General features: G+C 42.5%; 26 protein-coding genes across 34 annotated transcripts; 13 read left to right on the forward strand and 13 right to left on the reverse strand.

The window, feature by feature from the left end:
- The first annotated feature begins 18967 nt into the window (after positions 1-18967).
- fscn2b (fascin actin-bundling protein 2b, retinal) lies at positions 18968-27917 on the forward strand. The gene is made up of 6 exons (XM_041963118.1): positions 18968-19060; positions 19239-19965; positions 26304-26460; positions 26940-27061; positions 27193-27360; positions 27533-27917. The coding sequence occupies exons 1-6, from the start codon at positions 18968-18970 to the stop codon at positions 27736-27738; spliced, it is 1473 nt and encodes a 490-aa protein (XP_041819052.1). The 3' UTR covers positions 27739-27917.
- A 1668-nt stretch (positions 27918-29585) lies between these two features.
- On the reverse strand, positions 29586-34592 carry faap100 (FA core complex associated protein 100). Of its 2 annotated transcripts, XM_041963192.1 has the most exons (8): positions 34325-34592; positions 34049-34167; positions 33028-33923; positions 32266-32422; positions 31231-32137; positions 31011-31133; positions 30577-30663; positions 29586-30223 (listed from the first exon to the last, which is right to left on the reverse strand). In XM_041963192.1, the coding sequence occupies exons 1-8, from the start codon at positions 34478-34480 to the stop codon at positions 30092-30094; spliced, it is 2577 nt and encodes an 858-aa protein (XP_041819126.1). In that variant the 5' UTR covers positions 34481-34592; the 3' UTR covers positions 29586-30091. The 2 variants fall into 2 exon arrangements, with proteins under 2 accessions (XP_041819126.1, XP_041819124.1); XM_041963190.1 differs by lacking the exons at positions 34049-34167; positions 34325-34592 and having other exon boundaries at positions 29586-30211; positions 33028-33840.
- Positions 34593-34997: 405 nt separating this feature from the next.
- Positions 34998-38506, forward strand: birc5a (baculoviral IAP repeat containing 5a). The gene is made up of 4 exons (XM_041963135.1): positions 34998-35194; positions 36462-36571; positions 37876-37993; positions 38214-38506. Exons 1-4 carry the CDS (start codon positions 35087-35089, stop codon positions 38304-38306), a joined length of 429 nt encoding a protein of 142 aa, XP_041819069.1. The 5' UTR covers positions 34998-35086; the 3' UTR covers positions 38307-38506.
- A 623-nt stretch (positions 38507-39129) lies between these two features.
- On the forward strand, positions 39130-43405 carry tmem235b (transmembrane protein 235b). Its single transcript, XM_041963398.1, has 4 exons — positions 39130-39310; positions 39423-39503; positions 39637-39774; positions 43176-43405. Exons 1-4 carry the CDS (start codon positions 39133-39135, stop codon positions 43403-43405), a joined length of 627 nt encoding a protein of 208 aa, XP_041819332.1. The 5' UTR covers positions 39130-39132.
- A 1585-nt stretch (positions 43406-44990) lies between these two features.
- Positions 44991-53274, reverse strand: LOC121625011 (uncharacterized protein C16orf52 homolog B-like). The gene is made up of 3 exons (XM_041963016.1): positions 52512-53274; positions 47273-47485; positions 44991-46144 (listed from the first exon to the last, which is right to left on the reverse strand). Exons 1-3 carry the CDS (start codon positions 52615-52617, stop codon positions 45960-45962), a joined length of 504 nt encoding a protein of 167 aa, XP_041818950.1. The 5' UTR covers positions 52618-53274; the 3' UTR covers positions 44991-45959.
- A 461-nt stretch (positions 53275-53735) lies between these two features.
- Positions 53736-60149, reverse strand: LOC121624683 (cytochrome b-c1 complex subunit 2, mitochondrial). 2 transcript variants are annotated; one of them, XM_041962507.1, is made up of 14 exons: positions 60067-60149; positions 58720-58821; positions 58274-58423; positions 57966-58030; positions 57809-57865; positions 57478-57602; positions 56588-56685; positions 56440-56497; positions 56179-56274; positions 55872-56071; positions 55619-55699; positions 55428-55504; positions 54264-54417; positions 53736-54166 (listed from the first exon to the last, which is right to left on the reverse strand). In XM_041962507.1, exons 1-14 carry the CDS (start codon positions 60097-60099, stop codon positions 54083-54085), a joined length of 1380 nt encoding a protein of 459 aa, XP_041818441.1. In that variant the 5' UTR covers positions 60100-60149; the 3' UTR covers positions 53736-54082. The 2 variants fall into 2 exon arrangements, with proteins under 2 accessions (XP_041818441.1, XP_041818442.1); XM_041962508.1 differs by lacking the exon at positions 58720-58821 and adding an exon at positions 58857-58943.
- A 1093-nt stretch (positions 60150-61242) lies between these two features.
- snu13b (SNU13 homolog, small nuclear ribonucleoprotein b (U4/U6.U5)) lies at positions 61243-62858 on the forward strand. The gene is made up of 3 exons (XM_041963015.1): positions 61243-61429; positions 61615-61735; positions 62412-62858. Exons 1-3 carry the CDS (start codon positions 61427-61429, stop codon positions 62672-62674), a joined length of 387 nt encoding a protein of 128 aa, XP_041818949.1. The 5' UTR covers positions 61243-61426; the 3' UTR covers positions 62675-62858.
- A 1959-nt stretch (positions 62859-64817) lies between these two features.
- Positions 64818-67399, forward strand: LOC121624499 (tubulin alpha-1C chain-like). The gene is made up of 4 exons (XM_041962184.1): positions 64818-64912; positions 65780-66002; positions 66107-66255; positions 66346-67399. The coding sequence occupies exons 1-4, from the start codon at positions 64910-64912 to the stop codon at positions 67318-67320; spliced, it is 1350 nt and encodes a 449-aa protein (XP_041818118.1). The 5' UTR covers positions 64818-64909; the 3' UTR covers positions 67321-67399.
- Positions 67400-69234: 1835 nt separating this feature from the next.
- On the forward strand, positions 69235-73084 carry crym (crystallin, mu). Its single transcript, XM_041962888.1, has 8 exons — positions 69235-69446; positions 69521-69671; positions 69803-69865; positions 69966-70067; positions 70841-71024; positions 71629-71750; positions 71868-71952; positions 72087-73084. Exons 1-8 carry the CDS (start codon positions 69280-69282, stop codon positions 72158-72160), a joined length of 948 nt encoding a protein of 315 aa, XP_041818822.1. The 5' UTR covers positions 69235-69279; the 3' UTR covers positions 72161-73084.
- On the reverse strand, positions 72844-78504 carry rac1a (Rac family small GTPase 1a). The gene is made up of 6 exons (XM_041962890.1): positions 78199-78504; positions 76503-76574; positions 76107-76224; positions 75598-75660; positions 74907-75066; positions 72844-74412 (listed from the first exon to the last, which is right to left on the reverse strand). Exons 1-6 carry the CDS (start codon positions 78231-78233, stop codon positions 74282-74284), a joined length of 579 nt encoding a protein of 192 aa, XP_041818824.1. The 5' UTR covers positions 78234-78504; the 3' UTR covers positions 72844-74281.
- Positions 78505-88444: 9940 nt separating this feature from the next.
- Positions 88445-119618, forward strand: LOC121624410 (cytohesin-3-like). Its single transcript, XM_041962020.1, has 13 exons — positions 88445-88596; positions 101568-101650; positions 102068-102132; positions 103522-103588; positions 103733-103851; positions 106517-106597; positions 106696-106808; positions 109290-109438; positions 109545-109656; positions 113684-113760; positions 115396-115467; positions 115566-115720; positions 117952-119618. Exons 1-13 carry the CDS (start codon positions 88578-88580, stop codon positions 118022-118024), a joined length of 1185 nt encoding a protein of 394 aa, XP_041817954.1. The 5' UTR covers positions 88445-88577; the 3' UTR covers positions 118025-119618.
- usp42 (ubiquitin specific peptidase 42) lies at positions 118834-130639 on the reverse strand. Its single transcript, XM_041962018.1, has 18 exons — positions 130572-130639; positions 129043-129292; positions 127888-128094; positions 127605-127715; positions 127261-127360; positions 126532-126599; positions 126354-126424; positions 126142-126224; positions 125922-126033; positions 125658-125798; positions 125249-125349; positions 124883-125048; positions 124100-124768; positions 123908-123990; positions 122559-123683; positions 121790-122103; positions 121625-121690; positions 118834-120976 (listed from the first exon to the last, which is right to left on the reverse strand). The coding sequence occupies exons 2-17, from the start codon at positions 129281-129283 to the stop codon at positions 121629-121631; spliced, it is 3654 nt and encodes a 1217-aa protein (XP_041817952.1). The 5' UTR covers positions 129284-129292; positions 130572-130639; the 3' UTR covers positions 118834-120976; positions 121625-121628.
- Positions 130640-131326: 687 nt separating this feature from the next.
- Positions 131327-142249, reverse strand: eif2ak1 (eukaryotic translation initiation factor 2-alpha kinase 1). 3 transcript variants are annotated; one of them, XM_041963107.1, is made up of 15 exons: positions 141776-142249; positions 140727-140894; positions 140475-140611; positions 140179-140222; positions 139664-139763; positions 139485-139565; positions 139303-139396; positions 139151-139199; positions 138309-138681; positions 138062-138170; positions 137076-137182; positions 132563-132677; positions 132372-132451; positions 131957-132190; positions 131327-131661 (listed from the first exon to the last, which is right to left on the reverse strand). In XM_041963107.1, exons 1-15 carry the CDS (start codon positions 141975-141977, stop codon positions 131536-131538), a joined length of 2019 nt encoding a protein of 672 aa, XP_041819041.1. In that variant the 5' UTR covers positions 141978-142249; the 3' UTR covers positions 131327-131535. The 3 variants fall into 3 exon arrangements, with proteins under 3 accessions (XP_041819041.1, XP_041819042.1, XP_041819043.1); XM_041963108.1 differs by lacking the exon at positions 141776-142249 and adding an exon at positions 141106-141236; XM_041963109.1 differs by lacking the exon at positions 141776-142249 and having other exon boundaries at positions 139669-139763; positions 140727-140867.
- Positions 133127-137821, forward strand: LOC121625068 (ankyrin repeat domain-containing protein 61-like). The gene is made up of 5 exons (XM_041963110.1): positions 133127-133523; positions 134162-134256; positions 134493-134661; positions 134850-135050; positions 136370-137821. Exons 1-5 carry the CDS (start codon positions 133341-133343, stop codon positions 136991-136993), a joined length of 1272 nt encoding a protein of 423 aa, XP_041819044.1. The 5' UTR covers positions 133127-133340; the 3' UTR covers positions 136994-137821.
- Positions 142250-142664: 415 nt separating the features above from the next.
- On the forward strand, positions 142665-148560 carry pms2 (PMS1 homolog 2, mismatch repair system component). 2 transcript variants are annotated; one of them, XM_041962747.1, is made up of 15 exons: positions 142665-142843; positions 143317-143459; positions 143668-143754; positions 143839-143941; positions 144031-144214; positions 144618-144785; positions 145046-145143; positions 145233-145332; positions 145684-145768; positions 145848-146000; positions 146126-146996; positions 147087-147254; positions 147355-147455; positions 147557-147726; positions 148123-148560. In XM_041962747.1, the coding sequence occupies exons 1-15, from the start codon at positions 142830-142832 to the stop codon at positions 148264-148266; spliced, it is 2589 nt and encodes an 862-aa protein (XP_041818681.1). In that variant the 5' UTR covers positions 142665-142829; the 3' UTR covers positions 148267-148560. The 2 variants fall into 2 exon arrangements, with proteins under 2 accessions (XP_041818681.1, XP_041818683.1); XM_041962749.1 differs by having other exon boundaries at positions 143320-143459.
- Positions 148561-149241: 681 nt separating this feature from the next.
- rsph10b (radial spoke head 10 homolog B) lies at positions 149242-155142 on the forward strand. Its single transcript, XM_041963399.1, has 17 exons — positions 149242-149501; positions 149589-149664; positions 149808-149876; positions 150090-150263; positions 150340-150425; positions 150508-150628; positions 150793-150969; positions 151297-151402; positions 151545-151621; positions 151712-151901; positions 152046-152154; positions 152958-153037; positions 153363-153511; positions 153735-153839; positions 153989-154171; positions 154511-154607; positions 154910-155142. Exons 1-17 carry the CDS (start codon positions 149242-149244, stop codon positions 155140-155142), a joined length of 2292 nt encoding a protein of 763 aa, XP_041819333.1.
- Positions 155143-155818: 676 nt separating this feature from the next.
- Positions 155819-162146, reverse strand: dlgap5 (discs, large (Drosophila) homolog-associated protein 5). The gene is made up of 19 exons (XM_041962927.1): positions 162017-162146; positions 160969-161216; positions 160618-160805; positions 160441-160512; positions 160289-160328; positions 160102-160194; positions 159872-159970; positions 159530-159604; positions 159397-159434; positions 159068-159303; positions 158742-158909; positions 158525-158613; positions 158215-158375; positions 158014-158115; positions 157600-157798; positions 156852-157483; positions 156567-156732; positions 156228-156295; positions 155819-156097 (listed from the first exon to the last, which is right to left on the reverse strand). The coding sequence occupies exons 2-19, from the start codon at positions 161204-161206 to the stop codon at positions 155990-155992; spliced, it is 2772 nt and encodes a 923-aa protein (XP_041818861.1). The 5' UTR covers positions 161207-161216; positions 162017-162146; the 3' UTR covers positions 155819-155989.
- Positions 162147-162885: 739 nt separating this feature from the next.
- ccz1 (CCZ1 homolog, vacuolar protein trafficking and biogenesis associated) lies at positions 162886-172947 on the reverse strand. The gene is made up of 17 exons (XM_041962791.1): positions 172816-172947; positions 171687-171762; positions 171483-171579; positions 171235-171332; positions 170950-171043; positions 170725-170805; positions 170583-170630; positions 170365-170448; positions 169503-169678; positions 168838-168919; positions 168478-168539; positions 166636-166747; positions 166267-166300; positions 165969-166086; positions 164378-164536; positions 163616-163743; positions 162886-163514 (listed from the first exon to the last, which is right to left on the reverse strand). Exons 2-17 carry the CDS (start codon positions 171698-171700, stop codon positions 163459-163461), a joined length of 1443 nt encoding a protein of 480 aa, XP_041818725.1. The 5' UTR covers positions 171701-171762; positions 172816-172947; the 3' UTR covers positions 162886-163458.
- A 1100-nt stretch (positions 172948-174047) lies between these two features.
- Positions 174048-178308, reverse strand: pvalb9 (parvalbumin 9). 2 transcript variants are annotated; one of them, XM_041962112.1, is made up of 5 exons: positions 178142-178308; positions 176965-177032; positions 176173-176305; positions 175585-175694; positions 174048-174316 (listed from the first exon to the last, which is right to left on the reverse strand). In XM_041962112.1, exons 2-5 carry the CDS (start codon positions 177023-177025, stop codon positions 174291-174293), a joined length of 330 nt encoding a protein of 109 aa, XP_041818046.1. In that variant the 5' UTR covers positions 177026-177032; positions 178142-178308; the 3' UTR covers positions 174048-174290. The 2 variants fall into 2 exon arrangements, with proteins under 2 accessions (XP_041818046.1, XP_041818047.1); XM_041962113.1 differs by having other exon boundaries at positions 178110-178308.
- A 2148-nt stretch (positions 178309-180456) lies between these two features.
- Positions 180457-183053, reverse strand: pvalb3 (parvalbumin 3). The gene is made up of 5 exons (XM_041963427.1): positions 183009-183053; positions 182467-182533; positions 181359-181491; positions 180926-181035; positions 180457-180829 (listed from the first exon to the last, which is right to left on the reverse strand). The coding sequence occupies exons 2-5, from the start codon at positions 182525-182527 to the stop codon at positions 180804-180806; spliced, it is 330 nt and encodes a 109-aa protein (XP_041819361.1). The 5' UTR covers positions 182528-182533; positions 183009-183053; the 3' UTR covers positions 180457-180803.
- Positions 183054-188136: 5083 nt separating this feature from the next.
- Positions 188137-189883, reverse strand: LOC121625346 (parvalbumin, thymic-like). Its single transcript, XM_041963428.1, has 4 exons — positions 189756-189883; positions 189500-189632; positions 189232-189341; positions 188137-188165 (listed from the first exon to the last, which is right to left on the reverse strand). The coding sequence occupies exons 1-4, from the start codon at positions 189814-189816 to the stop codon at positions 188137-188139; spliced, it is 333 nt and encodes a 110-aa protein (XP_041819362.1). The 5' UTR covers positions 189817-189883.
- A 1431-nt stretch (positions 189884-191314) lies between these two features.
- LOC121624551 (serine/threonine-protein kinase LMTK2-like) lies at positions 191315-205978 on the forward strand. 2 transcript variants are annotated; one of them, XM_041962311.1, is made up of 6 exons: positions 191315-191619; positions 199182-199281; positions 201413-202115; positions 202247-202340; positions 203050-203242; positions 203393-205978. In XM_041962311.1, the coding sequence occupies exons 1-5, from the start codon at positions 191583-191585 to the stop codon at positions 203232-203234; spliced, it is 1119 nt and encodes a 372-aa protein (XP_041818245.1). In that variant the 5' UTR covers positions 191315-191582; the 3' UTR covers positions 203235-203242; positions 203393-205978. The 2 variants fall into 2 exon arrangements, with proteins under 2 accessions (XP_041818245.1, XP_041818244.1); XM_041962310.1 differs by having other exon boundaries at positions 203050-205978.
- A 10-nt stretch (positions 205979-205988) lies between these two features.
- bhlha15 (basic helix-loop-helix family, member a15) lies at positions 205989-210339 on the forward strand. The gene is made up of 2 exons (XM_041962312.1): positions 205989-206255; positions 206925-210339. The coding sequence occupies exon 2, from the start codon at positions 206986-206988 to the stop codon at positions 207544-207546; it is 561 nt and encodes a 186-aa protein (XP_041818246.1). The 5' UTR covers positions 205989-206255; positions 206925-206985; the 3' UTR covers positions 207547-210339.
- On the reverse strand, positions 208283-221972 carry tecpr1a (tectonin beta-propeller repeat containing 1a). The gene is made up of 24 exons (XM_041962309.1): positions 221833-221972; positions 220142-220385; positions 219281-219463; positions 219057-219179; positions 218789-218908; positions 217328-217502; positions 217148-217248; positions 216784-216885; positions 216507-216655; positions 215655-216262; positions 215225-215370; positions 214947-215102; positions 214584-214733; positions 213897-214054; positions 213562-213792; positions 213029-213125; positions 212755-212834; positions 212575-212631; positions 211482-211656; positions 211018-211153; positions 210772-210864; positions 210579-210685; positions 210160-210279; positions 208283-210038 (listed from the first exon to the last, which is right to left on the reverse strand). Exons 2-24 carry the CDS (start codon positions 220364-220366, stop codon positions 209892-209894), a joined length of 3639 nt encoding a protein of 1212 aa, XP_041818243.1. The 5' UTR covers positions 220367-220385; positions 221833-221972; the 3' UTR covers positions 208283-209891.
- A 15604-nt stretch (positions 221973-237576) lies between these two features.
- On the reverse strand, positions 237577-266685 carry baiap2l1a (BAR/IMD domain containing adaptor protein 2 like 1a). Of its 2 annotated transcripts, none has more exons than XM_041963027.1 (14): positions 266397-266685; positions 264894-264969; positions 264662-264748; positions 253423-253484; positions 251339-251410; positions 251037-251171; positions 248063-248215; positions 247829-247972; positions 247134-247248; positions 246445-246658; positions 243695-243754; positions 243453-243600; positions 239848-239888; positions 237577-239707 (listed from the first exon to the last, which is right to left on the reverse strand). In XM_041963027.1, the coding sequence occupies exons 1-14, from the start codon at positions 266445-266447 to the stop codon at positions 239635-239637; spliced, it is 1431 nt and encodes a 476-aa protein (XP_041818961.1). In that variant the 5' UTR covers positions 266448-266685; the 3' UTR covers positions 237577-239634. The 2 variants fall into 2 exon arrangements, with proteins under 2 accessions (XP_041818961.1, XP_041818960.1); XM_041963026.1 differs by having other exon boundaries at positions 243453-243603.
- Positions 266686-268842: 2157 nt separating this feature from the next.
- On the forward strand, positions 268843-272149 carry tmem130 (transmembrane protein 130). Its single transcript, XM_041963400.1, has 7 exons — positions 268843-268850; positions 268932-269014; positions 269090-269261; positions 269346-269491; positions 269660-269744; positions 269977-270179; positions 272031-272149. The coding sequence occupies exons 1-7, from the start codon at positions 268843-268845 to the stop codon at positions 272147-272149; spliced, it is 816 nt and encodes a 271-aa protein (XP_041819334.1).
- The last annotated feature ends 6772 nt before the right edge of the window (positions 272150-278921 follow it).

The following is a 278921-nucleotide window of genomic DNA, read 5'->3' on the forward strand; positions in this document are numbered from 1 at the left end:
GAATGTAAACATGCTTTTGGGTGTCTGGCAGTCGTTGAAGATTTGGTCTGTGGAGTTCTGTGCATCATAAACGTGTGTCAGGGTCGGCACACTGTTCTTTTCTGATCCACTGTCAGGGATTTCATCTGACGCCTCAGTGTTTCTGGGTCTTCTCTGGACTGTGAGTTTGACAGCAGATGAGGGAAGGTCTTTGTAGCCAATCATGACACAGACATAACTGCCCATATCCTCATTACTGATTGGATCCAAAGACAAGAATTGCGAGTTTGCTGTGCTGCCATTTAATTGCAGCCTGTTCTTGTACCAGATGTAGCCCAGGTTGGAGTTCACATTTGCAGCACAGGTGGGGACACAAGTCAGCATTATCCTCTGACCCTCTATCACTGTCCAATCTGCAACACACACATCCTGTCCACTAACAAGCCTCTTCACCAGGATGCTCACAGGAGAAGCAAAAATGTGGAGTCTCACGCCAGGGAGACCTTTACATGTCATGCGATGTCCTGTAGCATTTCTAAAACTGTACACAAAATAGTAAATGGATGTGTCACTCTTTTTTAAATCTCCAAGTTTCATTGTGCAGTCATTGTCTCCATGTGTAAGCAACTTCATCCGTGATGAATAAGCAGGCATCTGTTTCAAGCGTATGGGCTTCATGTCAGGAAGCAGTTTTGTGGACCATCCTGATGTGGACATGATCTGAAAATTTTGGGGATAGGAGCAGGGAAACTCTACTGATGAGCCATCTAAGCCACAGATCTCTCTGTGTTTGTAGGTCACACACCCAGGTAATGATAGTTGAACTGAAATAAAACACAAAACATACAGGCACTAAATGTTGTGTTGCTTGACGGACACTCTTGGGACTTTGAGGCGCCAAAAGCTTTCTAACATTAACAGCAGTGATGTGATGCAGCCTGTACCTACCTGTAAGAAACAGCACCAGAGAGAGGGCCCAAAATACACTTCCTGCTGCCTTTGCCCCCATTGGTGCTTCCTTCAGAAGCACTGCACCAACATCAACAGACAAAAGGCATCTGAAGGGAAAGATCCACACTCAGAGTCACAACCGCTTATATTTTAGCTTTTGGGGGTAAATCTCATGTAAAGAAATGTTAAAATTGTCATCCAGAAAGTAGAAATAGTAATAAGTAAAGTTAAACAGTGCAAGTAACACAAAAGGTCACAAATAGTTTAAATTGCTTAAGATTAAATAACCACTCTTTAACATACAATATGTATATTCATGGTTATTTCTAGTTTTTCTCTAAATTAATGTGGCAAAGAAAATAGATGGTTTTCAATTTGGATACAAACATATCAAGCAGGACTGTAAAATCACCCACAAGTTTATGTGTTATATGAGAAAAACCATGTTACAAACACCACGATTGACAATAAATAGCATAAATGATCACACTTACTGCTTAGACAGCCCTGCAGTCTGGTCAGTGATCATGAAAACAGCCGAGCAGGTTTGTCGTCGTAATTGGTTATAATAAGTACCTGATAACGCGGATGTGGAAGCCCCCCCATTCGCACTCCCCACCCCCAACTGCAACTGCCATTACTCACTCGATCCTTCTACTCAAAATGAGATCATCAACAGCACATATGTGGTTTCTTTCTCTTCTACTGATTTTCAGACAAATAAATGCCCTTATTTGACTCGATGAAGAATCTATATGGCACCACACCGTTTCCAAAAACGTTGGCAGGCTGTATAAAACAGGGACAGAAACATAATGTGATTATTTGCAGAACGTGAAAAAACAGGTTTAATGGAAAATAGCACAGAAACAACATATATCAAATGTTGAAAGTGAGAAATTGAATTGTCTTTTGAAAGTTATATCTTCAAAAAAGGTGGGACATGAAAACAAAGGGCTGGACAAGTTGTGAAATGCTAAAAGAAAACACCTGGTGGAACATCTCACAGTTAATTAGGTTAAATGGCAACAGGTGAGTGACATCATTGGGTATAAATAGAGCCTTCCAGAGAGGCTGAGTCTTTCTGAAGTAAAGATGAGGAGGGCTTCACCACTCTGTGACAGACTGCACCAGCAAATAGTGCAACAATCTAAGAATAAAGTTTCTCATTGTGAAATTGCAAAGAATTTGGAGATTTCATTGTCTACAGAACATAATGTGATCTTCAGGCCCTCAAACAGCACTGCATTCAAAAAGACACGATTCTGTCATGGACCTCACAGCATGGGCTCAGGAACACTCCCAGAAACCATCGCCTGTGAACACAGTTCATCGCTGTAGCCACAAATGCACGTTGAAACTCTATCATGCAAAGACGAAACCGTATATAAACCAGATCCAGAAGCAGAGCCGCCTTCTCTGGTCCAGAGCTCATTTAAGGTGGACTTTGTGCTATTTTCAGGTACATATGGGGTTTCAGTGTTTTGCAAATCATCGCATTCTGTTTCTATTCACATTTTACAGAGTGTCACAATTTTTTTTGGAAACGGGGTTGCATGTCTCTACTCAACACCTGCTGAGAGAAGTTTGTAGTCCCTCTCTCATCGTAACATGCGTGCATGTCACCAAACAAAAGCTGCTTAGTCTTGTAGAAGCAGAGTTGGGTATTGAGCCTCAATAGTCCAGTGGGTTATGAGCGAGGTACACAGGTTTCCAGGCTCAGCTTATAGCTTAGCTGGGAGGGTGTGCAGCCCACCTCAGAGCATTGTAAGGAAAAGCTCCAACAACGTAGTCCTCATTCACAAACACTGGTTTATTGAAGAAAGGATCGGTTGCCAGCTTTAATGCTTTTCGCCAGTTATTGAGCCTCAAATGTTCATTTAGGTGAGACAGCTTGGTTCCAGACTTCCAAATCCAAAGGTCTGGTTTTGTGCCCACTGACAGCTGTTTCTCCTGCTTGGAGAAGCAATTGATCAGTTGGAGCTCGGGCGGACTTAAGAACGCTCACGTTTTCATCCTACATGGCTGCTAGCGAGCTACAACGAGAGTGGATGAGGCTGACACAGCTGCTCAGCGTGCACCAAGCAACCGCAGTTGTTGTGTCGACTGAAAGTGACGTTGGCGAAACAGAATGGCACTGCAGTCTGCTTATCAGGCTAGCTCAGGCACGTGTCGGCACACTGAATGGTTTTCTGGCACTGGGAGGCTGATGTGACCCGGCCATGGCTCATACGGCTGCTCCAATTGGCTAGATTTCAGGGTTACAGACTTCCAGTTAGTGGCACTTAGGCTACATTTGGTGCAGAATTATCAGGTGTACCCGATTCTGTCGTTGCATTCACCTCCTGCTGGCACAAGTCTGGCAGCATCCCAAAGTTAGGCCACGACAAGTCATTATGGCATCCTGGGTAATATTCCAAAACTCTGTTTGCTTTAAGTTTTCACATCTAAGTGCCTCAAACTGAAAATGTGACGGTTTAAAAAGATTCCATTGCTGTGCGAAGCCATTTGGTGATTATCATTTGAACACTTGAATTCAACTGCTTACTGTACTTACTTAGCTGTGAAAAATATTTAATTAGTTACACTAATTTGGCTGATATTCTCAGGATGCCTCCTTACCCGCAACATACTGCACATTGCCTGCATGCCCAGGCAAAAGCACCATCACGAGCCAGAACGGGAATATCTTCGCCACTGCCAGACCAGTGAGATGTGAGTAATTGCTGAAATAGTCATGAACAGTGTCAATGCAATATGTCACATATTTTAATGAATACGGCGTGCCAGTTTGGGTATGTTGAGTTCGACCAATGTGCATTTTTACATGCTTACGATTTTTCTTACGTTAAGAAACCCTAATGGAAGAATTGCACTCTTACAGTAGATATTTAACAACAGCTATGTTGAATTGTTGTCCTGTTGATATAAAAAACAAAAGCACATGATGCTGTACTGTCGCCCACATCCCGACACTTCCTGTGTTACCTCTGAGGGGAGAACCCTATTCCTTCTTCCTGTTAGTGAACCACGCGGTACGTTGCAGCTCACACAGGATACACTTTAATGTCTTTTAACAGACAGTGCTGTGTGTTTTACCCCAAAGATGTACTGTACATTGAAATGAACTAATTTGAAATTATTTTCCTATATTTTCATTTAATTTGCAGGAAGTTTTGTGTGGAGAATGTAATGATGAAAAAAAAAACTTTAAGGCGTGTTAAATTGGGGGAAAGACTTGGAACTCAATTTAGATAGATAATAAGATAAACTAAGAAATTAATTATACTTTTAGAACCAAAGTAGATTGAAATGCTTTTGATTGAAAGATGCAATCAGAGACAAGAAACTTTTACTTTTAATTGTCCCGTATATTTTTGGTTTAAAATTCCAGTACGTGGCGTTCAGGATTTGCAGCAGCTGAAAAGCGAGTGAAGCTGACTGGCTCCACTCCTTATACCGAAAATTCACTTTGTGTAATTTCGCTCCAGGTCCTGCTTGCAGTGCTGTGAGGCCTGAAGAGCGTGTTTTGATTTTGGATATTTCTCCCCTGATATGAAAAAAACGATGAAGACGGACTTCTGCACTGAAGGGAAAGCGTTAAACTAATAGAGGGTGTTTGACTTCATTCTGGAGAATAATAAAGCACTCTTCATTTTCTCCAGCAGTGTGCATGCAGATCATCATCATGGAATATGGGGAAATGATGCACTAAAATGGCCTCATATTCCTCCGCTGTTATAAAGCCATACAAAGGAAGCATTGGACCCAATAGACTCTTATGACACCACGAAGACAGCTCATTAGATCATCTTACTCCTGCCCATTGCTCTGGGTTCTGTGGACGGACTGCATCTTTGTGTGTTGGCCTTGGTAATCAGCAGCTTGTGAATGGCAGCGCTGAATGCCAGCTTTGTGGCGCTCCCACCGTACAGCAGTGGATGGAAACGTGACATGTGACACAGAGGGGTTGAGGGGTTGATTAAAATCTGTGGTCAATTGTGACAATATTTCTACAAATTTTATCAGCTTTCCCGTAAACAGTAAATACTCATCTATCTCGGTGGCTGAGCTCTGACTTGAAACCACTTGAACTCCTAGTCTTTTCATCCATTAAATTAATACATGAAAGAATTTTTTGTAGCTTTTGTGGATGTTGTTTTTTAAGGGCGCGTAGTTTTGGACTCATGTTGTTTGTAAAAATCACATATCTTATAAGAACCCTTGAATTATCAAAATGTCGACTTTCCAGAAAATCTGTCTCGTTTTTGAATAAATGAGAACTTATTCTTAAGACCAACAAATAGGTTCACTGGCTTTTTTTCTTGTCCCATAGAATTTGCTGCGCCACTTAAATGAAAGCAAAAACATGAAAATCATTTAATCATGGGAACAGATTTTCCATTTTATTGCGTTCAAGGACGCAGGTATAGTCTTGCCCTCCAGTTCAATTCAGACAAAACAGTCCTGAAGATTGGCATGTTTTCATGTCTTGTTCACATCCAGAATCTTACTGCTAAATAGATCTAAATGGGCATTTGACAGCAAAAGCAAGGGCCAAGTCAGCTGTGTGCCAAATTAGCCAGAATTTTTAATATCTTCTACAAACCTTTATTAGCAAGAACAAATTCCTGCAAAATGTCAGTGTGGATGTTTATTCTTATGAGTTTGAGAGATAAAATCTTAATTTTTCAGGTGCTGTGGTGCCCCAGTAGCTCACCTTGTAGAGCCCCAGGTGCCTCATCCCACTTGAAAGTCCGAACCAAGGTGCGTTTTCTTTCTTACATTATATACATTGGATCGAGTTCGTTTTGTTTTCACATTGCAATTAGTAGATGTTGATGTTTCAATGTTTCTCTTATCTTCTTGGAAAATATTTGAAAAGGTGTTTTTTCTAGCTTATTCTTTATAAATTCCTCCCACCAAATGTCAGTTAAACACTTGGTCTCCTCTCTGCATGTGCTACCACAGCTCATTTTGTTTTGTTGCATTGTTTTTTCCTTTTTCCGTCTCTGATGATAGCCTGTCAGAACTTACTGTAATTGGCCCAAAGGTCTGAACCATCCAAAATAACGTCTTCACCCTAGAAACATGGTTCAGTTTGATCCGGACTGAAACCACCTCTTTTTCTCAGACCAAGGTTCAGCTGTTCGGTCTGGATCGTGGTCCAGGGCACGTTTCACACCTGTTATTTTGGTTCAGATAATACTGAAACCTCTTGAAGTCCAGACCAAACAAGGTAGGTGTGAAAGGAATCTTACTAGCTTGTTCCAGATCTCTCCTGGTCGAGGGCTTTGACCAGGCTTTCCTCCAAAATGGTGTAATGTCACTTTTTTTGATGTTTGATCATTACATTAAGTTAGATTACACATACGATCAGGCGAATGCACTGCTTGATCATCTTTCATTGCCGTCAGAGACACATTTGTTCATTGCACAGTTATCAGTCGGCAAGTTTCAAACAATTTTTTACACTTGATTGAGGTGGGAAAAGTTGGTTGAGCAATAAAAGCAAAATACGACAAAGTGCTTTCGAAATAGACTCAGCGAATAAATCATGACGTACATGAAGCATGTGACTTACATCCAATGAATAAATGAGACATAGCAGCAGATGAAAAACATCAGTGTGTGGAGCCACGAGGAGAATGTAACACTCCTCAAACTAATACAATCTCCACAGCCTTTTCTACATTGTTGTTCACCGTTTGAGGTTTGACTGGCGCTCGTTTAATCACGTCATCTAGTTGCCCGCTCTTCTTCTTCATCCTCTCTAATGACAGTAGCTGATGGAAACATGCATTAATTAGCATTTTGGGTAAAAGCTGCACTACACTTGGGTGGAAATGTATCTACTGACTGTGTTGTTGGTTCACTTTTTCCCAAGCTAAGCGAACGCGTCACAGTTCATAATGCTGTGATGTCCGGGACATAGTAAACACCTGTATGTGAACACATCTGTCCTTGACCACCTCTGAATGTGTCTTTAACTAACTGGATTAAAGTGCATCCTCACTGCACTATGGGTTCATCACACATGCAGTGCTTTCATAGCAGGGAGCCAATCACATTTTAGCTCTGGTGGCATCTGGCCTGATGATGTACTGTCGAGTTGGAGGGCATGCTACTCGTGATGATGATGATGATGCTTCCTGCCGTTTACGTGGCCCTTCCCCCACACAGATTTCAGTTAATTACTGTGTTACTGTCACACATTAGTCCGACTGGCCAGAGAACAAATGCTCCTCTGCAAACAATCAAAACCAAGAATAAACCAATGAATTAATTTATTCTTGAGGCGATGGCAGAGTCAAGCCCGTGAAAACAGAACCAAACACCAACCATTATTCAGAGCAGAAGCAATGCCATCTGGTTTGAGTTTATATCTCTATGTGCATGTAATTTGCACTGTAGCTGATCCGAGTACAGTGTAAACACATTTTAATACACTGGGGGGAAAGAGAGAGAAGAACATCAGGACAGAGACCAGTGACGTGGTAGCATTTCTCTTCTCTCTCTCTCTCCCTCTCCATGTCTTTCCTCCACCTCTTTGCCCTCTCTCAGATACTTTTGGTATGTTGATGGATGCAGCACCGTCAGCAATATTTCAAGGTATGATGGAGGTGCAAAAAAATCCTTTCATGGCAAAACAAACAGGCTTCGAGCTGCTTAGGCTTGTGTTGACAAATGGGGAGGGAGCATTAAGTACAGTCAGAAATGGCAACGTGAATCCCTCGAAGAATAGCAAGAAAAAAATCTGACTACTTGGTTGGACCATAACCATAACCATAAGGTTGGGTAAATCTCACAAAGACACACACACACACACACACACACAGTCCTTTGACTAGCCTGAGGCCTAGAGGGAATAATGGTTAGCAACCTGAAAAATGCCCTCATCACAAAAGGCCTCTGACAGTAATAAATGAAATAGTTGAGCCAAACACATTAATCCATGCCGGTGCTTCTGTGTGTGTGCGTGAGTGTGTGTGTGGAACTGTGTGTGTGTGTGTGTGCATTCCTGTTTGCGTATTTGTCTGCATATTGCGGCTGGTATCTGAGTATTTTGTGTGTCTATACACACGTGGCTGCATATAAGCCTGTGTGTACGCGTGTGTGTGTGTGACCCAAAGTAAGAAAGTAGGTAGTAACACACTGTCAAAGCAAATACTCCGGCTGTCACTCTTTAGGCTGCGTTCACACCATGCTAATGTGGAAAAAACGCTTTACGTGTGAAAACAATGTGTGTCTAAACGAGTGTTTTTTTCTTAAGCCAGCGGAGACTTCAATTAACTTTTGTCGTCACTATGAAGTTGTCTTACGAAAACATCATGAAAAGAGATTAATGACAACACCTGCATCGAGACCGTTCTCACAAGGAAGATTAAGGCATTGACTGTTTGTTGTTGACCGTGACCATGACCAGGATCTTTCCATAGCCTTAAAAGGTCCTTGAAATGTCAAACTTGTGTGATGTTTCGGGGAAATTATTTGTTATTGATACCACTCTAATGTCCGACTATTAATTATAATCTTATAGCTAGCAGCTGTTTAACTTTGCTTTGCGCGAAGCTTGCATTCAGGTGGAAACGGCTAGCCTGGCTCTGTTGAACTGATCTTGGCTTGAGCTCGGAGACTACAAATATATACGTTTAATGAAAAACACTGTTGAGTTGCATGGGAATTCCAGGAGCCAGCATTTTTAGAGCTTGGCCCATACTGGCAACTAAAACTCAGGCCACAGCGGCCTCTGATGCTCCCATTTTGACCAATCTTTCTTTAAATCTGTCTCCGGCATTTATGGAAGTGAGGTTCTAAATCGTACCCCTGACACACAGACCGTAGCCAGGCTTACATCACTGCTTTCCCAAAGCTCCGCTCTCCTTATCCACACTCAAATTTGTGGCCGCTGTTCTCAAATTTATCCACAGGAGACCATTTTTGAAAAGCTACATTTTCAGGAGTCAATAATGACAGCATAGAGAAAAAATAAATATAGCCCACTTAGTGTTGACATACTCTTTCTTGTCCCCCAACCACTATGTCTCTCATCCAACTTTGCATGTTTGGCCTCCCACTTCTTCCTCCACTCTTACTTTTCTCATCTCTATCGCTTTCTAAACTGTATACATTTTCTTTCCCTCTTTGTGTCCAAACTGTGTATTTTTACTCACCATTTGGCCTCACCTTGTTCTTCCCTTCATTCTCTTTACCTTCGCTCTGTCTCTCTCTCTCTCCAAACTGTGTATATTTGGGTCTGTCTGTGGGGAGTCAGGGGTCATTATTAATCTTGCTAGCTCTCCTAGCTTCAGGCGTAACAGCAGGGCAGCATCTGTGTGTGTGTGTGTGTGTGTGTGTGTGTGTGTGTGTGTGTAAGTGAGAGGAAAAGGAGTGGTTGAGAATGAGTCAGTTACGCTGTTCGAGTAAAGGTGTGGGAGAACATGTTTGTGTGAGTGCACCGTCCGTATGCCGTTTAGGTGTGTGAGCGTGTGTTTGTGTGTGTGTGTCAGTGGATGTGTATTACTTACATTGTGGGGACATAAATCTGTTTACACGGTCACATTGCAGGAACTCACCTGCCTTATGGGGACAAAACAAGTCCCCATAACAAAAATCATTCATTTTTAGGGTGAGGACTCGGGTTAAGGTTAGGTTTAGGCTAGTGGGGGTTATGGTTATAGTTAGGGTCTCCAGGAAATTAATGTAAGTCAATGTAATGTCCCCAAAAGTGATGGAAACTGTGTGTGTGTGTGTGTGTGTGTGTGTGTGTGTGTGTGTGTGGAGAGGGAAAGTGCATCTTGCCATGATGGATCATGAGAGACCCACATTCTTAATGCACACTCGCACAAGACAGACACCCATGAGAAATGAAGGGAGGGAGAGAGGGAGCAGAGAGGGGGAGGGAGGGAGAGAGAGAGAGGTGATGAGGAAACAGAGTGAGAGAGGGAGAGAGAGCAGGGAGAGTCCCCGTTCCTCCTGAACTCATTAACCGTTGTCCTCTCCGCCCTCCCTCCCGCACTCCCACAATGCCGAGCAGCGGCGTGCATCAATAATGCCGGTGACAGCACGAGGGGGACGGGTCAGACAAGCAACCGCCATCTCCCTGGCAACCACCACTCCGGCCACCATTGCCACGACAACAATTGCCGAGCGCACACAGGGGGTATCCCCCTTCCCCGCTGGCCCAGCTCCCCTCCTGCAGCCGTCGCACAGCGAGGGCCGCCGCGCCTGCTGCTGCTGGATCAGAAGCAAGCTAAATCCGCAGCACGGCTCCGGCACAGGATGAGGCGAGAAAAAGCTGACTGATCTCGATTCAGAGGTGAACTGAATGGACGGGAGATTCAATCTGAGCCGAGTTTAGGAGAATTATTCATCAATTCAAGAGGAGGACGGAGGGAAAGGGATGTTCTGGAGGTAGACATCCCCAAAAGAGTCAACTCTGGGCGGTGAGGTGCAGGAAGTATGGCTCGCTGCATGGAAGAACAAATTTCAAGAAAACAGTGGTCCTTCATCATCAAAAAGCAGGCATGCATGTGCATACATCATAAGTTAATAAAAAACAGTAATATTTGGTGAGTTATCTGGCTCACATTTTTCTTGATCGTTAAACCAGCATTAAATCATATTTTTGGCATTAGCACTACATGACATTACTCTGTGTAATGTGACAGGAGTCGCCATAAGGCTGAAATCATGGAGAAGTCATTCCCAGTGTTTTAGGCGCTCTTTGCATCACCTTCGGTTTGTTTTTTCTGCCCCCTAGTGGAAAAAAATAAGACGCTGCTTTGTTAATGGAAGACATGAGCCCCAAATGGAGGGTAAAAGTCCTCCATCAATTCCACAAGTCTGACTATGGAGGTTTTCCTTAAACAATGAAATACTGGAGAGCATTTTGATCAATCTCAAAGCTGACTGTACTTTATAATAAAATCTCAACACATATCAATTGACCCAAGCGACAAGAACAATTACTTTGTTAGCATTCAACAACTCCCAGCACAGCTCCCATAAGGTTTTGCTAGCGCCAATGTCAAAGCTTTTAAACTGTTACATTTCTGGCATTTTGTAATTCAGCAAGTTTTGAGCTTACCGCAAGCTTCTGATGTAGCAGTGTAATTGATCGTATTCAACTTTAAGACGGACTCTCGTATTTGGTTGGTGGAGGGGGAAAAAAGTAACTTGTGTACCAGAAAAGCAAGAAGTTTGCACAGCAGTGTCTATCACACTGTATCCATGGATAAAATCATAATAAATGAACAGTCAGGCAGGAAGTGATGAAACTGAAATGGGTGGTGTTTCCTCAGCAAGCATCAAATAGTGTCACTAGCTAATCATTGACAACAGCTGTAGATATACGCAGTACAACCGCGAAGACGAGCCGTAACAGGCTGGCAATGGGCAAAATTTTGCTTGCTGAAAATAGAACAAAATTTGTAGCCCACACCAAAACATCTCACAGTGTCGACGTGCATCTACTGCGAATTCTTCATGAGAGTGAGGAATAAAAACAAGTGAAATCCCTGTGCAAAAGCATTCAGTATTCAAAGGTAATGCGTGTGTGTGTCAAAATAACGTGTTGCATGAGAGACCACTAAGCCCTTACAGCAACCTACATACATTCAGTTTTCACAGTCCGTGCTGTCAACGCTCTTTTCTTTAACAGTAAAGGCTGAGATGAGCTTAGATGAGTTTCTTCCACTACAGATGTCTCTATTGCAGTGGTTCATCTCAGGCGTTGAACCCCGCCTAACTAAAAAACTTTGCATCTGTGTTAGAAAGGCTGAACTGAGAACTTTTGTTTTCTAAACTGCAGCTTTTGTGTTCCTTAGTAACATAGTTATATTTTAGTAAGTAGTTTAATAGGACAATCATGCATTTGAGCAGTGCAGAATAACAGGAGGCAAAGTTAGACTTTACCTACAAGTAGATAGATAGATAGATAGATAGATAGATAGATAGGGGCCAGAGGCTATACTCTCACACACCAAATTTGATTAAGCTCCCTTGCCCGTTAATCTTTAGTGATATAATTAATTCATTAAAGGTTAATGGTCCTGTCACTGCAAAGCTGCACATATAACATAGACTGGCGTGCGTGCGCGCGTGTGTTGCGGTGCATGTCCAGTATAGAAGGAGCGCGAGCGGCTGGCTGCTTTATGAAGAGAAAATGAAGACCCAGAGAGACAGATAGCAAACGTCTCGGGGAAACTGGCGATAAAACGAAATAACGGGAAGCTCCTCGCCCAGACACGTCGACGCGCAGTTAAATATCATATCTCGTAATCTTGGGGGTTTTATTCGTATTTTCGGGCCGTGAAGAGGATCGGTGCGAAATGTCAGATCTGAGTTCGCGCGCCTACTGATAGATGTGAAGCGACGACGACGTCTGCCCGCGCGAGCCCATGGAGTTCGCGAGAGGGATATTTCCCTTCCTCTCGGACTGAAAAACAAGGCGGGGCGGGGCGGAGGGGAGAGGGGGAGGGAAGGGGAGGAGCTGATTGCGGATGCTTGGCCAATAACACAGTAAGACCAGCCGCGGGTGTCGCTTGAGTGTGGGGTCTCAGCCAATGAGAGCTCGAATGAGAGTCCGTGCCCCCACGTGGGATATGAGTTCCAAACAACAACGACCAGGCTTTAGGCCAATCACGACCGCGCAAGGTGTTAATCTTGACGCGGATTGGCTTGCTGCTTTTCACAGAGTCCCCTCACTCATCACGTTTAGCCCGTTATTGTTAACTCTTTCCTACCACACAGGAAGGAGCTGCTCTGCCCATAAAACACAAACCCGCACTGTAATAGCCAAATGTGAATTAATGAATGATTCAGAGGCGGTTTGTTTTTAGAAAGGCGATACATCAGTTAATCCGGACTGTTTCAAAGCCTCGTTTCAGACACATTTAAAGAAAAGCGAGTGTAATATACTGTACTACACTGGAGCACATGGGGCGACCAGAGCAGCGCTGCAGCTTTTTAAGCGCGCGCGTTGCCCTGATCATAATCAAATCAGCATGCAAGAAAACCAATGAGATTAAAAGCACATGAGAAATGAATGCTTAGCAGTGAGGTATAACCCACATTCACACGTTCAGGCTCTAAAACTCTGGGTCAGCCCTGCCCCCGTTATGCCATGTGCAGCTTGCTTTACATGACAGAGAAGCAGACCCAGGTACGGTGACTGGAAACGATTGAAACGGGGGGAAACGCTCCCCTCCCGCCCATCTCGTTTTAATTGCACTGATGTTTTACAGTTGATAACGCTTCACGTGTTGTTGACGCCTTTCAGTTTCTGCGAAGTCCCCCTTCCAAAACCAGGAGACATTAAAAGCAGCCATTTTAAATAGCACTAAAGTCCTTCCCTCCTACGCTATGCAGTCACACAGGCACCAACACTGACAAACCAAGCATCAATCTTCTCCCTCTCTCTCTTTAACCTCCAAAAAATATATAGGCTCATAAAGGAGCCGAAGCAGAAGGCTGACACCGCCTCTTAGCGGCGGTTTGGGGAATTACAGTTGCGAGTGTGCCAGGTGTGCGTGAGGATGCAACTATTTGAGCATGCATAAAAAGTAGAAAACAGCCATTAAAACGTTTGTTTTCTGACTGCAGTGCCCAGCTGAATGCCTGTATTAATTCTGGATGGAAGACATAAACATAAATGTTTATTATCTTTCAGTTAGAGTCAGAGCGTTTCATTTTTTACATGATGACGCCACCTGGTATGTTTTGCAGGACTCTGTTGAAGCTTTTCGCAGCCATTATGAAAAAAAATATTTTGCTGTTTTGGGAGTTTCTCGTTTTTTAAAGCCTGAGATCTCCTCCAGTGTCTCGTGGGTGCCTTTGCTTTATTTGTAAAACGGTGGTGGATGGGTAAGCGGGTGACTACTGACAGCAGAGACCTTTCCCTTATCCTGTCCACCCTAAAAGAGGGTGTGAAGCAGAAAGAAGAGCGAGGACAGAGAGGAGAAGAGAAAAAGTGGAAAGATAGTTCGATGTGAAGCAAAAAGGGAGATTCAATGCTGGAACTGATGTGCATGGAGGGCAGGTTTCATGTTTGAAAATCCCCTGCAACTTTCATATTGGAAACAGAGTGGAAAGTGCGTGTTTGGTTCATTTGCGCTGAAAGATGTCCTCCTTTTTTATTGACATTTCAGTCAGATGGCAGTTACAGTTGGCTGCTGAAGCTCTTTTGGATGACAGCACCCTCAGACTTGTTTTCACCTGTTATCACCCCCATTCAGGTCAAAACATGACTGCAAGAGATGATGGACAAAGAGAGAACGTAGTCAACATAAAAATTGTGTGTTCCTAGTACAGATATTGCTGGAAAAATTAGATAATGCACTCTGGACAAGCAAAAGCCATTTTAGTAGTGTCAGGTGTTCTCAGTTGGGGGGATTTATGGGCCTTTGCAAACACATTTTTCACTCAGACTATGCAAAAAAGTCTGGTCCCTTTTTTTTCTTTCCTCTTTCCACTTGATTTCTGACATGGTCGTCATCGTTCTTTTCTAGGGTATCAGCCCTTAGATGGTCATTTAAATGGGTTAAACCGCTTGGCGTGTAGTGTGTACTCCCGCTGCCCCGTGTACATATTTGGATCCTGACACTGGAACAGATTCATATTGTGTCAGGGAAGAGAGGAAGGAAACAGTCAAAGAGGGAACAAAGCAAGACAGCAGCGAAAACTCTTAAAGCTTGTTTTGGCATGCTTTTGCAACAGCAGCAGGGACAACCGGTAGACTCAAAAACTGATCCAGCTGATCTCTCCTTCATTCAGTTCACAACCTCTGGAACTGAACTGAAGATGAGGAGGGGGTGGGGGCATGAAGGAAAAAGGGGGGGGGACAGGAGGCCTGGAGGAGGAAATTGAGGAAGAGCGTGGAAGGGAGAGTGTTTGTGGATGTGTGTGTAGGAGGGGGGCGTCTGGAAGAGTAGGAGGACACTGTGGGGTATGAGGCAGCACCCCGCAGTCCCAAGTAATGGCAGAATAGAACTTAATAGGGTAGAAAAAGGCTGGAGGCTGTTAACTCCGAAACGGTCATTTTGAATTCCCCATTCTCTCTCACAGTCGCCCCCTTCCCTCTCATCCCTTCTTCCATACACCTTCTATATCTTTAACTTGCCCTCCCATCCCTGTCTGCCTGTGTAATGTGCCGATTCCCCCTCTGTCTCCCTACACCCTTAACCTGTCTGCCACCGTTCACCTTTCACATTTCCCCTTCATTTCCTTTCTTTCTTTCCTCCTTCTCCTTGTTCTTCATTTGCTCCTCCACACCCTCTTTCCCTCTCCCCCTATAGCCTTCACCCATGTCTCCTCCCATCCATCCATCCTTCCTCCCCTGCCTCATCTCTCCCTTCCCTTCTCAGCTCCCTCCCTCCCTCCCTCCCTCCTCCTCCCTCTGTGTCTCCTTGGAGGAGGTGTAATGATAGCTATTTGAGTGTCATCAGCGGACCACTGTAATGGCTTCTAAAGCACCATCCCACGGTTGCCACGGTGAACCTGGCACAGCCGCTGTCCCAGAATAAGGGGTGAAAAAAAACCCATCTGGTTGGCTATCGACAGGCGTCACCGCGCAGACAGCAGCAGGAGTGTCGGCACATCAGCAGACGATGACGCAGCCCCCGGGGGCCACAGAGAGCGAGCTAATGATGCGTGGGATAGGATACATATGTGGAAGAAGTACAGTAATAGTGATAATAGTGATAGTAATGAAAATAATAGCACTGATAACAATAACAGTATATGACTTTTTTGATTTGTGAGCACCGTGTCCGTCGCCTGCTCCTACCTCCCCTTTCTCTCTCTCTCTGCAGTGTGTTTTCTGTGTGTGTGTGTGTGAGCATGCATGCATGTTTGTGTGCACGTAAATGTGGTTTTGTATGAGAAGAGAGAGCGAGAGAGAAAGCGGATGTTTCTCCGATGAGGATTTCAGGTATGCAAATATAAGGGTCTGATTTCCAGTTCATTTTAAAGATAAGGCGTGTTGAGTTCTCTGAACGAATTGCACACACACACACACACTGCAGCTCCTCGTACCAATAGGAGATCAGATCCAAGTGGAGAAGCAAAGCAAACATTTAAAGTGAAGTGATTTACCCACGTCATTAAGTGTCTTTATGAACAGACAGGTAGGCTGAGGAGGTTTTCACATGTCTTTTGTCCTGGAAACTGCAACTTTATTGTAACCAGCTAATGCCCCTAAATCCCTTTAATTTCTTAGTTTTAATGGCAACACGGTTGATTTGTACATCTTGAATTAAAACTCTCACATTTTGAAGGGGATTTTTCAGGGTTCACATCCAGCAGTCTGCAGAGCAGGGGCGCCTTCTGGAGGTTGAGCAGTAGAGCCTAATATAGTACATCGGTATGAATTTAGTCAGATTTATGTACCTTTACACTTCATCGTACCATAGTCAGTTTCAACAGCTGGTTGGTTTGTCTTATATTTACCTCACAGCAGTAGTTAGTAGTCCCCCTCTTATAGTGGCTAATCACAACCACTTGCGTTGTTTTTACTAGGAGGCTTTCAATAAAGTGTCAGTAAAAACCTTCACTTAGAGATCAGCAGCAACACTGTTGTGAAGATTTAAAGAGCACTTTCCATTCCCATTTGGCCACTATTAAACATATATGATACACGTGCATGTGGCAACTTACATGTGAATCATCTAGCCGCTTGAAATTCTCTAGAAAGTAAAGCAGTCGTAATGAAAACCATCATTTACAAGCATTGAAATGATATCAAGTTACCCAGTGGCTAGTAAAATTAGAATTAGTATTTATATTAATTCAAAGTGACACTGACAGAAAATAACTACTGCCTTAGTCAGATTCCTATTTAAATATTCTTATTTAAAACTGCTCATTCTGATCATACACCTGGACTGATAAAATCTGTTTTCTTTTCTCAAGCCAGTGGTCTGTTCCTGTCTTCTTATTGTCTCATATAGTTACATACTGTGGGGATGAGACTACCCATATAAACGCTGATTGGAGGTCCTTTAATCTTGTCTTATCACAGCAAAGTTTCAGACTTGAAACAGGGAAGCTGATCTCAAGTCAGCATCTCAGAAATGTTGGGATGTCGATCTGTTTAGTGTTCACACACTTAATTACAGCGCTCACGTCCTTCGGTATCTGTGTTTGTGTGTGAGAGAGAGTTTGTGTGTTAGTGTGTATGTGTGTGTGTCTGTGACACGCATTGTTTATCACATTTTGTGTAAAGCACAGCAGTTCAAGTCTGGGTCAGGAGGAGTAAATCTTTGGGTGGGTGGTGTTTGCTATGAACCCTGGGACCCTCCTCTGACCTTTGTGTGTGTGTGTGTGTGTGTGTGATGATGACATATATGTTGCTGTGGGTCAGTGAGTCTATGTGTATGTTTATAGCCATTGACAAGCAAAGGGTGTGTGTGTGTGTGTGTGTGTGTGTTAGGGGAGGGGTAGCGCTGATAGATTAGCCAGGTTGGGATGATTGGGTCGAGGATTAGATGGATTCAGGAACAGACACGTCTGTTTATTCTGCAAAGAAGACTTATAATAGGCTGATTGGCACACACACATTCAGTCAAAGCCCCATATGTTGATTAGCTTATTATTGTTGCCTTTACGACACACGTCATCTCCTTTCCCTTCCATCTGCTCGTCTCCCAAATTCAGATGACTCCCTCGGCCTCTTGGACACATTTCCCATTAGAACCGACCCAGAGAGCTTGCAATCAGAGAAGGTGTGTAACTAAACCCCCTGCATAGGCAAGTAAGTGGAGCCGCACCCGGGCAACTACCCCAAAGGCACGGGGAGTGCTCTGGTTACCCGGCGGTGCATGTGTGTGTGTGTGTGTGTGTGTGTGTGTGTGTGTGTGCATTGTTTCTACTTACCTGTCTTTATGTGTCACAGAGAGAGGTGGTGGTAAGTGCAGGAGCTCAGAATAAAGCACAGAGGCAGAGAAAAGCAGGATTATACACATGGCAGGTTAGAGAAAGGCAGAGAGAGAGAAGGAGAGGATGGGAGGAAAAAGCGACAGAGAGAGGCTTAAGATTACAGAGGCGAGCACCCTTTGTTGCTGAGTTCACTTGTGATGGACGGCTTATGTTTAGGGAAAGAGTGAAGGAGTCCTTCAATGCGCTACCATAAAATTTGCAGGACCGCTAAGGATGTTCTTCTTCACTGATCAAACTTTTGTCTGACAAACGAGGAGCCTGGACTTCAAGGAAGGTGCAGAAGAGGGTCAGAGTGTTGGATGTGATCCAAAGATAGCAGGAAAAGGAGCCAAAGGTGGGACAAAAACTCTAGCCCCAGGGAGGGATAGTCAGGGGGGACCAGGTGATTGAGCCTTCAGGGTGAATAACAAGTCAAGCAAGAACAGGAGTGAGGCTGGACGAGAGAGCACTGTTCAACAAGAGAGAGAGAGGGTCGGGATAAGCAGTTGAGATCAAAATTAGTCCACAGAGAAAGAGAGGTTGACGCCGGACTAAAGACAGATCAAGTTTGACTCAAGTCTTTGCTGCCTCTAACCTGATTAGGGTGAGGAGGGGTAGCAGTGGGAGACCCGATCAACAGAACGTGAGACCCAGCAAGAGCAGGAGAGGAGAGAGAAAGAATTACAAGAGGACGCTTGGTGAAAGAAGCCTCTTAAATCTGGGAGCTGGAATTAGAGCCACAGAAACTGCAGAGGGGAAGCCACAAAACCACAGTAAGTAAATTAGGAGGCTGTAGCTGGAAAAATGTATAATGAAGCCATGGGCGGGGGAAGGAATTTGTGGTCTTGGGAGCGCTTTATATACTGTACCTTAATGAATTGATTTCCTGTCTTTAAGACTTTCTCATTTCATCATTCTCCATGACTTCATCTCCTTCCTTATTCCTCACCTCTTTAAAAAAAAAAAACCTTATTCTGCCCTTTTTTTACGCATTCCCTTGCATACCACATTACGTCTGTTTACCCCTCTCTTTCTCCTTTGCCACTCTTTACCCCGTCCCTAACTTGTCTCGCCCCTCGTTCTCCCTCTGTCTCTCACATTCCTGAATCCACAGGTGAAGATGCCTGCTAATGGGAACCGTCCCTTGAAGTTGCAGTTTGGTTTGATCAACCATGAGGGTCGTTACCTCACTGCCGAGACCTTTGGCTTCAAGGTACAAACATGGAGCCCAGTTTAAAAGAAGAACTGTAACATATTTGCATGATTGTTAGAGTTATACAGTGCTTTACTCTTTCGGGCAGATGCTACAGGAAATTAGCAGGTTTGTTTTAGATAAGAACAAAGATGAAAAGCCTTCATGCAATTTGTTGGACCATTTCCTTGCCTTTCAGGTGAATGCATCAGCACCCAGCCTGAAGAAGAAGCAGATATGGACTCTAGAGCAGGACTCTCAGGACACCCAGATGGTCTACTTGCGCAGCCACTTGGGACGCTACCTGGCATCTGACAAGGATGGCAAAGTCACCTGTGAGGCTGATGGGCACAATTCCGACTGCCGCTTCCTCATCGTGGCGCAGTCAGACGGTCGCTGGGCCCTGCAGTCTGAGCAGCACCTCCGCTTCTTCGGTGGCTCTCGGGACTACCTGTCCTGCTTTGCCCAGGCAATCACAGATGCAGAGCTGTGGGCAGTTCACCTGGCTCTACATCCGCAGGCCAACCTGCTGTCTGTGGCGCGCAAGCGTTACGCCCACCTCTCTATGGAGGATGGGGAAATCGCTGTGGATGTGAACATTCCCTGGGGGGTGGCAGCGCTCCTGACCCTCGTCTACCTGGATGGGAAGTACTGCCTTAAGACCTGCGACAGCCGCTTTCTCAGCAATGATGGGAAGCTTTTGACGGAGAGCGGCAGGGCCACGGCGTACACGCTGGAGCTGAAGTGTGGAAAGCTGGCCTTTAAAGACTGTGAGGGGAAGTATTTGTCTCCCATGGGGCCCACGGGCACCCTGAGATCTGGACGGTGCTCTAAGCCGGGCAAAGATGAACTGTTTGACCTAGAGGAAAGCCACCCACAGGTGGTTCTGATGGCAGCCAATGGGCGATATGTCTCCATAAGACAAGGTAGGCAAACACAGACACACCAGCAGATGTTTTTGACACAAATCTGAATTTGCCCTGAAGCCTCGTGTGCATGTGCAAGCTGCAACTTACAGCTTCCTAGGTTCTTTAAAGTCTTATACAGAATCCCAAATGTCTGATTAAATGGAGGAAGGCTGACCTTGGTGGTCACACGAGCCTTTCGCTGACACGCGATGACCTACACACATACATAATAAAGCAGAAGGGCAACAAATACTACTACTACTAGCCCTTATACACTACATGCTGTGCACTGATACATGTGCAGAAAACTGAGCTGACAATTCACAGGAAGTACATTAACTCACTTGTGGACACGCTAAATATGCATGGTCAAGGGAATAGGCCCCTTTCTAATGACTGACAGCTGATCAGGGATGTGTGGTAATTATGGGTAATGTAGTCTGGACATCAACATGCATCGATATCACATTGGATTGTAGCATCTTTCCAGGAAAACAAGATAGATGAAGCTGATACGGGACACTATCAGCCACATCTAGGAGACCTGAGACGAATACATCAGTCGTGTTGGGGCTGCAATTGATTTAGGTCAGTCCACTGTCGGTATTAGATCTTACTAACAGATTTATTGTGCGCCAATGTTAGGAATAATGTTAAGGATAATACAGGAATAGATTTTTCAACAATTTTATCATGAATGAGTTTTAATGCTGTCAGAGAAGGTGTTTTATTCCTGAAATGGTGTAAAGTGCAGCAAATATAATCGATAAAAGTTTTTCCAGATAATTTATCATCAACATTGTTCTGAAAATCGTCTTTCTTTCCCTCTCAAATGTCCCCCCTGGCTTTGTTGGGTAACGGTGTTAACACTCTTTTGACCCCTGGCTTACTGAAACAGCTGCTTGTAACCTATATGCTGTGCAGTAATACTCTGTTGATACTGTATTATGTATTTACTCTTCGGTCTTGTGACAGGGCTTTTAGACTGCGTTATTCGATCAGCATGCAGCCATGACACACCACGACTATACCGATGGATTACACCTGCTCCACATTGGCTTCAGAGTTGTTTTTACTCAAAAAACAAGGTTGAATTTCTTCGATCAGTGTAAAAACTAGAAGAACTGTAATTGTGGCGATCGCGTTTCATCTAACCGGCAGTGCACTGGAAGGACTTGCCAAGTGTTCAGTTGCTGCTGGTCGAAAGGGTTTGCTGGTCTGATTTGAAACTGGATTTGGGGTGGATTAGCATACACCAACAGTGCTTGTCAGCATACTTGGCCATGACACCCATCTGCAGGCTGCAGATTCTTGTCTGCTGGGTCGAGTTACTTCAGCCCAGGGTGCTGTAACTGAATCTCTCCCTGCTCATTGTTCCTGGTTAGCAGTGGGAGCTTCAGGAGGAAACCAAACGACCGGGAGCACTGCAAACTGATTGGTTGAAGGGAAGGAAAGATATGGTGCAAGATAAAGTAAACAGTGTTAAGCATACAGTATATAGAGTAGCTTCATGCACGAATGTATGCACAGAGAGACATACTTGCATGTTCATATTCGTCTGTTACTGTCTCTCTTTCTTTCTCTCTCTCTCTCTTCCTACACTTGTTCTGCACAAACAAAAGCTTTATCTTTCTCCGACACACTCGCCCACACACAACCATACCGTCCTGCTGCGGCAAGTGGTGAGGTGGTGTTTTGAATTATTGATGAATTTGGCCCCTGTTCCTGGAAGGCAAGGGGGGGAGTTTGCTTTCAGAAACCCAAGCTGCCTCTCACCTGGGGCCAAAGCTTCTGCCCCTCTGAGTCCTGCTCTGTCACACTAATCTAACCCGCTAACCCCGGCCTCAGTCAGTGCTGCTGATGTGCTGCTGAAAATCAAGGAAACAAAGTGTGTTTAGCAGCATGTGACACTGAAATGATGACATCAAGGTACAAGATTAGTCATGTTTATCGTGTATTTTTTGCTGCGATGGCATTTTAGTTTTGAAAGACTAAAATCAACTTCCCGTCTAGTATTAGGATATACTGAAGCTTGCATTCACACCACAGGCTATTAACAACTGTTCAGCAGTGAACAGCTAACCTTATCAGTGGACAAGCATGGTAGCATAACCATGCACGACATTAGCAGACTTTCCCTGGTTTCCCAACTTGCCTGGCATTTGTTGAGTGTGTTTCTTGCAGTGTGAACACCTGGTAACACTGAATGAAATGAATATTAGAGAATGGATGATAGTTTTGTGACAAACAGAGAAACTATTCTGTGTAGCTGAAATGAAATTGCTAAATTAGACTTAAAGTGGGACAGAAGTATAAAGTGGAAAAGCCTTACATTCTAGTGCCTCAATTGTTATACAACTGGCCAAATATACCTTGTTACCTTCCTACCCTACTACCTCTGGGTTCAACAGGATGATTAAAGGAGAAGAGGAAAATGGAAAGCAGAGAAGGGTGGATACAACCCTCAAAGGACTTTAGGACAATAGGAGTATTTGTATAGACAGGTGGGCTCTTCAGCCTCCCTAATGTCACCTGTCTTTACACATAAATTAGCACCTTTGTTTCTGCTCTATTTCATGCAGAGGAGTCACGTTGGCTGTGTGCTGTAGATTTTAAAGAGAGAGCAAATGCAGCAAATGGGTTAGTAATAAAAGAGGGTCAGCTGTTATGAGGTAGAGCATGAATTTAGATAGAAAAGTGTTAAAGACAGTTTTTGTCAGCAGTAATGGGATACAGTATTTGCTGTCTGCACTGAGATGTTCTTTATTGCCTGCAGTGTGTATGTGAGTCTGAGTGTGTGGACATGCATTACTCATGTTGTGGGGACATAAATCTGTTTATACAGAGGGACTTGTCTTCCTTATGGGGAGAAAACCCAAGTCCCTATAATATAAATCATAAAATTTTAGAGTGAAGATTTGGGTTAAGGTTAGGGTTAGGGAAATGAATGTAAGTAAATGTCATGTCCTCTGCAGTGATGGAAACATGACTGTGTGTGTGTGTCTTTGTGTGTGTCTCACCATGTCATGTAGATCTGTCATCGCGTCTCTCATCACCTCCTTGTGTTCATGGTCTAAGTGGTCCACTCTGCCCTGAAAGTGAAAAAGAGATGATAGTCCAAAGATGCAAACTTTCCATTACCACACGTGAACACATGAGCACAAATACATGGGTGCACACACGATGCATGCGTGCACAGACACATATACACACACACACACACACAGCCCAAAAATGAATGGACTGAAATAAAAAAAAAAAGACAGAAAATGCAGTTGTGAAGGATGAAGGATTGGGAGAAAGAGGCAAATAAGGAACAGGGGGATAGTGGCATCAGCTTACCATTAATAATAGATGTCAGAGGCATCTATCGCTGATGGATTAGTTAGGCTTGCTCCACTTGCAGGCTGCAGGTAGGACAGCACCAGAAAATGGAGCTGGATCTGGGGTCTGATCCAAAACGTGGCACTGCTGATGTTACCTGTGTGTTTTTGTGAGCGTGCCTGTGCTGATGAGGAGTGTACCTCACTATGCTGCATAGTTTATCAGTGATCGTGGCTATGATGACATCTTATTTCGTATGCTTGACCAACTGGTGTGTCAAAGATGGTCATCAGCACGGCTATTGATATCCTCAGATTGCTGGCTTGGATTTCGGCATGTCTAATCTCTTTCTCCCCCTGTTCTCCGTCTCTTTCTCTTCCTCCATCCTTCTCTCCTTCCTCTGCCTCCTCGCCTCTCATCTATCAGATAGCGTCCATGAGGTCCCAGCTGAGCCCTGTCGGAGGATCATTTCTGGGTTGAATTAGTGTGAAATGGACACATGGAATAGGTAGACAAAGCATGACATTGAGTTGGGATGAGAGAGAATGAGAGTGATGGGCCCCCAGGCATAGGTGCAGAGTACAGGGGCAGAAATTTATGCTTCAAATGCACTTAAGATCAATGATAATTTCTCCAGTTGTAAAACCTCATGATTCCTAGTTTATCGGGGGTGTATTAGATGTGATTAAAGCGTCCCGGTAGCTCAGTAACCATGACGTCTTTGTCGCATGTCATCCCCTTTATTCCTCACCAGACTGCATCTACGGTCAGATATCAAATCAAATCAAAATGCCCCAAAAGAATCCTATAATAGGTGGGCTTTACACTGTCATGAACCATGCACTAGCACTGAACAATTACTGGTATAAAAATTTCAAGTTGAAATTGGGGTTTTTTTGGTAATTTTTTTCTCCTATAAAAGTGTAACCAGCCCCTTCAAACTGGTACATGTGTGTGCATCTGTGCTGGATCATGCAGATGTAATTTCTGTGCATGAATTCCCTCAGTAGCCTTAAACCACTTGATGCAGATGCACATCATAGCGAGCTCTGGTTGGAGAAAGCGTGGATACTTTTACGACCAAATACCTGCAAAACTAATGACATTACCCTTAATCTACCCCACAGCCTTAGCTGCACTTTGTGTTTAGTGCTAATTAGCAAATGTTAGCATGCTAAACTATGATTAGTTGAACATAATCCGCATTACACCTGCTAAAACTGAACTAGACAATCGATTATATTATCGCTTCATCTGTATGCTTTCTTCTGTAGCTTCATGAGTCAAACAAACTGGTACTGCTGTACTTTTTGAAAATTCTAACCCCACAAACAGGGACTGTCGCTAAAATGTCAAAAATATGTTTTCTCTATAAAGTGTAGCCTATTAAACACCTCTAGTGAGCATGTTAGCATATTTATATTAGCATGAGACCAAAGCATCACTGGGTATAAATACAGCCTCACAGATAAACCAGCATGACTTGTCTTGACTCTGCTAAAGTCACACCTGTTTAGTATTGTTGTTTTGTAACCCTCGATAGTTTCCAAGGACAAAATTGAATTTCCCTGCATGTCTCCAAGCAGTCGTACGGAGAAGAGGGCCCTGTTGTCATGTAGTTTGGTTTGTTAAATAAAAGCACCCCTCTGTACGTGAGCGTATAAAAATACCATAGCTAGTCCATGCATTTAAATTTTCAGCATGTTTTCCATATGTTTGATCGTTCATAGCTCTGTTAACTTGAGGGCTGAGCAGGCTTGGTAATTATCTGTACATCCTGCTAAGTGTGGACCATAAAATCCTCTGGTCTTTTCCTGTTTTTCCTTTATTCTTTTATTGAGGGGATTGAGGGATTGGACGGGTAGCACTTGAAAGCTGATTATATCAGAGCCCCACTGAGAAGAGGGCAGATAGGCAGGGCCGGAGGTGGGGTGATGGTGGTGGTGGGGGGAGGGGGTCATGGGGCAAGGAGGGAGAGATGGGGGAAGGTAGGGAAGGATGACCATAGAAGAGAGCAGGGAGGGATAAGATCTGCGTTGTTAAAGGATTAATAAAATGCACTGGAGATATTCTGGGATGCATCTAATTTGGGATTTAGCTCTTTGCAATCTGTCACTTGGTGGTGACAAACAAATCTCTTTTCTGCCATCATGTATGATAATGTTAACAGTTGAAAATATTAATCACAAAATGGCTTTTGAAATAAAAAAAGAGAGCTGCCTGTTCGTTTCTGAACCTGGAAGCCCAGCCCCCCGATCAAAGCAGAGAGGCCTGGATGTCACTACGTTTGTGTTTCTCCATGTTTGATACAAATACTGCTTCAAGTGTTAGCAATGTAAGCGCTACAATAACAGGTTTCTACAAAATGATTGCCAATCAAAGGCGAGGTTACTGGGAGACACACATTTTCTACACATATAATGTGTGATAGCGCATCTCCGTAAGATTTTTCTGCTTGGGCACATTTAGAGTTTTCATTTTATTTACAGCATATTCTGTCCATAAATGCACCCAGAACCACAATCAGTGAAAATATATTTACCCTCAGGAAGTTATATGCTTGGCATGTCAGACTGGCTTAAGACAGAACCACTTCAAAATAACCTCACATCCCAGGATCAGACGTGATTACCAACTCTGTCATGCCAAGATAAACATAACGATACAACCTGATTAGCAAGCTGCTTTGTCACTGTTGTCCCAAAATATTTCATTTTTGTTGTTGTTTTTCGATTGCCACTGAAAATCCAGAGAGGATCCACAATCTGATGTATTTTTGTACATTTGGATGTCGCCTTAAGTTCATTGCCTGATACTATAACCACACCCCCATGCAAGTCTTAAATGACAGCTTGTTCAGCAGCACATGCAATACACAACACTGCAATTAGGTTGAAAATGGCTAAAATGGAAAGTGTGCATTAATAAAAACTGTGAGCAGCCACTGGATGGATTTCTCCAGACACGACAGTCTTCTTGTGTTTTCATGCTAAAGTGCTAACAAAAGGATACGCTTGCTATTTCCCTCCCAGGAGTGAGCCTTGCAGCCAATCAGGAAGATGAGACAGACATGGAGACGTTTCAGATGGAGATTGACAAGGAAACCAGGAAGTGTACGTTCCGCACCAGCCAAGGGAACTACTGGGCTCTGGTGGCCCACGGAGGCATCCAGAGCACAGCCACCGAAGTGTGAGTTAACGCCCTCATAACTGCTGTTCAGAGTGAAAATGAACACAGCTGTATGTGTTGCCTCTGCATTTAAGGCAGATCACAGATAAGCGTTTACAAAAAGACCTGTTCTGCAGCATTACAGTATGTCCTGGCTTGTCTTTAACCTCATTATCAAAACAGAAATGTTCCCTTGTGATCGTATGCACTCCATGAACTTTGGCTTCTGACATATAAATGCAAAGAATCATGAAAGTTTGTGGCACAATGGCAGATATTTATTCCAGTTATAATGCAGCATTGTCACAGCACACAAGAAAATATGTAATTGAAAATATGAGTCATGGAATTTCTATACGAATCTACTGAAAATAGAAGTGATTGACGACTACACCCGCAAGAATGATGGGGAAAAAGGGATAGTTGCTTGCATGAGAGGCAAACAACAGTATATGGTGATAAGTCTCATCTTCATTCTCTCTTGTGTGACCCATCTGCAGGTCAGCAAACACCATGTTTTCAGTGGAGTGGCTTGGCCACAAGGTGGCACTAAAAGCTAACAATGGAAAATACATCTGCACTAAGAAGAACGGCCAGCTCCTCGCTGTCAGTGACTCCATAGGTGAGAGAAAATAGGCTCTGTGTCCTCCTCCTATTTCTTCACTAATGTGCCTCCTCCCTCAAACACAGCCTCTGACCTCTCTCGCATTCCCTCTGGTGCATCTTCATCGTCTTGCTGTCACCTTTTGTCAGGCGAGGACGAGCAGCTCACTTTGAAACTGATCAACCGGCCCATGCTGATCCTGAGAGGAGAGAACGGATTCATCTGCCACCACAGGAACTCCAACACGCTGGACGCCAGCAGATCCATCTATGACATTTTCACCCTGCAGTTCAGTAATGGGGCCTACCACATTAAAGGTCAGCATGTAGCAAGATTGATTCTGGCCCCGTCTGTAGTCTTTTTGTGCTCCCAACACTGAAACAAATCTGTGTTTCCGCAATGAAGAAAGAAAAAAAAAGAAACACTAGCTTTTGCATCACCTGTGAGGGTGTAGCCACATGTTTCTGATTTTGTGTGTCTACCCCGCAGGGGTGGATGGCCGCTTCTGGTACGTGAACAGCTCCGGGCTGGTGTGCTCAGACGGGGAGGCCCCTGAGGACTTCTCTCTGGAGCTGCTGGAGCATGGTCGCCTCGCCATCCGTGGCAAGAACGGCAAATACCTGCGTGGAGACCAGGGAGGCACGCTGAAGGGAGACGGACTGGGCCTGAGCAGCTCGGCCCTGTGGGAGTACTGATACAGTACAATGTTAGGCCTGACTCCTCCAGGCGCTGAGTGAAATTTTGAGGCGAAAGACGGTTACAGCCTGTGCTGACTTCATCCCACTTTTTTCCCTCCTTCGTGTTCCAACGAGAGCTCGCAGGGATAACGGACTCATACAGAGGGAGGAAGTGCAAGAAGAGGAAGCGACACATTCAGCCAAGAAACATCTTGATGAAGCGAGCAATGCTTTGAGTCAGTGCTTGATCTCCAAGGTGTGAATGAACATTAAAGTTGTTGTGTTATTCTTTCGGGGTTTTTTTCCAGTGAGCATTTGCTGCATGATTGAATTATCGTCTGAAGCTAAATTACAGTCAATAGAGACATGTAGGTTTAATGTATGCTGTAAAATCAAGCATTCACTCCTTGCAGGTGTTACATTACTGACAGCAAGGCAGCAAAGTAATGCAGGTGTGTCATGACACTTATTCAGTCTAAGAAGTACAATGAATCAGGGTGCCATTTGAGACTGAAGCCACCTTTTAGAGGAGTTGAAGTCATTAGCATGGTGCTGCTGTCTGAAATGGGTGTCTCGTAGTAACCTGTAGAAACAGTAGAACGTACACAGTAGCAGTACTAATAGGATCATTCTGAGCTTTTCTTCCATTTGTCCCTGTTATTTTTCTACATTTCTTCTCTTTTATGAACATAAAGATGCAAAGTACATTTACATGCCTTGTTATTTGTTGTGGTGATGTCACATTTCTGCCAGGATTATAGGAATCAAGGTCAAACTTGTCTGAGGGTTTCACGCCTTTTAGATCGGGTGTTCACGATATACAGACTGACAGGTGAGTCATTCAAGGTTGTCTACAGCACTCCTCTAACAGTCCAGCCCAAATCAAGTGACCTACAATTGTGCAAAGAAGTCAGTAACACAGTTTCAATCTCAGAGTGTTAACCTTGTGAATCTCAAAGCTTTTGTAAAAGCATAACGTCCACATACAAGCAAATTCCTGAGACCAGTGGATTCAGACAACAGTAGCGGTTAGAATCCCCCAGCATCTGTTTGGGTGATTTTTTTCTTACTTCTTTCTCTACTCTTTGCTCTTTCACTTTCACTGGGGCCTAAAAATCATTCAAATAACACAGTCTAAGAAGGAAAAATCACTCATTAAACTGCTCACCAATCACGAGCCGTACCCTGTGATTAGGGGTCACAAGTCGACAATGCTTCATTTTACGGGGTCATGAATAAAATAAGAAAAGTTGGGAACGAGGGCCTTAAAGTCAGAGGGGACAAACAACACACTGTCCAGCGGTAGACGAGGCACTGTGATTTTTTATCTCAATTTAAAAAGACAACAACTGCCTGTGCAACAGAATGCACCCAAAGGAGAAAAGAACACATTAAGGAGCAGTGTACTGCAGTGTTTTATTCTACTGGACTGGATATTATAGCTGATGCATTTAATGGTCAAATTTAAGTGAGACTATTATTCAGCTCAGCTTCGTTCTCGCTGACCAGACTAGTGGCTTTAAAGTCACATCGCTGCCACCTAACGGATGTCACTTTTTCTCACTCTAATCCAAACGTATTATATCTCATGGAATTTCTTTCCCGAGCCAACCTCTACTCATGAAAAACACCTGAAATTTGTCGTTTCTGCAGCAACTTGGATGATTGACAATCAGTTCAGCCGACTGCAAGGGCTTCATTTATAACGAGAGCTGATCTGCTGTGATAGGCAGGGCAAGGCATAGATGTAGAAACAATCACAGACTACATAATCCATTTGAAGGCTCCTAACAATATAAATCATGCCGATCCTTCTTGTCTTGCCTGTCCAGAACAACCTCTTAGGATGATTAGAGCTACTCGAATTCATTTCTCACTTTTTTATTTGTTGGTTGTTCATAATCGATAGCCTGCAACCTGCCAGTTGTGTGTAAATGAGTGCACTTCTCTCCAGTGCCGTGTGCATGACGTCACTGTTACACCTACACAAGCATCAGGAGGCCGTGAACCGGAGGACCTTCACCCAGCTTTAAGAGTTTTTCCATTTGCACTGTAATTGCAGATACTTTTACTCCACCTGAGCTCTCTGGTCACCTTGTGCAACATGCAATGGTTTAAAAAAGTTGAGCTGGAGCACACGAATCACAAAAAACAACGTGGGTGGCCATTACTATTAGATACTGAGCTGTGGAGTACGAATAATAAGCAAAATAATCATGGAAAATAATGAGTCAAATGAGAATAACCATGCTTGGTAACAATGGTTACATTTACAAAAGACTGTGGACGTCACTTCCAATCAGCTGCAAAGGCAGGTTACATAACACTGAAGGCCGAGGGCAGCTGCATAGGCTCGGCGGATAAGAAGCGTTTAAATTATAAGGAGAGGATTTTCTCTGAGTTCTCTGTAAACCCCGAGCAGAGATCGGGTCATCGGCCCCGCGGAGGCTCCTACGCCGAAGGCCCCCGACACTCGGCTTTGCTGGATCTGCTGCAACAGGTGCTGACACGAGAGGAGGAGGAAAGAGACGGCAAAATCAGGAGCAGTGACAAAAAGCTGCTGGGTGCATCTCTGTGGTCTTATAAACGTCTCTGAATGGGCAGATTATTAAAAAGTTTATATTATTGCTATGTTTAATAAAAACAACAAACAGCTAATATCCTTTCATGTCACTGTAAATGGAATATTTTTTCACTGCGAGACGCAGTGAAAAAGGTACCTGTCATGAAGTTTATATGCTAACTGTTCACGAAGGTAATTGATTACTAAAACAAAGACAGATGATAATAAATAAATAAAAAGAATAATTGTTAGTTGCAGCCCTAATAGACAAAATAAGTACACATAAGTCTCACCTCGGCCCGCTGCAGCGCCTGTCTTAAAGATGAACTCTGGAGCCTCTTTGTGGAAGCAGCCCTCTCAGGAGCCCTCTGCAACAGAATCTGTGAGAAGCAACGGAGCAGACAATGAATCCGAAGGAGCTGCAAGTAAAACTTTCAGACGTGCATCTAAAAGCAAGGTATTTTTCCTTTGTATTTGTATGTTCGTAACAGATTTTTCTTTTTCTTTTGAGTTTCCCTGCATAGAGTTGAACAAAATAAAATTCCCACCACTGTATGGAACAATCTGCAGCTTGCACCAAACACCAAACCTTCTGTCTGATGGTCAGGACCAATGAGAGCTAAACGTCAAGTTACCTAAATAAAGGTCCATGATTGATTTGGAAACAATGTCTGCAGCTTAGGTTCTCTGAAAACGCTGTAAAGGTTGGCGGTGTGTGTGTTTGTACCTGCACCCGGCGCAGCACAGCATGATGCAGTCCACACACTGCTGCTATAGATGAGCTCTCAACCTGAACCTCCACTGTGGTCGGGGACTCCTCCTCCCCCACGATCTCCTCCCCCGCACTGACCTGGAGAACAAAGGAGCGCTTGTCTCTTTCATTCAAATAACACAAGCTCTGATAGACGGGGTAAACTTTTATCACATAACATTAGATCATTCTATACCTCTTTCGCAGTCAGTTTGATTATGTGTCCTTCTGGACATCGAGCATGGACCACTGAGCTGCTGATCTTGGCTCCTTGGTGTCCCGTCCGCACTCCTCCAGGACCTTCAGACAACAGCCATTCCAGTAGAGAAAGGCACACATTTTTAGGGGCCACATTTGGTCCCTGAGGGTCCAGACCTGAGCTTTTCAACACCAGGGTATCTCTCAGTAAATCTGAGGACACCCGCACGCTTGCTGAATGCTGCTGCTCTCGCTCAGGCTCTGAGGCGCTCTGTCCTCCACCCTCCCGCCTAATCCGGCGTGAGCTTAAACAAGCTTGGATGGTGTCCACTGCAGCGCTGCTGGATTGAGATGCAGCCATTTTATGGATGGTTACGGGACTGTCCACCCGCAGGGCATGCAACCAATCCACTGTCAGCGCGTTCAAGGGCAAACTGATGCAGCTACTGTGCGAATCAAGAAGGCCTGCCGCCTCCCGTCCCAGGAGGCTTGAGAGCGAGAAGACGAGCGAGCAGCTCACTGTCATGGGGAAGGATGCATCGCCTGCAGGTGCAAGGGGCAGTGACACTTGCAGCGTCTCTCCTGCATGGAGGTTCTGGAATGGGAATGAAAAATTCACGGAGGAGCTTTCTCCTCCTGCACTGGGAGAACAGCACAGAGGAAACACAGTGACGCTCAGTGTCCAGCCTCGTTCCAAAACGAAAGGACTTGAATTATCCAGGACGCATGTCAGGTTCAGGGAGTCTTTTTGAAGCAATCTGCTCCACTCAGTCACAGCACGACATCTGATTGACTTCTCCTCACTTTCTGTACTGCTTATCAGCAGGAAGCTGATGTTGATCACCTGATTCAAGTGTGTCAGAATTTGGTTTTTGGATTTGATGGCAGTTTTCAGTGTTGATGCTCTAAAGGAAAGCAATGAAAATAATATATTATATATATATATATATATATCAACAGAAAGACAACACCATATCTACCATATCTACTGTGTCCTGTTTCAACAATAAAAAAGGAAGCGTGTTGGGTATACCTTTCACAAACATCCCCGATCGCAGACAGGACGTCTCTGACGCTGCGGCCCACCTGTGTGGAGGGCACCTTGGACAATTTTGTGTCCTCTCTGCGCACTGGTAAGCTAATCCACTGGAGCTGTCCTCTGACAGTCAGCCCCAGCAGCTGAACTACACCTGGTACACAAGGATGCAAGAGAGAGGTAGTGAAGAGACTGAGGAACAGTTGCTAGGCAGACGTGTATGCTCAGTTACATCAGTGCATGACATAATCAAAGAGCATCTCAGATACACAATACAGAGCAACAAAGTCATTCTGTAAACACTCTTTATCACACTAATGTTATCAGTGTCTACCACATACATCACATCAGACGGTTGTTGTGGTTAAGCAACATGCATACAACACAAACAGCTTTGCTGATGAAGTGACAGCTGCCACAGAGTAAAAAAAAGCTTCTTGGATCACTGTCTGAATTTAACAGCATAAAGACATTCTACTGGCATCAAAATGCCATTGGTTTCTATTAGTTTCACTAATCAATCACTGTGAACATTATATCTATTTGTTTGTTGTTGAAGTCACACCAGCCACTGTGAATATAATAATGTGATTTTTTTTATAATTTTCCATTAAAAAACTAAACTGTTGCCTAATCCACACAGTTTGCAAGTTAATCTTTATGCAGTACTAGTACGAACAGAAAGCAATGGCTGCCAGGAGGAAACTGATCCCTGGTCCGCATTTGTAGAGTCAACACCTGTGTGTTGAGTCTGCTTACCTGCACTGTTGCACGTAGGCTCAGCCAAGGCGATGACTCTACACACATTTAAACTGGTGGGGCTTTGGAGGGCACACTCCGTGTTCCTGGATGTCTCCACATCCCTTTCTTGGCCTTCTCTCCCAGCTGATCCCTCTAGATCCAGCACCAGCAGGTCTGACCCAGTGCTGTAGTAAAGACAGTTTTTATCCACACAGCCACACATCACAGGCCCCGGCACACACCTCTCAATAAAAGCAGCTATGTTGCCCGCTCCCTCTGGCCCTCCCTTTTCTGTTTTGATCAGCACCACTCTGCCCAGTTCACCCACTGCCACCAAACACTGCGCATGTCCCGGACCCGTTTCTGTGACAACAGATGCTCCGACGAATACGACAGGCTGCTCCAGGCTGTGAAGGACTCGGAGCCGTGATCCTGGGAGACGCAGAGGGAGGAAACACAGGCGCCCATCTGGCAGGCCACAAAGGATAACCGGTGATTTGGCGAGGGCTGCGTCGATCCCAAACAGAAGTTTGAAGAGGACCGGCTCCAGACGGAAGTGGCCGTCAGTTAACAGTGAAGTGGAGGAGGAAGATGGTGGTGTTGTATCGCTAGAAAGCACACAAATCAGCACAGGCCTCCCTCTCCATCCCGTCTTTACGTCAGTGTCACGGTGTACAACACACGCGACCAACGGCAGACTAAATGAAGTGAGCATCTCACAGTTGCTGCACGCTGACTGTTTTGGAGAGTTGTACAGAGTCAACTTCCAGGATGCATCTCTCTGGGAAAGAGTCAGGAGCACAGGGCCGACGAGGAGCAGCGACAACACTCCCTCTTCTGGAACAACCAGAAACTCAGCGGAGATTTTCAGCTCGGCTGGACTGGAGGACGCGTCAGCTGGGGAGCTTTGAGCTCTGCAGAGGTGAAAGGTCACATAAGGAAAAGGAAAATCTGAAAAACTGAATTACATTTACTCAACAATTAAAACCCAGCTATTGCAAATGCAACAAAAGAGGAGCATTTATGTGAAGGCTCATACCTGGATAGCAGAGACTGTAAAGTGACACAGTAAACTCCGGTCCTACAGGCCACAAAGAGGAGCTGCTTATCATGACTCTCGGCCAGGTCACTCACAGGGCCAGGAAACTGAATTACAACCTGCAACAAAACAACATAACACAGCTAAACACAGGAATTACAGGGGAAAAAAAATTAAAATGGATACAGAGGTATCTTTACCACCTGACGAGCTCAGAGTGGAGCTCTGCAGTCTGATTAAGATGCCTGACCTGTGTATAGTTTATAAGTTACTTGCCGTGAGTTTTCTCTCTTGACTACTGAAGACATAGACCTCGTTGCTGCCAATGCAGAGGAACACTTCTGTCCCAACACCAAACTTCACCTTCTGTGTGCATGATGTTCCAGAAGAGCCAAACTCTGCCCAAGTATCAACAGTGCACCGTCCTTCCATAGCCACAACACCAACAAAGAAGAAACTAACCTCTCTGCATTCTCTACATTAGGTGCACTGTTAGCTGACTGAGGGACAACAAGAGTTACAGGATGAGATAAACTGGACGAGGTGATCCTGAACCGGTTGTTGACAGAGGATGGGACGCTCTCACGAAGTTCCGCGCGCTGCGTTTTGGACCAATAACAGCAAAGAACTACATTACCCACAAAAAATATACGGAAGTCTGAACTCAGACGGCGGCTGTGGGTTAGGTGTTTAAAAGTCTTTCTAGGCTCAAGCAGGAGGGCAGAGGACAAGAATAATGTGTTCCGTCCTCTTCCAAAAACAGTTAATTGCAGTTACAGTTAAAACATTTTTGTTTGACTTTTTAGCGACAGCAGTAGGTCGTACTTCCTACAACACTGGATGGCGTACTCCTGCACTTTTTGAGTTGTCGATCCACGAAGAAGAAGAATATCCTGGGCGCACGTGGTCTTTATCCGCCAATCACAGCAGTCCAAATGAACAGTCGCCGAATTTGAAAACACCCTCTCGTTTAGAGGCTTTAGGTAGTGGCTACGCACTGGATCAAGCTAAAGTTATTGTTTTTTAGCACTTAATACAATGGATCCTTTTAACAAAGAAGATATCAAAATGTACTTTTATGAGAACAGATTGAAAACTTTCGAGGGCTGGCCATTCGACGAAGGCTGTTCGTGTACCCCTGAGAACGTAAGTAAAGGTGTAAAATGGTTGACTTTTGCCACGGTTAGCACAACAACAGTTAGCCCTAAAACACGAAAACCGCTAATATTCGAACGAAATACATTGTAACCTTAGCTAGGGTTTAGCTGTAGTATTACCGCTAGAAGAAAATCACTCTAGTCAACTATTAAAATCATTCAATTTAGAGTACCTCTGTTATAAATGTGAGATTGGCGTCTCGCAGTGAAAGCTTTACAGTTACATTCGATAGGTGCTGCTAGCTTGCTGTCAAATGTTGTTGCTAGTACAAACAGAGTTGCTCTTATTTGAAGTCAAGTAACGAAGCAATGCTGTGGTTAGATAGTGTTTATGTTTACCTGCGACTAATATTTGTTAATTATTGATTAGTATTTTCATTATGGACCAATTTCTCTAGTTTATTCTCATTATGTTTTCAAAGTGTTGATTAACATTAACCATTCAGTCTGTAAATTTTTAGAAATTGGTGAAGAAATTGTCAGACACACTTTCCCTGGACCAAATATGACGTCTTTAAGTGGGTCGTCTGACCGTCCTTCTACCCAGAGATACTCAGTTTGTAATGCTATATGGAAAGTGACTATAATCTTTATTGGTAATTTTCTGTCGATCTACTGACTTTTAATAACTTATTTTCAGTTGTGCATTTATGGAACAATAAAGTTGGTGGTTATTTGTTATTTATTATTATCAAGTAGTCAATTTATTGACCGATCATTCAGAATTAGATAATAATAGTAAAATACATTTTAAAACTTTATTCATACCTTTCATACAAGAAATGCACCAAGTGCTCCACATAAAAAGGCATGAAATGAACTAACAAACAGGTATAGAAAATGTATGTCTTATGTAAAATATGATGGATAATAAAACCCACCTGATAACAACAATTGTAAAAAGATAATGCATAACATAAGATGAAAAATAAGACCCACAGGACAATAACAATAAAATATTGTTAAAATAGAGCACATAGATTGCATAAAATCAAGTAAAATACAACACTTTGAAAGAAGTGCAGCAGTCCATATGTGTACCGCGAAGCACAAAAGAGTTTCAGGCCTGTATCAAGAAAGTCACAGCTAGTTAAAGGCTAAAGTGAAGAGAGGAGTTTTAAGCTTTCTTTCAAAACTTTCTTTTCTATTATTGAGCTGGCTTCCCTTATATCTATATCAGGATATCTATAGGTAGTGTTATCCATTAAATGCAGCTTAAAAAAAAAAATATTGAAGCTGTTAATTTTCTTCTCCAGATGGCCAAAGCTGGCTTCATTCACACCCCTTCAGAGAACAGCCCAGACATCGCCATGTGTTTCTTCTGCCTCAAAGAGCTGGAGGGCTGGGAGCCGGAGGATGACCCAGAGTAAGATAACCACATAATTCGGCTCATGGGTCAGAAATGCAAAAAAAAAAAAAAAAAAAAAAAGGGCCAGGAGATTTTGCACATCTTAATTTCTGTATCAATTTAGGTTCATCTTATTTTTTAATTAGTGTAATTCTCAAGAGAACTAGGTTGGTATTGCAACAAATGTAATATTGATTCAGCAGGGTAAAAAGACAAATAGCTCACAACAAGCAATAACAGCAGAATTATAAAAACAAAGTAATAAAGTTGGTTGTAATGTAAAATATGTTATATGTCTATGCATATATGGAGCGATCCATTTAATTAATTTAGTGTTAGGGGTCTCAAGAGATGGCTTTAACAAAGAATAGTCCAGTTTGAGGTAGCAGAGGCAAAGATATCTTGACCTTTTTTATACATATATATATATGATGGGTCAAGCTCTGAAAACACTGGATACCTTAATTTCCCATAATGCAACTCAGTAGCTTCTCTTTGTTTTTCACAGACACATCTTCCAAACTCCATGTCGAGTTTGCAACACAGACCTTCTGTTTAAAATTTTTAGTCCCCGGGTCATCATCAGGGTTATTCTTTTAAACTTCAGAAATTATCAGTAGACATATAAAACTGTTTTTGCAGGCGCCGTGGAGCTCCACATGACTAATAAACTCATCTTTTATGTAGTAAATTCAGTAGAAGAGTGCTGTAAAAACTTTGAGACTGACTGGCCAATTATGCGTGAAGATCGGCACAAAATGATTCACATAAACACAATTTGAGGGAGGCCTCTTGACCCGGAGGCTGCTAAATCTTTCTGTGTGGGAGATCTGGTGATACAACCAGTGGACAAAATAACCCATGCACTCTACAATTTAACAGAATAAAAAAAATGAAAAAGTCCAAACCTAGACTTAGAGCTGTTCACTGTCCACATTCATTTTCGAGGCTGTTGTTCAAAATGTTGTAAAGCACAAGTCTCTTATTTGGTTTGTGTGAGAGGTTGCTTGTGACCACTGAACCATTTCCAGTGAAATTTTCCACTTATGTTGTTATAATTCACAAGAGTTTCCTCCCTGGTCTGCTCCATAATTTTGCATAATATTTGCTTGATACTCACGCTCATTGAAACTACACCGCTCGAGTTGCTGTTATGTTGTCACAGTGTGTATTATTTAGTGTTAGTTTTACTGGCCATTTTCTCCACAGTAAGCAGACTTGTATTGGAAACCAGTTTCTTCCTCGTGTGTGCGCAGTTTGGGCACAGTCCTTGCAATTCAATATTTTGCCTCCTTCTAATCACTCTGTTGTTTTGTGGCCAGAAAGGAGCACAAATCTCACTCACCATCCTGCCACTTCATCACTCTGAAGAAGAAAGTAGAGGAACTGACCGTGGAGGAATTCTTCAAACTACAGAAGGAGAGGCACAAGTCCATCATTGTACGTTCTTCAGGGGACTCCATAACTTTCAAAAAGCTCACATAAAGCATAATGTAATCAATTGACTGAAAGTCAGATAAAACACATTTTCCCACTCTGCTCTCTTTTATTTACTCCATATCGTCCCTTAAGACGAACACCTACACACTGTCAGTAAGTTCCTGTGAGAACAGGGGATCTTGGTGTCATTTCTGATGCTGATTTCATTTCCTCCACTCAGAACAAATCCTGCAAGGAGGCCATCACCAAGTTTGAAGAGGCAGCCAAATTGAGGAGAGCGGATATCATCAAGACAGCCATGGGCGAAGAGTGACAGGAGAATAGATGCTGCTGAATGTGATGGGCGGTGCAGGAGAGATTAACTGTGGCTGGAAAGCGATTGACTGGTTTCTCCCTAAGCTCATTTCTATATTCCCTTCATGTCTTTCTTGTAACAATGTTTATCTGTCATCTTTTATGCCCTCTGTTGTAATTTGATTGTTTTTAGTCATTAAACTTGTTCTTTTTCGGTTATCCTCTTTGCTTTTTTTCGTGGGAGGGCTCTATTCTGATGGGAAATTAACTAATGTGTAACACGTACGAGCAAGAAGAAGCTTTATAATCTATAGTCATCTACATCAGGGTACTTGATGCTTTTTTATTTCTATCATATCCGCTTTACCACAGAGCTATTTGCTGATGGAGATGTAGTTGAGCGTTTGTTATTTCCGGTGTTGCCCACTTACCAACCCCAGAAGGTTTGAGGGATTTATGTTTCCTTACTCTCATTTCATTTTGTTGAAGCGCAGCTGACTTCCCATATTCCAGCATCCTTGTCCCCCTCCATGCCGTGCGTAAATGTGTGCGCCTCACCAATAAAATCCAAGTCCCTCCCAGTCAGAAGCTGCTGCTGCTGTTCCGTCGGATCGTCATCCTCTTGCTTTGTGACTTGATTCATTCGTTCCAGGACAAGTCCATTTCCACCTCCGCTGGAGATCTTTTGGGTAACCTCACCAGTGCTTTGGTGATTTCTTTTGTTTTCGCATCCCGTAATGAGCGCGTCAACGTTTGGAAGACCGGATCAGCACTAGAAAAGTCCGCGTCACGCATGAAGTAAAGCCGTCACCGTTACGCGCCAATTCACCCCTCACCTGTGCAGGATGAAGGTAACCTTTGGCTTCCTGGTGATCGCAGCCGGCATCTGCGGCATGCTGAGCTTCGCTTTTCTGGCCACTTCCCTCGGAACCGAGTATTGGTACATCATAGAGACGAATCCTACGAACATGAGCGACTTTGAGAACATGAGCTCCCACTCCGGGCTGTGGAGCATCAACGAAGGTGGGCCAAGTTTTTCTCATCATTACTGAGATGTCAGAGCAGTTTAAGCACCCAGCCGTGTTACTTTAAGATAACTTGGATGTTTTCCCTCGTTTCTCATTGTGAGATCCAGGTGGGAAGACGCAAGCAGACTCCATTGACTCTTTCAAAGCTGACTACTCCAGGTATACTGAGACTGAGCTGCAAATGCTGAGTGAGTCTCTCTTCTAGCTTTGATGAGACCCTTTGTGCATCATAACACATACTCTGCTAATGAAGTTTCACTGTCAAGACGGCCATAACCCCACAGATGCCCCATAATCCGTCTGTGTGTGTGTTTATGCCAGACATGCACAGCGCAATAGTGGTGATGCTTCCCTTCAGCCTGGTCCTGCTGCTGATCGGCGGGATCTGTGGATTGGTCAGCTCCCTGGCTCGGAGCCCTGTCCTCCTCACCGGCACGGCCTCCTACTTCTTCATCTGCAGTAAGTTGAGGTTCAGTTCATCCACTCAATTTATGGGGGAATTTTGTGTGTGTGTATGGGTCCTCTAAGATTTTTTAGCCACCATTCAAGACCGAGCCACTGAAAGAAAAAGCACAATGCTGGATGGCACTGATGCACCAAGATGAATCAGTGCCACCAGTGGATCAATTACTGGCAGTACTTCAAAGAGCAGGAGAAGAGTGTGGAGGTCCCATCTGCACAGCATGTGACAGCAGCTTCACGACTCCTGCAGCTGCCTTGCCTGTCCAGACGACACTGCGTCTTTTGTCACATTTAAAATGCAATGGTGGTTGAAACATTGAAATTACACATTATTGCCATTAAGCTGGAGAGGTGCTGTTAACAGAGATGACAGAATATATCACAGCAAGTGCAAGAGGTGGAGGTACGCATCAGCGCAATTACGCTTTGGATCATTTAGCTCAGTGTTAAATAAAGCAGGAGCCATTAGTTGGTGGTATAAAGGAGAGAACAGTCGATTGTCCCGCCACTTGCTGTCGAGCGTCATTTCACTCAAATGGCTGTGTGTGCGGTGAGGAGCAGGATACCTCAGAAGCGAGCACTCCACCTCAGCCTTTTTGCGCTGTAAACAGAATTTTCCCCACATGCGTTTAGTGGGAAAGGACTCCCTCTGCTTTGCAAATTTCATACAACGTTTAGTGCACTGGTGGCATCAGTTAGTTGAAAACACTAGAAAGCTGAGGAGGGTTTGGTGGAATATGTACAGCTGGAGTGTGGCAGTAAAGCAGGGCCGTGTGGTTAATCTGAGCAGACAGCAGCACTTTATGTGCAGGGCTGGAACTGACCTCAGTTATAGTTATTGACCTCCTGTGAGCAACAGGGCTGGTTTATTACCGGCCGAGCCTGATTGACTGTTTGATTTGGCCATATTGGTTAAGTACGCATAAACGGGAAGTTGTGTGTACGTGTGTGTTCTGGTATCTGTGTGTCTAGGTGCTCCTGCTTCTGTTACATCAGACGTGCTTCATCCTGGACTCTGTGGGATGGTCTGCGAGAGCTTTTATTGGTCTGTGGGGAGGCACAACAGTGCAGTAAAATTGCCAGGTTGGAAACAACTGCATCCTAAATCTGCGTCTCTAACGCTCTACATTTCCTTTCACACCGTCTTCAATTTCTCATTGTTTGTGCAGGAGTGTTGAGGATAACACTTGTTAAGGCCTCCTGAAACCTGCACAGGCTGGGCCATCAAGATGCTGCTTAATGTCAAACTACATGCAGCTGCATATGTTAGGAGGTCATATTTTTTTCTTACTCTCCTCCTGCTTCCTGTGAGCCAGCACACACCTGACACCTTGATAATTATTTGGCTATCAAGCAAATCATGTAAATTTGGGTTATTGGGAGAGTTAGATTACCGTTAACCATGTTAAAGCTGATATGTTAATCTGGGTATTTACAGTAATCATGTTATTCATGTGCACATAAACTAAAGCGCCTAAGGAACTGGAGGAGCTCTTCCCTCTGGGTCTCTTGGGTGCTGTCCCGCCAGCGTCTTATGATCTCTATAAAGAGGACCTTGTGATGGACAAACACACACTGAAAAAGACTCTTTATTGTCTCACTTTAATAAGCAGCACATGGCAATGTGTGGAATGGAATAAAGGCTTGAATTAGATTGGACTTGTCTTGTGAACTTGTTGACTGCCCGAGTCTGGCCGAGCCAAGTGTTTCTTCCTTTCTGGTCTCTTCGTTGTCCTCCACATTTTTGTGACTCGGCCTTCTGCTGATTTTAAAATTCTGTTTCTGCTCATTTGTGCATGTGTGCGTTCAGTATATGTATGTATATCGAATATTAATTAATTAATTAGCATTCTGTGTTAATTGCTTTGTTCTGTCTTCCCTCTAATGTTGCAACTGCTTTCCCCACCAGCCATTAAGCAGCCTAATGAGTATTTGTCTGGGCTCCCTGCAGGGCCGCTGCAGTGCTTCCTGTGTACTTCATTTTCAACGTAATTTCAGGTTTCCTCTGAAATGAGAATGTTTATTATTTAAGTGCTTCCATGTCGAAAACCAATCCACACTTGGTCCACACAACAAAAAGCGGAAGTGCGCAATGTGCTGTCGTTAATATTGTGTTACTGAACGCACACTTTGTTGTCATTACTGCCAGTTTTGTCACTGCAGTACCTGAACATCTGAAAATCTACTGTGAGCAATTACAGTAACAGCACTGGAAGAACCAGGAGTGAAAACTGTGCACTGGTAGTTGAATCAACTGTAGTGGTAGTTTTTGTAGTAGTAGAGGTAAGTGATTATGGTGAACAAGACTAAGAGTGCAAATATGAGCTAAATGCTAATGTCAGCGTGGCGCTGGAAGAAAAGTCAGGGGATTACCAGAGTCACCAGGATTCATCCTCTGGGGACCACAAATGTTCAAAATGTCAGGGAAACACATCCGAGAGTTGCAGGGATAGACACAGGGATATGTCCATCTGTCTCCATCCCTAGTTTCCCACAGCACAAGCTGACATCTTGCCTGTTTGCTCGACCGTCTGAAAACAGTGCAGACCTCCAACAAATTCAGTTTCCTATCACAGACCAAAAGAAAGCAGCAACTGGTCATATTTGAGAAGCTGGTACCCATATTGGTATTTTTGCTCCAATGGCTTAAAGGATCTATCAAGTATCTTAATTGAAGCAGTAGTAGTAGACATAGTAGCAGTAGTAGTAGTAGTTGTAGTAGTAGTAGTTCTTTCTGCAGTTTCCAGTCTATCTCTCTGTTTCTCTGCTTCTCTGCATAAGAATCAGATGCAGATTCCTCATCGTTTGGTGAGTTCATAGCACCTCGGGGTGGAATCGTAATAAAGGGATTATTTGTCCCACCCTGGGTAGCCTCTGCGCTCCACTTGCATCCCCTACAAAACCAGTAGCAAGCCATCAAAATTGAAAGGGTTTCCAATGGCAACACTATGAAACTCGTGGGAACGGCGGCTTCTTGTGTGTTTCAGTCTTGTCTCTGGTGACGAGGATGTTGTGTAAGCAGGTGACACATGCGTCAGTGTGTTTCCTGTCTCTCACAATGTGAGATTTTGGCTGGCTAACGGCTTGATGGTATTGTTTGGTTTTATTGAGCTCTCTGAACGGAGCTCTGGCTGGTACAAATATCCGCTTTATAATGACTTGTGCATTGCCTGAAGAAGTCTTCAGTGTTAGCACCAAGAGACAAACACAGTACATATAAACTGGTTTTAAATGAACACAGGGCCTTGATAGCACTTCCGCTCTACATCCTGGTAAACCCAGCTAGATGAAGGACCCCTATCAAGGCCTCCCCCTTTTGTGTCCCTGAATTTTACAAATCTCCACAAACACTACTACTTTTTTCTGAGTATGAATATGTGTGATCCATCTCTCACCAGGTCTGCTGACCCTGTGTGGTGTGACCCTCTACATCATCTACTCGCACCAGGCGCTGGTTGAGACGGAGAGGCGGGTGGGGCTGGAGGGTCTGGCCTACGTTCGGACCTCCTTTGGCTGGTCTCTGGGTCTGGCCTGGCTCTCCTACGGCATGGAACTCCTCACGGGCGTCCTGCTACTCGTAGCTGCTCGCATGGCCAAGCTGCAGCACAGCAGTCCCACCATGACCTGACACAAACCTCCACAGTGTAGCCGACACATTCAGGGCCAGCATTGAACTGTAGAGAACTGTAAGAGTTGAAGCCATGTCGTTCTACCTTAGAGCAAGTCAAGAAACAACAGCGGGACAGAACGAAGACTTTGACAAAATATAAAGGTTGAACTGACTTTTTTTTTTCTTAAAGACTGTTTTATGAGTATGCTACAGTAGGTCCAGTGGTGGACTACTCTGAGTTAAATCTGGCCAATCCCGCCCTCTTGTGGTGAGAATTGAGAATGGTTCCTCATGGTCAGGTGCACTGTCCATGCTGAGAGTCAGCTGAGTCTGTGCAAACTAAACTGATGAGCTTACACTTAGAGATCGTGTTACTTTCAGTCTAAAGATGCGTTTTAAATCCCACAACATTTCCCATAAACATCATCCATATTCTAATCATGCAGATTAATTTGATGTGTTTGCCGTTTTTGCATGTGTTAGAACATGTATATAATTTTACAATGAAAATGTGTTTGTTCCATGTGAGTGCAGCTTATAAAACGTTACACTACTGCAGAGACTTGTTGTCTGTGTGCTCCAGACACACGCTCATACCATGAAGTGTGATTAGGCCTGAGCAGGCTCTCATATGCTTAAAAAGATTATTTCTGGAACAGACTTTGCATGAATTTGATCTGATGGCTCAAAAGAATTTCATCTGTTAATATTATGAAATACTCTCAAAGATATTGCTATAGAAAGCCGTGGAGGAGAGACAAAGAAGCTATTCATCACATGTGGCACCAGAACCGAAGTCTTTCTGTCCTCTTACTTTGTTGCCCTGAAGATGGCAACATGCGCCCCCACAAAAGGACAAAGTACCGTCGATACAATTAGACAAAATTATTCTTGGATCTTAAATTTGCAGCACTTATGCCAGGGAGGTTTGGCTCGAAGGTCAAAGTCAGTTTGTGTACTTGACTTTTGGCAGCAGTTGCAGGCAAAGGTGGGACATGACCTTTAACACGCGGCTGGTTTCCTGCTGCTGTCATCCATACCTCAGTGGATCTTTTCAGAAAAACACACACACCATCACCAAATATTTTTCTAAAACGTTCCTATGGCAACCGAAACATCCAAAGGATGGAAAGTGGGTGTCTAAACAAGCCCTGCTTCGCAGCAGATAAACATTAAAGACAAAGATTCATTTTGGCTAATAAATTTCCAAAATGTCAAGTTTTAACAAAAAAGCAAACCAGACTTTTTTAGCTCCAACATTGAGATATTGACTTTACTAAATGGAAACTTTTCAAGAGCCTACGAATTCAAAGAATGTTTTCAACCCTGACAAAAACCATGTAATCCTTCATCTGAAGAAAAGGTTTCCACAGAACAGCAGCTGCATGTTGGTTTTCCAATATACTGTCACTTTAAATAAAGACAAAACTGCCCTTTTTTTCCTCTTAACGGCTGCTCACTTGTCTGCATTTTTGCCTCCTCTCACTGATGTAGATTTTAAATAATTACAGTAATGCGGTCTTCCTCAATAAACTGTTAAAACCAAGTGATGAGACAATCGTTGTTCCAATGAGTCATTTTTTAATGTGATAAGATCCTCCATGCTCATCCATGAACATCACAGTGCTTCAAGAAATCAACGTCCCAAATGTATAAAAAGAAGTTAGTCATAGACTCAGTCATTTCTTCATACAGTGTTTAAACAACAGGAAATGCTCCAAAAGGTGAATAATACATTCAATACATCACTAAATCTATCGAAGCTGTATCTATCATTCCCCCCATAATGATACAGAGAAGAGTTCGACTGGCTTTTGAAGTTTGACTAATATCAATAATTTAGGACACATGTTGCTGATAACCCATTTTACATTCCAGTTCTAACAATTTTATGCTAAATCATTTCATGTATCCAGGATTTTTGAAATGATCCCATGAAACTCAGCAGTATTATAGATTAAGGTTAAAAGCTCATTAAGGCAAAGTGATCCACCACAATATAGAAATGGCAGGGAAACTCTGGGATACATTAGGCTTTTTAATAAAAATACCTTTACAAAAAACAAAAGTGAAACAATTAAAACAAATAAATAAAATGTGCCAAGGAAGTGAAACTTTATTGTATATATTACAGAGTGTTCCATGTGGTCAGGGAAGAACCGTCATCATGTCAGAGGTAACTGGCCATTATTTGGCGCTTTGGCCAGAATCAGGTCGGGTGATGGGGTGAGGAGGGCAGGTTGTCTGTCATTAAATCTAAAGATAACGGATGATACAGCAGGGCTTCATTGAAAGTCCTGATTATTATTTATCCAATCCCGTCACGTTTCGTAGTAATCTGCTGTCTGTCCATCACTTCGCGCTCATAGTTCAGGACGGACAATGGCGAGGGCCGCTTCAGAGCTTCCTGCACCCGCTCAGTGGCCGAACAAACAGGCGGACGGGTGGAGCTCAGTGGTTTCCACTCCCTTTACGAGCATTATGACAATTTTGAGTCAAGCCTTGTTCTACTCCGATGACACCTCCAGCAGGTGGTGTTTCTCCAAAGGTACAAAAAGAGGAAGAGGGTATGTCAGCCGGGCAGGCACACCTTCCCAGCAAACAGCAGTCCCACTATGGTGAAGAATATGGACAGAACAAAGAGCACATAGGAGGAGCCCACCACCGTGTTGTTGGGCAGCTTATACGGCTGCCCTCCAACCTCATTGATGTAGAAGCCGATTGGGAATATGAGGGCGGCCGTACAGAACAGGACCACTGCGGCAGGGAAAACAGACGAGCATTAGCATCCCCTCCAGAAGTCGCTCCACAAATGTGAAAGAAACAGAGATTATTGTTCAAATTTAAGACTATAGGTTCAAATATCACATCAATGCCTGAATACCAAGAGAGGGCATGAAAACCTGTTAGCAAGAAAGCTGCTGAGTTTGCACAGTTAGCTGAAAGATAATTAGCTGTTAGCTAACAGTAAGGAATGGTTGAAATAGCTAAAACCACAAAGAAAAAGTTTAAAAGGGAATATTGAACAGTTGAAAAGTAGTCTAACGGATGAATGGTGAAATAAAGGATTGAATAAATGTTTGAACCAGTTAGCTTAAAGTAATAATAGCTCAAAGTAACAGATGAATGGTGATTAGCTCAATGATAGTGATAGAGTGATAAAATGGAACAGATTGCTAAATATCTAAAACTATTAAATGTAACAGATAATTGGTTCAAAATGTTAGCTAAAAGTATTGGATTCATCTTTCTGGATAAATACTTAAAATAGCTTATGGATAAATGGTTCAGATAATTAGCTCAGAGTAATGGGAAAGCAGTTCAAATCAACGACGCAGCGCTGAGTGAAGGGGTCTGTCTGACAAACATGGCTGAAAAACGACTGGCCCTGACAACTCAACTCCTGTTTCAACATTTAACATCAGGTTTTTCATGACAAAAACACTTGTTCAGAATCTGGGGGATCTGACCACCTTTTAAGGCAGCGTTCAGGTCTTAAAACGTGCGTGGAGCAACTGTCTTGGGAACTAAAAACTCCTCCTGATGTCGAGGGTCTATTCACGAGAACCTGCTTCATATCTTTCTATATTTAGAGCCGAGCACAGCTCCTGATCCCCCTAATAGACAAACTCAGTCTCTTTGCTGTAAAAATAGAAAGCGGCACATCAATTAGAGCTCCTCCGCAGTCATTTTGTCAAGAAGTTCAAAATTATCCGACTAAAAGCTTTCCTGATGACGAGCTCGGCTTCATTTCAGAGCATCTCTTACTTTCAGGCACTTTACAAAGTATTAAGGGCAGCTTTGACTACAGCTAAAAAATATTTGCCTGATATTAAAGCAACTTTGCAACTTCAGTGTTCATATGAGGGGTGATAGTGGACCTACTCCCTGTGAAGGCGATCCATCGGGCGTATCGGGCGGCCTCGCGGCGCCAGCGTGACATCACCAGCAGACCGCAGGTGACAGTGAGGGAGATGATGCCCAGGATGATGAAGAAGAGCGTGGTGATCCACTCTGGGGGCAGCTGCGGGGGGATGCAGGACCGGTCCCGGCCGTGGATGGTCTGGCACTGCCGGACCAGACCCACAGTCAGAGAGCCTGGATGGAGCCAGAGGGGGACGAGAGTCAGCTGTGTGAAAGCACTTCATTCTCAAACTGTAGAGAAAACCCGGCTCAGATTAACAACATAAGTCCTCCTTGTGTCACATCTGAAGCTGATACGCAAACTTATTGGTAGACATTTGCTTATTTACACAACCAGCAGTGTTTCTGGCCACCTGGAGAAAGTCAGTCTGATATTCACTCTCTTTAACTCATTTTTGGTCTCTACCAACTCCTAAGGAAATATCTGTGTCTTTAGCTGCAATGTAAATACTTCACTATGTTCACCTGACTGTGTCTGTGTGCTGTGTAGTGCTGAGCAGGTGGTGTACAGTACAGTACAGTGCAAAAGGGGCTTTAAACCCTCTTGCGATGAATTTGTCAGGGTTTGTGTGAGATAGAATGTTAGCATGACTCCACAGTAACTAGCATTCCTGTACAAAACTGCAGCAAGTGGCTCATGATAATAACACCCCACAGTCTGACGTGCATTAAATCATCATATGCACCCTGTTCGATGAGTTTACTTTCTTCTCAGTCTAATGCACAGCATCAATATCTCATTTGTTCACATGTGGCTTTAAGACATGGTGACCTCCCAGGGGTCCCCCCACAGTAACCGTGGGCCGAGGAACCTATTGGTATGGAAACACTCTGACGGGCGGTGTGCCAGTGGCAGCACTGACTCCCAGTGATTCATGTATGACATCAAACAGGGTCAGGTTTCTGGCACGGACCACCAAAGCGTCACAGACAGAGAAACTGTAAGATTAACAGCGGGGACAGAAATAACAAGATAAATGACTCCTTCATTTGACGGCGAATCATCTGACGGCCTCCCGGCTCACAAAGCCTGCAGGGCGCTGTGATGTCAGGTACGAGAGCTTCTGCACACACACACACGTTTGGAGCCCAGCAGAGACGGCATCAGCTCCGCATCCAGTCGAAATGCACAGAAGCCTCCACACAACGCGGAGCACATTAATGCAAAATTAAATCCTCCCACACCTTCATTTATTCTTTTGTGTCTCTTCTTTTTCTTACTTATTATCTCCAGCGAGCAGTTAGCGCCTGCCAAGCAGACAAAAAGCGGCAGAAGAAAGCTTTATACATTTTATGGATTTATTCAGGGCAATTTAAACCCAGCGACTGTAGAATCAACGTAATTGTCACGAAGGCCAAAATTACAAGTAACCAGTATCACAAAGAGTGCAGGAAAAACATGGGCGAGCACTGAAACATCTTGTAATTAGAAGGAAAATTAAATGGAATAAGCCGCTTTTGTATAACCACACGGTGCTTAAGGCCATTAACGCCACTCAATTTGCATTTAACTGTATTTCTAAACTATACAATGTGTATAAAATTTTTGAGTAAAACTACAGATCCTAGAAAAATACACAACAAAGACAACAAATCTTATCCATGCCATACCATGAAAATCAAATCAGCCCTTTAAATATCTATTGTTGGCTAGAAAAGGCCTCAGTCCCTGATCACGCACACAGTGCTGGGTGATGATAACCAGGAGCGCGATGAAGGGAACATCAGGTCTGAGCCACATCCTCCTGCAGGCTGACCTATTCCCCCTATACACAGGACATCCTGTTCCCTCTCGGCACATGCCTTCATACCGCAGGGTGGGGGGACAATGTAAATAGTGCATTCACTTCCCTGCATACCAGACTCCATACCAAAAAAAAAAACATAGTGCGTTTTTGCTTCATGCCATTGTGGGAAGAGGCTTTTGTTTTACATAAAAATATGATTAAGAGAACAATATTTAAAACAATAAAAGCAAATGACTATGAATGAGAGTCAGCCAAAAAGAATAAAATAAGAGAAAGTGACAGAAGTAAATTGGTTAATTTTACTTTACATGTCAAGTCAAGTCAAGCTCTGCCACACCGACACTTTCCTGTGATGTTGTGAAATACCGTATGGAAATAAATCAGCCCAGGAATGCTTTAACAGACGGGCTTTAACTAAACAATTCACAAACAAAACCCTCAATTTTAATAGTGATTCAATGAGATTTAAGATTTATTGAGTGAGTCTTTTTTTAATGAGTCAATTTCATTTAATGAATAAAACTCGTCCTCGTCAGTTTCCTCAACATGAATACGTGTTTATACATTTAGACTGTACTCGACAACACTCTGCAGTTATGGGAAATTGGACCAGAAACCCTCGTCGAAACCACGACTGGCATCTACAAATACTATAATACTAATCATATTAATGTAGCCTCATCGTTGTCTGCAACTGTGCAGAAATTCCAAGTTTAAGCTTTGAATAGAATGATTAGACATGCAAAAAAAAAAAAGCTATGCAGAATTAAAAATAACTAGACTCTAACACACTGAATCTGCTCCTTAAAAACAGTTGTATGTGGTGGTGAGAGGGGGATTCCCGTCCCGAGCACCTCATGGAGCTGATTATATTTGTTTACCTCTGAGGGAGCTGGCCAGCTGTGACATCAGATGTTTGCCATGGCCTTGGTAAGCAGTGTGTGTGTGTGTGTGTGTGTGTGTGTGTGTGTGTGTGTGTGTGTGTGTGTTTTACAAGTGGCCAACCTTAACCTGTACTTAGTGAACACTTGGTAAACTCAGACACACTCCTGCTGCTTCAGATCTCTCAACGCAAGACTTAAGCACACAAACACACCATGTGATCCTGCTGGTGCACAGTTTCTCACACACACACACACACACACACACACACACTCACACACACACACACACACAGGCATGCATATCTTGTGGTAGATGGCAAAGCGCCGGGAATGACAGAGCAGCTCCTGAAAACATCAGCAGCTATAATAAACTAAAGTGACTCCAAATGATCATGATGACAATGTGCATATTCACTGAGCACTTCATCTTACTGATGTCAAGAGAAAAGTTAACTCTGTTGGGGTTTATTTTTCCTCTTTTGGGTGTTTCTAAAATCTAGAGACCCAGCAAATTGGAGTTATCAGAGCTGGGCCAAGCGAGGAGCACATTCTCTCTATGTTTCTGACTTCTCCGTTTAAGCCTGAGGAACTTGAATTCTCCAGGTGGAAAGCATTACTCTCTCAGGAGGCCTAATTAAAAGTCACACATCGTCATTCCCAAACAACACTTCCTGCCCTCAGGTAATGACTGTTCGGCTAGTTAAACAGGAGCAAAAGCCTTTCAGTGCAGCAAGTACAGTCATTTCACACCACCGTTTATTAATAGGAAGGTTAAGCCTTCAGAGTGTGAGCTGCTCTGAACTTCAGTCTATTTTGTACTATGACGGCTGAGAAATTAAAAAAAAAAAAGATTTGGTGCATGGTTACTCATTTAATTACGCAACAAAAACAGCTTGTTGTGTGCTCAACCTGCAGCTACAGCCAGTGTTTTTTACAGCAAATCAAACCCTGTAATAAGCACTCAGCACGCCTGTTAGGTGCTCATCTCTCCTCCGCTGTAGCATTAGGATGGAGGCTGACAAGAACCTCGGGCAGCTGTGCATATACCGTGGTGGTTTGTTTGTCTGTTGCATCGGTTTTAGTCAATGTTTAGCTTTTGGACTTTGCATCTGAGTATTATGCCGCAATAATCGGGGAGGGTGACTGGACACTGTGGGATTTAGTCCACGCCTGTGTTCAGCCCTTTAATTCTAGGATTGACTGTTCAATCTGTCGAGCTGGCCTTCCCACAAATGATTATTATTGGATGCAATGTGGTCATGTCGGTGATAGCTGCTCATTTCATTTAATCCAGAACAACAGCTGCTGACGCTGATGCCAGAAAGCAACAATTCATCATCAGGAGCTGTAAATGAGGATTATCCTTTCAGACACGATCGTTTGTCCCTAGTGGTGCATAATAAATCTATTTAAAGGCCCTGAAAACATAATTACAAATCTAATTAAGTAAATCTGACACAATCAAAGTTATGTTTGGTTCTGATTTGTTAAAACCTAAAGGGGAATTCTCCTGATTTTACATGTCAGAGCCAGTTTACAGGTGTTGGGGAGTAACCACTACATATGAGAATATAAAGCCTGATCAATTGCCCCGAGTGATGTCACTTGAGTCAGCATCGGTTGGGTGTGAAGGCTCCGCGTTTGAAGATGAAAAAAATCTTGGGGTGATAAAAGAAGTTGAGTTTACCAGATCTCTGTAGTCTGCTCTTCAACTTGAGGCTACATTTGCTGCTACTAGCATAACACATCCAAATTTCCAACAGGACTGTCCGTGGTTGTGTTGCATTATGGGTAATGTAGGTGGCAAGCAAGTTTTGCAGAGGAAGAAGAATGTGTGGAATAAAAACGACAATATCTCTGGTTCTGTATCAATTTTAACTGCACATCATGAGTCTGACAATGTTGAAGGTGATGCAAAATCATTGCAGCTTCCTTATTGGTGCATGTATGTGACATCACCTTGTTAAAGCTGAGCCCGCCCACTTAAAGCCAGTAAGAAAAGAGATTAATTCACAAATACAGAAACCTCAATGTAAAATAACCAAAACTGTTCAAACTTTGGTTGAAAGTTGTGTTTTTCATGTACAACTTAATGACTCACAGCAACAAGATGGTTAAGAAAAATTTCTAGGAACTTTAAAGTGCACGACACGTTAAAGTCTGTATGTATTTACAGTATGAGTGAGAAACCCCTGATGCTATTCTATGTTGAAGGATCAAGATGATTTTCTAAGAACATCTCAACATTTGCTTTTGTCTCATTTTGCTTTTTTATGCTGATGTACAGAATATCACCTCTTCAGGTAAATTAAAGAAGGAGCCTTCACTGCTTACACAACCCATGATCATTCAGAGACCACAACCAGCTGAGAACTGCTGAAACACTTCTCATCATGTTTACTGACCTCTGACAAATGTTTATGTTTTCTGTTGCATGCAAAGCCTCATAAAACCAGTGTTGATGGGCAGATGACTTTAATTTCCCCAGTGATACCCAATGAACTGATCTCCAATTAATACGTTGTAAAATATCCACCTTTTCAGGACAAAGTGCCACAAACATCCTACCAGCTGAATCCCCGGTGCTGATCCAGTCCGGGTTGGCAATGCTGGCGATGGCGAAGATGTCTGCGGCCAGGAACAGACATCCCGATATCACGGTGAGTTTATCCATGTCGGTGGGCACGGGTGGAGGTCAGAGTGTTTTTGTACCCCTGTCTCACCTGAGGGGAGGCGGGACATTTAGGAGTCACTGACCTAAACCCGTATCTCGCGTCCCTTCATCCCAGCCAGCGTTAGGGAACCAGCGGTGGTCGTGGTGGGGTCGGTTTGATCCGGGACTCGTCCGCACATCGCGTTTGATCGCAGGCTGTTTCCTCTAACTGTCCCCTTTCATTGGTCCTCCAGCAGCCGAGCCTGGCCCGACCTGCTGGCCCGTGTCCAGCCCGGGGGGAGAGGGTCGCTGCCTGGGCTCATCGATCTCTTAGCTGCGGGTGCATCCCGGTGACATTTGCAGAAAGCTAGTGGAGGATTTACACAAATCTCTTGCTTTGATCGCTGATTAACTCCCGAGCGGTGAGGACGGATTCATGCATGCAGTCCACTTATTTCCTGAGTCCGCACGGAGCCCCTGGTCTCTCTCTGTTCCTTTCCTCCGGACGCACACTGAAGGAAAACGCCGCCCATGCTCATATCCAAGCGCTTTTTCTGGAGCTACGAGTTTCCACAGTCTCATTCAGAATATAAAATGCAATCTTAAAACAAATAAATAAACAAAAGCCTCTGAGCGCACATGCAAGTGTGTTTCTGCAAGGCGATGCTGCCCTCTCCCAGTAAAGAGGACTACAATTCAGTCTGTTTTGGACAACTCTCGCGAGAAAATCCGTAAGTAGCCACTGCTCCTGATACTTTTTACGTCGCCATAAAATATGCAAAGGGTTGTTATTTCAACAAGCCGCTCAACCTCTGAGCATATTTTGCAACTTAAATCACACCTGCACACTCCAGCAGTCAAAATCCTAACTCAAGGACCACTTACTCACCTGTTCTGGAGCTTTCAACTGTATTACATCAGCAGATTCTTGCTCAGTTGCAGTGATGTTTAAACATTACCTGATTTTGCTGATTTTGAGCACTTCATCTTGGACGTCTCACCCATGCTGACAGTTTTTTTTATTATTTAGTCTTGATTCTGTCAAAAGCTCCACAACAAGCAGTGAGTGGACCTTGAGTTAGGGTTGTTTTGTGCTCTGCATGTTTCCCACCATCAAGAATGAGCCGTCAAGTCAAAACTCCAACATTTCTTTTATTTTGCGAGACAGAGAACACCACAACAAAACACTTCCAAACTGTGTCAGGTAGATAGAATTTATTCATTATTTTACATTAGCTATACAGTCAGTGTGGACAGATGAGTGGAGCAAGACATTGTGATGCGTCAGAGGAGCATCACCTGAAAATACACTGTTCAAACACCTGGAAATTCTCAGTGATGTTACGACATTATAATGCTCATAAGAACAGAATTTTAAAAGGTGATGATGACCTTTCTGCTTTTGTCAAAATGTAAGGAAGCAAACTCTTTGCTCTCTCTGCTTGGCCATCAGAGTTTGGTATAGTACGAGGTGACGTGGAGCGCTCTAGAGCTCATCCACAAACGGAGTTTTAATAAGGTTGCCGCTGGACGCCATAGTCTTCTTGCCGGACACAAATTTCTTGGCAGCCTGGGAATAAATAGCAAGAAAGTTAAGGAGAACATTATTAACTACAAGTCAATTTTCCTAACAATAACCAAGCGCTGACAAGAACCAAATGTCTTACGTTGGCGACGTCGGTCAAAGTGACGTTGTCAATGTTTTTGGAGATTTGCTCGGGGGGGCAGTAGGATCCGCCGGCCAGAGCCTGGGCGCCCATGTCCTCCAGCATACCCTCTGAAGTCTCCAGAGACATCAGGAACTGCGCCTTCACCTGAGCCCTGCAGAGAAAACAACGACGAGCTCCATAAGCAACAACAGTGCAACATTGAGCTTGATGTACTTTCTTCTGAATGTTAAAATATGAGGGGAGAAATGAGGTGAGATGTTTTAATTAGTCCAGTTTATAACCTTTTTTTCAGTTTTTTAAACTGTGCACTGTCAGTTTAAGTAGCAGTTCAGTTTAGTTTGAGTTCAATTTATTTGGCTTGATGGTGTGAGAACAAACAATGGCACCACCAACAGGCAGAGGGTGGCAACTGTTTCATGACAAAGAACTACCAGGCAGATCAATGCACATACAACACCAGAGCTGCACTTTAGCAAATCCACAAAACAATCAGCAGGGATGAGATTGTCTGTTTGTTATCTTTTTTTCTACTTCATACTGTAAAAAATAAATGAAAGGTAAAAAAAATGCTTATTAACTGCAGCTTTTCTCAGCAGACAGATGTTACATTACACTGTTTAAAGGAATACTTCAACATTTTGGAAAATACATTTACTAACTTGCTTGTTGAGAGTTAGAGAAGATTGATCCCACTGTTACATGTGTACTCTAAGCATAAATCTATCGCCAGCAGCCGGCTAACTTAGCTTAGCATAAAGACTGAAAACAGTCAGCTTGGCTCTGTCCGAAGCAACAAACAAAATCTACCAACCAGCACCTCTAAAGATCACTAGTTAACATTATATATCCTGTTTCTTTAATCTGTATGCAACTCAAAAAGAGCAACCTTTTCTTTAGACAGGGGCTATGTGCAGTACTGTTTCTTGTTATCTTTGCACAGCCTATCTGCTCTTCTGTTTCCAGTGTTTCTGCAAGGCTAAACTAACCTGCCACTGGCTTCAGCTATATATTTACTATACAGATACTCAAATGGTATCAATCTTCTTGTCTAACTCTTGGAAAGACAGTGAATAAGAGATTTACCATTTACCCCACTTTGGTGGTGTTTATTGTACAGTGAAATGGAAATATAAAATTTGTAGCCTCTCTGTTTTGTCTTACTTGGCCTGAGTGAGGTCAGCAGCTGTGATTCCACCATCAGCAACAGCCTTGACCTGGGCCAGAGCGGCCTTCATCACCTGCACAGACAGGAGAGGACGGAGGTTACATCAAGACACCATTTTGGGAAGAAAAAGCAAAAAAATGCAGTCAATTTGTTGAATAGACTGTCGTCATGACTATGAGACACTCACATCACCAGCAGCTGCAGCCTGGGAAATGGTGTAGACCCCAAACAGACCAGAGTCAGAGTAGCTTGCATTGAAAGCACTCACCTGCATAGAAAAACATGGAAAAAATCGTTTTACAGATACTGTTGCAATTATGAGTTCACAGATTTATAGAGAAGGTGTAGAACTTTAATGCCATTGTCCCATGCTGAGGCCAATCAAGGCCCAGCATACGGACTGTTTTACACGTTTATATTACGAACTGATGACCACTCACATCGAAGGGGTCAGCAGTTGCCTTGATAACAGCCTGGACCAGTTTGCTGGAGGTGCCTGAGCCCCTCTTGACATGCAGACCAGCTCCAAGTGCATGCTGCAGGACACTGAAGGCCAGAGCCTCGTTGGTGCCCGCTGCTGCTGACTGGCTCACCACCGCAGAGTGGACCATGCTGCTGGTGCTGGCCAGACGAATCTCACCTTGAGAGAGGCAGAGAGGGGGGTGAGACAGGGCGTTACATTTTCTTGGGCTGGAAATATTAAGGTTCCTAAGTGCAGATTCTTTTGACACTGTCAGTTCAGCTCACCTCCACGATACTGAGCCTTGGCCCCCGTGGTTCCTGCCCCACTGCGGATGTTGAGGAACTGCTCCCCAACTTGCTTCAGCACTGTGTGGTCGACGCCTAAAGGAAAGACGAACATCATAAATTTAACATTCTTTTGCCCGTTCAGGATAATACCGGGTACTGTTACTTTGATTTCCATTAATAGTGCTATAAAACACAGCAAGTTAAAACACTCTGAGCTCATGATAGTGTTATTATGATAAAAGATAGAATAATCCTTACCAAGACCAACAAGAGCCATCCTTGCACTTGTGAAATTGTTCTGGACAAAGTGGTGCAGCTGGAGAAAAACACAAACATTAGAAAGAGGGATTAAATGGGCCTATTAACAACATAAGTCTTAAAGAATAAACACTGGAGAACTGCTTACGTGTTCAGACTGGATGTTGCCAACCATGTGGTCTGGACAGTACAGGGAGTTACAGAGAGCATTCTTGTAGGCAGCATCATGCAGACCTTCAACCACAGCTGGACAAGACAGACAAAGAGATGGCCATGAACTGGAATATTCTGATTTTATTGGATTTGGTGCACCTGTTTAATTCCATCCATTTCTGTCACTCAAAGCTGTGGTAGGTAGTTTGTTTTTGCCATCATTGGGCATCCGCGCGCTCCTCGTTTTCAGACTTTGGGCTATCACAGGCTATTACAGAAGGTGCATTCCAATTGGCCTAATACAAATGCAGATGCACGTGATAGTCTCTTACAGTCAGAAAATAAATCTCCACGCTACCTTTTTTGCACTGCACCACGGCTGGAGAAAGTCAAAGTCAAAGCCTGATTCAATGGTGGAGAATCCTGCTACTTGTGATAACTTTCCAATCCCTCATTTGTCTACATTTGGCGTATGATATAAACACATCCCGCCTCCACTCGGGAGCTTCAGGCTCATTATGTTTGAAGTCACTGCTCTATTAAATACGAGCGGTTCAACTGCTGCCTGCTGCAGCTTCAAGTAAACAACAAATTTTCGTGATAATTACCACAATAGATGAAACAACGTCTCATAGAACTAAATGCTGGATGCTTCATCATCTTTGCTGCAGATTATAGCGAGGACAAAGTCAATTGTGGCAGCTCCTGTAATTAATCAGGCTATGCTTTGTAGATGCATATGGGAGTAAAAAATTAGTCGTTCTCTGATCAACCAATGTGGACATCTAAAAGATTATTTGGGATGAGGTCCAGAGTCAGATTATAGCAGGTCAAATAAACTAAGTCTAACTAAGTGTGTGCACTGCAAGGGAAATAAAGACCCACCTATTTGAGTACTTTGTGCAGCCAGGGCCTTGTCCAGCTTCACTCTGGGAGTCAGATCTGACACCTCCCACGACCGGAACTCTGGGGCTGTTGTCACATTGATCAGATACTCCATCACAGTGTCACTGCAGACAGATAATTAATCGGGAGAAATACGTTTTAGTGATGTGAACAGCCATCATCCTGCATAACGCAACCACTCCTGCAGGATAATTTCTAGTCTAAAAGGAGTGAGAATTGATACTCCTTGTACTCCAACCATTTAAAACAATCCATGTTTGTCTGACTTGTGTAATTTTAATCACAACCCTGATATTATTCGAAAACTCACAAATCATCTCTCAAGCAGTCAACGGTGTAGACCATGTTCTCTCTGGACGAAGTGACACTGCAGAGACAAACAAATGCAGATATCCAGGTAAGAACACTGATGACAGAAGAAATTTGTATCTGGTGGTTTGTTGGGCCCTTTCTTGGACGTCACTGACCTCAGGCTGCCTCCCACTGACTCAACACCACGGCATATCTTGAAAGCTGAAGCTCCTTTGGTTGTCTGGGACAGAACAAATTCCAAGTCAACAACAAGCTGAGTCAGAAAGCAAACATTCATCCTTGAAAATATACACTGCTTACATTCTCACTCTTGAGCTTTATGGCTATATGAATACTACTAAACTACTACTACTAAAATACTACTAAAACTGGCAGAGAAAGGACAACCACATGAATACTTAATTATCAATAGTTCTTTGAAACCATAACAAACTCAAACTAAACCAATTATGGCGTATCATACCAGGTTGGAGGCCAGCCGGAGGAGGTGGGTGACCCCCTGGTTGTCAGGGGTCTCATAACGACACCCAGCCTTGATAAACACTCCGATCTTGGAGGCTGGAGAATAGTTCTCCTGGGAGGCGATCACCAGTCCACTGGGCAGTCTGGTCACCTGGACAGAAGGGCACATGTAGAGATGTCCTTCAGTGTCATCATCTCCACCAAGATGGACATGTAGTTGAAACATGCAAGCCAATAAGCCTCAGTTTAAAGGGACACCAAAGATCATTTGAACATTGAGTTAGATGATGATATTTTACACTCATAATGTGATGACAAGCGTGATGAGAAGCTAAAGCATAAAACACAAGTAACATGTCTTTTTCTATCGCAAACCAACTAATCGCTGTATTCTCAGGCTCAAAAATGCTGTCTGGACGCAGCCATGCTCATTACTCCTCAACATACATGGACGTCCTGGTAGGAGTGGACAGCCCCTGGAGAGAGCTTGATGCCAGCCAGGGGCTGGGAAAGGGACTGGCCTGTTCTGGCAGCCGCATGGAAGCGTCTCTGTGGAGAAGAAAGAAATGTCAACAACCACTGACCTGCACATCCTGAGGCTGAAACTTAACGTGTTCGGCGGCCCCAGTGAAGTCCACCTTACGGGCAGCCTGTGCCGCATAAAGTCTTGTCTGCAAAAACAGAGAACATGGGAAGGCGGGGAATTACAACTAATGTGTTCCTGGCTTACTGACTGATGTAAGGGCCATTTGAGAACAAAGGAATCAGAGGCATGAAATAATGAGTGTGTTAATATGCATATAGTATCCAGGTTCTCTTTTGCTCATACCGTTGATCCTGATTTCAGAAAGCTGGATAAAACCTTGTCACGGTTACTACTGCTTGGAGTACTCGGCAGAAACCAGGATACTGGTTCAGGTTCCTGAACCGGCTCATAGCGGCTGAGATGGTGAGAAATGAATACACACCTACAGGCAGGTGATCAGAAACCTGGACACTGATGTGATCATGTATATGGGGATATGAAAAAACACGTTTTTCATGTTCCACCTAAATGTCTTATCCTGAATATGACCAAAAACCAGATACTAATGCACATGTAATCGTACTCACTGTGAAATAGTGGCATGAGTGACGTTTGATTTACTTGACATGATGTCTGTCCATGTATGCTTGTCATACACAACAACAAACTACAAATTATGTTATTCAGTCTGCACATACTTCCACGTATAAAAGTGTTATAGTGTTGCTGTTAAACTATTGCACGCCTTCTCATTCTTCATTATGTTAACTCTTGCATTAGATCATTCATAAAACTGATGTTGTAGTAATTGTAATTGTATGTAATTAGTTTTGTTATAATATAAATGTTAATACAACTGATAATAACCTTAGAAGTGAAATGTGAGATAAGCGAGCCGCACAAGCTTCAGCTAACGTCAACATTAGTTGTGGAAGAGATACTGAATCAAGTCTACATGAAGCTAGCTGTTTTTTAAATAAGGGGTACCTTGAGTTATCAGTTTTGTAAACCCTTATTTGAATGAATTTGGTTTAACTGTAGTTTAAATGAGGTATTCGTGTAACGTTGGTTTAGTGCTGGTTAAGCACAAGAGTCGTGTCAAGCTTCAGCTGGATGCTTCCTCGTCTGCTCATCTTCACACCCTGTCCGGACACGACCCTGATTTTTTTCACGGTCAGACAATCACGCAAAGACCGACACAGACGCCTAATGCGCGTTCAGCTCTCCCGACACACAAATATATAAGAAAAGGTTAGCTGGGTCCTTACCGACAGCTGACTGATTCCCCGAATCCCCTTCATCTCCCCTCTCTCCTTCAGCCAGGACGAGGAAGCAATATGGCTGGCGTGAAAGTGCCCTACCCAGAATGCCCAGCGCGATACTTAATACACAAAGTACCGCCGAGCTAATGAGCGTACGCCCTCTGCTGCCCCGGAGACGAATAACGTGTGACACAACTACAATGAAGATATCGTGCTGGTAAAATACGATAAGAATGTTATCGTATTTTATCTTATCATAAGATAAAACTTTATTACTCCCATGCGGGGACAATTAAACAATATTTAATAATGATATTGTTACTTTTATTATAGTATATTACCCCATGGACACTACATGTAGTAAAAATCTTTTTTTGTTGTTTTTTTCACATTTCTTTTGGCATTACACAAATAGATTGTGTTAAGATGTTTTCCAGGTTTGTGACTGCTTTTACTGTAGTTTCTGAATGTTTGAATATGAACTGCTTAAACTCTTAAGTTATACATACAAATTTAAAGAAATAAGCACACACCATCCTTCACATGGTAATCTTAAATTTGATGTAAATTAAATAACAAAAGCCACTTTTTTCTGTTTTCCATAAAGAATGAAAGTAGTCCATTAACATTGTTCAATCTTGCACTAACAGTAAGAAAGCAAATTAGTGTATTAGTGTACTGCTTTTAATTTATCTTACTGTCAGTTGTTAGAATTTGCACTATTTTTTCATTTTGATTTCATTTGTTTATTGGAACATTCTTATTTTTATTCTGTACTTTACTCTTTATATATTTATGTGAATGTGTGTGTGTGTTGAACAACATTATAACTTTATATAACAATATAGAGATATATTTGACATATTATAGGTAGATACTACTAATCTCTAACCATCTGTTCTATATGTAACGATTTTCAGAACTAGAATGTGTATACTTGTTATTGTTTTTAATTTTGTTGCTATTATATTATTATTAGAGTCAATAGTTACTTATTAGTCACATCTTAAACCTTGATCGCATTTAAAATTAAATGAAGCATCCATCCATTAGCTATACCCGCTTGCATAAGATAACATTACATACATACATAATAATAAACAGCAAAGGGGCGATAAAAAAAAAGCGTTTCCTGTCGTCTTCAGCTGCTGTCTCTAGTGCGCATGTGCGTTACAACACACACGTGCGGTGAACGTTGGACTTGCTGCATGCAACAGAGCTCTGCCAATTTGTAGCACTACAAAAAATATTACTCTCTCACAAAACACATTTCGTGTTGTTGCCTTTTCAACCCCAGGTGAAAGAAAATAGTCCTCCGTGAAGCATTTCGCCGAGAGGGCCGGAATACCAGAAAAACCAATTCACAATGGTGAGTCTGGGTTCTGAATGGACCAACAAGCTAACCGACTAGCTAACTGTTAGCAAGCTATAGACACTAGGCTGCAGGGCGAACTAACCTTTAACTCAACGATATCCCTGAGTTTGTTCACTTTATGTATTGATTTCCTGTGCCAAAATTGATATTTATAATCTCGTTTTTTGTGCCGCGACCAGACTGAAGCTCAAGTGAACCCAAAGGCCTACCCACTGGCCGACGCCACGCTGACCAAAACCATCCTGGACCTGGTGCAGCAAGCCTCAAACTACAAGCAGCTGAGGAAGGGGGCTAATGAAGGTGAGGAAATATATATCGTACGGAATGTAACTTTTCATTGGGTTTACATACAAGCTGCTAATCTCATTATCCGCCACTGTCTGAGGGAGGGAATGTAACACGAGAGAAGTCTGAAACGTGGTGTCTTCTCCGGTTCATACAAGTAGAAACACAGCAGCGTTGCGCGCACATATAAGCTGCTGACCTGGCCAAGTAACTTCACTGTGGGTCTTAAAACAAATCACAGCATTGTAGAGCTGCAACAGTTAATCAATTAATTGTCGATAGAAAACTAACAATCAAATATTGTGACTATTGATTATTTCAAGCAAGAATCCTAAAAAAAATTGTGGTGCAGCTTCTGAAATATTAGAACTTGCTGTACGTTTGTGTCACATACAATAGTGAACGAAGTATATATGTTTTGGTTCTTAACTGTTGGGTGGAAGAAACTAAATCAAATGAATAATAACAAAGTTGTTGATCACAGTATAATATGTCTACAAAATGTAAAGCCTATATTGTCCTGAAGACTTTCAGTGATAAGAGGGGGGTGTTGTTTCTGTGTTCAATCACAGACTGAGAATACAATATGGTGGTGTTGTATCTCAAAGTGAGCCAAAATGGTTGTTAAATGAAAGATGAAGTATTGATGACGTAAAACAAAATGTTTTAACTGTTATACTTCTTTCCCCAGCTACTAAAACCCTAAACAGAGGCATCGCTGAGTTTATTGTGATGGCTGCCGATGCTGAACCACTGGAGATCATCCTCCACCTGCCACTGCTCTGCGAGGACAAGAACGTCCCGTACGTGTTTGTCCGCTCCAAGCAGGCCCTGGGCCGGGCCTGTGGGGTGTCGCGCCCCGTCATCGCTACCTCAGTCACCATCAAGGAGGGCTCTCAGCTCAAACCGCAGATTCAGTCTGTTCAGATGGCCATTGAGAGACTGCTGGTGTGACTTTTGTTGCGCTGTTGTGACGGAGTCTCCTTGAAAAAAGTGGAAGACAAATTCCAGATTGAAAATAGTTTTGTCTTTTGTTTGATATAAACAGTGAGGTTTTTTTTATTATGTTTTCGGATAATGTGCCCACTTCAGTGTATCCATTTTCCATGGCATCCCCTAATTCATAATAAAATCATTTTTTATTTAAAACCTGGTGTTTTGTTCATTTCATGTGAAAGTCATTGTCATTCACGTTGTGTCAGAAGGTGTGTAATTCATGTAAGAATTGATACGTTTAGGTAGAATATGAATTCCAGCCCTATGAGGGCAATGTGCTGTGGAGATTGAGTTAAGACTTTATTAATGGGGAAATTAGGGTGTTACAGGCAGCAAGCAATAGCAGCAGGAATAATAAGAGAATTCAACATAAAGAAATTGACTACATTTGTGAACATTTTATACAAAGACTATAAAAAAAATCTATTACCAGTGGAAAAATTGCACATGGTGTATGTGTATGGCTAATTCCACTAGGCCTCTTACAGTGTGATGTGCAAAGTGCTGTTCTTTAGAAAACATGTCAAAATGTTTGTCATTAGCAAATCACATTGCTTCACTAGTTTCCTTTTTATAGTCTGGTATATGTAATATTAATAGAAAAATGAACACAAGATCTTATTGTGAAGAATTTGTTACCCTCTTATTTGAAGATGTTAGACGTAAGACCATATAACCATATAATTTATGTTTACACACTTAGATGTTGACCAGCTACTACATGGAAATGCCACTTACAGTGCTGCACCATTAATAATAGTACAGTGATTCATGTATGTACATCAGTGCTGGAAGAAGTACTCAGATTCTCATTAACTATGTAAAAAATAGTCCATTGCAAGTAAAAGAAGCTCATTCAAAGTCCTACTTATGAACAAGTACAGCATCTTATCAGCAAAATGTAACTGAAGTATGAAAAAGTATGAATTCTGCAGAAAAATAGTGTTAGCTGTAGCTGGTTCAGGTGGAGCTAGTTTTAATACTGCACAGGTAGGTACTTTAGTCCAGCCGGGAGTTGTGAGATGCAAATTTACTTTCTTTTTTTTTTTTTATCGTTCTCAAATCTTTGCTTTTGAAAAACCTTTTTATGAAATGCTGCACGCTTTCATCTCCGAGAGCCTCGAACAGTTAGTAGGTGAAACTTGACCACCTTGACCAGATGTATCAGTAGGCTTGTTAAAATTAAATAATACACATTTAATGAAATATCAGTCCCAGGGGCCATTTTCTGTAGAGGGTGTACATTCACTTTAGATACTTTAAGCACTTTTTGCTGTATTTACAGGACTCATGGTGTGAGTATTTTTACTTTGTTGTGCTGGTATTCTTAAGTAACTTAAGTAAAGGACTGGAGTATGAGTGGTGGACAAAGAATCCAGATCATTAATTTAGGTAAAAGTAGCATACCACAGTGTAGAAATAATCTGTTGTTAAATGTTGTTCATTCAAACAGTTAATTAGTTTGTAGCATAAGCATCAAAATATACTTAAAGTGCCAAAAGTAAAGTTACTCATCAAGCAGAATGACCCCTTTCAGATAATGTGCTGCATATTATTGTATCGGACTGCAATTATTAATGCATTAATGTCTACATGACTTTAATATTGTAGCTGGCAAAAGTGGGGTTGATTTTCATTACTTTATATACTGCTGGGTGGGTGTGCATTTCCTCTAGGGATCAATAAAGTTTTATCTTACTGTATCTTAACCTATACCAATACAGTACAATTTATTTGTTGATTGCAGATTTATCATGTAAATCTGCAAAGCAACTAGCTAATAAATGTAGTAGAGTAAAAAGTACGATATTTGCCTCTGAATTGCAGAACATGGAAATACTCACGTAAAGGACAAGTATCTATCTGAAAAAGTAAGTATTTATAGACTCAGTGAAAACTCAGGATCATACTGTCGGTTAATGACACGCACGTGTGATTGCCCCACTTTCCAGCAGCGCTCGTGGTAAATATGGCAGTTCATTTTAACCAATAGGATTCCCCCCATGTGATCCCCGAAACCAATCGGATTCAACAGCACATTCCCGCCGGGTCAGAGAGTATAAAAGCGCCCTGCCTAGCGAAAATCATCAGTTACTTCTTGCACAGGACTCATAAAGGCCAAGCGGTAAGAGCTAACTTAGCTAGTTCCTCTTCTTAATCTCAACCCCGACAGACTCCACAGCTTCAGGAAACATGGTGAGTATGAAAACATACCTTTTCTTCACTCTTCGTGTTGATTCAAGTAAATTAAAAGCGGCAGCGCAGTTAACCGTTATTAATTTAAATAAGCACCATTAACGGTCTACATTTGAGTGTTGTTTAAAATAAACGAGTAAAACGTTTGAGTTGAAAGACTGTTCACCGAACTCCACCTTCAGTGGGCCGTTTTAACTGCAACTTTGGTCATGTTAGTGTAAGTTAACTCGGCACAGCCCAAAATAAAGTTCAGTCTGAGCTGCCAATTTCAGGTTTTCGTGTCTGCGCATCGACCCAGTTGGCGGAGGTCAGTGTGCTTTCAGCCTGAAACATTGCTGTTTGAAGCGGCCTGGCCTTTATGAAACTGCAACCACAGGCTTTTCAAACCTATTCACTCAAAGTCCGCTGGGCCTTTTGAACTGAATCTTTCACGTTTTGTTGGCCCTCTGCTTTTGTCTGAAAGTCTTTAGCTAACGTTACGGTTGTGTTTGTTGTTCCACCACAGAAGTTTTTGCTCTCAGCACATGATGTTCTTCCTTAAGTGCACTGTATGCCTGAATAATCAGCCTCTTTGTGATATCTGTTTCTAAGGGGTTTTCTGTTCTGCAAATAACTGACGGTGCAACATGTCATCAGGTGACCTCAGTCATGATGATCTGGTTCTTTACAAAGAGCCTTTTTTTTAAAAAAAGAAAAGCCTCCTCCATAGATATTACATTAGCTGTAGAGAAGTTCTCACCATGTGATGAGTAGCCTTCAGCGTCAAATTAAGTTTGTTACAGATGTTACAAGAGCTTTTAAAGAGCTTTTCAGCCAGCCAAGTCTGTATTTTATAATTCCTAAACTTTCCCCCACCTCTTTCCACAGCGTGAGTGTATCTCAGTGCACGTGGGTCAGGCTGGTGTCCAGATTGGCAATGCCTGCTGGGAGCTTTATTGTCTGGAACATGGGATCCAGCCGGACGGCCAGATGCCCAGTGACAAGACCATCGGAGGAGGAGATGATTCCTTCAACACCTTCTTCAGTGAGACTGGAGCTGGAAAGCATGTCCCCAGAGCTGTTTTTGTGGACCTGGAGCCCACTGTCATTGGTAAACTCATGAAATACTAATAAATATTGAGGGTGGAGGGGAGATCTTTTTAAAAATCCCCCAGCCAGTCAAACCCGCCTATAATTTATGGTACTTCCCCTTAGATGAGGTGCGCACTGGGACCTACCGCCAGCTGTTCCACCCTGAGCAGCTGATCACTGGAAAGGAGGATGCTGCCAACAACTACGCCCGTGGTCACTACACCATCGGCAAAGAGATCATCGACCCAGTGCTGGACAGGATCCGCAAACTGGTGAGTACATTCAGAGCAGATTTTGGTCCTGAATATGAAATGAAAAGACAGAACTGTATTTGATCATTGTGTCTCCCTCTCTGTCCTCAGGCTGACCAGTGCACTGGCCTTCAGGGCTTCCTGGTTTTCCACAGCTTCGGAGGTGGCACCGGCTCTGGTTTCACCTCCCTGCTGATGGAGCGTCTGTCTGTGGACTACGGCAAGAAGTCCAAGTTAGAGTTCTCCATCTACCCAGCTCCACAGGTGTCCACCGCTGTGGTGGAGCCCTACAACTCCATCCTGACCACCCACACCACCCTGGAGCACTCTGACTGTGCCTTCATGGTGGACAACGAGGCCATCTACGATATCTGCCGTAGGAACCTCGACATCGAGCGTCCCACTTACACCAACCTGAACAGGTTGATCAGTCAGATTGTGTCCTCCATCACCGCTTCCCTTCGTTTTGATGGTGCCCTCAATGTTGATCTGACAGAGTTCCAGACTAACTTGGTGCCATATCCCCGTATCCACTTCCCTCTGGCCACCTATGCCCCTGTCATCTCTGCTGAGAAGGCTTACCATGAGCAATTAACGGTGTCAGAAATCACCAATGCCTGCTTTGAGCCAGCCAATCAGATGGTGAAATGCGACCCTCGCCACGGCAAGTACATGGCTTGTTGCCTTTTGTATCGTGGTGATGTGGTGCCCAAAGATGTAAATGCTGCCATTGCCACCATCAAGACCAAGCGCACCATCCAGTTTGTGGACTGGTGCCCCACTGGTTTCAAGGTTGGCATCAACTACCAGCCGCCCACTGTAGTTCCCGGTGGAGACCTGGCCAAGGTCCAGAGGGCTGTGTGCATGCTGAGCAACACCACTGCTATTGCAGAGGCCTGGGCTCGGCTTGACCACAAGTTTGATCTGATGTACGCCAAGCGTGCCTTTGTTCACTGGTATGTGGGTGAGGGTATGGAGGAGGGAGAGTTCTCCGAGGCCAGAGAGGACATGGCAGCTCTGGAGAAGGATTATGAGGAGGTTGGAACTGATAGTGTTGGAGAGGATGATGAAGGAGAGGAGTATTGAGCAGGCATGCATTCCTCTGTATTGATCTCTCATCTGTGTTTCTATTGATATGAAAAATAAAGTTTGTTCATTGACTGCAGTACTGTTTGCTTGAACACTTTTTCCATAGGGCAGAAGTACTATTTGAGAGCATTTAAAATAGAAGTGCAGAATCTTCTGTTTCTGTAGTTTAATGCTTAGGGCAGCTGCTATCTTGGGCGGTATCAAACTGGTTTGTGTAGTTTCAGATGGCATTAGTTTTAGGAATACCTTGCTGTAAAAAGGACAGCTCCATTACACTCCAAGCCACTGATAAACATCTTTAAATGACATATCTGCCTTAGATCAGTTGATATTAATTTGGTTCTCATTCAGATCTAAAATGTTCTGACTGTAGATGGTTGCTGCTCAGCTCACTTTAGTCACTTGGGGGCAGTGGAGTTAAACAGATGTTTGAGGTCCACACCAGGCTGAAATGACAAACCACTGTAAATTTCAAATTACCTGAACATTGCCTACCAAATGACTTTTACAACATCAGGTGTTACAGTGCACTACTTGCAGATCTTTTATCAATTGAAGGTGTACTTTATTCTTGACTTGGGAACTGCCTGGGAAGAACCGAGGCTCGACACTGGTCTGGTTTAAAATTAGGGTGTGGTATTCATATTGGCCCAAGTGAGGGATAGTGGGTGTCTCATGCTGGCCCACAGATGGTGTTTAGGAATATGTGACTGCTGTTTCTAGACTCCATTTCTTCTGAATAATGAATTGTATGAAAATCAGGGAATGAGTGTAGAAACTTTTAAACTAAAATTAGAAGAGAAACATAATAGAGGCAGAGTGGCAGAGTGATGAAGATGCATAAAGGAAACATGACACATTCAATAGCAATAGCAGTTTTCTTTATTGATCTGAGAAAAGTAAATGACTGGCATATGCTTAACATGAAGATTACATCCGTACCAAAATATGAAGTGTCAAATTCTATTAAATGTTTTGTGGATGCATCGAAATTCATGCATTTCTTCATGCATGTAATCTGTGAAATGTTGCTCAGCCTAAATGTGAATCATGCAGGTTATACAGCGGAGAACAGTCTAACAACATAATATGTAGGAGGTTTGATCTGAATCCTTGTAGAAGGGATTTGCTTTTGCTCTACTCACACGATCATAATGCCTGAAGAAAATAGCTGAATAGAATTCATAATCCAAGCATGTTATTGTAATGTAACAGCAGCGACGTCAGACATACAGAAAGCACACATACTCAAAGAGGTGGATCAGAGAAAAAAACATGCAAATATCTAAAATCTTGACCAGATACTGAACTAATATTTGAAAACTTGAAATAGTGTCTGGTAATATTTTGTCTATAAAGTCTCCAAAGTTGTTCATAATTGCTTGGATTAAAATAATTATACAGTGAATCCATATAGACACACGGGTGATACAATATACACATAAGTATATTACAAACAAATGGTACTGTAAGACTTTGGATAAAAGCTTAAAGATGAGGTTATGGTTTGAGGAAGAGTAAATTCAACACACTGATTTACAGAGAAACAACTTGAATTCAACATTTTACTGTGAAAACTCTCAAAAACAGATGTATAACAGGGATTTCTCTTGAATACAAATCCTTAAACTCCTGTTTTTTATGCCAGCATTATTCAACTGTAGGAAGGAAACAAGAAATATTTCAAAAATCATTTCATTCTCATTTCTAAAGAAAGCAAAATGGAGAGATTTCTCGGTAAATGGGGACCTCTGGTGGTGGTAGAGGGTGGAAGTGAAAGAAAGGCTGAGAGTACAAGAATTCATATCCAACATCGCTCACGTGCCTGTCATTCATCTAAGCCAAGAGTTCAACGAGCCTTTCTGCGGCTCTTGAACGCAACACGGACACTGGGCCGGACTTCGGACCAAACTTCAGCGTGGCTCACTCGCCTGACGCGCAGAGGCAGGAGTCACCATGGCTGGGCCTCCTGTTGTCATACGGGAGCATGAATTTGAGAGTCTGCTGCGCTACAGGGAGCTGGTCCCCCGTCTGGAGGCGGCTTTGGGGAAATTCTCCAGCCGGGACAGCGCCGAGGTGATCCAGCCAGTGCGCTCCACGGTGCCCCTGCAGAAACACAACGGGTAGGCCTCTGAACAAATGAAACATTAACAGTCTGTTGCCACTGCTGGCTGACGGCGCTCGGTCACTTTTACAGCTTCATGGGCTTGATGCCCACATACATGGAGAACGACGGAGTCCTGTGCACAAAGCTCGTGTGTTTCTACAAGAGGGAGGATGGCTCAACTTTGCCCGCCGTGCAAGCCACAGTGGTGCTGCTGGACCCGGAGCGTGGGAATGTAAAGGCTGTGAGTAAAGCTGATGCATGCATAATTCACTGACATATTAAAACATGCAGCATGTTGTCTTTAATAACGACACAGTCTGTCTAGACACTTTCAGCCTGTCATGCCAGCCATGACATGTGCCCAACCTGCAGGTTATGGATGGAGAGGTTATCACAGGCATGAGGACAGCTGCAGTCTCAGCCATCTCTGCTAAGGTACCGGCCCATTTTTTAAACACCCGCAGGCCTATGATCTTGCTCTCTTGTTCTACCTTTGACACTCTTGGCTCTGACCTGCTGTGTTTTTGTCACGCAGCTGCTGATGCGTCCTGAAGCAGAGGTGCTGGCCATCTTGGGGGCCGGCAAACAGGCCCGGAGCCATTATAACGCCTTCACGGAGATGTTTTCATTTCAAGAGGTGCAGTGACAAACACCTGTAGATGTATGAATAGGAAGTCTGAACAGAAGCCTGCAGTGGGGATTCCCATGTTTGTGGCTCAGTGTTTCCCAACACAACATAAAATTGTCAGGATGCTAAAGGATCTAACCCAGGCATGTCAAACCCATTCCATAAAGGGCCCTGTGGCTGCAGGTTTTTGTTTCAACCAAGGAGGAGCACACCAGGCCAACCAATCTACATCAAGGGTTCACTTAGTCATCAGCTGAAGACTGAGATCAGCTGATTAATTGATTCCAGCCTGGTGTGCTCCTCCTTGGTTGGAACAAAAACCTGCAGCCACACGGCCCTTTATGGAATCAGTTTGACATGCCTGAAATATGCACAGAGTGTTATTTATGTGCTTTGCATACTGTAGCGTAAAACATGGCCCCATTGCACGGACCAAGATGTCCACAAACTATTAGAGCTTCAACAATTAATCGATTAGTCGTCAGCCATCGAATGAATCTGCAATAATACAAAAGCTTCTTAAATATGAATATTTTCAGGTTTCTGCGCACCACCCAAACTGAATATGTTGACATCTGAGGAAGTCATCTTGGGCTTTGGGAAACATTGATCACCATTTTCTGACATTTTATTGACCAAACAACTAATCAATTGATTGAGAAAATTACATGAACAAAAACCATCAAGATTTTCCTTCTTTGGCTCAATTCACATTAAAGGTAGCACTTAAAAATAATACGCTTGGCTTAGATGAGAAAATTGATCCTGGATCCTCACCACAGGTGCGCGTGTGGAGCCGCTCCAGAGAGCGAGCGGAGGGCTTCTGCCGGTCCGTAAGCGGTCCGGTGACGGTATGTGCGTCAGTGGAGGAGGCGGTGAGGGGAGCGGATGCCATAGTGACGGTAACCAGATGTACAGAGCCAGTGCTCTTTGGTCAGTGGGTCAAACCGGGAGCCCATGTCGCAGGTGAGAAGAAAGAATTAACACACAGACAAGATTAAAGAGGAAATAGTTGAGTAAATAGTTTTAGGTCTGCATCTTACAAATAAGACAGAAAGTGAAGCGTTTAATACTCAGAGGAGAGACCTTTGGGTGGATTTTTATAATCTCAGGAACGCCTGGAGGGAATTTACATCTGACACAAACGTCCACTTGAACTCGAGGATGAAAGGTCAAAGGTCACTGTGACCTCACAAAACACGTTTTTGGCCAGAACTCAAGAATTCACACGCTAATTATGATTAACTGTCACACAAATGTCTCACACAATAAAATGACATTTTATACTCAAAAGGTAAAAGGTCAGCTTCAATGTGACATCATAATGTTCTGCGAAAACACTTTTCTGGCCATTATTCGACACCATCACTCAGGATCAGAGGGAGAGATTGAGACCAGCTTTCACATTTGCTCAGATACTGAATTGGTGACACTAATTTTGGGCGACCACCTTGAAACTGTGGTGATTGTAAAGATCTTCTGTGCTGCTGGGTAAAAAGGAAAAACAAAACAAAACGTTAACTGTGTCACCCTGAATATTTACCGCTGTTTCCCTCCTGTTGCTGAGCAGCAGTGGGAGCTTGCAGGCCAAACTGGCGGGAGCTGGACGACGTGTTGATGAAGGAGGCGGTGGTGTATGCTGACAGCAGGGAGGGAGCGATGGCTGAGTCCGGTGACGTCGTCCTCTCTGGGGTCGGTCTGCTGTTGTGCTTTCAGTCTGCCTCGATGAGGCGACTGAGGTGCGTGTAACTGGTTCCCTTTGCAGAATATGTGCAGAAACAAATGTGGTTGTGGATCTCTTGTTTGCAGGCTGAAGTGTTTGCAGAGCTTGGAGATGTTATTAATGGGACAAAACCTGCACACAGAGAGAAGACAACCGTGTTCAAATCCCTTGGTAAGCCCCACCTGATGTAGGCCTTGTCCATATCATGTGCAAAGTGCTTTATTTTTCCAGTTCAGTGCACAGACCGTACCAGACATTTCATCTTGTCACGGTGTAGCCATGACTTTTGTTTTTTACATGAACAGGGATGGGAGTTGAAGATGCAGTGTCAGCTGAGCTGGTATTTGACCGATGGAAAGCCAAAGCCAGCCAGCAATGAAGAGGCCCCCCTGTATTTCAATCCTGACCTCTCTGTTTGACCTTCATGGCACACAAGCTGATCAAGATCGAGGCAAAATAAAATAAGGACTGGAAATCGTGTCTTTCAGTCTAAATCAACGACTACTTCAGTTTATTCATCATGGGGGAAAACAATTAAAGCCACTGCTGTATAACCTGATAAACCTGCCAACAATATCTAACGCCAAAAGGGTTGCTTGATCAAACGTATGGTCAGTCAACAGAAAATTAATCAGCTATAACCCTGATAATCGGTTTAAGATATTTATCATGTACCTTTAAGTTGACAGAGACTACAGCCATGCGAGCAGCTCTGTGTGGCTGTGAGCACAGCGGTGCTTTGAGCTAAATGCTAATGTCAGTATGCTAACATGATTTTTATCAGGTGTGGTGTTCATGCTCAACCATCTTTAGTTTGAGATGTTAGAATAACATACTTACATTAAAGGCAGTGTGTTTACCTGGCACACTTACAACATTCATCATTTTAGTTTAGCATGTAAACATTCACTAATTAGCACAAAGTACAGCAGAGGCTGATGGGAGGCTTTTGATTTAGCTTTCCTTTGTTATAGTTATATGGTTGTTGGTCACATAAGATTATTTCCCTGTTATGTTTTTCACTGTTATGTGTTTGGACAGAAGATATAAAATACAACAGAGCATTTTCAATGAATTTATTTACTTTTCTTAAAAAAAAAAAAAAAATCAGCATATTACTATGTGAAAATGAAACCACATTTAGCAAGGAAGTAAATCTAAGTGTATTTCCACTGCACCATAGAAACACCGATAGAATGAGTTCAGATTTACAGTGGCTCACAAGGGCACTCATGTAATTTGATCACTGCTCATTTCAAAATAAAATGCATTTGCTAGTTACTTCTTATGGTTATATTGTACAACAAAGACATTAAAAATCAGATGCAATCTTTGAGTGCTAATTCACTGGCTCATAGACTTAAAACACAGTAATAGATCGGGTCAAAACGATGTGGTTGCACACCATCATGACAGCAATATGAACATCATATACTGAGAACAAAAGCCTGGATATCAAAAGCACTTTCTGAGCACTGACTTAAATGATGAAACAACCTTTACAGACAGATTGAGAATGAACCTTCTTCACTGCACCTTCACATGCCCGAGTCATAAAAATGCTGTGTGTGTTCACCTAACATATAGTGAGAAGAGAGCAATGGATTCATCTAGAAAGCTTTTAGGAACAAAACAAGATAATCATCTGTTAAAAGTCGAGCAGAGACAGTGTTTTAAATGTTACGTTAATTGAAGAGAGTAATTATTTATCTTAGCAGCTGCTACAACAATTATCATTCATGTAAGGATTCAACCGTTTGTACATGACAGCGTGATGGTATCTTGTACAGATTAAAACAAAATTAAAAGGAAGTAAAACATTTTAGTGTTCATGGATTGACTATGAAGTGATGACCGTTGACTGAGTTTTGGCAACACCTCAGTCTAGTCAGATGACACGTGTAAACAAAACGGTCGTCAACCACAGCTGATCAAAGACTGACAATGAAAAAAGAAGAAATTAGCTTCTAAAAAAACCTTCTTTTTCTCTTAAAGTAAAATTTCATCAAGGCAGCAGGAATCTCTTAGTGTGTAGGGGAAAGAGTGCAGTGCAGGACCTCCTCTAACGGAGTTAAATCTATGGTAATATCATGATAAAATCACGTTCAAGTGGTGTTTCTTCGGTGACAAATGACAACTGAATTCATGTTTTTTGTTTTTGTTTTTTTTAAAACCCTCCCTCGGTCTCCTGAATAAACAGAACCCAAAGCAAACCCGCCCACCCTCACGTTCCCCAAGGCCTTAGCAAAGTCACTTCATTCCTGTCAGTCTGAAAGGACTAAACAGATGTAAGCAACCACTCACCAGATCTGACAGAAAACCTTCAGCGCTGCTTACACCTGTGAAGTTCTTTCAGATGGAAGTCTGATCTACAAGAGCGTCAATGTAAGCAAGGACACAGGGGGTGAATACATATTTGGGGAACCCAGCCATCATCTTCTTCCCTCTGAGTAGGTGGGTTCTGAGGGCTACCATACTTTCTACTCCCTGTGATGCTCCTTTACAATATTCTGCACCTCCTCTTCTTCTTCTTGATGGGTGGGGGGCACAGGACGGCCCTGATGGCTTCGTCAAACACTGTCTTAAGGCCGCGCTGCGTCAAAGCTGAGCACTCCAGATACTTCACCGAGCCTGGTGGGAAAACGGAAAAGCAGAGAATGACGTTAGAAAACCCTCTTGTTTTTGTCTATATGGCAAAACAATAGTCCAAGTGCCAATGTTACCATCTAATTTTACAGTGCATCAAAATAATAATAATGGTAAACAAATTAAACATCATGTTGCTGTATGTGAGATATTTTAGTGATTGCAAGCCCTTAAATTTGACCCCTTTTGAAATTATCCAAGGATTGAGGACCTGCAGAAACGCTACAATAAATTCTAGCTGAAAAATGAGCATCAACATGAGTGTAGCCATCTAAACAAGTTTGGAATGTGTTCTTATTACAAAAATGTGACTGAAACTGTGGCCTCTGCTCTTTTTAGTAAGACTTAATAGCATAATTTATCTATGGGTTTACCAGAAACACTACTCACTAAAAAAGAGGCTCTTTCAATTCAAAACTTACCCAGACGTTAATATTATTTAAACATTTCATCTGTGTATCTGTTGTGTTATAACTTACTTATTTCTTTAGCCATGGCCAAGCCCTGAGGGTAGATAATGGGGGTGAGTTTCTTCTCCTTGAGCTTTTCTATTGTGTCCTTGTCATCTCTCAGGTCCAGCTTGGTGCCCACCAGGATGATGGGCGTGTTGGGGCAGTGGTGTCTCACCTCAGGGTACCACTAGGGGGGAAAGAGTCAGAGGTTGCAGGATACAGATGGACAGCAGGGCAGACAGTGTGGAATGTGGGTGGGTGGCTAAAAGAATGGATGTCTTTCTCAGTTTCCTGGTTCTTATCCAAATGCAACATGATGTGACCTTTGAGGAACTCAGGGGCAACAAGAAGAGACAAAACTTCCACCAACACTGAACAATTCTCAGTCCTGCTGTTAAAATATGTGACATCCAATCAAGTTATTTTACCAGCCAAACTCCAAATAATCACTATTACCTCTGAAGTACAAAATGCAGCATTTTTATCTTGACCATGAGATTATGGCTAGAACTAAAAATAAAGTTGCACCTACTTCCAGAATTGTGTTTAATGGCTGAAATCCCAGCTCAGGTTCTTCGTCAAAATCTAATAAACTATTCCTCCATCCAAGCTGATCTGACCGTGACATTTCATGAAACAGACTTAATATGTGCTACCTAATATTACCTTTCATGATAGAGGAAACAAACTACAGAGATAAAGAGCAGGTTGTTCTCACCTTGGCACGGACATTCTCAAAGGAGGCTGGACTGACTAGTGAAAAGCAAATCAGGAACACATCCTGAGGAGGGAAAATGGTAAATGTCAATAACATTAAAAACAGTTACAGAATTAATTTAACAGATGTTCAGACATGCACCTTCACATAACTAGATAAATCTAGACTCTATAGTTTAAATACAAAACTGACTCCCACTTTCAGCTCTCTGTGAGTCTGGCACAGAGGCCAGTTTGTTATAAGGACAAAGAGTGCAAACAAGAGTTCCCTTTCACTCCCACCAGCCGTCTTCCAGACAGTGTATAGGTACTGTGGATACAAGGCTCTACTCTGCTGACTGCAAAGACTCTGTCTTAAGCATTACGGGCCAGTGAATAACTCCAAATCAATGCTGGTAAAATGAAAACAGTGTTCATGCTAACATTGTCTGGCTGATACTAGTCTGTGTAAGGCAGTGGTCTGAAACCAGCAGTTGTTACTACTGCATATGAATGCAGATATAAACATACTGTCTGTGGGTAGGACAGGGGCCTGAGCCTGTCGTAGTCCTCCTGTCCTGCTGTATCCCACAGGCCCAGGTTCACTGGTTTCCCATCAACCATCACATTGGCAGAGTAGTTGTCAAAGCTGTAGAGAGAGGTGGAGATTAGGCTCCAAATGAAGCACCTTGTAATGTTCAATATAGTGAGGAGAGGAAGCTGTGGCTTTTAGTTTAACACATTTCGCAGAAAATCTGCCTATCAAAACATGGCCGTTATCTTTCCATCGCACTGGTGGTCTAAGTTCATCATCTAAACCTCGCCACACCTCTGTTTGCTGACCATCTCCATGTCACAGCTATTCATGAGGTGTGTGTGTGTGTGTGTGTGTGTGTGTGTGTGTGTGTGTGTGTGTGTGTTACTTACACTGTGGGGATGTACTCTCCAGGGAAGGCATTGGTAGTGTAGCTGATGAGCAGGCATGTTTTACCCACAGCCCTAGGATCAGAAAGGAGAGGGGCAAAGATTTGGCAGAGAAAATACAATGATGAGAACTGAAGCTTGCTGCTTGATTTATCCTCACAGCTTTGTTAATTTAAGTATTCCCCATCAAAATAATCCAACAAGTACAGTTTATAGCATACATGCAAGGCAAGACCAGTTTAACCTGAGTAGCCATCAGTGGAATTAAGATTTTTGTGATTTTTTTCTCAAAAGTAACCGTATGTCAGGACTGGGTTTCTCATATACAAATTTTAACCTATTAAAAGATGCAGGATGTGCACACAATAACAATAACACATTTGAAGAGAAGGTAAGTTTATGAAAACCACCAAAGCTTCAAAAAGAAAAGTTGTCCCAGACCACCAGCCAATAGACTGACCTACTATTTTACATGTGCTGCTGTCCTAGAATGCAGTTTCTCTCCATGGGATGAGAGAAACTTTAGCTGTTGATACAAAAAGCTAATGACAATACAGCAGAGGTGTGACTACATATTAAAATACAAATGTGTGAATGTCCATAGTTGAGCTGAAAAATGGTTTACAGTCTTAACTAAATCTGATCAGCTGTGAATCCGAAACAGTACTAACATCTGTCTGCATTACATTACATGCCAGAGGGCACAATTAAATCTCATCTAGAACTGTAAGAGGTCAAAACTACTGCCTGGAAATGATCACAAACTTGTCTCAAATAAAGCAACTGTCCTACTAATCAAAAATCAGTACATATCAAGATGTTCGAGGTCAGCCAAGTTCAGATGTCAACTGACTATTTCATTTAAACATTTGTATCGTTCAGTTTAGCTTTATGCAGGCAGCCTAATGCTCTATTTTTTTATTTAAGGATTTCTAATACTACTGATATATTTCAATTAATATCTAAATGTAAAAACATACATCAGAATGTAAAAATGGTGAAACTCTGCTAAAACACAGCTTTAACATAGTTTTACAATTTATTTATTTATTTTTTAAAAGAAATATATCAAGCAAAAATAGCAAACATTTGCTGGCTATAAATGTGAAAACCTTAGTATTTCTTCCTCTTTCATATCAACCCAAAAATGGACTGTGGGAGTGTGCTGTATATATAGGTCAGACTAAGTCATCAGCTAGTTTTAAACCTCATTCGGTTATATTGGAGTTATACTGGATTGGGTGGGACTTTGTTTCAATTGTGATATCCGGGATCATAGATCATCATCAAAGATTATAGAAATATTTTGTTCCAAGGCCATAAGTGGCTGTGTGGTTAATGAATAACGCTCACAGTCTTCAGAACATTTAAATGGCGAACAATCCAAAAAACTTGGATATAGGACGAGCTATAGCTGCCGACATGGCAGCTTGAGTCGTGTCTAATAAATGACATGCTGTGACCCATTCAGTCACACCTAACCCGAGCATGTCGATAAACCTGTCTGACCCAGCTGGATTGGAGAGCACAACAACAGCTGTCGCGCAACTTGGCATGTTATTTGAGGTTGTTAGCCGCTAGCCAACTGTTGGTAACTGGGTCAGCGACACCAACTATGCTAGCATTTAACTGCTACAGTATGAAACACAGTGGAAAATTGTAGAGGTCACAGTAGGGGTAAAAAGATAGTTTCACTCACCCGTCCCCCACTACCACACACTTAATGGCCTGCATCGGACGGCTCTCGCTAGCAACCCAGTCAACGTTACCGCAGCTCGAGCTCAGTTAGCTTAGCTAGCTAACGGCGGCTAAAACAAACCGGTCCGGCGTTGCCTTAAAAGTACAACGTAAACAAAGTGAGAGGGCCTCGAGCTTGCTCCGAAAAGTTGACAACGTTGTAGTTACAGATGCTACCCGTCTCGTCTCTCTTTCTCAGCAACACCCGGTGAAACCCTAAAGTTGTAATCCAGGCAGGCAACACCCAGGGAACAAAAACTCTAGAGTCAAGATTGAGGAAAAACACGCCCACAGTTTGGAAGCTGCGGCGCCGAGATCCCTGCAAGTCACATCCGGTCAGAGTAGGACGGTCAAACTCTGCCACCTACTGGCCATAGCTGCAACATGACACCTGCAGAGAGGAGGAACCAGTGTCAGATAAGTAGTGAGAGAAGAAATATTCTTATCCTTTACCGAAGTAAAAATTACAGTACAACTATGTAAGAATACTTAAAATGCATTCAAACATTACTTTTCAAAAAGTACACAAGTATTAACATCAAAGTGTACTTAAAGAATAAAAGGTAAAAGCAGTGGTGGGGGAAGTATTCAGATACTTTGCTCCAAGTAAAATACTAAGACCACACTGTAAAAGTAGTTTTACAAGTAAAATTGCTTACATAAAAATATGCATTAGGGAAATGTACTTATTTCTAGGTCTTATTATTAAGTATTAAAAGCAAAAGTACTTATTGCAGAGAAAGGTCCCCTGTCACATTTCTACCATAATATAGGCTAGCATTATATGTATAGATTATTATTCATGCTAAAGTGAGATTTTACTGTTGGTCTTGGTTGAGGTGGTGTCATTTGATTCTTTGGTTTTTGAACATTCAGAAAATAATGAGAAATGTTGTCACAATTACCCAGAGCCCAAAGTGACACCTTCACAATTCTGTGTTTTGTTGTACCAATAGCACAAAAGTAGAAATTATGAAAAATCCTGTCAATCGACCAATTGATTAATCAACTAATCGTTGCAGCTGTACTATATACTGTTCTGTAGATTAATTTATAACAAAACATATCCCATAAGATATTTGTATTCTATGTTATGTATGTAAAAATCTTAATTTGTAGAGTTACCGGAAACTAAAGATGTAAAAAGATAAATAAATAAATAAAGTAGTGGAGCAACAATATTTCCCTCTGAAATGTAGTGTAGCAGTAGACAGTGGTGTGAAAAGAAAAAAAACGTATGAGTACAAGTACATCAAATTTGTACTTGAGTTCAGTACTTGAATAAATGTACTTAGTTACATTCAACCACTGGGTAAAAGTACTTACTATGCAGTAGGACAGCTGTTGTTAGGGTTGCATAATTGCTGATTATGCATATATGTGTGAGAGGAATTTTTATGTTGCACCTTTGAAAAACAAAACCTTTAAATGATTCCATATGATTTCTATGATTGTTTTTACTTGCAGCCAAATATGGCTTCTGCTCATATTGATGCAGCTTTATCCATTTAAGCAGTATTATATCTTTATTTTGTTCTCCAGTATTTGTACATTCTGGTACTCTACTTTTACTAAAGTAGCAGATCTGAATACTTTATCCACAAATATATCTGTGGTTGTGTGTTCCTTTTTGCATGCGCTGAAAGAACAATCACTCTGCAGTTTTGCATGTGAACACTAGGGGACAGCATTTCACAATTTTACCGTAAAAACGACAGTTGATGATAATGTTCAAACCTTTATTGTCAACCAGAGGAAAATATAAAATGTTAAGATCCTAACAGACACACACATACATCCTTTCACTGTTTCTCTCATGCCTAGTAACCATCATCTTTGTGATGGTTTTATATCTACATCAATTGATCAGTGACTCCATGGCAACCACACAGTGTAGCATCAACTCTCTCTCACACACACACATACACAGTCATGTTTCCATCACTTCAGACAACAAGACATTGATTTACATTCATTTCCTGGAGACTTACCCTGACACAGCTTGCCTAACCGTAACCTTAGCCTTACCCCAACCCAAGTCTTCACCCCAAAATGTAATGATTTGTGTGACTTGTGACTTGTGCCCAAAAGGAAGGCCAGTCCCCACAATGTGAGTAATACATGTCCACACACAGTGAACACACTCACACACACACACACACACGGTGGAGACATGCACATTAGTAACCTTGACTCCGGATTATGTTATTGAGGGATTTTCCCAGCAAACAACACATTAATAGGATAAACGTTGCCATTAAATGGGGGGAGTAAAAGCAGAGGAGAGAGATTAATGAAGGATAAACAGGCCTGTCGCTGCACATCAGGGAGGCTGTAAAACACTGTGGAGTCACACTGCGGGACGTTAGGATCTCAAACTGAGAAAAAGACATTAAGAGGAAGACTGCTTCGAGGCTGTCTTCACACATCTCCAGAAAGAAAACATATTTTAGGATTTAGTATGTCTTGAATGAGTTTCAGAGATGCTGGGCTTTTCCAAAAGATTTGACATATTACACTGCTAGTTCGAAATTATCAGCCCTTCATCTACTGTATCTGTATTTGCTGGTGACTAGTTCCTTTACTCACTGCAGCATGTCCGTGTTTTGGCATCATCATTGTCCATCTTTCAACACAATATAGCTTAAATATGCAACATGTATGCTTAATGAAGTTAATGCAGATTTAAAAGAGCAGTTCAAACATTTTGGGAAATTATTAGCTTTCTCAGCAAGAGTCAGAAAAGATGGATGTAGCTGGAGCTAGTAGCTGGTTAGGTTAGCATAAAAACCGGAAACAGGGGAAAATAGCTCACCTAGCTCTGTGCAACAGTGAAGAAAACATATTAATCCGCACAGAAAACACTTTCTTAAACTAACATAATGTTAATTTGTGAGCTTTAGAGGTGCTGGAGGGTCCATTTTGTTACCTTTGGACAGAATTAGGCTAGCTGTTTGCCCTGTTTATGCTTAGCTAAGGTACCTGGTTGCTGGTTGTAGCTTCATATGTAGCGTGAGAGCGGTATTAATCTTCTCATCTAACTCTTGGCAAGAAAGTGAATAAGCATATTTCCCAAAATGTCAGACTATTCCTGTAATCGTTTTCATGCTGTGTTCGCATTATTCTTTTGTTCTCATGTATGTGGTTTCACTTCGCCGGACTTAGCTGAGGCAGATCAAAACTTGTGAGTCAAGCCTCTAATCCGACACTCAGTGACACTTGGATCCACTGGTGATCAGCAGGAAGAGATTCGTTATCAACAGAGTTATTTGATTCACTTCTAGATTGCTTTAGCGCGTAAAGAATGTTCACGCCTTTAACATCCCAATTTGAGGAGAAATGTGGGCGTTGTGTCACTGGGAGTTTTTCTGTCTTATCTCGCTACAACAACTGGTTTTGGAAGAAGGATTGGTGCAAGAGCTTCACATCAGAGGTGGGAGGAAAAGGGTTTTAACAAGCCAGAACAAATATTAAAGAGAACTTGTGGCTGGTGAGGCTTTGTTGTGCAGTGTCACGCTCGGCTCTCCCCCCGTGGCCCTCAGCTCACATGCATCTTCCTCCAAACTGCAGTTCGGAAAGTCATTTTATCGGCTCATTATGCTCAACCGTTAGCTCTCTAAATAATCACCGAGATTTAATGACCCCCGTCATGGTGCTCTCATTTGCATATGAGTCAGATTGACAGTCTGCAGGCAATCGACGCATAAATGTGCTCTGTGGCCCTCACAACAGGATGACATGGAGAGAGCCAACATTTTAAATGGAGTGAAAGCTAAAGGAGGAGAGTATTCACAGGTTATTCCCTGGATTTCATCATTTCACCGAGTGCATAAAGCAGATGGCTAAAATCAGCCGAGGCTTTGGCATTTGTGCTGCTGCTATCTCTGGTTCCCATATGATCAATATGAGCCTATATATCACGGTAATAAGATCCTGTAGATAACTAGCAACGCCATGAATCATTCAGTGGCTTGAATGACGGCGTCTGATGGATTTTCAGAGAATTCAATTGTAGAAGCGAGTGTGATTAGAGAAATGGCAAATGCTGGTCTGATAATAGAGTTTCAAACAGTTTTTTTTAATGTCACAGCTGCACCAAGGAATAATGTTTTGCCACCCATGAGGGCCTTTCTATCAAACTCACCCTCTCGCTACGCACACACGCTAATAAATTCACAAAAATACTCTGCAGCTGCACAACATGACAATTTCAAACAAACTCATTCTTTTTTGTTCTTTGAAAGCTGTGAACCGCCTCTAGCTGCTTATTTGGCGGCATGTGGAGCTGTGACAGATGGATGTACAGTTTACTTCAGGTTGTATTCAGGCTGCCCTGTGCAGTCAGTGACGGCGGATGCACGGCTTCCTAAAAATAAGTCCTCACTCTGCACTAACAGTGACACGCAGCATATAGAGCTTTAGTCATCAGATGAAAGGGCACTTCTGAGTCTTGTGTCCAGCCCCATCTATTCCTTTTTTCTGATGACAATCTGACAATCAGCCGTGAGTCATTTTTGCAATCCGAGCTGTTAGGTGAGTCACATGCTGCTGCTGTGGACGTGATGGGAAGTTTCCAGTCAAACAGCGGCACTTTGGTTCCAGTCGGACAGATGTCCCACGTGTTTCCTTTGTCCTCCCTCTCGTTTTCTGCGTGTTTCTCTTTCTCCAGTGTCTCTTCCGTTCTTCGCCGCCATCGCCTCTCTCAGCCGTTGTGAGAAAGGAAGTGTGTCACGTTACTTGTGTGTTTGCATTAGCAGGAATGTGTGTGGGTTTCACAGGATTCAGAAATTCCTCAGAAACTCAACAGAAATAAACTCTCCCCATGAGCTCCAGCTTTGACTGTGTGTTCATCCAACAGCGGACATTATTTCTGGGTTCTGTTTTCTGAAGGACCCTGAATTACCAGCGGCAGGCTTTCCTCAGTGACACGCGAGAGGGGATAAATCAAGTGTGGCTGACTCAGCCTAATTGCTAAACACAGTCCAGATAAATGCAGCATGTCATTTTGTTGCTTTAACTTGGACCAATATTTTACAAGCAGACAAATTGGAGAAGTGAGTAGACACTGAATCATCAGCGTGTCTCAATCAAAGTAAATAAGACTCTAATACAGCTGACTGAAACTCTGAGGCTGTATGGCTCAACATTAACCTCATTATAACAGCATGGGTCATGAAGCAGGTTACTCGCTTACAACGCTGCTGCCGTACAACTGCAGCCAAGAGATGCACTGGACGGATCCGGTCCACGCAGCACAGGGTCATTTCCTTGATGAGTGCAACAAAAGTTCAGGGCACGAAAATTCGGATGAGCTTGTTTAGAGGACAGGAAAGAAAAAGCCACACTGAAGAGGCTGTGCAGAAATCGTCCACACTGACAGGATGTATGTGGATTTAGGGGTTTCTGTTGTGTGTGTCTGGAAAAGAGCATGTACATTCTGATGAATTGGTGCAATGTGCCACATTTCCCAGAAAATCTGTCAACAACCACCAGAGACTAGAACTTGTTGCACGCTCTTGCCGTGGGGTATAATTTCAAGTGTGATAGTAACAGCGTGATGCTTTTCCCAGTGAAGATAAAGCGAGACGTCGCATATTCAGAAAGTGCATGTGTCATTTCTGTATTGCACTCTGGTCTATGTAGGCTGCTGTCATCAGAGAAACTGGCTTAGCAAACTGCAAAAATCTCAACTTGACATACGATTGTCTACATCTGGACACTTGTTCTCAGGGAAAGAAAATATTTTAGTAAATGGGAAATATTTGCCATTAAATTTGGCATTTGTGTTCCCCTCAGAATGAACTGTAAAAACTTTGGTGATGACCTGACTTTTCATCCGGTGCCATCATCAGGTCAAAATCATGGCTTGTCCAATACTTGGGTATTCCTGTTTGCCTCAGTTGTATTTTGTTTAGTGCTAATTAGCAACTGTTTGCATGCTAACACGCTAAACAAAGATGGTAAACATCATATCTGCTGAACATCAGCATTTTGACAATGTTAGGATTACATTAGCATTTAGACGCTGGCATGGTTGAAGACTCTTATTTCCTAGTAAAGATACTTTCTCAGAAAGTGCATGTCTTGTGGGTGCATTCCATTCTGGTTTATGGCGGCTCCAGACAATAGATGAGAAATTAGCACTGAAACTACAAAAAATTGCCTTAACATGATAATGCCTACATTTGGTGACTTACAAGGGGATAATGAACATCTCCCACCAAATGACAAAATACAATTCTGTGCACAATGCACTGTAAAAAATTAATAAAAATCATACCCTTACCTGATTATCACTGTCGCTCTCACATGTATGCATACAGAGTGTACAGTCTGTGCTGCTGTAATCAGACTGCAGCACATGCACATGGTCGTTTATGACCACTCACTAGGCCTCAAGGTCAGTCCATCCACTCCCTGGCCCTGCAGGGAGTGGATGGGATGTTTCAGTGGAACTGACATATGCTGCCTTGTAGGAACCCGCTTCCAGTGAAATATGGAGTGTGTCCATGCAATGTTTTTTACTGCTGCCTTGTAAATGGGGAAAAATAAATATAGCTGCTTTAAGTGCGGGCAGAATGATGCCAGACTGAGGCCAAGTTTTACGGGTCAAATATTTATCAAAGAGGCCGAGCCAAGCAAAGGCTGATTCTTGCATCTTCTGCTCTTTATTTTTAAACTCACTTGATGTTTGAGATGAGATATCCTCAGTTTGACTCTCTCTCTTGTTGGCACATGTTTTGGTTTATGTGGAAGACAGATGCTTCATTTCTAAATGCCCCAAACCCTGGTACTGTGCACATTGTGAACAGCAGACGAATTAACTCCGGAGTTTAATTGATTAGAGGGAAGTAATTGAATTGTAGGAGGCAGAGAGCTCGTGCTGGACTCCACCCTTTGGGCTTCACTGTAGCTGGAAATGGAGCCACTTCCTGTTCTGGTCGGGGCATCTGCACTTAACACAGGACTATTCCCAAAACTGACGGCATTCGCTTCCCTCACACAAAACCCCCTTTATTTCTGGTGTACTGTCAGAGAGATACACCGGCAGAAAAATTAGAAGAAAAGGAGAGTTAGTGATGAAGACGCCATCTGAAAACCACTGTGTGTGGTTCCTGGCTGCAGGCGGGCCCTTGAGGGTGTGTGAGGAGGAATTTATGGGAACAGGCCGCAAATTAATTGTAACTGCCGAGGCTGTGAAGTCACTATTTGTTTATGCCTAGAGCTTTTGAGGGGGAAAAACATGTAGGACCATTCATTTTCTTTTTTGGGAAAGAGCTTTACAGTTTGCCCTCATCCACTTGGAGTATAAAAATATTATTTTCTGGGAGAGAGCAGCGTTTGCAACAGTAACATGTGATCAGGTTATTAGACTGATGCTCTCTGAGCCTGAACTAATTGATGTTTAAAGGTGATTAAACCACGGCCACTCTTTGATCTTTAAAAATTTGACCGGTACAGGCTGATGAATTGAACCTACCACACTGTAGTATACTGTGTGTACTGGTATTCAAAAACTTTATGTATAGCATATGCAACTTCACAAGTTCTGTGTATTTTCAGTGTATTACATCACCAACAAAATTAGCAGTGATTGGAAATGTGTGTAAATTTAGTCTGTGATTTACTCTTTCCAGTAACTCTGAGGTCATTCCTGGTGTGTGAAACAATGGACACATGCAGCGGTACCAGTTGCATAACATTTTAAGCTTTGCATGAGCAAAAGGAAAAATCCAACACACTCAAACACTCACTGTATAATTCACAGCTACAGTCAGACTGGTTCTGCACGCTTAAGCATATGCGTACATGTTTAGATCGGCCGCTTGCAGGAAAAATGAACAGGCACGTCGAATTCAAAGAAGAAAATGGATGTACCGCACTGTAAAAAGTGAAAATTCAAGTTCAAATTCTACTCAGTGGAGTAAAAAAAATACACTATTTCCCTCTGAATTGTACTGGAGAAGAAGTATAAAGTATAATGCAATCATTAAATGAAAATACTCCAGTAAACTACAGGTACCTCAAATTCTTCTTTAGTACAGTACTTGAGAAAATGTACTTACATTCCACCACTGGCAGTGAAGTGACACACGTCATAATATCGTAAGGGTGGAGGAGGGAAGGCCGATCACATCACTTCCTTTTCTGTAACTTTCTTCCATTGTCCCCCTGTAGTGCTGCACAATGAGTCCTCAGTACAACTCCCTTCCTGAGCTCTGGACCACACGCTGGGTCCTGCCCTCATATTCCTCTCTGCAGTACATCACCGCTGGAGAAACCGGGATCTTCCCTGGAAAAGCCTCGGTGAGATGTGAGCTCACATGGGCAGGGACAGACAGGAAGTCCCAGAGCTGGAGTCCTTTCGCCACAAGCCTTCAGAGGTGTTGTCATGCCTACGTAACTGCTGAAGAAAGGTCAGAATCAGAGATGCTCCTTTAGAGTTTAACCTGAGGTGTTTCTAGGCAACAGAGTGGATCATAAATGAAGCAAATACTTCTGTGTAAATCAGTAATGCTTATTGCTTTACCTTCACATTATTGAGGGTTTAACCCCTAACTGAGCCCAAGGCGCCTGTCCTCTGGCCTTAAAGTGTAACTAAACACAAGCTGCAAGTCTTAGTGTTTTGTAGAGAGGAATCATCAAAATACACCATGCATCATTTAACCATCTAATGAAGGTTCTTTGGCCATTATTCCTAATTATAGTTATGTTTTACTCTGATCCCGAGGAAGGGCAACATTGCTAGAACAGAACCAGTTTGGGCTGACCTCATGAATGGTCAGACAAGCTGTAAATCAACCCTGAGTTTAACCCGGTGAAGCAAACTGAAAATGGACAGGGCAATAATTAACATTCACCTTAATGTTCAGGTTCCAAATAGGTTGATTAGATAAGGGTAAAACTGGGTATTTATTTATGACATGTTTACTTGCAGCATGTCCTGCAGGACTCTGACGTAACTAAACTCACCAATTACGACCCCCGGAATCTTAATTTCCTCTAAGTTCTTTTATATTTGTCCCTGATGGATAACAACATCCTCCCACAGGGTCATAGCTACTATTAAGAACAACCGGGACATTCCCTCAGTGTTATTTCTGGGAATTTGGGGGTATTAGCAACCTGGGGGCAGTGGCAGACTCTGGCTGTCTGAGGGACACGGTTGAAAAAAAAAAAAAAAAAAGGCACCAGCTGTATTAATAGTGAAAAAGTTCCAAACCTTTTTCTAGAATGTAGTGCAGCCTACATGGTACTTCATCACAGTTTCACCCCTAGAAAGGCACCCTAGAGGGCACTTCATGGTGTTTTCCCTTCCTGAAGGGCACCTCAGTGCACTTAATTGTGTTTTATCCAATGGGCGGATCCAGGGGTGGGGCCACTGGGGCACTGGCCCCAGCTGAACTGTGATTGACCTATGAAGTGCCCCTGTCCTGTCAATCATTGCTTGGCTCTTTACAGACAGGTAAATGTCACAAACTATGGCACCTCAAATAATTACTTGTACGTATAGTGATGCTGCGTTTATGTCACGTGGGACCGAAGTTAATAATGGGAAAGATTCCTGTGGTTATGACTTGGACGCAGCTTGGATGTTAATAACAACTGCATTTCTTGGCAGGAACTGTTAAATCCAACGTGATGAATGACCAGTGAGGTGTACACCGAGATAGGAAATCTGCATCAATGGTGGACATATACTTGGCCCCTCTGTGTGAAAAGTGGCCCCATTTCAGGCCCCTGATTTAGAAAAATACTAGATCCACCCCCGTTTTATCCACAGGAGGGGCACTCTGGAGGCACTGTATTGTGTTTTCTCCACTGGCAGGAAACCCTCTTTGCTTGGTATATGGTTGGAAGTTTATAGTCTCATCATATATTTAAGTTGAAGTACTTGTAGCGTGTGTGTGTGTGTATGCGTGTGTAGGTGTGGGGGTGTTGTTTGCGGGGGCGGGGCTTGATGACGTCGCCGTGGTTGCAGTGTAGCTGAATGCAGACGGAGCAGCTGAGGATGGAGCAGAGAGGGACAAGCGCCGCCGCTGCCTCACGTCGCGGTCAGACACGGCTAAATTAACCCGTCTTCAGTGAAGGACGCCCGCTTCACCTAGCACCAGACCCTCGGCTTCTCCCTCTCTGTTTTTTTTTCCATTCATTTCGCCGCTGACATCTTCGCAGGAGTCCACTTAACCCGTCTGTGTGTCAACACACCGGCTTCGCCTGCTTGTCAGCGCGGAAAGCAGAGACAATTCTGCTGAAAAACAGTGAAAAAAGAGACATTTTCCGCGAGGTTTCAGCCGGACACACCTTCTGCCGGACTGCCCGGTCCCCGCTTCAGTCGATATGGATGAAGACAATCATGGTAAGGCTGTTGTTCCCCTCCGCACACTGGTTCCCTCTCCCCCCCTCAGCCCGGGCGCACGGATGGATGGACGGCGTGGATGGATGTGTTTGAGTCAGGGGACACGGAGGTATTTCAGAACCAGGATGTTGTGGGCTGTTGTAGTTTGTTTTTGCAGACCCTCCTAGAAAAACAACCAGAGTGGGTTGTCGTGATTTACAACCTGACAACGAAGGAGCATTTGTCAGAAACACAGAGCAGTGAGGAAGAGTCTGGCTGCTCCTGTGCAGAAACACGTTTAGGACTCATGGTATCAGAAAAGCCAGAAACACTGCAGTTTTATCATGCATGCACCTATTTCCATCTGTCTGATGTCTTGCTGTGAGGCTTTGAAGTTGCTGTCACTGTGTCGGCGTTTGAAGCCTCTAAACTGGTGGGGATTGATAAGATATGTGACTGGCAGCCATCCATGTGGAGGATGGAGCTAAGGTGGGACCTACACCCTTTGACAAAAATATAGAAAATAAAGAAAAAGCCCCTCAGTGATGTTTGAGCTCTGTAGTGATGCCACAGGGGATTAATGCACTATAAATTATGGCGAGGACACTTTTTTTTATCACAAATGCTGCAAATCATGCAAAATCTAGTATGTGCAATACATGGACTAGTATAGATGCTGACTTTAAATGCATTAATAGTGTAGACAACAGGAATATAAAGAGAGGAAGTGCCTATAAGGACAACAAGGAAGCTAATAAAATGATTGAATTGCATATAGAAGCTAACTAACATTGGGCTATAATAAACCAAAGGTAAAAAATAAACTAAACTGATAGCATTTAGTGGCACAGACCTGATGTGTGATTTAGTGATAAAGCTGAATGAGCTGAACCTATGCAGCTGCATGCCTGACCTGCCCCCTGCTCGCATGGGGGCTGCATCTCCTGGTCTCCTATCAGCTATGGGATAGTGCCGAAACACACATGCAGTTTGCCTCTGAGCAGATAATCCAAACTGCACCGTGGGCTGAGGGCCTTCAAGCCAGTGTGGTGTAAACAAACGGCTACAGCCTGATAACAGTTTGTCGGTTAAACTGTTAGAGATTAGCAGGGCCAGGGGAGAGCCTCATCTGGACTCTCACTTCTTTTCCCCACGTTATTCTCCAGTCTGACCAGTCTGAGCTTTGCTCTCAATTTGAATGGAAGTGGGAACGTGACAGTTTGACCTATTTCACTGATCTTGATGTAGTTACAGAGCCTTCTCCTTAAGTAGGAATAGCCTTCATTAATAATACTCTTCTTGTCCTTATATTGATATGTACATTTTCATTATATTTCGGGGGATTTCCATAAACCTTGCTGTGTATATTCATGGTCCCCAGAGGATTTTGGTGACCCCTCACATTTCCATTAGTGCCAACTTTGAGCAGAAATTGTACAAAAATGTATTAAAGTCTGATGGACAATTTCAGTGAAATTAACAGCATATTCACGACCCAGGGGCGAAGAACCCTTCATATATCTGACACTTTATTAGCTTTACATAAAAAAAGGCAGCTTTGCACAAACAACATCTAATTCATCTTGTTGTGTGTTTTAAGGGGAGAGGTTTTAGCGTGTCATCGTGGTCTAGATGTTCTTTGTCTGTGGACTCACTGAAAACATGAGTGTAGCCTCAAAACTGAGATAATCACATGTGCCAGTATGCAAGAGGCCAGTCAAAGAGGGACGCTGGGTCACATGACAGGATGTCAGCGAGCAGCAGAGGTCCTCCGTTTGTGATCGAGCTGGAAGCACACGGCACGAGCTCAGGGAGATTACGTGCAGCACTGCGCAGCGTGCGTGAAACACTGAAATAACTTACCATAAATGTTAAAGTAATTAAGAGGTCTCGTTCGCTCAGTCACACCCTCAATGCCTCTTGCAGGCTTGCACACATCACTTAACATTGTTCACATGGTTACCTCGATACGCTGGTGTCACAGTGCTAAATCCGTCTCCAGCAATCACGTTCAGCAGCTCAAGTCGGAGTTACACCTTCATCAAGAGTGATGCATCAGTTTCAGGGGTTAAACTGTCATTTACATTATAATAAGAATTTAAGCTGATCAGTTTAATAGTATTGAATCAGCAGCTTCTGTATTTGAGTCAAGTAGCTCGTCAAAAACAAGCTGTGTCAGAATTAGTCAGATTGGACTTGGTATCAGCTGATAAAAGACCCAGATCAGGACTGGAACCAAGAAATCTCAATGCAACGTCTCTATAAAAATCATAGGACTATGGACTAAACTTTTGATGTCAGAGCCTTTCAGCTCAGTGAATCTGTCCAGCGGCAGTCTGTGCATTATTTCTCTGGGGTGCTTTTCTGCATGCCACCAAATGTGCACATTATCCTCATGTGCGTGCATTAGGGGCCGCGTTCTCACGCCTGCATGTGCAGCATGCATGCAAACTGTACGACATATGCTCAAAGTTGGGGCTATAATTTGTTCTGCACCAGTGAAGCAGTCTGAGAACAACAGAAAAAAAGAGCCAACAGATGTCATGATACTGTTTAGGATTAATAAATGGTGCATGAACAGCTAAGACTCCCACAAGCCACCCCTCATGAAGCCGAAACAATGGGGAGCTGCCCTCAGGTGACCAGAGTTACTGATTACCAAAACTGAAGATGAGATGGTGAAGTTTCTGAACTGAGACGCCCTTGGTACAAAGTCTCTATTAAAGCTCAGTTAATCAATATTTTTATATTAACAGTGGGTCAAATGTGAAGCTTGTAGTGACGAATGCAAAGAGAAGAAGTAATTCTGCAGTTCCTCTCAGCTCTAAGGAGCATTTTAGCATCTTTTTTACTCATTGTTTTGGTTTTAGGGTCCAGAAGGTACAGTTTTGGATCACAGCTTTCATTAAATTTGTCTCCAGATGCAGCAAGCAGCAGTTTCCAGCAAAAAAGATTATACGTGCTATTAGTGACTACCTGGTGAGTATTTAGCAGCTAAAGAGCCAGATAATTCTCTTAGGACTTGGGCAAGATTACAGTGGACCTAAAAGGAGTGAACAATGGACTAAACTCATCAAACGGATGCTAATGTTGCTGTGTTTTTACTGGATATGTAAATACGGCACTGTTTGCTAACATGCTCGGCAACTTTATAAGGTTGTGACATGCCAGTGTTCACAGCTTGTTGCGCTGCCCCCATGTGGCCCAAAAAGAATCAAATAATGCTGGTTTAAGCTGTTTGAGCAGACTGCTTTGCCTATGAAACAAGACTTGCTTGCGATTTGCAAATAAAATCAAGGTTTCTTTAAAGTATGATGCAGCAACTGTGCAGACAAGAAGCAGGCATGAACGTTAGAGGCATAATCCCTGTGCAGAGGGGAAAAAGTCCTCCCTATATAAATATAGATAGGAGACTATTGGTGTAAGTTTGGATATGACAGTGAGCCACATCAGATCATTTCAGTGAAGTGCATCAGTTGGTGGAATAATGGTGGTGTTGGCACAAGGGTGCACTTACCTGCACATACTTGTCAGCTAAACTCAGCTACAGGCTGAATGAAAGTATTTGCAGGACTCGGCTATAGCATGGGATTCATTAGTACATGTTTACTGCGCTTGCTAATCAGAGCGGGCGCTTCTCTGCTCGCTTTATATGCCACAGAGCAGACAGGGCCTGGCCTTGAAATGAATGGAAATCAGCAACAGGCTTGAAATCCCAAGTGTTTCTGTTACTCATGTGTCTGTTTTTAGCATCATTGTATAGCTGGATGGAGAAGTGGAAAGAACACAGGAGCAGAAATTGGCTGGAAAGCAGCTCACTGAGCGGCTGGATGGAGGCCATGAATTTCAACACTTGCCTTTCTTGTGTTTTCGCTCCTTTATAGCAGCTTTATGATGCTCCAGTCAAGGGATTAATGTAGGGCGAGTAAACGGCTCTTTTGGGAGGCAGGGATATTAAAACGCTGGAATTGATAGAATTCACCTTTTAAAAATTCCTCGCGCCTGAATAAAAAATGTCTGTGACGACCGAGGCTCCTAAACAAAATATGTCTTGTGTTTGAAGGTTCAGACGGCTCAAAGTGTGTTGAAATGTTTGTTGATGGGGTCCTGTGAGATTTCCTTTACCATATTTCCTGTGTAAGCACCTTGATAACCCCTCTGTCTCAGTCAACACTCTGCTGTCTGTCTGACCATGGGAAAAGTTGAACGGGAAAGTCCTTTCCTTCAATTCTTCCACTCTCTTTGGACTAAATGCGATAAAGTGTGTGCTAAAATAACAAACGGTATCTGACTGCGGCACGGCTGTTTTGTCTGTGAGATCCTTTTAACGGTGCACACATGGGAGTGTCTGTGTGCAGACACATAAATACACACCTTGGCTTGCTGATTGGTCTTTTCTTGCAAAGAAATATCTCCCTCAGAAGGAAAAATGGTGGCTTTCTTCCCCTGCAGTTCTTGCAGTCACCTCCTCCATCCTAATGGACACCTGACTCTGTGCAATTATTTCACATTGTTCACATCATTTCACAAGTCACGTTGACCCCGGCAGGCATGAAACCCAAACCAAGGTGGCTTTTGGAGAACCTGAATCAACACACTCTATGTGCGATTTCTTGGCGTCTGTTGCTGTAGTTCTGAGGGGGATTAGCTGGAAAGAAGGGGAAGTTGGTGTGATTAGGGTATGGTCTTTGTTGTGGCTGTAGGGTGAGTGTGTGGGAGGACATCAGACAGTCACTTGAGGCGAGCCGTGGCTGCTCTTTAGCTATACTCGTCCTGGGAGGCTGGGTGGCTCATTGTGAGTGGTTGATGCTGAACGGTGAGACGGCAGCAGCAGAACAGAGCTCCGACATCTGTGTCTCTCTGCATCTGCGTGTTAACGTCACCCCAGAGACCTGCTGCAGAATCCGCTCACGGCTAAAAGGCATGAAGAGATTGGTCCGTTAGCTGATTGACAGAAAATTAATCAGTGGCTGTTGTGGTTAGGTGTTTAAGTGATTTTTTAAAAAATAAAAAACAACACAAAACATCATTAGTTCCAGCAACTCAAATGTGAATACCTTATGGTTTTGTTTGACTTCTATAATAGTAAACTAAACATTTTTTGCACTTTTGACCACTGAAGACGTCGAAATGAATATTTTTCACTATTTCTGACATTAAACAGACTAAACAATAAATTAAGAAAAAAATTAATTAACTCAATAAGTAGCTCCAGCCATCCAGTTCCAGTCATCTTTTGAAGAGTGAGAAGTAAAGTATCACAGACATTTGTCAGCCCTTGCTTCCTTATATTTGTAAGAAATTGCGCCACAGATAGGCATTTGTGTTGTGGTGACGTTTTCATTTGCATTTTTTTTCGGTATTTTCACTCCAGTGTTAACTGTGTACAATAGCTGGGAAAAAGAAAAGTAGGTGGTTTGAAAAAACAGACAGATCAAATTTTAGCTTAGCTTAGCTTTTAGCAAAAATCAGTTCCACACTCGGCCAGACATCTGCTGTTAACGAAATAGTTCGACATTTTAGGAAATGTGCATATTTTCCAAGAGTTGGACAAGAAGATCACTATCATGTCTGTACGCCAAAAAATGATGCTGTAACCCTGTGATCGTTAGCTTAGCATAAAGACTGGAAACAGCTAGCCTGGCTCAATCCAAAGGCAACAAAAAGCTAGTTAAATCTTGCTTATTGACACTTGATGTCTTGTTCAATTCATACGAAAACTGAGGTGTAAAAACAACATGTTGGAGTTTTATGTGAGACTATGTGACGTAGAATTTTGTTACCTTTTGACAGACAGGTTTCTCCTCTTTCCAGTCTTTGTGTTAAACTGAGTTTACGGGCAGCTGGCTGTTTTCATCTAATTTTTGGCAAGAAAGTGAATATGTGTATTTCCCAAACTGTCATACCATCCCTTTAAAATAATAATTGACCAGTAAAAATACCATTTACACCACATGGTGGTATATAAGTGTATCTTTATCTGTAAAACCTTTTAAAAGACTTTGCTTTATGTTGAGCATCTTTCATGCTTTACATGTTTTAGTCACCTGGCTGCAGAAGGAATTTCTCCTCTAAAAACACGGAGCTGGATTTAATTCACCACACGTAAATTTCCTGCAACGCCCCAGTAGCCTGAAACGAACGTCTGCAATTGTTTAGACAAAATGTGTCTCTTATGTGTGTCCACACAGATGCCAAAAAAATGTGCTAAAATGTACTCTTTACAATCTCATTGGTTGACCCGGCAGGCTGGCTGTGTTGTTGAAGGGCTTAGGGGGAGATTTGGAAAGAACAGAAATTCATTTTGACTGCCAAGATTATGGGTTTTGTGGCGCAACATTAGAAGATTAAACATACAGTACATTATACCACATGCAACAAGACAAATACACAAACACAGACAGTGCTGGCGCGTGATGTGCAGGGATTGAGCGCGAGCTTGTAACAAAGTGCAGTGTTGAGAGAGAAGACTACATATGGACCTGATTAAGGGAGAGACTGGGGAGGCTTCCTGACATGTTCCCATCACCATGGCAGTGTGTGTGTGTGTGTGTGTGTGTGGGTGTGTGAGAGAGACAAGACATTGTAGCAGTTTGTCAGTAAGGCAACATATCTGCTGTTGTGAATAGAGGTGCTCTTTGCCTGGAATTATTGCTCGGAGCTGTCGAGAGGGGAAGCCCTTTAAGTGCAAGACAGAGAGCAGATGGGAGACAAAAGCAACGGCAAATTAAATGAGCTGGAGTCGGGGAGGAACACAGACAGACATTAAGCGCAGCAGAGCTGTAATGTGTTCGAGAAATCCACGCCTAATTTCGGTGAAATGGAGAAACACGCCAACGCCCAGCTCGTTCTCACCTTAATAACGCATCCTGGCACTTTTTCATGCCATTTCCTGTACTTTTTCTTACGATCAAGTGTATATTTTCTTTTCTTCTCTGTTTCAAATAGACTCGGTGAGGACAAGGCCGCTTTTATTGGAAAATGTTTGATCCAGCAGGTGCCCATGGATAGTTTCATTTTTAACAAGATCCATCTATATGGAACTGGAGTGAACTTGGAGCCAATGCCAAGGGAGAACCTATTATCTAAACTTTGTGGGTGGTTTCTGTTGTTTTGATCAAAGGCAGCTCATTGTGAGTGGGATCAGGGTGGTCCGCCAAAGTCAGTGTTTTTGCAGGCAGGCGCACAACCATCACAGGGACATCCTAAACCTCCAGGCAGGCTGAAGGCCGACACAGAGCTGCAGGCTGAAATGACTGAAGTTAGTGCCAGTCATCCAGGTTGACCCTCTCCCTGCTGGTGTCTGCTCATACTCATCATCACTGGAGATATCAAAACTTATTTCCTCTCATTCTTTGTCGTGTATAGAATGAAAAGAACCCAATACCGATTTCAAAATTGCTCCCAAGCTTGATATCTATCACAGTAATGGGAATGAGTGTGTTCATATCAGATAAAGCGTTGCATTCATTCTGCTCCCTGTCAGTCACCTGACAGCCACAGGAAGCAACTGCAGCGTCTGTCAGGAAATAATCCCTAAAATGTGACGCCATTCAACATTTATTGTCACACCCATGTCTTCCATCCTTGTTTGTTGAAACCAGGATTAGTTCTGAATTAGCTTTGGCGCTGCGAAGCTTGAATTTGCACTAATTACAGCAAGGAAATCCTTAAACAACACAGCCATGCCAACAGCTAAGTGAGGTTGTGCTTAGGCTCAACGATCATGCAAACATTATGATGCTAACTGATAATAAGCAAGTATAATATTTACCACGTTCAAAATCTTAGTTCAGCAAGTTAGCATGCTAAAATTTGCTAATTAGCATGGAACGTGAAATGACTTGAGGCTGTTGAATGTCTTTTTTCTGGTATTTAGCGGTGAATCAAAATATCAGACAATAGCATGAATGTTTACACCAATGAATCACAGAAATGTCAGCAAAGCCGTAGCAAAATGGTCGCAGAGTCACCTTCGCTAGCAGTTGCGTCTAACGCAAATTTAAGCGAACTGGGTGACTTAAGGGAGCTGTTTACTGTCTGTGTCTGGTTTCACTTGTAAGTGAGTCGCTCCAGTTACGTAACACTGCAAAACCAGCTAGCTAACTGGCAGGTATTGGTGGGACTACATTATCATTAAAAACTCTTCTCACCCCTTTATATGTGAAGCACTATCAGAATAACAGGAGGTTTTCCTGTTCTTCCCATTCTGCTGACGATGTGCGAACGCAGCATAAAAACCATTACATTTTGTACAATCCAGATTCTGGAGTGATTGGAAGTGCTGTGAACTAGATGTAGATAGCAGTGAAGAGGATTTAACTCTGTGTAACTCCAGTGTATTGGCCCCTTTTTGTTGAGTTTTAGATGTCGTAGCCCCGTGGGAGAATAAAAGTGAAAGATATTAACATAGACGCTTTTACAGCTTCCCTCTAAATTCTGCCTAAAACCTGGATGATGATCTGAGGCCTGTTGCAGCGGGTGAACAGGGAGCCGCTTGGACTGCAGTCAGTCTGTGCAAGTCCCTCATCCCGCCTGGATGCCAGAAGAAACAGCGTCCATCTAATTCATTCTCAGGCCGATCAAATCATCAGATTATGGTTACTTTGGCTGCCACATGCATATGGCAGTGGAGGCCCCTCACATTCTACTAGCGGTGTTCATCGAATCAAATGTTGACATAGCGCTGATGCTGAGCAGATGTGTGATATAAGCAGGACATCGTGTGCAGACCACCTCCTATGCAACCGCACACTCGAACAAATGCGCTCACAGCGGGGGGTCCCTTCCCAAAACTGCAGATTAACCAGAGCAATCAGTGTGAGGGCTCTTCAGCTGCCCGAGCCCCAGATTCTCCTCGGGACCCCAGCGGTAGTTAAAAACTCAGAACCATGTTAGCTCCCCAAATCTCTCTTCTCACGGAACAGCCAGGACTGTTGTTCCTGAATTATTACTGAGTAGGCAACAGCACTGTGCGCTGTAATAATGCATGACTTCTCAGGCACGGATACCACACGCAACACAAGTACGTCAGTTTTTCAGGAATTCATGCAGTTTGAAGGAAGTCATCTGTTTGTTAAGATAAAATGCGCCAGTAGTGTATTAATGTCAGCTTTGCTGCTCATCATACCTCATAATTTAGCACTGTTGCGGGTCAGCGTGCAAACAGTCTTGTGTGCAATGTTTTCTGTTTAATTGATTGCTCTATAGTTGGTTTGTCCTTTCTTCTTGTTCTGTCTGTTGTTGTTTCTCTCTGTGCTGTGAAACTCTTTGGTTCAGGTGTGTTGTGTTTAAAGTATGAGAGTTTAAAGAGTATTGGACATACAGAGTGACCCACGTGTAATACTGTTGAGGTTTTGGTCCATGGGCATGTCAGTGGGATTTTTCTTGTTTTTGGAGCAGAGCCTTGAAGTTTCAGTTTCGCTGTATCTCTGTTGCTACATGGCATTTGCACCCTGCTTAGTGGCTCAGAGCCAAAGTGGCTCTGCAGACAGCTACACCTGACTACCACATAAATATATCTAGCATCACTAAAGGCAGGTTAAAGTAGGTTAAAGGCAGGCAGCGGCTGGTCGGCGGCAACATCTGTGTGTACGCTGTTATACATCACACTTCCGCTCTCAGCAGACTCGTGTTGGGTTTACAGAGCGGCGGGGAGGGCGAGTGGATTAGTGCCAGCTGGCCTTGGTGTGGATGTGCTCATGTGCAATTCTATCCACACGTCTGTCTGTCTTTATGTATGACCCAGGCTTTAATGCAGAGCATGTCATCGTCTACAGTTAGGGGGATTGGGAGCGGCTGGTTTCAGATTAGAGTCTAGATCCAGGGGAAGTTTCCCTTGCCTGTCCTGCTCCCCTGCATGTGTGCCAGTGTGCTGCAGGGCCAGCCACGGTAACAGGGTTATCTTTTTTTAAAGCTCACCCACTTTAAAAGATATTACTGCGGGTGTAGCCGCTAGTTTAAAGCCAGCAGATCTGGACAAATCCTCTCTCTCTCACACGAGTCAGTGACAACTGGGACCGCAGCCAGTGGTAAGTGAGCGTGGGATTCCCACTCTGAGCTCCATGTGCTCAGAGTACTTCGCTGTGCAACCGGTATGGATGCTGGTTTTAGGGATGTCCTTGAATGAGTTCTCAAGGCCTGGAAATTGGATTCTTTTCTCTCCGTCTGTCCACTCTAACAAAGGGCTTAAACATATAATTTATGAGACTGAAGGTTGATGCAAGTGGTGTAGAGTTTGTGCGTGCCAGAGCATCCCGGCATTAGTTTAAATGCCATCAAAGCCTCTGGTTTCAGTGGGTGGTCAGGGACAGTTGTTAGTTTTGGGTGTGAAGAGCAGCAGGGGATTTACTCCTAAAAGTAGATTTTGAGGGATTTTGTTTTTAGGGGGGAAATTACTGGAGCTTCTTGTTCTGTGGTGCACATGTTGGACTTTAAACCCTTTGGACCCTCTCAACCCAGCGCCAGATACAGTGGATTTCTGAGCTTTCATATAGGAGATTTCTTTTAGAAGTCACTGAGTTTCCTGCACGTTTATCTCACACACAAAATCAGTTCCTCACCAGCTACAGCTACCCCACTATTGGACAATATGACCCTTGCAAGATCTATCGTTTACTATGAAGCAAAGACCCACCCAGTAATTGATTTTAACAGATTACCATTCAAGCGTGGCTGTGTTTGCTTTGAGCCGATAGAAAGGCAACGACCACCTTTGGCCCTGTGACTTTCTCTGTACTCGCTAAAGACACTAAACTCATTTCCTGAGTGAGTCATAGAAGGTCAGAGGGGGAAGTGTGTTAATAATGTAATTGGTGGACCACCTCTGTGGAGGAGCCCCCCTCCTTCACTAAAACAAGATTATCCACTGGAACAGAGACATTTGCACTGGTTTTATAGTCATCTCTATTATCAAATGTGTGGTTTGAAAGACATATATTAAAGTATATCCAGTAAGAGGGACCTGGATTGGAGGATAATGGAAATGCTTTGCCATTAATGTCAGTAGGCTTTCGTGAAAGGGAGCATTCTCCTCTTTTCATTAGATTTGTAATGAATCAAGATTGTAATCATGCAAGTTGCAGCCAGTGGATATGTCCATTAGCTAATCCATGCCTGAGGCAAGTGGAAAATATGGAGCTGTCTGCTGCTGGCACATCATCTTCCTCTAAGCAACATATTACAAAAAAAAAAGAGAGGAGAGTAATCCTAATGTTAGGGCTGCAGCTAGCATTTTTTCACATTATTTATTTATCTGCTGATAATTTTCTCGACTGTCATTAAGGGTTTCGTCTATTTCAGGAAACTATAAAATACTTACCACAAATTAAGATGTTCAGATTAACATGTTTTGTCCGAGTAGCAGTTAAAAACCACAAAGTGACTGTTACCTTAGCCTTGCATAAAGACTAGAAGCAGGAAGTTACAGCTGGAAACAACTGGAAGTAAAATTTGATGAAACAAACATGGTGTAACATGTTAATTTTCAAGCTTTAGAGGTGCTGGTGGGATTTTTGACTTTATTTCTAGACAGAGCCGGGTCAGCTTTTTCCCAGTTTCCACACTTTATGCTAAGCTAGGCTGCCTGGCTGCTGGCTGTAGCCTTACATTTACCACACATGTGTCAGAGTGATGCATCTTTCCCTCAGGTTGTCAGCTGTCTGAGGTATCCTGTAGGACAGATGAGCAGATGTAAGCAATTTAGGGCCTGCAGGCCGAGCATTTAGAGAACATTCATCAAGTAAAACTTTAAAGAATTACGTAAAGCAGGCACGAAACTTTTTAAGAGCACTAATTGGCTTTAGAGACACATTCACAGTGTTCACAGTTGTATTGCATAAGTGCTGAGAGGTTGCCGGAGGTTCGCGGCGCTAATTAACGTCTTTTTTTCATACTTTCAGTCATTGTACATTTACATCCCTCTCTCTTGTCTATTAAAAACGGGGCCCACAAAGGAAATCCCTCAGCTGTTTCTGCCACTGCTTCTGACCCTCATCATGGTGCTGCAGGATTAAACAACTAGGTTAGGAAGTGCTTTTTGTCTGAGCGTTAATGTGAATACTATCTATAACAATACTTGGCTCCCCTGAATGCAACTCTTTTCCAAGCTGTTGAATTAAAAGTGGGCTGAATGCTTCCTCCAGAGCCCAGTGACCTTGTTTTGCTTTAATTGGCGCTGCTTCCTGCCTGCGAGGGAAAATAACAAGTGATGTTATTTTTTTCATATATATCTCTCCTTTAGCAACATGTAGGCACAAAGCTGCGGCTGTGATATTAGATGTGCCATTTTCCTGTTGAGAGATTTGCGTTGTCTGCCTCTAAGCTGGCTTAATGAAGCAAGATCGCACGAGCTCTCTGTGCTTCAGAATGATGGAGAAAATTGAGAAATAAAGTGTGCGTGGGTGAGAATGAAATGGAGAGAGAGAGAGGAGCGGGATAACAGATTGAAAAACAAGATAGAGAGACAAGAGTGAAGAGCGAGTCATCCTCCCGTCTCGCTCGTTTTTGCCCGGAGCTGTGAGACCCTCATGGCCTGGGAATCAGAGTCGTAGTCCGTGTTAAATCACCAAATTCACTTTTAATGACAGAGAACTTAATCTGGTTTGGTTTTATTAATAGAATGTTCCCCTGAGCCAAGTGGAGAAGGAGGGAGGGGGCGAAACACTTTCAAGTGGAATAATTAAGACCCTTTTCCGCCTCTTGTTCTCAAGTTAATTAAGACAAACGTGCAGGCTCTTGACATGTGTTTCTCCAGCTGAACAAGGTGAAACAGTCAGCGCAGCAGCAGCAACCCTGTCACATAACTGTACGAGGAGGAGGATGAATCCTTTTCCATTCTCCCTCTCTGTGAACTCCTTACGAACTTGCGGGTGCTAGATTGGATTCAGGGCTCGCTTCTGTTTTCCCCTCATCTGCAGTGAGCCGAGTGGGTACGTGAGCTGTGTGCAGCTGAGAGTTAAGGCGCCCTGTGTTTTCTCCATCATGTGTTTCAGTTCCCGAGGACCTGTCCCTGGAGGAGAGGGATGAGCTGTCGAACATCCGACGCAGGAAGAGAGAGCTGCTCGATGATATTGAGGTGTGTGTTCGGCCAAATGAGCGTGCACAGTCTGCACAGCAGCAGAAGCCCCTGTTCATCAGCAGGGTGCTGTGGCTCTGACGGTAGTCTTGCTTTTTGCTGTATTGATAGCAGATTATTTTAATGCAAGCATGGAATTTTTTTCCAAAATATTTCTGAACACAGAATGCTCTTGTTATAATGTCTGAGCTTTAGTCTTAATCTTTGACCTTTTCATTCTTTTTGCCTATCTACTGCAGCCCTGTAGCTCTATTTGCATGCTGTAAGCAATGCAAATTGACCTACGGTACATCTTTGCACACCCAATTTGCTCACGAAACACGCTGAATTTTCCACCGCGTACGGTGCTTTCTATGTCCCTTTTAATGCTTTTTCCTGTTTTAACCAGCTGTGACTTGTCTGGCTTCTTTCCCTCAGAGGTTGAAGTTCGAGATAGCTGAGGTCATGACGGAGATCGAGCAGCTGACGTGCGTTGGAGAAAGGTAAGTCAGCGAAGACGCAGATGGAGTTTGTGCATGTGATGGAACTAATATAGTATTTTCAAGTGCCTCGTGGCTTGAAAAGGCTACATGAACTGTACTAGATTGTACACCCGTACAATCTGTTGCAATCCAATTCAACAGCTCTGCTATGAATGTCTAAACTCAACAAGTCCAGTACAACACCACCTTTACTTATGACCTCAAAGCTAAAACATATTGAATTAACACCTCTGTGAAGGTGTCAACAAAAACGTATGTGGAGCTGTTGTCTTGGATCAGACAGTACAGAAGCACCTCATAAAGAGGCCACTGAGTGTATATCATGACTCATTCACCTAGAAACATTATGACACCAGTGCTAAAGCAATAACAGCCTTTACAGTGTTCAGCTGCTTTGGATATTTTCACATGATTTATACATTAATTCAGTTAAAGTATATTTTATCATTCATTTCTCTAAATGATAGTCTTAAGGTTGTTTGAGAGCCTTCTGCACAATGGCAGTAATGCACGTAATTTTTCTTCAGCATCTAAGATGCTGAATCTAAAAATGTTACCAGCCTTGAAAAAATCAACTGCTCCTCAAGTCACTAAAATCCCCAAATTCCCAGAAAACATACAGATAATGGCCTCGACAGCTCTAAATGACAGTCGTGCTGCTTTTTACGTGCAGTCATAGATAACCAGCAGTAGAATTACGGCTCTTAGCTGACTCATTGCCTCTATCTTAGCTGGTATTTGCATGTAAGGTCAGAGCCATTAAAGACAGCTGCATTACAAAGGTGTTTTTGATTGACAGACAGAGCTGGAAATTATGTGAATTTATATGATAAGAATATCAGGATGTCATATCTACCTGGCTGCTTGCTCACACCTATTGTTTGTCATGTTAACGACTCCATTCTATACAATGCACTGTATGCAAAAGCCAGACTAGACTGGCTCCATCCAACAGCTGCATTAAACAAACAGCGACTGTCACTGTGCAGCATATGTGCCCAGTATAAATCCACCAGGCATGGTCTCCATACATGAACAGTGTGTGCTGTCTGTCGCTAAGGACACGCCTGCTTTGTCCTCTCATCTGTCACTTTATCACCTGCATCACACACATTTGACGTCCATACACCGTGTTTTTTTGTTTTTTTTTGTTGAGCTGGTGCGTGTGCATGTGTTTTTCAGATCAGGCTCATACATGCTTCCCATTATACACACATAATGGGAAGAACAGATGTGGCAGGAAATAATATTTTTAGTTGCGACTATAAATAAAGTATATTGTTGTGTTTGACATTCAGGTGCTTCACAGTCTGTTCTTTTCAGTGTTGTTCAGGGTAAATAAGTGGAGTAACCTTATGAGATCTCTGCATTCATGTTTCTGTGTCGCAGTAAAACATCCCAGAGAAACAAACAGATCGCCATGGGCAGGAAGAAATTCAACATGGATCCAAAGAAGGTACGGCACGTCCTCGTGTTTTCATCAAAAGCCACCACAGCCTCCAGTGGTCCGTCCACTCTCAGCCATGAAACCCCGTCATTTTCCATCATCCCTCCTCCATTGACACGAGCAGCCATTGTGTTTTCTCCTTTTCCTCTTTAGGGAATTCAGTTCTTGCTGGAGAACGACCTCCTGCAGCACACTCCCGAAGACATCGCGCAGTTCCTCTACAAAGGCGAGGGCCTCAACAAGACCGTCATCGGAGACTACTTAGGCGAGAGGTGAGACAGAGCATTTATCAGGCCGCAGGAGAAAGTCCTCCTCACATCATATTCATTCTCCCTCTGTGATTAGAGAAGGGAATTATGGGGCTGGATTTATTGATTAGTGAGGGAGAACATGATTGACCCCCCCAGCATGAGTCAGTGTGAGTGTGTTGTCATAGTCCACCCATGTGTGTGCTAGTAAAAGGGCGTCCAGATGCGCACATTTCACATTTCACGCCAGACTCCTGGATAATGAAGAAGAAGGGAAGTCCTGCAGATAGCGAGATGGATGGTGTCATCCGAGGGTGAGATGAGATAGTTAGACTTGCCGTATGAGGCAGAGGCGAACAGGGAAATGCACTGAATCAAAAACCAGGACAAGAGCTGCAAGTGAGTGCACATCAAAGCTTTAGTGTCCCAGATTTATTAAGCACCAAACCACAGCTTTGTTACGTTCACCTTAATTTCAAAGAACTCATCTTATTTTAAGTTGAAAATGTTTTGGTATGTGCGACACGTACCCTGAGAGTGTTGTGGTAATTGAAAGTTATCAGTGCTCGTTATCATTAGTTGTGCAAGCAGTGAAACCTATTATCAGTTCAACTTTTAGTCAGTCCTAACATTTACTGCTCTGAACACTGTGTGATGCTGTACCTTTAGCTTTTTAACATTAAAATTATTTGAACAGTAAGTGATGTATGTTATATTGTGGCAGCAGTGATGGTGCTTTGTTTCACAGCCCGTCCAACACTGAGATTTTTGCGTCCAGTACCAATATCAGTATCAATATCTGTAATAAGCCATGTGAGCTGACAAATATTGATCGATTTATCACTCTAGCTTGACTTTGTTTTGAATGTAGAGGGAGTGTAGAGATCTGGGTAAAAAATCTAAAATTTCTCAACAGGAAAATCTAAAAAACAAAAAGCATTGCGGGTGAGCTTCACCCTTTGATTGACAGGTGATCTTTGAGAAGCGCAGAGCAGAAAAAAGCAACAGCGATTAGCGCCACAAATGTCACAGGAGAAAATACCGCGGAGGAAATAAGAGGAGGCGGTGAAAGAATCTGCGTGTTTGGCCGCCTGCACTGCACACACTGATTCAACTGAAGGCAACTGGTGTTTTGCGTCGGTCACAAACCCGCTATTTTCTCTGCGGGAACAAGCCATGTTAAATGTGATTTTGCTTTCTGCCGGAAAAAAACGTTAAAGACCATACTTGTGTAGTAAAACAAGAGCTTGATTAAATGCAGGATTTCTGGTGCTGATGTTTTTAAGCGGACATACAAGAAAAGCTATAACTAAAACTTTAACTTTAAATTCAGCTCTCTTAACTATTTCCATGCAGGAAATCACATCATCAGCTGTCATTATTATCTTACTGGAGAACAGGTGATGATTGTGCATCAGTAGACAGATGCACAGTGTCAGAAACAATGAAACACACACACACACAACACTGTGAGTGATGCTGACAGTTGGGGAGGGGGACACTGAGGACTCCTCTTGTTGGCAATAGGCTTTATTCACGGTGGATCATCAAAGAGGCCACCTACCCAGTGGAAATCACACTAAATACAGGCTGAGGGTTTATACTTAGTAATTATCACTAATTGAGCTTATGCAAGGAGCAGGAACCTATGATTACATGCTGAGCAGAGAGGGAGGTGAAGAAAGGGGAAACAGAGTCGCAGTGGAAGAAAGGAATAGCTCGAAGGAGGGTAGATAGCAGGAGATTGATGCAGGCTGAGACGGTGATTGCCTCTTAATTTACGCCATCAGACCTTTTTATTGCTTTGTTTGACACATACAATACACTCACTGAGACACCTATGTGCTATTTTTTATTTCATTTTTACAAGCAGAAGGCCACATTCAGGTGTCTTTGTAATAAATAGAGCTATAGCAATAATCTTATATAAAATCCTCATAGAATAAGATTGATTTGATTTGGCTGCAGATGCCAGTATAGTGTACAATATGGTCACAAACACTCGGTGGAGAAGAAAAGCCCCCAGTCATCGTCCAAATAATCCAAGAATGTTATTGCAATACAAGTTTGTTGTTTGTTTCGTGTAAGCCGACACTCTTTGTACTCTCCTCAGTCTTTCCACTGCGTCTCTCCACAAAAAACACAAAACACTAAGTCTGAAAAATTCCTGGTTTCATTTTGAACAATACACACCACAAAGACAATACAGGATCAGGATCGCGGACCCTGATGTACAACAAACAGGATCAGAGAGGCTGCGACCGCAGCCGGAGAGCAGCTGTTGACTTTTCCTCCAAAAGCCCTCCGACGGTCAAACAAGCCTCTGACAAAAAGGAGCCTGTGTGGGTTTGGTTTTAGCTGTTTTTCATCTGTCAGTCGCACCGTTTCCCCCCCTCAGGGTGGAGAAACACTCAGCATTGGCCAGCTGTTTAAATTGCTTCCAGACTCCACGCTCAGTGCCCGGTGTGAATAAGGACACAAACACGTCAGGAATGCTGAGAAACAGGAATTCAGGTTGAGAAATGCTTTCATGGAGGAAATATGGTTTCCCCCACCCTGTCTTCAGGGTCCACATTGTGTTCAGGGTTATCTTAAATCTTCTCTGAGGTGTTTTAATGTCTCCTGGATGATCTTCTTGTTCTTGTGCTCTTTGAGATCGGATTTTTCTCACTTTCTTTTCTTCCACCAGGGATGACTTCAACATCAAGGTGCTGCAGGCTTTTGTGGAGCTGCATGAATTCGCAGACCTCAACCTCGTCCAAGCACTACGGTCAGCAGAAGGACAGCGTGCAGAAAAGAGTTACGATAGTTACGACAAGGACGTCCTGACTCACAAATTAAATGCCCCTCTTTTCCCTCCAATTGTAGGCAGTTCCTGTGGAGTTTCCGCTTGCCGGGTGAAGCCCAGAAGATCGACCGTATGATGGAGGCGTTTGCCTCACGGTACTGCCAGTGCAACCCCGGAGTCTTCCAGTCGACAGGTCAGACAATAAGCAGACTACTGTCATGTACACCAGTGGTTCCCAACCATACAGACCCCCACAGCCCTCTCAAATATGCCCCAGTGCCCCTTCATCGACATCACCTGTCATCTTTATTTCAATAGGTGTCAAAATGGATGTTATATAACACTATTAATTATATAAAAGTGGTTATTGTAGCAGTATTTTTCTCAAACAACTAAAAATTCAACATTTATGTCAGTTTGGTCAAGTTTGTGTTCGCACTAGTACCACTTTAAGGCAAAACCCAGATGTTTCAGCCATGTGGCAATTACTTTTTGCTAACTGTTTATTATCCATTGCCTACAGATATTTCCATAATTTGTCCATTATTATAACTATTGCAACTTTTTATCCATCACATCCATTACAGCTATTTATCCATTTCATTTGGCTATTCAATAGCATTACTCTAGCGATCTATACCATTTATTTAATTATTTTAGCTAACCGTTTAACATACCTTTCATCTATTTATTACTTTAAGATAAGCACTTTTAGCCAACACTTACTTATCTACTTATAGCTGTCTATTTCTATGTGTCTTCTACTTTTAGCTAGCTGTTAAGACTTCTCCAGTTTTCATGAAGTCTCAGTTACCACAGTGTTTACTCAGTGCAGATTTTTTCTCTTACAATAGTCAGGTTGTCTATGTGAGCCAAGTGAGAAATTCAATTTGTTGGACAAAGTCAATGCGCTGACAAGCAGCGAAGCCTAATGTGCCAACATAAGTACTGCCCGAGGGTCTGGGATGCATTCGGTGATGGCCTGTTTTTTAATGCATTCCAGTCATTAAGCCATAAGAGTTACTGTAACTGCAGCTCAATGAGGATTAACCACATCACAGTAAATACAGATCACAGTTCACTGCAGATGAGTTCAGAGTAAACAACCAGCAACAAACAAGGGGCATCCATTATTCAGGAAGACTCAACCTGGCTGAGTGATACATGGTCTTGTGATAAACAAAGCCTACAAGCACAACAGTCTGTAAATAAGTAAAGAGGTAAAGAGAGTATCCTGTCGTGCGCAAGATTGTTGAGGGTGCATGTGATCTCATAGAAGGATACTCTGAGTTTGTTCCCCGACTGCATGCTCAGACATGGAATTAGCAACTTTGACTGCTGTTAAATAAAATGTAATAATGAATGGTGGTAAAGCGACACACTGGGCAATATGCAGGAAAGCCTTACATGACACGACTTGTGACTCTTTCCGATGTTTTTCAGATACTGATTTCTGCCTTGTCACTGTTCATACCCACATGGTGCAATTTTCTCAGAGCTCTAACAGTGTTAATTAAATATTTTTTCCAGTGGCCCCATAATGTCTCACGCACAATCTGCACACAGGCTGGCACACATGTTTGTGTGCGCAGCAGTTGTGGGTGCAAGACGGAACGGCAGCTTAGAACCATGTGTGTCGCAGTAACCGCTCACTGAGCCCATAAAAAAACATAAAATGATCAGGGATCTTTAATTACCAGAGGAATGAGCCACCCGTTCCTGTCAGTGCTTCATCACGCTCATCATTTTTTGATTACACTGACATTCCTCTGGCAGTCACCAGCACCTCTCTCCCATAGGACACGCTGTGCGTAAATCTCCTCTATTTTTCATAGAGAATGTGTGTCAGCGGGCAGACAATAGGCAGTGCAGGACAGCCAGGACCAAAGTGTGTCAGTGAGAGGAGACAGACAGAGGGGAATGAATGATTCATTTACAGGCAGCCAGTGGCCCGTGTTCCTGAACATTAACACGCAGCAGAGAGGTTAAAGCCCCGTCTCCCCCCTTTACTTTTTTTTTTCACTCATACCACACACATTTTTCAAATGCAGTACTAATTCAGTATTTTAATTGTTTAAAAAACTGGCTTGTCTGAGTCTAAAAGTGATGTGCTGGTAAAAGAGAAACAGACTAAACCATGCTTTTCACTATGAAAATACATTCTTGTATCTTTCTCAGCCACAGAGAAAATGCCTTTAAGCAAATTTTATGTGTACATCTGCATTTAGAAGAATTACAGCTCACTTCCCGATGCCCTTTGCTATCTGTAACAGCTTATTTACAACAGCAGTATCTGTAGGAAGGAATGAAAAGAAACAAAGGTCATAATGAACGCAAAGTGTCACCATACGCTGACGATAACCTGTTATATGTATTGAAACCTGAAAATGTTACACCGCACAAGCTACAAACTCTTTGGTTATGGTGATTGTGTCTTTTTCTGTTATTGTTTGTTCCATCTATGCAGTGTTTTGCATTACATGAGTACTTTGTAGAACTCTCTGATCTCCTTTAGACCTGGTGGTAACATGCATTCTTCATATGATAACTACTGTAGACGTATAGCTGCATAGATCCAAATACAGATTGCATCTTAACACCAGGTATAAATGGGTTCTCTATGGCAGGATATACACTCTTGTAACACATTTGGTTCCCTTATTGATGCTTTCAGATACCTGCTACGTGCTCTCATTCGCTATCATCATGCTGAACACCAGCCTACACAACCCTAACGTCAGAGATAAGCCCCCCGTGGAGCGCTTCATCTCCATGAACAGAGGCATCAATGAAGGAGGAGATCTGCCAGAGGAGCTTCTCAGGGTGAGGGTTCCTCTGTGCTGTGCTCTGTCACACCTACTCCAAACGAAAGAGGCATTTCCTCCACTGTTTACCTTTCTGATTAATAGTTTTCCTCCCCCGCCTGCAGAACCTTTACGACAGCATCAAAAACGAGCCCTTCAAAATCCCAGAGGATGATGGGAACGATCTGACGCACACGTTCTTCAACCCCGACAGAGAGGGCTGGCTCTTAAAGCTCGGTATGTGCATTTGGAGTCACAAAAGTGACCCTGATTATGTTGATTTATGTCAGGAGAGCCTCAGTGTCAGTTTGAGGAGAAGTATCCTTCACTTCCCTGGTGATCAGTGTTTGTTTGTGTCTGACTTGTTTATGACGGGCTTTCAGGCCATACTGGAGGTCGACAGCTCTTGGGCAATAATGGCTGAGAATTGATGATTATACTACTTACTTAGAAATTGTTCATTTCAGCAGAATTTAACATTCAGTCTGTAACAGGAAATGATGCAGGGTACGTGCTCACAGATGTGAGCAATTCCGCCTTTGAAAGCTCACCATTTAGCTTTTAAACATGTTTTCCAGCAATTACGGGCCCAGTCACTCCAGTGTTTTAATCAAAATCATTTCATTTCAGAGGAACTGCTGCGATCAATGCGTTTTCTCACCAAGTACATTGATAAGTTAAAGAAAGCTGCCAATAGCTGCGTCACGTGATCCAGTTCGGTAGCACTGCTCTGCCTGAGAATAAACTGCTTCGTAAAGAGAGATGTGGCTTAGTTTTCAGGATTGTCTGTAGCTGTACCTCTTTCTCATCTAATCAGATGCTAATTCCTGCAGTTTTTTGTTTTTTTTACCTGTTCTTGCTGCTGATTGAGCCTGGGCCTGCAGAACACCAACAAGTTAGCATTGTCACTGTGAGCATGTTAGCATGCCTATGTCAACATTTAGCTCAAGGCACAGATTTGCATTAACACTGGAGGACAGAACGTGCATCAGCAACATTGGCATTGGCAGTGTGAACAATACACACTCAGCAACATTAGCACGACAAAGCCAAATTTGAGTTAGCTCGTGATTTCTGGCCATCAGGCGCCATTTTTGTCCCAAAGCTGCCCACCTTCAACATGGTGCTAAATAAGGTTATCAGGAGTGTCCTCTCTCTCTTCGTCCTTCATCTCGTGACCTCTCCTCTTCGTATCGTCTCTTCTTTCCTTCCTCTCCTCTCACTCGGAGCATGCTCCTCGTTGTGATTCTCTCTGGCATGGGGATTTTTGTGCTTGTCGTGTCTCTCGGAAATCTTGGTTTTTGTTCCCTCGCTCCCTCTCTCTAACCTTTCACCCTTTTCACCTTTTGTTCTGTTCTTTCATTCTGTTCTGTGATGGCTGTTCCTTCTTAAATCTCTGTATTAGGAGGTAGGTAACACTCCTTCCTCCATCCTCCCGGTTCATCACAGCGTGCCCTCATACTGGCATTGGCTGCCATCTTCTCCTTAGCACACCGGGGCCCCTGAACACGCTAGCCGCCTCATTTAATTGGCTCATTCAATCAGAGCGTTATTGGGCAAGTAAGAACAGCATCGTGAGGTGATTTGTGGTTATTTCATTCCAAGGCAAAGCGAGTTGGAGGTCAGTGATCTCTCTCATTCTGCATGGGGATTGGCTGCATTTCTCTTGTGGCTCTGGAGGAGGCTGCACGATGCACAGGGCCCGTCCTGGTTGGTGGATATGCAGAGCAATACTTCTCCTTAACCCATAGAAGATAGAAGATTGCTCACCTCATCAAAGCACGGTGCCACTATTATCCCGCCTCTCTTAACACAAATGTAGCATGATGACAGGATAAAGAAGGAAAAGTCATGTGCGTCATTGCCATGAGCAGATAAGCAAAGTGCTTTTAGCTCCTGTAATGTTAGATTATAATCATTAGTGACAAGGCGAGTTTGAAACAAGTGCACATTCATTAAAGTTATTTAAACCGATTCTTTAGAGGCAAGATGTACGGTGAGCATTTTACTCTGACCAACTGTATTTACTGTAGTTGCAGTGCGTGCAGTATTACAGTGCAGTGGAGATTAAGGGTGCTTTTACCTTTGAGTTCACTTTCATATTGATCAAACAGCTGATTTTAATTATTGTTTAAAAGAATAGTGCAAAGTGCAATAGTGCACATGTGAGAGTGGTGTCGATCTTCTCTGCTAACTTTCAGCGAGAAGATTTAAAGCTTTATTTGAAACTTTCATATGACAACCTTTAAAACTTTAGCAACTCAACCAAACGACTGCATCAAACTCTTCAAAATGAAACTGCTGCATGCTTTAGTAGCAATAACGTGTGCTGCTCTGACATTAATTGCGCTCACTTCCTCGTGGATTCCCTGAAACAAAGCAGAGGTCAGCTGAACAGGTCACCCCATGCTCTGTACCGTTAGAGACCGCCCTGTGCGTCATGCAGCTCCTGTGACGACGTCTGCCAGAACACACAGTCATGCTTGAGCTTCAGTGAATGGGCTGCCGGAGTCTGCGCTGTGGGAATGCGCACCGACCACTGCGTGGCTGCTCATGCAGTGAAATAAAGCCCATTTCCATTCTTCTCCCTCTGTCGCTGTCCTACAGGCCTCTGCACCTCACGCTGCTGCTTCTCCTCGTCCTGTGCGGACCCCTCTTTTCTTTCTCCCCTGCTCTCTATCCCGCCAGCTGCACTTGCCACATCATTTCAAGTCCAGTTTTTTCCCACTAGTGAATTCATTTTAGCTGCATCAGAGGAGTCCCTGCTTAATGAGAAAGGATTTTATTTCAGCTTGAACTCTGCTGGCCTGTCAGGTAGTTCAATATGACGTATTGTGGCACTGCTGTGAGGCTGAACTCTCATCACACCACACTGTTAACTGGGCCTGAGCCTGCTGTTATGCCTGAATCCATCATCATCCAGTGTGAACAGCATGTCATAAGATTCGGTTATTCAGACATTCTTTCAGTATTTTCCGGAAGGCCTCCTTTCTGCAGAGGCGTCACACACACAGCACCTCTGCTGGTCATGTATTCACATTGTAAAATGGTCAAATTCAAATTCTACTAAGCACATAAGATGACAAACATCCCATTTAATGCACATTTAGATGAGATAGCTGACCAGTCAGTGTGCAGTACTGTGCCTGTTCTGCATGTGAGGACCTCAAAGTCACTCAACAAATTACACTAATGGGAAGCAGTTTTATCATGTTCAATAAACAAATTCTGAAAATTAAGTAATGCAAGACTTTTAGCTCGCACAAAGTTTTGATCCTTCTCATATTTATTTGTCCTCCCTCCCTGAACTGTTTAAATAAACAAGTGAATGGCAAAGCTGCATTAGAAACACGCAAACATGGAAGGTCCTGCAGCAGAAATCCTTAATAAACGACAGGTTCGGAGGATAAAAGTAAACATATGGCTAAAAGGGATAAACGGCCAATCCAGGCTGCCATGACTGCAGCAGAGTGAAACTTACATTTTATATTTTCCCAACAACCGGACACTATATGTACATGCTTATTCCATTTTAGTGAGTAAAATGCAGCGGTTGCAACTTAACGTAAACATGCCTCATACATAATGGAGATGCTGGATTTTACCGTAGCTAGCAGTATACAACGGAAATCTGGGTCAAGTGAACATTACATATTGATTACATCAGTAACGGCTGCTGTTCTCGTCCTGTAAAGTCAGCAAACGCGCCATTATGGTGCACATATTGCAGACTGTACATCGCCATCAGTCGCATTATGTTCTTTTGATTACATAGGTAAATTACTCATTGCATCACTGATGGTGTAATTAACAGAAAATCCAGTAATCCCAATAATCTACTTTTATCTGCTGATAGAGGCAGATGGAGAGATTGTGTCTCTTTATAAGGAGGCGAGATGTCCTCATATTATTCCTACATTTAGATGTTTAATTGTACCCGCTCCTGCTTTAGTTGTCACATGTACAGTATGTGGTGTGTACATGTCTGGGAACAGTTTTTCACAAATTTCAAATATAATAGTTTTCACAAGCCCCCCCCCCCAGGATTGCTTGCCAAGCCCTCAGGCATCGATCTCCTGAGACTGGGAGGGGACGCTGGAGGGAGCATCCAGCCTCTGATTGAGCCTAATAACGCAGAGAGCTAATGATCAGAGCCAGATGTGGCACGTGGAGCTGAGGTCTCCTGCAGGTTAGCCTCCACATGCACAAAAAACGCCGTCACCTCTTCAGCTTGAGCTCAAACGGTGTGTGTTTGTCTCCGCAGGCGGCCGGGTGAAGACTTGGAAGAGACGGTGGTTCATTCTGACCGACAACTGCCTCTATTACTTTGAATACACAACAGTAAGTCGGCAGATTGATGTGCGCTCGTGTGTGTCAGGAGGGACTGCATCATACCACATGACTGCTAGCTATCTAACTGTAACAACAACAGTTTGTAGTGTTATTGGGGGTTTTGTGCTGAGACACTGTTGCTTGGCTGAAGTATCCACTGGTTGCCCAGGCGACGACAATCACAGCAGGGTCTGCACCCAGCCAAAAAAATGGCCAGCTCATAAACCTTCTTAAAACCAAAATGAGGTGTTTTTACGCACTGATTTTTGCATGGTTTTTGTAATATTTTTGAAGGCTCCGGTCTTGATGCGAGGCTGACATACTACACAAACATGAGAGAAATATAATATAACATCTTCCTTTGAGAATCTCAATAAATAATATCTAGGCAGTCTAGTCTGTGTGAAATAACATATAAAGTGTGACAGGATTATAAACAAAGTGGAAACATTAAAAGTACATGTAATCTGTGTGTCTCACATACACACTAAGACACACACACATGCACACGGTTAAAGACAGAGGTCTTTGCCTCCTGGCTCTGCCTCTTTAACAGATGCAGCCCCTTTGACCTAAATGAACCCCACTCCAGCAATTAACATGAGGCATCATGGGAAACATCTGCAAAGTCTATGGCACACATCTGGCCCCGCTAAGCCGCAAGCCAAGTGCCTCCCCCAACCCGCTGCCTGTCGCCCCCTGCTTCACCCCAGCATCCCCGTTTCTGAGAACATCCCCCCAAACACACGCACACACATGCACCAATCCTTCAGCATACACTGCAGCGGGTGCACACACACACACACACACACACACACACACACACACACAGCCAGCTGTGAGCAGCTGTCCCGGGGTGTTTCCTCCCCCCGCTGTGCCCCCTCATTAGTAGGAAGATGACAAGTAGGACACGGGGCTGTTCCTCAAGGTTCCCCCCAACACACACACACACACACACACACACACACACAGACACCCCTCACATCTGGCCCCGCAGACAGAATAGCAGTCGCTGGAGGATGGAGGGTGTAGGGTTACGCCTCCCTCGGGTGCTGTCCCCTACGTGACCAGAATGAACAAAAACCTCCAGGGCGCTTTTATCACCACCTTGATTTTTGCTTTGATTCTGTCAGGCTCAGTACATTAAGATAACAGTCAAGATACTTCAACTTTCTGACATTAGTTTTCCGTTTTCTAATTTGCAGCTGTTCCAAACCGTAATTTAAAATTGCTTTGAATAATGGGAGACCTGCTGGGGAGGGAGTCGTCCTGCACCAGCCGCATGTGGAGAATGAAGTTGTTAAATGTTGGCAATGTGAAACGAGATGATAAATCTCCAACACATTTTACACCAAACAACAATAAAACAAACTGTTGGTTTAATGTTTGCCATATACATTGTCTTAGTTTAGCATGTTAGCATGCTAACATTAGCTAATTAGAACACAAAGAGCAGCTGTGTTTTGCAGCTATTTGGTCAAAACCCAAAATACCGGACTCACTGACATTTTTATGATGGTCCTGGTCCTGGATCCCGCGCCCTCATCACACACTGATTTTGCCTTGTCCTGGTCCTGTCTAAAGAGACATGTACCCAGTGATGCTGAGTATTGTCTTTGTGTGTGTGTGTGTGTGTGTTTCCAGGATAAAGAGCCTCGTGGGATTATTCCTCTGGAGAACCTCAGTATCAGAGAGGTGGACGAGCCCAGGAAACCTGTAAGGAGCAACTCCTGATGCTGTCTCGTCCCTCTAAATCCATCCTAATCTTCTTTAAATTCATACAGGGGACATAAACTTTGTCTTTGTCTCGCCAGAACTGCTTCGAGCTCTACAACCCCAACCACAAGGGTCAGGTGATCAAGGCCTGCAAGACCGAGGCGGACGGGCGGGTCGTCGAGGGCAACCACGTAGTGTACAGGATATCGGCCCCCACGCCAGAGGAGAAGGAGGAGTGGATCAAATCCATCAAGTAAGAGACGTCGTGTTAGTGTGGATCCATTTACACTGAGAGGGCACTTAGCCAACGCCGGGCTGCTCCCATGTGACACTTTCTCATGTCTGACCTTGACTGTGAGACCCCAACACACACACACACACACACACAGCACACAGAGCTGTGAGCTTGATGAGAAATGTGCCGACCAGCACAAATGCACACACACACACACACACGCCAGTGACTAAACGTGACTCCGTTTCTCACACTTCCACACAGATAACACTCAGTGGTGATTTCTGCTGTGCTGGATAAGCTCACTTCCCTTTTGATTAGGGCTCAGCAAGCAAAGAAACACACACACACACCTACTCAGCCGCACTCTTCGAAGTGTTCTGGCAGCCTTTACACCTGAACTGTCATATCCAAATGTTGCCTTGTTAAACAGGAAGGAGGGTGGAGGTGCAGCAGTAAATTGGGCCCAGCGGGTCATCGATCAGCTCGCTGGTTATCATCCACATAGCTGCAGCTTCACCGGCGAATACGATCAATATCACAGCAGAAATCATATTACGCAATACTTTCACGCTCTAATGATATTAAAAAACCACTTAGCATTGACATATGTGTATCCATTAATGAAAGTGATGGGTCTTTCGGCTAAGTTACTGGAGATCTTGTTCGGGTGATGCCGCTTCACGTACAGTTAAAACGATCAGAAGCAGGAGAGAGGTGGTCATTTTTCTTGGTTTGGGAGCTTTAGCCGATTGACCTTCAGATGACTCACTGTCTGCATCACATATTTCACACCCCTGCTGCAGGCCTCAGAGTGCTTTTAGCGTAAAAGCACTGATGTGAAGCAGGAGTCTTGGTGTTTTAGCCCAGTCGCACATCTTCCGGCCACTGTTGGAACAATAAAGATCGCAGGTCCGACTCAGCGGGACACTCAAACACACTCTCACCTGACTCAGCTGCTGGGGCGGCAGACTGACCTGTGGTCGGCAGGTTCACACACACACACATATAGACACACATTCATCTGCAAGGCTGGAAACTGCTCTTGTGGTAACCGTTCTGTGCACATACACCCATATAAGACGGGTGGTCTCAGCATGCCCTCTGTTTCGCAGCGTTAGTCCCATCCTCGGTGTGTCAGCAGTGGTGGAAAGTAACTAAGTACATTTACTCAACTACTGTAGAATTTCGAAATGCTTATTGTTTACTTTAGTATTTCCATTTTATTCAGCTTTACCCTTCCACTCCACTGCATCTCAGAAGCAAATATTGTACTCTGCAGTCCACACTCCATACATAATCATACCCTTTCTGTGTTGTGAAAACCACGAATCTCCAGATTTGGTGATTTTGAATTGGAATTTTTCTGCTAAACTGTTGTTTTACATGCTTCTTAAGATAAATAAACTATTTAAACCTCCCTGGATTAGCTGCTAAATGCATTGTCACAAAGATGAAAACGGCAGGTCTGCAGGGTTAATCCAGCTACAGCAGATTACAGCATTAAAGGAGGAATCTGCTGTAAAATGCTGGTTTTCTGTGATCAAAGTCCAAAATTTCCCTTTGTCCTCCTTTTTTCACATTCGATAGTACTAAGTGTTAATAACTAGCACGCTGTTATGTTTGCACGCCTCCTAAAATATGCAGGGCTGAGATTTAATAGCTGTTGCACTTTCCTGTGTGCAGTCTGTTTGACGATTTTCCCCTGTGAGATGGCTTTAAATTGACTAGCTGACAACATTTTTGTTGCATTACTGTTGTTTGGTGGGTTTTGTTTTTTCTGTGGATAAAAGAAATAATGAAACCCTGAGCTATTTGTTGCCCGTCAAGTGGATTTTGATTGAAGAACAGGTTTCAGAGGTGCAACAAATCACTGTAAATGTGTCGGTGTTGATTGTTCAGAATCAAAGCAAACGGGCATATTTCTAGATCCCCTGGAATGCAGTGCAGACACAAGACATGACATATTTTGGGTAAGATGCACTGACTGATAGAGACATGACAGATTAAGGTCAAGTTAGAACACTGAGTAATTACCGGACCTCGTCCCAAAATAGTTCTGGAATGCTCTAAATATCAGAAATTGATCACATTATGGTGTTTTTCTTCTCTATATAGCAACAAATTTAGACTGGTAATAAAAATACATGTTCGCACAAATAAATGAGTAGTGCAGACAGCAGAGTAGTCTAGAGAGCATTTGGAAACAGTCGATCAATGATCCTCTCCTTCCTGTCCTCTTTCCACAGAGCAAGCATCAGCAGGGATCCTTTCTACGACATGCTGGCCACCAGGAAGCGAAGGATAGCCAATAAGAAATGATGACCGTCCACCTCCAACCACACCTGCATCGCCACCATGTCTGTGAACAGCAGAGTCCTTGTGTGTGTGCATGTGTGTGTGTGTGTGTGTGTATGTGTGTATGTTACGGGGGTCACGAAGGCCTCCCATTTGTTCTTTCAGGGCTGGAGGACAAGCAGCAGACACAGATGGGAGTTTATTTCCGCCCGGAGATTGTCTGCGCCTCAGTTCTTGGTTGATTTGAAGGTTTTATTTCAGTCGGCGCAGACTTTGAACACTGATGTGCCATTTGGGTGAAACTTGGAGAAGAGGGAAATCTTTACCAAGCTGGATGAGAAAAAATGGACTAAAGGAAGAGGGGCAGGCACGTGGAAATCTTTGCACGGCGTGGCTGTGACGAGATTGCCCTCTGCTGGACACGTTAGGAACTCAACCGGCTGTCCTGCACGTGCAGGGTTTGAAATCTCAGTATCAATCCTACAAATATGGCATTCCTATCATCCAGACCAGTTCACCTGGTGGGTCGTCTGCTGTCTGCCAGCAAGACTCCAAGATGCCAGTCAACATGTTGTTATCTTCACCTCATGTCCTTCGACAACTGCCAACACCAACAATGTTTTGTAGTATCAAGAAACTACAGAAAGCCTCAAGCTTATAAATCAGCTGGTCTGATTGTTAGCCCTCAAGTGACTGTATCTGTATATGCAAACACACTGATTTATTCTAGAAAATTAAAGTTAGGCTCATATTCTTTTTTTCTTTCACAGTACACTCCCTTATCTCTTCTTTGAAGGCAAAGAAATAGATGCAGGTTGAGGAATAATACTGAACATATATTGAGTGTAATGATCCAGTTCAGTGGTCACAGTTTGTCATTTCATGTATTGAACATCCACCTCTGTGCTCAAGTGCATTTGTTTTGTATTTATTTTCTTAATTTGTTTAACAAAAGAGGCAGCCCCCAATTTACATTATGCATGTATAGTATATAATGTACATACTGTTTTTTTTCTTTGTCGTGTTTATGTAGCATGTAAATCATAATGGCCGTAGCCTATACCCGTTCACCTTGTTAGTTCAACAGCTAACAGTTTACAATAGTGGAAGAGGGACGTTGTGCAGCAGTGAAACCTCCTCACACTGTTATTACTGCAAATCAGATAATACAAGATGTTATATGCTAGGAAAACTCACTATGCTGAGTTGGACAAGAGTGTGTAGGACATAAGCGGGTTCAAAATACCCTTAAATACTGTGTGAGTGTAACTGGAATCTGAGGACTGTTTTTCCCAAACAGGTAAAGCCAACTCGCAGCCAAATGTTTTAGTTGGAGTTCTGAGTTTTAAACACGGCTTGATGTGAGTTTGGGAAAACTGCTCGTGCATACTTTGATGAAGACTTTGAATAAAAACACATGCTGATCAGAAAACACTTTTTTGTGTGCATGAGAATTCAGTGAGAAGAGCTTGACATGCTAAACTTACCAGGTCTTTGGTTATTTCAAACATGAAACGGCGTTGTGAATGAAATAGTCAGCTGAGCCGCCGTGATGACTCATAGCTAAAAACAAAAGTGTGTATATTAAACATAACCCGAATACAGAAGAGTGCTATCAGTTGCCATTCTCACTTAATGTATCTACATCATACCTTAACTAGTGGAAAGTTTGTTCAACAAAAGGCTCGAATACAATCGATCTATTCCTAGTATATGATACAAAGGCAGACAGGAGCTTTTCAAAAATCCCTGGCAACTCGTCAGTCATCTCAATCAGCCTTTTTCATTCATTTCAACACAGCTTGTAAACAAAGTCAAAGACCAGGAACAAATTACAATTTCTGACATTAACAAATGTATTTTAAGGCTTTTACCTTATACAATGTATAAATTCTGACATGCTAAACTAAAGATATAACAGCAGTTTTTCAACCTCTGTCTTAAGTTGAAAAAAAAAAAGAAAAGCAAACCATATCCATTACTGACTTTTATCCAGAGAATATGGTCAAAATTAACAAGTTTTCCTAAAAACAACGCAAAACAAAACATCTACTGGTAACCCTGATACAGGATTTTTACGTATAAAAATAACTGATAGTACAGTTCAAAATTAAATTCACAGTATTTTTTTTATGACGCTAGAAGACACAAACTGTATTTATCATTAAAAGCAAACACAAATGGTCCACAGCCATGATAACAAATTTTTTATGCTTTTTTTAACATTTAAAAAGAAAAAAAAAGAATGTGAGAGAGGTGGGAGAGGCATGATCCAGAGAAAAAACCTCTGCTTCAGTGGAAAAAGTTTAAAAATGACAGAGTGAATCTTAGGCTTCAGAGCAAAACGGAAATAAACAACTAAAAAAAAAAAAAAAAAGCTGGGAAATGTCCTCAAGTCTGTCCAGGGTTAACGTGGAGGTATCAGTCAACGAAGCCTTGTTCCCACCACTGCACTCGTCTGTCTCATTCATGGATATCTCCCTCCATTAGTTTGTTCGCTCCCACTGGGATCAAAGGAAAACTCAAAAACATTGCGGCTCTGTAGATATGGTGACATCTTAAACTTGCAGCCAACGTGACGCCTTCCAGTTCTCCTCTTAGGCAACACGTTTCCCTTTTGTTTCATTCTCATTTGAAGCAGGTGGATATCCGTGATGGATGTTAACAAGTTTTCAAGTCCTGAGTTCCACTGAGCAGCAGTTGAGATGTTTAAGCTCCAGGCTTTGTTTGTGTTCATACAAGTATATATTAATATTTTTCATCATAAATGTTCAACAAGTGAATGTTTTTTTTTTTAACCATAACTAGGAGAATTACGGCAAGTAAATCAATGCCTTAAAAAGAAAGAAAAAAAAAAGATTTCTGAACTTTTAAAACACTAGTTGTGGTAAAAATACAATATATTCCCAATGAAGAAGCACCACGTCAAAAAGTTGTTGATGTCATTCCTCTGCTGTTAAAATGGTGTCGATGTGTCTGAAACGAGAAAGAAGAGGCCTCCATATAAACTATTTGCAGAGCTGTGACTTAAAACATTTCCATCTGCAACCCCAATTCCAAAAAAGTTGGGACACTGTGTAAAAGGTAAATAAAAACATAATGTGATCATTTGCAAACTGTCTTTACTGACAACAGTTTTATAAAGTGTTCTGGGTCCATGTATTTACATCCTTTATCCAATCATGTGTTCAAAAAGTGGTGAACCTCGCTCCATCCTTGCTTGTGAACGACCGAGCCTTTCCAGGATGCTCCTTTTTTACCTGTTACCAATCAACATGTTTACCTGTGGAATGATCCAAACAGGTGATTTTGGAGCGTTCCACAATTTTCCCAGTCTTTTGTTGCTCCTGTCACAACTTGTTTAAAATGCGTTGCTGCATTAAATTCAAAATAAGCACATATTTACATTATCAATGAAGCTGATGAGGTGTAACATTAAATATATTGTCATTGTACTGTTTTCATTTCATTGACTGTAAAAGGATCACATTCTGTTTTATTTATGTTTTACACAGCTATCAAACTTCATTGGAAGCAGGGTTGTATAATAAGAGTGAGTACTGTTTGTTAGCACTGACTGTACTAGAGCATACTGTGATAATCATTAAAAGGGATCCCACTCACAGAGTCAGTGTTTCAAGCCGCTGGAGAAACCGTGGGAGTCGCCGTTGGTCTGGCTGTAACCGTTTCCTACAAAACAGGATCACCACTTCAAACTCCACAACAGCATTTATTTCTGTATTTTAATGACATTTGAAGATGACTTTGAATGTGAGAATCCTGTAATACCTGGGTAACCGTTGAGATGACGGTGAGTTGAACTGTTTGTGGTTGAGGTGTGGTTGGAGGGCAGCGGATAGTCACTACTGCCATCGGCGTAGCCTGTTCGCTGGCGTTTTTCTGGAGAAAAATCACTGTCATATTTAGTGCCCTTGCTGTCATGGTATCGTCTCTTGCGGCTCTCCCTCTCCTCACTGCTTCTGTTCTTGTGGCTCCGAGCTGCTCCTGGGCTGTGCTGTTCAGTCTCGCTGTCCCGCTGCCTCCTCTTTTTCTTCTTCTTCTTTTTTGTTTCAGTGGCTCGGTCTGAATCCCCATCGGAGCTTCTGGGGGAAGGCAAAAAACATACCATGATTATTCTCAATCCACGACACAAATGACTAGACTAACTGAGGTATCAGGGTTTGTCATCTGCTCAAGACAAATAATAAAGGCTTTTTATAGTCTAAAATATCAAAAAATGCTGATCACAACTTCAGAGCCCAAGGTGACGTCAAATATCTTGCTTTCTCAATGAAAAACCCCAAACTCAAAAATACTCAGTTTGCAATGGTCAGCATTTTTTTCACTATTATTGCTTGAAAAATTACAAACAATTCGGAAAAAAAACAATGAATTATTAAAATAAATACAATAAATAAAATAAAATTATGCAATTCAGTTTACAGTGAGGACAGTACAACTGATGGTGATTGTCTGACACTGAATAATTGTGCACAATGGCAAATACATTTATCCAAAACAAAACTGTGGAGACTGAGATGGTGATGGTGTTACTCACCCACTATCGCGGTGTCTGTCTTTATCCTTTGACTTCTTCTTTTTTTTGCTCTTTTTGTGTTTTTTTGAGCGATGAGCATCGGAGCTCTCTTCCCTCTCCTTACTCAGAGGATCACCACTCCTCTTGTGATTCTGATCCTCCCTATTTGAAGCCGATTCAGACATGGAGAGACGAGCCCGAGGGGGTGAGCCCTTGGACTTGGTGGAGTTTTCTGGCACTGTGGCAGGCGAGGAAATCTCCTCCTTTGATGAGTAATAGTCCCTCTCCTTGCCATTGGTCTTGTCCTTCATTGCCCGGGATTCTCGACTCTCCTCCGGCCACCTCCAGCGACTATGAGACTCTTCGCGGTAGGGATGTTCCTGTGCCCTCCGCTCTCTGTCCCAGTTATCTCTGGACCGGTAATGGTGATAGTGGTGGTAATGGTTAGAGCATCTGTCACGATCACGCTCCCTGGGGTGGTGGAGAGTCCGCTCCCAACGACGTTCAGACTCCCAGTCCCTATAGGAACGATCGTGAGGAGGCAAGCGATCCCTGTAAGAGCGATGATAGCGGTGTTCTCGGTAATCCCGTCTGTAACGATGACGACCACTGTCACTTTCTCGCTCCTGACTCCTGTCTCTGTAGTGTCTCTCCCTGTCTCTGCTGCAGTCAGAGTACAGTCTGTCTCTCTCCCTGTCTCGGGAAGATTTTCCTTCATTGTTTCTAGAACTGGGCTTGGTCTGGTGTTGCTCCTTAGCATCTGTACTCTCTTCACTCCCTACTGACAGACCGCTCGTCTGTGGTTGATTCATTGCTTCATCCCCACCTCTGCTAACCTTCTGTGGAGCTGCAGAGGCCCCAGTGGTGCTTTGGGAGCAGTCTGGCGGGGTGGATAAGGCCGCAGTGATGTCGCCATGATGGGCAGAGGAGGAAGCAGATTCCCTAGATGTAGATGTAGAATGGGTCTTAGTAGCCATAGCTGAAGGTGGAGAGCTGACAGCAGAGGATGCTGTAGGCTGAGGCGGGGGGTCAGACACAGTTTTAGCCCTTGTGTCAAGAGTGGAGAGGTGCTGGCTTTCATTGACAGCAGGATGGACACTCTGAGAAGAACTGGCATGGGATGAGGCAGAATTACGTGCCTCTTTGCTGGAAAAACAAACAAAATACATAAACAGAAATATGACTTTACATCACCTTTTTGGGGTGCAATGCAATGCACAGTGTAAAAATGTGAAAAAAACCCCAACACAAATGCAACGAAATAAATGTATTTCTTTAAACTCACTGCTGAAAGAGGATTTCTTTAACTGCCCAACATGTGGTTGACAGAGTGATAACATTCCAGCTCTGAGTTACAGTGCTAATCTTACCTTGTTTGACTATGGTCACTGTCTAGTCCATTAGCAGCAACAGTTGCCACAGATGATGAACAGCCATGATTACTGCCAGAGATCTGAAGAACAAAAACAAGACATATTTACTAACTAACACACAAAACTTCTCTTCATTAACTTGTCATTACATTGTCAAGAGATGGCAAAAACATGAAGCATATCATTTACTTTATCAGTGGTGTTGTGTCCATTCACTTTGTGGTGTCCATGATGGTGTCCATTTTGACTGGATTTCAAAACGCCATAGGTCGATCCGTTTAATCCGTTACCATTGTGGTGCACTCCTGACTCTCCGTTGGTGGCCTGAGGAGATTTATCAAAGACTTCTCCTGTTCTGTTGCTTCCATTAAGGTGAGACTTGACAAAACAGCCATTATCCAGAGTGCCACAGTTCTCTTGGTCTGATTCCTCTGAGGACTCTTGGCTGTATGGCACCAAGAATGATGCTCCATTTCCTCCAGTGTGGCGATCCCCGTTACTGCAAGACGTGCCATTAACGTGGTTAAGCTGACGTGGAACAAAGCGAATGTCTGAGTGGACGTCTGAGGTAGACTGTGAGGAGGATAAAGAGCTGGAGGAGGAGCTGCTAGCAGAGGACGGCTGGCTGTAGGAGGATGAGGACGAGGACGGGCGGCTCTGTTTGCCTTGTCCAATGAAGAATGAAAGCTTCTGGCGTTTGTCGTGGTCTGGGATCATTGTGGGCCGGCTGATTGAGTGGGAGATGGAAGAAGAGGCCAGTCCATGGCTAGGTTTTCCCACAACACTGCTGCTGGTGCTGGGCTTGGAGTTGGTGGGATAGTCCCTCAGAGAACCATTCCCATTAATGTGTAGAGCGCTCTGAGGAGAATACAAAAAGTAGGAGTGAGTGTCTAAGTCAAACACTGGCTATATATCTTAAATCAATGACATTCAAATATAGAAGTGATATATAAGTAAGTTAGTCTGCAGTACCTTGGTCATGTGTGGTGGCAGCTGGGGACCTATAAAGCCAATGTTGTTGTGGTGGACAGTGGTGTTGATGCGTGGTATCACAACCGGTCGTGGAGACGACTGACCAGGGATGCCTGGATTATGGCTCATGTGGCTGTAGTCCCCTGTTTTCTTCACATCACTGGACCTAGTGACACAAAAGAAAGGGGCCTTAGTGATGGAAACATCTGAAATGACCAACGCTATTTGAGGAAGACAGTTCATATTAAAGAGCACAAGAGGGCAATTCCATAGTATATCCTCATTTCTGTTACAGTATGTTATACACGTTAATTCTGAATTCAATCTCACTTATTACCTAACTAATAACTTAAATGGTTTACTCACTTGATGTAGAAAAGGACATAGGCCTGCTGGTTGAGAACAGACCGGATGTCACTGACAGACACAGAGGAGTCATTCATCTGATACCACTGCCCATTGCTTGCCTGGGAGACACAACAGAACACGTGGCAGGTTGTTACATATTTGCTTAACAGAAAAAAGTTACTTTTCTCAGTTTCTGAATTGGATTTAAAGCGTTAACTCGCATGCACTCCAGTGAAGACCTTTGGAAACATTTTTGTTTGTATTTTCAGAGTTAAGACCTCAGTCTATTCAGAGAGAGGGTTGTGGTAGGAACTGCATTCAACTGTTATTGTGAGTTGTTCACAGGGTGTCTGAGAGACAAATTTGTGTACTTGGCAAAAGCAGCCTCCTGACAGATTAGAACAGTGGTCTGTAGCATTGCCAGTACCTTAATATAGCAGAAGTAGTGTCCAGCATGACAGCTGAATCCAGAGTGGACCAACACAGCATACAGTCCGTAGACCTGGGGCTCCCCTTGGGACTGAGACATGAAGGGCCGGAAGTCCAAGTACTCTGGATACTTCACATCCTGATGACCAAAAAACAGTTGATTAATATCAAATTGCAGTCAAATATTTACTTAATAAAAACACTAAATAATGGGTGCTGTCCTATGGCTATATCAAGGATATTAGATCTCAAGTCTTGGTACCTTCGTTATTTTGCCTCCACTGAAGTTTGCAAAGCGTTTGAGTGAGAGAGTGAGCACATTGGCGCTGCGGTGGATGGTAAATCTCTTTGAGGCTGTGACCATTTTTTTGCACCTAACAGAAACAAATGTTCTGTTGGTTAGCTGGCAAACAGACAAATAACTAAACTAAACAAATACTGGCCATTGTTGATGAGTTGCTTTTGTCCATAAAACAATTTACTTAGTGCATTTGTAGGCATTTTCTCCATCCAGCTGTTCCGGCTTGACAAACTGCTCCAGAGCCTTGGAGACACTGGGAGCTGTCTGTGTCGAGAGGCAAAGGGGGGGGGGGGGGGGGAGAATAAATAAATAAATAAAATGAATAAATTCTCCACACATCAGCAGTAAAACAGTGACATCAGAACCACTAGACAATGAATAGTAAATAATTACCTTAATTTCCAGAGTAATATCCAGAAATGGGTCAAACGTATCTGAGACTGCTTTGCAGTTTAAACATTTAACTGAAAAAGAAAATCCAGTTTATTCATTAGTTGTAAAACAAAAAACAACAACTTAACTTCAAATAAAACAAATAAATCAAGAAAACAAATCAACACTAATAGCTTACCCCTGGACCTTAGATACCCGCCAAATACTTGATGGATGAAAGTGGTTGCCTGCGTTTGCCTGTCCAATCTGTCACAAAGATAAATACGAGGATGTGAAACAACCAACAAGGGTAATGACATAATCGACTGGTTACCTTATTAATTCAACACACAGACAAATATTTTATGGCCATATTGGTACAGAGAATCACTTTACATTATTTTGCACTGAAAAGTCACAGCATATTACAGGTCAAAGAGCAAGCGTGAGAAAGGCAGGAATTAGAGCAAGAGTAATTAGTTAAGAAGCCACCTGTTACTACAGAGTACTGTAAGAATCTACTTTACACTTGAGGTTCCAAAAATTCCTTTTTAAAAGTCCCCTGGGAACAACAATGGACTGCCCATCTTATGTATTTAAAATGCATCTAGGTTTTGTATGTATACATATCTGGCAATGACTCTACAGTGATTTCATATATTTCAGCTGAAAAACATGAATACTTAAATGTATCTGCACACAACTTTTATGCAAGATTTAGACTGGAGGGCCTTTGCTGAATGTTCAGTGGATCAACACAGTGCAGAATACATCGAGTAATACTTCCCTACTCAGTGGATGGAATACATTAGTAAAAAATAACCAAATATTTAACAAAACCAAAAACATGATAAAGTTTTCTGGGTAAGTACCGTGATTGTGTGTTATCCTGAAATGTGTATGGTTTTTGAAAATGGATGACACTTACTTGGTGCCAGGTAAGCAGGACTTTTGCATAGCATCCACTGTGTACCGCAGGAACTCATGAGCATCCTCCTGGCTTCCATAGCGGAAGTGCTTTGCAATCCCTGCGAGGAAAAAACAAAACAAAACACACAATACAGTGAGATATATAAGAAGCTAACAAATAATATCAGACTTACACAAAGATGTAAAGGTAAAAATTATTCTAACAGCAGTCAACTAGCATGCACCAGAAAATTTCCCTCCAAAATGAAAAAGGTAAACAGCCACACAGCGCCTCCTGTCATTCATTTCTGGTAAACATTTTTTAAAAGGGATCAATTGTGTTTTAACTGTACAAAAACTTACTTTTGAGCTCATTGAGTACGCCAATGGGCTTAATGACATTCCCAGAGTTGGCAAAAACCTGAATGATGTGGTTTTGCATGGTACACATCATACAGAACCCCGGCTCGTGACCTGCAGCAGGAACAGATGGGCAAAAGACTGATGAGTAAGACATGAATGAGGGAAGAAAGCAGCTCATAGATACTGACGAAGTGACCAAGATTGATGTGATAATTATTGCACGACTGTACTACTGCACAAGAACTTTATTGGTGCAAATAAACACCATGAAACATAAACTTACATGTTTTGGAGTGCTCTCGTGTCAGCATGTAGTTGGCAAACGGAGGGGTGTAGGTGAGACACTGCAGGGCTGAGTTGAGGAAACAGGTGTTCCCCATATTCTGTAGGCCTGCACCAATGCGGTGAACCTGGGTCCACTTTAGGTTGAGCCGCTCTGGAGGGAAGAGGACCTTCTGGGGCAAGTCAATGCCGTCATCGCTGCTTATCACTGTGCACACAGAGCCAACATCATTGCTAAAATTAGAGTCAGTGCATTTGCAATGTCAAAGACATCAACAATTATCTGTTCATATGCTACATTGTCTATGTAAGTACATACTGGCCCACAGTAAAAGGATCACAATGACCTTACAGTCATCGCTATCAATCTAAACAGCCACAGTATATACAGTAATGTGATTCTGACTACTTAGTAAGACTAAAAAACAAGCTGAAGGGGACAGAGTTTGCTCTCTTTTGTTTCTGATAAAGTCACACTGCTGCTCTATATGTCAGAACAACAATTGCGTCACAAGCTCAAGTGATTGATCATGCTCTCAACTTAAAACTGCCTTGGTTATGTAACTGGATGAATGAAAGTAGAGTGGAAGCAGCAACACAACACCCACAAAATCAGTTGTGTCACACTCCAACACAGAAACACTAGCAAAAAGTTTAGCTTCACTGGCGCAGCTTTGTATTATTTATGTATAAAAATACCAGGCAACACTGTGACAACAATTTGCTTACAAGGGTATGAGGCTTATGTCAATTACAGCAACAGCAAATGGAAACGAACAACGTGGTCTTTTTTTCTGTACAAACTATTTAATTATTGGAACACAGTCACGCATGAAAAACACGTTTTGAACCTGCATTTGTTACGAGACATATCAAAGTGTGCATCAGCATTTCATCAGCACTTCATGAGAAGGAAGATACTGACTCTTGGTATCAGTCTCAAATACATGTCTAATTGTACTGCTCGACAACATAGGTCAGGGAACTCTTCCTTTTGTCTACTGTGTGATGGATAAAGGCAGAGAGCCGAATTTGGCTGAGGCCAGGTCTCCATGCAATGGAATATGTGAAACCTGCCAACATCCTAAATAGTTTACTCCCAGCTTGCAAGACACATGCATCATAAAAACACAGCTAAATAAACTCTTGCTCCTACCTTGCTCCTTGGGCCGGTCCACAGAAGAGGGCGTACTGTTGTAGACTACAGCCCCAGGTGTTGGGCCCAGGCAGCCCCCTGGAGCCTTCAGCCTCGGAGAGTCACTGGGCATGGTGGGACCCACTGCCCAGCTGCTGGAACAGCTGCCGTCCATCCCCAAGTCTCCACTGGTGAAGGGAGATCGCTTACACCCGACTGACTCGTGGTCAGACTTTTCTGAAGATCTGTCAACTATGGTCATTGTTCATTGCTATATGAGGGGCAGAAACACAGAAGTATACAACTTTGTCACAACTGTTAAAATAAAGAGTAAGTAAAAGGTTTTGCATTTTTCTTTTTTCACTGTTTCAGTGATATGCATCACTGCAAGAGACCAACAACTACAAATTATTTATATAACAAAGTCATGAAACCCAGTGGTAGCAGCCTGAAATAGCTAAACCTCTTAGCAAAAATTTCTGGTTGCATTATTATACCTAACATTGTTTATTATGACTAAACAAAAGGCCACAATGGCTCGATGTGGGAGAAAAGTTTTGGCTGACTGATATACTTATCAAACGGATCAATTAACAACAGCTATGAACAAAATAAAAGTAGGGTTAAAATAATGGCTGAGTTACACATTTGTCATTCAGCCTCTGCATGCATCTAAAAACCACATTAGCATAGCTCTACTATAAGTGATAGCCATTTGTCGGCATCTCGAAGGCTTCCTACAAAGACCAAACATCAGAAAACACTAGCAAGGTAATTACTACTATTTTTAAATATGTTAAAATCGACCAACTTCTGAGAACGAACATGATTTTTTTGCCGCCCTAAAGTTACCAAGTGAACATTACTAGTTCAAACGCAACAAGAGGAAATTTCCTGGTCGGAAGCACGCTTACAACAACAGCTGTTCCCTCCCACCCGCTCCGGCAGACTGGCTCACGTTGGCTAACAGACGGCTGCTAGGCCTGTAACACGCAGCGCCATTAAACCTCAATAAAACACGAATTAAACCTTCGTTAGCCCACGTAGGAGGCGGAGCACCAATTAAAAGCTCACCTTTCTCGTCGAAGACTGGAACAGACTGACTGATATGCAGCGAGAGATCCGCGAAGGCATCGACACCATGGAAACGGCGAACGTAACACTACCGAATGGAGCTAACATTAACGTGCGGCGGCGCTCGTGCGGCAATATTGATGCTAACGCTGCTAGCTAGCTCGACACGATGGAGGCTGAGTGACATGGCGGAGAGTAACATAACGGTTCACTTTACTGTCGAGGGGCTCTTTCTTGTTTCGACGCAGAAATAACTTTGATTTTCAAGCTTGGGCCCGAGTAACGGGACGTTTAGCTAGCTTAAACAGGAGGGGCTCCACACCGGCGGCTGTGTCTGCTCACTGCGCTGCTCTCTCCGACATGACAGAGAACCGGTGTAAAGCTACTACAACAAATCTGAGTGGCTCAGGCCTACCAAAATATTAGGTCTGCACAGTTAAAGTGCCACTTTGTCGTATAAGCAACAACGCACTCACCTGGAATTTGTTATGAATACGTTAATAGCCGTTGTAAATCCATCCTTATTTCCAGCGGGTGTCCGGCGGTGAACAATGACGTAGCTAATTGCCCCACGGGTACATCCGGGTACCTGCGATGAAACGAGGTCCCTGATTGGCTGATTCAGCCGTTTCTCTTTAAAGAACGTGTTTCGGGAGGATCCGTCGCATGTATACACTTCTAACCTTTGTGTACATGATGTACAACCTGCTTTATACCCATGGACTTATACTATTAGTGGTTCCAGCATAAGTTTTTGCCTATAAAAAGACCATTAGATTGACTTGACGGCACAGATTGCTATATCAATGCTGAAATGCCAATTTCTGAATAGATTACTGAGTACCCACTGTAATTCAACACTTAAAAGTTCTCAAAACATCTCAAGTGCATCTCCTGTGACCAGTAACTTGATATTTAAACCACCACCAACCACATGTAGGCCAGAGAACAAATACATTTGTTTGAACATCCATGCACAGAAATACCTGTGCCCATGTTGCCATAAAAAAATATAAATGGGAAGGCTTATTGTGTCCCCAATTGCTTTTCAATTTGCTGACAAGGAGCAGCTTTTTCTTCTGGATCAAGAAGTGGCACAAAAATCACAACTACGGGTCAATTCTGCTTCTAGGTCACTTTTTCAATTTGTTATAAGTGTAGTACTATGAAAGCAACATCTCAAATGAGCAATAATTACATTGCTTCTTAGAAATCCCACAACACATAGCAGAAATGGGTTTTATTGAACAGCTGAATGAAGATAAATAATTGCAACCCTTACATCCAGGTGTACAAGACACACTCAAATGCTTACATATGTATGCCCACACGTGCACACTCACTCACTCACTCACTCACACCAGGCAAGTAGAACATAGTACAGCAGTGATAGAATAAATCAAATTTTGACAGTCTGTGAGGAGTGGAGGTGTTAATGACTCAGGTCTTCTCTGACTCAGAGAAAGGAACTGTGACCTGTGAGCTCTGAAGCTGACTGATCTGTCTCCTCAGCTGCATGATCTCTTCCTCCTGCTCTTCAACCCTCCTCTGCAAGCCATGGATAACCTGAAGGGGAAAAAATATTCTTAAAATTGGTCTGTTGGTTATTATTAGGAATTTTACTGCAAACGCAAGGGAGCACTTTCTGGTGACACATACAGTGTACCCGCGCATACAGTACATCAAAATCTGCATGTTTTAAGTAAATTTAAATGTATAAATATAAATGGAATATACATTTGTTTCAAGACAATAACATACTTTGTAGATTTTAGATCAGTAATCCCAAATACTTTTTACAGCATAAAAGGTCAGTAGACGTAATCATTTTTAGAGCTAATATATATCATATACAACATACTATATCTTTACTGCAGAAGAGTTCACTCTGTAGAAGCTGGCTGGCAGTGGGCCGAACACCTGGCTCTTTACTCGTCAGCTTCATGATGTACTTAGTCAGGACTGGCCATCTCTGGCAGAACGAGTCTGGGATTTTCCCCTCCCTCAGGTCCCCAAGTGTCCGGACCCGCTCCATCTCTGTCCCAAAGGGCTGGAATAGCTCGAGAGCCAGCACCCCAATGCTGTACATGTCTGACTGGTAGAGCAGCAACAATACGAGTAAAGTTCAGACTTGCAGTTGTTAAAAAAGTCATAGAATAGATCACATGATGAAGATTCACAATAGAAAGTATAGCACAAAAATATGTGTCATTTTACATAAAAAATTAAGTCTGAATTAATCATAATATAGCATGTCATATTATTAATGTGTTAACCTTCGAATCATAATGGGAGCCCTTCAGTTGCTCTGGTGCAGCATATACAAATGTACCCACACCTGTGGTATGTGAGGAATCTGGAAAAAACACACCAGAAATGTGATTTTAAAGCAAATAGAGCACCATCTACTGGTGATTCTGTGAGGTACCGTCATGAAAATATAACAAGCTATGAGGTGTAGTATTACCACTGCTGGGGGAGCCGGTGCTTTTATGGCCATCCATTATTATATTTCCGCAGGCCAAACCAAAGTCCCCAATCCGAACATGGCAGTCATGATCGTGGAGGAAAATGTTCCTGGGCTGTGGTGAAAACAAAGATATTGCAATTAGTTCCATATGTCACTTGGTGCAAAGATACATACATCTATGGTTTATACATGTGACATTAGAGTGTTTCATACAACATATTAAGGGGAAGAAATAAACAATTTTAGGGTTTCAGACCATTTAACATTACATTCTAAAATTAAATCTATTTTTCTAATATACTGTCCCAACGAACTAACTTATTCCTGCACTTCGAAAGATGGATTGGTAAGCATGCAAGAGCATGCTTTCCTAAAAGTGCCACAAGCACCAAACCAGACTGTAAATTAGACAGAAGGGTGTCACCACCAGTCCCTGAAATTGGCCCCGCACGCAGCAAGAAGTTATCAGTTGTAACAGGAGGACTGTACATCAAACTTAAACACGCAACTCTCAAACCTACATGATGTAATCAGACTGACTGAAAACACCAAACACAGAAAACAGAAGTAGCTGCTGAAACTACCAAACCCAGAAAACAGAAGTTTTTAGCATTCTTTGGCATTTTAATTTTCCCTCCTTGGAGATCCAAGTTAGCTGACATGCCTATGAGAAATGTAGACTTGCATCTGCAAACCAGAATAACCAGCTTTCAACCAACACACACACCTTGAGGAAAACTAAAGACGGACGGCAGTGAAGCTGCATTGCCTGATCATGCTGGAGAAGAGCATGGAGGATCAGGATAGGAGCGGTAACATTATCGAGATTCATAGCAATGAATTCTATACTGCAATTATGGATGAAGATGTGGGACGTATACAAGACATCTCCAAAAAGTATGGCTGCAACTTTTTCATCAGGAGACAAGCTGGTTCGCGCGGAGAAGTTTTCTGGAAGGTAAAAGCAACAAGGCAACTGTGTTTTAAAAATTACTATTACTTCAAATAAAAATTGACACATGGACAGAAACGTGGCATTTTTTGCATCAAACATAGACAGGAGGGCTGCAACTAATTACTATTTTCATTGTTGATTAATCTGTCCATTATTTTCTTGATCAATGGATTAGTTGTCTGCTCTGTAAAATGTCAGAAAATGGTAAAAAAAAAAAAAAAACATTGATCAGTGTTTTCCAAAGCCCAAAATGACATCCTAAAATGTTCTAGTTTTGTCCACAAAGCTGTTCAGTTTACTGTCATAGAGGCATGAAGAAACCAGAAAATATTCACACTCCAGAAGCTGAGATCAGGGAATTTTTCCTTTTTTCTTAAAAAATTACTCAAGTCCATTAGTCAACTATCAAAATAGTTGGTGATTAATTTCATAGTTGGCAACTAACTGATTAATCGTTGCAGCTCTAATAGACAGCCATAACTGTCACATGTTTATGCTTCAATGTGATCATTTAACTTCTGAATATAAAAGAAAAGGGTAAAAAAAACCCAACACAAGTTATAGTGTTAAACTAGAAAATGTTTGTGTGTTGCAGTATGATACCAGTTTGTCTTGTCTTGTCTTGTCATGTCTTGCCTTAGGGTCTTGCTATCCTTCCCCTTCATCTGGCTGCCTCTTACAGAAGAGTAAAGAGTATGCAGAGCTTGCTGTCAGCAGGGGCAGACCCTGAAATTAGGTCTGAACTAACACTCACGGACAAGAATCCGGATATACACACGAACACCAAACACCCCACCCATCAATACTACAGTGTTAGACAGACAAGACCCAGTATACAGCAAGTGTCTAATTTCATTTTTGACACATATTACATCTACAAAGCGACACCCAGTACTAATGACATGCACGTCACTGCTCCTTTTTATCTCTTAATAAAAAGCTAGCACCTTACTGTCATTGCGTCTGACACAGGGACCGGCTCGGTCGAACCACTCTGCACTTGTTGATAACCAGTTGGCCGAGCATCTTGACCTGGCCTAAACCGGATTCCAAGGTCCAGACTGCGGTGACCAAAGTTCGCACACCGGCAGAGGCCTGTTTACAGCTCCTCTGTGAGCATGGTGTTAACGTCAATGCAGTGGTAAAAACTTTTTCATACAGCAATTCAGTGTTCAGCCTCTTTTTGCACTAGCCCCTATCAGTGAAAGTCAATAGGCAGAGTTAAGTCATGAGTAATGAGTTATTTGTTATGTTTAAAGGTTAAATCTTTTTATAATTGTTCATGAAATGCTGTGCCTAAGGTATGTGTTTCTTGTGGTTACTCCCTAGGTGGAGGGGGATTGTCAACAATCAGCTCTCCACCTGTCGGTTCGCTTCATGGCTCTGTCTGCTATTCATATTCTGGCCAGCTATGGTGCTGATGTGAACGCTGTGGACAGCTGTGGGATGACGCCCCTACACATGGCCGTAGGGATCCTCCATAAAGACATTATGGCCAGCTTGATCAAAGAGGGAGCAGATGTTAACATGGTTCGTGCAGTTCCTCTGCTTCTATTTATTTTTTTTGGTAGTTGGCATTTGCTGTACGATTTTTTGCTAAAAATTTCTAAAATGCCAAGTCCACACGTACAGTACACCGTATTTTATAAAAAAAAAATGTGTTTTCAAGGGTGAGCGTTTTTGACCTGTGACTGACAGAGTGTGCTCTGGTTATCTTTGTTTATGTTTCATGCAATGGCAGACATGGCCAAACTAGTGCTGGTGCTAACCTTAGCGACAGGACTTTTTAAAGCTGTACAGAGACTCCCACGACACAGACCCTACTCCCAGCTTCAACAGTTTTGGACGAGACCCATTGAAAATCTAGGTAGCCTTCAGGTAATAGCTTCTGATTGGCCAGCACGGCTTTAGGGTTAAATCGCCTCCTGTTGGTTTGAGATGTTCTTGACAGCACTTGTGTGGATGGGATTTTACTGAGAATGAAGGAGGGGGAGGTTGGTGGTGGGTTCTGCATTGTGGGAGTGTTGGATTGTGTAGCAGTGATCTCCTGTAGCACATTCGGACACCTCTGTTCCTCAATTTATAGGAAGAAGAACTGCACATATACACAATGCCTGTTAGCAAGGTTAGCAGTAGCACTATTTTGGCCAAACCAACCCCTGCAAAAAAATCACCTCATGTAAACAAAGGAGATAATGGCGCTCACACTGTCATCACAAGCCAAAACCTGTCTACACATCAACATCGCAAATGGAGCTTCTGAATAGCTTCACCCTGGCAGGACTTGTCCAGGAGGTCAGCTTTCAGTGACCAAAGGGCATAGAAAAGGCTTTGTTTTAAGAAATACCAGTGTACTTGTGGACAAGGCAAAAGTGTCTGTCATTGAAAAGGTCTACAATTCTGACGTAAGACAGGCAAAAGAAGGGAAATACTTCAAATTATATTCGTTATGACAATTCAATAAAAATAAGAACACTGAATTCATGAAATGTGCCCAACCTAAAGACAAAAATTATGGCTTATTTGAGCCCCAGTTCAACTCGCCAATTTCTCTTTTTGAGGTGAACCAAACAAATCAATGAAGTAGCAGGAGCAAGGAAAGACTGAGAAAGTTGTGGAACGCTCCAAAAACACCTGTTTGGAACATTACACAGGTAAACAGGTTGATTGGTAACAGGTGATAGTATTACGATTGCGATATGATGATACCGTACCAACTTTCTTGGAATCAGGGTTGTAACTGATTCACTTGCAAAGGTTTCTGTTCATGGTGACACCCAGTGATTCGCATTTGCCTTTACTTTACTGCCAATTCAAGTAATTCAAGTGAATTCTTGACTATTTTCAAGGAGGTGAAGCACTCTGGAAACACTCCTCTACACCTAGCTGTTGTGGCAATGGCTGTGAAGACCAAAACCCTAGAGGATGACAATAGCTGTGTGTCTGGGCTGCTCAAGCAAGGGGCTGAGGCCAACGCTACAAACAAAATTGGGATGACACCTTTACAGGATGCGTGCAGCATGGGTAACGAGGAGCTGGTGGACCTGCTGCTCAGGCATGGAGCCAACATCAATAAGCTGAGCAAAGCAGGGGAGAACTGTCTGTTCCTATTCCTGAACCACAGGCCTAATGTAAAGAACAACTCTCTGCTGGTGAAAATCTTCAGTCTGACTTCCCCGCTTACATTATACAACCAGAAGGGCCAGCTGCCCTTAACCTTGACGCTACCATGTTTCTTCAAACAGAGAGACCAGCTACTAACACTCATTCAGCAGCCAAGGAGGCTTCAGGATATTTGCAAGATTGTCATTTATCTAAAACATGTCCAAGACAAGAGAAAAGAGTTGAGAAAAATCCTTCCTGGGAGTCTATATGACTTTGTATTTAACTACTGGGAGAATTTACACATTTCCTTTGTGACAGACGGTGAACAGAACTCATTTAATAACTTATTTGATACTGCCCCTATTTAACAGTTGTGCTAGTCCTAGTCATGCAGTGGGCCTTTGCATAAGACCAGCATCTGATGAAACAAAATTTACTGAAGCGGCTTACCTTCAAGTCTCTGTGCATGATTCCCCTGGAGTGAATGTACTCCACTCCTTCAAGTATCCTTCTAAGCAGGCTGAGTGTGTGCTCATCATCAACGCATCCATACGGACCTTCAGATAAAAACAACAACAACAACAACAACAACTTAATAAATGTATTTTATACGTCAGAACAGATGTGGAATGTATCATCAGCATAAACTAATTCTGTTTCTCTCATCTGTTATAATGTAAAGTAATGCATACCGTAATTTCCGGACTATAAGCCGCGACTTTTGTCACAAGCTTTCAACCCTGCGGCTTATGCAATGATGCGGCTAATTTATGCATTTTTTCTAACGGCCGCCAGGGGCGCCCGAGCAGTAAAGGTAAGAGTGAGACAGGTGGAATATATGTGTCGAGGAAGACGCAAGTTTAATGTAACTTCGCGCTTTGTGCATGAATAAAATTAGCATGAACAGACCCTTATCATGGAAAATGCAAGAAGAAATGCATATGAGGCAGCTTTCAAGTTAAAAGCAATCGAGCTGGCCAATAATGAAGGAAACAGCTGCTGCACGTAAACTTGGCATAAATGAATCGATGGTGAGACGCTGGAAACGGCAGCGGGGATGTTTTTGTAACCAGCCCTGTTAGTGAGTGCTAACGTGTTGCTGCTGTGTTACTGCCGTGTCTCAGTGATTTTAACCGGTATGTTTTTTTAAACCGGCCCTGTTAGTGCTGTGCTACCATGTTGCTGTTGTGTTATTGCCGCGTCAGAGGCACTGTTTGGAAAGGAAAGTTAAGGTATATTATTAAAACTTTGAAAACTCTTTCTGTGTGCCGTCTTTCTTTGCAAATATCTCATGTTTCAATGTGGGCACATGCGGCTTATAGACAGGTGCGGCTTATGTATGTACAAAATGGTTTTTCCTTTAAAAATGTACTGGGTGAGGCTTATAATCAGGTGCGCTCTATAGTCCGGAAATTACGGTTTGTTTGAGAAATTACATCTTGAGGTGTGTTCTTCTCTGGGCTTGGTGTTCCTCTCAGTAATCCAGTCCTTCAGTGAGCGCTCACACAGCTGCATCTGAATGTAGAGCATCAGGTGGAACTGTACCTACGTACACAGTGAAACAAAACTGAAAACGTTTTTGCGCACACATTTCACAGTTTACTTTCAGGAAGCTATGGAACATGGCAATCTTCATCTTTCTAATGATTTGTCTGATTACTGAGAGCCTCTTTAAGCACCTACCTCTTTAGAATGCTTTGTTGTGCGAACATCAGCCCACTGCTGACATTCCTTGCTGACGCAGGAGTTGTTGTTCAGTTCGATGCTACTCCTGCTGGACTCCTCCTCTAACAGTGCTGAACTGGCAGGGCATTTGGAGCTCTTCATGGGATCTTGCTGTCCCAGGAACACACAGGGGACATAGTTCGTTGGGATGCGGCGCATAGTCTTGGGACACACCACCTGGCCCTGCTCTTGCGTTGTTACTAAAGCTTTGATGGGCTGGGTCTCTCCTGGGGGTACTTTGGCACTCGGGGCAGCCTCTGTCGATGCTTGACTGAGGCTTTGAAAAACTATGGAGGCACTGGTGCTGCTGTTGTCAGGGCTCTCATCAGAACTACAAATGAAAGAGTCAAGATAGATTAAATAATGACTATTATTGCATCTTCATACTCTGAGAAGAGTTTCCATTTGTAAAAAGTGGTGGTGGTCCACCACCACCTTATATAACTATAACACATTTCTAGCATACATGTGTAACTCTACCCACTTTTAATGCTATTTCTACATAGAATTAACAGTGAAGTTTAGTGTTATATAAAATTTGCCCATTCACTTGTGCTATGAGTCAAGTCTGTCATTCATCCAAAGAAATCCACCACAGGGTTAAAAATACTATCATTAAATCTAATATTACTAATGTATAACAAATAATACTACTTCTGCAACTTCTGATTAATTCCATTATATATTAATATGCTGATTATTTGCTTGAAAAATGATTGAATCATTTGGTTAATGCAACGATAACAAATGGTGAAAAATGGCCATAACAATTAATGTACAATCAGTAAACTGGATCCTACCTGTCTTGTTGTTCAGGTGACCCCAGCGCAGGCAGGAGAGACTCAGGCTCTGCAACAAAGGTGTTGTCACATGTTTACATGTCGTCGTTGCTATTCTTCACTTAATTCCTGGAATAGTAACTTCACTCACAAACTCGCAGCTTAATACTCACGTGCTGCCGGCTGTACATGTTCCATCCAAGCAGTGTGATAGCCCACAACATTTACATGCTGCAGGCTAGATAACACTTTGACTTCCCTGAGGACCTAGAGCAAAACAAAATGACACAAGTCTGTTATATCTCTGTATGTGGGCGTAAAAAAAGGCTCCATTGATAAAACGCCGATGGTTCACCTTCATGCAGTCATCCTTTGAGACTTTTTTGATGAGAATTTTCTTCACAGCGTAATGCTGCCCATCGAGTTTGTTCATAACCTGCAAGATGATGTCACACATTACATGACTGTGTTGATCAACTCAGCTCACGTTCTTCTTTAGAGGAGTTTCTTTAAAAAAAGTATGGAGTAAAATACCTTACAAACATTTCCATATGATCCTTTTCCAAGTCTACATATTTCTTCAAATTCACTAAGATACCGGGACGTCTGTGCTTGAAACAGTCCCTCCTTAGGTCTGTAGGAAGGCAAAAACAAATAACTCTTACGAAACAAAAATGATGATAATAATAATGCATTTTCTGCAGGTGCCTTTCAAGACATAGATAAAAACAACCAACAATGTATTATGATGTCATAAAATCAAACAAAGCAGTAATATGCAATAATCCATTAATATGACAACTAACTATATAATCATCACTGCAAAACTCAATGTGAAACACAATCAGACCAAATAGGCCAGTTTAAAAGGTGTGTTTACAAATTACAAAATACTTAAATACTAAATTTTTCTCTCCTCTAATATGTTGTTGTTTTCAGCTGGCGGTATTATTATTCTGCTCCTTTATGTATGTGTGTATATGTGTGTACCCCTTTGACCTTTTGCCATTAGAAAATTCTTTAAATAAAAAAAAAAAAGTGCAGCCTACCTGACTGCAGGATTGTGCGTGTTTGTGCTGAGACACTGTTGCCCCTGCAAAATGAAAAGAGGAACAAGTAACAATTAACACCAGATTGTAAAACCCAGTAAACTGTTGAAGCCTTATTCAGTTTGCAAAAATGGAAGCTGAGTTTACTGCTGTGATCAGTACTCTTACTGACAATGTCTTTGACAGCAAGTGCAAATACTCACTTTATGTAATTAGTTCAAAACATTTAATTGGTCCCAACATCAAAAACCACAACAAAGACACAAAGTGGACATACTGGGGATTTCTCCAGTTACCTGTGGATACACTGAGGAGCTGGCAGCATGAAGCAGCTCAGTGAAGGCCCGGTTGTGCTGGAGTCTGACAGTGCTGAACTCATCGCTTATGGCCAAAGGTGAGAGGAGGTTCATGGCGGCCAAACGCTGGCCAATGACTGTCAGAGGAACAACAAGATCACTTGTTACTGAATTTGGACTTGATAACAAACAATCTAAAATGTGCAGCTGTTGAAGTACCTATCAATTCCAAGACAGTATGTCAGTACGTACCTTTGAACAGCATACGCGAACGTGCTGGATTGCTCTCGTAGACGAAGCACAGGTGTTCCAGTAGAGACCCAAGGAGAAGGTGGTTGGGGATTGCTGAGGCAAACTCCTGGATGGACAGGTAACGTCTACCAGCCATCAAAACCTCGTGGTTATCATCTGTGTCGGAAGCTGAACATATAGAACGAAAAAGGAAAATGACCAAGAGGAAGCAAAGGATTACATTTCTTTCTTTTTCTTATTACAATGAGAACTTTCTCTTTAAAGGCTCAGAGAGGAGACTGTGGCACAAAACAACAGTTTCTCTTATATTTAACTTTGTTGAACTGCGATTAAACTCAAATACATATATAACCACAATATTTCTTCATCATAGTCTTACCTTCTTCAATAACTTTTGCTATCATCTCAACAATGTTTTTCTCTCCTAGGTCCATTTTTCTGTATAGACACACTTTTGGTCCAATATTAAGCACTCAGAGCTGTGCTAATCATTATCCTGTTCACATCCAAGGCAAAAATGTGGCTGATCTTGTTTATACATAAGGGGGCGTACACAGCAGTAATGCTTATCTGCCAGTTCCAGCAGACAGTAGCCTCCTCCACCTAACTGCACTCTATAAACACATGGCCCACTGTGTCAGAATGAGAAGTAGGGCGGTTTCTTGGTGAAATCTGGCAAAATCTCCTGACATGTCTTCACTCTCATTTCATTATACAGCGGGATGTGTGGAGGGGCATGTCTCGACTTGTTTTGCAGTACAATCTCATTGCTGACCAACGATTGGACTTGATCTTACATCCTGATGATGTCACTAGACCTATACAAGCTCACTGTCAACTACAAGTTTGTATAAGATTAAGGGTAAAGGGGCAATTTACCAATTTTACACATGAAACTCAAGTTACTTGTCGCGGAGAAGCTCTCTTGGGCTCTGGAGGGAGCTGTCCAATGTCTGAGAACATGAGCCTGAAGATGTCATTAGTAAGGATCAGTAAGCGCTACGTTACGTTACCCAGCAACCTCAAGTATAGGAAGAAAAGCTACTTACTGTCAAACTGGACTTCATCGTCCTCGTCACTTGCCAAACTTAGCAAGCTAACACTACTCTCAGCCTCTTGTCTCCGGATGGGTCTCATGTTGCGGTGGACCAAAAGGTTACTGCGACTGCCAGAACATTCCTCCGAGTGCAGGGGTCCGATGTTGGACGCTGAACGGTGCATTTTTCTATGTGAAAAATGGTGGCTTCTCATAAGAAAGTACTTATTTAGTAAAAAAACAAACAAACGAACAAAAAAGCGCTGCCCAATTCACAACAGCGACCCCATATCAGTATTAGGATGCGTCCAACTACTCTTTGAGTCCTAGCTTCCCAAATGTTGAGCTACTCCGCATTGAAGTATCGGCAGAGACAGCGAAATCTTTCTTTCAGAAGTCCCATATGGTCGGTCATGTCACTGCAGGACGGCCATGATTCAACAGCAACGGTAGCCGGAAAGGGACCGTCGATGTCCGAGCTCGATTCACAGCAACATTAACTGATAAGTACGTTTAACCTAAAATTACAGCATACAATCAACATGTTGCATCCTAATAGAAATATAAGTTTACAGCCCCAAACCATTGCGAATGACCCTGCCACAAATAGCAATTTATTCGTTTTATATAATATGAGGTGCTTGCACACGCGCCCACGTGATCAGAGATTGCGACGGGTTGGGTGACGAAATGCTACTAAAGTTTGACAAAATGGTTTTGATAATGCTTTTTATATACATATATAATTTGTTTGACGTTGTCACGCTTATATCTTATATTGGTTCCATGAAGTTGCTTTTTCAGACACTTAACATTTCATATTATTTTGTCAACCTGCGCAGTTTTGCGCACGGTTGACGCTTGCGAACAATCCCTGCCCTCGCGCGGTACAGCCTCACTTTTGTGTTTACAACATGATGTCGCGAAGCGGTTGTGTTGAAATTTCTTCAACAATGGAAACAAGTTAGGTACCTTTGACGATGGCGTCTAATTAGCGAGAGTCGCCTTCTTTCACCGTGTTACATAGAGTCACATGTTACAACCCTGAAGCTTTCCATTCACTGAAAATGTCTGATGCTTGGTAAGTTAGCCACGAGAGCATTTCCTTATTTAACCCGCGTGCAGATGTTTTTAACATCATGCAAATAGACAGTTTTAAACGTGTTACATTTTAGACCCAGTCTTTTCTGTTATCATGTAAGCTAATATTACCGTGGACCCCACTTCAATGAAAAAATCTACAAGTTCATGCACATTATGAATCCTTATATACAGAAACATGTCGTTACTAGAATAATAGAGCCACTCCACAATACAGTCTAATTAGTATATTAGCCAACTTTCCTAGCACTATGTTTTGGTTAGACATCACATTTCATAATTAAGTCATCATCATTTAGATTATTCATCACAGATCAGAGAGACACAGGGTTTAGGGAGCTTATAACTTCTTTGATTTTTTTCTAGCTTATGTTTAAATCTTATGCTCCAACACAAATTTAGCAGATGGTAAAGTTATACATCATTGTCACAGAGCACTGCTTTTCTTCTCAGCAGCTCTGAACCTGCCGGAGCCATCAAGGCCATTGACAAGCACTCAGTGCATCAGATCTGCTCGGGACAGGTGGTGCTGACTTTGGCCACCGCTGTCAAAGAGCTGGTGGAAAACAGCATCGACGCAGGGGCCACCAACATTGGCAAGTATTGGTGCACACAGAATGATCCTGGGGTTCTCCATTTGCTAATGAGGTTTTGAAAGCCCAACAATCACTCATGAGGGCTACAGTTGTGAATGTTGACAAAATAATCATTCTAGCTTTGCTTAAATAACAATGCACCATATTTGACTTAAAACATTCCAATATCATGCTTTTGAGTTCAGTATCACATTGTTGCTTGTTCCAGATGTCAGGCTGAAGGAGTGTGGAGCTGAACTAGTCGAAGTGTCAGACAATGGCAAAGGAGTAGAAGAAGCCAATTTCGAAGGACTGAGTAAGTGTCAGCTTTGTTTACCTTGTTCGTCAAAGTCTACCTGATGTTTTTGGGGAAGTGAAACCTCTTCCATCCGTTCCACAGCGTTGAAGCATCACACGTCAAAGCTGAGAGACTTTTCTGATCTCATCCATGTGGAAACATTTGGCTTCAGAGGTGAAGCTCTCAGCTCTTTATGTGCTCTGAGGTAAACATTTCAACACTACTTTAATCCAGCACGTAAGCATTTATTGTCATCTCATCAGCTAAAATTCCTTCTGACCCCTCTGGCTTCAGTAACCTGAGTGTGGTGACATGCCACGAGTCCAGCCAGGTGGGAACCAAGCTGGTGTTTGACCATAAAGGTCACCTAGTGCAGCAATCACCCCATCCCCGGCAGCAGGGCTCCACAGTCAGCCTGCAGCAGCTCTTCTACACCCTGCCTGTTCGACACAAGGAGTTCCAACGCAATATTAAGAAGGTCAATCATTAAAGGATCTGTCTCACGTTTATACAGACAATGTGAACATTGTAAGTTGTAACTTTGTAAGCTGATGTTCATAACATGAATGGAACCTAGTGGATGCCACGAAAAACAATCAATGTAATCAATGTAAAAATGAAAATGGCTGTCAGAAATGTAACACGGTAAAGGGCCCAGAGCACTCAAAAGCACCAACAAGAATTTAACATAATTCAACTAAATCTGAAGTAAAAGTAAAGTCTCAGAACATCGTGGAATTTGATTGTATATATAAATACAAATATAAATACCTTGTAATTGTCAGTTTTCATGTCGTATCTTTGAATTTATTAGTTCTGATCCAATCAGTGGATAATTTAACGGCCTATGTCTTTCATTTTTAATTGCTCTGTATTTTTAGGAGTACGCCAGAATGATACACATCCTGCAGTCCTACTGTATCATATCGACAGGAGTGCGTATTACCTGCACCAACCAAAATGGGCAGGGAAAGCGCAGCACAGTCCTCGGCACCAGTGGCAGCCAGAGTATGAGAGACAACATAGGGGCCATATTTGGACCAAAACAGGTTAGAACATCGGTTTCATGCGTTTCTTGACTTTAGTGTTTGTTTGCAATCTGATTGTATCACTGCTGTGGGATGACAGTCCAAATTGTCCAAGGTGCTGCCCTGAACTAAATAAAACACCTTTCCAAGAATTGAAGAAAATCCCCAACCCATAGAGGAACTGTATAGTTCCTCTGCTGAAGATGCCAGCTGTTTTGTAAACACGTTCCTTCCTTGGTTTGCTAAATGTGTAATTTTGATGTCTGTCATGTGTTCTGCAGCTACAGAGTCTTCTGCCCTTTCAGCAAGTGTCGCCGACAGAAAATGTTATTGAAGAATATGGACTCAAAGATGCAGATCTACCCAAACAGATGTTTTCGTGAGTGACACCATTGTAGGGAATTCCTGTTTAATGCCTTCTCCGCAAACAAAGCTTTTTGAAAAAAATTAAAATCTCTGCTTTGGCAGCATCACAGGGTTTGTGTCACGAGGAGACCATGGTGTTGGGAGAAGTGCCACAGACAGGCAATTCTTTTTCATTAACAACCGGCCATGTGATCCCCTGAAGGTAACTCGTGCTTTGTTTAAGCCCCTGCTGTTAGGCATTTATAAACCATATACAGACATTTAATAACGGTTTATAACATGCTGTAATCTAGTTGTAAGATGATACAAGGACATTTTAAGTGCTTATATTCATTGGTTGTTTATACACCTTCTTCCACTTTGGTGCCTACAGGAGTTAAACAAGTACCTTAGAAAACATATATCTGCTTGCACTTACATTGTAGTGTCTTATAAACCATTTGTTAAATGTTTATACTGTGCTAATGAATGTTAAATGAGGACAATTATACTCAAATGTTAGCAGTGAGGGTTTACATTCTCAGCCTAATCTCTGGTTATTCCCTATTTGCAGGTGACCAAGATTGTGAACGAAGTGTATCATATGTACAACAGACATCAGTATCCATTTGTTGCCTTGAACATAGCTGTTTCCTCAGGTAAGAAAATTAAAAGTTATTTCTGAAATACGTTGCTGACTTCCCGTACTACATGAGTGTTTTTGTGGTGTTATTCCAGAATGTGTGGATGTGAACGTCACCCCGGACAAGCGACAGATTTTCCTTCAGGAGGAGAAACTCTTGCTGGCTATTCTGAAGACATCTCTTATCAACATGTATGAGGCTGGAGTCAATAAGATCAGCCTGAACTATACACCCATACCCAGCATCAGTAAGAACTGATCATTATATTTAGCCTATGTATCAATATTGAAACGATATATTTATATTGTATCAGAATAATATCACTTAGAGTACTTTTCCAGTGTTTTTATTTTGCCTGTCACTTGTCTCTAGATACAAAAGCATCTGAAATCTGTCAGCTTGTTCCATCTAATGAGAACACGGGAGAACCTGGAAAGGAACCAGTCACTCAGAGCCCAAAGTCATCCCTAAACCTGGCCGGCCTAAAAGCTGCCTTTTCAAGTCATCAGAGCTCCAATTCTGGGAACAAGTCAAGTGTGGGCAAAGCTGCTAACTTTGGCCCAGCACAGAAAACACTACAGTCTTTTTTTAAGGGCACCGTCAAACCTCCTTCCAGCACCCCGAGTGTGAAATCTCCTGCGAAACCCGCAAGAGATCCAGCAAAATGCTTCGCAGTGGGAAAGTCGGTGCTGGATGCGTTCAGGTACGGAACAACACTCAGTGATACAGACTCTGAGAGAGACAGTGCTGTGTCCAGTTGTGACGTTACCATGACAACGCCAGATATTCAGGATTCTGGTCTGGAGTCCAGTTCTCCTGAACCAGCTGCTGACGGACCCAGTGTAAAAGATGAGACATTTGAAGAAACGTCCGACAATAGTCACGTTGTTTCTGAAAAAGCGGAGTTTCAGGCTGAGCCGTGCACTTCCATTGAGGACTACGCTGTAAGCCCAGATGCCAAGAAGGCCAGGACAGAGACACCACATTTCCCGACAGAACACAAGTCCAACACTTTTTCAAACCGTTTTGAGAAATCCTCCTTGACAGTGGACGCTCCGGTCTGCCGACAGAGGAGGACGGTGCCTCTCCAGTTCTCTTTTCAGGAGCTTGTAGGGAAGACGAAGAGGTTACAGGATCAGCAGAAACAGAGGGCCGGGGAGGATCTGCGCTATCGACGCTTCAGGGCCAAGATCAACCCTGGAGAAAACCAGAGTGCAGAGGAAGAGCTCAGGAAAGAAATAAGGTAGTTCATTCCTGTAACTACTGCTGAATGAACCTGCCAATATTGTTGTGTGATTTCCACTAGTTCATGATCTTTCTTTCATCCCTACAGTAAAGACATGTTCAAACAGATGGAGATCATCGGTCAGTTTAACCTGGGCTTCATTATCGCCAAACTAAACTGGGACATCTTCATGATTGACCAGCATGCCACAGACGAGAAGTACAACTTTGAGATGTTGCAGCAGCACACCGTGCTCCAGGGACAGAAACTCATAGTGTAAGAATTGAAATCAGTTGATGATTTCTGCCCTCTGTTGTTTAGAATTTCCTTTTTCCTGGTCAGTGATCTGTTTTTGCTTTTCCCTTTATGTTTGCAGCCCTCAGAAGCTTCACCTCACTGCTGTCAGTGAAAATGTTCTCATAGAGAACATTGAGATTTTCAGAAAGAATGGCTTTGAATTCCTCGTCGATGAGGACGGTATGAACATTAATGGGCTGATTTTATCTCTAGTTCAGAGCTGTTTTATTCCCATTTTGATGATTACAAATACTGAAACTGCTTTGTTACTGTGACTGCAGCTCAGGTGATGGAGAGGGTTAAGCTGGTGTCTCTGCCCACCAGTAAAAACTGGACATTTGGCCCAGCTGACATTGAAGAGCTGATCTTCATGTTGAGTGACAGCCCAGGGGTCATGTGTCGACCGTCCCGCGTCAGGCAGATGTTTGCCTCCCGAGCCTGTCGAAAATCTGTGAGTTCATAGTGACAATAAACAGATACTTTGAAATATTTTCTGATATTTTCACAGACTGATTTTGGCTTTAGATTAGGATCAGCAATCATCAAAAGTTAATTTTCTACTTTGGTCATTAGTGGTTATAGAACTACACAAATGTTTTTGTATGTTTTGGCAGTTTACAGCCAGTTACACATGCTTTACATCACTGTAGATTGGAGTAGAGTGGATGTGCATGAGAAACCTTTTAACATCTGCATAATAGTTGTAATACTGTACTGAAATTAGTGGAGGCAAATGGCTGCATGGAAGCCACAAATGTAAACTTCTTATTCTGATTTGTTACAGACTAACTGATGACATTACTATTTTCCTGATATGATCTCCTGTTTCTCTCATGTCCATCTAAAGGTGATGATTGGCACTGCTCTGAGTGTCAGTGAGATGAAGAAGCTCCTGGTTCACATGGGGGAGATTGAGCATCCATGGAACTGTCCTCACGGCAGGCCCACCATGAGACACCTCGCCAACCTGGACATCATCTCACAAGACTGACCGTGTCAAGGAAGGAACTGTTGGAGAATTGCACTTTACACTAGCTTGCTGTAACAGGAACAGTTGTGCTTTCATTCCAGTTTATTTCTGTTGAACAGATAGAGAGATTGAGACCAAGTAGAAGATACTCTATATTTGTATGGTTCAAATTCTTGATATTGACTGTTAAGAATGTTTTTCATAGTATCTGTTAAGATATGTTGGGTTTTATTTGTATTTTGCATCATAAAATAATAGTTTTTATATTTTAATACTGGATTAATAGAGGAAATAAACAAGGTATTTTGCATCATGTATTGCCCCTTTCTTTTATTTGTGCTGTTAAATCCAGTGGTGGAAATAAAAGTGCTGCATTCACAACTTAAAATATGTGAGTATTAGCAGCAAAATTTACTTAAACTGTCAAAAATAGGTTTGATTCCAACCGATGGCCCTTTGCTGCATGCTGTTCTCTCTCTCTACCCCCGGTCCACTCTGTTTTTTAAAGATTATCATGTGTTTGTGGTGTTGCTGTCCTGTGACTACAATCTCTAAAAGGCCCACTCTTCATGGGCTCAGAAAAACAGGTCTGTTTTCAGCTTTGTGATAATGCATTTTACACCTAAACCAAGAGGGAGGTTAAAGAGGTATTTTAAGAAGTTGAAGTTAATAAAAGGAACCTGTAATCCTTCAGTTTATTAGACAAATTGAAAATAAAAGTCACCAAATTTAGAGATATTAGGTTAGATTTAATGGAAATAGATATAATGGAAATACTCAAGTATCTTTAATTTAAACAATACAGTGTTTAAATTAACTGTATTTTAGTACAGTAAACTTACTGATTGACATTCCTCTACTGGTTCAATCACTGGTAGTACCACATGTTCCGGTTTACCCTTTTTGACTGGCAAAGGTTGCCGTAGTAGTTAGCGTTCTTTACCGTTACCATGGAGATGATGCTAGCTTGCGCGATAGATAAATAAACGGCGCGTTATGACACAGGGGAAAGAAAAGAGCAAAACTACAACAAAAAACGATGAACCGGGAAACGAGAAAACGTGTGGAAACGCAGAGCTGTCGCAGACAGCGCAGGAAAAAGAAAAGAGAAAGTCTGCGAGCTGCTCCGCTGGTTTAAAGGTGAACTCAGCGGATGTGGACCAAAGCGACCTGCGAGGCCATCATGTCAGCCAGGATCAGCCCGACAGTGACGACATTTACGAGCTCCCCACACTTGTTAGCTTAATTGTTCAGAGGTAAATTAATGAGATAATTATCTTTTTGAGCACCCACACGCTGGACTGGCTGTAACTGACGAGTCCATGTTGGTGTCTTATTGACAGATATGAAGGGGAACTGTGTGAAGGCCAGTTTCATGGAGAAGGGGTCGCTTGTTTTGAAGGAGGCCATATTTACAAGGTGCAATGCAAAGACCACCACATTATGAAACCAAACCAAATACATTCTGAAAATGCACCAGAAATCTTTAAATGTCATTTGCTCCAGTTATCACAAGGCCAAACAAAAAGATATCATAAAGTCACTGCTTTGTGTTTCTGAAGGGGATGTTTTCCAAGGGACTTATGGATGGACATGGTGTCTTCATCCAGGCAGGCGGACTGAAATATGAGGTAGGGTACAATAATGATATACTGATACTGTACTGAGCGTTACTGGGGTACTTTTCAAAGTGCTTTACAACAACCCATCTGTACTTAACATTCCTTAACATGCACCCTGTATACATACAAAATCAAATAGGTAAGGTAAAGTAAAACAGAGTATGATAAAATGAGGAGCTCGACATGCAAACAAAATCTTGGACTGAGTTTCTAATCCAACAGGGAGAATTTGTGTGCAACATGCCCATGGGCCGGGGCACCTACACCTGGCCAGATGGCAGCTTCTATACAGGGGAGGTGTATAATGGCATACGACATGGGACTGGAACCTACAAATGTGCAAAAAATGGTGTGTCATACAGAGGGCAGTGGGACTGGGGCAAGAGGCACGGAAAGGTATGATCCTACAATTAATATCAGGTATAGTCTTTTTATTTTTAAGATTTGTTTTAATTGATTGTCTTTGTGTTAGGGTGCAGTGTATTATAACCAGGATAAGACCTCTTGGTACAAAGGAGACTGGGTAAAGAACAACAGAGAAGGCTGGGGAGTGAGACAGTATGTATGGAGTACATGATTAATAATCTTTAGCCTGAGCTGCATTTGAACTGGCCCAAGATTACGTCTGTGTCTTTAACAGCTACCCCTCTGGTAACATTTACTCCGGTGAGTGGAGGAACAACCTGAGACATGGAGAGGGCACAATGAGGTGGCTAAAACCAAGACAGCAGTATGTTGGCATGTGGCAGAATGGATTCCAGGTATGAAAGCAAGCCATGCACGCATAAACATAGTTTTATCTCAGCCCTCTCCCAGACTATTCTCATAAATATTGCATTCATTCTAGTATCTTTTAATCCTCCTTAAAGCCCAAACCTGACTTACGTGTTTTGTTGTGAATCACATGAGCTCTCTTCTCTGGCAGCATGGACGAGGCACACACGTCTGGAGCCTGAGGCAAGCGAATGGATCCCAGTATTCCCAGAGCAATCGATACACAGGCGATTTTGTTCAGGGTCACAGGCACGGACAGGGAACCTTTTACTACGCCGGTGGTGCGATCTACGAAGGAGAATGGAGTAACAACAAAAGACATGCCAAGGTTAATCAGTGGTACAGTCAATACATGTAGGTCCCCCAAAAAACACTACTGGAGGCACCTTGCTTGGAAGTGCCTTTTATTGATGCTTTAGAAGTGCATTATAAATAGCAGTAGATTAATGTTCGAGCAGCTATGATCTGGCATCCAGATATAAAATCCATTTAAAACTCAGTGCTCTTCCTCAGGCAGCATTGAGGTGCAGTGCTGCAGTGAATTACATAGAAAAGATTTGCATGCAAATATCCTCTTTCCCTTCTTCTTCTTTCACTCACACAACACCTACGATACACACAAATTGTAAAAGTGGCTGTACTGTATGGTTCGTAGGGAAAATTCACTTTAAAGGATGGATGTGTCTTTGAAGGAGAGCTTGTGGACGATCAGATGATGACACACAACCTTAATGGTAACAGAGCTCCCATTCCTCTGTGTGGTAAACACTTACAGTGCTTTCAAAATGTTCCTGCCACCAAGGAATCATTAACAGTGTTACAGTCCTCAGGTGAAACGGCTGATAATTTTGTATCTTGTTTCAGGTGCATTTCCTCTGTCAGGTACTGACTCATCTCTCTTAGGACCAGACATGGCTCTAAACATTGAATATCTGCTGGATGTAATCCCTGAGAGTGAGCGGGACACTGAGCGTAAACAGGTCAGGTCCAACTTCACGCAGTAAAGTATTTCCCCCCATCCTTATTTTCACCCTCAGTCCTGCCCTGATGCCGTGGCTCATGTGTAACAGGTGGAGTTTGCAGTGCTGATGCAGGGCGCAGAGCTGAGGTCTGTCTACCGTTTCTACAGCAGGCTTGGCCATGCCCACTCCTCAAATAAGTTCTTCCTCCTGACCCACCTCCAGCTCTGGCGCCTGCTCAAGGACTGTAACATTCACCATCATGACGTCACTCTGACACAGATTGACCATCTGATCAGGGGTGAGAAGGACTAGCACACACAATCTCTCCTACATACGTAATCCAACTCACACCTACAGAGCAGGACATTGACAGCTTCATAATGACAGTTTTTTTGTAAACTTGGATACTGAACTTAATGTTTTTACTCTCTGCATGTCTCAGAGGATGCCACTACAACAGAGACCCACTCTCCGTTTATCCCCATGCTTCTTCGTAGACTCCTCAGCTGTCTAGTGGTTGTGGCCTACCACATCTACCATAAGGACATGGTGTAAGGGATGACTCTTAACAGATCTTTATCGGTAGATGAAACACTTGTACCTCTAAATTATGGACCAAGTATCAAAGAAAAGCAGCTGTCCGCACGGTTCAAGGAATGAGAGTATTGGTCCAAACTGAAATGATTAATGACTAAGGTGACCCCTTGGATTATTCTATAGTGTTACCATGTAGTTGTAAATCGTAGGTTTGAGTGAAATAATAAAAAACAACGATTGGATGGACCAACTTTAAAGTTGGGACACTCTTTCATGTTAATTGAACCATAATATGTCTGATGATCCCAACTTTCCATTTAGTGCCATCATCACGTTAAATTCTTAATTTAGTTGGTCCAGTACTTTGGTTTATAACTAAATACCTGTACTCTGTACTTTGTGTTTTGTGCTGATTAGCAAATGTTTGCATGCTAACACCCTACACTAAGATGATAAACATGGAAAAAAATACAGTATACCTGCTTAACATCAGCACGTTAGCATTGTCATTGTGAGCATGTGGATTTTTAGCATTTAGCTCAAAGCTCAGCTGTGCCAAAGAACAGCATCACAGATGCGCTACTTGATGGCAATAAATTTCAAACATTATCCAGCTTGTGTTGAAAAGAGCTAAAAAGCTAATAGAAATAAACAAAAAAAGAGCTCCAGGGAAGTTAGAGTTGCAAAGGTTTCACTCAGAAAATACAAGGACACACTTTGAATATAAACTGTTTCCTTTTTTTTTTTTTCCTTTTTTCCTTTTTATCCCTGGTAACTAATGTTGAGTGGAGAAACACAACTTCTCATCTTTTCACAGGTCACAAAAAAACCTTCTGGCTGCCTGTTTTTCCAAACTGATGACAGACAACATTCTTCCAAATGCTAAGAATGTAAAAGGTACTAACAGTATAGTGTTACTGGCTCATGTGCACACAACCGAATTATGTGAGAAATGAAGCTTCAAACTGATTTAATACAACATAAGAAGCCTCAAATGGGGGAAATTAGGACAGTAAAACCAGTTATGTAATAAGATTGAGCAAAAAAACTGTTGAAAACATAGCAAAATAGTGAAGAAAAGAAAGATTAGTTCAATGTTTCTGTCAGGGCATCATCAGTTTGCAGGTTCCTCACTTGTCTGCTGTTTTTTCATGTTTTGTCTGAGACGACACACCTGCAGAAACTGATGCTTAGTTAATTGATTATGGCTGTGTTGATCCAGGCTTCCTGTTTAGGCAGCCAGACTGTGCTGTGGTGGCTGTGAACTACTTGAAGAAGAGTTGGGAAATCTATCAGGTTTACTGCAAAGTCAGTGATGCCCATAGAGATGACCAGACCATGACCTGCCGACACCTGCTGTGGATGTTCAAGGTGCAAGCATGAAGATTAACGTGCATATTTACTGCTTCATATTCCTTTTTTCCCCCACGTAGCATAAGAAACAGATGTAGTTTCTGAACCAGAGGATTGCCCAATTTTTATTACTTGATGAGATTTCTTGTGCAGTTGTAAAAATACAAGAAACTTTCAATAACATCCAGTTTGCATCAAAGTGGTCAACTCTGTTTTTTTTCTCCCTGGTACACCCTGCCAGGATCTTCATCTGCTGGACAATAACCTGACAGCAGCGAGATTACTGGGGATCATAACTGCAGAGAGCCGTGACCCCAGCAACCTTTCCTCCTGCCTGGATCTGGAGGTCAGCCTGTAGTGTTTACACCAGTTAACTCATTCATTATGTCTCAGTGTCCATTGAAAGATTAGCATTCATCTGCTTACCGATTTTTTGTATATTCCTTCCCCCCCTCCGTATCACTTTTGTTGTTGTCCCACACTTTTCTGTTGCAGATGACATTCCTGGAGTTTTTTGAGGTCCTTCTGGGCTCTGCTGAGGTGAAGTGTCAGCAGGTTTCTGAAGGCCTGGCGGAGGGCCAGGCGCTGTCCAGCCCCAACACCGGGGCCAGGAGGGATGTACCTGAGGTGGAGGCCAGAGAGAAGATTTTGCAGACCACAAACAGCACTTACCAGCTGGTCAGACCCTTTCTCTTGACCTCTGCACACCTTACACACTGCAGATAGAGAGAGTAGCTATTCCAGCACACTGCAACTGATACAGTATGAGGTAAAGGTTTTTGTTAATGCTGAAACACAAATTAATGACTGGGGCTGCACTATGCAATCCTTTCAAAGCCAACATGAGTTATGGATGTCTGTCCTAGAGTTTGCACACCCATCTTTTTGTGGAAGATAAGAAAGATGTCCAGATACAGTATCTACTAATATCAGTAATGTTACGCCACCTGCTGTTGATATTAATGAAATATGCTGTGAGCTTTAAAATCATATAATTGAATTTACATCCTATTGTAGACAGAGAAATCAAGTGACACAGCAGAGTTATCCACTGCTCAGGACACGGAGAGTCAACATGTCAAGACTAGAGTCAGTGAAGAACCTCAGTCTGCAGGTTTGTTTTGTTGGTTTTTATTTACTGGTTCTTTTAACGAATGTATTAAATGTATATTTATATGTATGTATAAACCATAGAAGGGGAAGGGCAGCAGTGTTTTATATGCTGTTTTCAGAAAGTGAAAACACAAATTATATTCCTTACAGTGATCATAAAGAAACAAAGCTTGAAGTCATGTCCAGTCAGTATTTATGTACAGTAGATCTTGACAAATAGGTTTTAAATGCAAATGCATTGTGTCATTGAGACATATTTAGCGTTGGCTATTATTCTCAAAATGTTATGATTCATTCCTCCAGGGCACACAGAAGACCAGAGAGATGATGGAAAGCGTGCCCAAACCAGAGGAGTCGAGGCCAAAGGCCATGAACTGGAGCTTTGGATCCAGACGATCCATCAATTCTTCAACCATTTTTTCTTTCCAGCTTTTGAACGTAAGCAGTTAGTTTCCATAAACATGAAAGAACAGAAGCTCCGTCAGGAGGCCCAGAGACGCATCACGGTGACTGAGGCCCAACAAAGAGCCAGGTAGCACACTAGCAGCATTATGTAGCTAATGGTTGGGTCAATATTTTACTTTATATGATTTAACTAAAATCTCTGCAGCATTACTGGCTTAAAATTACAGTATAAACTTTGTATTGAGAATTCAAGCCATACTTCTTAAATACAGCCACCAGATGGCGCCTATCAATTTCCCTCATGTAGCTGCCTTTCCATTCCCCACATTTACTCACATTATTGTGTCGTAGTGTGTGTGTAGATACTTTTATGGCTTTTACAATGTATGCATATCGCTTCATTGTGAGCATGCTAATTAAGGGGTTTAAGTTCATCTATCTTCATTCATTCTTTTAATGAGTCAGTTTAATTAAAGTTCAATATAACTCAACTGTTGATTGTTTTAACGTCTATTAGAAGTGTTTTCAATTATGTGTGCTAATGATATAGGAAAAGGTTTGTTTCTATGTGCATATGACACGGTATATACAGGCTGTGCAAATTACCCCTGGAGTTCCATTTCATTCCCATTCCCATTTCTAAAGTCTCGTGGAAAGTTCCCACTTTGAATATTCGTTTAATTCCACAAACCTAATGTGAACTATCCAAACAGTTTCCCCTAACAAATAAATAAATAAATGTTATATAAGTATTGACGGTACTGTTGATTTGTGCTTGGCTGTAAATGAAGAGTACTGGCCTTTTCCTTGTTGTGACTAGTACTTTAATTAGACCATCTTATAAGATGAAACTATTTTCCATTATATCTAAAAGAAAAAATACAAACCAGAATTACTCAGATACTTTTTTTTCCAAAGGGAGTATAACAAGTAGTAAATATAGGTCAATAAAAAAAAATTAAAAGAATCTGCTGCACATTAGAGGGGAGGAGTGAAGACCATGAGGTCACTTGGACAGACAGACTGCCGTATCCGGTCCTTCAGGTCCGGGGTGAAGAGAAGCAGGGCCGACTCGGCTGCCTGAGCCTGAAAAATACAATAAGATTACTGCAACCTTACTACTGCCAGATCAAAGAAATTAAAGTAGTAGTTAAGAGCGTGTTTAATCTTTCAATGCATTCTTAAAAGTCAATATTTAAAAAGGGAAAACCTTGACCTGTGGTGACTGAGGAGCCAACACTGAAGACACCGCTGGCAGTGCTGTGGTGGCAGTGAGAAGTGAGCCTAACAGTGAGACAAGACAAATGTGCACGTTGTAACATCAGTTTATACTATGCCAGAAGTGCAGTGCAGTGAGGTTACTCCCTTATTACGACGCAATCACAACATTTTCTCTAAAAGTCGCAGCATGCAGATCTGATATTTGAGACAGACAAACAAATCTCTAAATAGAAATCCTGCCCGCTGCAGCCTTGGTATGCATTAGTGTTGTCGTTGAAATCCAGGTGTACACAGTATGAGTGCACAGTACCTGTGAGTATTAATCATACAGTACCTGCTTCTTGCTGAGTAGGCAGGTCCTCAGACTGACTTCTGGGACTCTCCATTTCTACATCCACTGCCATGGGTGAGAGCGTCTCTATGGCAACCGTTGCCCTCGGTGATAGGCTGCATCTTTGTGAAGGCTGGAGATATCGCTCGAAGTCCAAACCAGGAATTTCCTGAAATAACAAGAGAATAATGTGTTTATTGTATGGCAAGAGAAAACTGTTTGGATCACATCTTCAAATAAATGGCGTCCTCTGAGGCTGAGAATACAGAAACAGGAAAATGTGTTTACCTCAACAACTGAGTTGTCTGGTGTGTGACACACAGACTCTTGGGCCTCCACAAGGCCCTGCACAGCAGGAGGCTGGCCGGAAGTTACACAGGGTGACAGTGTGAAACTCAGACTTGATGAGGGCTCAGGGGCTCGGGAGGCTGGAAGAGGTGTTTTGCAGGGAGAGAGGGAAAGTCTTGGAGAGATGGGGAGGTCCATGTTGACAGCTTCCGCTGGTTCATTGTGCTCCTCGGCTACAGAAATGGATGGAATTGAAGGTACCGGTGTGGGTGTGCTCAACTCAAGAACTGTTTCTGCCTGGCGTGCAGGACTTCCCTCTGGCTGGGTGTCATCTGCACGCACTTCCTTGACAGGTGGGAAACAAAGAGAGACGCTTCCAGTGTCCTTTCTCTTCTGGGATGACTGAGGAGTGCCGTGCTGAGACTTTGGTGCTTGTGCTGGGGTTTGCTTGAGGGTAAGATGGATTTGGGCAGGAGTGCGGACGAGCTGAGCAGGAGAGCTGGCGGCGTTAACAGGAGTCTGCGCCAGTGCAAGCGATCGCCGAGTGACTCTTCTAGGTGAGAGGTAGTTTGAGCAGGGAGAGGCCTGAGGCAGCATGGCAGCACTCAGACGACTGGATCTCCTTAATGAACCTACAGACATGTGTGATGGTTAGTGGTCCAAATCTTATAGCTGAAGCAGCAGGGAATGTACACAAGGAAACACTGCGGCTTAAAAAACCTTTGGTGAAAAGTTATTTTTCTTTCACCTGTTGGTTTGGCAGGACTCTCCACCTGGAAGAAGCCTCCATCAAAGACCACAGAGTCAGCCGGCTGGGGCTCAGCCTGGGGTTGTGTCTCTGCCGCGGCTGCCTGCTGTTTGGCTTTCATGGCTGCTTTCGCTGCAGCGAGGCGAGACTTTGCTGCTGCTTTGGTTCCTGTCGGCTTGGCGGCTGCAGCTGATGGTTTCTGTCAAAAGGACAGGACAGGCACAATGTCTCTGCATCAACATCATGTCTGTGTTTGTGCCCAAACAGTGCGAGCAATCCATTTTAAACAAGAAAGTTGTTTTCTTAAACAACTCAGAAAGATAACAAGAATGACCAGAAATGGAGACAATATAGTGTGGTGAAATTTGTAGTACATATAATCATATAGTCTGTCATTTAGAATAGAGTCGTCACCTTCACTACTTTCTTCTGTCGCGGCGGCGGCTTGTGCTCCTCCACCCAGCCTCGGCTCTCTGCTTCTTTCAGAGCAGCAAACTTCTTGTTGACATCCTCTACCTGAAAGATGGCAAAAAGTACAAAATATATTGTATATGATCCTCCTTGTGTGTTTGGTGTCTGAAACAATGTGTCGTCCCCCTCTTATGAGACACTTGCCTGGAAATAAACCATGTCCCAGAATCCCTGCAGGTCAGTGCAGGTGGTGATCTTCTCCCCTCGGCCCAGCTCGCAGTCGTCCACCAGACCGCTGAACTGGTTAAAACGCTCCTTCATCAACAGCCTCGCTTGGCCGACTGCTGTACGCATACGGTCCCTCACTAAAACAGCAAGAGCAAGAAAGATGCTGGATTACAATTGTTCAGTTCAGGAGTAATGGGGACCCTGCTGCAATTAGGAACACCCCCATTTTCTATAGCAGTGAATTACATATGGCCACAAATACAGGATGTAGAGAAGACAAACTCACTCTCTTCTGGGATGGACTCATCCTCCACTTTAGGCTCCCAGTGGAGACACAGAGTCGTCAGTCTGTCTGTCTCATTGGCAATTTCTGACCTGAATAATATACAAAAAACAAAACAAAACAAAACAAAAGGAATTTACAAAAAAAACTATAAATGAAAAACATGAAAAATTTATTCTAAAAAAGCAAAACAAAAACAGAACAACAGATGCCACATCACCTGAAATATGGTACATCGTGCTTTGATTCCATGGGACTGCCTGAGGTTGGAGGGGCCACTGTGGGAGGTGTACGAGGAGGAGAGCGGCGAGGGGATTTGGGAGGAGATGGTTCACTTGGCTCAGCCGGAGGCTCCACGTTGAACGTGGGGACCGGTGGAAGAATGAAGCTGAGAGTGACAGCATGACATTGAGACAGGAAATACTTTTAAATCATGCAAATTTTCAATAATTGGCTTATATGTAACAATATAATACTAAAGCTTTCCAGTGTCCTTAAATATCGTCAACAAATTCTATAAACAAATAAGAGAGGGAATAGACAGACCTTGGTGTAAGGAAGGCGTCTGCTGAGCGAGGAGTGAGAGGCTCGAACCTGAAGGATGACAAGCCAGTGGGAGCCTGGAAGACGAAATCCTTGGGAGCAAACGAAGACGAAGAGGACGGCGCTTCAGCAGGACCCACAGCAGGGACGGCGTCAGCCGGAGCTTGGTTCACCACCATGTCCTCCTGCCCCTCCGAGCACGGTGTGGGACTCGGGGAACAAGGTTTTTCTTCGGGCTCCTACACAAGACAGAAACGGCAAATTAATCGCTGAACAAGTTACAGTTGAAAAAAAAAATAAATTACTTGTTGTAGGTTCACAGAAATGCTCACCTTGGGCACAGCAGGGATGACAGGGTTGGTGACAGATGCTGTATATCAAAAGGAGATACATTAAAAAAATTAAAACAACTGTTTGGGTCATGTGACAAAAATAAAACTGATCTTTGTCAACATTTCATGGTACCTGTACAGTTCCTTTCTTCATCAGAGGGGGGGGGCACAGCGTTGACAAACGCTCTGCTTCTTGTGGTTCTTACATCTGAAAGAAAGGAGGAGGTAGGCCTTTAAAAATATTGAAGAGTGGTTTATTGAACAACAGCATCTCTTTGTTTGCTTGGATGGTTACATCTCCAGTGCTTTCACAGCTTTTATGCCAAACAATTAAAAGAAACAAGGCATAGGTCTTTGATCCCTGCCTATTTCATAGTGGGTTTGAAAATGTTCCTGTGAACCACACCTGTTCTCTGCACTTCCTGTATATTTAAAAAAAAAAAAAAAAAAACTATGGCCGTGGCTCAGTGCGTACCTGCAGACTTGTCCTTAGGTTTGTCTTTCACCACAGGAGCTGCTGTAACAGGAGGCCTGTTGGCTGATCTGGTCGACAAAGCTCGTACGGCAGGCTCCTCTGTGGTAGGATGGCATGACACAGAGACACAGATTGAGATGCAAATAAGGAAACACAATAGGTGGAAACCAACACCAAAGCTGGTTCTCAAGGTCCACTTATGTGCAAGGATTTGTATTCTTATTTGTCACCTGTAGAAACTTTGGTCTTGGTCTTAGCTGGTGCAGGTGCAGGCTTGACAGGAGCAGCGTGGCTCCTGGTTGATCTTTCCACAGCGGGTTGAGCTATAGGAGGGGTGAGAGGTCAGATCTAAGAGACACCAGGTTGCAGAAGACAATATGCCTCATTTAAAATAAAGGAACATTTGATTAAATTTACCTTTCTTTGTCGCAGTATTCGGCTCCTGCATCTTCAGAGGCTGTACAAGTTTTGGCAAAAGAGAAACGATGCACCAAAGTGCATGTTAGCTTTTTGTGTTATGGAAGTTAATGTGAGAACACATGAGAAAGCTATCTTAGAGAAAGTTGTACCCTCTGCACTTGCTGCTGCTTCATTGAACGTGTAACTCTGGTACTCTGGGATGGAGCGATCTTCACTTTTGTCTGAAAGACAAGCAAACATTACATGTTGATCATTGGAGTCACTCATCTGAAGTAGATACTGCCATTCAATGGTGTAAACTAGCTTGTTTGGGAGCCCTTCCTCACCTCCTTATCTCTGGTCGAGGCAGCTGGGACCACAGGCTGAGAAACAACAATATGGGTGTCTTTTGGATGATACAAGCCAGTCTTAAAAATCCCTTTACGCTCCCTTTCTCTCTTTTCCTTCTCCTTCTCAAGAGCCTTACGCTCTTTCCAGCGCTCGAGCTGTTTCATTCTCTCTTCTAGAGCGGTGTCTGTGGAGAAACAGGTGTGTGATACGGCCCAAATCAACTACAATGACTAGAAAACAAACAAACAAAAAAAGGCAGGGTAACCTGATGATCGCTGAGGGTGTTTTAAACAAATGGCTGCTTACTAGGTTTAAGTTGCAGCTGGGATGGAAAAATGAAGCCTTACTTTGAGCAGCTTTTCTACTGTTCAGTTGCCTCTCCTGAATGGTTGACATGTTGGCCACTGCGATGGAGGCATCCAGGGAAGAGACTTCCAGCTCTGGGAGCTTGTCTAGCTGCCTGCGCGTGTTCACAGCCCGTTCTCGGTTCTCTTTCTGGGACTGAGACCTCCTGCGAGACATTTTGACCCTCAGCATGGACACACTGGTGTCCCGCTGGCGCAGGTGAGCAAATCGAGACTCCATGTTCAGGTATCTGCAACATTTAGGAAGAGGAACAGATTATTACAGCTACACTGCATGTGACAGTTATTAGAGGTATTGAGCACATCATACTGGATGTGCTCATGGTCATGCCAACCAGCATACTAACTTAAAATTAATGTTAAAGTTGAAAGGGTGCAAATTTAAAAACAAACAAACAAAAAAAAAAACAGATTTCTATCATCTTTCTCAATGGGTTTTTTTTTTTTTTTTGGTCAAAAAAAACAGAAATTGTGTTAGTTAGGTTGACTCCAGTGAAGTAGTTCAAGTAAGGTTGGCGTTAAAAATCAAACAGCCATTTAACGCTAACGACAAAGCAGCAAAATATTGACATAGTAGTTAAGCTACGTTAAAAGGACGAACATGAAGGGGCAAAAATGGACCAAAATGTGAATTACCACACGTTGTAACTTTTTGTTTGTGTTTAGAAACACTTTTCTTGGGTAATCTAAGTTACACGATGGCGTACTTAAGCTAACGTTAGCTCAAGAGCAGTGGTCCAAAATCTATCATTAGGTTGAGCTAAAATACCTATGTTTATCAAAGCCCATTAACTAACAATTTCACTTCGACTGCACTGACCGTAACCAAGTTAGCTAGTTGTAGTTACCGATAAAGTCCGCAAAAACTACGATAAAACGAATTAGCTAAAGTGAGTTACTTAAAGCTAGTTAAACTCACCACCGCTGACCATGAAGCAAGAGGAAGCCACGAACCAAGATAACGGTTCAGTTAACCCCCAAAGATCTACACTGTTTATTTAGATAATATATAATTATAAATCAAGCTTACCTGGCTTTCTTCCTTTAAAACAAAAAACACTTATAAAACAAACTGCCTCTTCTGGCCGTCTACTAAAAAAACTGCACAACGGACAGACTCAGTCCAGCCTCTAAAAACACAACAATCATGGCGGGTGACTTTTTGAAATTTACCTAAGGTGACGCTGATTGGCTGCAAAGCGGACAGGAACGGGCAGCGCTAATTGGTTCATTTTTCCTTCTTCTTCTGAGGATTTTCTGTGGTAGTAACTGTAAGATTGAAAGATTGAATGCCACCCAACGGTCTAGTGTATGAAGTGCACATTTAACGCTTAATTTGCATTGTGCTTTGTTGAGTCACGTTATTTATTCCTCACGTAATATTTACACAGACGCTTCCCCTCACATGTCTCACAGTAAATGTCATGTCACAGCTGGCTAATTAGTATCACTCTCTTAATCATTTCTTAACATAAACCTGTACTATTTGTGTTTGTCCATAAGACTTGCATTTTGCGTTTGTATGCATTTTATGAAGAAGAGCTTATTGGTGACAAAGACTGGATTTCATCACAGTCTGTTCTTTCTGTCTGTAACTTGCTCAGTCTAGGGAAATTGAAAATATATACTGACAAAAAGGATAATGTGGGATGGGATATTCTTTACTGTATATACAAATTAAAACTCCTTGTGGCTTTGTAGGTTCATTTTGCTCTGTAATGTTATTGAATTGATTATTATTATTGAATTGATTAAGTTATATATTACAAGAACACATTCAAATATGAGACTGATGCTGTTGCTAGAATTCCCAATCAATCAATCAGAGCCCTGAAATAACCCTAACCCCACATGAGTGACCAGTTTTATTCTTTTGATCTGAAAATGGGTCCCATAGATTTCAGATATACATGATATTGCTGGCTGTTCAAAGCTTTTACTAGTCGTGCACCTGAGACAAAAAAGAAAGAAATGATAAAATAGCTTAGTCAAAGTAAAATGACTTCTTAATTTATTTAAAGTTAGCACAGTTGTTTACAAACCATAATACTTTTGACATAATGACATCTTATTTTTAAACTATCTGTGATCATCAAAGGAACATGGAGTAAACTGTCCTGTGCATGTCAGCTTTTAAATTAATCTGAGACATTGTCATGATGTGTTCATTTAAAAAAAAAAAATGCATGAACAAATTGGAATTTGATAGAAACCAAATGAACAGTGAACAAAATCCTCAAAGTATGTACAAAGAAAGAAAGAAAATAAAGTACATGTAGAGTAAAAATCTGGATTTACACTTAATTACAAGAGAAAAATTACAATTTTATGGGTTAAATTGAAAAAAAAAACTTGGTGAGAGAGCTTTTTATTTTTTTTCTTGTTTTACAATGCAATTATTGCATTACGCTGATGCTGTCATGACTCCCTGCAACACTGACAGTTTTTAGTGTGGTGACACGGTCCGCTGCATCAGTCCAAGAAAAATATGTTGTTGAACTGCGTTGCGCAAAGCCTCTTAACCTCCTCTGTAGCAGAGAAAAGACAGAGGGCATTAGGGGTGAAGTAGAGATTAAATGTCAAGGCATTTGATATTTAGTCTATTGTGGAGTTAAAGGCAGAGACATACCGTTGACTTCGATCAGATTGGCGTTCTTCTGATTCAGGATCACGTACAGTTCTCTCTGGTCCGACTTCTTGCCTACTACCCAGTAGTCTGTCATAGCTTTTACAATGATTTCTTCATCTTCGTCCACCCTGGGAGACAAACGGAAAGAACTAAGCGCCATCAAATTATAGCAACTATCACATTTACAGCAGGTTCGCTGTACTCCAAGGTAACTGTACTTTTTATACTGTGTCTTTACTGTTCCTACACAGACAACAAAATGTCATTGAAGTCATACAATTTAAAATTTCTCATGATTTGTGTCAGAAATGACTTAAAGGTGTGACAAGGTAAGAACATCTATACAACACCTGCACAAAAAGAGGAACTGATTTTGACTGTAGCACAAATGCTATGAATGCTGATCCCATTGTATGTGCCACAGACTGAAAATGAGACTTTCACATGACTACAGTCTCATGACTGCTTTAAAAGAGATTTACGGGTTTACAAAGTTCCCTGAGGCATCACATTATATATGAAAATGACACAGCTGTGCTAATATCCAGGGGAGAAGGTGAAGAGTTTGTTGTTTTACAAATTGTCTTTCCTATGTTTGTGGTTTGTGAAGTCCTGAAAGCTCACGTTTTCTTTGCTATAATCAATCAACTGTATCTACTTGGTGGCCAGTCACAATAAAAGCTCCTGAACAAATGCCTGGAGGCACTTGGTGAACATAGCACACGGCTAGAGCTTTTACAAAGCCAGTGTTGTCTGCTGTACCTGGCAAAGTCACAGTTGATGTCTCCCAGGATCTTCATGAGGTCTGGGTGGACAGAGGTGAGGCAAACACTGGCAGTCTTCCTCATGTGGATGGTGCTCTTCTCTGCCAGGTTCATGTGGTTGAAGTAGATGAACTTAAACTGGGGCTCCTTCTCTGGCCTGAATGGACACACAATTGAAAAAAAAAAAGAAAAAGAAGCTTTTACCCAGTGCTTGTGAAAACAAGGGCCAGTCTTGTGTCTTTTTTAAGGAGTCCACTTCATTTTTAAGGTGGCGTTCACTGTTTTTGCAAGGTGCTGCTCTCATGTTTTATGCACACTACCACCACAATTCTGACCATATCTCGAGGAAAAGACACATCTGCCTATTAAATTTTAACACCCTGCTGGACCTGCGGCCTCTGTACACATCAGTGAGACATCAACTATGTCAAGTCAAAGCGCTTGGGTCTCTCTGGGTCAAACCACACACATTTTTAATACGTGATACAGTAAAGCTAAATCACTCTGGATGATAACATCCACCAAATAGCAATTTGTGCATTTTAATTAAGCCTCCTCCATTGTCCGCCCACATTAAAGTGAGCTGAGGATACAGCTACTACCACAGCTTGCCTGACAATGGCACTGTAACTGCATCTCTACTATATGTATCCAAACAGGCCATACAGCTGATTTTTATCTGTGCGGTGTCTAATTATTTACAGTTCCAGCAGGCCAAATCAGGACACAGGCCTGAATGCCAGCTGAGGAATTTGGAACGGCATTATTAATTCAGTTCCTCACTAGGGTGATTAAAAAAGGAGCCCATCAAATTGCCCGGGCCAGGGAGTCTAGTCTTGGATTACAGGCGAGGACGTATCTGAAGCTAACTGCTGGGGTTAAGGGAGAGCGGGCCAGGATGCCAGTCTTTAAAGCTACTCTGCTTGAGTTACCCCTAAGTAGTGCCCTGATGATATCCAGTGTTGTAGAGTCTCATCTATCGCTGCCAGCCAGGCAGAGTTTATACAAAGGATCAGCTGCAAACTGATGACTAACAACATGGCTGCTGCTTATCATGGGACTTCATTTCACTGATGTCCACAGGCTCTCTAATACTTCATAATGTTCTATAAACATTTCATGCCCGTACATGGTGAGGCACTAACCTGAGTATCTGATTAACCCATTAGTCTTTAGTCGGACTGCAACTAGCAATTATTTCTTGCAAACACTTACAACACCGAAAAATATCCAGTTAACAATCAAGACAAATTGCCAGTTCTTACAACTGAGAGGCAGAAACTGGGAAATGTTTGGTATTTTTACTAGTTATGACATATTTAAATATCTTTAATTATTAAAACATTTTTTCCCCTCTAGATTAATCAATTACACTGATAAATTACTATACGAAATATGTGTTAAATCATATTTAAGTCAAATTTGATTTTTTCCATCTTCTCAAACATTAACATTTGGCACATTTTCACATTTTGTTGACACTTCCTGAATTAAATGATTGATTTGGGGTGAGGGGGTGTTAAATTAATCATTAGTTGCAGCCAGCATGAGACAGTAGCAATTAGGAGAGCGGTGGATTCTCAACTGACCCTGATATCCTGCGGTTAACGGTGAACTGTTCACATATGTCAGACGCCAGCAAAGTGAGCTGAGGGCCCACCAGACCGTCCAACTGTTCACAGAAGTCCCTCGTCAGCTCCACAGAGGCTGGACAGAGATTGAGGAGAGAAGACAGTCAGTCATTACGGGAAAAAGCCATATTTTAGCTTTATATGAGCAGCAAAATTGCTGAAATACTAGACTATATTAAAATGAATTACCAACGAAAAGCGAAATGAAAGCTAACGGCATCATTTTAAGTGGGCGGGTGACTGGCTGCACACTTACCGCTGATCATAAAACAAGCTGCAGCGCTCATCGCCTGGAACAGAGCAGATCAGTGCAGGTTAAATTCAGAATCAAGGTCACACAGGTCAGAAATTACATTAATGTGATGATGAGCATAGCAGGATGTACTTCATCATTTTAAAATTCAGCTGTCTAATCCCAAAAATCCATATCGTCTGATAGAGCAGTGGAATATTTCATCCTAAACCGACTGTTCGTAAACAAATCCTCCAGTCACAGATTACAACAAAGAGCAACAACTTCCCCCTATTTTAATACATTAAAAACTCCTGTATGCGTATGAATTATTGACTGAATGAAGCCTGTGGGCTGTCATGAAATATCAGATCATGTTTTATTCTACCTTACCTTATAAACAATGAGGTGCAGCTCCTCATAGCTGTCCTCTGCGCTGACAAATATTTTTGGAAATCGGAATTTGGCCTCTGGATCTTTAAGATTGGTCGGTCCTGTCAAAAACCTGGAGGGAACGGAGGACAGCAAAGTTGAGTAAATATTCCAATAATGTTAAAAGTCAAAATTGGTATCTGAGAGATTTGTTACAAAACAAAACAAAAGCTCAAAAGGCCTGCTAGGAGCCCAAAAGGCTGTGATGCTGGAAATTTGTCCAGATGGTGGTGTTGTTGTAGAGATCCTGGGGTGAGTAAAACCAAGAGTTTAGCCTCCTGGGAGCTTGGATGCACTCAAATTCCACGTGAACATATTATTTTATAGCACATCCTGTCGGAAAAGTTAACATTGTGGCCTGATGGTGGCACAAAAGAAAAGCTCATGGGGCTTTGCCATCTTCTGGGGGGTGGTACTCACTTATTTAGCCACATTAGCAGCATGGCTTCTACTACTGTATAGATTGTCATTAAATTTTGCACATATATTCATGTTTCCCAGAGGATGAAGCCTACTCCCTTTCATGGTCCCCTGACTTTTCCCACCAGCAGCAGGTCAACATTTTAGTTTGTCCAATACTTGCAAACAACACTGCCATCAGCCTCAGCTGTACTTCATGCTAACTACTAATATGGTGAACATGGGTGAACATTATACCTGCTAAGCTTGTTAGCATTGTCATTGTTAGCAGACGGACATTAGCATTTAGTTTTAAGCTTTGCTGTGTCCATGTACAGCCTCACAGTGCTGTCACGAGATCCTGAATATCTGCAGCAAACAGCAGGGAAGTTAGGCTTTGTGTTTTTTTTATGACATCACGTGATCAATATAAGTGTTGCTCAAGGGGGGAGGTTCGGCCTGATGCTGGCACCAGAGGAAAGGTCGGGGGTGGGACTTGCCTCCTTCCATTACAGCCAGTAGTTGACAAGACATCTTGGATCAAAGGGTAAGATGGTACTGAACCAAACCTAATCAAGCAACTAGCATGATATTAGAACAGAAAGAAATTCATTCATTAAGTTCTTAAATGGATCAGAAGCTTTTCACCGCTATTCCTCCAGGAATGATCCAAAAGACATGACTACAAACTGAACAAAGAACTCACTGTTGTACTATTAACACACTGGATTCCAAGGATGCCACTTAATAGCAACCAGTTGCACTGGAAGACATGTCTGTATGTTACACGTAACTCTCCAGAGTAGCTTTGCCTGCACGGACCTCCAAGTGCAACTGTAACCTACTTTACTGTACCCTAGTTGGAACTGTTTTCCTGGCCTTAGTTGAATATTCTTTATATTCTAGCGTGTCATCCAATTACAGCTGTAAGATGAGTTTCCTGTCCCATGACAGGTCACCAGGAGTCAAACTAGGACTGCTGCAGTAGCTCCACTTCACCTTCAGAAACAAATCCCTAGAGACAGCATGCACACACAAGCACTTCAGCAAACTCTCTCTGGTTACATATGAAACTGAACAGAAAGTGGATGTATTGCAGTGAGCCTGTACCTCCTGCTCTCCTGTTTAAATACAAAGTGCTAGACAGGGAAGTAGCCTCCTTAAATAGTTTGGTTGACTGCATGCAAATTTCAGTTCTGTCAGTGGGTCGAACACTGGTGCACACATGTATGCAAATGTAAACAGTCAGCTTTTTGATGCATAATGATGGACACCTTGTCCCCAACTGACATTATCCCACTGACCGCACCGACAGAAATTAAGCAAAATCCAAATCCTGCTGGTTTTTATCCAAACCTCTGCAGAGATACACACAGATATATACACATGGGATCGGGGACTTACCTCCCATAGTGCAACAGATTCCCTGCGACCTCTGGCCTCAGAGGAGAGTCCCTGCCAGCCAGCTGCCGGGAGAAGAGAGTGGGTTAGAGGGAGAATGTGCAATACTCACAAATCACAGTGATGTCAGTCATCTCTCTGTCTAGATCATTAATATAAAAACATTTAGCTCACATTACACACTTTCAGTGCTAAGATGGTCACGGCATCATAACAAATATGCCGTGCAGCGGTTTTCCTCTTTCCTCATCCTACACAAACATTCCTGCTCCTTTTCCTTGTTTCATTACATCCTCAATTTGTCTCCCATACGTCCTGCGGCTTCTCATTCTATCTGCCCCCCGGGCGCTCCCACCTCCTCACCTCTGGTTCGGAGTGTCTGGGGAACAGCGAAGTGGTCAGGTACTTGTACAGGATCCTCATGTCATCTTGTTCCAGTCCGCTCCTGCAGACCAAACCATAAGGACAAAATTACACCGTATAACCATGGCAACACGCCCAGCCAAAATGCAGAACCAACATGTGTTGTGGTGTGCAGTATTTTTTCATGCGTTGCCAATTGTGTTGTGCACCATGAGCTGGATGTTAAAACAAAGTGTCTCCTGGTGGTAATAACTGTTCAGCAGTGGCTGTAAACGTGCCACCATGCACACTCAATGCCGCTTAATTTAGACAATAATTAAACGGCTCCCCTCTGGCTGTCTGTTGACAGCTCAAAATGAAAGCTCATGCTGCTCTCGAGTCATTTCATTAGCAATCGTGTAATCCTCTGGGCTTACACACCGAGCCAGGTGGCAAGTGACATGTCAGGGAGCACATTAACTGCAAAGAGGATTACAGGACCCGCCTCTGTTTACCCAGCATGCCACGATGTGTGTCAAAGCCAATACTGGGATTTTTTTCTCTATATGTATAGGTATGTATAAGGTCGTCGTGCAGGTCATGCATTTGCATATGAAGTTAAGAAACCCACAGGTGGATTTCACGGACAAGGACACACAATTTAAGGCAATATTTGAAGCTGGTACCAGATAAGCTGGTCGTTATACAGGAAGGCTGTGTATTTGATCAGGCTGAGGCTCTCCTCCACTCTGTTGACGAACGACTGGATCTTCAGGTAGGTCATCTTGTCCAGTGGGAAGAAGCTGATGCCTCCAAATACGTCCAGTAGGTCGCAGGACTGCAAGTGGAGAGTCTGCAGATACTGGAAACCCCGGAATGAGAACACACACACACAGACACACAAACACGCAGAAAATAATAAGAGACAGCCCAGAGACACAGCAGAGGGAAAGGAGAAAGGGGTTGGTTTACCCGCCTACGAGTGCCTGCTTACAATGCAATAAAGACGGAGGAATAAGAAACTCTGACTGATGCTTTGCGGAGACGCTTGCATCATCCTGACACTCAACCTCTGATACGCACACCACAGCCTCTCTCTTTCTTTCTCGCCGTCTTTGGGTTACATGGTGGAGAGGCAAGCCCCTGATAACTTAAGAAGGGTATTCCCTAATTAGAAATGAATCTTTTATGCTTCTGAAAAAGTGTTTATCGTTCCAGTGAGGTGGCTGTGGCATGAAGCGAAGACAGCTAATGTAGGCAGATAATTATGAAGAAATCAGGCATGACTGAAAACTTTTTTTTAACCGCATTGCCTGGAGTAACATGAGTATTTACAACAAACAACACAGTCACTGCACGTCCAAGTATCATTAGTGGAGGCCAGCCCTTCAGGCTCCACAGACTTTTTATAAACAACTGTGTGTGCACATTGTCAAATTAAAATGAATCATGCTGTCAAAGCAAAGTCAATATATGCCTTGCATGGGAAGAAAAATGAATGACATAACCTCGGACCTAGCAGTGAAGATTTAATGGAGAGCTTTTTACCCTGTAGAAAAACTTTTCAAGCTTCTGAATGAGCAGCTCCACACCGCCGGCTTCCATCGCTCTGCCAAATGTGCCATTGAAGAGCTGAAAGGAAAGTAATAACTGTTACAAGATGATTCTTTATACATCATGAAGACCTTAAACTGGTATTTTGAAACGGTATAGGGGTGTAATTACATGGTGGGAGGACTGGCAGATTCTACTGGGTACATACTTACCTTGTACATACTGTAGCATTGCCTTACCACTGCACCATAAACAGTGTCCTACAGAGGCAAGACGGCATGGTGAGTAAAAGTTTAAAGTGACAACATTAAATGAAAGAAATGCATATGCTGATGAGCATAACTCAGCACTCACTAGTATTTCCTCTTCCTGATATTCTACTGTGGGTGGTTTACCATCTTTGTTTGGTTTCTCAATCATTGGGTTTCGAACTACCTAAGGAATGAATTAGAAATACAAACAGCAATAGTATTGGATTAAAAAGGTAAAGTTAGATTACCTGCCAAAGAAAGTCAATAAAGTCTAGACAAACAAGAGCAGATACTGAACAAGTAATGTTAATGTAAGCCTTTAAGATACCATGACTATCCAGAAGTTGTCCTCGGGCTCAAAGAAAAACTGCCGGTTCTTCTGTGTATGCAGAGACTTAGCTGGTTTAGTTGGACAGAATGTCCTGGAAGACATGAGTTTGAAAAGAAAGAAGACAAACACTCAAACAAGATGCTTATTGCAACAATTTCCCTATTCTGTTTTTAGCTTGCTTTAACACAGCTTGTCAAACTGAGCAATTTATTGAAACTACATGAACATACTGTGATTCTTTTTTTTTTTTTTTTGCCACGTCTACTGTACTGAACTCTTTACCTTGTGAACTGTACAATGGCTTCACAAAGGCCCACATTTCGGATCTTCTCATTCTTCTCCACGTCACTTGGGTGGTAAAACAAAATCTTCTTCTCTTCCTAAAAAAAAAAAAGGAAAGAAACACACCTTGAATTAGTAATACAGCTGCACTGTCAAAATGTTTTTCTCATAACCAGAGTTAAACAATAACTGATTAAACTGATTCAGCTGTAATATACTGGATGTGTTTATCTGGGAATAAACCTCACCTCTCCTTCCCGCGGTCCAAATGTAGGGTTATAAATGAAAAAGCTAAGCAGAGATGGTGTGTACTGTTTCTCTTGCATTCCTGAGGCCATTCTGGGACTGCAACAGACACAAAGGGAAACAGATAAAACTGATAAAAGACCTCTAGATTTCTTTCAGGTTACATCAATGTCAGCCTTGTATCATTGCAAACAAGTATGCATTACCTAACCATCAGCATTAGTGTAACTTATGTCTGGATTTCCTTTGCTCCAAAGGCAGTTTGGTTAGCATGCCGTGCGCCTGCAGAATGAAGACAAACACACCACATAGTATAGCATGACAAATGTAGAGATAACCACAATAACTTACATTCATTTCCTAGAGACTTACCCTAACCATAACCATCACCACTACTTGCCTAACCCTAACCCCAACCTTAGCCCAAGTCTTCACCCTGAAATTTAATGATTTACATTAGGGGGACTTGCATTTTGTCCCCATTAGTAAGGCAAGTCCCCACAATGTGACTGTGTAAACAGATTTATGTCCCCACAACATGAGCAACACGCACACACTGTCAACGCTCAGTGTGGCCATTAGCAGATGCATTCATTCAGTCATTGCAGGCCACTGACTCAGCTATCTTCATTAGTTACATGCAGCAAGCTATAGAAATGTCTGATAACTGGAAAACACTGGTATCATCAGTAATTGGTACAGGTATATCCTGTCCTCATTTAGGATGTGAAACTGCAGCAACGTGTGAGCAATATTTTTGTTTTGCTGGTATAACAACCTACTACAGTGCCAAGCAGCTCAACCGTAACATTCACGTAACGTGTGAGTAAGCTAGCAGCTGTTACATAAATTCCGTAGAGAGAAAAGTTCAGTGTGACTTTTTTACTCCGGTACAGTACCTGATTTTCTGTCGGATACTATTCACCTCTGCATCTACGAGTTATGTTTGCCTCCTAGTTGTTTGCATTTCCTAACTGCCATTGTGTGCACATACAATAATGTGGATTTAGCAACGATAATAGCTGTCTTTAAGCCGGTGAAGTCTGTACGAGCTGAGCCAAAACCTGGAGGGCAGCAACCCTACACTAGCTAACTTATGCTGTTTATGTAAACTATGATTCAATGACTCAAGCACACAGGCTGACGGTTGCAAGGCTGTAAATTCGTAACTACTTGCACTTTAACTGACCACCAAGCCAGCAACCCGCCGATGTTCAGTCAGTTTGAGTAGCTAGCTTGTTAGCTGGCAGTGCTAGCAGTAGAGTTGTATTTGCAGAGATTCAGGAGGAGAAAAACTCGGTGAACCGTGATGAGTAACACGACGGTAACACTCACCTTACAGAGCCCAACACGTTCAGATGCTTGTGGCTACACGTTGCGTAAATAAAAAGAAAAAAATGAGGAAATAAGTCAATGAGAGGAGATGCCGCATTATACTTTACATTCTCAACTTCCTGTTTTTGACAGCGCGGCGTCACATCTTCAACTGTTCGGGTAACATTCAGGCCAGATAAAGGTTCCTAGTCCAACATGAAGCGTTATTAATAACTTTTTAGTTATTAAATGTACTTGGAATATGCAATCATGAGTGTTCATACAATAATATTTGGTTTAAGTTTTACTTGGTGTCAATCAGGTTTTCTAAGATGCACTTGTTTGCAAAGAGGTTTTAGTCTTCATTTTACACTTAATTTCAGTTAAGAAAGAAATTTCAAAACATCTCCCACATACTTCACCTTAACTCAGGGAAACACTTGTGTGGGCTGAACTTCAGTCTGTTCTGGGCCTTGTCTTTTTCGGCCTTGCATTTGATGACAACTCTGCTGCACGCTTGTTGGATTTGTTAGCAAATGTTGCAAGTCCCGTGAACCATCCAGTGACAATGACATTAGGAAATGTATTGTATACTATCAACTTTTCTTAGGTTATATTTGCTGCTTTGAATTAGACTGCACATTTACTTTCACATCAGTCCCTTTTTATTTTATATCATATATCTATTAAGGAATATAAACCTTAAAAGTCCTGATTAAATGTGAAATCCAAAATGCTCAACTGTAAACATTTTAGTTTGTCATATGACATATTGTTCTTCAACTCCGTTAACAATCAGACAGAAAGATGAAATGTATGAATAGTACACTATATACAGACATGAGCTACATCATTACCATAATTAGTCTGCACCCATGTTTGTCTCCAAACATCATCTTGTTATGTGTGTCCAGTAAAGTGATGATTTTGTGCTTGTATTTGAAGAACTTCGTATTAAAACATTATATACTGTACATCATATTTATACAATTTTCTATTTTCGGCTAAGAATCAATTATTGCACGATGGTTAAAAAAAATCCAAAATAAATACAGCATTTTGTGATGAAATGCTATGTCATATTCAGACACACAAAACTGTTAAATAATCCCATAATGCTTTTATCCCTGCTTTCATTCATGAGGTTTATGATCTTGAGTATGTATTTGTACAGTACATACATTCATTATTGTTGCATATAAATGTGTGTTTTGCTGGAATATCGTATGAAGAATGACCACAAAGAGGTGATCTATGTTTCCACATGTTTATTAATCTCATTGATTGTCAGAGGCGGGGTGTGCACAGAAAAGAAAACATGGACCAACACAGTGGAAATTAAAGGTCTATTGTCTTTAAATGGACAAAAGGTCATTCAAAAACAATTAGCGCACACAGAGTTCAGTAGAAAACAAAAGAAATATCTGGGAATGGAAGCTGATGACTCCAGAGGTGGGGAGAGACCTGAAGACTTGAGCTCTTTTCATCTGTGAAACTCAAGACAGGACCATAGTCTGGAACTCTAGAGAAAGAAAAGCATGTTGAAATGGCCTTGAATTGTGAACACACGCCTTTGTCTTTCATTCATCATCACAAGATCAAGCAAATTTCAAACTTGTGCGAGACCGATACAGAAATGATTGGAAAATAAAACAAAACACAGACTAAAAATCTTCTCTTTTTTGATTGTCCAATTTGTCCTATTATATAAGAAAGCTGAGCTCAGACATTGCTGGTCACTGGATGATGGACACATCTGGAACAAGTATCTAAAGGTCATGACTTCTAGTGGTTCACATGTCTTCTGCACTAAAAAAACTGAAACAAAATGGTTACATAAAGATCCTCAAGAACAACATATCAATCACTCTTTGCACCAAATAAACGTTGGAGAAACATTTAATCATTTTAACTCTGAGCTCAAAAGAAAAGGTAAACATGCTTAAGTTATTGCTCTTTTGTGTTGTTTCTATCAGCTGTGTTACTTGTCTTAAGGCATGTCTTCATGCAAAGTAACAGGCTGATCTTCTTGTCCGGGTGTGTCTCCTTTTATTTTCCCAGTCGTGGATGCATATGTACTTAAACTGAACACGAGGAGCAAAACTAATGCAAATATGGGTCAATTCATGCCTGTCAGACATTTTAGGATTAAGATTGCATGTGAATAAGTCTACCTGTAACTTTCATAATCAGCTCTCCGTTTACTGCAGGCAAAGAGGCCTGAGGCAGCTCACAGTAGTGTAATCCCACACTAACAGTTTTTTTTTACATCAGAGGCAAACCGCTCAACATCTTAACTGCATGATTCAAGATCTCATAAATCTCAGTATGTTCTGTGAATCCCACTTGCTACAAATTGTGACCTTTTACAAGGCTCTATCAAAGAATGTGAATCTTAATGGTTGAGCCAAGTACAGTGTCTGAAGAGAAAACCTTGAACTGCAACAGAATGAAACATTTTAAAATTGAGTAAACATGCTCGTGTTTCCCACAATTGAACCTTCAAAAAATGTATATTAACCTGGCAAACTGTAACAGCAAAAAAAAAAAAAAATACCAACTGGATCAATCATGGCTTTAATGCTGTACAAGTTAAACAGGTTAGCAAACTACTGGCTTCATTGCTTGCGAGCTAATACTTTCTAATGGCTATAATGCACTTTTTCAATAAACTGCATAATGTTAGCTGGCCTTTCTCTGCTGACTCCACCCACTGAGATTCAGTCCAGAGATCATTTCTGCCTACATGGCGAGTTTGTACAAATACAATCTGAGAAATCAGATACTGACCCTCTGCTCCGATTCTGCCATCACTGTCATCATCAGCTGCTGAGATGAAGCTCTTGGTTTCTGCCTCGGTCAGTGTCCGCGCCCCGGGGACAAACCGCTGCAGGAAGAACCTACACACACACACACACAAACATAAGCACACCATTTACTAAATTGCACGGCTCGAGTCGACCCTCAGCTCCGGCCACACAATCACACAAAGGTGAATTATGTAACACAGATGAAATAATGACACTTTGCCCATCGTGGATTATTAGGAGACAGCTTAATGGTGTCATCCCAATAATACCACTGTGTGATTTATTGTGCTAAATCTCTCTGTGTGTCAGACACAAATACACACAAGGCAGCTCTGTAACTCACTGCAGATAATTCTATATGAGTATTATGTTACATGATATATAACACTTAAAGCAGCTTTTCTGCAAGAAGGAAGATATTTGGTTCCAGTGCATTACTGTATTTACAGTGAATGAACGCACATATGAATTACAGCATCGGTTAGGATATAGGTAGACATGCAGGAGATTAGGTCAGTATACGAGAGACGGTACACCCTAACTGTCTAACTGTCATTGTCTCACACACTTGAGCTCGGACTCCTCGATGTAGCCGCTGTTGTCCTCATCGAGGATCTGGAAGACATCTTTGACTTCCTTGGGCGTCTTTGAGGACAGGCCACACAGCTGGAAGAACTTCTTGTAGGAGAATGAGTCCGGAGCTGGAAACACATAACACACACATTACAGCAACAACACAACGCTAGATTTAAAAAAAAAACAAACAAACAAACAACAGAAGCAAGAATGGCGTTCGAGCTGACCCACAGGGCTCGCTATGTTGGGAGCTGATGTGGAGATTAAAACAGCATGTGGCTGCTGTCCAGGTGGGAGATTTTCCTGCCCTGTTTTTATCTTTTAAGTCCAGTAGACACACGCCTCCACTAAAACAGACAAGATGATTGAAAATCTTTCCAAATGCAGATTTGGTCACAATTATGTTTAAGCTGGATATGACTTTTTTAGCAGAGAGGATGCTGCACAATATTGGAAACAGCTCAACCTCAGAGGAGATTACGCACCTTTTGAAGGAGAGCATTATGAAGATCTGCAACACAGATTAGGACTAGGTCGAGTTATCGATCGTGGATCAGGATTGTTGTGCATTTTGTCATAATCAGGTGTGAATTTAGTTTGTTCATTCACAGTTGTGATTCATTACCATCATAATGCTGAAGTCATGTTCTCTGCATAATGCGCTTGCAGGTATTTGAATGAATAATAAGTAGTTGACAATAGTAGCCGGGAAGAATTTGGACCATGGTGTCTCTCTCTCTCTCTCTGTGTGTGTGTGTTGGGTGCACGTGTGTGGAGATGCTACCTTGACAGTCCTTGACAGCATTTTCAATGGCCTCAGCTGAAAGAATGGATGTGAGCGACATGTTGGTCCTGTAGGGTCAAAGAAAAGCTATGTAAATTATTCACATACAGACACACACACACACACTTTCTCTCTCACACACTTTTTCTTTGACATGCTGGATTAATCTTTCTGCACTTTTAGGTGTATCTAGGTTAATATTATGATCCCATCAAAGCTCCGCTCATGATTGTTTGGCAAGTGTACTTGAGTTGCCAGAAAGATAAGGTAGAGAATCAGTGAAACCACAAATTTACATGCACTCGGGCAAATTTGAAAAGATGTACTGCTAAGTGTTTTCATGTCACAATAATGATGTTATAACGTCCCCCTGGTGTGACTTCCCCTGGTGGTCTCTTAACTACTGAGGTTATTTGCTTGAACTGCTTTGATGATTGGCACTTAGGGACTGTACATAAATGACTGGGGTGGGGATATATTATATTGTATATTACATTCTATTTTATTTAATAAAAACTGGGAAAATACAGTCACACCCCGGTTTTGAATAAAGAATTGCCAAAGAACAAACAACTGTGTGAACTGCCCCCTGGGTGCCAGCCCTGTTGGTACTGATGGGCTTATTGTAAAAATAAAAAATAAAAAATAATAATCTGGCACAAAAAAGACAGTTAAAACATCTTCCCCTGCTCTCCAAACAAACACAGCCTCCCCTCCCTTACACATTCACTTAAAATACATCGCTTTTCAAAACCACTACTAATTTTTGCACAGTCCCTTAAACCTTGAGGACTTTAAGTACTGTTGCGTGTTTTTATGCGTTCAGCTATGTATGGTGTGTTTATAATCTTTTAAGAATAGCTCACAGTGGTGAGCTGAAAACATCCTGTTACATGGAACATCTTTTATCAAGTCATTCATCGCTCAGTTTGTCCGCTCAGTTTTGAAGGGATTGTGGTGGCAGAAAATACTGGCAGGCACACAAACACACACACGTACACACGAACCAAGATAAGCATGTCTACAACTTGTATAAACCCCTTTAAAAGTGAAAAAACAATATGATGCAGGCTACAGCATCACTGCCAGCTCCGCTTCCCGCCAGGCTCCACGGAGCCGGCAGGTGCAGCACACCTGGCCCGCACCTGTGTTCTCCTCGCGCAGCTGTGGGACTCACCGCTGTTGGCTCGATTTCCTCTCCGTCCAGGTCCAACGCAGCAGCAGGTAAGGCTTTGTGGTGCCCCCGTCACAGGCTGCTCGCTCTTATATAGGCCGGGGGTGGATGCGCCGACGGGTGCTTGAGTTTCCAACCTGCGCGCGGATCAAGTTTTCTCTCAGCCAGTCGCCTCCTTCTCGTGTTCCTCACCTGCCCACCTGGCCAATTAGCCTCCAGTGTTTATATCCGCTCTCCCCTCTCTTCTTTACTGTCATAACACTGCTGTTTGTGTCCAATCAACTTTTGACCTGTGTTACATCTCTCCCCACCCTTACCCCTTCCCCATCCTCCCCCTCTCTCCTCCCTCCCTCTCTGCAGGTGCACGTGGAAGCTTACAGACATCTCAGATTTAATCAGGCCCCTCTTCCCTCTTTGGTTTTAGTGAATAATCCCCTAAATTCAGATGATTATAGAGAGCACTGGGTCATAAATCATCCTGTGACTCTCCGGGGGGATTGTTATCCTCATCAGTAATCTTACATTATGGTCACTCTAATATTTATAATCTTTGTCAGTAAAAAAAAAACAGGGACTCTGAACCTCACTGTCTTTGGGTGTATTTTGTTTTATTTACTTTTAAACCTGCTGAACAGGTAGAAAGACAGCAATGGTACGAATTCAGTTTAGAGATAAAGTTAGACTCGTGTTGAGGATGGTGTGAAAGACATCATGCAGATTCTGCAGGTCAGAAATGCTCTGATATCCTTAAAGAGACAATTTGGTGTCAGATGTCTGACAGACTGTCCTCTGAGAGAAAGGAAGCTGAAAAGGGAACTATAATCCTGATTGTGCAGTGAAAACAGAACTATCTTTCCAACAACAGAGGATCAATACACCAAAAACAAGAAGAAATCCAGTTAAAGTAATGAGAGTAGTCCAGTTATACCACTGATGTTTCCACGTGATAAACATTTGGCTTATAAACTCACTTGTGTGTTAAGATACTGAGTCAGTTCCATGTGCTACACTGGTTTTCTTTTGGAAAAGATATAAAAGACACCTGTCTTACTGTAATGTGAGGGGCTGGGTGGGGACTTTTATTATGAGTATCATTATTTTCTAAGGGGTTTGCACCTGGTCACCATGACAACTGACCATGCACGCTGTAAACTGATGAGTTAGTTGTCTGCAGGGGGAGGCCTTTCACAGCGTCTGACACAGCAGCGTCTCTGGTGAATCCAGTCAGCACTAATGGCATTAGCAGAGAGGGGAGGGATGCTTTTTGTAACGAGAACCAGGGGAATAAATCTCATTATTCTTCCGAGTATCACAGGCAGGGAGCATTTTGAGTCGTCTTTCAGCCACTTGCTGTGCGAAAAAAAAGCAAACTGTTTAACTCATGTGAAAGTCAGAAAACACATCTACTGTGTTTCCAAACCTCCAAGTTTGCAATGTAGTGTTAAAGAGCTAACCTGACAAAACACCTGAAACCCTTGTGGCTTATTGACAGATCAGAGGCGCCGTCTTGTGGCTGCTTCTCATCATTGCAGAGACTCAGGGAGCGAGGAATTAAAGCGCCACCACATATTGTACGAGATGAGAGCAGGATTAAGGAGGGCAGGAGTTGGATGCGTGCGAGTGTGTCCACAAATGTGGGTGTAGATTAAGAAGTTAAATCTTGTGTTTTTTATTTTATTTTATTTTTGTACGTATCACATCAGCACAGCTGGATGAGACTTCCAACAACAGTCAGGGTTGATAGTGTAAAAGGCAACTTTTAAAGTGACACTATGTAACGTTTGATAGAGGAAATAACATATTCTTACTCTTCCGAGTGAAAATTTGAATTCCTAAAAAATAAATGGTCATTTCAGGTCACTTGGGAGCTTTGCTGCTACAGCCTTACTTGGTCTGGCATCACCGGTAGCGTATGGTGGATAATGTTAGCTAAACTTAATGTAAATATGGCTCTATAATTCACCTTACTGAGTCACTTTGCTGACTATATGACTCTTCTCCACCTGTGCTGCTGCTACATTGTTGGCTAAATGTTTTAGCATCTCTCTCACTTGTTGCTACAGTAGTTGATATTCAACAAAGTCAAGTTTGAAGTGTAGAAAACAGAGAATTTATTGTTTAGTTTGGCATTTCTGGCCTCAAAGATTTTGCTGAAAAATGCATTTAGTTTCTTTAAAAGAAACAATCTAAGGTAAAATCACTAATCCCTTGCTCTAATGTGATCATTTAGAGGATTTGAGGAACTATTATTAGAGTAATGAAGACCAGGGTCAGACTTGCGTTATTGAAAAAGAACCTTTATTGTTTTCTCATCGTCCGTCCGTTTCCCATAAAAGTGCATCATCTGATCTCACGGTAAGCAAAACTCACATAGTAAAACGACGACAGAAGTGAGAGAGAGAGAGAGAGAGAAAGACACAAGTCAACCACGCTATACACTTAGTCAGGTACATTCATCGTGGGCAGCAAAGGGGTGAGCACGGCCAGAGAGAAAGAGAGAGAGAAGTTTGTCTACGGTCGAAGGGAGGGGTGAAAGGTCAAGTGTATAAAAGTGGTGTGGAGAGTTGAAGAGAGAGAGAAAGTGAGAGGGAAGAGAGGAGGAGTATGTCTTGGCTCAAGTTGTTCCTTTAGAGTAGTGAAGTAAGATATTGGTCAGCTTATTCCTTTAACCCTTGACCAAGGCAGCAAACTCTGCGGGGAGACAAAGAAGGAGAGGGTTATTCCAGGACCTCTGAATCTGATTCCAGGTGAAGCTCCTCTCGCAGGAAAATTTGACTTTTTTCTCACCATCAACTCCGATCTTGCCGTCGCCATCAGAGTCACCGGCCTGAAGAAACGCTTTGGTCTCAGCGTCGGTCAGAGCTCTGGCGGAGGCAGAGAAGTTCTGCAGGAACAGCCTAAAGAGGACGGTCAGAGAGAGGGATAGTGAGTATTTTGGTACATCAGCCTTTAGAAAAGAAAAGAAGTGCATGTTTTGTAGTGAATTGATTGGTTCTGAGAGGTCATCTTTCAGAAAACCTCCAATGCCTCACTGTAAAATTTGGCATTTCTGAATATAATGCAATCAATTTGGCTCGACCCGGCTGTGTCTGCTCTATTTTCTCCTCTTCTCTGTGTCACCCTGCACCAGAGGAGAGAGCTGGCATCGAGTAGCCAGGTAGCCTCAGACATGCTGCTCCACAGAGAAGCTAGAGGTGAAATGTAAGAGGGTGGTGCCTACTTCAGCTCATCCTCCTCAATGAAGCCACTCTTGTCCTGGTCAATGACGGCGAAAGCCTTCTTGATGTCATCGGCACTCTTGGCAGCCAGGCCGACCTTAGCGAAGAAGTCCTTGTACTTGAAAGAGTCAGCAGCTGTGAGGAGACAGAGACTCGGTGATTTGTGGGTGTATCACACACAGGCTGAAGCTGCTTTTGCAGCTGCACTGGCTCTCGTTTACAGGGCCTGGCAGCTGGTTGCTGTCCATCCTCTGACCTCTGTGCTCACTGTCCTTCAGTATTTTAGCTTAATCTGCACAGTGGTGGAATGTAACTAAGTATATTTAATGAAGTACTGTACTTAAGTACAATGCTGAGGTGCTTAGATGAGTATTTTTACTTTCTGCAACTGGACACTGGATACTGCACTACAGCTCAGAGGGAAATATTCTACTTTTTACTCCACTACATTTTATTTGACAGCTTTAGTTACTAGTAACCTCTCTAGTTTCAGATTATTGATGCAAAATATAATTTACAAATTCAGTATATAATTATTAATAAGTAGCTAAATCAGCTCTATCTTACAGCTTCAGCTTTTAAGTGATGCTCACACATGAAACCATTAATAATTACAACTATAAAATGTGTATATATTAGTCTTTACTTGTGTTATTTTACTTTACTTTCTGAATTTTTTCTCTTCAACTTAAGTCAAACTAAGTATTATTATACTGCTGTCTTGTTATTTTGACTTTGAGTAAAGGTCTGAGTGGCTCCTCCACCACTGAATTTGCAGATGTGTTTTTCTTACAGTAGCTATAGAGATAGAAATGAGAAAACTGGCTTTCTGCTGCAGAAAGGACATTAAAGTCACATCCTGCATGCGTGCTGCACTATTGATGCAGCCCCAAGGTGTGTTTAAAAAGCAGTGTCAGAGGCAGCGAAGATGCAAGGAGCATCTTTTAACTGGTTGTAGCTGCTCTGTACTGGCAAGACGTTAAGCTCCAAATGAGTGCAGTAAGAATCCAGCTCCTGTGCCGGTGCATGAGTTTGTGCATGTGTAGCTTCCACCTAGGCTCTCCTAAGCTGCGGTACTGCATGCTGCACCACTCTCATGGTGGGGTTTACCTTGGCAAGCCGCGAGGGCTGCAGTGATGTCAGCGTCACTCAGAAGTCCAGCGAATGCCATTTTTAACTGAGGGACGAGAGCAGAGGACAAGTCATCAGTTCAGCTGAGCAAATCAGACAGGATGAGGCAGTTTTACTCTGAATCTAAGCATTCAACAATACAGCATTCAAAGTTAAGGAGCTACATGTAACCTTCATTAATGCCATGCAATAAATTTTACAGTTCCTCTCTGTGAGTATTCCTCTCTGGTAGCCCCAAAAGACAAGGCACAAATGATCAGAAAAGGTAGTCCAATTTTTCCAAAACCAAGCCCTCCAAGGCAAAAGATCAAATATCCTTTGCAGCTGTGGTTGGTTGGCAATTTTTTTCCCCCATTTCCTTGGTTAGTCCAAAGCCAAACCCTGAGCTTCAGATGTTCAGAATCTGGCCCTGTGCGGCCCTTTCCTCGATTTATATCCCATTGCATGAAGTTGAAGCCCTGAACCACTCTTTGTGTCAGGCAGCAGTGCCTAAAGGTCTGCAGCTCCTCACTGAAACTCACCTTGGGGTTATCTCTAAGACTAGAGTGGATTCGCTCAGATGAATCTGCTCACTGCAGTGAAGCCTCCAGCCACGCTCGCAAGCTTTTATACCTTCACTCGCCCGAAATATGATGCATAGGCTATGTAATGGACACTGTGTGCAAAGCAGTCAAAGCAGTCGGTCGAAAAATGTGTCCAGTAGACAGAGCTGTTCTATTTATATGCACATAAATGAAGATGCTTAAATGGTAGGCTAAGTGTAGGCCTATGCGAAAGTGCTTGATATTGCATAGGGCTAATAATATACGCTGCTGATTTGGGTGAAACGTACTCTGTGGCCATGTAGTTTTGAGCTGCTAAACTGTGCAGAGCACCAAGGGGAGAAGAATGAGGTAAACCTTATGTCGTGTGTTGCAGATTATCAGACGGACCGAGCGGGTTTCTACCGTGTGAGCTGTTACAGCTGGTTGTTCTGTTATCACAGACACATTTGTTTAATAATAAGTAGCTTTGCCTTGCTGTCCTGGAGCTAATTCTGTGCCGTAATATCAGCATGTTAAAGTTTGAGTCCAAGGCTTTTCTCAGGAGAAATGTAAAAGGTCTTTTTATTGTGCTGAGCCCAGACTTTGGAAATGTCCTCTTCATTATGATGGTCGTGATGTTTGTAAGATACGCTCTGTGCATCCTGCCCCTTTTAAATGTCAGTTTACATCACAATCTAAGCCAAATCAGCCTGTCTTCTGCAGTATTTCTTATTCAATAACAAAAGGTGATTAATAAAATACAGTGTAATTGTTCCTGGTGGCCACGCTGCACTTTTCCACCATAATCACCTGTAGTGATGAATTACCCTACACATGCTCTCTGTGCTGTTCTGGTGAAAACGAGCCATTGCGCAATTGGCGTGTGTAAAATGTCTGCAATGGCTTTGCTGGCATTCCAGTGTCAGAAAAGTCTAGTTGTTGTGATTGATTGATTGACCAACTTAAGAAAGTCATATAATATGTTTAAAGATGAAGTCTTTATGTTTATATCTTTTGATGCTTACGCAGCTCAGAACAGGAATGTATCCAGTAACAAACATTTAATTTGGCTCAATACTGTGGCAGCATTTGTGGACACCACAGAGATGTTGCAAACAGAAAATGGACAACGGCTTCGAGTGTATGTGCAGAGTGTTTGTGTCATGTTGATCAAAATCAAAATAAAGGTTAGTTGCTGAACTTCTATGGTCTATTCTCATCATTTTAGAGAACACATAGCACTCACAGCCTCTTGCATTATTAAAGTTTCTGCATAATTTGGCTTAAATGTTGCAAATGTGCACCACAGAGACAGATTTTCTTTGCACAAGTGCATCACCTTGGATGTCTCATTCTGCAACGTCGAATACATTTTTTTTTACAAATGCAAAGTCAGTATATGAAAAACTTTGTGCAAACAAGGTAATAAGATTTAGGGAGGGGAGGGGTGATTGGAGAACTGGTGGGATTCACTGAAATGCTTTAAGTTAAAAGAAAGTCATCATCATGTACTGACACGCAGCTGTGGACCCTTGGCCAGGTTTTATTTTTGGTCCTCTTACACCCATTCAGACCATTTCTCCTTATGGTGATGAAACTATTTGTGGTGCTATTTTGGGAAGCACCGTAAACTGATATCATCGGTATCGTCATCCTCATCCTCATCCTCCCCATTATCAGCATCATCTTAACGCTTAAGTTGCGTAACGCCACTGAGTTCTCACACTGCACCGAACAATGAAATTAAATGAGGAACAAGTCCAGGGGTCTTTCCATGCCCATATTTGCTATGCTGACGGCTGCCGGCTGTTATGCGCCTGTTGTACATTAGGTGGCAGTGTTGAGACGAGCCTGTGACTGATCATATATCAGCATATTTTAATTGTCTGTACAAATCATCATAAAATCTGTATAAAACCATTGATGCGTATAATAAACACTCACTTTAACTACAGCTTCAGTTCTACATGAACTGATTCAAAATTTCAATGTTTAATTTGTCACGTCCTTCACTTCAGTGGTTTCAGGCCTGTGACGTCTCAGCTGCCACAAAAGGTGCTTATAGTAAATATATTTTTTGTTTCCCTCTGCTTCTTCTTCACCTCAAATCTTCTTTAAAGCTCTGTTAAACTAATCTCTGGCCTTTAACATTTGCTGTGGTCAAATGAGGTCTCTCACCTCAAACGACTCGGCCATAGATACCGTAACTATTCCTGCCCTTCTTCAATATCAGGTTTAAATTACAAATATCTGTCTATGTGGTTTGGTGACCTGATGCAATTCATACAGTTAGAGAACATAAAATACTCACTTAGGGGATCCAGGGACAAATGCCTCCCATAAGGGATCTGCTTTTGACACATTTAGGTTAAACTTAAAACTTTGCTTGATACCCCTGAGCAGCTATTCCCAGTGAAGGATATATTTAATAAAGCAGACCACAGAATACAGAGTTGAACTAATACACCTGCTTACATTTATTTTCTTTTTCATATATTTGTATCTATGTCAGTATTAATTACTGTCATTATTTCTATATTTATCTGTTTTATCTATTTATTAGAGTCAGTTTGTATTCACAAACTGGTTTGGTGCTGCTCCAAATGTTGAAAATGCTTTTGGGTATAAGCCTTTTATTTATGTATATCATATTTATCATGTATTTAGCTGCATATACAGATATATGTATATTGACACTGGCTATGGCTAAATGTAACCTGGCCACCAGGTGAGCGTACTCCACATTTAGGCAGGTGGGATGTGTGGGTGGATATATTGTTTGCTGTGTATAAAAAACACATTTTAGTCTAACTACATGTACACTGCATTTCATTTACAAAAAATATATGTACATATATGAATGGAATAAATCATATTTAGAAAGCTAGGACTAGTAAAACACTGAATTTGCATTAATATTACATTCTAATATATCTAATCTCTATCTAGCTTCTCTATCTAATTTTAGATGTGACTGTCATGTTAAGCAGCTCGGAGCTATTTATTTTGCCCTTCTTTGTGAACTTATGATAAGAGTTTAAGTCCATTTCTATAATGCTCCACCTGAGAGCAGGAGCTCGTTCCCTCACGCTGCAGCACAAATAGGAGTGACCTATATTCTCTGACATCGTGGCTTGCCATCTGAGAGAAAGTTGCAAATAAATGTGCTTCATTGACAGAAGTCCTGTAAATGTGCTGGCACAGAAACTCTATCCCGTCCCTGAGTTCCTCTGCTGGGTCACTGCAAGGCCTCCTCAGAGCAGCCACTGCTGACGCTCTGCCAGGGCTGCCTCCGATCCAACTGTGTCCTGCCTGTGCCTGATCTAAAATTCACACCGGCTCAGGGTTCCCAAAGGCTGCACGGCGACTGGTATTGATCCCGCGACCCCCGTCCTGATGTCATCTGCTGACTGCAGCAGGAAGGTAAACAGCTTCACAACGCCGTCAAAGAGAACAAGTGTTTGGTGGCACTTTGTCTGTGTCTGTACTTACAGTCTGGAGTAGTTTAATTCGAGTATTTCCATTTTATGCTATGTTACACTTCTACTCCTCTTCAGTTCAGAAGAGACTGTTATTTTTATATATTCAATAACTGTAGATAAAATAAATCAGTAATAATAATCCAGTAACATAATAAAACTGAAAGAGGTAAAGTAGTAGTATTTCGATTTGTTGCTAAAACGTCTGTATTTGTACCTAACTAAAATGTTAAAAGCAGTACTTTTTCTTATTTTGCAGCATTTTACACTGTTATATAGCTACTCTGACTTGTGTAAATGACCTAAGTACTTCTCAGTTACATTACAGTGACAGATTTTTTTGTCTGACATTCATAAATAAAATTGATGTTCAGAAAAAATACCAGTTTAATAGAATCTCCTTTAATGTTCTTTAAACACACACATGTGACCAGTGGTGGAAAGTAACTAAGTACAGCTACAAGTGCTTTGAGTGCAGTTTTGAGGTACTTATACTTGAGTATTTCCATTTTCTGCTCATGTACTTCTACTGCACTAGATTTCATAGGCAAATATTGTACTTTTACTCCACTACATTTAAGCCTTTAGTTACAAGTTACTCTGTAGATTCTAATTATTAAAACAAATTATAGTCACCAAACAGATTATGATGTATTCTTATAGGGTGACATGAGATGAGACTTTATTGATCCCAGAGTGCTTACAATGAGCCCCACATTTACCAGCTGCAACATTAAAGTGATGTTTTACATGAATATGAATCCAGTTACAGTTGTTGGTAGTGTACATGTCACGCTGCATAGTGAGTACTCCTACTTTTGGTACTTTAAGTATGTTCTGATGTTAATACTTTTTGAATGCAGGACTTTTACTTAAAGGAGTGTTTCTACACTGTGGTTTTGCTACTTTCATTGAAGTAAATTATCTGAAAAGTTCTGCATGTGACTCAGAAAACAGTCGTCCAAAACGCAGTTTGACTTATGGCTGTGACTGTTTTACGGCCACAATGAGCTTGTTTAAATCAGCATGAGCTGAGTCTAATGGGGTTTTATGATGGTAAATGTTAGAATAATCTTTCGACTGACATATTTTACCTCAAAGAGTTATTTCAAAGAAAACGGGTTAAATGCTGTGTACATGTTGTCTCAGTGTAAACATATAATTTACACCAAATTACTCCGTCTACGGTGTCAAATTGGGTTTGCCAGAATGTCAAACACTTCATTTGCACAGTGGAAAGTTGCTCATGCCGTTAATTGGAGAAACCAAAGCCTCCTGCACAGGCTGGACCTCTCCCAGTGCTCAATATAACATCATAACACGAGGCACATGAGAGAGTTCTCCAGAGAGCCTCACTGGACGTAAGCAGGAAGACACCACCAGCATCTCCAGGCGAACAGTTTCTTTCTTTATTCACTTTTCTGGCAGCGAGAGACACATAGCAGAGTGGCAACATTTAACTTGTGGTCTACGTTAATTACTTTATTACATTACTTTCTATTAAATCTACAACATATCTTGTTACTCTCAACACATAAGAATCACTGGATGAGTCCATGTTGTTTACTGTAGCTAGTAAACATTATAAAAAGACGTCCCCCCCTGAGATTATCACCATACAACAAATCATAGGGATCACATATGATTTATGAAGACTTGACCAGCGCAGAAAACTCTGGAAAAAGAAAGAAAGACAGACGTCAAGTTAGACATTTCTGATTGTGCTCTTTCACGTTCATCTGGTAATAATCATCCTCTTATATTTCATACAAACATGACCTAACACGCTAAAGTGCTCTGGCAGGGGCACTTCACATGAGGTGACTGTAGCTGCACCTCAGCTGCCTAGCAACCCAATGAAAGTCAGCACAGCACATAACAGAGTGTTGACTTACGTCGACTCACCATCACCCGCCATATTTACACTAAAGGGTGAGTTTTAACACGAGGATTTATCCCAGTTTTTTACTATTTTGCTAACTGAGTCAGTTCACTTCTGATACTAATTTATTTTTTACTTCCACTGATAAATGTGCATTGTAAGATTAAAAAAATGGTTTTTTTTACGATTTAATACTAAAAACTTGTACAGATGGGAGTTGTTTTTGCCTATTATTTGTGATGTTTTGTGCATTTGATAGCATGTTCCACCACCCTTTTTGTATTTATCAGGGTTGCAAACAAACAACATGAATAAATCTGCCACTGATTTTATCTCCAGTCACTTTCAGTGCGTCTTCATTGTTTGCACAACTCAGTGAGACACCAAATTTCCTGTATTATCTGTTTTTTCTGATGTTGGTTTTGTTTTGTTTCTATTTTAGCAAATGTATAATTATTTCTTCGATAACTATTTTTATATACTAAAAATTTAAGCTGTAATAAATAAGAATATACAGTATATTATTGTTAGTTGCTACAGTTGTATATGCTTTTGCAAAATAACATATCACTGAGTAGATGTAGGGTAAATCCTGGCATCTGATTCTGCTCATTCTGCTCTTAGAATCAATATGAAAAATCATGTGATCACTTCAGAGGCGCTGTTAAAGGTTTACTTCCACACTAATAAGCAGTTTGATGTGTCTTATTATTCCCACTCTGCAAAGACTTTTTTTTACTCCCAAGTTTGTATTTTAGGACATTATGTTTGATTAAAAAAAAACAGGCCTCAATAAACCAGAACAAAAGCTGACCCCTGATCAGCATCTACAGGCCTAGTGCCCCTCAGATCTGCTTACCTTCCCAGCCGATCTTCCCGTCGCCGTCCGAGTCTCCCTCCAGCAGAAAAGCTCTGGTCTCAGCAGCAGTCAGGGGCCTCGCTCCTTTGGAGAAGTTCTGCAGGAACAGTCTGAGGAAGAGCAGGGATGAAGCACCGCATTAAGACAACAACAAAATGGATAAACACATTACATGTGCTGCATTTCACATTTCAAGTTTGGTGAGATACAGTTGATATGTGAACTATGAACAGCACAGGAGTGTGTACTTCTGTCTTTAAAACTCAACTGTAACTCATCCTGTTCTATGTAGCCGCTCTTGTCCTGGTCCAAAATCTTAAAGACCCTCTCGATCTCTGTTGGAGTTTTCTTGGATAGACCCACTGTTTTGAAAAACATCTTCGGGCTGAAGGAATCCTTTGCTGAAAGCGAAATCACACATAAAGCTTCATTAGATCCACATGATGACGTCCTTACATCCTTTAAATTTACATCTTACATCTCTTTCATTTTTATTCACTCTCAAAACACAACCATCTCCTGACCTTTACAGGCATTAATAGCCGAAGTGATGTCCGAGGCAGCTAGAAAGTCGGTGATAGCCATGGCGGGGGAGACTCTGTCGTGGTGGATGTTGCTGCCTGGTGTGATATGTGACCAATGACGGGCAGAAAGAAACTATTGGTGACAGTGAATAGGCTTCACCCCCTGGTGTCAGAAACCACCAGTGTCCTTCTGTCCGCTGTCACCTGCAGCTGACCACTTCAGCAAACTGTGTGTGTGTGTGTGAAAGGGAAGCTGAAAGCCAGTGAATCTTGTCACAGCACAACTGTGTTTTCTTGAATGGTTTCTCCAGGGGTCAGAGGTCAATTTGGAAATTGAACCTACCTAAACAGACCCCAGTCAGGAAGCGTCTGTCTGTAAACAAAACAGCAAGGGAGTGAGGTTATATTTGGTGGATCTGGAGGGAACCTGGCTGGCCTGCATTTCCTCTTCGCTCTGGTTTCCAGCCACAGTTGCTGCCTGCTCGTGGTCGGCCCTGGCAGTGTTTCCGCAGGCTGTAAACATCCTGTTATTATGGCCTCCGCTACTGTCAGGCTGAGCTCCACAGAGCTGTCTGCACTCAGTGTCACCTCGTTCCCACATGCCACGTTTAACATACGGACAGCTCTGCTCTCAACAACGACAACGATCACGCTCACAAAGTGTAGATTACAGTTAATATCAACGTATTAAATTCATACAGTTAGCAGATATTCTATTCACAGGGACTGAGATGTGCCAGTCATTGAGAAATTCACCACTGAGTTGTATGTAAAGACCTTAAATTCTTAATAGCTACTAGCTAGTTTCAAACTAATGTATTGCTACTTGCCTCTACTAGTGGCATACGTATATTTTTTTTTATTTGCTATTTTTCAGTCGATGGGAGCCTGAGAAACCACCTGGTGAGGAGTTCTCCCAGTTGCAGGTGGCTTGGCAGTTTGCAGATATTACACAAAAGAAATGAAATGTGGTGAGTTGGCAAAAATTGTAGACTTTTGTTCTGGCAAAATCTTCCTCACAATATCTCTCGACACCACATCTGACCCCTTTTGTGTAACTGAAGTGCACTCTGTGATTTGGTGTCGACTCTTCCTGCTTGCTAATGCCGTTATGGTCTGAAAAATGGGGGTTTCCACAGTTTCACACACACAAGTGTTTATGGCTCCCATGTGCGAGGACACGCTGGAGCACTGATGTTACTGCGTCACACCCGCCATAACAGGCAGCACGTGTGGGCCCAAGGCCTGGCCAGGGTGACGTGAGCCTGGTTTCCTCAGGATGGACTTCAGTGAGGCCTGCAGCAACCAGAGGGCCAGAGGAACAACGAAAACATCCTCTGCTCCCCCTCGCGTACCTGCCCCCCTCAGCCTTGCCCCTTTCCACACTCCGATGCTTGTTTTCAGGAAGACCAGGCTTCCTGCGTGATGGAGCACTGGATGAGAGGAGGAAGAGGGGGATGGGACAGAGAGGAAAAGACAGACAGAAAGAGAGAGAGATAGGGATGGGGTGACAGTCTGGTGCACAAACTGATTTGGGGGAAGTCTGTCGTGTCTGTTGTTCTCTCAACAGGTACAGGCATCTCAGTCCGAGAACAAGATGACAGTAAAAATCTTCTGCGTAGATAGAAAACTTTATGCTGCTTTAAGAGTTTTTGTCGTGTCTACCTGAGAAAAGTGAGCAAAGCAGACAGGGAGTGGCCTCATGAGCTTAATTAGAGCAAAACAAATGCACATATAGAAATCGTGCAGGGACTTGGACCTGGAGTTTTGAACTTGTACATTTCTGACATGCAAACTCCTTTTCACTGGTGTTGGAAATACTGAGCAATGGGACAATATGCACAGCGAAGAGCAACCAGCAGAGGTAAGTAGCACACAAACAGATAGCAGGCTGCATTATTCACTGCTTAAAGAACCAGACAACCTTTGGTATTTGTTGCAGTATCTGTATCTGTACCTGTCTGTCCATCTGTGATATGCAAACAAAGCTTATGTAGAGGGTCTTATGACCGCGTGAGCTGCTCGACATGCAGTGTGTTGCTCAAGGACACTTTGAAAGGATGTATCACAGATGCATTCACACATTCTGGCTTTTATGGGGATTTATTATGTGAGATTTTGCACAATTTGGATTCACTGAGGACAGCTACACTGTCTTTGTGTTTTTGTTCCCCCTGTTTGTTCCTATTTTTTCTATCACACTTTAAGTGACTTCTGCAGACTATGTCGCTTCATTATTGCCCAGATCCTTACAACAGATTCAATGAACGTAGCTCAGGTAGTTGAGTGGGTTGTCAACTGATTGCAGATTCGTTGCTCGATCCCTGGCTCCCACATGTTGACCGAGAGCCAAGACACTGATCCCCAAATTGTGAGCAGAGCAGCGCCTGATGAGAGCTTCACCACCAGCAGTTAGCGCGTGAAATGGATAAATGAGAGACATAATGAAGGAATTAGTTCATCACCAAATCTACAATTTAATCATTTTTCTGAGTAGTTCTAATTGATTTAGTCCAAATGTTGCTCCAGACAACTTTATTGTTCATTTTTGTTAACCAGCGACTGAGGATCTCCACCACAAAGAAAAATTTATTTAGAAACACATGAATTCAGCTGCTGTTTAACAGTTATACTTTGGTAAAATAGATGTTAATGAAAAATGTCTTATATTTTAGCATCAATAAATCCACCCTTATGAGCCATTCATGAGAAAATGTTTGCTTGATGTTTCCGTTGCCCTTTAAACTTCTCTATGGAAAGAATAAATAGGAAAAGATGTTTGGACGTCAGATTTTATACTCTGCCTTCAGATTAAATAATTTATCTTAAAATCTGTTTTAAGTCAGACGGATGATAATGTCATCAGCGTAGACTCGGTGTTGAGCTAGACTAAATCTTATGCCCCTCTGTAATGTCTGAGACGAAGAGAGGCACCCTGCTCATCCATGCATGCATCCCTGAGGAAAGTGGTCGCTCCTCCTCTTTCCTGGGCTCAGTTACTGCCTCGTCTATTTCCGTCTGACCAGCTGTGCTGCGGGCATGCCAGTGACGCTCTCAAATTCGGCCAAGATACCCCCTCCAACGCTCACTTGACGCTCCACCCTCCACCACCTCGTCCACTCTCACTAACAGTTTTATCTCACTGCCGTGTTTTGGCACCAATCTCTCAATCGTGGTGGTTGTCTGTGGCATCCAGTGTGTGTGTGTGTGTGTGTTGCTCTCCTCGCCACTCTGTTATGACACGAATCACACGTGTGTCACTTTGCGTCTGGACATGCATGTATTTCAAGCATGCAGACTGTACTGTATGTTGGTGCATGTGTCTTTACATGGGCCCATGGATGTACCTACAGCGTGCATGTTGTTGCCTGTCAGTTGAATAGAATTAGGAAAAAGAAGAATCACCAAACAATGAATAATATATATATATATTTGCTGGGTTTCTCTTCCAAATGTGGCATCCAGACTTATATATTCAATATGAACATACCAACCAGTGTATTTTCGAATTCAGATATAATTTGGCAAAAACAACAGACCTGTTAGCTACTCTTGTTTTTCCTCTCAAAACATATCTGACAACAAAATTATATTTAAAAAATGTTTGGCATTTCATTAAAAAAAGGTCAACACACTCATTTTTGTGCCACGAGTTAAAAAACCCCCCAAAAACTCATGCTTGCAGGCGATCTAAATATGAAAGGACAACTAGCAAACAGCTAAGTTAGCTTACCACAAAGACTGGAAACAGGGGCTAACAGCTAGCCTGGCTCTGTCAAAATGTAACAGAATCTGCCTGCCTGCAACTTTAAAGCTCAATATTTTACAATTTACACACATTTATTTTATTTTGTTTGTTTAATTGTATATTATATTAAAGTGTATACGGAGAGACGTCAGGACGTGTTTATGCTAAGCTACGTCAGCTGGCTGGTAGCTTCATATTTAGCGTACAGACATGAGGGTGATATCAAACAGGGAGACTTATGCAGTCTGTGGTAGAAGGCTGCAGTAATCTGGTACTGTTTAATGAACAGAGACGCGGCCATTTCTGTCTTCTGTGTCCCAGCCGCTCTATTTCTTCTTCTACAGTTTGGACTGAAATGCGGTTGCTGCTGTGCAACTGGATCGGGGCCTGATGAATACCAGTCAGCTTAAGATGCAAGTGATAGGATCAGTGCTGGGACAAGACAGGGTGGATGAGGTTAGGAGAGGGGGGACTCAGGGACTCCCTCGGGCGTGTCTGAGGAGAGGAGGGTGGGGGGTTGCTGCAAAGATAGTGGTGTCAGGGAGACAGCCTCGGTCTGGATTTTTAGGTGCGCTGGACAGATGGATATACAGGAAATAGAACAATAGTCGCTTCTATGCTAAAAAAGCTAAGACCGTCTCCAAAATATACTCTGTCCGAGCAGCCTTTTCTCCAGAGTCTCAACATAAAAGAAAGGGTTTGACATGAAAGCATCGTATCCTGTTTCTTGTTCCTATAATGTGAGGTAGTGTGATATACCCCTGGGCAGCACATGATTCCCAAATAAAGATATTTATGTATATTCCAACGGGCCCCTGTGCACCTCATCACATTTAAGATTAGCTGCTGAAACAGATCTGCTCTTATCTGATCAGGGTTGTGTGTGTGTGTGTGTGTGCGTGTGTGCGTAAATAAGAGCTCTGTCAACGAGCGCTCAAGCTCAGCTCCTCCATAAACACTTTAAACGAGTCGAGGAGTCCCACAGCTGCCTCAGTTGTCTGTATGTGAGTGTGTCTGCACAGGTCAGAGGTCAGAGCCTTGCTTTTCAACACGTTTCTCCTCCGTCTTTTGCCTGCCAGCAGCCCGAACATTTCATGTTAAATTCCACCCTGCTTGCATGTGTGTGTGTGCGTCAACTGTGTATTAATTTTAATGCTGAAATATAATTTCGCCCCGATTAGCTGCTCCCTTAGCTGTGGGTTGATTACAGGACAGGGTGAGGTAAGTGTTTACATACGTACACACTTTCAAATGGCAGGAACAGAAATGGGCCCACATCAAGTGACAGACAGGCACAGGCCTTTTACCACCGGCTTTAGCACCACACTGATATAATGCATTAGTGTTCAGGGGCCTCTGCCTTTCTTGTTCTTTGCTGCTTGTTCACGACTAGTGCGTGTGTGATCGGAGGACTGTGCACCTAAAAGCAGAAAATACAAAGCAAAAAGAAACATTTTAAACTTTGATTAAATGACTTTTTAAATGAACACTGCCGTGTTTTTACTTTTAGGGTTCACAGTTTGTGTAGTTGTGTGTTAAATCTCAACCGTGCCGACCCTTATGAGGCTAAAGCTACACTGCACCCTAGTGGTAGAACCCTGCAACGACACATGCTGCAGGAAACCAAACAACATCTCTGCTGTTAGCTGTCATGGTGATGGATTCATCCGCTTTTTTAATCTACACTTGTATTTTCAGGTGCATCAGTGCAAGTGTGGCCCTTGAAAGTAGTGCAAGCATTTATTTTTTTAATTATGAAGTTATTAATGTCTTGTGTATAGCTTACTAACATGCATTCTCTGCTATAACAGTTTTATCATGTGTGCATATATTGTACATTAATATGCATTACTCTGAACATCTGTTCTCACAACTTCACAACTTGTTTTAAGCGAGTTCACCCTTAAAATTCATGCAAATGAGGGCTTCAAGGTGTGCACAGTTTTGGTTGCTGCTTTGGTTTCATATTTTGACCATCCTGCATGTGCATGTCCCTCTTGCAGTGTAATGAAGGCAGTGGCATGCCTTTCAGCACTGCTTAAATACACCCTGACCGAATACACTGTGCCCCCAGCAGATCAGTGTGTCCCCTCACATTGACTTCACAGGGTGAATCTTTGTCAACACTTTAACTTTTGTCTTTCATCAGGGCCTCATTCTGCCAGGACAGACGCACTTTGAGTAAAGCAGATGAAATTGATTCTTAATTGTGAATGATGGAGTAATTAATGACTCTGAGTAATCCACGTTCTTATAGCTGCAGGAAGCAAGTAAAGATAGACTTACCCCACCTACATTTCCCCCAGCCAACCAAATCGTCCCACCCTCCAACTCACACAGCTCTCTCTCTCCGCCTGTCTCTGTATCTCTACAGCTTTTCATACAAACACACACTCCCCCTCTCTTTACGCTCACACACACTCACACGTCTCCCAATATGGCAGTGGCCTTGGCAGCAGTGGTGCTAGTTCAGGCGGGCACTGTTCCCAGGTCTGTACTGGGGAGAAGCAGGTGTACTGCTGTCAACAGAGGCTCATAAATACTCAGCCAGCGATCTGAGATGGATTACACATTTATGTCATCATATTAAAGACACTCTGTCAGCAAACACCTTTAAAACCCTGTAATCTCCTGCCTAAGAGAAAAGTCTTTTCTCCCTCCCGCAGCAGAAGCGAGCGCTGATCTGCAACAAATTAGTCATTCAATTCACAACCAGGTGCAGAGCTGCACCCTTGATTCTATCATTTGAAATGCAAAGGCTGCAGAAAAAGTTCCCCAGCTCACTTGCTTAGGACATTTTTATGACTGTGGAAGCCACTTCAACTAACGTGTACACAACAGTGACACATTTACCTCTTGGTGTGTTGTTATTTTAGTGTCACATTACACTCCCTCTCGGCCTGTCCTCTGCAGCCGTGAGACCCTGCTGTGTCCAAATAAAGGCTGCAAACAGCAGCGTCCTGACCGGATGTTTCATTCTCCCATGTTACCCATAGAGCTTTGCAGTGCCATTCCATTGCACAGTAACTTTCTCCATATGCTATCTGAGCATGGTGTATTCCGCATGCTCAGAATAAACCCAATGATCTCCAATTACCCTCCTCTCATGGATTGTTTGGTGTCACTCGCCGTCTGCCGGGTGGATATGATGATTCTGCGCCTGCAGTGTAAAAGGATAGTTCTACAGTTCTTTTGGCATGTACTGTGCACGTTACAACTCAATCGGAGCGGTAAAAAGATCAGTGGAGGAATGATATTCACCGCTTTATCCTGCTTAAATAAACTACAGCACATCATAAAATCAACTATTAGGCTGCCTCAGCTACAACCTGGGCGGTCAGAAGGCCTGAAACCGAAGATGTATCCCTCTTTCATCTGACATTTGGATGCAGAAGTTGTCGAGATATCAGATTATGAGCAACTCAGACAGCACACATCAATCATTACTCCAATGTGAAAATAGAAAGTGGAACAGACAGGAAGAAGACTTTCTGCTCGGCGACTGTATCACATCCTCATGTGTACTGCTAAGTCCAGTGAAAAAAGAGTTGACTATACTGAAACACTGTACTGTAAGCAGCCAGGGTGCCTTGACTGACCTGATATGGATCCTTGGGTGCTGGTTGCTGGGTGACACGATGCCTCGCACGGCAACTGCGCATGATGAAGTGAATGGGGGTGAAAACAGCAAAAAGAGGAAAAGGACAGGAATCATGCTCATGCTGAATGCAAACACCATCCGTCCATCTCTTTGTCTCCTTTCACATATATTTCGGTACCCTCTCTTTCTCTGTCATTTCCCCTCACTTGGGGATCAGAGATGGACTGAATGGTGACATTGTCGCCTCCCGGGAACAACATCCTGATGCTGTCTGGGTGTGGAAATCAGAACTCCAGCATCAGTGATTTTGTTGCCAGGGGGAGGACTACAGCTGCGGATGCTTGGAAGAAACTAAATGATGACAATGATGATGATAAATCATATTACAGTCCAAGTGGCAGAAGCAGCAGAAGTACTGGAGCAGTTGCAGTAGGGATTGTAGTGGTAAAATACACATAATAATGTACAATAATATATAATAATAATATATAACTGTAGTAATTATGTATTATCAGTTATATTTGTCTTTGTATTAGTAAAACTTGTAAAAGCTGCATCAGTGGCTGCAACAGTAGTAGTTAAATGTGTACAAAGCAGGCCACGTATTTGATCATTATATTATCATATTGTACTTATTGGCTGTTTGTATCTCTAAGCCAAATTTCTAAAGCCTCATCGCCTGAGACCGAAGTGCAGTAAGGGCTCTGCTGCAATTCTTCCTTCTGCCAGTGCTGGCTCAAGCTGCCTGATGTTCTGCTTTCAACTTCTAGAGGGCACTAATGTTCACTGTTGCATCTGTTGAGACCATGCACCAAGAACACAGACTGAGTGTGTGCTCATGATAGAAAAAATGAAAACAAGAAACAAAAAAAAAAAAAAAGAAAAATCATATTTGCCAAGTCTTAATTTTGATTAAGACCGTGATCTTCCTTGAGACTACAATCACATCAGCTCTAAATTAAAGACGTGTTCAAAAAAATGGTATTCAACACTAGTTTCAACATCATTCACATTCAGAAGAGAGAAAACAAGACAATAAATGAATCTATTCTATCTATTGCACATTTTATTGAAGACCCTGGGCAACGTCCTGAAAGACCCTTGGTGGACCCTGGGCTCCACTTTAGAAACCAGTGATCTCCATATTAATACTATTTGTCAGATGAAAACAGACTCTAGCCATTTGCAAAGAAGGGGGAAGTGGGTCTAGACATGAGTGATGACTGCATGATGATGGCTTCACCGTATACAGATCCTGGATTTAGCTTTTATAATTGCATTACCTAGTCTCTTGAGGGACCAGTCTCCATCCATTCATATCATAGAAACTTTCAAAAGTTCAGACTCTGGAAGAGCTCCTTAAAAGACAAATATAATGTTGCTGATGCTCAACAAACCAGAGGAACCCTTCAATTTACTGAGTTCACTACCTAAAGCAGCTGCCAACGGCCACACAGGTGCTCGCATGCAGTTTAATGTGTGTATGATGAATAAACAGCCTGTGCCACTGTGACATCCAGTCTGCTGTAAATCACTCAGGCAGTTGTGTTACATTAAACCAGATAACTAATTGATCCACGTCTTGCACAATGCTGCTGCTGCTGCAGAGAGGCCAGCAGCCTCCAGGGACAGGACTGTATACATGAGCTCTTTGCCCTTTCTCTGTCCTCACATCCTCTCTCGTCTCATCCTCTTCATCACCTCTCACACTCTTTCACCCCATCACCCCCTCTGATCTACCCCCCCCCCATTCATTCACTCTCCATCCTGCTGAATCCCCCTCCCCCCTCTCCTCTCTCTTTCTGTGCATCTCTCCATCTCCTCTCCTTGTCCCATATGATGTCTGGCTTGTCTCTTTCGATGCCCTCAATGAGGTTTCTGTCCGGTGAAAGCCGGGGGAATGAGCAACGCTCGCAGGATGCAAGGTAGGACAAGAAATCTGCTGGTGTCATGCATGGTGGATGCAGAGAGGTGAAGCGTGTTGCAACGCATTTTGCAGCGTCATGATGCAGCAAGATTTTGAGGCAGTGCATATCAGCTGATAACCCCCTTTCCTTTCCTCTCCTTGTTTTTACAGAGTTTAAATACTTCAGGGATGGAGCTACGCTGGTGATTTCACTGGACTGCTTAAATTGGCTTTCTAAAAGGAGATGCAGTGACAAAGGAATCCAGAAAAGGTATTAATTTGATTTTTATCACTGTAATTGATGGTGTGTCTCTCCTGCGGTGGTGGAACTTGTGGTGTCTGTTTGTGCATTGGCTGTTTGGAAAAGTTATTTTAATCTGCCTCTCCCCCGAGCTCCTGCACCTGTTACACAGCGAGGTGTTAATTTACCCGAAACAGGGCAGATTACAAGCTTCACGGCCTAATGCATACGTGTGTGTTTGTGTGTGTGAGCCCATACAGTGGTGTGTGTGTCCTTTTACATCCTTTACGTCACAGCTGCTGTGAGTCAGCTCCTCTCTTCCTTTCCTGAGTCACTCATCCAGCGGTTGCTTGGTTACTGCAGAGCGGTGAAAGTTTCCTATTGCGTCTTTGTCTCCGCGCATGGATGGGCCCCGATATTTATTCAGGCTGAGGAGCGAGCGGCCAAATAACGTATGAGTTTATGTGTGCACACTGTTTCGTCCAGTGGACGAAGGCTGACAAATCAATTTCAGGACATCCTGTTGTTAACACACGGTGAAGGCCAGTCTGCACGCTGCAGCTGACCTCTTCTTGTTCTCTTCTGAGGTGTTTTTTGAGGCACTTTGTAACCTTGTTCGGTTAAGTGCTGTACAAATAAAGTTATTATCATTACTGAAATGAAAAGGAAAAAGACAAAGCAGATGTTGAAATGGAATGAAGACAATATTATCTTCAGACAAAGCCTGCACATCGTCTCTGGTCAGAGTTCCCACACTGTATGCTTGTTCAACAGGTTTTGTCACAACTCAACAGGCTCCATCTCCAAACCAGCAAATGCACACCATCCATAACCAAGTGCCCTTTGCTCAGGCAGTCGCTTCAAACACATAAGCTGCTGTGAGTGTTGGGCATGGTACTTAAAAATACCTGAAGAACACTGAACTCTGACACTGTTGAATGCTGGTATGGCACTATGTTTCTGTTGATACAGCACATGCAATTATCACGTCTGTAGGTGCCATTTACAACCGGGGGCTTATGTCACTATTACAAAGGCAGGTAACCACTCCTCAGGTGTAACTGTCACCTACACAGTTCCCTGCTGTAAGTGGTAGCTAAGCAGACAGCAGCTATATGTTAGTCTTCTGCAGCTAACGTGTACGCTGTTGGAAGCAGTTATATTGAATCTCACATGTTTTTTGGGTTTTCTTAAGTTTAACCTGCATTAACTGAATTTTTTGGAAACAAGTTGTGAACTCATTGCCATATCATGACATTTTAAACTGACATGGCAAACTGTTAGCAGACTGTTGCATATGCATAAATTGAACAGCTGGAGCGACATTAACATTCAACTGGAGTCATGCTTCTGGCCACCTGTCGAATATAAGTCCAATATTCACTCTCTTTTAGCTCTGTTTTGGTCTCTACCAACTCCTGAGGAAAATATCTCACTCTTTAACTTTATCCCCTTTCACATTGTCATTTAATACACTGCTATTACAACAAGATTGATTAAAGCCAGTGTAGGTCATAGACACATTAAAATTAGAATAGTGCTAAAGACATGACTTTAAATTATAAGGCATGCCCACACTCAAGGGGCACTGGCACACACACACACACGCACACACACATTATGACAGCCCCTACTATAAACAGCCATGCTACAGAAAAGGAGGCAAATCGAACCTCGTGCAATGCTCCAAAAAAACAACGCTGCACATAATAACAGCAACAACGCAACAGCAGCACAATCATAAATACATATTCCCACCTTTAGAAGTTCTTGTTTTTCTGACAGAGAAGTCCTTAATGAGGCTGGTAAAATCCAGTTTGCGCAGACTATAACTTTGAATGGATGTAAAACAATCAGAGAGGTAGTAAACAAGCCAACAGTTTTTCCACATTATCTTTTTAGTGGTTGAACAATAAATCAGCACCCTGGAAATGTCAGTAATAGTAATAGTAATAGTAATAGTAATAGTAATAGTAATGGTAATGTCAGTGAGCTGAAATCTTGTGTGTGCCCCATCACAAATCCTGTCTGTGTTTCCTGTTCTCAGTAATTAAGCAGCTCAGATTATTATTGTAGGCCATGACAGCAGTGTCGGTCTCCCTTTTTATGTGTCATGTGACTTCTCAAAGTGTCAATGAGTCAATGTGAATCATTCCCACAGGGGTGAGGAGCTCCAGCTGCTGATCCCCTCAGGTCAGATGACCCAGGCTGTCGAGGAGCTGCGGCCGATCACCTGCCTCTGTATCGTCGATCGAAGAGGAAGTGCGGCACCTCGGTCATGGAGGAACAGCGGCCGCAGATCAGGCTTGGCGACACGGCCGCCATCCTTCTCCGTCCTCCCTCGACTTCCACAGGAGCCCACGCATCATTCGGCGCTCACGCCTTTGGCTTCTTTTGCCTCGGAGTGCACAAAGGAGGCCCCATGGACGAGCCTCACCTTGAACATGCAGGACATCTTCAGCTTCATCAGAAGGGATCTCAGCATTGTGACCCAGCAGGACGCTGTTGCAAAGCATCAACATAACAGGTTTATCATTTTCTGTGATGAGGACATACCGCCACAACTTTTTGGTGACACTTGCTACACTGAGGGTGGCAGGACATCTATAGAGGATGCTGGTTGGCAAATCACTGATAACAACACGTTCAGTGATGTGAAAAACTGGCCCCAGGATCCCAACAACAACAACGACCAGCACGAACCGGTCAGCAGAGACAGTTTAAACACACGCAGCCTTAGAGGTCTCCTGAAATCCTGTCAAATCTGCGACGCTGCGGGAGTTTTATCTGGGAGGGACAAGCGTGTAAAAAAGAGGAAGAGCGTGTCCTTTGACGATGATGTCACGGTCTACCTGTTTGATCAGGTACTGTCCTCCTGTTGTCTGTTGCACTGTAGTTTGGTGGGTTTGGGGCTTTGTTTCCCACTGAGAATATAAAGGTTAAATACGTAGTGATCATTCTAAATCAAGGCGGTGACACTTCCTTTGTACTACAGGAGAGTCCCACCTCGGAGCTGCACTGTGGGCCCTACACATCTCTGCCAAGCAACCATTCCTGCCACCTGCCAGATGTCTCATTGGAAAACAGTGGTACTATTCTGAAGGACTATACCAGTGATTTCTGCATGATTTACCCCATTAAATACATATTGTGTATATCTAACATCAGTGCTAGTGATGTATGGTACTTGAATACTTGCATTACTTTTATCCTTGATGATAATAATAATAATAATAATTTTATGACATTTTTCAATGCAGGCATTTTCACAGTGTGTATTGCAGCTTTTACTGATGTGTATGTGGCCTTTTCCAAAAATTTCCAAAACACTTTTATTTCCTCCTCCCAACGAGCTGGTTTCAGTTTTGTGTCAGCATATTGTGCTGAATTGAGCAACGACTTTCAGTGTTTTGATGTAAGTCTGCTGGAAACAGGATGTTATTCATCAGGAGTTGGTTGAAGGATTGTAGTGACAGTGATGGTTGGAAATATGTGTGTTTTAGTTCCTGGTGCAGCATGAACACCCAGAAAAAAACATGTCTTCGAAGTAGAGATACGTATTTTACAAAAGATCATCATTTTTGTTATTTATCTATAAATAAGATGATGATTTGACGCTAAAACCTGGACTGTGGAAAAGTCATTTTTCATTTAATCAAACTGAAAGGCCTCTGACAACATTACAAGACACTCCGGGACAGATCAGGACTGTTTGCATGTCTTGCTAAACCGAGCTGCTGCGGGCTGTTGCTGCTGTCGGCCGCCACTAACTGTGTGTTTGGTTGGTTTTGCCTGCAGGCTTGGAGTGGGAGGACGACTTCTCAGCTTTGGAGAAGAGCTGCCGTTTTCAGTGCGTCAGGCAGCCTCGGCACCACACCCTTTCCCCGCCAAAGCAGAGCCGCGCTGCTCTGTCCAGGCGCCTCTTTCTGCCCCAAACCTGCCTGTTCCTCACCCATGTCACTGAGTCAGACCTTGAGCTGTGAGATAGAGGGTTAGTGACACACACGCATGCTGAGGTGCAGGTGCTGGTTTTGTGTGACGCAGCGGTGGCAGCCTTTCTGTCACATCGTCCGCCTCCAGCCAAAGGCCATCTCACTGTCACCATGCCCTAATGTGACATCCACGCTTGTTTTTCTTTCAGACAGCCAGCCTGGGCCTCATGGAAAAACTGACTAATTGTCCAGATCTCGTCCTCCTCACCTCTAACTCGTCTCCCCGCCCCCCCCCTCCTCTTTTATGATGAGTCAGGGATTTTAATGGATTTCTCTCTCTCTATCTCTCCCTGCTCCAAATGGATTCAAAGCACCTGCCGTTCGTGACGTCACGGCCACGTGGGACTGTGCGACACTGCGTTCAGCTCTCACAACTGCTGGTAGGACGCGATCGCTGTGGTAAAACAGCTGGTTGCACAACAGCGCTGGTGCCGTTCCAGCTGCAAACCTCTCTGGAAGCTGCTTTTCATGCCAGGCTGTGTCCTTGGACCTGAGCTGCATAAATGTTGTCCGTCCCAGTTGACATGAGCTCAATAAATTGTCGCGTCTGTCTGAAATCCCATTTTTTTTCTTTAAACTGTTGCATTCAGCACATTCCAGGTTAGTCTTGTAATACAGGAGTGTGTTGTTGATACAGTTTGTTTTGCTCAAACAGAGCATGCTTATGGAGGCCCTGTTTGCTCGACGCGTTACTGAAGTGTATTCAGCTCAGAATTAATCAGCGGCTGTGACTAAATAAACAATGTAAGCCTTAGGGGCCAATGGAGGCAGAAACTGAACAAACTAAAAGTAACAGATAATGTTTCCACAGGGCTGGCATCAGCGAGGTTTGGTTGATTAGATACAGAGTACCTGAGGAGGGAAGGAAACCTGGCAGGGCCAGTCTTAGTGTTCACACACACGCCCACACACACACACACACATGCTGTTCAAGGACAGCAACAGCTAAAAGTGTTTGCCTCTGCGAGCTGGGAGCTTCACACCTGGACTTTATTGTTGTTGTTATATGCTAATGTTGCTAATAGCCAAATTATTCTGGTGTTCTCTGTCTTTATTCATAAAACACTCGTGGGTAACTCGTGGGTAGGCTACCATAAAGCTAACCATAAAGTTAAGCTAACTTGACAATTAGCCTTAAAACTGTTGCATTAAAAAGGAAAGCGCCGTTATTCACGGTTATTAAATGTGTCTGTTTTGGCAGAAAGTGAGCAAACACAAATATAAATTCATGAACGTTTCCCGTCATTAAGTCATTAAATATTTACTGATGCTACATCTAGCGCTTGCTAGCTGCTAGCTTACTCCTTGCTGCTCCTAAACTTCATGGCTTTAACATAAAAAAGTTCTAAATTAGCTTAAGAGGACATTTTAGGAACTTGTTTAAGTTGAACTACAAATGCCACACATTTAGAAATCATTGTAAAGGTGATGAAAAAACACGAAGATGAACATTAGCCACTGTTAGCATGAAACGGTTTAGAATATTGGTCATTCAGTGTATCTCACTGCCATGACACCACCAGATCTCCACCCTGCTGTCTGTCACAGCAGGAAAGGCCAATAATCCCAACTGCCAACAGCTCTGGGCCCCCGGGTCAAACAGCCGAGGCAGATTACTGCAGATCACACATACAAGCTGGGAAGGCCTGTGTTGGTGATTATTCAAAGGCTTAATTTTGTTATTTACGATCTGTTTTTGTTACAGTCAAAAGTTTGAAGCCGTCTGGTAAAAAGTAAATAATGTGACAAAGCATGAGACCCGGCCCTGCTTCTGTACGTTCAGATGTGGCCCAGGGGACTGTATTCAAATGAAGCCCTGGAAGGTGATAAGCCACAATGGAAATTATGTTAACTGCTTGGAGTTAAAAGTGGAGACGAGGAGCCCGAATGAAGTGTTTCCGACACCGCTAACCGTCTCATTTTCCTCACAACCGGTGAAGATCAGGTCTGCTTCAAACTAAAGGAAAGGTTTACTGAGGAACAGGGAGGATATACAGATATACTGCAGCTGTACTGTGGTGTTGTGGTAGAGCAGCAGTGGAGTGGTTCAATGGCACATGTGTGAAGTAAGCACAGTCATCATACTATAAAAGGCCCAATATTACTTTTTAAGTGTTAGCTAGAGACCAGTTATCTCTTCCAACATTTACAGTGCTTCACTGTTTTTCCTCCAAAACAACATTAACTTATTTTCCTTTATTTTCTTTAAAAGGACAAATCACATGAATTAATTTAAATCATTGTGTTTTTATTGGAGACAGTAGTGGCATGATGGAACACCATGGTGCTAATGCAAGGTACTTAATATCATCAATAATATAAGAATAATTGGGGAGGAAAACTGAATGAGTGGACTTTTAAAATAAATATGCTGATTATCTGCACAACTAAAGACATTCACTTACAATACAATGTTGACTTTATTTGAGTATTTCTATTTTGTGCTAATTATATACCTCGATTTCTTACATTAGTACATTTGTTCATTAGCAGTCCTTTTGTATCCACACAGGAGACATTAAAGATGATGCACTGATACAGATTAAAAGTACTCAGCATTATATAAAGAGCTTCAAATTAGCTCCACCCTCACCAACTACAACATTAAAGTACTGCCTAATGCATCAGCAATACTTATCTGATAATAACCCATAATCACTGCTTTAACTTTTTATATTTTGTGTGCATTATATTGCTGATGGTTTCATACTCTGGTAGAGTTGGGACAGTGTTGCAGCTGCAGCCTTTTGGGGCAGAGCGCGGAGCTGCGGGGGGGGGGGGGGGGGCTGCTCCTTTGTGATTGGCTGAGCAGCGCTACGTGTACATCAGTCAGCGACAGGTAGGCCACATGTGACGGTTATCTGAGCGCGAGCGTGTGTGTGTCCGCTGCACGGCGACGCTCTGCTGCTCTGTCCCTCAGCGCTCTGCAGGATGGAGCTGTGAGTGAGCGGCTGCATGGTGGAGATCCGTCTGTAAACACTAAGGAGGAGGAAAGTTAGTTCCACTTCTAAGGTGAGGCTTTTTACACCGCTTTTTACAGCTGTTTCATTCACGTCCACGGTGTGTGTGTGTGTGTGTGTGTGTGTGCATCATTTACCTCAGTGAAAGGAGACTTTTGCCTGTTTATCTCCTATCAGCTACAACACTACCGTTGAGGTGATTACACTTGGGTTAGGAAAATAAATATGTAAATCAGCCTTATCTTTAAAATTAGAGCAGTTTTAGCACATTAGCATATTTGATCATTAGGTTGAAAGAAATGTTTGAGTGTGAACCAGCTGTAGTGAATCCTCAACTAAAGCTACAGCAAATTTCAACACATTGGCTGATTAGTGCTTTTTAAGATGAACACCTCCTGGTTAAAGTGGAGTTAAAGGGCAGTGGAGGGGGATTATCCGAGCGCTGGCTGGCTGGTCTCTGTGTTTTTGTGAGCGTAACCTTGAAATGGGCATTATCGCAGGACCGTGGGGATAAGAGTAGATTACCAGTCCAACATCATGGAGTTTTCACACTGCAACAGGCTGATTAGATACAACAGGATGCAAGGCTGTTTGAATTGGAGAGAGGCTCATTTGGTATTTGGGCATTAGTGGCTGACAGGGAGAAGACTGTAGAAAATATTTTTCCAAAAAGTTCAGCTTCTTCCTTCCTTTCTCTGACGTCCTCATCTTTTTTTTCCAGGCCTGTTGAAGCTGTGAGATCTACGCCGCCAGAAAGAGAGCGAGGTGAAGGAGGCAGCAGGATGAAGTCCAAAGGGAAGGCTATGAAAGCATCCAGGAGGACCTGGTCTGACCCCGAGCCAGAGCTCACCGAACCAGAGCCAGGCTCCAGCGAGCAGGAGGGCTCGGAGGCCTCGGTCCGGATCGGCGGCTCCTGGAGGGGGTCGCTGAGGGGTGGGGACGGCAAGCGTAAAGGAGGAGTGGGCGGAGGTCGGCGGCGCAGGCAGCACGGCTCCAGCAACAAGGAGCGCAGCGTCCGGCGGCTAGAGAGCAACGAGCGGGAACGCCAGCGAATGCACAAGCTGAACAACGCCTTCCAGGCGTTGCGCGAGGCCATCCCCCACGTCAAGACTGACAAGAAGCTGTCCAAGATCGAGACACTGACCCTGGCAAAGAATTACATCAAATCCTTAACCACCATCATCCTGGACATGTCAGGGGCCTGCCTGCCGGCTGGAGGGGTCCCATCGGAGGCCAGCGCCGCCAAGCTGCTCCAGTGCTACCAGCAGCACCTGCAGGAGGACGGCGAGGACAATCTCACCCAGTACCTCACCCACGTGCATAGCTTCAGCCAGCGCAGCTAACAGCAGCTGCAACATGGCTTGGAGACCACGAGAGGCACCAGGAGGCCGTCTCCAAGGCGTGGGTAGACTTTTAGGGCCAGATCTCAATGAATATCCAGTTCCTACATGCACACAGGTCAGGACTGGTGTCCTGTGTAGGACCCCGGATGCTAGACCTCACACAATAAACCCACGCACCTGAGCAACAGGTGGGCTGTCTAGAACCTGCCCTTCATGCATTATGTGGAACGATTTGGGGACCATTCACGTCGCAGACACAAAGACTGCAGACTGGACAGTGAAAAGGAGATGGATCGTGGTTATGAAGAGTGAAATTTGCTGTTGTACTCAGAAAGGAAGGGCCAATCTTTCGCCATTCTGTGTCTTATTTCTCGCCTTCTGTGGTGTGAGATGGAGCACGGACTTGTTCTCTTTTGTGTTATCTTGTGATCTTTTTTGTGTGTTTTCTGTTGAGAAACCTGCTCATCGTAGCCCGGAGTCATAACTGTCACATCCAGAAAAAAAAGGGCGATCAGCACGTCTAAATATTGAAATGTTGAAGCAAGAAAGTCTGTTTGCTCATTTGCTCACGAAGACAATCTACCGCCAAGCTGAGAACACGATTTACTCGTCCTCTTACAGGTTGCGCGTACGTAGCTGCAAGGCCCAGGCGATGTTTGAAGTGTGTGTTATTTAACTTTTTGTGTCTCGAGACCGGACGTTGTCATAATGAAGAGGAGAACAGAAACTATTTGAGGAGTTATTATCAATAAACACATTTATTTATTGACAAGGGCTGTTATTTTGACCATGCACAACACTTGTGTACACAAAAATGTACTCCACGATGTCAACAGCACTGATGTGTTAGTCACACAGTATGATGTTATTCACAGATAATACAGACAGATCTCTGTACACATGCAGCATTTCCAAATGCTGCATCATATTTAGACAGTATATGATGATATGGGGGACTTTGGGCAGCTGTTAACATAAATGAACTGACTGGATTGACTGGATGCAATTCATCGGTGTGTGCAATTTATGAATATTTGTTAATGGAAAACTGCAGTTTGAATGAATTGTTCTTTGTCAAATGTACAAACATGACCCCACCATATTATATTACCACTATGCTTAGTGTAAAATACTAATACCCTAATACCCTAATATCTTACAGATTTCTAACAAAAATATAGTGTTCAGCTTTTTTTGTCACTGCTCAGTCATTCTACCATGAGTCCAAAGGAAGTTGGCGGCGTGCAAATGCAAACATTCTCCTGAGAAAGAGGAAGGTTCAGTTTTAGCATTTCAACCACAAGACTCTTACAAAAAATCCACTTTTGCTTTGTTTACATCGCCAACCATTGCACATACTCCAAGACAGTACCATTATAATGACAACATTTTTCACAAAATATCAAGTCCTTAATAAAAATGTCGCTCAGCTGTTCGTATGTGGCGAGCGGCAACCACCACACGAGTGGTGTCTTAAGACGTTAAAAGTCTGAGTTGTACCATTAAAACTAACTAACCCTTACAGAAAAGTCTCCACTTTGGAGCTTTTGTCTTAATTTACAGCTTGTAACACTCAGGCTGCTCCTCGCCCATCCAAACTCAGCTTCACACAGGTTTCACCACATTACCCTAAATTGGATTTGGCTCCAATTGACAGGATCATTGCACTCAGTAAATTCAAATTTAGGCTTCAAGAGGTCCTTTCACAAACCTATGAAATTTGACACCAACAGATGCTGCATATGTGCTTCTCTACAGTGTGTGGTGTACATTTTTACAGGAGTGTGTCAGACAGTAGAGGGAGCCAGTGAAGCCTGGATGAAACATTTTCTCTATCCAGTTACCATTTTCTTCTGTTTCCACAGTAATCAGGCTTTACTCTATTGGAACATGTGCTAACCTGTTGCCTGCAGGTTAAGGTGACGCATCATTTCTATTTGTACGCAATACGAGCCCTGGAGCTGACAGTTCAGCAGCCAAGCAGCTGTCATTAAATACACAAATTTTTCCTTAAAAAAACAACAAAAAACCTTTGGAAAACATCCCTTCCACCTCCAGCTTCAATGTGATAATCCATACACAGAAACATCACATCCTGACGAATAAATAAGAAAGAAAACTCTTAAGACCATCAAGTTCAATGCCAGTGAACAAAAACAAAGAGAAAAAAACAATGTCAGAAAAAATGAAACACAGCTCAGCATTGAAGATTGTTCTAAGTATCCAAAAGTGACAACTTTCTGTAACACTCACTGCAGTGATGTGAAGACTAGAACTATCTACAAAGGATGACTATAAAGGTAATATGGTTGAGGATGGCTCTGTACAGTGTGTGTGCACGTCGCTCATCCCACAGCATGGCTGTTGACCTCTGTGTTCCTGACAGGGAGGGGGCTCCGAGGGGCTGGGACAGATGGGTCTGTTAGAGAGGGAAGACGGACCCGCGGCGGCTCCATGGAGTTCCCTCTCACTGTGATGTGGTCCCACCCACCCTAAAAGACAGGATGAGAGAGAATGAGGGAGAACTCAGCTCTAGAAACAGCATGATCCACTGTCTTGAGGCTTTTTAAGACTTTTCAAGACATGCAGATATCCTGAAAACCTTTGTCTTACCCCAATGCCGTAGTCCCACGATTGTCCTTTAGGCTCCATAGGTTGGACTCCGAGTCGATGGCACACTGTTCCACAGCTCAAACTGTGGCTGCCCTGCACCTTGTCTGCTATGATCCACACCTGCACCCCCACAACAACAGGACAACACAAGTCACCCACCAAACAACATGCATGCATTGTTTACAGCCTCAAAGTGGTATATTTTATGAAGATTTTGCCGGTTTTAGTGTTGACGTTTCATTTTAGAAGCTCCAAATAATAAAAAACAGAATGCTCATGTTTACCAAACCAGTCTTTCTGTGATGCTTCACACCACATGGAATATCAAACTGACAGAGTGGAATCACAGACTCAGATAATAAGGTGGCTGTCAATGTGGAAAAAAAAGTTCCACATTGTACTGATATCCTGGTACTGACCTGGTCCAGAGGCCCTACAGAGACCTTGCGTACGTTATTAGAGATGTGTTCCCAGGAGGAGCCCTGAGGGTAGCTGGGGGTCACACCATGCCGGTACCACAGGTTACCTGAACAGGAGTCAGCCACATTAGACACATCATCAGAATTAGTCTACCAGGAAATGTCGGGTATATCAGGTATGCAATCACTCTACCATTTTCATCTACAGTGTAGACTGATGTCCTCCCAACAGACACCTGCTTCAGCTTCTGTTTGGATGGGGAGGGGATGTGGTACCAACAGTCTCCTGCAGAGGGAGACACAACACATAATACTGTATAAGTGAAAATCATCTTTGTTTGCAGCAGAGGCTGACAAACTGCTTCATTTTTTTGTTTACAGTGGGATGAATGATACTCTCTGTTCCTCCACACAGAGTCTCATAGCCTCTTCCACTGACCTGCTGGCCTCTGTGCGGAGACAGATCCCCTGTAAAAGGCAGAGCCGTCCCGAGCGATGGCCCAAACCTGGCTGGCATCCCCGATGGAGATGGACTTGAAAGGCTGGTCGGTTCCAACGTGGAGCCACGAGGATCCCTGAGAGACCAACAATAGGATGTTACAGCAATTACCTCTCAAGTACTGTTAAAATTGTTTCTATTGCAGCTACACTTGAAGTATTTGCACACTTATCAATTAGATGATCTCTTGCACTCTTATATCAAAGTCATGAATGGTAACTGTGTCGGAAAAGCCTCCAATGAGATTAAAGTTAAAGAAAGGATTCCACACACTTTCCAAAGCCAGTATGTTGCAAAGTTGCAATGAGAACAGAAAAATGGCTCTGAATGTTTATGGGTGACTACCCAGATGGTGTTTACCCTGTTCATGGGGTGTCTGCATGCACACAGTAAAGGTGACTCACTGCAGGTGTCAGTGCGCTGACTCCCAGGCGGCAGAGCACGTCTCCCTTGTTGCTGATGGCCCACAGAGGAACCACGTCCACGCTGCTCTGAGCTGCACATGGCAGGATGGTCACATCGCTCAGTGGTATAGGTGGAATTTCTTGCCAGGGTCCTGTAGTGGTCAATTTACACTTCCTGTCCAGGAGGAAAAACACAACGCTCAATGCTGCTGGATTATGAAGTGTGGCAAAAGAACAAGGGTCCTGTTCATCAAATGGGTCAAACAATCCTGTTTATTCTCATCCAGAGTAGAAACTATGATCAGCATTCATATATTGAGAGCTGATCATGTGATTGCAGTTACATTAGGTAGTTGTGTTGGGAACCCTCCCAGCATGCACTGTGGCGATAGCTTCATGGACATAAGAGTCATTTATGTGTTCCTGTTATGCATTGTGCTCCTCATGTTTCCACACTCAAGTATGGAAAATACAAAATACAAGTGACACAAGTGATGTTGGTGCATAATTGGTGGAGGTTATCAATTAATGTACAAGACACTTTTCAGTGATTATCTTTTTTATAATCTCTTAGAAAGCATCTTAAATTACATGAACAATTACGAGAACTTCTGCAGATAAATATTTAAAGGTTTTAGTGTCAAATGCCATATTCCCATTTTAATGTCATATGTTCTGGCTCCATTGGTCTTTTAAGAGCCGTTTTTATAAGAAGTACTAAAAACCCAACTCTACGTGCAAGACCTGTACATTATGATACAATCTAATACAACACCAAGTACTATCCATTTAGGATTTAAAACAAAATAGATAAAATAAATCAAATCAAATCGATGAGTGTTAAGATTCTCCTTGTCCAAAACCTCAATTTCTAAATAATTTTCCCTCACTGACTTAAGATCAACTGGTGTCAGCACTCTCTATTCCAAGTCTCTGCACTGTCTCCTCTGCTAAGTCTGTCTTGACTTTTTAAAAAACCAACAAAAACACACAAATAAAACCTGCAATATAAAGTGCACTCTCCGGCCACTGTGTACCTGCTGAACAAATATAATGGAGAGACTATATATGCCAGTGCTGCTTTTTATAGTACCTGGCCCATCGCCTGCGACGCACAAAGTCCTTCATCGTTTTATGGCCGTGATATGACCTGCACGGAGAGATGGGGAACAGGAAGGAAGAATTGCAGGAAAAGATAAATGAATGAAGGCCATAAATATGAAGGCAGCAGTGACACAGGAGATGGTTTTGAGGAATGAGAAAGGAAACCTACGCTGGAAAATCGGCTGCATATTGCCAGCCTTCTCTGTCTGTCCCCCCTGAGACGCTGTAGTCAATAGACCAGTCAGACACCTGAAAACAGCAAATATGTGAAGTGAAACACTGTCAACACATGTGTGTTTTTGGCTACACACCTTGTCCATGATAACTCCAGTCCAAATATTTACAGTTTCCAAACTATTGGTCAGAACGGAAGGATGGTTTCCAATCACCTCAGGGCATTTCCCTGTGTGTGTGTGTGTGTGTGTGTGTGTAGCTGTATTTACCCATGTCCACTGTGGGGAGGGAGGCTTCATATTTGTTTTTGTGCACTCATGTAGTCCTGATGCGTCACTCCACATGTAGCGGTCTGTAGGTAGCCCTCTAAAATAAACACACTTTCAGTGACGGTGAGTGACTTTTCACTTTAAATCAAATGATCAAAAACAACACGTACTGCACTTTAGCTGCAGCAGTAATGTTTTCATTTATTTGTCACATCATAGTGTTACGGTCAATTTTGATGTTTTTAAAGAAAAAAGAAATTCTCGGAATCTCTGTCACATTACATTTTTGTGAGATGTTCGTAAAAAAAGTAGGGACATAAGTTGTCATCCCTGGTGTCTAAGTAGTCACTGCACACATTACACAGCCTGGGAAGTTCTGTATTGCAGACATTGCAATTGTGCAACCAAAGAAATCAAATGTTTCAGCAACAGTTTGACAAAAACTAGGTAGATGAATTTCACAGATGCCTGCTGCTGAAGTACAAACTTCCCACTTTTACTTGAACCTCAGTTGTCGGGAGCGAGTGCTCTACCTGTTGGTGTAGCCGGTGACAGGGTTCCACCTCTGGTTCTCATATATGTAGACACTCTTGACATCCGTCTGTGAGTAAATGTTATCCGTGCTGCTGGCCAGTCCCTGGAAGAAGCCCCCTCCGTAGCCCCCCGTGTAGACCCAGGCAGTGTGGTCATAGCCGATCCCCCACACTATGCCAACACTGTTACACTCCACCACACGTAGGTGACCTCCAACCTGCCGCCAGAACCTGCACAAAGGAAAAAATGCTTCATGAAGGCTGAGTGATTAAGGCAATTATTTACATCGTTATCTATCAGAACTTGACGTGAGTGATGTGCGGGCCATTCTCACATCTGGTCGCAGGGCGTGGGGTAAGGCATGGCCTCCAGACAAGGAGAGGGCTCACAGACAAAGATGTCCCCTTTGCAGGTGATTGACCAGATGGCCTGCTTGGAGGGAGGACCCTGGATCCTCCTTGAGTCGCAGCATGACACGCTCAACAACGCCAGCTTGATTGTGAGGGAGTGCCAACAGATTGGTTTGGGAAGGGAGGGAGAGACAAATGAGAAGTGATTAGAAGAGACAGAGAGGAGGCAATAAAAAGGAAATGGTAGAAATGTGTGTCCAACCATAAGGGCATCTAGAACACTTAGAGGAGAATGGTATTTCAGTGCATTAGACATGACTGCAGACGGTTCTACAACCTTTTTGTTCCAGGTGGGAATCTGTGCAGTCCAAGAAAGCAAATAAAATGTGTCTCGCTTTGTACATGAAAACACAAATTTATTATGAGGTATTGATTCATCATGTTTTCTGCCTCACTACTTTCTGGTGATGGTCTTATAATAATAGATTTTTGGCGCAAGCACAGACTGTGAAATTTCAGCAACTATTAATCTCTGAATAATACACATCTTAGTTGTCACAGCTTACATAACAGCAAAAGCTGGGCAGCAGTTTTTCACGTCAGATGAGACAAAATACACGACAGGGATAAGAAGGTTTTCTGTAAAACTGCTGTGCCGTGTCCAAACGTACCCAATCATGCATCTCGAGCTCTGTCGCAGCTGCCAATCTGATTGGCCACCTCTGTTTGGTCCGCTCAGGAGTGTAGATGGCAAAGGTGTGTTTGGAGTCATTTAGCACAGGGACCAGGATGGTGACCTCGTTGATGAAGGCATGCAGGTACTGGAGAGAGTGACAGCAGTGAGGGAAGGAGAGTAAAAAGTAGATAGAAAATAAAAAATGCGTAAATGAAGGAAGAAGAGAAAAGCAGTTGTGAGTGCCAAAGAGACACAGCGGTACTCATTCATTCATTCACGCTTAATTATCAAAACAACTATATCCCTCAAGAAGACATCTGAAAAGTCTAATCCACACTAACACACACTTCTTGCTCACCTTCTTCTCCTCATAAAAGTTGTAATAGATGAAAAGGATGCCATCCTTGTTGCCCTCTGGGCCTGAGAACTGCTCCAGGGCAAAATGGACATCTATCCACTTGTGTGGCTTCCAGTCTCTCCACCACTGCATGGTTCCCTTCTTCACCCACACAGACTGCATTGGGACAGGGGCAGAAATAAGAACTGAAATAAGTGGAAAAGAACAAATATCCTGAAGAGCAACTGTAAAAGCTCCTGCTGTCAGGCAGATCACAATTGTTACTGTTCTGCATCTACCTGCTCTATGGCTTGTTCATAATGTCTGAAATTATCCATCTCTCTTTTGGTCCTCTCACTCAGTTGCTCAAAGATTTGTCTCCGCCAGGCTGCCGTCTGAGCTGGGGTGACAGACAGACTCATGGACTGGACTGACTGGACCAAAGCTGGGAAGGACAGAAAGGAAAAATCAATAACTGAGAAAAGAAAAGGAAACAAAATGGACTGAGGTCTTTCTCAACTGCACCACAGGTTTCCTGCACACAAGGAATTAAAATACAATCATGCTGATGAATAATGATGTTACACGACTTTATACATGGGTTGTAGTTTGTATGTAGTTGTAGCTCCAGAAGAGCCTAAATTCTTCGATTACTGATTAATGTTAAGCTGAAAAACATTGAGTCTAACAGCTCAGTCGTTTACTGGATAGCTGTTTCATCTAACTCACATGAAGTGTTAATTGAGCCGTTGAACCAGTTGAGATGGGAGTGACTGTCCACAGAGCAGCCTCCTCCACTGACCCACGCCCACAGAGGGTGCTCATCTACCCCGTATGGGTCCTCCATGGCCATAGTGTATGTGGCCACTGATGACAAGCTACAGGTGTCAGCTGTGTCCAGCGCTGCTCCGGTCTGGGCCTGCTGGCCCTGTGCCTCCTCCAGGTCCACATTACTCCACTGTGGGTCGAGAGGACCTCCAGACTGGCTGGGGGACATAGCTTCGCCAGCACATGGGGCTTTGACCTCTCCTTCCCCGGGGAAAGTCTCCTCTTCTGGAACAGCTGGGCCAGCAGACCTGCCCTCTTTTGAGGTCTTTGCTTGTTCTCGGTCAGAGACGAGTTCTGAGATGAAGCTGTCGCTGGTGACTTTGGGGATTCGGGGTTTGGGGGTCTCCATAGGTTGGTCAGAGTGGTCTGTGGGGGCATCAACAAAGGACTCTGGGGAGGTGGAGGTGACGAGGCAGCTGGTTCCATCTGTTGATCCTTTCTCTGTGTCTGATTCCACATCGCTTGCTGCTGACTGAGCACGTACCTCACCACAGAAGAAGCATCCAGCACTGTGAAATGGAGGGAGAGTAATTCAAACTAAATTCATTTGTTATTGTTTTCCCTGCAAACACCTTAACAATAATGGTCCGCACTGGAAACGTATCTGCCATCTGCTATCACTGCTTCCTGTGTTTTCCAGTGATTATGGATCTACTTATGGAATAACCCCCTTCCTCAAATGTTATCTGTCTAAAATATCTGTCTATATCCATGTCTGTGTGTGTGTGTGTGTATCCACTGAGGCCTCTCCACCTCTGCAGGCTGTTTGCGCTCGCACTGGAGTGGGATCTGTCTCCATCTCGGGGGACGTTGATGGCCTTCCAGGTCTTCCCACTCAGTTCGCTGGAGGTCACACCTTGTCGGAAGTACACCGCCCGATCCTCACAGCTGATAGCCAACACCTGCCCACAACAGCAGCAGCAGGTTGACTTAAATACATCCACAACCCCTGACCTGACACTAACCAGCAGAGAGGAAGGTACTTGATGCAGTTTTAAACAGGAAGTGAAGTCACTTGGCTGCAATTCACCTGGTCGTTGAGTCCTACGTTGATCATGATCATTTCACCAACCATGCTGATCCAGCCGGAGCCACAGGGGTTGTGGGAGTTCACGCCCCGTCTGAACCACACCTGGCAGAGCAGGAGAGCAGGGAGGAAATACGCTCTTTAGGATAACACACATTTTCAAGTTTTCTGTTTGGCATATTGTGTCAGTAAAATTAATCACCTCACCACAATCTCAATTTAGGATACAGAATAAACATGTAATGAACAGTTATATAAGATACTGGATAATAGTAACAAAAAGAAAACAGAAAGAAAAAACCCTTAAAAATACAAACAATTCTATTAAAAGTTAGCTGGTAGAGTCTTAATTACATAATTTTCTTACTTTGTTGTCCTTGGTCAAAGCCCAAACAACATTGATACCCACAGCTACATGTGTGGCTCCTACATCAGGACTGGGAGAGTCCACCACAGCCCAGGAGGTACCTGATATGCAGAAAATATTACGCTCCATAAGCAAGATCACACACAAACCACACCCTCCTCTCATGAGTGAGACGTGTACCTTTGGGGCAGTCTCGGCCGATGCCCTCCCTGACAATGAGCTGCCCCTCCCACAGCACCGCCCAGACCAGATCCCCCGGGCCACAGCTGATCTGGACCACCTCTCCGGGGAGAGGCACCTCCTCCCACAAATTGCCCTCTGGGTTATGGTGATATATTCCCTCTCTGAACCACACCTGGATGGAGAGAAAAGCAGGGTGAGAGTGATAGCAGGACAGTAAGTGATCTGCATCCAGCAATGCAAACATAGTTCTTTCATTGATGTGAAAACTGAGTGTGTGATCTTGCTATAGGCAACAACAAGGTCAAAAATAATAAAACAGACACACAAACACCTCCTTAGTATGTGTTTAGTGTAAGTTTATATACAAATCTAAAAATAAATTAGATAAGCAAAATGAATCACATTGGATACAGTTAATAATGGTTCAATTTTACAAAGCATGACAGCTTTTATAAGCTGCATGACAGCAAAGATTACAGACACATGTTATTTATTGTATTGGTATATTTTATTGTTTATTTAGTATATTTTATTGTCTTAGTATATTTTCATTTCTGGTATATTTGTAATTGCATTTACGAATATTTTTATTGCATGTTGGTTTATTTTATGGTAGTATCTTAATTTTATTTTTGAATCTTTCTTATCTTGCTTATTATCTTGTTTCTAACATGGGAGTTGCAATGAAAATTTCATTGACATGTCATTCTCAATGACAATAAAGAAATCTTGAATCTTGAATCTTTTGCCTCTATCAACTATGCTGTATTATTGTACATACATAATTGATTGATAATTAGTGCTATTTTACAGTGCCAAATATTTCGCAATATGCATGAGAGGACAGCAAAATACTGTTTTCTCACAATGTCACTAACTTAATTTGTGCAAATTACAAGCTAATAAAGATGTGATGTACAACCCCGATTCCAAACCAAGGTGGGACATAAAATGTAGATAAAAACAGAATGTAATGATTTGCTAATGAACTGAGTTCACCGACACCAGTTCCAGAGTCCACGTCTTAATCTCCCTTATACAATCATGTGCTCACAAAGTGGTGAACCTCGCTCCATCCTCGCTTGTGAACGACTGAGCCTTTCCAGGATGCTCCTTTCATACCCAATCATGATACTATCACCTGTTACCAATCAACCTGTTTACCTGTGAAATGTTCTAAACAGGTGTTTTTGGCGCATTCCACAACTTTCCCAACTTGTTGCTCCTGTCCTGACTTCTTTGAAACGTGTGAAAAGTTTATGGGGTAAAACACTAAATATCATCTTTTGCTCATGTATTATATGTATTGCAAATGATTGCATTCCATTTTATTTATGTTTTACACAGCGTCCCAACTTTTTTGGAGTCAGGGTTTTTCATTGCCATGGATACCCAAGGTTAAGGTGCGTGGTCTGTGTGTGTGTGTTTGTGTGTGTGTGTGTGTGTGTGTGTGTGTACCTTTCCCTGTAGGGACACAGCCCACAGTGATAGCCGACCTCTGGGCTCCTCACTGATCTCCCAGCCGCCACAGCTGATGTCGCTGAAAGGATCTGGTAGAGTCGTCTGCTGTGAGGGGATCTGTCAGCACACACAGGAAGGGAGATGCAGGTGAACAAACTGAAAGCTTCTCTCTAACACACACACACACACACACACACACAGACAGACAGACAGACAGACAGACAGACAGACAGACAGACAGACAGACTGTCAGTATAACACCCACCTTAGCCCAGGTGTCCATGGCTTTATACCTCCTGTAGCGGAGCCATCGCCTGCGACGGACACAGGAGTTCCACTTCTTGTCTTTGGTGTAGGTGGCGGGAAAGTCAATGGCGTAGCTCCATCCCTAGGGATGCAAACACCTCGATCATTAAAACAAGGCAGGAATAAAACAAAGACAGAAACTGATGCTCAAGGATGGAGATGCAAGCAAAACTGGACACTCACCCCTTTCTCTGTGGGCTCACCCTCAAAGTTTTCATCCACGTACCAGTCGCCCTCCCACTCCCAGCTGCTGGAGGGAAGCCGGAAGTTGCCCAGAGGCTGGTGTTGCAGACCTGTGACATCACTCCACTGCCAGCGGTCGCTTGGCAACAAACGCTCCGAGAAACCATCGACAGGATTCCATCGCTGACAGAAAAACAGACAGATGGAGAAGGCTTGTTAGAGCACACACAAGGTCGAACCAATACTCCCATCTAAACACCCCCGCTCTCAATTTCCTTATGTTTGAAAGGTTTACTGCCAAAGAGCACTTCTGGCGACATGTGGAAGTCACAAGAACAACCACTACAGAGTATTGACCTAATGCACATAACCTGACACAGCTGTGTGACAACAACCTGACAGTCCAAGAAGTTTGCAATCATTCACCAGAAGCATGAATATAATCTGTAATCTTTTTCTGCCATTGGAGTCCCACACACAGTATTTTGCTTAAAAACTGGTTCAATACCCTTCTAATGTGTTTGCTAAGGCACACAGATGACTGTGCTGAAGTTAGCAACAGAGGAAGCAGGATACTGCTGTATGAGGATGTTGCACTTAATGAATATCATTCAGTCACAACAAGACAACAAGTGCAAGGGGAACTTGGGACTTTCGATTTTACTTCAGAAATAAAGGATGATTGGGGAAGAATTTATGAGCGTTTTTCACTTACATAGTGAGAGAAGAAATGCCATGGCTTCCTTTCTATGTGTGTTTACAATGTTGATTTGGAAAAGTATTCTCTTTCAATTTCCTTTTCCAGCAACAAACTCTGTGTCAACAACGGCGTCCTGCTTGGTGGAGGACGAAGAGACCCACCTGATTCTCGTAGGTCTCCTCTTGGTAGCGGACTGGCAGGTCAGAAGCGTGGACATTCAGGTAGATGTTGTTGTCACAGGCGATGCCCCAGCAGCACTGCTGAGCCGCCGTCACCCGCTTGAACTCCATCTGAGCGTCGCGGCACTGCTCCCACAGCTGCCCCGCCGTGGACAGGCTGTAGACCCGCCCGTACACATCCACTGCCCATAGCAGAGAGACAGGCATGGTTGCATGCACCGGACACCTAGGGAACAGGAGGAAGAGAGTGGGTGACTGTAGCTTTAAAGTTAGATTATGTTTTATTCCACGGTGCATGACAATATCAGGTACATAATCTGTGCATTTCCAAGTAATATCTTTAAAAACCTTGTGACATTGCCTCAATTGAAGTTCAGAGGGTTTTAGAAACACTTGTCTGCACAAAATGTGTTTGCTATAATGGACCCAATGGTGGTTCAGCAGCGCTGGAAAGGTTAAGGAGGAAAGAGGCTGACAGAGAGAGAGAAAAAAAAAAACATTTGCTACGCCAGAGAAATCAATTAGAGGCTGAAACGTTTTTGAGTCTGTGATCAAATAAAGCTCACTGGGAGATATCATGGTGTAAAACATTAACACACTCAAAGGATGCAAGTGTTAGCAACAACCTCTGCGCTTCCTCTTCCCTGTACAGTGTTGTAAGAATTGGCCATTTTTTTTCTGACTTGTCAAAGCAGGAAAAGCAAAGTTGCTACTAACAGCATTAATCCATTCTATTGATCTATTCAAGTGGCCCAGTAAGCCCTGACAGTGCAACGATGAGCCAGTGTGCCAGGACCCTGACACTGAAGCTAAATGGAATCCAGCCATGGTTAATTTTACCTTTTACATCTGTGCTTTTTCCTACTGTGACGGGTCAAAATGTGCCCCCTGTGAAAAATGCCAATGCCTTGTCATCCTGTGTCCAAATATACATGTATATATACAGCACAATGTGTGCAGCTTGGGTGAGCAAACCTTAAAAATCAATGTTAAAAGTCCCACTCAGGACAGAGCTGAACACCCTCATCAGGGTCGCGTGTTGAGGTGGCACTGAAGCATACTCTGCTGTGTTTGTTCACACCACTTTAGCTCCAGTTACCGTGTGTAGAAGTTACTAAACAACAGTCTATATCCTGGACTATGTCATCACAACATTTACGCTGACATGGTCAATGTGAAACGACAGTTCATACAGTAAACAGTGAAACGGTTGCCAAAGGCTTAAATGGACTCCATTGCACAAACACTGCGTGAGCGACGGCAGGGATGCTGCCGCTAAAAGGCGTATCCTCTGCCACCAGTGCACTTCATGGTCAGCTCATATTCATAACAACATTAACAGATAGAGAGACACACCTTGACACAAGCAAAAAGTAAAATGAACAACAATATGTTTGTTCATGGGCGACGTTTGTTACTGTATAACAAGGTGTTGTAGCTACATATTAGCATCCGCCAACGGCACGAGCTACAAATGAGCCTTAACGGCGAGTGTGCTACAGACGTTGAGTGACAGGAGAGTGAGATATGAGCGTTAACGCTGCGAACAAGCCTTAGACCGTACAGTAAAACCAGCTTTAGGCTTAAACGACAACACTCGGCTTGCCTTGATGCAGGCTTACAGGCTTAGCCCTCTAGAAATAGCAAAATGAAGCGAGTTCAAGCGGACGAACCTTGAGCTTCCTCTCCTAAACCATGGGACGGCGCAGGTTGGACGACACCGCTGCTCATTCAGCCAGTGGAGATGAATGAACAGCTGAGCTCGACCATAACGTGTCCGGTGCCCTCCGATATATTCACATCATAATTTCTCTCCTACGTGAAACAGGAAGTGCTGCTTGTTCCTTATTCCTATTGGCTGCTTCCGCGGCAGCAGGTGTTTGTGGAGTCAGTGCCCAGCAGGGGGCGCAGCAGGCTCATATGTCAGAGCAGAACCTGATCAACCGCCTCCAAAACACCTCAGAGGCCCAAGAACAAAAACTGACTCACTCTATACTCCTACTGAACTGCATTTCAGAGGGAAATACTGTACATTTTACTTCACTACACTTATCTGACAACTAGAGTTACAAGTCGCTTTGATTTTACATAGAAAACACACAATCAGCTGATCAAATCTGATGCATTGGATAGATACTACACACCCACACAGGTTTTTTCTTTTAATGTTAGGGTTAAATTAAAACTGCTCAGTTTTGAGTTTACATGAGCATAAAGTTGTTACTCATCCTGCAACAAAATGAATAATAGAGCTCCAGAAACCATGAACATTTTCAATTTCTTATTTTGTTTTACAAGATAATAACTTGTGCACACAAAATATTATCATATACGATTTAAAAAATCATGTTTCAGGAGTTATGGAGCACCATGATTTAACACAATTTAATATTACTTGCAACAGCATACTTTTACATTGTGCTATTGCTACGTTAATTAAGTAAAGGATCAGAGATCTTCTTCTGTCATTACTCACGTTCATAAAATATATACAAGACATATAAATAATAGACCAGCACTTTTATCATTATCAAAAAATTGGGAAGGTATAGGCCAGGGGTCTCATACTGAGATTATGTGGGGGCAACTAGCCAGGTTGTTCTCCCGGGTGTTAAAAAATACGTACCTGCCATACTGCTCTGAATGTGTAGCAGAGTAATGCTGCCGATGTTGCAATCACATTAAACCTCACAGAAAATATAATCAGCCACCCTCCTCTGCAACTGTCTGTGCTCAAGGCCAGCCTTTGTTTCATCTTTAGAAAGACACACTTTGGTGTCAAGTGTGCTGCAGGAAAGATGAGTGCTGCAGGTGCTGGGTGAGTTTTACTGTTAACAAGTTGCACAGTTAGATTAAGCTTGTTCAGTGTTAAATGTGAAATAAAAAGCTCATATGTTGCAGCATTGCTATGCCATTAAATGATCACACTGAAATAATGCTGATAGAAGTAAATATATATATTTCACGCTGGATGTAAGAGCAAATTCTAAACACGAGGGAGGATCCTTTGAAAGTGCCTCATATCGTGGGGTGCATCTGATTCCAGGGTCCCTTGTTTCAGTCACCTGACACTCCATTCTCATTATCACTTCCACTATCACATATATTTTGTATCATTTGTTTTCCCTTTTATCTATTTTATGAGTTGTTTTGGGACCTGTAATGCATGTGATCTTACAGGGCTGTGCGCAGGGTTTTAGAAACACCAAGGTCCAAAAACTGTGTCTTCTAGGGGGGTTTGGATCATAAGAAAATTGGATTTCCCTGATCAAAAAAGCACATTTTAAGACTCTTGGAGAAAACATTGAAAAGCAGTAGCTTTTAAACCTAGTGGGCAGTAGCATAATTTATCTGTCAAGCATAATACATGAGAATCATGTTAATTGTTGCATTGACCAAGCCTCACTATAATCTTGAAACACAGAAGAGGCTAAAGTGATTGTGAAACACCTGAAAAAGTGTTCAAAGTAAACGGAAATACAAATTGCAGGCACCACTGAAATTGTGTTTCCATTGTGTTTGAGTTTGCAATGTTTTGGATCTGAATTATAGAGAAGTGTCTCAAACAGCAGCAAAATGTGTGTTTTACAAAAACATATCTATACAGAACGCCAAACCGTGTACATTATCTTAATATATAACAGAGCAAACCTGTAGATAATCACTAAGAAACACTGAATGGTTTAGAAAAGTGTTGATAACATGTATAAACAGTGGGCACATAGAGCTTTTTTATTTAAAGGATAGTTAATGGTGTTGTCAGCTGTGTATGTGTGGCCTAAAGTTGCAGTGGTATGAAATTTTCATGGTTTGATAACAGTATATTACACCATTATTATTATCATTGTCAGTTACTTTCTTATAATTTCACAAAAGTTTACATCCTGGCAGTCATGAAACTTTAAATAAACTTGAAATAGTTTTTTTTATACTCCTGTAATAATTATTACAAAAGCATAGTTCTGTTTCTCTCTCTTTTTACTACATTTGCATTGTAAATAATCTGATTAACTGATTTATATCAAATTAAATGTTGTCATAGTCTGATTTTGTCACATCCTGTTTTATTCTGAAGGTTCATGTTATGTTGCTTCTTGTGATTTACTTCCTGTGTTTTTCCCGCCTGGGTAATTGTCTGATTGTTTTCACCTGTGTGTCAGTAGTTGTTCTCCCTGGTGTCTTTGTCAGGTCTGTGAATCCTTGCCATGCCCTATACGTTGTGATTGTTTTTTCTGGTGTTGTCTTTGTTCTTGTCCACGGCATGTTTCAAGTAAGTGTTTGTCCAGCGTCTTTTAGTGTTTTCTATGTTTCTGTGCCATGCCAGGATTCTGGCAAGTGTTTGCCCAGCGTCTTTCAGTGTTATCTGTGTTTGTTTGCCACGCCAAGTATGTTGTAAGTGTTTGTCCACCGTTTTCTTGTGTTGTCTTTGTTGCCTTGCCATGCCCTGTCCCTTGTAAGTATTTTTCCATAGTACCTAATGTGTTTCATGTGTTTTTGGATATTTGTTTAGTTTTCCCCGGACCCTTTTTCGTGCTTTAAGTTTTGGATTTCTTTTTCTTCTGGTGGATGCTTTTTCTTGGATTTTGCTTTATTTCTCTATGGACTCCTTTGTGGATTTTTGTTACTTCCTTGAACTTTTGATTTTGGTTAGATACTCACCTGCCTACCTGCTTTCTTGTTTCCTTTTAGTTAAATAAATTAAATTACGCGAGCACGCCCTCATGTCTTCATTTGGATTCAATCCTTGTTCCCCTGAAACCCCACTTCCTGACAGCAACATTTTATATGTTGAATCTGGTCTCGTATTCTACTAATTCTAGAAGTAGTAAGATTACAGATTACACGAGCAAGGTACTGTGCATGGTTGGTGTTTAAAAAAAAAAAAAAAAGGAAAAACATACTGCACTACAGCCCTCAGCACATCATATGACATATGATTCTGTCTGAAAAAACTAATTTCCTCAATGCTGTGCAGGAAAGCAGGAGATGTGTCTGCATGGAAATATTCTACAGTTACTCAGAGCTAACAAAAGTTCATGGTGATAAATCCAGTCAGAGCTCAGAGGAAATGCCAGGTGCAAAACAAACACTGCAAACATGCAGAAAATGGTATATATGAACATTTGTTCCTGTTTCCTTAATTATTTCAGTGCAATTGACTAACTCTTCAAATGATATCTGTAGAGGCTGCACAACCAAAATACACACACATTTGCAGCTGAGAGTAATTAAGGACAGATTTATTTATTTTAATACAGAAACAGCTCCAATTGTACAGTATACGACAACTTTCTTGATTATCCCACAGACAGCCTTACAATTCAGGGATTTCTTGAACTCAAAAACACATTTCCAAATAAGCACACACAAATAGCCATTAATACAACTACAACCTGCTGTAATAAAATAAACTGCCCACTGGTCTGATATAACCTAATATACTCTTAATCTTCCATATTGACTTTGTTCAAATGCAATCCAATGGTTATCTTTACCCATTATTATAACCGCAACATGATAGTTTTCCTGCCCTGTGTAGATACAGCAGAGGTAACACTAAAGTGCTGGGCAGACTAAACCAGAGTGCAGTCGCTTTCAGTACACAGCTGACACTGAGGCTCAGCAGTTGTGAGACAGACAGAGCAGTGGAAACAAGGTTGGCTACAAACCACAGCCACAGCGCTCCCATTATGGCCATGATGGTGAGGAATACCCTTTCCTTTAATTGGTCAGCTCGCTCTTTGTTCTGCCCCCCATTCCCTGGCCCTGGGCGAGTCAGAACACGGAGAACAGAAAGACTGCAGAAAGAGATGACAAAGAAAGAGAAGACCAAAGGGCAAAACAATATGACTTGGGGTGGAGCAGGAGATTTCACGAGCAATGCAGCTGTCAACCCAAAGGACAGCAGCCAAGTGCACCCAATGCTGACGTTTCTGATCCTGACCCCTCGCGCCTCTCTTAACCCCCGGTAGGTGATGGGGTGAACAACAGCCAGGTATCGCTCCAGACAAGTAAGCTGATGAAAAAGGCTCTCTCCATAGTAAGAGATATATTGAAGCCAGATGCACACTATCATTAGTACTGGGAGATCAGTAGTGATACTGCAAAACGAGAGGCCTGACTCCAAGACCCAGATCAGCTCCATTGCAACCAAGTGGTACGTGAAGATGTCCGAGTGGCTTGCCGAAGTGAAGGAGCGATGCTGCCGCCATTGTTGGAGACCCAGATAGAGGATGAGGATGGAGAGAGGGAGAAGGAGGATGATTTTGGTGACACTGAAGGCAGTGCTGATTAAAACGGTACTTGTGGAATTGCAGGAAGAGGGCAGAGAATTGAGGGAGGTGTTGGAGGAGGAAGAGGAGTTGACTGACATTTCGACTGTACATAGATGGATGCCTGAGGAGGAGAAGAAGAAAAGGAAAGAAAGCTGCCATCAAACAACAGCAGTGATACAACACCTCATTAGGCAGCTACATTGGAGATCATGAGCTGCTGGGCAACAACACACACAACTGATTCAATTTTTAACCCTTTTGGGAGTGGTCTGCCTAAATTAGGCCAGTAAATGATGTAAAAATTACTCATTACAGAAGCAAGACACTGTATATGGCTGGTGTTTTAAAAAGGAAAAACACAGCAGCACAGCAGCACAACCCTCAACACATCATATCACAAATACCTTCCCCGAGTCGATTCTTTGTTTTAAAAAACTCAATCGTGCTGTGCAGGACAGCAGGAGATTTGTCTGCAACAGGATTCATCCTCTTGGGAACATGAATGTCTGTACAACAGTTCAATCCATCCCATAGTTATTAAGATATTTTGGCCTGGATCAAAGTGGTAAACCAACCATTGCCCTGCCAACGGCATATTTCAGCATGGTTTAAAAGCATGAACTGTAAATCATGAAGGTATGAATGAACACCCACCTCGTCAGCAGTGTTTTTTTGTGGTTGTCCCTCTCCTGCTTCTCCAAACTCTTTGACTGCCTTTCACTGCTTTGTGGTCCAAATATACAATAATGCTTGCATGTGTGGGTGTGGGTTGTTAGTCGTGTTCATGTGTCAGAATGAGAGATGGAAACAGGAGGTGTTTTGCATGTCCCAAAACAAATTTATGATGACATGAAAGTGCACAGAAGGCAAATTTTATGTCACATTGTTCTTCACCTGCAGAAAAACACCACTGGTTGTGATGTATTTCACTTAATACATGACTATTATTAGCAAAATTCTTATTTAAATATTATTTAAGTTATACTCAGACATTTTCATACCTCTGGCTACGTATGCCTTATTTTGATTAAACTGCAATTTTCAATATTTTTATAATGGGTCAATGTGTCAAATGAGCATGTTTAATAATTGACAGGCATCACTCCCCTCAGCTCCTTGGAGCATTTTAATGTCTTTCGGCTGGTAGTTTTGGTTTTCTGGAAAACAACTTTGCTGTTTTGCTTGAGTGTCACATCTGAACCATTTCCATCTCTGATCAACCCACAGACACTACCTGTTATGAACCAGGTCTCGGATGCTCAGGTGCAGACACAGACACGGCAGACACAGGCTTGGCAAAAAGATTACCAAGTGTATTTACAAAGTGCTATGCTGACAGAGCATAGGAAAAACCAAAACACAAGATAAACTTCTAGCACCCTATAATGGGCGGGCGGTTGTCTATAAGGAAATGGAAGTACAATTCCAAATTATAAATTAACACCCTATCAGACCGGCGCAGAAAACTACAAGTAACAGATTTACAAAAACAACAACAAAATTCCTTACCTAATATTAACCAAAATACCTTACCTAATTATACCAAATACCTTGCCTAAGTTTATTGAATGGACGAGCCAAAAGATCTAAGCACTAACACTACTAATACTATCAATGGGAGCCGGAGATGTCGGACTGGATGTGACACAAGTGCTCAGGCATGAGATACTGGACTCAAATGCACGACTCGAAAAACACATCAGGGTAGAAAAAAGGACTCAAGTCCTGTTTAATAACAAAAATGCTCTCAGTACAAAAACAATGAACAAAAGGCGCTTGGTAGTCAATGAACAAACTAAAAACACAAAGGATAATACTTTTTTACAGAACTAGAAAACCAAAAATGCTTACAAGACAGACAAGGTAGGTAAGGTAACAATGCGGGACTGACATGGATCACAAAGTTCACAAGACAATCTGGCACAGGACAAGGGGAGACGCAGACTATACATACATGAAGTAACAAGGAACAGGTGGAGACAATCAGGGCGGGGCAGACAATCAGACAGGCGGGAAAAACACCAGGAAGTCAGGGTTCTAAAACAAGAGGAGAGTTAGGGTTTCGCAATAAAACAGGAAGTGTGAGACAAACTTGATGCTAGTGAAACAAACTACTTAACAGACACGACAAGACATAACAGGATGGAGGGCAGGATGATTCCTGGATGGCGGATGGTGAAGGTGGATGATGGTGGAATGGAGCCGGTAGATGCAGCAGAACAGGCTGCGGAATGGCAGGTGAGACGAGGTGAGCGAGGAGAGTATCTAGAGCACAGAACAAACTAAGGATAGAGCGGAGTTTTCAAAAAGCCAAAGAAGTGCTGAGTCAAAAGCAGTCAGACTAATGAAGGTCTTTAACAATCTGGCGTTGGGTCATGGTCAGCTGGCTTCTTATATAGTAGACTGCAGTGTGAATGATGAAAGGCCAACGCTCGCCGCAGCTACACTCATCAGTTGATCGCGAGTCAGGGACAGCTGTGCCTCCAGCATGTCAGAATACTCAGGAACAAGGTCACAAATGCTCCACTGGATGGAGCCAGAGGTGGAGGGCATGACAGTACCCCCCCTCTTATGTGCTCCTCCAGGAGCACATCCAAACTTCTCTGGGTGACGTCTCCTCAGGTCACAAATCAATTCCAGGTCCATGATTAATTTCCTTAATACCCAACTTCTTTCCTGTCCGGAACCCTACCAATCCACCAAGTTCTGGAATTATCTTCCTCTTTTCCGAACATCCAGCAGCTTCTTTACAGTGAACACCGGTGAGTCATCCACCATGGTTTTATTTGGGATACATTGAATGTAGGGTGGAGAGGATGGGAGCTTCAACTGGACCGCACTAGGATTGATAAATTTAACAATAGAAAAAGGACCTACAAACCAAGAAGCCAGGACTCTACCCTAAAGGGAAGGTCCTTGGCCTTTAACCAGACCTTTTGACCAACGGCATAGGTTGGAGCCAGGGTATGCCGTCGATTTGCCTGTGACTCTATTGTTTCTGCCTTCTTCCAAAGTCTTTGACATCTCCTAATGAAGTGTTGCACTGATGGTACTGCCAATTCCTGCTCTTGAGAGGGAAAGAGTGGAGGCTGGTATCCTAACAAGCAATGGAATGGAGATAAACCAGAGGATGAGTTAACCAAAGAATTGTGTGCATGCTCCACCCATGAGAGTTGATCGCTCCAAGTAGTGGGGTTCTCTGAAGTCAGACATCTTAGAAACTTTTCCAGAGACTGGTTTGGCTGTTCAGTCTGTCTGTTGGACTGTGGGTGTTAACTGGAGGTCAGGCTAACTTTGGCTCCCAAAGCTGTGCAGAATGCCTTACAGTCTTCCGAGACGAACTGCGGCCCCCGATCTGAAATGATATCTGCTGGAATTCCATGCAGCCGAAACACATGGTTCACCATCAGGTCAGCAGTCTCTCTGGCAGAATGGAGTTTAGGCAGAGGAATAAAATGAGTGGCTTTAGAAAAACGATCAACCACAGTTAAAATGGCAGTATTACCACTTGAAACGGGAAAAACGCAACAAAAATCCACAGCCACATGAGACCAAGGTCGTGACGGCACCGGTAGGGGTTGCAGAAGACCTGAACTGGGACAATTAGAATTTTTGTTTCTAGCACAAACCGGGTATCTTTTTCAGTGCACGCCGGGGACAGACAGTGTGAGAAGAACACACAATTGACATTGAGGATTAGGTTGAATGTGTATAGGTTCAGAGGTAAAACAAACCTTCAGATCCAAAAAGGTGGCATCAGCTTCAGGCGTCAAAACAACAAAGGGACGAGAGATGGAGGTTAGGGTGGTGAGGGGAGCGGCCACCTTGCTATAATCGGATGAACCGACGGTAGAAGTTAGCAAATCCAAGTAAACGTTGCAGCTGTTTCCTGGTCTCTGGGGTTGGCCATTCTTTTACAGTGGTCAGTTTTAATGGGTCCATCTGAATCTGGCCTTGAGAGATGATGTAGCCCAGGAAAGAGACAGTTGAAACATGGAATTCACATTTCTCTACTTTTACAAAAAGTCTATTCTTCCATAGGCGTTCTAACACCATACATACGTGTTGTACATGTCGTTCAGGGTCGCGAGAGTAAATCAGAATATCATCAAGGTAAACAAAGACGAATCTGCTGATTATGTCTCTGAGGTCAATCAGATTTTGGAAAACTGCTGGTGCATTTGTGAGTCCAAATGGCATTATTAAATACTCAAAATGAAATCAATACATGGTCATAGAGTTGAGTCCTTTTTATAACTGTGGCTGTGGTACGGGCAAGGGAGAAGACAGGCTCGGGTGAATCGCCGACGGACAAAGACACACTGGCACAAGACAAGGGAGACGCAGACTATTTAACACATGGAGGGTAATCAGGAACAGGTGGAGACAATAGGTAATCAGGGCGGACACATGGGACACATGAGGAAGGGCAAGTGCTCTGAAACAAGAGGAGAGTTAGACCTTCAAAATAAAACAGGAAATGACAAGACAAAAAACCCCATGACAAGACAGACCTCACCACAGTGTGACAATGCTAGAGAATCAAAAGTACTGAGCCAAAGGCAGTCAGACTAACAAACGATCTTTTACGATCCTGTGTTGAGTCGTGGTCAGCTGGCTTCTTATACAGTAGACTGCAGTATGAATGATGAAAGGCCACTCCTCGCTGCAGCTGCAATCATCAATTGATTCAGAGCAGGAACAGCTGTGCCTCCAGCCCCTCAGAATAAACAGGAACAAGGTCACAAATGCTCCACTAGATGGAGCCAGAGGTGGAGGGCATGACATTTTCCACTCTCATTGAGTACTCTACCTATCAATACATACTGCTATTCTACTGTGACCTTTATATTTATTACTGTGCAATAGCATAAATGCTGTCGTCACTTTATCCACCATGTGCAATTTGTGTACAATCAGTTCATTCTTGGCAGTATATTTTGTGGCAATTTTTCTGTAGTTGTTTGCGGCAATATATATGTTTTTGATACCACTGACAGTTGACTGCGGAACATTTAGGAGTGAGGAAATTTCACGACTGGACTTGTCGCACAGGTGGCATCCTATCACAGTATCTCCTATTCACTGAGCTCCTGAGAGCTACCCATTCTTTCACAAATGTCTGTAGAAACAGTCTGCATGCCTTGGTGCTTGATTTTCTACACCTGTGGCCATGGATGTGATTGGAACACCTGATTGCAATTATTTGGATGGGTGAGTGAATACTTTTGGTGATATAGTGTACATAGTCAGCTTTTATTTTGTATTTTGAATTTCTCTATTTCTGTTGCTATTTTTTTTTTCCAACTGCTATTACCTGCTGCCCGTAATACCTGAATTTCCCCGGCCTGGTGATTAATACAGTTTTATCTTATCTTATTTTACCTTATCTTATCAGTTTGTAACATGAGCTGCATCAAATGATGTCTGTAGAGGCTGCACAACCAAAACACACAAAAACACACACATTTGCAATTGAAAGTAATTAAGGACAGATTTATTGCTTCATTTTAATACAGAAACAGCTACAATTGTACAGTATACTTTATTGATTTTCACAAAGATAGCATTGCAATTTAGGGAACTTGAACTCAAACACACATTTCCAAATAAACACACACAAATATCCAGTCCATTAATACGAGCATTTGTAAGGAATCAGACAATTTATGAAAAGGTCTGGTGTCTTTTAAATCCGATTGTAAACAGCACTTGCCTGCTCTGAGTGTGTGTAATATGATATGACAAACTGCCCACTGGTCTGATATAACCTAATACACTCTTAATCTTCCAATCATATTGACTTTGTTCAAATGCAATCCAATGGTTATCTCTACCCATTATTATAACCGCAACATGATAGTTTTCCTGCCCTGTGTAGATACAGCAGAGGTAACACTAAAGTGCTGGGCAGACTAAACCAGAGTGCAGATGCTCTCAGTACACAGCTGACACTGGGGCTCAGCAGTTGTGAGACAGACAGAGCAGTGGAAACAAGGTTGGCTACAAACCACAGCCACAGCACTCCCATTATGGCCATGATGGTGAGGAATACCCTTTCCTTTAATTGGTCAGCTCGCTCTTTGTTCTGCCCCCCATTCCCTGGCCCTGGGCGAGTCAGAACACGGAGAACAGAAAGACTGCAGAAGGAGATGGCAATGAAAGAGAAGGCCAAAGGGCAAAACAATGTGACTTGGGGTAGAGCAGGAGATTTCACTGACAATGCAGCTGTCAACCCAAAGGACAGCAGCCAAGTGCACCCAATGCTGACGTTTCTGATCTTGACCCCTCGCGCCTTTCTTAACCCCCGGTAGGTGATGGGGTGAACAACAGCCAGGTATCGCTCCAGACAAGTAAGCTGATGAAAAAGGCTCTCTCCATAGTAAGAGATATATTGAAGCCAGATGCACACTATCATTAGCACTGGGAGATCAGTAGTGATACTGCAAAACGAGAGGCCTGACCCCAAGACCCAGATCAGCTCCATGGCAGCCAAGTGGTACGTGAAGATGTCCGAGTGGCTTGCCGAAGTGAAGGAGCGATGCTGCCGCCATTGTTGGAGACCCAGATAGAGGATGAGGATGGAGAGAGGGAGAAGGAGGATGATTCTGGTGACACTGAAGGCAGTGCTGATTAAAACGGTACTTATGGAATTTAAGCAGGGAGAGGGCAGAGAATTGAGGGAGGTGTTGGAGGAGGAAGAGGAGTTGACTGACATTTCGACTGTACATAGATGGATGCCTGAGGAGGAGAAGAAGAAAAGGAAAGAAAGCTTCCATCAAACAACAGCAGTGATACAACACCTCATTAGGCAGCTACATTGGAGATCATGAGCTGCTGGGCAACAACACACACAACTGATTCAATTTTTAACCCTTTTGGGAGTGGTCTGCCTAAATTAGGCCAGTAAATGATGTAAAAATTACTCATTACAGAAGCAAGACACTGTATATGGCTGGTGTTTTAAAAAGGAAAAACACAGCAGCACAGCAGCACAACCCTCAACACATCATATCACAAATACCTTCCCCGAGTCGATTCTTTGTTTTAAAAAACTCAATCGTGCTGTGCAGGACAGCAGGAGATTTGTCTGCAACAGGATTCATCCTCTTGGGAACATGAATGTCTGTACAACAGTTCAATCCATCCCATAGTTATTAAGATATTTTGGCCTGGATCAAAGTGGTAAACCAACCATTGCCCTGCCAACGGCATATTTCAGCATGGTTTAAAAGCATGAACTGTAAATCATGAAGGTATGAATGAACACCCACCTCGTCAGCAGTGTTTTTTTGTGGTTGTCCCTCTCCTGCTTCTCCAAACTCTTTGACTGCCTTTCACTGCTTTGTGGTCCAAATATACAATAATGCTTGCATGTGTGGGTGTGGGTTGTTAGTCGTGTTCATGTGTCAGAATGAGAGATGGAAACAGGAGGTGTTTTGCATGTCCCAAAACAAATTTATGATGACATGAAAGTGCACAGAAGGCAAATTTTATGTCACATCGTTCTTCACCTGCAGAAAAACACCACTGGTTGTGATGTATTTCACTTAATACATGATTATTATTAGCAAAATTCTTATTTAAATATTATTTAAGTTGTACTCAGACATTTTCATACCTCTAGCTACATATGCCTTATTTTGATTAAACTGCAATTTTCAATATTTTTGTGGTCAATGTGTCAAACGAGCATGTTTAATAATTGACAGGCATCCCTCCCCTCAGCTCCTTGGAGCATTTTAATGTCTTTCGGCTCGTAGTTTTGGTTTTCTGGAACACAACTTTGCTGTTTTGCTTGAGTGTCACATCTGAACCATTTCCATCTCTGATCAACCCACAGACACTACCTGTTACGAGCAGCAAACATCAAGCAATGTCAGAGATTAGCTGGTGAAGAGAGCCTGACCAGAGCTAAAAGGCAGATAAACTTCAAAACATTTGCTTCAAGTCAATGTTAACATTTGAAACGCGAACCAAGAGTACAATCTTTCATTAATTGAAATTATGTCACCTGAAAAATGTACCCACGAAAGCAAAAGAGTATGTGAATGTAATTTTGAATGACAAGTGCCAAGCTAATGTGGTTTGAAACATTGCAACTTGCAGGCTAGTTCCCCAGATGATGCACCCCAGTGACGTTTGTCATTCTGCCTTCTTGCTCTTCTGACCTCCAGCTACTCTGTCAGTTCAATAATTAATTTGTCCAGTACTTCGGTTTATGGCCAAATACCTTCAAACCCAATGTCATTCCCATCAGCCTCTGCAGTATTTGGTGCTAATTACCAAATTTAGCTAACATGCAATACGGAGAAAGTGCTAAACAACAGCATGTCACTGACCATGTTAGCATTGATTTTCAGAAATGTGTTCTATGTGGTCTATTATGTCCCCTATAATTTTCCTAAAAGCAGAAATGGGTCTTATGGGTTAATATAGCACATCTTTACACACCTTTTCATCTGACAGACAGCGCAATCCATGATCCACTTTTTTTCCAGTTTATTTTACAAAATGGGACAAAAAGCTAGCTGTTAGCTGTAGGATTATACAGAGCTAATGCTGCTTATAATTAGGGCTTATACACGTGCAGTCTGTGTTGTGCGTTGAATGTGCTCATGTTTTTGATGAACGGTGAACTGAACGTATCCATTTGCATCTAATGAATATGAACATGAGCCTCACTAACGCACTGTGCTTTACGGCATCTGGCAAGCAACAGGGCAATTCAGACGCAGCCATGAATATCTGAACGAATTTCATAAACGAAACAGTCCAGATTCCACTGGAAAAAAACATTCAATCTCACACTCTCTCAGGACCAGACACCTTTGTTTCCCAGACTTGTACTAGACTAAATTGCCCGCTACCTGTGCGGCTCATTTTTCAAAAAATGGGAGAAATTAAAGAGAACTAGTTCAGTTTTTGGGACTGAACTTCAAAAATTGAAACTATTTATGAAATTCATTTTAATCTGTGTGAAACGAACTTTGAGTTAGCTCGTCTGAAGTGTGAACTTGCACAACACTGGATCGTACGTGCTGTGTGCAGTCCTGAAGAGCTAAAGAAATAATCCCAACCAATTATTTCTCTTTTAGCTACAGTGGTGAAGTTTTAGTATGTGAAGCAGCACTGGTGCAGACTTTCCCTGCTTTATTTGTCTATAAAGTGGATGTTTAAAATGACCTGTTAACTGGGCCTGCATCTTATTTAAATCAGACATGTGACCCAGAACACCTGTTTGTTCCCTCAGTCTTTGCATACATGCTTTGAGGGCACTTTTTTAACCTGGACCTTATTTCCCCCTGTTTTTGTGCTGTAAAGATAGAAATGTGTTTTGCATGTGGCAAAACAAATTTATGATGGCTCGAGAGCAAGAATCACAGAAGACTAATTTTCCTGTCGCGTTCTCCCAGAGAACGTGTCAACCGCAAAACAGCATCACTGGTAATGACACTTGAAATGAAATTTAGATTGATCGGATTGTCAGAGATACAATGATAAATGGGTTTTTTTTTCCTGATTATTACACACTGGATCACATAATCATATACAACTGGCAATTGCCAATAAAGATATTTAAACATGTGCAATAAATATTTAACATGAATGAAATACATTAATTAAAAAAGAAAAATAACAACCTAAATAATAATAAAGCAAACAACTTAAAGGAAGGGAAGGAGCTTATTGTCGAATATAATGAATAACAGCTATGACCAAGTAACATGACCAACTCATCTCTATAAAGGAGTCATTCTGACGATGATAATGCATGTGTTATATCAACACATTGCGCAGACAAGGACTGTTCCTGTTAGAACCACAAGATGGAGACATTACAACAGGGCACAAACTGCAACATTCACTATACTTAAAGAGTAGCACCACCCAGCTCAATGAAGTACAAATGAGGGATTATTCATAGCATTACAATAGGAACATATGAAAGGACAGATTTTCTCAGCTACTTTTACAAATGACTGATTCTGTGAGATAAATACAAATCACACATTCCTTTTTTCTGTTTTACTAATATAAAGAGTGGCATTCATGCTGGTTATTACGTTGAGATATGTGGCATTTTTTAGATATCAGAACATTTACTCCAAATTCTAAACACACTGACACAGGTTAAATTTATTCTAATGTCTGCTGACCAAAGACCAAATCCTCAGCATTAGTAACAAGAAAATAAATCCAGCAGACAGTCTTATTGTTACTTCTGTCTGATCAGATGTATTTTTTCCCTCCAGAGAGACTTCGTTAGGCACATAAGTTTAAGAAATGGCAAATCTGGGAGTATCTCTGGTCACGTGATGGGACCAGTGAATTTAGGTCTGAGGAGATATGAATAGGAGCTGTCCACAGTGTCTGCAGTGCCAGATGGTGGTGTATGGACCTCTCATGACTTATACAGTCCAGGTACAAAGAGATATTCAACAGTCCACTCGCTGCTAATCATAGCTCAGACAGACATTCATTGCCAGAAGTTCATATTTTATTAACGTCATTCCTGCAGCAGAGAGACTCCTTGTGTTAAATCAGTCTCTGATAACTGCTGAAATAGTGACAAATGGTATCATCCCTTAATTGTCCAAGTTTCATGATGAGATTACATTTATTAGTATTAGAAAAATGAACTAAATACAGAAGGTAAATAAAGCAAAAAAGTCTCATTAGAAAACTGTGTCAGTTATGGCAGTCATCTAAATTTAAGGGAGTGAAAAGGGATGTTTGTGCCATTCTGAGAGTGGCACAAACCCCTCAAAAAACAGCACATCGGAGGATCTTTAAGAAGTCAAAATGTGTAAATCACAGCTGAATCAGAGGTGAACTGCACTTCAGGCAACTCCAACCACATTTTGACCCAATAATACTGAGGACATGACCTCTGTACCCTCTGTGATAGCTGCACCCCTGCCCACACACCTTAAACAAACCTCTCTATTCATATTTTTAAGTTTGTCTAACAGTCTTTATCATAGTCTGTATATCAAATCTGTGTATGGCAACTGGTTTGATAATATTCAGCTATGCTTCTAAAGGAGGAAGAGTGAAAACAGACCATCATTTTGTAACCTGTCGCAGAAGCCTGTGAGAAGAAAACAGGAAAAAAACCCCAGTGATGCAGACTTTTACTTTACCTTGTTTTATTGAGAAAAAAAAGACTACATGTGTCAACACAGTGGCAAGGTACTCTGAAGAAAGCATGAGGCAATAACTATGTCAGTATGATGGGTTTGCTTACACACTTAGCATCAGTGGGTCTGTGAGGATCAATAACCTGTATCATCAATCAGTTCATACATTTACGTTCTGTAAAGCAAGTACATGGCAGAAAAAGTCACTTCCTAACAGAACAGTTAACACTTTGTAGATTTCAAAACAGCGACCCATGTCTACCAGTAAAGGTATGTTTTTATTTTGCATAAACTGCGCACTGTGCACAGAATCTACATTAAACGACAGCGAGACCGTGAGGAGTGAAACATAATCCTTTCATCAAAAAGTTATTTTGCCCATCTAAAATACATAATAGCAGTCAAATCAAATTCTCTGTGGGATCATGAGCACAGTAGCTATCATATTCAAAGGTGCACCTTCACAGAGAGGAACTCTGTAAACACATTTTAGTTAAATATCTCATATAAACTCACTGTATATAAATAGCCTTCTCATTTTAAACAGCAGACTGTTTTTTTTTTGCCTTCACTCAAATGACAAAACCCTTTTTCCCAACTCATCACTCTCCCTTCATTCTCACAACCTCTGTACATCACAATGCCTCGTAAAAAAAAAAGAAAGACAAAAATATTTAATCATAAAAATAGAAATAACAATATGTTTTTTTTTTAGCAAGTCAGGAAGACAGCCTGGGTGCTGGTCTTTTTTCCATCAGCATCAGGCCACTATTGATTACATGTGGATCTCTTCATTCTGTATTCATACACTGCACTGACTGCAGCACAAACAAGCCTGAAAAGACCTTATTACACTGTCAGAGCTCTGAGCTCTTTTCTTAAAGGGACAGCTCACCCCAAAACGAACATTCAGGTTTTATCTTGTCATGTCAGTACAAACTCCATTTGTGGGACCATCAGACACACAATAAGCCCCGGTAGCTTTATCCCAGCCTCATCTTCACATACAGTACACACAAGCATAAGATGTCCCTTAAATTTATCCAGAATCCTTGTACACTGTAATATATGTGTTTAGTAACCAATGACTGAACAGGTGGGTCATATTTTGCAGAAAAGTACACTTGGGATGTTGTGGAAAAGTGTTGTGAGGAAATGGTGAAACTGATAAGTTAAAAAAGTTAAAGAAACTGTTTTTGGTTTTTATGCTTCCTTTCAGTATTTTGGAAGAGGGCTTAGACGTCTTGGCTAGTTTTAATTAAAAACTTATTTAATATAATAAATACAATATATTTTTTTCTCATGATTTTCATGAAATCAAAGCCTATTTTTGCTACACACTATTTATGGTCCGCATCACAGTCAATAACCATTCGTGTATTTACATTCAGTATCTACTAACTGTAGTAGTTTTTATCAGGAGTGGCCGAGTCCGCCACTCCCACACTGGATTCCGATTGTCTACCTCTACATGAGGGATTAACGGGAAATGATGCATGTGATCCAGCGCAATTTTATCTCACTGATATCAGCCCCGCTGTTTGCTGTTCACTGCCTTTACACAGAGCTGTATTGTCTGTGTTATGTGTCAGCCATACGAAGCCACTGCTTCACAGTAAAAGTGTTCAACTGCTGAAACACTTGGTGGCTTTTATTGTGAAGCAGCCACAGGAAACGCAATGTATTTGTCAATTTAATTACAACTTTCAGTGATTAGACAAAGCCTGATTTTTCATTTTGGGGTGACGTATCCCTTTAACACACTACACAAAATATTTTCTTTGTACAGCAACACTTTGCAGAATCGCTGCTTCTCCATGTGTTGATTATGCAATGGTTCCCTGTCGTGGCTGATGAAAAACACACACTGGCACACTAAAACACACTTGTGCCAAGAAACAATGGATCCCTTAAATAGAGCTGACTGGTACTGAGAGAGACTAGCATGCAGGCTGGTGAGATGTCAGGTTGGGGTGATATTCAGTGGGTCGCAGGGGTCACATGTTGCGCGAGTCCCCTGAAGGCATGACAGCGGTGAAAACCTTCCTCCTCTGTGTTAGATGACTGGCGCCGATCTGTCATTCGTGACAGTCGGTCTCAGCTTGACTGTGGCAAACGGATTCCCTCCTCTGTGGGAAGAAAAGGGGAATAAAATTACGATGCTGGTATAACGTGTATAACTCATCATCTGATCATCAACCAACCCTTAATTACTGACATAACTCTGTGAACATCTTTGAGTTGTTGTTAGTTGTGTTAGGTCACTCACCCTAGAAAGGGAGCCTTTGCAGTCCCATTGACTAAAGAAACCTGTTGTCAAAAACACAGAGGAAAAGACCCTTAAAGATCCAGTGGACAAAGAGAAATATCACACAACATTTAACACATGCCACCACAGTCACCACAAATCCACACCCTCCCTCCAGCTGTGAAGAAAGTCAGCGTTGCCAGACTGGTTTGATAAGATTTCTCATCAACAGTTGTCCCTAATTCCTCCTGACTAATCAGCCCAGCGGAGCTTCGACACATACTTAAGCTACAACCTCAGACCTCAGTGAGTCTGGAATCTAGACAATCTAGAAAGGCTGGTGACAGTCACTCTTCTTTTATCCTAACCTGTGGATGATGACAATAATCGTATCGCCTCCACAGAGCCAAGTGAGCATGGGGACGATTGTGGAAGATAAACACCTGAGCTATGTGCCCTGAGGGCGACTGCAGCAATGTTTATAAAATGCCGTAAAGAAAGTTTATGGCATTTTACAACAGTTCATAAATATTTTAGAGGGACTCAACCCGTGAGTTCGTAGGTTAGGATGTTGTTTTCATTTTAGATCAGATAAGAACACAACAAGGGCTGATAAAATTAGGGAGTTTTTATAATAACTTCAAATGATTTCACTCTACTTTTCAGATGCAAGTCTTTATAATTAGGAGTTGAACAAGACCATGCATTACCGTGCTTTTCCAATAGAGAGCAGACAACATCCAGAAGTCACTGAACACGCAGCCACAGTTCAGAGACTTTTTGTCCCTGAACTCAGCCTTTCAGGAAGCGCCTCGTCTGAGGTTGTGTACTGATCTCACCAACCTCTGACTTTCCTCATTTAAGAATAAACACAACATTTCAGTTTGGGCTTTTGTAGACTTGCATGGGGATACTGATATTTCAAGTAAAACTGCCAAAATTATGTAATAAGTAATTCAGAAATATATAAGAACTAAACTAGTTTTCAGTACCATTAAACAGTGTAAACCTGAAAAACTATTCAGTGTAAACAGTTGATCCCAGAGTAACTATGGTACTACAGTACTTAAGCCAACCACTGAAACTGACACACCTCAATTTAGGATCGCCTCTACAGGAGAAAGGATTGGAATGCTGCCTGAGAAGCTAACTCAGGGAACTAAAGTCCCTAAAACAAGGGCCACCTTTGGCCCACAGTCACAATAACAAACCCAAAGAGCACAGTCAGCCCTCTGCCATCTGAACAAACTGTCAAAGGGAGGACAAGGACTTTTTACAAGTGTGAATATTCAAGTTATTGTCCATGCTGAACTTAGTTTTGAAAAATTTGTCTGAATATTCATAATATTAGGAATAAGATACGAAAAGGGAAAGCGCTGGGACTCCTCCCTCTGGGAAGGTATATCCCTCTGTGGTTTATTTCACAGTAAAACCCTGAGGCAGCAGATACAAAGGACACCGAGTACAGACGGAGCAGTGAGGAGGGTGATGATGATGATGAGAAAGAAGTGTGCCTGGGCTTGTCTGCTGGCTGAACAGCCACTACTTCATTCTCAGTCAGCTGACACAGTGCAGGCACGGAATTAAATTGTGTCTGCAGCCTCTTGTCCTTAATGTCTCTCCCTGCAACTCTCTCCTTCTCCTCCAATCTCTCCATTCGTGAAGAAAACCTGGCAAAACCTGCCTGGGAGCATTTTTCAGATGTATTTGAGAAAAACTGAAACCTACAACTCTCTCTGTTTTTTTTCCTCTTGATACAGTACTTAACTGTGTATGAGTGGCAAAATTTAAAAAAAGGCTCCTGTTATCATAAAATCCTTATGGCTCATACACCCTTCTGGGAAATACCTGTCTGGATAAACACAGTCACATTTCCTCAAACTGGTTAGAGAAACTGAGGTGTGTTTCTCGTCTCAAGGGCGTGGAGGCAATGACTATGCAACAAGGAGATTTTGATATGCCTGGAAATTTGACAAGTGTAATGGCATTTTGTGGTTTGGACATGGGGTTTGCGATGACTTAGGGCAATAAAGATATGCCATAAAGAAACATAAGACATTTACTAAAACATGTGAAGGCTCACTTCATAGACATTCAAACATGGCAGCTGTTTGGCGCAACCACAGTTCTCTACTGTTAGCTATGCAAATAGAGCATAAGTGGCTAGCCTAAAGGCAAATCAACAATAGCTGTTAAAAGAAATGGGTGTGTTGTTGACCTAGTTGGATTGGGTCTGGTCAGTACTGGCCACAAACTAATTTCTGATGCAGAGACGAAGAGCTACCTTCAAAATCTTTCATGATCCAGTGTATCTCTGTTGTTTTTTATTTTCACAGCATTAGCATACACTTGTATTAGCTAGCAGCAGTTTAAAGTTTTATCACTGTTACATAAGTTGTGAACACAACAATGACGTAATTTTCACCGTTAAAACCAATATGGTGAACAAGCTAGCAAAAAGTTGCCTATTTACTGTACATATGCAGGAGATAAGAAGCAACATTAGCACTCATTTGGAGCAATAATCTGGTAACCTGTTGAATCGTATTCCAACACAGAATGATAGCTACTTAGGATCTGGGCAGAATTGTTATTTACAAGAGTAAGGATGATATCCACTGGCTGTACTAACTAACACAAAACGTACTACACACGGAATAAAATTAAAAACATGTTCAAATGTCGCAATATACAGTCGACACAAAAGTAGGCTAACGTTCCATTTAGCTAGATACCAGTTGATTAATTATGCATGATTAACCAACGTTTTGTTAGCATTCAGTTAGCATAACAATAGCTAACCCTAACCCATTGTTAGCTAAATTCAATTTTGGAATACATTGTTCCTGCACCTCTGCTGAGACCTCATGATGACCGACACATAACGGCAGATAGTACGCTATCATTCCCCATTCCCATTCCTCGCAATGGAAGACCATTCTGTTTTCAAAACAACATCCAGCATGTTTGTTTGCACTTTACAGTACGGTACTTCCACATTATTAAATAAACTAGCACCCTTATTCCAAAGAGCTAATCACATAGCTCAGCTTCTTTTAGCCACACCACCCACAGTATAGCATCTTATCTATTCTTGCAGGACAATAAAAAAAGATTTAAATAGTGTTTGTTTAAAATGACAGTATGTCAGTATGTTACATGGCCAAACCCCCGACAGTAAAGCCTTTTTTGTTGTTTAACAAAGAAATTCAAAACCTAGAATTCCTGCAACATTACATGATTGAACTGTACACAGCACACTGATACCATTTCCACCACTCAATGATGCTTTACATCAAGCCAAACCATCAAACCAAAGAATTCAAAGAGGCAAAACATGACAGGTTATGCTGTTAAACAGACTTTCGCCTTCATTTCACTTCAGCTCTTTTTCAGCAGGTGGATAAAGTGATTTTAGTTCTCTACAGTGCCACTGAGAATGGAGATGGCACATTATTTCCAGGTGGGGTTATAATAAATAAGTATTATACTAAATACTAGTATACATTATTTATTATACTAAATAAGTATTTAGGCTTGTATTATGGTTATTTTTTTAAATGCACTGATTTAATAAATACAACAACATGTGGGTAGTGCATGTTCAGTCAGGTGCCGGCACTGACCGTGTTCTGTGGCGAGGGTGTTGAGGGGACCACGGGGTTAGGGGGGGCATCGTCGCTGTAGTCCGGTGGTGGCAGCAACACCAGCTCGTCCTCCTCCTGCTCCGGCAGACTGGCGACACTCAGCCTACGCACTGGAGTGCTCAGATTGCTGCTATGACATCGACATAAAGGTTGAGCTACCATACATCAGCTGTAAGACAAATCACCCATTCTCTTCCCAGAATACTGTAATATTTTCTTACCTATTTGATAACAGTGGCTCAGTATAAGGTCTGCAGTAAGATGACGGAAACCAGCCTCGCCTTATAAGAGAGACAAACACACCACAATATAAAAAAACATTACAAAACAATTAGCTAGAAACAGTCGCATGCATTTTTTATTGGTTATTTATTATTTGATTATTATTACCATTAGTTGCTATCTTTCAGGGGTGCATGGAACATACATACAGTACTGGCTACAAATGATTTCATTACATAATGGGGCTATCATTATATAAATAATGGCCACTCTTTTAAGGAGCAGTTTGACATTTTGGGAAGTTTGTTTACTTGCCCAAAGTTAGATGACAAGCTTGATGCCGCTCTCACTCCTTGTTTCTGGTCTTCGGGCTAACTAAGCTAAATTAAACTAAGTAGCTGATAGGGGTAGACATTAAAGTGGTATTGGTCTTCTCATCTAATTCTCAGCAAAAAAGCAAGCATATTTATTAAAATGTCAAGCTATTCCTTTAAGACAATATCTCAACCAAATGTTTGACATACAAAGAGGAGATGAACCAGTATAAAGTCAAATGAAGTATCATGGTCATTGAAACCAACAGAATCTGGCACAACCTTCGAGGAAATAGGCTATATTCATCAAGACGGTTAGTAAAAGATAGGTCTGTGCAGGTTGCTGATCTCTGTCCTCAGCAATTTACAGTACAATGCATGTTTTATAATAAGCTATGGCAAATAATAATAAATCTCTCTGCGAGGATCAGATGATGTACATTACTATTTTTTCAGCTTGAGTTGCATGATAATATAGTTTGTGTAAACATCAGTTCTGCTAAAATGATTTAATATGTTCTGTTAAATGGCTTCATTCAGTAATTAGTTAAATAAATAGTCAGAGCAGGAAAACTGACACTGACGTCTACATAGAAGAGAATGCAAGGAGATCGGGTTTTGAGGGTTTGTGTGCCGACACGTATGAATCAGATGCACATATCAGACAGAATTTGTTCACTAAGACTCAGAAGGTGTCTCCAAGTCACGTCTAGAGAAAAAGATGGCTTATCAGACCAATGCGCTGGATTTGTTGCTAAGAAACAGAACGAAACGTGATTTATCCCAACATGTCCTCCTCTTGACAAATTGCCGCTGACTGCATTAAACCCACTTCAATTCAAAAGACCACTTAATGACACACACACACACACACGTGCACACACGCACACACAGGGAGCAGATAAGGCTTTGGTTAATTTGTTCCAAAGTGGGAATGAAAAATATTCGACACAAGCTCTGTAAGCACTCCGTAATCCTCTTGCCTGCATTATGACTCCTAATTGATGGAGCGAGGAGCTGAAGATGACTGTGATTACACAGGCAACTCAGAGGCTACTTCGTGCTGTTTTGTGGCTGCAGTGCATACTCAAACATGGCTTGTTGTACATAAACATTTTCCAACATGATCATTTTAGCAAACAAGACGCACACAGTGAACAGGAGCGACGTGTGATTGTGCAGGAGGGTATTAAACCAGGAGAAACTTGATTTACTGGGAACATTTTTCCCTCTCTGACGTCTAGAGGCGACATGGAGAAAAAAATTCGTTCATTGTTGAGTGAAACATAAAAGACCAGATGTCTCTTCTTTGTGTGTGTGTGGGTGCACCTGGATTTTTTGCATGTGTGTGTGATGTTGCTTGGCAGGGCAAGAGTGACCGAGAGGGAGTGAGAGGGAGAGAGAGCTTTACGACTGTCATGTTGAACATACCTGACATGCTCTGTATTTCAAGGCATGGTGTATTAGCGCAGCAAAATATTCACACACACAAAGCAGAAACTAGTAATGTAAACCTGAGCTATGTGAAAAATGCCTGTGTGTCAATGTTGCTGCGTATTTGCTTGGAATGAAAGCACATTTCCCCCTTGTGTGTGGGTGTGAGAAATTTTGTATTCAGATTGCATTAAAACTTTGCTTAAAACCCTGTATATCCGACCCAAAGACAAACACCACCATAACTTTATATTTTTGTTATTGTCAACAAATTCATGGAAAAGACCAAAACCAAAAATGTGTTAGTTGGTCTCACAGTACTTTCCGACGTCCCCAGTCTGTCTGGGGCTCTCAAACCAAGCCCACCGGCTCCCGCTGGAAACAAGTCACAAATATGTTGTTTCATCTTTTCAAAAGGCTAGACAATTTTCTAAAACAGCTGGCCACTGCAGTCTTTAGCAAACCAGACTCAAACAAGAGGAAATAATGCATTTGTGTGGTACTGTGTCACTGGCAGAATAAGTATTTATAGTGTTCACAGCAGCAGATGTATGTGGGATCAACTTAAAATAAACTACAGTGTGTGTGTGTTCTTGGTGATGTAGAAACATGTCGCCCAGTGCAACAGTGCGGCTCACTGATGTGATTTTAATGGGTTTTGGAAGACAGTTGAGCTCTGTGGCACAGAGGAATAAACAGTATCAGACTCACACAGACCGCACTTGTGAGTGGGATCGCTCCGTGGCGGGTTTTGGTCTTCTCACGGGATTTGTTGACAATAAAAAAAAAGTATAGTCACCACATTTATTCTCAAAACCAGAGACGCTGAGAAGAATAAAAAGATGGGTAAACTATGACTCATCATGAGGCAAAGAACAACCAAAACAAACAAAAACGTTCATATTTCCAGAAAGAAAGAAAAAAAAAATTTAAATAAACATGAGCTGAGGTGTCATTTAGCCATCAACACATCCCCAGACGTGAAAAAAAACATAACTTACTGCTGTGTCTTCTCCAGCTCTCCGTACAGCCAGCCGTCCTTCTCCTCCTGGATGAGCAGGGTGATGATGTCGCCTTCGTCGAAGCTGAGGAGTGTGTGGTTGTTGCCCGCCGTGTGGGGAAAGATGGTCCTGACCCGGGGCTTCTTGCCCATGTTGAGACCAGATGACTGGGATGTCGACCGGGACAGACTGAACTCTCCAAGACTGCCCTGATCTGGGGGCAGCGGAGGATAACAAAAAGATGTGACAATATCGGTTATTCATCACAACTTAATATCAAAGGGAATTTATTCAAAGCAATAGTTTGGTGTTTTAGAAAACGTGCTTATTCACTTTCTTGCAAAGAGAAGAGCGATGTCACAGTCACAGTCTTTAAGGTTAATATGAAGGTGAGGCAGGTGGAGTTATTTATGAGATTTTGCTACCTTTTGACAGAGCCAGACTAGCTGCTTCCACCCGTTTCCAATCTTTGTGCTAAGCTAAGCTAACAGGCAGCTGGCCTCATAATTACCATACAGATATGAGTGTTTTCACAGGAGGAAGCCAACGACACCTTTGAGGTATTCTGTGATCAGTGTTCCGGATTTCAGCCAATCAGAGCAAAGATATCGATGCTTACTGGGTGATGCATCCTGTCGACATCATTTGTGCGTATATTTAAGTTTGTTTTCCAGAGGAACCATCCATACCTGAGTTGTGGTCTGAGGAGGAGGAGAGCGGAGATCTGAGCTCCGGGTTGAACATGTTGGCTAGCGGACTGATCTGTGCCTTCAGTGGCGGTGCAGGAGGAGGCGCCACGTTGTTCTGAGGAGATGAAGCAGAATATGACTAGCAGATGCACACACATATGACTCGGCAATAAATGATATTATGACGAGCATTCTGTTTGAATAAGCAGGGTTGGGTCCTCATCATGGCAGCAGTCATTACTGTAATTGAGGCTTATTGTCTTCCTCCTTCAAAGCAATAAATTGAAAGCATTCAGTGGACTTTAAAAACACAACAAGCAGAATTTCCCATGGCTGCTAGCCAGATAATGATAACCACTGTCACTTTACACACAAGAGCCTCCATCAGATAGCAGCACCTTGGGGAGATAAACTACAAGCAACAAGACAAGATAAAATACTGGAGGGGCAGTCTTTTCGACATGATTTGTTCTACTTATTTGGAACGCTTTTATCCATAGCTTTAATCTGACAGAGCGATCTGTATCAAAGATAGTGATGAAAAGCAACACGTAGTAAAAGATGACTGATTAAAGCTGACTTTATTCTGTGTGTAGCCTCATCTCACAGTGCACATGTGTGTCATTTTGGTGCCTCATGTGTTTGTGGCTGGACACAGATCAGCGTGAATCCAGACACGAGCAGCTAACACCCACCCTGTTGTATCGCTCGACCAGCGGTGATTGTTCCGGAGTGGTGGACAGCCCCTCTATCATGGTCATCACCGTGTCCGGCACATTGGTGATGTCGCTGCACTTTTCCTGCCAGCTGGGGAGCTTCACGGCCAGCATCTCCTTGGCCTGGAGGCGCCAGAGGGAGAAAGAGAGCAGGTGTTAAGCAGCGCATAAATGGAGGGGTCCACGCGGGATTAGCTCTCCGCCCATGCTTACTTTCTCATGGAAGTTGCTAATTTGGTAGGAGAACATGCAGTGTTTGTCCGCCAGGAAACAGAAGCGCCTCTTTTCTTCCAGTAAGGCCTCTCTGCAGCCGTCAGCGATGAACTTCTGCATGTCCATCTGGCGCAACGAGATGGTCTCCAAATACTGCGGACAGGGTCAGAGGACAGCAGGGATCAGACAAGAAATAAAATGACTGACAGATTGCATTTTATTATTTTGTATGGAGAAGATTTTCCACTAATGACCACAAAGTTCCCCAAAATGTCTTGCTCATCACTTTAACAGGTAGAATGGGCCTAAAAAAATTCTATGAATATTTAAAAAACATAATAACAATAAAACATTGTTATTTATCTTAATATATTAATAATACTAATAATGCTTCAATGTAAAATTATTTAAAGAAAAGAAAAAGAATGCACATACAAACACAGAAATGATAGGAAAATAATATGAATAAATCTAAATTAAAATTAAAATGTACTGATGTTCTTTTCCCTTCATCTACATTTCTTTTCTTCTTTCTTCTTTTTTCCTCTTCTTTCATTTATTTTCTTTTATGTCACTTTCTGATCATGTGATTTATTTTAGTCTTTATTCATGTTTTCATTATGTTCCCTCCATCTTTGGTTGCTCTTGGGTATTTTTGTATATTGCTTTTGATCACATTTGCACTGATACAGTTACAAACTATCTATTGCCTGAAGTCAGGTCTGTTGTCCACACCTGTGTGCTGTCACTAATTGGTTCACAACTGTTGTTTTCACAGATTTACTGTAAATCTTTAGTAAGCCCATGGCACCTTTTCATAAGACTCATTACACATTGCTCTTGTCAGTGTTTACAAAACATCCGTGATCCGATTTTTCCAGGGTGAGTGTGCAATCACACCCTTGTCTTCTTGTTGTTTTTGTTTACTACATGTTCATCTTGCAGTTGCCAGCACAGCTACAGAGTATCAGTTCTCGCCCAAAACTCTGCAGCCACAATGATGTTTGCGTGCTCGGATTCACAAATTGGGGCACTAATGAGCTTCAAAATGAAACTTTCTGAAATTAGGGACAAGTTTATTTGGGTCTCCTGCTGCTGCTGGATCGATCTCAGCGCAGCGGGAAACCAAATCGGCGCGCTGAAAGACACGCCTTCCCCAAAGAGAGGCTGAGAGCGATTCTGCCTGTCACGCAGAGCAGATGGCCGACTGAACCTGACAGACCAAACTGTTTAAAATGACTTCTCAACCCACCCTGGCATCCTTTTATTCTACAGCTACTTCCCCCGTCTCTCCCATTTTCCCCAGGTTGTCATGGTGACAGTAAGACAGCCTGTCTCTAAGGGCTCTCTCGAAGACCCTCCTCTGCTGTCTGGTCTCATTTTCTCTGTCTCTCTCTACGATAGCCTGTCAGACACTGAATCAAGGTTCTCCGTTTCCCATTTTCACACCAAACGATCGCACAGACTATCTCTAGAGGTGGCGAGAGCAGACAGACGGGGTCGAGCTCATCATTTGCAGCGCTACGCACGATTATGAGAAAGCAGTTAGCTTTATCTCCCCCGCAGTCAACCGGTGTCATTCCTATCAGATAAGGAAGAGGCCTCTTCCGATTTAGGAGGGGCCCCAGTTTCAGGACAGACTGAGCACCAGGCTATTGAGCTCCACCCGGACGACACGACTTATTGTGTGATTGTTTTTCAAAAGGTCCAATTCACATGCGAGGATAAACAGATGCTATTGTAGCAGCAGAGAAAAAACAAACAGCTCTTTTCAACCTGCAATCTCTTTTCAATTAAAGCCCTCTTTCATAAGTTCTGTCGAAACAAGCCAGGCTTACTCGCACACCATCCATCATCAAAGTGAGGCCGTGAAAGCAGTTGATAAATTAAAACAAAAGCCAGACAGGAGTTATTACTCAAGCTCTGCCAGTCCTTCAGCTCCATGCGCTGATTTACAAAGCAAATCGCTGTCTGCTTGTTGGTAGCGGACAGCACGACATAAACATCTGACAGCGTGCAACACACTTCAGTCAACACACACTGGGTCACTGAGCGCAACGTCAGCAGTGGCTAACCTTGATCTGATTGCCATTTTTATGTTTTTTTAGATGCTAGAGATTAGGTTTCATGAGTCCATGCTGCTATTTGTTCATCTGCTTGTAAAACTTGAGTCCAGCTCTCTCTGGATGGAGATCTTATCTACAGTTTCAATCACATCCTCTCTGGACAGCGACGTCTAACACCACACCTCTTTGTCGCAGCCCTACCAGCTCTATTCTGGCATACAACACATGCTCAGTGCACCTTCCACGCTGCATGCACCTGGACAACAGAAATCGAGTTACGCTGGAAATTCAAGTCGATCTGTTTACCTCTGGCTTTTAATGGCAAACTAAAGATTAATCCTACATGCTGCATCCAGTGCAACCTAGCTCTCAGCATGGTCTGAAACTCTGTGTGCGCTCACATACGTGTGAGCATTCATGCATTCATTTGGGTGAATTTGGGCGTGTACGCATTCAGTAAAAACACAATGTTCTGTCTGGAGCTGAATGCAGTGAGTGGAGGTATAAGTCTGCTGCATGTAAAAGCACAGAGTCTACAAACAGCTGGAGGTGTGGTGACACCTCTGATGGTCGTAGTCACTTGTCCTGTCTTAAAAAAGTGCTTTTTCAGGTATTTAGTGCCATCAGTGCCTGTCATCGGTGATGTCATGCCTGGCAAGTACAGCTAGAAGGCAAAAACCTGGAATTTCAGTCCTATAAAGTGTTCCATGAAAACCGCGTGCTCCAAACCGCCCTCTTACCCCGCTGCACAGGTATGTGATTATCATGACAACTGTCTTGGCCACATCTCTCCACACTGTCACATAAATTGCACACTTGTCACATCCTATTCACGGGCATCAGAGCACAAGCATGCAGCAGCACAGCACATTCGGGGAAGGCAAGCGCTGTGGTCGGCTCGGGCTCACCTCGTTCTCTTTGATCTCGTACTTGGATGAGTGCTTTCCCTGGCTTTTCCTCCTGAGCTTCTTCAGGTCCGTCTGCGTGCGCTCCAGGGAGTCCTGCTTCAGCTTGTGCTCCGACTGGTAACGCTTGAAGGTGGCCTACAGATGTTTGACAGGAGAGGAGTGCGGCAAGAATAAACAAAGAAGAATCCTGAGAACCAGTTTGGGACAAATTTGCGCTGTGAAATATGTTTGTGTTATAATTAGCAGGCAGAGGTCGGTGGATGCTTGTACTGATGGAAAGAGGGACACATGATTACACTTACATTCATGTACTTAACATCCATCTCTGTCTTCTTCTCCAGCTCAATGATAACGTCTCTGTGGAACCTCTTAAACTGCGGAAAAAGAGAAAACCCGCACCTCAAATTGATTGCGACGCACACCACCCGGCATGAATGCTGCCCTATACAGCATATACAGCATTCTATGCTGCAATGTACAGTTGAGGCACGTGGCTCAGTGGCAGCGCTACGATAAGAGTGGAGTGACCTGGTGGAATGTGTGATAATTTGTTTCTGAGAGGATGAGATTCCACCTGACATGGAGGGCTTATCAGCCTGTTACGGTTAAAGTTTTACAACTTTCCTCTCTCGCTGGGTATTTACAGTGAGTCCAGGATAGACGCAAGGGAACTCAGCTTCAGCTTATTTCTCAAGCCTTCCTTACATCAGACTGAGTGTTGCGTTTCAGTCGTTGCCGTATTGGAAACGGCGACACTTGGCTACAATTTAGTCCCCGTGACCAGCAGGTATCTGAAGCATTTCAGCCGGAGGCAGCGGGGCCAGGAATGACTCGGTGGCTTCTCTGCTCTCGTCAAACTTTCTTTCAACTTTCATTACAACTATTTCAAACTCTCTAAAATGAGAAGAATGAGCTGAAAAGGTTATAGAGGTTACACGTACTGACGGGACAGTGTTACAAATGGAAAAATCTCTATTAGGTGAAGATGAGAGAGTTAATGGCCACAGGGTGCTTCTGGGAATGACAATTTTTCACTCCTATAGGCTCAACAGGTGACTGTCAGCACACAAAACTATTCTGATGACATAACTGCAAAACAGAAAAGACTTTTTTGCATATTCCACTTCTATGTCTATTTCTACTTCTGTGACTCTTTTCAGCCTTCAGATCGAGTTTTTCTCCTCTTATTGTGCTTCTTTCATTCTTCTGATTCAGGACGAAGACGAAGGGAACAACTATAAGAGCTTTTTTATGGACAACAACAGCGATATATGGCACAGCGGAACAAGATACACACAGATGAGGCATGTTTTATCAACTCATAACTGGTTTTGGTCTTTTTGTGGGATTTATTAAAGAATATGTAAGGGATAATGCCCGACGAGGTGTCCATTATCAGAAATGAATGGACGACGCGGAGGCGTGAACCGTTTGCTTGCTTCCGCAAAGTCCATTCATTTCTGATAATGGACAGCTCGAAGGGCATTATCCCGCTTATACCATGGTCACTTACGAAAAAAAATAATATTGAATCAATTATGAATACCTTAATGTTGTTTTTTACCGTTTTACCGTTTTACCGTTTTCACAAGAAGCGGCTGAGCAGACTATTTAATATCTCTCGTTGTGATGCGTTGCCAAGGTAACCAGCTCTGGCCACAGAACCTGCAGCTCAGTCTGCAGCAACTCTTATATTAGGCCTAATCAGGGCAGTTTCAAAGCAGTTGAAGAGACTTCCTAGCTCAGAAAAACATGGACATTAACTTTGAGAGCTACACTGCCACTACTCTCAATGACATTTTGCGACTGTTTTATGCGCCTGTCCAGTCGACTAAGGAAGGAGGAGAATACAGTGTTGCCAGTTTTAGGAGTTTGAGCGCCAGCATTAATCAACACTTCATCAACATCATTAGCGGCACTTTGTTCAAGGACAGTAATGCTGTTTTTAAGGCGATACTGAAGCGTTACAGAAAGAGTGGGAAAGACACCAGCTTCCACCATCCTCGTATCCCTGAGTCGGACCTTGAGATAATCAGATGTTCATCTGCGCTGTCTCTTGAGACGCCCCTCGGCCTTGTCAGAAAGTCTTCAAAATTATCAAATTCACCAAATAGGTTAAATGAAGCTATAAAATCACTCATGTTTTGTCTACTGTCTTGCCGTTGTGATAAATAAACTGTGAAATAACGTATGTTCTGAGTTTCTGTTGCCACGGTTACCAACTAGCGTTTGAGCCAGCGCAATAATTTAGAACATCAGGCTATTTGACCGGAACTTCTTTTATAGGTGTCCTATAACACTTTTTAACGGACACCCTGCAGCCATTCAGAATCGAGTATTAACCCAGACCATGGTATAACACCAGATACACTTTACTCCTACTCACATTCTCTTCCAGTTCATTTTGGACTTTCCTGTGGGCCTCTGCAATCTCCATCAGAACCACACCTAGAAAGACATCAGAACAATATTCAGTATTTCAGAGATTATTACAAAGAAAAAGAAACTCTTTCCTTACTTAAATACACCTAATTGCTTTCTTGCTGAAAAGAAGAGCACTGCAGGAAGTGACTGCACCTGGCCAAGATATGGTCCCTGTTAAACCACAATGTGTTGTTTTTACACTTGAATGGATTAAAACAACAAGATATATTGTGTTAATTAGTGAGTTTTAGGGGTCCTTGTATGTGCTTCTGCTGCCTTTGGACAGAGCCAGGCTAGCTGTTATCCCCATGTTTCCAGTCTTTGTGCTAAGATAAGCTAAGCTAAGCTAACTGGCTGCTGGTGGTACCTTCATATATACCACACAGACCTGATGGGGGTATCAATAGCCTCACCGCATTGATGGCAAGAAAGCGAATGAGCAAATTTCTCAAAATGTCCAACTTTAAGGGAGGTAGATAACAGAGAGCATTTTGAAACGAGATGCCAAACACGCAAGATCAGTGTGCAACAAGATGCAGGTTCAGGAGCAGATGTAATGTATGATCATCTGAGAGAAAAAGGACTTTTAACAATAAACACTTCCTAAATTTCCTGTATAAACGCAACCTGTTTTTTATCTAGCCTTGGATGCATCTTCGCAGCCCATATTTTACAGCTGACTTATCTCCTTTCAATATTTGAACAGCTGTCAATAAGTAATCTCTATGAAACGTTCTGGTATTGTGCGGTCAGACGCAGAACAGTCTCCATTCACCGGCAGGCTACAGCGTAGATAGAGCAGCATATGACACGAGACAATGGGAGTGAGTCAATACTGTAAACACAAGTGGACAATCGTAGCTAAGCAGTTTATAGTGCTACCTTCATCACAATGGGGTGAAATCTAGACTCAAGGTTTACTATAGGACATGGTGTTCTGGTGGGGACAGTGTGGGACATCATATCTGGGCATGTGATGGTGTCGCTGCGAGGGAAAACAGCAAAAGAGAAGAATTTCCACGCTGTCAGAAGACAGTTAAGAAAGCACAGGTGTCGGGTTCACTTTGGGATTTTCAATGTGGAAGGCTGTAAAAAGTTGCCCATGTCAGCGCACTCGACCTCCACACTCATACACATTTAACCCGACAACCTGGCATTCTTCCCTGCACGCCTCCACTCAGGGCAAACAAACGTAATGACCCGCTGATACAGAGCTGCACTTCTGTGATCCTGCAGGCAGCGTCCAGCTACAACAACATTGCCCTCTGAAGGTCACCAGAACGTACTGGTAAATGCTGCCTTTGTGCTTCGACTGGGAGGGGTGGCGCCGGGCTCAGGGGCTGTTTGTACAGCCCCAACAACAGAGCACACTGGGTTGGAAGGGGGGAGGCTGAGAAAGGCCGGGAGGGGGTTCAAAGAGGTTGTTGTACACCTGCAGGTTTCACCTTTTGGGGTTAACAAGGTGCGAAAGTCTGTCTGAGGGAGGGGAAATACTACAGAAAGTTAGCCCAATTTGGTCCATACACAGACTGTGCAATAACCATGAATCTGCCACGTGAACAGCTGCAGAAGGTGAGCTGGAGCTGAGCGGGACAGAGTACAATGTTGTGAAGAAGTGATGCTTGCAGGCTTTCTCTCCGTGGAAATGCGGTGCGAGAGCTGAGGTGTAAAAGCGAAAGTAAAATGGATTCTGTCTCGGTAAAGTGTGAATAAAAAACGAAATCGAAAAAGCTGTAGCTGGCCTCTACTGGGCTGAACTGGACTGCTGTTGAAGTTCATTACAAGAATGAGTTTATCTTATCTTGTATCTCTGTCTGTTCCTGGTATTTTTTTTTCTCTTCTGAGGATTTTAAGTACCGAGATAATCTAATCTCACCTCAGTGGTGTTCACCTGGGATTGTACGTAGGCATATGGCTGACACAAGATCCCTGTGGAAAACTACAGCATCCATGATTCACTCTTCATCTCATGATTCACCATTATGAACACTCTGCTTCTTCTCTCCTTCACTTCCTCATCCTCCACTCAACTTTATCATAGAGTACAGAGAATTATATGCTGTAGCTCACAATTAGATAAAACAAACTTTGACTTTTCTATCTAAAGCACATGGCCTGGTAGTCTGAGATTTTACACTGGCTGAAGGCCAGAAGGTTGAAACATTCACAACCCAACTGTGTTGTCCACCACAGGTCAGGGTGAAGGCTGGAAAAGGGTACAAAAAATAGTGTTGTAAATGGTAAGTTGGTAATTAATTTGCATTAGTTTCTTTGCCACACCTGGATTTAATGCCTGTTTTACAAGCCTGTTGATAGGTTGCTGAGCAACACCTTTGACATTCTCAACAGCTGATACCATTTATGAGCTTTGTGCCAACACAACCAAAGCCTGTTTGGTGTTCAATAAGGAAGAAAAAAATGGGATGGCGATGGCCGGGCAAGCGCTGGCGGCTCACCTGTTAGCACCTTTGCTCCAGCTCACCTTTCATTTCACCACTTCAACTGATAATCCTTCCTCTATTGTGCAAGCAACACCTGAGTTGAGCTTGGCGGTGTTGGCCATCTGCTTGCTGCAATGTTTTGTCACTGATAGGCATCACTGGGCTTGTCCACGCAGGCTTGCCATGCGCGTCATGAAACGAGGCCACCTCCTATGTGACTCAGGGTCGAATGGTATCTCAATCATATGCATTCCAGTGCAGGTGGGGAGCGACACTGTTTAGAGGTTGCCATAGAGGAGCTACTCCCTTCCTGTTAGCATAATGATGTCACTGCGATCAATGCTAAATCTGTGGTTAAACTCCCTCTGGACTCGGAGTTCACTGTGACAAAGGTTGCTCCAAAAGAATTCAGATCTTAGTAACTGTTCTGTCATCCATGGTGCAGTGAACAAATGTCATCTGACAGGAATATCATCATAAAAACTTCACCGCTCCAGTTTTTATGATTTTAACCTTGTTGAACCAAACCAACCACATCGTGCAACTCCTGTGATGTAGAACACCTTTGCAGAATTTGTATCAACAGGCAACCACAACCAACAGCCACTGCACAGATTATGTCATAGATTACACACGTTTCTTTTCCCTATGGAATTGATTTATTCTAAAAGTTGCAAGATGAAATCAGGTAGCCTCTGCACACACACACACACACACACAGTTCCTCATCAGTGCTGGAGGAAATGTTGGCTATAGTTTAACAGTATTTTGCTGAAGTGGTTGGAATAAATCCCTTTTTCAAACGTGTGAAAATGAAATGTAACTACTTAAACACACTTAATTGGCAGAGTTTCCTTTACAAGTTAGTTGGCTAGTACCAGTTTAAGTTAGTAGCCATCCTTCAACCCAGCTGTTCATCCTTCTGGTTCGCTAGCTAGCCGTCACTTATGATAGCATAGCATCCTATTTAATATTAAAGGAGAGCTACGTGAGTCTTATGGCAGTCAGCTGATTTTTACCAGCACTATCGCAGGTTACAGTCAGCAAAACACAGCATTCAATTTGACATTAAGATGCAGAGGAGAGTCTCGCCATTCTTTAAAAAAAAAAATCTTCAGGGGAAGGACCTCTGCGCCCTCCGCTGTCTCCCAGAATCTTGACTTACATGACGTCCTCAGATCATAATATGACTGAAAGCTGAACATTAGCTGATAAAGGAACCTGGAGCTGAGACTGTCTTGTAAATCGCTCTTTTGAAGTTCAAGAATGAACTTGAACTCAACTTTGAAGCCACCGTGGACGAGAAGTCCTTAAAAAGCTCCCAACTATCTGCTGATGAAGATCGTGTGATATGACTGGAAGGTCAGGAATGGCTCATCAATGGCCCTTGAAGTGAGATTGCTTAGTCAACAACTACATAAACTCAAACATCCACAATAAAGGCGAGGCTGCACTGCTTAGTCCCTTCAGCTGACAGTTGGGGTGCAGCCTACTAATTATCATAGATTAATCTTCCAATTATTTTTTCAATTAATAGATTACTTCCCAGAGCTCAAGGGGACATCTTCGAATGTCTTTTCTAGCTCAAGAGAAAGCAGAAAAACTTCATATTTGAAAAGCTGGAACCAGAAAATATTTGGTATTTTATCACTGCTTTTGTTTTAAAATGACCTGAACGGTCATCATCATATGATCCCACGAGATTAAATGACTCCACCCTTCAGGCCTGTGACTCCCCAGCTTTCTCTGTAAACCTTCCCAGAACAAAGAACAAACAAGCCCATATGAGTTTAACATTGTTTGAAAGTTAAAAGATCATTCTGGATTATTACTATTATTATTATACTAGATTATTTGTTTGATACGTTTCAGATCTGTACTATTTTCTTATTCCTCTGTATAGAAAAAAATCACCCACCAACCACCGACCGTTTACTATTTCAAGCTACTATTGATTACAGTAAATTTTTGGAATGGCTTCCTGGATCCTGTGTTTAAACGCGCACCACATCAGATGTCCTGTGAGCCAACGTGGCCACAAATTAAAACTTGTGTACAGATTATGCATGTGCTTAGAGCACTTTCTGAAGACATTATTACCAATCAAATATGCCACCTTTAAAGGCTGATGATCAGTTTATCACACTAATGATGATCAAAAGTGACCTTTTTTGGTTCATATCAATCTCTGTTTCGTGATTTGAGCGTCTACTGCCATTTAGCATGTCTACTTTGTTTGCAGCAGATCAATAGCTGTGACAGCTTCCTTAACGCAGAGCGATGCCCTGCCATCACGCATAGCCACATAGCATCATTTATTACTAGAATGCATAAAACTGACTGCAGCCCTGAGCATCAGCAATAAATCTCGATTTAGAATGCAATAAACTGACGGCAAACCTCAAATGACCTTAAAAACTGCGTGTATGCGTCTTATTTGAGAGAAGAAAAACAAAGAGCAGGTTTTTCTAAAGGTTTTACAGACAATGATTTCCTCTAAATACTAACTGAAATCTTAAAGAGCTCATACACGACTTCAGATGCTGGGCAAGGAAAGGTGGGGTCCAAAAGAATCACGGGGCATTTCTGTGAAAGGACTGAAGTGTGACGGGGCACGGTTTATTGAGCAGTAAGTGAGTGTCTGGTGTCTTTAGAGGTCCCGTGGAGGAACATCCCAGTGTTCCTGGAGAGCTTTTAGTTTAACGGTGGATGCAGGACAAGGATGTTTGAGGTCTGGGATCGTTAGAGAGCTCTGGAGTGTGACTAGAGGAGTCATAACTCACCAACAATGAGCGAACTCTCTAATAATACAACCTCCACCCTTTTCTATTTTGCTTGTTTTCCACAGCCTGCACCTGATTTGGGAAACCAATCTGTGTGCCTGTGACTGACCCTGATAGTTTAGCGGCCCAGACAGATTTATGCCATATGGTCAAAGCGAAACAGCGCATTTCCCCAAATGCTGAACTCTTCCTTGGATGAAACTTTGGGGGCATGTTGCATGTCATTACTCTAACTTGTCTACAGCGGGATATCTAGAACGAGGTCTCAACAAGGAGACGTTTTCGTAATTGGTCGAGATATAAACAGCATTATTCATTGAGAGATGCATTATTAATGGTGAGCCTGTTCTTCATCATTCCCTCTAAAATAAAGGAAAAGAACTACCCACTCTTGCAAAGAAGACGGCTTTAGAAGTTCTAAAAACTAATTTTGAATCCTACAAGTTTTTTGAAGCGGGACAGATTCTGCTTCAGGTGCTCTCAGACACAAAACACAACACAGGGAGAAGATGAAGGAGGGTGAAGTTCACTGACTTTTGGAACCCATTTATGGCTCCCTGATGCTTCAGGTGATGATGTCTGTAATGAAAGATAAATTGGCCATCATGTATTGATGATACAGGCGATGGTGTGTTGTGTGTCTGGAGAGTAAAACAGTCTCATGAATTAGCTCAGCCTAATGTTTGAAATGTCACAAACTCGCATTAAGCATGACATCAACCTCCCGTCAGGAGAACTGGCTCCGCTCAAAAGCCAAAACCTGTCACAGAAGCCATCGGCAGGAAACACTCGGCGGTCTGTCCGTCCTTAATTCTCAGGGGAGAAAAAAAAATTGCTCGGGCTGACATTACCATTTTTCTCATGCTGAATTTGCTTCAGTATTTCAGAAAAACAATTTTGACTGAGGCGTGACAAACGGCGCAGAGAAAAGGTGGAAGGGGTGTGGATCGTGCTATTCTTTCTGCTGTAACATTTTTAGTCCCTTGCTACCTGCTGCTTCTCAGAGTGGAATGGCAACTCCCTGCGGAGTCCAGTCATGCGCTAATGCACAGGACGTTTCTAATTATACACCCATTGAAAACCATGACTTTTAAATATAAAGAGTGATGTATGGCATACTCGCTGCACACATAGCAGTGTATCATAGATCAATGATCAGAGACTAACGCCACTTTAAATTTCCTTTCCTTTTCTCTAATTCCCTTAAAACGGTTGCTTTACAAACACCATTAGGTGACTAATGGTCTAAGAGTGAGTGTAAGAGGAGGACAAGCAGAGAACAAACATGTTATCTATTTGAGTACTCTCTATTTTCTGTTTTTTTTTGTGTGTGTGTGAAAAGAAATTAGATGCTAAATGATAAATAGCAAGAGAAGAGAAGAGAGATAAAGTCATCCAGGTGACTCAGTTACACAGCAACATCTTTAGCTAACATCATCTCCAATTAGCTACTGGTGATAACAGACCAAGCAGAAAAAACCCTGAATGTATCTTTCTTACATAGCTAACGTTAGCCACCATTAGCTGTTGACACCAAAGCAGGTAGAGCCGTAAAACCGCTGAATGTATTGAGTATCTTACTCACGTTAGCTGACATTAGCCACCATTAGTTACTGACATCAGAGCAAATAAAGCAGTAAAACCTATGACTGTATTGTGTATTCAGTGTCTTGCTCATGTTTGCTAACATTAGCCACCATTAGCTACTGGTGATACCAAAGCAGGTAAAACTGCCAAAATTCATTCCCTGAATGTATTCTGAATCTTTCTCATGCTAGCTAACATTTGCCACCATTAGTTACTGACCCCAGAGCAAATAAAGTGATAAAACCAATGAATGTATTGAGTATTGAGTATCTTACTCACGTTAGCTGACATTAGCCACCATTAGCTACTGACATCAGAGCAAATAAAGTGACAAAACCCATGAATGTATTGTGTATTGAGTATCTTACTCAAGTTAGCTTGCCGCCATTAGCTACTGGTGATACCAAAGCAGGTAAAACCATAAAACCCATGAATGTATTGTGTATCTCTCTTACTTTAGCTAACATTACCCACCATTAGTTACTGACATCAGAGCAAATAAAGCAGTAAAACCCATGACTGTATTGTGTATTCAGTATCTTACTCATGTTAGCTAACATTAGCCACCATTAGCTACTAGTGATACCAAAGCAGGTAAAACTGCCAAAACACTGAATGTATTGACTCTATGAAGGTGTGTTTTATTGCCTGGTAATTTAACTTTTCACTTGTATTCTTTTTCTTTTGAAACTTACATATTACATCTTTATGGTACATTTCTGAAGCTTATAAAATTCTGAAATATTTGGAGTAATTGCAGTATTTGGTGGCCCATTAAATTCAGATGGAGCTGGGATGAGATGATTATTTGATGTAGGACACAGGAGAAAATGTCATCTAAGAGTCATCAAGAGGCCAGCACAGGAGATTTACATGGGCCATCATGCCCCCTCAGTTTGGCCTCATGCCCCTCAAAAAATGATATTCTTTTAGACACCAGTGTATTTTGATAAGAGTCTGAATTCTTATTGGGCAACATCAAGTGAATATGATAACCAGCGGTGGGTTCAATTTCAAGCCTGGTATGAGCTGCTGGATATCCAGGCTATTCATGATGACAGCCTGACACAAATCTAGCACCGGCCAACCAGGGGACTTAATCAAACTCATCCTGATGTGACAATGCCTGAAAGCTGTGACTGGGGGAGCTTCTGAGAGGAAAAGGTCGACTGACTGAGGTAAGAAAGTTTGATGAATTAGAAAACAAATAAGACAAGAAACAGCATGTGTTACAGAGTGCTTGGATATCACTATAACACTGACTCAGCTGAACGGGTGGAAAAAAGAAGTACAGCGTACCTTACAAGGATTGTAGCCAGCAATATTAATGACATCGATAATTATTTTGTGAAATAAACTTTGTATTTATTTGACTTATTATTATACTGTCTATTACAAATAAAATCAACCTTAACCCTCAAGTTCAATGATGAAATTACAGGCCTATGAGAGGCTGGCTTTTATCAGAAAATTCAACAATTAACTAGCTGATAAAGAGACAATTTTTTTCTATAAAGTATGCTGTTATATATGAGAGTTTAATTATTCTAACTACACTTCACCTCCATTATAACACCAACCTGAAAGCGAAAATGTGGACAAACTGTAGTCTTGGAAAAAAGGAGCAGCATGGTATGAAGTAAAAGGTAATACCTGCTTTTTGGCAGGTGTCTGCCCGTAACTTTCTGCAAATACCTGCTAACCACTGTGACGCAAGTGCTCTTTACACCGCAGCATTCACAGAGGCTGGAAAAAAAAACCTATCACTAAAGAGAAAAACACTCCTTACAGGCATCTGCAGCTCGAGAGCCAGTCATGAAAACACGGTAGTGCATTCTTGACAGTGGCGTAGTTTAAAGGAAATAATGCTTTGACTCGTATGCCCAAATCAAGCGTCCTACTATCAGAGGTGGGTTGAATTATTAAACAGTCATTTAAGCATGCAGCAACTGTAATTCCTGCAGAAGACAGCTGTACTGTCTTAACATCCGTAGGCGCTGACACAGTCACCATTGTTTAACTCCGTCTTATGTCTTTTGCTTAGTTACATTGTACCAATTTTTTTTAAAAATGAGGTAAACGCTCCCCTCTGTCTGTACAGTCTGAGCCGTGCCTCCACACGCAGACGGCAAAGACTGGCGGTGGGTTTTGGCGAGGCAGATGGAGGAACAGGGGATGAGGAGGATCAGTGGTGGGAAGACAGTCTCCTCTGTCTGTCTGTTTGTTCAGTGTGTTTGCTACTATGCTTGCTGCGATGTGTGAGAGAATTCACACTGACTCGCTGTCGTCCATTCCAGGGAAGTCAAGAAAGACTCTGTGTGCTCTTTTACGAGAAGTCTTTTTTGTAGTGGGATGCATGCTAATGATTGTGGGCAAAGAAAGTGACAGGGCAACATAATGTCAGTCCCTTAAATAGTCACTTTTCTACCAAGTTGTCTACCAACTTCGTCTTTTCTATCATGTTACGTGCTTTCAGTGAAATATGCAGGAGAGGCACATTTTTTGACTTTGTGATTCTTTTTGCCATGAAGAAAGATTTGAGCATGTTAAATCTAATATTATGAATTTGTTATTGTCTGAAACCAGAAAGGCTTCACTTTGGAAATGCATCCATTGATGTTAAAGCTGCGAACTTTCCGCCTCGCTGTTTTCGGTATGCAGTGAAAATGTCACCGACCGACCGTGCAACGTGTACGTATTATTTAATGAAGAGTTGGCATTGTTAACTGACAGGTGCGGCCTGACAGGCTCGATCAACATTGCGAAACAGCAGAGTCTGGAGATTATGTTGAATTGAATGGAAATGTTTCGCTGCACTCTGCCAGACAGATAAACAATGATAACATCTTAATGCCAAAATACAGATTTCCTCTTGCCGAGAGGAGATTTCTGTGTTTGTGGTGCTAATTATTTCTTGCATTTTACCTGCACTGTCAGGTCTCATAATGGAAAATAGGACTAACAGATGAAATGTGATAGCTGGGAGTCTGGATTTTTTTGTCCATTGAGCATGATGAAATGTTTTCTTCACGGTTTCCTTTTTGAGACACTGACGCTGCTCTGACGTTCAGCGTTACTGCCTTGGTGTCCCAACGCCTTGCTAACTTCCTTATTCATTTTCACTGAACGCGACAGACACACCTAAACGTGTCTTTTTCACAGCATGACAGCTCTGTGAAAATCCCAGTCAGACATATGATGACAGAAATGGAAGTCCTTTCATTGCGGTCGCAGTTTTCTTTTAAAAGACCAAGGGCGACACGACAGAGCATGCTGCCCCACTCTGATCCCTGCCTGTCACATCAACCTGAGCTTACAGGAGACCAATTTATAAACCCTGCAGGAGTGACGCAGCAGAACCACAGAAAAACAACTTGATGAATTGTTATTGCGCAGAATTAAGACCCCTGGACAAAGTGGGTCAGCTCCAAGTCTTCGCACTAATAGAATAATTGGGGATGAGTCACAGCATGGATGAAAAACAGTCTACAGAGCGAGAGACAGGCAGCAGACAGTAATGAATTTCTGCTGCCACGAGGGATCGATCAATGTTAATTCCACATGTTTGCATAATTGACTTGCATTTGGGATCATGGTTGCATGGAGGCAAAATATGTCACCGCGATGAAGTCACACTGAAACAGCATTATGATGGTGCCCAGCTTCCATTATTCAACAGGATGTTTGGGTGAAACAAGGGTGGTGATGCAAGGGAAAAGTCCTTTTTATCATTTCTTAGTGACTGTAAAGAATCGGTTGGATATTCTGGGACTTTTAAATACAGAGAGAGTGACATACAGCATGCCAGCAGCACTGCTGTAGCAGTGTATTAAAGATCAATGACAACAAAATATTTACTGTTGTGAAGCGATGTCACATATAAAACTAGCTTTAAACTGATTTTCTTCCCTTTTCCCAGATTCTTGAGACATGTTGCTCTCCAAACAACATCATGTGGTGGCCTGTCTATGAGTGAGTGGAAGAGGAGGGCAAGCAGGAAACACGTCACCCAGTTCAGTCCTGTTTACTTCGTGTTTTATTTTTTATGAATCCATGTCAAATGATATCCTGCTAAAATGTAGCGTGACAAATACGCCTACGAAAGCACACAGAACACAGCTATTTGATTTTGGGGTAAGAGTTAGATGAGAAGATCATTACCACTCTTGCATGATGCATGCAAGGCAGCAGTCAGCTAGCTTAGCTTAGCATAACGACCTGAAACTAGGGGAAACCTGACTCTGCCTCAAGGTAGCAAAGTCAACCTAACAGTGCCTCTAAACCTCACTAATTAACTCTTTGCATCATGTTTGTTCAATCCGTATGAAGTGACACGTTGTGGTTTGATTGGCGGTTAGGTGGACGTATCCTGGACTTGCATGAAACTCACCAAGCTCTCTGGAGACCGGAGACACAGCCGCATTCTCTCCAATCTTTGAGACTGCATCAAAATAGGCCTTTCCTGCAAGAGTCATCGCTGCAAGGGGAGCCAGACAAATATCATCATGTTACTGGCTGAGAAAAGACGTATTACTGGATCATTTTATGTTCTGGTGAGACTCTTCGACATCTTATAGCTCATCAGTTGTCATGTCCTGTGTGAGGGTGAAGGCTGTGTGTACCTGTGACTGATTTCTCATAGCTCTTCCCCAGATTGACCAGGTTCCTCAGGCCTGGGTTGAACTGATCCATCACGATCTGGGACAAAAAAGCAAGGATCAAAGGTTACGGAGAAAGGCAGCAGCTCCTCCTTTCCCAAACAAACTACACAGTTTCACGCATTTCTGTGAGTCGCTTTGCCTTTCGCTTACTCGCAAACACCTCAAGTTGCATTTTCTTTAAAAAAAAAAAAGGATTGTCTAGAATGATAAAACTCGCGAAGCTATTTTTATGGGAGTGGGTGGAGAAGAGGAAATACATGAAAACAAGTGCAAGTGTTCGTGCTTTTGCACTATAAATACCTCCATGTGAGAACAATAAAACTTTCAATCTTTAACTTGACCCCTCACGTATGCTTCTCGACTCCCTCCAGAGAGCAAAGTCCCACACAAAAGTTGCAGCTATTTGCAGCATGACCCTCGTCACTCTCCCCTCCCACCCCAAGCCCCCCTTCTCTCTCTCTCTCTCTCTCTCTCTCTCTCTCTAGAAATGGCTCAACAATCAAGTGCTGTTCACCTCCCTGTCTCTATTCCCCTGGCACACCCTCCACAGAACAATGAAGGGGCAGGTATTACTTTACATGAAGAAAAGAACACAGCAGAGAAGAGAAAAAAAAGGGAAACAGGTTCCTTGTTTTCTTTCTCTCTCGCTCGCTCTCTCTCTCTCCCTCCCAGCTGAAACTGTGACACACTGTAAACTACAGGTATGACTCTCTCTCTCTCTGTCTCACACACACACATAAGACACACACAGTTTGTGCTGCCAAACCAGGGAGGCCATTCTCCTGTAAATGTAATATTTAGCCCTACTTCTGCTATAAAATGTTTAACCCAAAACCACAAAACAACCTGTTCACCTCGACTCTGAACTTTTTTAGATTTTGAAGACATGGCAGATGTAAACACAGGCCCACACACCCTCACCTGCTTGTCCCATGTGAGGGGCAGCAGTGCAGGCATGACGAGATTAACCCAGCCTGACAAAACAACATTAATCCCATGATCAAATGGCTATTGATCAGATCACGTCAAATCCGCTGACGAGCTTTGATTGATGAGATAAACTTTCCTTTTCTCTCATCACCTGGCAGACAGAGGGCGTTGATTGCTCTGTGGTTTGCTTTTTAATAAGGTGTGTCCCTTAATTGGCTGTTGTTGCCGTTGTACTTACAAGCTGCCTTGGACTACACGAAATACTTGATTTGCCATGTGATCACCGACAGAAACTTTCAGTAGATGTGTGTGAACCGAAAGAATGGGTCTCTCTCACATACACACAAGGCGTAATGTTATGGCTTAAAACGTGCTCTCACCGTTTTATAATGGTTTATGGTCAGGGTTAAAATGTAACAAACCTGGATCATAAACTAATTATGAAAGGCTGATTGTCCCCTCGTGCCTTCATCACAAACCAGGGATGATACCCATTAATTACCGATTCCTTGCTCGACATGTGATATCACTCACCTTGTACGTGCTTTCAGTGAGCTTGCTCACATCCTCTGGAGCCCGAGACATGACGGCAGCTTGTTCCTCAAGCCCAGAAGTCAGAAAAATGCAAACAAGCAAAAAAAACAACAACGAAATCGAAAAAACAAAATAAAAAATAATAATACCAGCGAGAAAAAAATGCGGTGTTTGCTAATCCAGGTGTTCGCTCACGCCGGATGATAAATCCCACAGCCGGTCCTGGTTCTGGTCTGCGCCCTCTCTCCGGACATGTGCGAAGGGGGACTCGGCGGCCGTCTGCGCACGCACTGACTGCCTGACTGGGACACCGGCACACCTCCCCGTGCGTTTAGAGGCTCGCGGGGAGGGCGGAGGAGCGCGAGGGAGGGCGCCGACACGTCACGAGAGGGGCTAAAACAAATCAAAGTGTGTGTGGTGGAATAAAAAGTTACGGGATCGTGTGACTCTGCTCATCCGTCTTAAAAACTACTTTTGCGGGCATGACGCATTTTGGCACCGGCGTTTATATAAAATGCTCTGATTGGCCTGCAGAGGGCGATGTAATACAAATGTGTGTACGTTAATATGCCCATGCAGCGGAGGAAGTATGTGTGTATGTATGGTTAGATCCGTTATTGAGGTAAAAGTAGCAATACTACATTATAAAGATTCATTTTTTTAAAGAAAAGTAACCATGACACAGTTCGGCCTCCACCATCCTGTTATATTATTTTATAAGAATATTCATTCTGATGCAACAACACTAAAAGCAGCATTTACAAAGTTTCACTTTATAAACTGTAGTTAAGTTGTTTATTCAAGAACAATGAATGATATCATATTAACCCATGTTATGTAACCCATGTATGTTTTGTGTGTAAAATATTAACACTGTAGTGGGATCCATTATTTCCCTCTGAAATGCAGTACAAAGCATCATGATATGGAAACAGTAGCAACCTTAACATTTTTTTTCATAAGTAGGGTACTTGAGTAAACGCAGGCTACCTTCCACCACTGAGTCCATGACAAACTCACACTTGATTGCTGCTTGTCACCTGTGAGGGCGTGTTTTTATCCTACCAGATGAATGACATATTGAAATTAAAATGTCATGTGGTTTTAGAAGCTTGTGACTCCTATCTGTCCATGGCCTGATGGGGGCAATACACCTCAACACTTGAAAAGCCATGAGTGCATCATCACCAGCTGTGTATTGCTCAGTCTTAACAGCATTGTATATCATTATTGGGGTTAAGCTGTATACCTTTCAAGATAAAGTATCATCGTTCATACACAGATTGTGTACGTTTTATATAAAAGCATGACCGAAGAAACACAGCACAGTCTTTTCATGCGCTGCTGGCAACAAATTAAATATAAACATGGCTGGATTGGAGGGCAGTTATAGCTACTAGTTTCAGACTTTGCTTGCTAGATTCACCTTTCTCTCACTTAGTGCTAATTCTGATACCTAAACTCAAGCCATATGCCAATACAGAGTGCCAGCCAGACACTGGTACTCTCTTTTGTGGAGATTTAAAGTCGGCAGTATGTCTGCAGAAAAACAAGTCAGCAGCCTCCTTTGACTGAGTGACAGCATGCAAAGACTTCTGAAAGGACACTGACAAACTATTGTGTCACTGTGTAATGTCATGTCCAAAATCCAACCCCCCTTGCTGAGGTAAGTATCAGCAGTTAGTACTAATCCATCATATCGGATCAGTCCAGGACCCTTCTCTAACACCTCAACAATGATGGATACTGCAAGACTCTTGTTATTTCAGTTGACGATGTCATTCAGTGGCACGTATTCGTGATGAAATTTGCAATTTATCAAATGACAACAAACCAAAAATAATTTGGGTCTTTTTTTCAATTCCAATTTTAAAACATATTCTTAACTGAATGCATAAGAGAGACTGACTTTTCCGATCAAATTTCAATATAGATAATGTTAATGATACTTTTATTATGCATATGTATCTGTGCAGCTGGTGCTACAGTTACCTTGTTGTTCAATCTGGTGATCTAAACATAATTTAGAAATAATCCCAGCAACCAGCCGCTTTAAATAACCCGCTTTTGGGGTAATTCTTGATTTGTTAGCACCCCCTTGTGGATACCTCCTGCAGCAAAGTCTGATCACTACACCTCCACTGTGTTTATTGTCTGTTGTTTCTGTTGCCAGATAAAATCACAGAATGTCCCACATCACTGACTGGGATGTGACCCGGGCCAGAGCCTCTGACTTAAAAGCTGAACGTTGTTCCTGAGCCACATGACTGAAACAAATGGTGACAATTTCAAGCATTCACAGCTCTCATCTGCATGGTCTGAATCTCCAAGCCAGTCAGGAGGAGCCGCATCTCCCCCCATTACTCCCCATGTCCAAACGCTCTGCTTTCAGGATTACCTTCTGTTTGAGGTTTTCCCATTAGCTCCTGCGAGAGGACGAGCAGATATGGACAGGTACGTCTAACGTCTGTTACATCTAAGATATTTGATATTTCTCAACCCCCTTTTTTTAAACTGTGGGATGTTTACTTACAGAGAAAATGTTGAACGGATCTTGATGCTACTTCTCCTGGTCGGCCTGGGTGTGGCGGCGACCGTGGACCCTTTGACAGATTTGGGTGGGTCATCCAGTGTTTCTCATTTATACTTCTCTTACAGGCATCACAATTAACTACACACTTTCTTTTAAACAGAAAATATTGCTGGGAAGTTGGTTTTCTATCAGATGGAAGGAAATGCCACCTATGTGAGGGACACAGGAGAACTGGCTTCAGATGTTCCCACTGAGACCATGTTTGAGCTCTTCGATCCCCAGAAGAATTTCAGTAAGGCAAAGTTCACCTATACGTGGGACTTGGGGAACGGGTAAGAGTGCTTTTCCACATTTGAAACATAAGCAACGGTTTGGCTTCTCTTTGTCCTTCATGCATCTTTTGATCTCTGATGCAGAGAGGTGATTCAAGGGACTGAGCCGGTGGTCCGCTATCATTACTCAGAATCAGGGAACTACACACTGCGGCTGAAAGTGGGAGTGAATGTGACCAAAAGTGCACCTCTACTCACTGACTTCTACTCCATGGACGTTCAAGTGCTCGGTTAGTTTACATTAGCGCGTGAGGAATTAGCTGCAGTTAGCTGAGATGAAATATTTCACTGTTTATGTACTGTTAACACTTTCATGTTTAGTCTCACAACTTGACGCATACAAATAAAAACTAGTCCAGAAAATGATGAAAGGGCTAATAGCTGAAATTGATTTGTAGATGCTATTAAACACATCGAGCTGAAGGGCCCAGCAGATTATGAGGTGTCTCAGAACGTCAGTTTGGCTTTTCATGTCGATGGAAGGTAAGCTGCATTTTCTTTTTTTTAAATTGTCTATTAACTGCAATTAAATTCAGGTTATCCTGATAGCAGAAAGGCCAGCATTCACAATTTGACATATCTAGTTAAAAATGACCCAATGTTATCGTTATGAAAATGAATACCCTGTCATGCAGAATTTGTCTTTGTGTGTCTGTGTGTGTGTGTGTGTGTGTGTGTGTGTGTGTGTGTGTGTGTGTGTGTCATGTGTCTTTAGTCCTCCCATGTCGGTGTGCTGGCGTTTCCTGGCCAACTGTGTGCCGGACATGACGGAGGGCTGCACACTGACCATTTTGTATGAAAACACGCTGCAACTGAATCACACGTTCACCTCCGCCGGCATCCACTGCCTGGACATCAGCGTCCGCAATGACATCAGCAAGCTGCAGACCTCCTTCAGCCTCTATGTCAAGAGAAAAAGTGAGCCCCCCTCCCCATACACACACACACACACACACACACACACACACACACACACACACACACACACACACACACACAGAGACACACACACACACATACCTGCAGGCAAACAGGCTGCTTTCCATAGCAAAAGCATGGAACCAGATAGGGAAAGTGAGAGGAAAGAGTTCAGACGCAGAGCAATGCTTATTGAGTGGGTTTCTTAATGGAATGCTCTTGTTGTGAAAGTTTGTAATTCCAGTTTTGGTGATTTTCAGAAGTGAGCATGGTTTCTCTGAGGGTTTTGGAAATTGTTTGCCCTTTCAGGGTCATGGAAACTTTCTAAAATCTACTAGATTATGCCAAATATGCGTTGTCATGAAGTTTCAACAACAGACAGAGGCTTTGAATTCTGTCTCATTCATCAACTTTACTTTAGTGGACAGCATTTTTAGAGCTTAAGATATTTCACCCCTGCATGAGGCTTCATCAGGTCTACTGTGTAGTGGGGAGTGTAGGTATTGTGAAAGATTTATTCTGAGAGGATGGATGGTTTAAATGGCTAACTACAGATTCACTTACAGAAGGGGGGGGGCGGGGTCCGGGCCTTGAAGTAGACCTGGACATCACCTGGTGAAGGGGCATCACATTCAGGCAGACACCTTACCTTTATTGGCTTCTGAATAGGGAGCAACATCTTGTCAGATTTCAGGTATACTGCCAACCGGTTTTCAGGGTTTTTTTTTTACACCTATTTACACCTTGATCCATGTCACTGTCCCATGTGACCTTGACAAGCCTTCAGTCACTCTCACGTGACATGCTGTGAACGACCCTGAGAGGCTAAAGAGGGTTTAAAGACCTGAGACTCCACCGGTGGTTAAGAGGTCTTCAATGGCTCATCTACACACTATGACGCAGCACTTTTGGTGACACCAAAGTTATATATATATATATATATATATATGAATTTGCTCTTTGATGAATCCCTTTTTTGCTGTCCTCAGTAAAGATCAATTAATAACTTTATGGCCATTTGCACGGCTCTCCTAGCCCTCCATATATTTCAGTTTGATGCACTTTGATGTAATGCAATGATTCATCAGTATGATTTAGTGTATTTGTACAGCGAAAAAAGATTCTTGTAGTTCGGAGAAGCTGAGCTGTGTCATGAGCTGTTTCAGATAAAACGTACCATTTGCAATTTAGCTGCGTTTGTTCCACAGACAGAGAGGGGACAGTGGAAATGGAGGAATCCAGGCACGGAGTGATCCGTCTTCTCAGCACATGATGGCTGCGTTCAATTGATTCACTGATGTGAACCAACCAAAAATCACAATAACCAGCTTTTAGAGCCAGTTTGTTACTGGCTGGTAAGCAACTTTTTACTGAGGAAGGTCTGGAAAGTTGGACTCGGTAGTGAATGCTTTGACCTCTGCTGTGCTATTGAGGGCAATTGAACAGGCAGCCTTGTAGTGTGTTATGGTTAACACGGTCATACATGCATACAGACAACCGAATGGGTGGCTAATGCACTTATACGCTTTCACCTCCCTTCCATGGACTGCATTTGTACCGGTTGACATCAGAACAGTGCTTCTGCTGTGTGGCTTGTTGGTGGAGCAGCAACAGTATCAGATCGGAGACAGGACATGTCGCCCGGATACCGAATGAGACTTTAACATGATTATTTACAGGATGCACTTCAGATGAGCTGCACTTTCATGCCTTGCATGTATAACAACGAAACAAAGAGAAGTATTCTGAAACATTCTGCCGCCAATTTGAATATTCTGGATATCTGAACTTGACTTGACACTGAAAAGACATGGCTCACAAGTAACACGTCCTTATCTGTGTTCATTGCAGCCAACACCCACATGTTCTTCATCCTGTCGTGTGCTGCCATAATAGTAGCAACCTTTTCCTTCATCACAGTCATCGCCTGCCACCCTCGTCATCACAGCAGATCCCAGGTGCAGAACTGAACTTGTTGCAACATCTTACAAAACCAACTTGCATTATGTGTGTAACTCTATTACGCAAAAGATAATTATACTTTTATGTTACAGTGCAAGTCTTTTCAGGTGTTAGTAGTGGCGATAAGAGCTGAGCGAAGGACATGAAACAGGAAGTAAATATAGTAGCAAACTGGGTTTTGCATGCTCTGTACACTTCGGGAACGTTTTTGCTAATTAAGGTTAAGTGCTTTATCGTATTTAGCAGGAACTAACCACTGATGCATGTTTGTTTTGGCTCTGATGAGCAGAATCCAAACACTCACAAAAAGCATCAGTGATTGAATGCAGTTCATGACCACAAGGAGGCTGTCTGTGCCCAGAAATGAATGATACCTGAGCAACAAATTCTGTGTGCCACGGAAATGACAACACAAGTTGTTACTAGACGGGTCATCAGTCTTCACAGCTTGTGCAACTGTTTTTAATCCAAAAGCAACTTAAAAAAAAAAAAAGTTGACAACTGACTGACATTTGTCTGGATGTGTGTGATTTTTACAGATCGCTGCCTCCGGTAACGCTATATTCCTGAAGAACCAAGACTCTGACGGTCAAAGCTCGATTCTTTTGAACTTCTCCCGCGTGGAGAGCGGAGAGAAAGAGCCACTCCTCCTGCAGCATGGAGCTCAATACTCTTCTTAATTCTCTGTCACATGTAATGTTATGCATTTGGGAGAAGAAAATGCACATGGTGTTATGGATGTAACCACAATGCTCATCTTGCATATTGCCATGTTAAAGATGTATATAGCTAAATCTGTGAATGATCAGTGCACAAAGAATAGCCTGATATGGCATTTTTAGTGCATCTGGTTGCATAAGCAGTGCCTGTATGTATTTAGGGGTAAGGCCTCCGCTGTGTTAATGAATGGTTCAGTCTCCATTCAGTAAGTGGGTCAGATGCCTTCTGTAGTTAGAGCCTGGCCTGATGTGAAGTAAACTCATAATGAATTAATAGCACAAGTGAAGGTCATGTTTATATAATGATTGTTAATATACAGTAAGCATGCTTTAATGGATTTCTCCACGCTGATGTAGAAATTTGCACCTAGCTTTGCTTTCCAAAGGAGGTATAAAAGATGTTGAGTTCTTACAACTTTTAGACACACACACACACACACACACACACACACACACACACACACACATCAATTTGCAGTCAGATCAGTTTTGATCACTGTCCAGTGGACTCATAAGCTTCATACTTTTGAGTTCTAAAACATATATATATATATTATGGACTGTATAATACTTGTTATAACGTGCATATGTGCTTTAAGGAAGCTGTATTTTGTTCCTTTTTCAGTGCAAACATGCACTACATACTAAAAACTTGCTTAGAATCAGCATGCATTACAGATTTGGGACGTGACTTAGCCATGCTTGCAGCTCTGTGAGGCTGTATTAAGCACAGTTGTGCTTTGAGATAAATGTTAATGTGAAGTCTGTATTTTATCAGTATTTGGTAACATAGCAAAGTATTGGACAAATTAAACACTGACCTGTGCTAGATGAAAAAAGAGATCGACAAAGCTACAACAAGGTACCCCGAGGGGGACATTAATGTCTGTGCCAAGTTTAAATGCAAAATATCTTGTGAAACCACAAATGTAAACCTCATGGTGGCTCTAGAGGTAGTCTGGGGATCAACAGTCATAATGATTCACTGGCTGGAAATACAGAAAAGTTTGAGCCGATGCAAATTGCAGATAACTGGGAAGGTGAGAAGTCTACCTGCTTGTGGCGCAAGAGGAAAAGTCAGAGGATCAACAAGGCCATCAGGACACAATGAATGTCTGCACTGATCTTCCTGGTATTCCATCCAGTAGTTGTTGAAAACAGGGTCTTTCTGGTGTCACAGATGCACATTACAATACGCTGATTTGAATAAGATTCAACAGAAATTGACCAAAAATGAGAGACTGTGTACAACTACCTCACAATAAACAAAGTCTTTGGATCTTTTCCAGCTGTGTTGACGTCAGTCGAACTATTTTTATGCTGTTTAGTACCTTGATGATGGCTAATGGCAGCTTGTCCTCTGTTGGAGATGTCACAACATTATTAATTGGGAGTTTCCTGATGAATGCCAGCTGCCAGAGAGCTGCAGGTGCTACGATGAGTGCTATCGACCTTGAGCTAAAACACTGCTGTAGTTAAAGTCTGCAGCTGGCCCCGGTTTTTGGAAGAAAAACATTTCGTGGACCTGGGTTTTAACTCTGTGAGGTATATGATCAGATGAACCAAATATCACACATATGTTTAATATATGATTAAGCATGATAAGAGGTAAACTGATGTTTAAACTGCAAGACACTCTCAGTGGTGGTATGTGAGACTACACAGGACAGGCCAGCAAGAGGGAGTCCTGATGTGGAAATGTATACAAAGGGGACCGTTTAGAGGTGAATCCCCAACAGAGGTGGACTTATATGGGTGAGAGTGGAGGAATGCACTCCTCAGTAAGATAATGTACAGAACATGGCCTTTTTTGTGAGTGAGGTAAGATATGGGTGGAGTAGGACAGACCATTATGCTATATATTGTATTGTCTTTAGGATAACGGCAGAGTTTTTCTGATCTGACCCTGAAACTCTCTCAGATGGCCGGCATCTGATCTGATACTGATTGTTAATAAAGTTCTCTTCAACGCAAGCTTGTATCAGCGGAGTCCTTTCTACATCATCATCACACCACTGCTTGGCAGGACCTGGCTGATAAACATCATCTGTTACATTCACTCACATCTGCTGAAGCTGCCTCATATTTGAAAGTTTGGGGTTGAGGCAGTCTCACAAAAATCTGTGAATGCTACATATCCTATTATCCTATACTCTTTTATGTTTGCCTTTAAAGATTGGGCGAAAAGTGTCTAATATTTACCTTGGTAGCTATGAGGCAAATAGCTGACTCAAGACCTGCCGCGAGTCTCCTGAAGGTGCAGAGCAGTGGCAAAACAATGACTCTCAAGTGTGACATCTCATTTCTGAGCGGCCTGTGTTTGCATTTAAAGCCAAAGGTTAATCTGCTATACCAAATACAGCTACATATAAGCAGGAAAGGTCTTAATGTCCCCCTAGGAACCTCACTGATGGTGTAAGATAAAACCCACTACCCAGTAAGATGTCACGCTGAGGGCAAGACCAGAAAGCCTGTGCGAGATTGGATAGATAAAGAGAAGGAGCACCTGTCACAGCCAGCGTCTGTCCCAGGATATATGTCAGCAGGCCTGGCTTTGCTTAAATGAACCCTGGGCAAAACTTTAGATTGCATGAGTCTCAGTCTGGCACACGATGATGAGGAATGGACCCTCATGTTCCTCAGTCAATCTAGTTTGAATTTTGTCGATGTTTTGATGTAAAGACATCAGTTGAGAGCATAATACAGAGATCAGTCCTTTATCATTAAAAACTAACAGTGCCTAACACTTTGGCAGGTGGGAGATCAGGAGAAGTGGCAGATCTGCAGATATTTAAAGAAATGATTGGGTGGGAGGCCATATTTTCTGATGACAGAAACTCTTGTGAACGAATAAAACGGTCTGTAGGGGACATTTGTTTATTACACCTTGTTGTTAGGTTACATTCATATTTAGAAACCATATCTTTTGAGTTAAGTCATCTTAATCCTGGGATGGTCACTCGTCCTTTATTTAATTGCTTATGTGGAGCTGTTGTAGAACGAAGCTTGTTTTTTAGACTTCATCTTCGTTGGCCAAACTGCTGTATTGAGTTTCTAACAGAGTCGTCCTGTTTACTAGCTCTTTTTTTACTTAAGGTTTTAGTAAGGGGCCGAACATTAACAAGGAGTACAATCATACAATATTACAACTCAACATTTTTGTGTTTTAAATTGATATTAAAAAGTGAACAATTTGTTTTTCACATTATTTTTGTTTTTCATGTCAGAAAGTTGTTTTGTTAAAGAACCAGTTTAATTGCCAGTCAACTTAAGTAAATGCATTTTTGACCAACATCAAATGGATTTTGATGAACAGAACATGTTAAACCGTGCACCTGTGTGTGCTACTAAATTAGCACACACAAAAGCATACAGCCCTGGAACAACACAGTCATTGTGCTTTGATTAGAGACTACAGCCATTCTGTTGAATAGGAAGAGGGTGAAGTGTTTTTTCTTGGTGGTTTGCACTTGTCTTAAAATCCTAAGACATATACATACATACATTATTCAAATGTCGGTGTGCACAACACTGTTTTTCCAGAAAAAATCTGAAAAAGAAGAAAGGAAGTAAAGGATCACATAGCATTTTTAAAATGTTTTGCAGTGTAGTTAATTTATGACATATTTCTATTTACAGATCAGTCAGGTTTCCGATATGTGTCCCCCAATGTTAAACTCATTCCTACTCCCTTGTAGGGAGGAGTAGATGGTCTCTAGGCAAAATTTTGAGGGTGGAGAACATGACAGGACTGGATACAAATCCAAGCGTTTTAGTGGCAGGAAGGAATACACTCAAGCTGGAGAAGATGAGGAGCGGCTGTGTAATGTCTGGCGCTTCAGCTACTAAATGCTCCACTATGTTTACCAGCTGGTGGCAGACCCTGTCTGTCTGCTGCTTGCTGCTGAGCAGGAGGTGGACTGTGGCTATTTGAAGCTTATTCGCTGAACAGCTGCCTCACCCTGGTCCAAGTTCGATAAAAACTGATAACAACACCACAGAAACTGAACATTTTCATGTTTTCTCGAATGGGAAATCGAGGCGGCCTGCCCCAGCTGTTTAGCTGACTACTGATGTCTTAGCTTGTTGCTACCTGATGTTCCACAAACCTAAATTTTGTGACAGCAGGAAGTAAACGCTCATTTAACATGAACGTGTTGAAATTTACCATGAAGCTTTTGTGGAGGAGGAAACGCTGTGTCTCCAGCTCTGGTGCAGGCCCACGCCATGTTCATGTCACATCGCAATTACCAGTTTCAGCTCAGAAATACGATTCAAGTCAAAACCATTTGCATTCATGTTACATACAAGAGTGCAGCTTTAAGTAATACCTTACTGAGAAACTGTGGAACCTGCCTGTACATCTATCAGCAATGTTAATCTTATTCCAAGACAAACATTTTCCACGTCGTTATTTCTATTATGTCCAAACTGGACTTTGTGACACCCTGTTACTTGAGTTTCTATGTTAGTATGCAGTTTTAGGTTCAAGGTCATTGTCTTGTTAGAAAGAACCACTTCTTTGTGGGCCAAAGGGGTAAACAGACATTCCCTCCCAGAAAGCCACCCATTTACCAAACACGCCTTTTCAAAATGAAGGAAACTGAGTCTGTGCTGTTTAAGGTTCAAGGTAACTTGCTTGTAAGACTCCATTACACTTCATCGTTGTGTTTCTTGTATCATTCTTGTCGCCAACCAACCAACCAACCTTGTTTTATCTACTTTTCCAACGTGCAACATGAGGGCAGAGGCTCACAAAGTATGAAAAGATCCAGACGGGGCTTTTGCCATTTCCGTGATCATTATTGATTGAATTCAGCTCTGAAAAGCCAGATCGAGACTCCTGTGTTACTGCCTCTTGCTTGTCTTTCAAGGCCATAACATACAGAGCTTCCTGTGTGGCTGGAAAACGACATGTTCTGAAGAAAGGAACAAAGATGCGCCTCACGCTAACAGACAAGGCTGCATGAAAAACAGCCTGTGCGAACAACACAAATTCATCAGAATACTTCACTGAAGTACGTGAATGTGAATGCTGCAACAACAAAACCTGTCTCTGGGGACTTATGCAGTATAATGGATTTCAATAGTCTGGGTCTTACTGAAGATCATACCTGATGGCCTTTAAAAAACATGTTGTTTTTGCCATTTTTGAGATGTTTTCAGAGCAGAGCGTGGTCGGAAGGAGCTGCTTTCTCTGAGGGAGCGTGTCTGTGACGCCACCCGCGACCTTTTGGCCTCTGTCATCTGTTAAGCCTTGCTAATGCCACCCAGGACACCTGTTGTTGTCTTGACCCAAGCCATCTGAGTCTAAAGATCCTGCTCAGCCTGTAATTAACAGCTCGTGTCTCTCCTGTGACACCTTACCAGCTTGACAGATATGGCCAAGGTGATAGTAAACTACTGTAGGTAGGTAGGCTGTAAGCTTAAACAAGCGTTGCTAGATTTTACGGAATTATCTCAGATGACCAAAATGTATGTATGACTCTCAAATAACAAATAAATGTGAAACGTATACTGCAGGAAATATACTGATCATAAGGAAACTTGCAATGTAAAGGCTGAGAGATAAAACAGACATTTGTAAATTAATTTTGCAGCAGTAATTTCTTTTTAATTTTTAATTTTCCACATTTAATGGCAAAGTAAATCATTTCCAACACTTAGGAAAGATTTAATGGCACTTAAATCTCGATAAAAGGCCACAAGACAAGAGATTACAGTTTCTTCTGGACGGACACAACACGTACAAACGATTCATGTACAAGCAGCACATTCAAAATACATTTTTGTGAAGCGGACAGTTTCGATAACACTAATCTGTTCTGTTTTCTGTTGAATGTTGGCTAGACGGTCCTGCGAGGATATCACAAATCACCAATAAAAATATTTCACAATATGGACGCTATGAATATATTTTCAACATGATTAAGCATTTAAACGGGTTTGGTTCAACTGGAAAAGGCAAGAAAAAAAGCACTGTGGATAGACTCGCCAGTGTTACTGGTATCAGTCATGCATGCCAAGAATAAAGCTTCCCGGCATGGTGAAGTTTGAACTA

The sequence above is a fragment of the Chelmon rostratus genome, chromosome 21, assembly GCF_017976325.1.
Source record: "Chelmon rostratus isolate fCheRos1 chromosome 21, fCheRos1.pri, whole genome shotgun sequence".
NCBI classification, from domain to species: Eukaryota; Metazoa; Chordata; class Actinopteri; order Chaetodontiformes; family Chaetodontidae; genus Chelmon; species Chelmon rostratus.

What these genes read in the sequence shown, in the direction of transcription:
- fscn2b (XM_041963118.1), top strand. Translation starts at nt 18,968, where the DNA reads ATGCCTGCTAATGGGAACCGTCCCTTGAAGTTGCAGTTTGGTTTGATC. An exon ending in CCGAGACCTTTGGCTTCAAG is followed by an intron (nt 19,061 to 19,238) that starts GTACAAACATGG and finishes CTTGCCTTTCAG; the next exon opens with GTGAATGCATCAGCACCCAG. An exon ending in ATATGTCTCCATAAGACAAG is followed by an intron (nt 19,966 to 26,303) that starts GTAGGCAAACAC and finishes TTTCCCTCCCAG; the next exon opens with GAGTGAGCCTTGCAGCCAAT.
- faap100 (XM_041963192.1), bottom strand. Translation starts at nt 34,480, where the DNA reads ATGGAAGGACGGTGCACTGTTGATACTTGGGCAGAGTTTGGCTCTTCT. An exon ending in ATCGGGGATGTTTGTGAAAG is followed by an intron (nt 32,138 to 32,265) that starts GTATACCCAACA and finishes GCTTTCCTTTAG; the next exon opens with AGCATCAACACTGAAAACTG. An exon ending in AGGCGCTGCAGCGGGCCGAG is followed by an intron (nt 30,224 to 30,576) that starts GTGAGACTTATG and finishes CTCTCGTGTCAG; the next exon opens with CACCTGTTGCAGCAGATCCA.
- birc5a (XM_041963135.1), top strand. Translation starts at nt 35,087, where the DNA reads ATGGATCCTTTTAACAAAGAAGATATCAAAATGTACTTTTATGAGAAC. An exon ending in GAGCCGGAGGATGACCCAGA is followed by an intron (nt 36,572 to 37,875) that starts GTAAGATAACCA and finishes TTTTGTGGCCAG; the next exon opens with AAAGGAGCACAAATCTCACT. An exon ending in AGAGGCACAAGTCCATCATT is followed by an intron (nt 37,994 to 38,213) that starts GTACGTTCTTCA and finishes TCCTCCACTCAG; the next exon opens with AACAAATCCTGCAAGGAGGC.
- tmem235b (XM_041963398.1), top strand. Translation starts at nt 39,133, where the DNA reads ATGAAGGTAACCTTTGGCTTCCTGGTGATCGCAGCCGGCATCTGCGGC. An exon ending in GCTGTGGAGCATCAACGAAG is followed by an intron (nt 39,311 to 39,422) that starts GTGGGCCAAGTT and finishes TGTGAGATCCAG; the next exon opens with GTGGGAAGACGCAAGCAGAC. An exon ending in CTCCTACTTCTTCATCTGCA is followed by an intron (nt 39,775 to 43,175) that starts GTAAGTTGAGGT and finishes ATCTCTCACCAG; the next exon opens with GTCTGCTGACCCTGTGTGGT.
- LOC121625011 (XM_041963016.1), bottom strand. Translation starts at nt 52,617, where the DNA reads ATGGATAAACTCACCGTGATATCGGGATGTCTGTTCCTGGCCGCAGAC. An exon ending in CAGCACCGGGGATTCAGCTG is followed by an intron (nt 47,486 to 52,511) that starts GTAGGATGTTTG and finishes GGCTCCATCCAG; the next exon opens with GCTCTCTGACTGTGGGTCTG. An exon ending in ATGGATCGCCTTCACAGGGA is followed by an intron (nt 46,145 to 47,272) that starts GTAGGTCCACTA and finishes TCCCTGCCGCAG; the next exon opens with TGGTCCTGTTCTGTACGGCC.
- LOC121624683 (XM_041962507.1), bottom strand. Translation starts at nt 60,099, where the DNA reads ATGAAGGGGATTCGGGGAATCAGTCAGCTGTCG. An exon ending in GGGGAATCAGTCAGCTGTCG is followed by an intron (nt 58,822 to 60,066) that starts GTAAGGACCCAG and finishes TCTTCTCCACAG; the next exon opens with AGACGCTTCCATGCGGCTGC. An exon ending in AGGCTGCAGCTGCTGGTGAT is followed by an intron (nt 55,505 to 55,618) that starts GTGAGTGTCTCA and finishes CTGTCTGTGCAG; the next exon opens with GTGATGAAGGCCGCTCTGGC.
- snu13b (XM_041963015.1), top strand. An exon ending in GAGGAAGGGGGCTAATGAAG is followed by an intron (nt 61,736 to 62,411) that starts GTGAGGAAATAT and finishes TTCTTTCCCCAG; the next exon opens with CTACTAAAACCCTAAACAGA.
- LOC121624499 (XM_041962184.1), top strand. An exon ending in CCTGGAGCCCACTGTCATTG is followed by an intron (nt 66,003 to 66,106) that starts GTAAACTCATGA and finishes ACTTCCCCTTAG; the next exon opens with ATGAGGTGCGCACTGGGACC. An exon ending in TGGACAGGATCCGCAAACTG is followed by an intron (nt 66,256 to 66,345) that starts GTGAGTACATTC and finishes CTCTGTCCTCAG; the next exon opens with GCTGACCAGTGCACTGGCCT.
- crym (XM_041962888.1), top strand. Translation starts at nt 69,280, where the DNA reads ATGGCTGGGCCTCCTGTTGTCATACGGGAGCATGAATTTGAGAGTCTG. An exon ending in TCTCAGCCATCTCTGCTAAG is followed by an intron (nt 69,866 to 69,965) that starts GTACCGGCCCAT and finishes TTTGTCACGCAG; the next exon opens with CTGCTGATGCGTCCTGAAGC. An exon ending in AACCGTGTTCAAATCCCTTG is followed by an intron (nt 71,953 to 72,086) that starts GTAAGCCCCACC and finishes TTACATGAACAG; the next exon opens with GGATGGGAGTTGAAGATGCA.
- rac1a (XM_041962890.1), bottom strand. Translation starts at nt 78,233, where the DNA reads ATGCAGGCCATTAAGTGTGTGGTAGTGGGGGACGG. An exon ending in CCCTGTCCTACCCACAGACA is followed by an intron (nt 75,661 to 76,106) that starts GTATGTTTATAT and finishes TTCCCTCCTCAG; the next exon opens with GATGTGTTCCTGATTTGCTT. An exon ending in GGCCATGGCTAAAGAAATAA is followed by an intron (nt 74,413 to 74,906) that starts GTAAGTTATAAC and finishes TTTTCCCACCAG; the next exon opens with GCTCGGTGAAGTATCTGGAG.
- LOC121624410 (XM_041962020.1), top strand. An exon ending in GGGCTGGCTCTTAAAGCTCG is followed by an intron (nt 109,657 to 113,683) that starts GTATGTGCATTT and finishes TTGTCTCCGCAG; the next exon opens with GCGGCCGGGTGAAGACTTGG. An exon ending in ATTACTTTGAATACACAACA is followed by an intron (nt 113,761 to 115,395) that starts GTAAGTCGGCAG and finishes GTGTGTTTCCAG; the next exon opens with GATAAAGAGCCTCGTGGGAT.
- usp42 (XM_041962018.1), bottom strand. Translation starts at nt 129,283, where the DNA reads ATGACCATAGTTGACAGATCTTCAGAAAAGTCTGACCACGAGTCAGTC. An exon ending in GGACCGGCCCAAGGAGCAAG is followed by an intron (nt 128,095 to 129,042) that starts GTAGGAGCAAGA and finishes CTGTGTGCACAG; the next exon opens with TGATAAGCAGCGATGACGGC. An exon ending in GACACAACACCACTGATAAA is followed by an intron (nt 123,991 to 124,099) that starts GTAAATGATATG and finishes TTTGTTCTTCAG; the next exon opens with ATCTCTGGCAGTAATCATGG.
- LOC121625068 (XM_041963110.1), top strand. Translation starts at nt 133,341, where the DNA reads ATGCTGGAGAAGAGCATGGAGGATCAGGATAGGAGCGGTAACATTATC. An exon ending in GCGGAGAAGTTTTCTGGAAG is followed by an intron (nt 133,524 to 134,161) that starts GTAAAAGCAACA and finishes GTCTTGCCTTAG; the next exon opens with GGTCTTGCTATCCTTCCCCT. An exon ending in GGGGCAGACCCTGAAATTAG is followed by an intron (nt 134,257 to 134,492) that starts GTCTGAACTAAC and finishes CGTCTGACACAG; the next exon opens with GGACCGGCTCGGTCGAACCA.
- eif2ak1 (XM_041963107.1), bottom strand. Translation starts at nt 141,977, where the DNA reads ATGAGAAGCCACCATTTTTCACATAGAAAAATGCACCGTTCAGCGTCC. An exon ending in CAACAAAGCATTCTAAAGAG is followed by an intron (nt 138,171 to 138,308) that starts GTAGGTGCTTAA and finishes CTGTGTACGTAG; the next exon opens with GTACAGTTCCACCTGATGCT. An exon ending in CACCGGCTCCCCCAGCAGTG is followed by an intron (nt 132,452 to 132,562) that starts GTAATACTACAC and finishes TGTTTTTTCCAG; the next exon opens with ATTCCTCACATACCACAGGT.
- pms2 (XM_041962747.1), top strand. An exon ending in TCCAACGCAATATTAAGAAG is followed by an intron (nt 144,215 to 144,617) that starts GTCAATCATTAA and finishes CTGTATTTTTAG; the next exon opens with GAGTACGCCAGAATGATACA. An exon ending in GAACATAGCTGTTTCCTCAG is followed by an intron (nt 145,769 to 145,847) that starts GTAAGAAAATTA and finishes GTGTTATTCCAG; the next exon opens with AATGTGTGGATGTGAACGTC.
- rsph10b (XM_041963399.1), top strand. Translation starts at nt 149,242, where the DNA reads ATGACACAGGGGAAAGAAAAGAGCAAAACTACAACAAAAAACGATGAA. An exon ending in GGGGCAAGAGGCACGGAAAG is followed by an intron (nt 150,264 to 150,339) that starts GTATGATCCTAC and finishes TCTTTGTGTTAG; the next exon opens with GGTGCAGTGTATTATAACCA. An exon ending in GATTGACCATCTGATCAGGG is followed by an intron (nt 151,902 to 152,045) that starts GTGAGAAGGACT and finishes TGCATGTCTCAG; the next exon opens with AGGATGCCACTACAACAGAG.
- dlgap5 (XM_041962927.1), bottom strand. Translation starts at nt 161,206, where the DNA reads ATGGAGTCTCGATTTGCTCACCTGCGCCAGCGGGACACCAGTGTGTCC. An exon ending in TCATCCCTGCTGTGCCCAAG is followed by an intron (nt 159,304 to 159,396) that starts GTGAGCATTTCT and finishes TGTCTTGTGTAG; the next exon opens with GAGCCCGAAGAAAAACCTTG. An exon ending in TGGCTCCTCAGTCACCACAG is followed by an intron (nt 156,098 to 156,227) that starts GTCAAGGTTTTC and finishes TGTATTTTTCAG; the next exon opens with GCTCAGGCAGCCGAGTCGGC.
- ccz1 (XM_041962791.1), bottom strand. An exon ending in CCAGACACTCCGAACCAGAG is followed by an intron (nt 168,540 to 168,837) that starts GTGAGGAGGTGG and finishes TTCTCCCGGCAG; the next exon opens with CTGGCTGGCAGGGACTCTCC. An exon ending in AATCTGTTGCACTATGGGAG is followed by an intron (nt 166,748 to 168,477) that starts GTAAGTCCCCGA and finishes CGTTCCCTCCAG; the next exon opens with GTTTTTGACAGGACCGACCA.
- pvalb9 (XM_041962112.1), bottom strand. Translation starts at nt 177,025, where the DNA reads ATGTCGCTCACATCCATTCTTTCAGCTGAGGCCATTGAAAATGCTGTC. An exon ending in TGCTGTCAAGGACTGTCAAG is followed by an intron (nt 176,306 to 176,964) that starts GTAGCATCTCCA and finishes ATGTGTTTCCAG; the next exon opens with CTCCGGACTCATTCTCCTAC. An exon ending in ATCGAGGAGTCCGAGCTCAA is followed by an intron (nt 175,695 to 176,172) that starts GTGTGTGAGACA and finishes GTGTGTGTGTAG; the next exon opens with GTTCTTCCTGCAGCGGTTTG.
- pvalb3 (XM_041963427.1), bottom strand. Translation starts at nt 182,527, where the DNA reads ATGGCATTCGCTGGACTTCTGAGTGACGCTGACATCACTGCAGCCCTC. An exon ending in AGCCCTCGCGGCTTGCCAAG is followed by an intron (nt 181,492 to 182,466) that starts GTAAACCCCACC and finishes GTCTCCTCACAG; the next exon opens with CTGCTGACTCTTTCAAGTAC. An exon ending in CGGCAAGATCGGAGTTGATG is followed by an intron (nt 180,830 to 180,925) that starts GTGAGAAAAAAG and finishes GTCTCCCCGCAG; the next exon opens with AGTTTGCTGCCTTGGTCAAG.
- LOC121625346 (XM_041963428.1), bottom strand. Translation starts at nt 189,816, where the DNA reads ATGGCTATCACCGACTTTCTAGCTGCCTCGGACATCACTTCGGCTATT. An exon ending in GGCTATTAATGCCTGTAAAG is followed by an intron (nt 189,633 to 189,755) that starts GTCAGGAGATGG and finishes TTTCGCTTTCAG; the next exon opens with CAAAGGATTCCTTCAGCCCG. An exon ending in ATAGAACAGGATGAGTTACA is followed by an intron (nt 189,342 to 189,499) that starts GTTGAGTTTTAA and finishes GCTCTTCCTCAG; the next exon opens with ACTGTTCCTGCAGAACTTCT.
- LOC121624551 (XM_041962310.1), top strand. Translation starts at nt 191,583, where the DNA reads ATGGGACAATATGCACAGCGAAGAGCAACCAGCAGAG. An exon ending in CGGTCTACCTGTTTGATCAG is followed by an intron (nt 202,116 to 202,246) that starts GTACTGTCCTCC and finishes TTTGTACTACAG; the next exon opens with GAGAGTCCCACCTCGGAGCT. An exon ending in TGTCTCATTGGAAAACAGTG is followed by an intron (nt 202,341 to 203,049) that starts GTACTATTCTGA and finishes TTTTGCCTGCAG; the next exon opens with GCTTGGAGTGGGAGGACGAC.
- bhlha15 (XM_041962312.1), top strand. Translation starts at nt 206,986, where the DNA reads ATGAAGTCCAAAGGGAAGGCTATGAAAGCATCCAGGAGGACCTGGTCT.
- tecpr1a (XM_041962309.1), bottom strand. Translation starts at nt 220,366, where the DNA reads ATGCCTGTCTCTCTGCTATGGGCAGTGGATGTGTACGGGCGGGTCTAC. An exon ending in AGGAGACCTACGAGAATCAG is followed by an intron (nt 219,464 to 220,141) that starts GTGGGTCTCTTC and finishes TTTTTCTGTCAG; the next exon opens with CGATGGAATCCTGTCGATGG. An exon ending in CTGTAGGGCCTCTGGACCAG is followed by an intron (nt 210,280 to 210,578) that starts GTCAGTACCAGG and finishes GTGGGGGTGCAG; the next exon opens with GTGTGGATCATAGCAGACAA.
- baiap2l1a (XM_041963026.1), bottom strand. Translation starts at nt 266,447, where the DNA reads ATGTCTCGGGCTCCAGAGGATGTGAGCAAGCTCACTGAAAGCACGTAC. An exon ending in TCCGGTCTCCAGAGAGCTTG is followed by an intron (nt 253,485 to 264,661) that starts GTGAGTTTCATG and finishes ATGTCTTTCTAG; the next exon opens with GTGTGGTTCTGATGGAGATT. An exon ending in ACGAGATCAAAGAGAACGAG is followed by an intron (nt 248,216 to 251,036) that starts GTGAGCCCGAGC and finishes CCCTGTCCGCAG; the next exon opens with TATTTGGAGACCATCTCGTT.
- tmem130 (XM_041963400.1), top strand. An exon ending in ACGTGGGACTTGGGGAACGG is followed by an intron (nt 269,262 to 269,345) that starts GTAAGAGTGCTT and finishes TCTCTGATGCAG; the next exon opens with AGAGGTGATTCAAGGGACTG. An exon ending in CCTCTATGTCAAGAGAAAAA is followed by an intron (nt 270,180 to 272,030) that starts GTGAGCCCCCCT and finishes TGTTCATTGCAG; the next exon opens with CCAACACCCACATGTTCTTC.